This window comes from Molothrus aeneus, chromosome 22 (assembly GCF_037042795.1).
Source record: "Molothrus aeneus isolate 106 chromosome 22, BPBGC_Maene_1.0, whole genome shotgun sequence".
Classification (NCBI taxonomy): Eukaryota; Metazoa; Chordata; class Aves; order Passeriformes; family Icteridae; genus Molothrus; species Molothrus aeneus.
Window position 1 is genome coordinate 7,323,951 of NC_089667.1, and position 211,291 is coordinate 7,535,241.

The 211,291-nt window shown below is 52.4% G+C and overlaps 1 protein-coding gene across 8 annotated transcripts; it reads left to right on the plus strand.

Moving 5' to 3' along the window:
- Window positions 1-72,049: 72,049 nt before the first annotated feature.
- CADM1 (cell adhesion molecule 1) lies at window positions 72,050-210,889 on the plus strand. 8 transcript variants are annotated; one of them, XM_066564468.1, is made up of 13 exons: window positions 72,050-72,182; window positions 166,283-166,429; window positions 167,315-167,467; window positions 169,827-169,964; window positions 171,636-171,791; window positions 179,369-179,468; window positions 182,284-182,456; window positions 185,914-185,985; window positions 194,653-194,685; window positions 199,880-199,933; window positions 202,077-202,160; window positions 208,394-208,525; window positions 208,718-210,889. In XM_066564468.1, exons 1-13 carry the CDS (start codon window positions 72,074-72,076, stop codon window positions 208,834-208,836), a joined length of 1,470 nt encoding a protein of 489 aa, XP_066420565.1. In that variant the 5' UTR covers window positions 72,050-72,073; the 3' UTR covers window positions 208,837-210,889. The 8 variants fall into 8 exon arrangements, with proteins under 8 accessions (XP_066420565.1, XP_066420567.1, XP_066420566.1 ...); XM_066564470.1 differs by lacking the exon at window positions 202,077-202,160; XM_066564469.1 differs by lacking the exon at window positions 185,914-185,985.
- The last annotated feature ends 402 nt before the right edge of the window (window positions 210,890-211,291 follow it).

Consider the following 211,291-nt stretch of genomic DNA (forward strand, 5'->3'; position numbering starts at 1 on the left):
CCACAGCTTCTGGGAAACCTCTGGGAGGCCAAGGCTCCTGCTCCTGCTCTCCTGCATCCCTGCTCCTGCTCTCCTGCATCCCTGCATCCCTGCATCCCTGCTCCTGCTCATGCTCTCCTGCATCCCTGCTCCTGCTCTCCTGCATCCCTGCATCCCTGCATCCCTGCATCCCTGCTCCTGCTCTCCTGCATCCCTGCATCCCTGCATCCCTGCATCCCTGCATCCCTGCTCCTGCTCTCCTGCTCTCCTGCATCCCTGCTCCTGCATCCCTGCATCCCTGCATCCCTGCATCCCTGCTCCTGCATCCCTGCATCCCTGCATCCCTCCTCCATCCCAGGGCAGGGAGTTTCCAACACCTCTGAGGGCAGAGGGACAACTCCAGGTGGGAATGTCCTGCTCCACTGACTGGCTGGAGAGAACCAGGACTCTTAGTGCTAAGCTGCAGCCCGTGTAACACAGAAAATGGTATTAAAGGATTTGCTTTTCATGACCATAATTCAGAGTTAGCACACATTTGATGTTTAATGTATGAACCACAGGTGATTTCAGACTGGCATGGCCTTTTCTAAATAGTGTTTTAATCTTAGGGGGTTTTTCAGTTTTTTAAGGTTTGGCTACTCAGCCTGTCAGACAAGAGGAGAACAAAACCACAGCAAAGCTGGGTATGAGAATCCAATGTGGGCAGAGGCTTTTGTTCCATCTTTTATTGAGGTTTTACCTCTAATCTCTGCCTTTTGATGCAATTTAAGATTAAGGAAATGAAAGGCAAGGCTGCCTGCGAACAGTTATCCAAACAGGACAGCCAAGGGGCGCTTCCAGGCACTGCTGTAAGAGGCTTTGGGCAGCTTTCCCCAAAGGGAGCAGCCAGAGACCCTGCAGCAGCTCCTGAGCTCCTGGGGCAGTGGGAACGGGGCCCCCCTGCTCTGCACAAACCTCCTGGCACCCCCATCCACCCCCAGCCCCTGGCAGGGGATTCCTGGCAGCGCAGGTGCTGGGATGCTGCTGAGGGCTCCAGGGAGGTGCCAGCTCAGACTGATGGGTGGGGATAAATCCTGGGCTGGATCCCTTCCAGGGAGGCCCCAACCCCAGGCAAACCCCATCACGCGTGGGCAGGAACTGTGTTTGTATTCCCAGCCGGTGCACACCTTGAATGGCTCAGACAATGGGGGAAAACCAAATTCCTGCCAGGAAAAACAACTCAAATAATCAAGGCCCTCCATGTGGCACCGGTGATAAATTCGTGCTACTTACCCTGACGAGCTGAAAGGTCACGAGCAGACCTTCCAAAATAATTATTAAATAACTTTGCCATTTGTTCAGGATCAGTTGTGACCTTATTACTGGGAGCAGGAGATGATATCTCCACATCCTGGGCACAGATCCAAGGAGGTCATTAGCAACAATGCTCCATCCCAAATTTTGCAAGGGGAGGGAGGATTTCTCTTCAACCAACACAGGGAGATTTCCAGGCTTTTGTCTCGCTGGCAAACGACCTGTGAGGACTGGGAAGATCCATCTTCCCTCCTCAGATCATATAAATGTTTCAGCAGCCTTGAAGGGGGCGAAGGGCAGAGTCAGGAAGAAATGTTCTGTCACTGCAAATGTTTTAGCTCAGCACAGAATCAAGAACCATAAATAAAATCCTCTTTAGTGCTCGGACATTGCCTCGCTGTGTGCCCGTGCTGGCACCAGTCACACACGGGACGTGTCTTTAAACCCAAAACGATCTCAGGATCAGAGACGGGAGCCAGTGCAGCAAGGGTTGTTCCTTTCAAGTTAAACAAAGACTCCCAAGGCCCTGTGCAAGCTCATTTCCAGTCAAATGAAACACTATTTGGGCAAAAAAAGAAAAAGCAGCCATTCTGTGCAGGCCTGGCCCCGCAGCTCGTCCCTCACGGTGAGGACACAAAGGGGGGCTCAGGTACAGGAGGTGTCAGCTCTGCAGGGATGGGCATCAGTAGCCGGGGCTGTGCCCTCTGCCCGGCTCCCAACCCTTCCCTGCAGCTCCTCAGCCTCCTGGCTGTCCCCGTGTCCCCCTCGGGCCCTGCCAGCCCTGCCTGGTAATGGGATCAGCCTCGAGAGCCATTAGTGGAGCCGTTTGCCCTCCGCTTTTACTGTGCTGAAAATTTAATTGGCTGATGATTCAGAGGAGAAATCCTTTCTCTTTACTTTCATCTGGCAGCCGCCTTTGTCCTCCCGGCATTCCAGCCTCCGCCACCGATTCCTCGAGGACAATCAAAACGGTCGTAGAAGAATTTCCAATACTTTCCACTGGCTGACTTTCTAATAAAATGCGTGTCACAGCGCGGACAGCAGCACTCCCTGCCCGGGACGCAGCTCCTGGCAGGGCAGAGTGCAGCTCCATGGCTCACCCTTATCATTATCGGGGGGATTGGAGCGGGCAGTGTCCCTGTGGCAGCTCCTGGCGGGGCAGAGTGCAGCTCCATGGCTCACCCTTATCATTATCGGGGGGATTGGAGCTGGCAGTGTCCCTGTGGCAGCTCCAGCCCCGGGGCAGTGCGGGAGGAGCGGCCATCGGGCCCTGCTCTGGGTTCCAGGGTTGTTCAAAGGCCGAGTGATGCCCTGCGCTAGACACAGGGATGGCCCGGGTCAGCTGCTGAGCTGGAACTGTTGGCAGTTCTTGGCCATCACAGAAAAGGCAAGGCGGGCTCAGCCGTAATCCTCAACAGCCGTGGTCATCCTGGTCTTCATCATCTGAGAAGCCTTCGCATCAAAACGTGCAGTCTTACAGGCAGAACTAGCAAGCACCAATGTTGAATGAACCCACGGCTGCCCACCCCCGTTCCACACCTTCCAAGAACCTGCCCTCGTTCCAGTCCAAGAAAGGAAGGGGTCAGCAGTGAGGTTTAACCCATTCCCAGCTGGTTCCTGGCTCTCCCAGCCCTGCCTGCTGCACTCGGGTGGGTTTGTGAAACAGGGGGACCAGCCCGGGGGTCACAGAGCCCGTCCCTGGCTCCAGGGCTCCATCAGGCCAGGAGCTGCTTCTGCCAGCCCAGCCTGGCCCTGCTCGTCTCGGGGTTTTGCCCCAGGACAGACAGATAGACAGACAGACAGACAGACAGACGGACAGCCGAGCCAGTGGCAGCACTCAGAGCTCAGCCTGGCCCTGCTGGTCTCGGGTTTTGCCCCAGGAGAGGCACAGCCCAGCCTGGCCCTGCTGGTCTCAGGTTTTGCCCCAGGACAGACAGACAGCCCAGCCTGGCCCTGCTGGTCTCGGGTTTTGCCCCAGGACAGACAGACAGCCCAGCCTGGCCCTGCTGGTCTCAGGTTTTGCCCCAGGACAGACAGACAGCCCGGCTGGCAGCAGCGCTCACAGCCCCACCTCGGCATCACAGGCGCCTTTCTGATGTCGAACACGAATGCTCCTTGCTGCAGTTTATGTTTATCTTGTCATCCTCATAGCAAACATGAAAACCTGTTTATTCTCTCCCTTTTCAGAGCTTTCCTTTAAATGTTTGAAGGCTGTTTGCATGTCTCGCCTCATCTTTCTTTTCCAGGATAAGTAAGCCAAAATTCCCTCTGCTTCCATCCTGTGTCAGTGTTTTATCTCCCTGCCTGTCCTGGTTGCTCTCCCCCAAGCCCTCCCCAATAAATTCCTGTCCTCAGGAGTGGTGTTCTCCCTGTAAAGCAGAAAAGGCAGGGGCCTGGGTGGCTCTGGGGAGCTTTGGCATATTCCCCAGTGAAAAACACACATTATTCCTGCTGATTCTGCCTTTTTTTTTGCCTAATTGACAAATTGGGAGTGTCCCCTCCCTCCTGGTTGTGTCACCAGCAGATGGAAATGGTTGTTGGTGTTTCCCGTGGTGTTTCAGGGGAGCAGAGCAAAGCAGAGCTCTCAGCTTGTTGCCTGTACAGGGAGAGCTGGAGCTGGGGTTTCTGGAGCTTGTCCCCCAGTATGTGGGGAAGATGCAGTGGGGAGCATGGAGGAAGAGAGGGAAGCTTGCAGAACACACTGCTGGAGCTTGCATTTAACTAAAGAGCAAAGTAACATTGTGCTCCATTGATTACACATTTTTTCTGCCTGTTGTGACATTTGCAGGAAGGCTAATTTATTCAAGCATGGAAATCTTTAAAAACTTAATTAAGTTATTTCTGCTATTTCCATGCCTTATTGTTTCGACTTCACATTTAACTTTTTATATCTGGTTAATGTCTTTGAAAAAAAAAAAAAAAACCCAACAAAAAAACACAACCAGAAGGAGAAAGGAAATGGAAAGGAGAGGGAAGATGTGGCAGGAATCCTGGCTGGTGCCTCTGTGGGAGCTGCTGTGGGGTCTGTCCTGCGGGATGTGGTCTCTGGGTGTGCCTGGCACACGGGCAGGGGGCTGGGGGTGGGCACAGCACAGAGCCGGGCCCCTGGGCTCTGGTTTGCTGCCAGGGGGGATGGAGAGGGTGCCAAGGGGTGTCAGGCTCCTCTTTGCTGCTCCCAGCCTGGGTGCATTCCCTGGAGAGCCCCGTGTCCCAAACAGGCAGCAGCACAGGCTGGGGCTCCTGCGCCCCAGAAAGGGAAATAGGGGCAGGAAACCCCCCCAGGCCCTGGGAGCTGGTGCTGCTCTGCACAGGAGGCTCTGAAGGGTGCAAGACGCTGCCAGCAGAGCTAAATGCTGCATTAATAAAGTTTCTGTCAGTAAATTCACTAATTAAGGCTCACAGATGGAGCTGGGAGGAATGCTTGTGGTGAAACCCAAGGAGTGTGAACGTTGCCTGCTTTGGAGGCAGGCTGCATGCCCGGGAAGAAGTGGGGAAAACAGGAAAGCTGCCAGGAGCTCCAAAAAGCTTTACCTGCATCTCCAGAAGCGAGGTGAGCCCCAGGGCTGGGCTTGGGGGCTGTGAGCAGGTTCATGGCCCAGGTTTCACTGCGGGCTCATGGCAGAGCTGCCCAGGAGCTGGGTTTGAAGCCAGTCCAGGGTTGTCAGGCCCCGGGTCGGTGCCCTAAGCACCAATCTCGTGTCCGTGACAGCCGAGATGGACGCAGGGAGGAATCACTCTGGCTATGAAAAGCCCCAGAGCCATCAGGAGCTCCAGCCATAAATGACAAAGTGCTGCAAACTCTCTCGGCGGCAGCACAGGGCCCGGGGGAAGAGTAATCCCCTCGCTCTCCAACATTTGCCGAGCATTAGGCTAATTTCCCTTGGGCTTCCACCAGGCATTCCGAGTTCTTGCTGGGTTTCTGTGTATTATTCTTAAGTCGTTACCCTGCACCTCGTGTTCCTGCTGGAGCTCTTACTCCAGGATGGATTTATGGCACTCATTCCCGTGCCCGTGCTGATGGATGGGGCTCCCGATGGCTTTTCCCCCTGGACGGGGCTGGTCTGAGGGTAAGGCTCGTCCTTTCTGAGAGGGCTGAGGGCCAGGGCTCCTGCCCGGGTTCCAGCCTCTTCCCAAGCACTGGGAGTGCAGGTGAGGATGGGAAGGGGAGCTCTGGGAGCTGCTCCTGGCTGGGCAGGGAGCTCAGCCCTTCCTCCTCTCTCCTCTGCTCCCCCCGTGGCCACGGCAGCATTTGTATTTGTCAGCCTATGGCAATGCTCTGCATATGGAACACATTTGCTCTGGGTGTTTGCCATTAACATTTTCATTTCTGTTTAGCGTCAGGAGTTTTCAATTACCGGCCTCGCTCGAGCTGTTGTGTTCATGCTCTCTTTGTTTTCATTTCCACATCCCAGTCAGTGAATTACAGGACGGGAGCCCTGCCCCGGGGCTGGTGGGGAGAAATCCAGTCCCTGCTCTGGCTTTGGTGCTGGCTGCTCTCTCCCAGCCTTTGGGGCTGGCAGGGCTGGCTTCACCTGGGAGCGCTGAGGTGCTGAGGTGAGCAGGGGGGCTGGCACAGCCCCGTCCCCTCTGTCACCCCTCCGGGTGTGCCCTGCTCCTCTGCGGCACCTGCAGGAAGGGGCTGAGAGCTCAGAGCAGCTCGGAGCCCTTGAGAGCACAGCCTGGCAGGGCCCAAAATCTGCCTCCTCTCCCTTATCCCAGTTTTACTCATCCTCTGAAGTGACTTTACACCTCCACTTTATAACGTAACTCCACGGAGAGGATAAAAGCGCTTTAGCCAGTAAAGAAATGAGGGACAGGTAATGCACATCCTGGCTGAAACAGCAAACGCCGCATTTCCGAAGTGCCGCCTTCCTAAACTCTAAGTGAGCCATAACGTTTAGAAGGGGCCGTTGAAAGAGCAATAAAAGGCTGCGGGTCGGGCAAACAGCAGCGTTAGCAGAGCTGGACAGCCGGGGCCGCCGAGCTCCCGGTGACTGCAGCGCTGCTGGGCTGTCCCTGGGGACCGGGGGCGGTGGTGGCGCTCCCCACGCCAGCCCCGGGGACATGGGCGGGATCACGAGCTGCAGACCCGCTCTGGACAAACAGACAGCGAGGTTCTCCTGGTCATCCTGCAAGCAATCAATCCCGCCGTGATCCAGAATAACTCTCTTCTCCTGGGGTCTTCGAGCAGGCAACAAAAACTGCCGCGCATTTGGCACCAGCCGGGAGCCCCCGCGATCACCTGCAGCATCCCCAGGGCCCCAAAGTGCTGCCTGTCCCTGCAGCTGCCCTCCGAGGGGGCTGACAGCATTCCAGGGGTGCTGCTGACAGCATTCCAGGGGTGCTGCTGACACATTCCAAGGGGTGCTGCTGACAGCATTCCAGGGGTGCTGCTGACACATTCCAGGGGTGCTGCTGACAGCATTCCAGGGGTGCTGCTGACAGCATTCCAGGGGTGCTGCTGACGCATTCCGAGGGTGCTGACAGCATTCCAGGGGTGCTGCTGACACATTCCAAGGGGTGCTGCTGACAGCATTCCAGGGGTGCTGCTGACAGCATTCCAAGGGTGCTGCTGACAGCATTCCAGGGGTGCTGCTGACACATTCCAGGGGTGCTGCTGACAGCATTCCAGGGGTGCTGCTGACAGCATTCCGAGGGGATGCTGCGAGCTGCTGAGCCTGAGGAGTTTTGCAAGTGTCCTGAGTGCTGTTAACCTCAGATTTAAAATCCGGGTTTCCTTTGATTTGAAGTGATTTTAAAGATTCCAGCACTCCCGCAGTGTAATCATCCCAAAGATTTCTGGGAGCCTTCTTTTCTGCCCCTTTGTTCCTGAGGCGGCTCGAGGAGAATGCCACGAGGTTACAGCCATTATGGAGTGTAATGCAAACAGGGCCATTTATTGCCTTTTTATGAGGGTAATGCTGCACCACCCAATAAATTCTGCAAGAAGGATTTGATGGAGAAAAGGCTGAGATTCAGCCACAGCAGGGTCAGCCAACGGGAGTTCTAATTTCACAGGGAAGCAGTTAAGGGGGCAAAAGGCGAATTTTTCATTCTCTTTGGAAGGAGTGGGGAAGGATGGGAGCTGAGGGAAAGCAGAGGAGAGAACAGGTACAAAGGCACTAACAAAGAGGAGGAGAAGGTCCCAAGCTTAAGAGATGCTGAAAAGATTGGCCTTTCTCCATGTGTGCGTCCTCCTGAGGCGCGAGAGGGCTGGCTCCTGCTCGGAATGTGCTGCCAGAGGAATGTGCTCCCACCAGTTTGGTGGGAGAGGGGGCAGAAGGCCCCTGGTACTCGTGTAGGCTGTACCTGAACCTGAGGCTGCACCCAAACCTGAGGCTGCACCCAAACCTGAGGCTGTACCTGAACCTGAGGCTGCACCCAAACCTGAGGCTGCACCTGAACCTGAGGCTGCACCTGAACCTGAGGCTGCACCCAAACCTGAGGCTGCACCCAAACCTGAGGCTGTACCTGAACCTGAGGCTGCACCCAAACCTGAGGCTGCACCCAAACCTGAGGCTGCACCCAAACCTGAGGCTGGCACCCGAACCTGAGGCTGCACCCAAACCCGAGGCTGGCACCCACGCGTGGCCAGGGAGCCCCACAGTGACTCGTGCCCACCTGGGGACCCTGGCAGTGCCTGGCCAGAGGCACGGGCCGAGAGAGGCATCAGCTGTGCTTGCCTTAATCAGCTCATTCCAGCGAGCAGGGAATCAATGGCAACAGGGGATCGATCACAAATTCATAACTGAGAACTGCGCTGCTGCTCCTGGCTCATTTCTCCCGTGGCAGAGATGAATCTGTCCCTCCTCCCGCTGGAATCCCCAGCCCCAGCGCTGTGTGACCGCTCCCGGAGCTGCGATGCAGCCTTGCCTGGCCCAGGGCTGGTTCCAGCTCGGTGGCTTGGCCAGGGGCCATTGGAGCCCGTTCATCCCGCCCGGTCCATCCCAGCTGTGCAGAGCCGTGTCCGCCCAGATGTGCGCAGCCTCTGGAAGCGCTCCTGGGTGCTGCTGCCCCTGCCGCAGCCCAGCCAGGCTGCAGCTGCCGGCTGACAGCCGAGCTGCTCTTTCATGCTTCTCTTGTTCTCCTCGCTCGCAATTGATAGATCAAAATTCCCCGCAAACGAGCGGTTTCACGGGCCGTTTCCTCTGCTGTCAATACAGGAGCTGAGAACTGTCAGTGCCGTCCCTCCCCGTCAAAGAAAAAATTCAATTATTTATCGCTGCCTCTTAGAAAACTAATTGTATTGCTAATTGTTCTTTTCCTGTGAGGAATGTTACATTTTTTTTCAGGTGAATGGCTTTAGGCAGTTTAAGGGTTTGTGAAGAGTCTTTCATCAAACATGTGATTCAGAATGAACTCACTGAGATGACATTTCCCTTCCAATTTTCTGTTTATGTTTTTGAAGCGGGAGGATTGCTGGGAGCCCAGGGCTGTAGCTGCTAACCTGATTCATTCCCTGCACGGGCACGGGACTCGGCGCAGATGAATTTTACGAAATTGGCCGTGTTTATGTGTAATGGTGACAATAATGCACTTTATCTATCTCGTGTTGAAGCACACCAGAGTTTTCCCAGGAAGTTTGACAGAAAGAGGATCAAGTTGCTGCTTAAATTTCTCCTTGGAGGACCTCAGGGTAATTTTCTTCCAGCACTTCAGATACTGAGAAGGGTTGGGAGTAGCCATAGGATCCTCGTGCATCCCTCACCCAAAGGGAGATGCCGTGGGGAAAGGGAAGGGATGAGCGGGGCACTATTCTGATAGTCCAAGGCACAGCAGTATCAAATCCATCTTGCAGGAGCACTTCAGGGTTTAAATGTCTCCTTTTTCCAGCAGGCAGGAGCTCTCCTGTCACATCTTTTGCCTTTTCAGGACCGTGATAAATCTTCTCTCTAACACACCCTGGAGAATAACAGCATCAATCATCTGTTACTGGCACAAGTTCTCAGGATTCCTGACCCCTTCCGTGCTCGGAGATGAGACAGGGAGCCTTGGCACTGCCTGTGCACGGGCTCCATCTCCAGCACATCCATCTCCAGCACTGCCTGTGCACGGGCTCCATCGCCAGCACATCCTGGTGCTCCCATGGGGAGCTGGAGCTGCATGGCAGCTCTGGGAAGGGCTGAGCTCCCGGGGCCAAAGGAGCCCTTTTCCAGCCTGGAAGGAGCAGGAGGGACGTGGTTCCATTCTCGCTTTTCCACAGTGCCAGGACAAATCCCTTCCCTGATTGTGCAGGATGAAATGCAGCAGCGAGGGACACATAAGCCTTCAGTGCAGCAGCGATTTACAGGCTGCTCCTCCTTTAATGGGGCCCGTGCACCTGAGCACGGCAGCGGGCTGTAAAAACAAACAAACACAGCTTATCCCCCAGTCCCTGCGCTCCAGGGCATCCCAGAGCCTGAGGGCAATGCCACAGGACAAGGACGAGGCCCCGTTCCCCTCCGAGGGTCGGCTCTGCCCATTCAGATGAGGCACAATCGCAGCCCCCTCCATCTCGAGTCCCTTACCCCTCTCCCCCTTCAGTGCACTGGGTGCCTGCCTGGGCTCTGCCAGCCCAAGAGGAGCTTCTGTGAGTGGGAGCACAGCCAGCGATTCACTGCAGCAGCCTGATCCCACATCTTACAGTAAATCAATGAAACTTCCGTGCCTTGACAAGCCCTTGCCACTTAAATAGACAAGAAACAGGTAGGGATGGATGCTGCAGGTTCCTCCAGATCATGAGGCATAAATCTCAAGAGAACAGCAGCGGAAAGATAAAACACTGCTGGAAGCACAGAACAGGATTTAGGATTTGTTTAGAGGTTGTCATTTTGACAGTAAGGAAAATACATTTTTCCTGCCCAGGGTTAGCAATTAGTGTGGCTGCAGGGAAAGGTAACGCGGTGATGAGCACGGCAAAGCCCTCGCTACAGGTGCCTTGATGGCAGGCTGCTCTGCTAAAGATGATAATTTCTAAAATCTTTGAATCGTTTAGGTCTGAAAAGACCTTTAAGACCATTGAATCCAACCATTAGCCTAATGCTGTGGAAAAGCTGATAAGGATCTGGTGATGGTACAGCAGTGGTTAGAGGGCATCGGCTGCTGAGGTGGTGAGCTTGGTGTAATCAGCCTTGATGGACAGGGAGGGAGATAGAGAAGTGTAAATGGGAATTAATAAATTCAACAGGCAGATTAGCTCCCATTATTTCGCAGCTCCCGCTGACCCGGCTCTCCAGCTGGGAGCGATCTGTCCCGGCGAGCTCCCCACAAAGCCGCAGGGCAGAGGCAGCCGGCAGAAGAACAAACCCTGCTTGTTTGGAAGAACAAATGCTGGAGCCATCGCGTCCCTCTGCTCGCCCTTACGAGGGGAGCCGGGCTGCTGTGCTGCTGGGAGTGGAAATGCCATCTCTGAAATGTAATTTGGCTGGAGCACGCGGCAGGACAGCAGCAGCTGCGGAGGCAAATCCAAATAACGCTCGGCACTGTAATTGCATATGTAAAAATGGGGAAGAGGAGAGCGAGAGGAAGCGGCTCCTCTGCTCTGCTGGGTATTACAGATGTAGCTGTCAGCCTCCCTCCCTGCCGCAGTGGTTGTAGGTGTTCAGCCCTGGTACTCCGCTGGGTGTTGTACAGAGATTGGAATATCATTTCCAAGGTACAGAGGTCAAGCCATGAGGCTGTGCAGGTGCCTCGTGCTCCGACACGAGGAGTTACCCAGCTCAGAGCTTGATCCAGTCCCTCTGGGGGCAGCTGCCCCAGAGCAGGGAGTGGGAGTGGAGCTGCTGATGGCTGGGGTGGGGTGGCCACGGGGAGCTCAGCACCCCTGGCAGAGCTCAGCACCCCCACCTGCCCAGCAGCTGCTTCCCCAGCTCACCCCAGTGGTGGGATCACGATCACCGTGCTCGTGGTGCTGCACTGCCTGCCCTGAGCTGCTGGGGTCAGAACCCTGGGGATGCTGCAGCTCCTCTGCGGGATGGATGGATGGATGGATGGATGGATGGATGGATGGATGGATGGATGGATGGATGGATGGATGGATGGATGATGGATGGATGGATGGATGGATGGATGGATGGATGGATGGATGGATGGTTGGATGGATGGATGGATGGATGGATGGATGGATGGATGGATGGATGGATGATGGATGGATGATGGATGGATGGATGGATGGATGGATGGATGGATGGATGGATGGATGGATGGATGGTTGGATGGATGGATGGATGGATGGATGGATGGATGGATGGATGGATGGAGGGATGGATGGATGGACGGAGGGATGGATGAGGGATGGATGAGGGATGGATGGATGGATGGATGGATGGATGGATGGATGGGGGATGGATGGATGGATGGATGGATGGATGGATGGATGGATGGATGGTTGGATGGATGGATGGATGGATGGATGGATGGATGGATGGATGATGGATGGATGGATGGGGGATGGATGGATGGATGGATGGATCCATGGATGGATGGATGGATGGATGGATGGATGGATGGATGGGGGATGGATGGATGGATGGATGGATGGATGGATGGATGGATGGATGGAGGGATGGATGGGGGATGGATGGATGGATGGATGCATGGATGGATGCATGGATGGTGGATAGATGGATGGGTGTGAGGGCAGATCCATCCTCATACCCACTGACCTTCCAAAATAACCCATGTCCTCTCCCTGGTGTGCTGTCCTGACTGTGTCACCTCTGAGTCACTGGCACTTGCTCTATGCCTAAGTTCGCTGTGAAATCCCTGTGAAAGGTGCAGAAGAAATACAATATTGTTTGTGTCCTGAATGAGATGCTCGCTTCCTACAGACATTGATCAGTATGTGAAGGAGACACCAGTAGGGAGGACAGAATTCTTTGCTTTCAGGTGAACTATTTGCCCTCTTACACCCCAGACTGTGAAAACTGAAATCAGTTTATCAATCTAATTTTCTGTTCACAATTAATGTTTTTATTTTTCAGTTTGCTCTAATCGGGAAGAAGAGCTGAACAGAGCAGTTGCCTCTGTGAACTATCCATGTCCTCTTCCCAGTTTGCCTGGTTCCATGCCCTGCTGTTCAGGTGGGGATGAGCTCTGCCAGGTGGGACACAGAACTGCTGCTCCCTCAGGCTATGGCATTGTTAGAGATTGTGTGTTATCCTCCTTGTGAGGCTGAGTTATTCTGCTCCCTAATTTCATCCAGCTTCCCTAAATTATTCATCTTTTCCAATAGGCCACAGGAGCCTTCTGCTCCCTCTCCTAAATTGTTTTGCAGCAAACAGAGCTGCTGCAGAGGCGGCAGTGGCTCTGCAGCGAGGGAAGATCTCCACAGATCTCCTTCACCACGGGGAGTGCTGTGGGCTCAGATAAGTCCCACATGCACCCAGAGCCTCCCAAGGACCAGGCTGTGTGGGGAAGGGTGAAGTTTTCCTCTGAGGGACCGAACGTTTCCTTCCCAAGGCGTTCGCCAGAGAATCCCCGACGGCTCCACGCGGCTCCAGAGCTGGCTTGCTTCAGGTTGTAAATGTTTTCTATTTCTTCCAAGCTGTGAGTGTGATGAAACCGTGGCAAAGGCAGGACCCAGCAGCAGAGGAGGCACACTGTGCAGCACGGCGTTGTGCTCCTATAGGGCGTCTTCAAGTGTGGCGGGTAATGATGCGGCAGCTGTGAATCCATACACGGCAGCGCTGCTCCGAAGGGCTGTAATTATTAATCTGCTAACGCAGACACAATGCACTCAGCCTGCTCTCAGCCTCTCCCAGGAATGGGAAATAATGCTGCAGTGGCAATTACCTTAATGCAATTATCTCAAATGTGAGATTCCACAACCGCGCTTCGCGTCCTGGCTTGTGGAGGACAGAGGGGAAGGGAGGATCCACTGCTGGTGCCAGCAGCCCCTTGTGCCCCTTGTCACCTGTGCTGCTTGAAGCCCTGGCAGACACAGGGCCTGGGCCCTGGCACATCCTGCAGCTCGGGTCCTGAAGGGATGGGCAATGCCAGGGACAGGGCAGAGCTCGGGTCCTCAAGGGATGGGCAATGCCAGGGACAGGAGCATGCGTGTCCTAGCTCAGGAACCCTGAACCAGCTGGCATCACACGGGCAGCTGAGGCAGCCCTGGCCCCAAAACCCGACTGGAAGGAGCTTGGATCAATCTGCTGTGTTTAGACCCAGCTCTCTGGAGCCTTTCCCAAGGGCAAAGGAAATGCAGGAAGCCATGCTGATGGTGACCCCACCAGGATTAATGGCAAACACTCTCCCACTCGCAGGGTCTGTGGTAACCCTGCACTCAGGACAGGCAGCAGCAAGGCCTGAGCTGCTCAGAGTTCCCTGGAACCCTCGTGCACACCCACACACCAGGAGAGAAACTGTTCCACAGTTGGTTCAGGATGGACCTGGAGACTGTTCCAGTGCTCTCGTCTCTCAGGGAGGAATGAACTAATTGCAAAGGATTTTTAAAAGGAAGATTGTAACTGGCCCAAAGCAGTAAATGGATTTTACTTCCTCTGCTCTGATAAATATTTAATTACTGAGTGTAATGCAGGGATTGGGTTTGGTTCTTGCTTGTTTTGATGGGCTTTTGTTTGTTTTTACACATATATTTATTTATATTCTGTACTTCCATTGCAACTGCCATCCTTATGTGCCTTCTCCACAGTGGTATCTCTTAAAATTAAATTAAATTGTCTTTCCACTCCTCTAATCCACACTGCCTTCGTGTCTAGAGCCTGTCTCTGGGAGCAGCCGTCCAAAAATGAGCCACCACTGCAGAGCCTGGTGTGTCCCTCACCTGGTGCCCTGACAGCCACTGGTTGGGGTTGGGTTTGCTTTTCCCTCTTGCTTTCTAGTGTCATCCTGCACAATCCTTGTCATTTTATTTTTTAAAAAATCTCATCCCAATAATGTAATCGCTTGAAAATGTTTATTTACTTAAGGGACTCTTTAGTGAAAACTCCAGGCTCTTGACTACTAATATCATGCATTTACGTAATTGTGTAATTACAGCTCAAATGACAAATGTTTCTTTAAGCTCCATTTCTCTCCAGGGCCCATTCCAAGGGCAGGACGAGGCTGTCCAGCTGCTCCCAGTGCCACGGCCCTGCTCCCAGCATGGCCTGGCAAGTGCCCACACTTCAGCTCTCCCTGGCCTGTACTCCAGGCTGATGAGTTATTGCTCATGCAAAAACCTCATTAGAACCATGGAGAACGTGCCCAGATGCAGCACCCCAGGGCCTGGCAGGACAGTGCAGCTCTGCTGGGCTGGAGCTGTGTCCCCAGCCCTGTGCTGGTCCCGCTGCCCTGGCTGACCCTGCTCTGTCCCACAGAATGCTCCTTCCTGCAGCAGGGCTGGCAGGGCCACAGCTCATAAATAATGTTCCCAATGGGATGCTGTGCTGCTGTCAGGCTATTAACGCTTGTGTATTTCTCTTCATAACATTCAAGTGCCTTATTTATGCCAAAAGGGCCGGGCTGTCTTTGTGAGCAGCGGTCAGACGGCAGCTGCTGCTGGGTTTGCTGGGTTTGGTAGCTCTGGGCCAGGTTTGGAGGGGTTTGGTAGCTCTGGGCCAGGTTTGCTGGGGTTTGGTAGCTCTGGGCCAGGTTTGGAGGGGTTTGGTAGCTCTGGGCCAGGTTTGTTGGGGTTTGGTAGCTCTGGGCCAGGTTTGTTGGGGTTTGGTAGCTCTGGGCCAGGTTTGCTGGGGTTTGGTAGCTCTGGGCCAGGTTTGGTAGCTCTGGGCCAGGTTTGTTGGGGTTTGGTAGCTCTGGGCCAGGTTTGCTGGGGTTTGGTAGCTCTGGGCCAGGTTTGCTGGGGTTTGGTAGCTCTGGGTTTCCATTGCAGGGGTTGTTACTGCCAAGGGTCCCTTTGTGTTCCCAGCTGGGGACTTTTCTGCTTCGCTCTCAGCCACGTGTGAAGGTTGTTCCTGCAGAGGTGACTCTGTCCCCACGTGTCCACAGCACCCACAGCTTTCCCCCCTTGGCACTCAGAGTATTCCCAAAGCCCAGCTGCAATAAACCTCCAGCCTCAGCTCCAGCTTCTCCAGCCATAAAGGTCTCTGTATGTGGCATTTGATGGCCTTGGCTGTAAAAGGAGCCATAAAAAGGTAAGGGCAGCTCCACCTGGAGGGGATGCGCCCCCAGCCTGTCCCTGGCACGGGTGGAGCATTGCTGGGTGCCACCAGCCACCCCTGGCTGGGCAGGAACCAGGGCCAGTTGTACAGGAGGGGATTTAAAGGGCTTCTCCTCTGTGCTCTTCACTGGAAGCCACTGTGCTGAAAAGCAGCATCCCCTGCAGCACTCAGGTGGCTGAGCTGGGGTTTCCACAGTGGAAAGGCTTTGGAGACACTGCTCAGCACTGCCCAGGCCCCATCCCACACCCAGAGCAGGAGGAGAGGCAGGTCCTGGGTTCCAAACATGCTGGGTCCCCAGGGAGCCATAGGGAGAGCCCTAAATTTGGAGGGTAGGTTTGATGTCAGCTTTCATTGCTTCACAGATCCCACTGAACCCACATCCATCAGTGAGAGACTTCAAAGTGCAGGGGAATAAAACTCCTCATGGATAACGGCCCCAAAAATGCCTTTTGGCAGCTTTATTGCCTGGCACACAGGGAAAAGAACAGATGCACTTTCAGAAGTAGAAAGAACTCGGATAATTCCCTTAATGGCCACCCCAAGGCCAGGTGGGGGGAGCTTTGCTTTCCCCACGGAAGGGAGAGCAGCCCGGGCTGCTGGGCCTCTCCAGAAGAGAGCAGGCCTGGCTCTCAGGCTGCCTGGGGTCCCCACGCTGGGGCTGCTGGGAGCCCAGTGAGCTCTGCACCAGCTGGGGAATCTGTCCCCACACGTTCCACGCCAGAATCTCCAGAGTGGGTGCGCGGGCTGCTGGGTGCAGACCCCACTGACCTGGGGGCTGCCCGCCCCCAGCTCCAGCGGTGCCCAGGTGCCCCTGTCCAGCACTGAGGCCATCCCAGCAGATGGGCTCCAGTACCCAGATGCTGTCACTGGGAAGTCCTGTCAGGGGTTACTGGCCGGGGTCTCGTTCTCGCCTGTCAGACTTGACATCTTCAGCGTATAATTAAATGCCAGGACGCGAGCAGCAGAGCAGGTGCATGCTAATGAGGAGATCAATTTTAATTATGATTTTAATTAAACACCCAATCCGGTAGGAAATATGACAAGCAGGCTAGAAATGCAAAATTTGTACTGGGGGAAAACAACAGCGAGAGACAGAGAAGATGGAACTGAGGTGTGCGTGTGCCTGGCAGCCCAGGCTGGGTGGGAGGGAGGATGGATGGGTGGCCATGAGCCAGGGTGGGCATGGAGGGCATCCTCTGATTCCTCTTGAAGCCATAATTTGATGAGGAAAGTTCAGAAAACCCCATCCTCCGTTCTAGTCATTTTTCCAAACTCTCATTTTTTGCTCTCTGCCAGTGCTCCAGAGCTCTTGTAGACCACGGGGTGTGCAGCCACATGGTAGAAATCAGCTCTAATAGGAATTACCACTGAACAGAGATATTTGGCAAGAGGCTTTACAGCAGCCCATGTCACAGGGGGCTCGTGGTTTTGGATCATGGATCAGAGGGAACCTTTGAGATCCCTCTGTGCACAGCCTGGTACATTTGGCTGCTCCAGATTAACTCCTGCATGAACTCCAGCAGGCTTCAAAAGAACAAATCCCTCCCCGCATTTCCAGAACAGGAAACCCTCCATCACTCCTGCCACGGATCACTCGCACTCCCTGACTCATCCAAACCTGTCTGGCTCAGCTCTGGAGCCTTGCCACAGCTGCAGGATGTCTTTGACAGGGACACTGCTGAGCCACCGCCATCAGGTTCCTCTCTTCCCAGCACGGGCAGACCCCAGGAGGCTCTGCCACATCTGCCCCGTCCCTGTGTGAGCCCTGGCCCCAGGGATGTGCCTGGGACAGCCTGGGCACCGCGTTCCCTGCCTGGAGGAGCTGCCTGTGGCACAGCCCCTTGGGGGAAGAGCAGCCTGGGATGCAGAGGTTGCCTCACCCGAATGGAATGCTGCCGAGCAGGGATGGAGCAGGGATGGAGCAGGGATGGAGCAGGGATGGAGCAGGGATGGGGCAGGGATGGAGCAGGGATGGAGCAGGGATGGAGCAGGGATGGAGCAGGGATGGAGCAGGGATGGAGCAGGGATGGGGCAGGGATGGAGCAGGGATGGAGCAGGGATGGGGCAGGGATGGAGCAGGGATGGAGCAGGGATGGGGCAGGGATGGAGCAGGGATGGGGCAGGGATGGGGCAGGGATGGGGCAGGGATGGAGCAGGGATGGAGCAGGGATGGAGCAGGGATGGGGCAGGGATGGAGCAGGGATGGGGCAGGGATGGAGCAGGGATGGAGCAGGGATGGGAGCAGGGATGGGAGCAGGGATGGAGCAGGGATGGGGCAGGGATGGGGCAGGGATGGGGCAGGGATGGAGCAGGGATGGAGCAGGGATGGAGCAGGGATGGAGCAGAGATGGGGCAGGGATGGAGCAGGGATGGAGCAGAGATGGGGCAGGGATGGAGCAGGGATGGAGCAGGGATGGAGCAGGGATGGGGCAGGGATGGAGCAGGACCCAGCAGTCCTGAGAGGGGCTGAACCCTGCAGAGCCAAGGGAGGCAGAACCCAGGAGAGACAAGGGAGGCAGGAGAGCCAAGAGGGGCAGGACCCAGGAGAGCCGAAATGGGCAGGACCCAGGAGAGCCAAGAGAGGCAGAACCCAGCAGAACCAAGGGGAGCAGAACCCAACACAGCCAAGGGGAGCAGGACCCAGCAGAACCAAGGGAGGAAGAACCCAGCAGAGCTGTGCTGGACTGTGGGAATGCTCCGCTTGCCGCTGCAGCTCTGCCACCAGCAGCGCTTTTTTCCTGTGGTTTGGCTCCCGGCCTCGGCGCTGTGAGTTTGGGGATAATTAAGGGGCTCTGGAGGAGCCGCTCGGTGACGCCAAGTCCCGCTCCCGCGTTTCCCCCAAAAAGGAGGTTCAAAGGAGAAAAGGGGTGTCCTTCCCGCAGCCCCCGCTCCCTGCCAGCCTGCGCTTTGATTTTCTGGCTGGAGTTTCTCTGCGGCTTTGCCCCTCCCGTTTAATTAGCTGCTCCGAGAGCTCCGGCAGCAGCCGCAAACCCCGGGCTGGGTTTTATAGAGCGCGTTTTTACCTTTCACCCTCGGAAATGTCAGAGCAGCGGGGAAGCCGCGCCGCTTTGTTGCCTCCGCTGTTTTAATAACTCGATGGCTTGCAGCGCCCCGCTGCCCGCCTGCCTTCGGGAGGAGAGGCCCGGGGGATGAGAGCCCACGGGAGCAGCGCCCAGGGCCGCCGTCCTTAACCCGGGCACCGGGGTCACTGCACCCCAGCAGCGCCGCTCCCGCGCCCGAGCTGCGCCCACTAAATCATCCTGGCCAGATAAAAGTGAAGGTGGCCTTGGTTACTTATCCGGGGCTCGGTTTAAAAGCCGGGAGCTGGGGAGAGGGGAGAGGCTGGGGCAGCTCGGCTCACCTCCGGTTGTTACAGCGGAGGCACCTCGGGCTGCAGGAAGCAATTTGTCTCCCGGAGGCTGACAGGAGCTCCTTTCTTCTCCACTTACTCCTTGCTCAGAAATAAAAGGGGCATCCGCTCACATGAAAAGCGGGGAAGGCTCCAGGTTTCCCTTGTGAGGTCTCTCCCAAGCTGGCACGGACGGGCAATTTGTACAAATGACACTTCCCTGGGAGGGAAGAAAGAAGAAGAAGAAAGAGCCACCCCAGCTTCCAATTTGTGCCGCAGCAGTCTGCTCCAGCTCCTCCTCTCCCCGGCTTTCAACCTCCCGTTCACTGCTCTGGCTCTGCTCCCCGGCCCCGAGAGCGGCCATCCCCAGGTCCAGTGGCCATCCCCAGGTCCAGTGGCCATCCCCAGGTCCAGTGGCCATCCTGAGGTCCAGTGGCCATCCCCAGGTCCAGTGGCCATCCCCAATTCCAGTGGCCATCCCGAGGTCCAGTGGCCATCCCCAATTCCAGTGGCCATCCCGAGGTCCAGTGGCCATCCCCAGGTCCAGTGGCCATCCCGAGGTCCAGTGGCCATCCCCAGGTCCAGTGGCCATCCCCAATTCCAGTGGCCATCCCCAATTCCAGTGGCCATCCCCAATTCCAGTGGCCATCCCGAGGTCCAGTGGCTGCAGAGCCAGGCCCAGAGGGCAGCCAGAGGTCAGTGGCCATCCTGAGGTCCACAGAGCCAGGCCCAGGGGTCAGCCAGGGGTCAGTGGCCATCTCGAGCTCCAGTGGCCATCCCAAGGCCCAGTGGCTGCAGAGCTGGGCCCAGGGGTCAGTGGCCATCCTGAGGTCCAGTGGCCGCAGAGCCAGGCCCAGAGGACAGCCAGAGGTCAGTGGCCATCCTGAGGTCCAGTGGCCATCCTGAGGCCCAGTGGCCACAGAGCCAGGCCCAGAGGGCAGCCAGAGGTCAGTGGCCATCCTGAGGTCCAGTGGCCATCCCAAGGCCCAGTGGCCACAGAGCCAGGCCCAGAGGGCTGCCAGGGGTCAGTGGCCATCCTGAGGTCCAGTGGCCGCAGAGCCAGGCCCAGAGGGCTGCCAGGGGTCAGTGGCCACTCTCCCGTGCTCTCCCTGCCCACAGCAGCCCCTTGGAGCCAGCTCCTCGCAGCCCAGCCTCGCTGAGTGCCTGCCCAATGTGTCCCAAGTCACCTCTCGAAGGGGAGCAGTTAAACTTCCACAGACTCCTCAGTGGGCGTTTTTGTTCAGTATTAGAGTGGTTCTAATTCGATTTATCTTAATTCACTTGCAATTTGCTTATAATTAAACTACAGTGAACCAAGGGAGCTGATTTACCCGTTGCACTGAAATCTGATGAGGATTGTGAATCAGCCACCTCAGTTCACTGCACAGTGTATTAATATAAATTGAAGTCAATGGTGGTTTATATTAATGCTTTCTTGAATGTCCCTATATGTGCAGGTCTGGGGGAGAGCACAGAAAACGTTTGGTTTTGGGAGAAAACACAATCTCTTGTACTTTGTGTTTGTCCTGGGCACTTAGGGCCAGGACAAGAACCAGGACTGTCCCCCTGCCCCGTCCAATAACAGCTGAACAGAATCATTTCCAAAGTACTGGACAGAAGAGGTGAGGGAGGATTGATTCCCCCAAAGCCCCCCTAAGGGCCTGGCACCTGGCAAAAGGGGGTCGTTATCCCCAGATAATGGACCTTGCCAGCATTAAGCTCTCTAAGCCATCGCACAGTCAATTATCTCCTAATCAGGCCCGTTTTGTCAGAGGTTATTGCCCTAAGGACTCAATTAGGTTATATCCACGTCATTAATATTTTATGGAAAAATCATTCACATGGAAGTGTTAAACACCTTCGCAAAGTTCCTTCCCCCCACCCCCGGGGAAAGAGGGATTTGAGGCTGCCCGGGCCAGGCTGGCAGTGCAGCTGCTGAGGGGTGCAGGGGAAGCTCTGAGCTGCCTCCACACCCAGAAAGGACCTGTTGGAGCTGTTCTCCAAAGCACCCCCCTGTCAGCTCCCTCTGTGTGTGCTCTGCAGTTATTTCCAAGCTCTCAGTTATATTTAACTCGAGGTATAATAGTTGCCTCTCTGAAACCTCTGTTTTATTAAGCCAGGCGTTTGGGTACTCACAAGTAGAGCTGCTTGGAAAATGGAGAAAATTGCAGAGAAAGCCATTTCTTCTGATTACCATTTATTTCCAGGAAAAAAAAGAAATGTTCCTTGTCCTTCATCCAGGACATAGGAGTGGTGGGGCAGAGGCTGCAGCTCATGGGCATCACCTGGGGAATGGGGCTGTGGAGTGGTAAAGGCTTCAATGTGGCCCTTGGGGAGCTGATAAAATAACTGTAATGATGGTCCAGGGTGCCAAATGTCCTCGGCATCCCAGAGTTCAGCCCTCGAGAAACAGGCATTGAAGTTAATGAATGAAAGCCTTTGGAAGGCTTTTTCCAAAGGTTTCTTTGGTGGGCTCACACTGTTGCTGTTCTCTTGGGTGGATTTTCATGCTGGCAAAAACACAATGAAAAGAATAAACTCAGCAGAGCAAAAACATGTACCAGAAGCCAGTAATGGTACAAAATGTGATATTGCTGCACCTCTGAGATTTCCCAGCTAAGTACAGAATCTGGCCTGCCTCCCTCCCTCCAGCAGATTTGTTGGAAGCACTCCTGGATGAAATGGAGCCCTCCCAGAGCAGGGCTGGGGTCTGGGGGTGTCAGAGGGCCCGGGATAGCAGCAGGCAGAGCCTCTCCCGGGCTGGGAGGAGCAGAGATTCCCTGCAGTGATCCGTGTCTCCGGCATGCCAGGCAAGTGCTTCCCATTAATGGGGATTGACACGGAGTAGGGCTGGTTTAAAAAAAAAAAAAAAAAAGTTCTCCTCCTTCCCTAGGCAGTTTTGATGTGAATATTAATATTAACATAATTTCATGATGATTAGAGAACACAATTAGGGGCTATTAATAATGACACAAATAATGACATTTAAGGCCTCGTTTTCCTGTGAGTAACACTCTGTCTGGTGGTATTTAAACAGCTCTGTCTGGCACCATCACTGCCGTGCCAAGGTGAAGCCACGTCATTGTCACAGCGGTGTCAATCACTGCCCTGCCTGGCAGAGCCCGCCCCGCAGTGGGGAGAGGGAGGGAGAGGGAAAGGGAGAGGGAAAGGGAGAGGGAGAGGGAAAGGGAAAGGGAAAGGGAAAGGGAAAGGGAAAGGGAAAGGGAGAGGAAGAGGGAAAGGGAAAGGGAAAGGGAAAGGGAAAGGGAAAGGGAAAGGGAAAGGGAGAGGAAGAGGGAAAGGGAAAGGGAAAGGGAGAGGGAGAGGGAAAGGGAGAGGGAAAGGGAGAGGGAAAGGGAAAGGGAAAGGGAGAGGGAGAGGGAAAGGGAGAGGGAGAGGGAAAGGGAAAGGGAGAGGGAGAGGGAGAGGGAAAGGGAAAGGGAAAGGGAGAGGGAAAGGGAGAGGGAAAGGGAAAGGGAAAGGGAAAGGGAAAGGGAAAGGGAAAGGGAAAGGGAAAGGGAAAGGGAAAGGGAAAGGGAGAAGGAGAGTGAGAGGGAGAGGGAAAGGGAGAGGGAAAGGGAAAGGGAAAGGGAGAGGGAGAGGGAGAGGGAAAGGGAAAGGGAGAGGGAAAGGGAGAGGGAGAGGGAGAGGCCTGCCATGAGCAGGGATGCTGCTGAAGATGCCATGAGCACAGCTGGGAAGAGGCTGAGGGCTGAGCTCCAGGAGCTGACCCCAGTGCAGGGCACACTCCAGCCAAGACCTCTCTCCTCAGGCCTGGGCTTCCCCAGACAGGGGGACAAAGCCGTGCAGTGCCAGCAGAGCCCATCCCAGTGCCAGGCCTGCCCTCCCCAGAGGCCAGCTCAGGTGCCCCTCTGTAAAAGCAGCTTTATGGGGCTGTTGCAGCCCAATCCCACCGAAGTCAGGCCTTGCAAAGACCCCATTTCTTTTCCAACACATTCACTGCCAAGCTTAGCCCTTGGAAGAGGCCGTGCTGTGCTAATGTCACTTAATGGAAACCTCGGAATCAATTTTTTGCTCCCTGAAGAAAATCCCCCTGGTTTATGCAGCAAAAGCTGTAATACTGGAAATGGCTTCAGATCTTTTCGTGAAAAAAAAGGGAGGGGAAGAGAAGAAAGGTTCACTGTAGCTGCACAGAAAGGAGGTCAAGTGAAAGGCTGCCAGTTTGGTGCCTGGTCCTGGGGCAGGTGTGGGGCTGTGCCAGGCTGTCCCCAGGGCTCTGGGGGCTCTGTGGTAGCACCCACGCTCCCAATTCCCAATTCCCATTTCTCTGGAACACCCCAAAACCTGATTCCCTCATGCCATGGAGAGTGGGGGGCAAGCTTGGAGGGTGGGGTTATCCCAAGCTGGGACAGGGACAGGGACAGGGACAGGGACAGGGACAGGGACAGGGACAGCCTGCAAAGGGCATCCGAGGGGTCTCGGGGTGCCCAGAACACCCTCCCACCGCCGGGATTCAGGCACTCAGGGCAGGAGGGTGACTGCAGAGCCTGAGCCCAGCGCCACAAGAGGGACGCTCGTGGTCCCCAGGAGCAGCTCTGGCGGCCCCGAAGGAGCTCAGGCTGAGCCTCAGGAGCCCCGGGTGAGGATGCCCGAGGGAGCAGCGTTTGTTCGGCATCACCCGCACCTGCAGCTCCCAGAGCTCACGCTGCGATAAACAAAGCCTTTCATTACATTCCGGAGACAAACAGCTCCGGGCATTCCTCATTTCAATGCGCACACACCTCGGCAGAGCCCTGCTCGCTCAGCTGCAGCTTCCCGGAGAGCGTTTCCATGCCCTGGAGCTGGGGCTGCGCTCCCAGCCCGGCTCCCGAGAGGCTCCGGCTCAGCACGGGCAGGGGCAGGGCTTGGCTGCCGGGCTTCCAGGTCACAGAAACCGGGAATTGTCCGTGCAGGGAACCGGGAATTGTCCGTGCAGGGAACCGGGAATGTCCCGTGCTGGAAACCGGGAATTGTCCCGTGTTGGAAACCGGGAATGTCCCGTGTTGGAAACCGGGAATGTCCCGTGTTGGAAACCTGGAACCGCCCGTGCTGCAAACCGGGAATGTCCCGTGTTGGAAACCTGGAACCGCCCGTGCTGCAAACCGGGAATGTCCCGTGCTGGAAACCGGGAATTGTCCGTGCAGGGAACCGGGAATGTCCCGTGTTGGAAACCGGGAATGTCCCGTGCTGGAAACCGGGAATTGTCCCGCGTTGGAAACCGGGAATGTCCCGTGTTGGAAACCTGGAACCGCCCGTGCTGCAAACCGGGAATGTCCCGTGCTGGAAACCGGGAATTGTCCCGCGTTGGAAACCGGGAATGTCCCGTGTTGGAAACCTGGAATGTCCCGTGTTGGAAACCTGGAACCGCCCGTGCTGCAAACCGGGAATTGTCCATGCTGGAAACCGGGAACGTCCCGCGTTGGAAACCGGGAATTGTCCGTGCTGGAAACCGGGAATGTCCCGTGTTGGAAACCGGGAATGTCCCGTGCTGGAAACCGGGAATGTCCCGTGTTGGAAACCGGGAATGTCCCGTGCTGGAAACCTGGAATGTCCCGTGTTGGAAACCGGGAATGCCCCGTGCTGGAAACCTGGAACCGCCCGTGCTGCAAACCGGGAATGTCCCGTGTTGGAAACCGGGAATGTCGCGTGCTGGAAACTGGGAATATCCCGTGCTGGAAACCTGGAACCGCCCGTGCTGCAAACCGGGAACCTCCCGTGCTGGAAACTGGGAATGTCCCGTGCTGGAAACCTGGAATTGCCCGTGCTGGAAACTGGGAATGTCCCGTGCTGGAAGGGACCCACCAGGATCATCCAGTGCATCTCCTATCCCTGCACAGACACCCCAACAATCCCACGCTGTCCATCCCTGGCAGCGCTGTCCAAGCTCTCCTGGAGCTCTGGCATCCTCAGGGCTGTGCCCATTCCCTGGGGAGCCTGGGCAGTGCCAGCACCCTCTGGGGGAAGAACTTCCCTGATTTCCACTCTGCAAACCAACCCTGCCACCTCCCACCCACAGCCCCCCAGAGCCACCAGAGCTGCCGCTGGGATGGACAAGACTCCAGGAAAAGCCACCCAATCAGTTATTAAATTTTAATCAAACAATGCAGAGGGCTGCAAAGATCACAGTAAAATTTAATGAGCCAGCCTTGCTGGCTTCCCTGAAGAAGCCCATTACAGTAAAAGTGTGGCTCCTGACTTCCAGGTATTATCCACAAACCCTCCCCACTCCCTGCTCGCCAGGAGAAACCAGGCGTGAAGTGGTTCCTTATGGCGGCTTAAATGAGGGTTTGTTTTCCCCCTTCCTCCAGACACTAATTTCTTTTCTTTCACCATCTCATCTTGCCACAATTTATTTATTCTGGAATTTTGACTCCTCAGAGCACACAGGCAGAAAGGCCTCCCAGGAAAGCCGGTCTTCTTCAAATAGCAGGGATGCTGTGTGGATTGAGCAGCCGTCCTCAGCTTGCAGTGATCTGTGCTCTGGGGTCGCTCTGCTTCCTCCTTCGGGAGCAGCAGAAAGGAAACCCCAGCCCCAGACTGGTTTTTATCTCAGAGGCTCCAGTTCCCAGCTTAGGATGCAGGCAGCATCGCATCTAGAACTGCACAGCTGCATGCAGCAATTCAAAAATTGTCTTGTTGGACTACAATGTGCCAATTTTTCACATTTACAGCCATTTTCAGTATTACAGCCTGTGGCACTGAAGCCAGGAGGCTTTTCTTCAGGGAGCAGCAGCTGCTGCAGAGGTGACCATTAGCACACGCTGCCTCTCCCCCGGCCAGAGGAGGGTGGGGAAGGCTCGGGGAGGCGGCAGGGCCGGGATTCAGCAGCGCTGGCAGCGCCTGCGGGCTCCGGGAGCGCCACAGACGCGCCGGGTCCGAGCCCCGTCTAGACCAGGGGCTGGCAGCGGCTCCCGCTCGCTTTAATGTGAGCCTGGGTGAGCTCCAGCTCGGGAGAGTAAATGAGGGCTTGGGCTGGGGCCAGGGCTGCGCTGTGCCCGTGCTCCTGAAACCAGGGCTGTGGGGTGCCCGTGCTCCAGGAGCACTCTGGGCTGAGGGGATGGTGGCAGGGGTGTCCTGGGCAGGGGTGACAGTGGGGTGGGTCCCACGGTGACAGTGGGGTCAGTCCCATGGTGACAGTGGGGTCAGTCCCATGGTGACAGTGGGGTGGATCCCATGGTGACAGTGGGGTCAGTCCCATGGTGACAGTGGGGTCAGTCCCATGGTGACAGTGGGGTGGGTCCCATGGTGACAGTGGGGTCAGTCCCATGGTGACAGTGGGGTGGGTCCCATGGTGACAGTGGGGTGGATCCCATGGTGACAGTGGGGTGGGTCCCATGGTGACAGTGGGGTCAGTCCCAGGGTGACAGTGGGGTCAGTCCCATGGTGACAGTGGAGTGGATCCCAGGGTGACAGTGGGGTCAGTCCCATGGTGACAGTGGAGTGGATCCCATGGTGACAGTGGGGTCAGTCCCATGGTGACAGTGGAGTGGATCCCATGGTGACAGTGGGTTCGGTCCCATGGTGACAGTGGGGTCGGTCCCATGGTGACAGTGGGGTGGGTCCCATGGTGACAGTGGGGTCAGTCCCATGGTGACAGTGGGGTGGGTCCCATGGTGACAGTGGGGTCAGTCCCATGGTGACAGTGGAGTGGATCCCATGGTGACAGTGGGGTGGATCCCATGGTGACAGTGGGGTCGGTCCCATGGTGACAGTGGGGTGGATCCCATGGTGACAGTGGAGTGGATCCCATGGTGACAGTGGGGTCAGTCCCATGGTGACAGTGGAGTGGGTCCCATGGTGACAGTGGGGTGGATCCCATGGTGACAGTGGAGTGGATCCCATGGTGACAGTGGGGTGGGTCCCACGGTGACAGTGGGGTGGGTCCCATGGTGACAGTGGGGTCAGTCCCATGGTGACAGTGGGGTCAGTCCCATGGTGACAGTGGGGTGGGTCCCATGGTGACAGTGGGGTCAGTCCCATGGTGACAGTGGGGTGGGTCCCATGGTGACAGTGGGGTCAGTCCCATGGGACAGTGGGGTCAGTCCCATGGTGACAGTGGGGTCAGTCCCACGGTGACAGTGGGGTGGGTCCCATGGTGACAGTGGGGTGGGTCTCGGGGCACCCACCGCTCACAGGGGGTTTGGGAGCACCCACGCGTGCGTGCACAGCTCCCTCCCAGACTGCTGTGGGTTTGTTTAACGGGAGGAAAATGCCATTCATTGCCAGGGCAGGCTTTCCCAACACTCCCCCGGGAGAGCCTTGCCAGGCTGTAGCCAGGCCTGCTCCAAGCTGCGCCATTCCCAGCAAAGCCCACCACAGCTCTGGGCTGTGTCTGGCAGGGAGCAGCACCGTGGCAGCTTTCACTGCTGGACACCTTTCACTGCTGGGCTGCAGGACCTGCAGCTCCAGTGGGGGCCCCTCCTGCTTCTCCAATCCCTTTGTCATTAATTAATTAATTAATTACTATTTATTTTTATTTGCAAAGTTTATCGATATTCCTGAAAAAACCCAGGTTTTACTCTCCTTTGACAGCACTTTTGGGGGATGCTGGGCCTGGTGGGGCAGACTGGACAGTTCTTTCCCTGGAGCTGAGGTCATGGATCGATGCTGAAGCCACCCTGAGTCTGGGGTGTCTGGGCTTGGAGGGGGCTTGTACTGCTAAGTGCTGACAGGACGTCGCTGTCAACACAATGTTCCGCCTTGGAGAACCTTCATCTAGGAAGATACTTAATGAATTAGTTAATTAATGAGTGGAGTTTGATTGATGGATCATAGGGAGCTCTCAGCAGGGTGAGCCTGACCCTGGGATATTGCTGCTGTTGCTTAAATGCATCCCCTCGCTGGTCCGAGGCACTCGGTGTTCTGGCAATTTGCATGCATTAAATGTAGCTCCTTAATAGGATGTAATGTTAGTGAAAAGCCAAAAGCATAGCAGCTGTAACTTAAAAGACAGCCCCATTACTGCAAGCCTTATAATTAGGGTAAGAGGGAGACTCGCGCTGCCATATGTTAAACTCTTTTGAGGTTAATAGCTCTGTAAGATTTTGCAATTTAAAAAAATTAGTCTTGAGGAACGATGACAAGGCTCGTCAATGAGGCTGCTCCAGGGGGGCCGGGATGCTGTGCCCTGCACAGCCAGGCGTGGGGGACAGGGCCATCCCCTGCCCGGGTCAGCCCTGCCCTGCCTGCAAGGGTTCCAGCCCTTGGTGGAACCTCCCCTTCTGCCCCTGCACCCAGGGGCACCGGGGCTGGCAGGACACGCAGCAGGCGCTGGGCAGGAGCTGCTCCTGCTCTGCCCTGCTCTTTGGGGGCCTGTGCAAATTACACACAACAGCAGCTGCTGCCTCCAGGTCCCCAGCCCGGTGTTTGGCTGATGCAGGAACAAATAACCCTTGTGCAGTGGTTGTTTGTTAAAGCCCTTTTCCCGTGTAATCGCTGCACAGAGGCCTCTGCTCGTGTCTCAGGCTCTCAGCACGGGGGCTCCGTGAGCATCCCTGAGTGTTTGGAGTGCTCAGGAGTGCTCCGAGCTCCCGGGGCTGCACCCAAGAGGGGCTGGGTGGTCTGAGCTCAGCCCTGGCAGGGAGGCAGCTCCCCGGGGCTCCTCTCGGCGGGGGTTGACAGACAGCTCCTGTGTTTTTCCTTCCAGCCTTTCTTCCTTTCCTCTGTTGTGCGGGCAAATCATTCCACTTCCCAGCCTCAATTTCCTCATCCATAAAACTGAGACTAAAAATGTACTTGTTAAGGGTGTCACAGGGCCTTCTGAGTCTGCCAGGGCTTTGATGTCCTCTTGTTAAAGTGCCGTGGCAGTGAGGGCGTTTATTGTCATCCCTACGTGAGGTGGGTGGCTATGGGCAGCAGCACGGGCTGGCACCCTCTGCAACACCTGAGGTCTGGGCACTTGGCTTTGCTGCCCAGGCAGGGCATCCTTTGGGCACTGCTCTGGCTTTTCTCCCTGCCAAACAGTGGGCAAACAGTGCCTGGGAGCAGCCAGTGGGGAACAGTAGGGTTGGTTGGCCCGGGGAAGGCTCTGTGCTGCCCCTGAGCTCTGTGAGGTGATGGGTGATGGTGCTGGTCATCACCCAGACTCAGTAAATAGGAACTTTCTCAGCCACAATAGTGGAAGACTTTAAGATCATTCTGAGCTCGCTTTAATTGTTTCCTTCCTGCACCCCCCTCACCTTATTAAAGTGTTTAATTGCTTTCTCATTTAAGTGCAATAAGATTTCCTGATAGGCTGGTCCATTTGGCTCGCTTGTTCTCTTTAGGGAAGCTGGGGGAATGGAAAAGAGAAAATTATTTTGAATTTCCAGGTTACTGGGGAGAGATATGAGATTGTTAAACCCTCTCCATTGGTGTTTGGGTATCATGAAGCTCAGGGGCTGTTTTGATATTGAGCTGGGGTTCAGCTTTGTAAATTCAGGATTTGTCCTTCTGCTGCTTGGAGAACGAGGCCTCAGCTCCACTGCCAGTCACTGTGGCTGCTGGGGTGGTTGTCAGGTGCCTTCCAGAGAGCCTGAGGCCGTGGCTGAGGAGCAGGAGATGCCATTTCAGGGCTGCAGACCCTCGAGGGGCTCTCACGTTCCAGAGCCCGGCTGTGCTGTGGGTACCCGTGTGCAGCAGCTCAGGGTGCTCAGGAGCCTCCCCCTCGGACACAAGCTGCCTTTTTCCTTTTCCCGTTGGTGCTCCAACGTCAAAGGCAAACCCCCCATCTTCAGCTCAATATCAAAGCCATTAAAGCCCATCTTCAATTTCTGCGGGCGCCGCTGCCGCGCTCAGCGCTGCGCTGGCTTCAGAGCGAGTTCCCATCTTGGAGCAGAGGGAAATGCTCCAGCGTCCTGGCCCCTCCTGCAGGCTGGCCAGCAGTGAGGTGCTTGATCCTCTGGCAGGGAAAAGAGGGTTCCAGGGCTTTGGAGCAGATTTCCCAGGTGCAGGGGCAGCTGCCAGCCCCAGCTCGCTCGGATGCTCGGGGCAGGAGCAGTGCAGAACAGGCAGAGCTGGCTTAGGCTCCTGCAGCTCCAGGGGAGCTCAGGCATTCACAAGCACATTCTGAAGCGTGACCCTCCTGCAGGGGAGCCTGAGAATCCCTCGGGAGCCCTTCATCCCTCCCCGAGCCCCTCATGCTTACAGGGAGGGAGCTGGCGGGGCAGAGCCCGGGGCTGGGCAGCCTCCGATCCCTTTAGCTCCGCTCTGCCCCCGCTCCCCGCTCGGGGTTTGTCACTTGGTGATGCACAGCGTCTGTCAGAGGGTGCTTGGGGCATTCCTGGCTTTAGTGCCATGGTGCTGGGCAGATTTTCAGCACAGGATTGAGAGCTTGTGAGTAGCTGTAAACCCTCTCCATCTTTCTCCTCTGTGTGGAGGGGGCAGGTGAGGATTCTCTGATGCAGCACTCCCCCTTGTCTCCTCTGGCTGGGAACAAAGCTGACCCAGCAGCTCATTTGAGTTTCCATCTGCTGCTTCCACGCTGGAGGAGAATGGTGTCTTAGTTGTCTGAGGAGAGACTGCTTTTTAATCATGTCTGCACTGCCTGGGGTTTGGGCCTCGGTGCCAGCCAGTAGGAAAAATCAATGTTTAAACTGTTCGATGAAGAGCACTGGCTGCCAGCTCCTCCTGCTCTGATGGCTCCTGGGGGAGACCTGTCTGTGCCACGTGTGCCTGGGGGGCTCTGGGCAGCTCTGCCCCTTCCTGGGGGCAGTTCATGGCCCAGCTTCCTCTGATGGGGAGGTTTTGAGGGGCTGGGTGTGAGCTGAGCTTCTCTTTGGACTGGTGAAAGTCACTGGAGCCGAGGTGCAGGGTACCCACGCTCTGCTGGCTCTGCCACGTGTCAGCTGTGTCCCCCTGGTGCCCTTTGGGGTCTGGGGAAATGGATCTTCCCTGACCCTGCTGTGACAGATGGGACAGCTCGCTCGGGCAGGCTGGACTTGCTGTGATGAGTGAGGATGGGGAGCAGAACGGGAGGAAACAAAACGGAAATCCATCTTCTGGCACCGTTAAATAATGGTGCTGCTGCTCGGACAGCAGAGAAATATCCTTTGGATAGCATGACAGAAAACCTTATGGGTGCTGTCAGACGCAGCCTCAGCTCCTCTGGGCACATCGTTCTGTGTGAGGGGAGACAAATCACCCCTGGTGCAGACAAATCACCCCCGGTGCAGGTGCAGGTGCAGCAGCCCCTCCCTGGCCAGGTGGGAATTGCAGAATTCCCGCTGGGAAGGGATTGCCCCAGGCCAGGAGGGCCCTGAGCAGCTGCTGGGGTCTCGTGTTCAGAGATGGGGGTGGCCACCCCAGCTGTCCCCGTGCCCCCAGACCCAGCACAGGCTCCTCAAGCCCTCCCTGCTCCCCTCTGGGGGATGTGGCTGAGCCACCCCGAGGGGCAGACAGATGTGAGAGGGATGCTGGCCCTTCCTCCCCTGGGCATGGCGGTTGTCAGGCTGTCAGGAGGGTGACAGGTGGCACGGGGCCTTCCCAGCTCCTAATAGCCCTCACTTGCTGGTTTGCCTTCATTGCTGAATGCTGATGAGGTGCAAATCCTGGGCTGACCTCAAATTCCATCTGCATTTCCTCAGATTTGCCATTTCAAGCAGTGGTTTAGCTCTCAATCCCCCGGCAGGCTGCGAGGGGGGCTGGATAAGGCTTTGCACTCTCTTACACCTCTGCACCTGGAGGTTTTGGAGCCCTTTGCAGAGGCTCAGGAAGGTGGCTGGTGGGATCAGGGAGCGTTTAAAGGTGGACACAAACCCACACCTATGCTGAAGTGAATCCAGGGCTGGAAGTCAGGGTGAGGGCTCTGCAGCCTGCACCTTTGCCCAGTTACAAGCCCCTGCTCCACTGGCTCTGGGTTTTTGGGAAGCACGTTGCCCACTGGCTCCCCTGTAAGTTGTTCTCAGGAGCTGCTGCTCGAGGTCTCGGAGTCCTCCTGCCTCCAGGAGCAAAGCACCAGGACAGAGACTCCTCAGCACAGAACAACCTGTCATGTTGTGTTTCCCGAGGCTTCATTTCACTTTTTAAATGATTTAATTGATGAGCCCTTTCTTTTTATACATCACATTCAGCTGGTTTCCACAGTAACAACCAAACCTGGAACCCGGAGCTTGGAGTCCTTTCTGAGTAAATAATGCCAAACCAAATCCTCGAATATTTAATTAAATTCGCTGTCATGCCCCTTTTATCTTTGTTCTGTGGATCTTCCCTAACAGATTTCATGGGAGCACGGAGCCCAAAGGAGACAGCAGAGGACAGCCTTGAGGGGAGCTGCCCTGGGCCAGCCACGGGGCCTCGGTGGCCTCGGTGCAGTCACAGCAGCGTGGGGACAGCACGGCTCCTCCTGCCCTGTGCAGCGTGGCAGTGGCTGCTCCCTGCTGGGCTGCTCTTCACTCCTCCTCAGTTTGTGACCATCAGGAGCCCCAGGTTCCTCTGGGTTTTTCTGGCAGCTCCCTAAAGGTTCCTGGGCTCTCCCGGGTCTCATTTCCAGTGTCGGGGTCATTATCCATCCTGCCCTTCCCTGATGTGCTGCCACATCTGCAAATCTCATCCTTCTGTTCCCTCCTTCTGGTCCTGAGTGCAAAGCCTGAGGAACATGGAGATGTTGTGGGGCACAGCCACAGTCACCAAGTGGATTATTTATTATTTGTTCAGATGAATGTGGGGGTGGATTCAGCTCAGGGGTGGCACTGACCAGGGGCAGGGGCTCAGGCTGTTTTGGTTTCCCCCCAAACACTGCTGCAAGAGCCCGAGCTCTGCTGGCCGTGCCACTGTCACATCAATTATCCCTGTGCCAGGGAGTGAGACACGCACACCCAGTGGTGTTGGTTTGCTTACAATGGCTCTTTGGTGCTTTTCATGGTATCACAACACATCTTCATCAGATGGTGAGTGGGCTTAATTAGCCCAAGTATAGGTTTTATTTTTGATTTCTATGACTACTTAATCTAATGGCAACACATTATCTGCTCTGAGGTCTGCAGTTTTCCATTGGTAATTATTGCTGCTCTTAATTGATGGTGCATCAGGGGTTGTGGCTGCAATATGGGAGTTGGAACGAGTCGATTTTCTTAAGCACAGATCCCAAAATGTTCCTGTGAAGGTCCCTGAGCCTTGGTGTGCTGCAGGCCAGGTTTGAGCTGCTGGCTACCTGGCTCTAGTCAGAGAAAGGAGGAAATTCCTTGGAATGATGAAATCTTTGGTGTCTGTCACACCAGAGCTGTGTATTGTGAAGTTTGTGCCATTTCATGGTGGAGTTGAGGGAATTAAAATGCCTGGATACCGTAGCTGGAAGCTGTTCAGGTAATGGAAGCAAAACAGCTTATAAATTTCCAAAACGAGGCCTGGCATTTATGACTAAAACCTCGCATTTCAGGACATGCAGATGGTGAGGCAGGAACAGCTTGGAGGGATGGGCTAATACAGAATTATTAATTGCAGTGGCTCTGGCATCCTTTCCCCAAGGAGGTGCCTGCCTGGTAGGTGCTGGTTTGGTGTGGGCAGTGGGAAGGGCTGGGTGGCCCAGGGAGCCCCACTCCGTGCTGGGGACCACACTGGCTGCTCCATGGGATTGCAGGGATGGAACCTGCTGGGTTCTGTGCCTGGAGGGAGGGACCAGCCCGGGCTGTCCTGAGGGCAGCTCCCAGTGAGCTCCCAGTGTGCCACGGACAGGGATGCAAGACAGATATTTGTGTGTTTTGCAAGTCCCAACATCTTCCTGAGGCTTTGGGGTGTTGCCTTTTCCAGCTTCTGCCAGCAGAGGGAATGCACAGAGTTGTGCCAGTTTAATTTTCTCCTGCTCAGAGGTCCCTGCTGAGCTGGGAGCAGCAGACACAGAGCCCTGGTGGTGTCCCTTGTCCTGGGCCGTGCCATCCTGTGCCTGAGACCTGGCAAGGGCCTCCCTGTGCGCATGGGGAGGCTGCTTAACACAAGATTTTCAGAGATTGCCTTGTTCCCAAGCTGCTTTGGTGACAGGGAGAAGCCTCAGCTTCTTCCCCAGCCTCTCTCTCGCAGGGTGACCGATCAGATAATGTTCTCTAAGCAAATGCACAAATAACACGAATTGGGGTTGGCACCGAGCAGTGAGGTGTAAAAAAAGCAATTTGAGGTGTTCTAAGCAAATGCCAGAGCCTCTGTGCTGTGATTGCCTGTGGGAAAGCCGTGCCCAGGGTGCAGAGCTGCAGGACACCAGGGACAGCAGGAGGGTGGGTGAGCTGCTGGGGCAGCAGCTTGGGGACAGCATTCAGATTCCCTCTGTGATCCCCAGCCCATCCTTTAATCTGCCTTGGCTCTGGCAGATTGCTGCACGCTGGGGAATGCTGAGGGCAGGGAGAGCCCTTGGTGCAGCCCCAGTGTGATGGGAAAGCTGCCCCAGGAGGGTGCAGGGGGTGCCAGTGGCTGGGCAGGTGAGAGCTGGAGCTCTGCCTCAGCACAGGGTGAACACAAAGCTCAGAATCATTCTGGGTTTCAGTCCCAGATGTGACTGGAAATGGATTTCTCTGTGCATGGCAGTGGATGTGGGCACAGCTTTGAGGCTGGCACGTGTCCCTCAGCTGTGCCCACCCTGGCCAGGTCTCCCTTTGGCCTCTGCTCCCGTGGGTGCTGTGCTGTGGCTCTGTGGGAGCCTGTCGGAGGGAGGCAGACGATATCTGACATGGCAGCCTTGCATTTCTGCTCCATTTCCCTCCAGCCTCTCCTGCTGTAACATTCATTAGCTGCAGAGAGGCCAGGCTGAAGCACTGAACAGAGGCTGTGTGCAACCTCTGAGTAACCCCTGTGCTGCAGCCCCTGCTCTGCACCCGCCGGCTCCTGGGGAGGAACCAGCCCTCAGCTCCCAGCCCAGAACACCAGTGAGCCTCCTTAGTGTGGCACAGCCAACACCTGTCCCCTTCACTGTGTCTGTTTACAGTGGGGAAACTTCTGAGGGGAGCTCCTTGCTGCTGGAAATGAAAGCAGGGATATGAGAGACCTGGGAATTCTGTCTCGTTTGGAAACCACACATATTGCCAGTGTAATAGATCAGCTGCTCACAGCTTTTGAGGTGTCAGGGCCTCTGGGATAGCCATGGGTGGAGGTGGATGTGCTGTGTGGGAAGCACTGGATGTTCTGGGACAGTCTGCCTCTCCTCAGAGCCCTCACAGACCCAGGAGCAGGCAGGCTATCCCAGAACCCTAACCCTATAACCCTATAACCCTAACCCTATCCCTATCCCTAACCCTAAAACCCTATCCCTAACCCTAACCCTATAACCCTATAACCCTAACCCTATCCCTATCCCTAACCCTATAACCCTATCCCTAACCCTAACCCTATAACCCTATCCCTAACCCTAACCCTATAACCCTATAACCCTAACCCTATCCCTATCCCTAACCCTATAACCCTATCCCTAACCCTAACCCTATAACCCTATCCCTAACCCTAACCCTATAACCCTATAACCCTATCCCTAACCCTAACCCTATAACCCTATCCCTAACCCTAACCCTATAACCCTATAACCCTAACCCTATCCCTATCCCTAACCCTATAACCCTATCCCTAACCCTAACCCTATAACCCTATAACCCTAACCCTATCCCTATCCCTAACCCTATAACCCTATCCCTATCCCTAACCCTAACCCTATAACCCTAACCCTAACCCTATCCCTAACCCTATAACCCTATCCCTATCCCTAACCCTAACCCCATCCCTCCTCTGCTGGGAGGCTTTGGTGTTTGCACGCTGGAGGTTGTCCTGAGGGTGAAACCAGAGGCGCTGGTGGGGGTTCAGGTGAGCGGCTGCAACGCTGCTGCTCCTCCATCCCTTTCTGGGATGCTCCTGGTGCTCGCCTCGCGTGTCCCCTCTGCTGTGTGAGCACCGTGCCAGGGCAGCACTGAACTACTCCTGCAGATAAGGATGTGAGGGAGTTATCTGGAAGCCTGCAGACGCTGTTGTGAGGAGGAAGGTCACTGGAGAGAGGGGGGTGGAGGAGATGGAGATGAGGTGATTTGGAGATGGCTTGAGGGATTTGGTGGAGAGGCAGAGCTCCCGCGGAGCATGAATGGGCAGCAGCACCTCTGATGGATTACAGGGAGCCTTGTTCAGCGGCGCTCCGTGCTGCTGCACAGACCAGCAGGGAAGAGACAGGGAAATGCTGCACGGAGAGGAGGCTGCAGAGCTCCAGAGCTCCAGCCTTGCTCTGTCCTGCCCCTCCTGCGAGCGCACTGCGGGCAGCAGCACCAGAGCAGGCTGCCAGTGGGCGGCTCAGTGGATCCCCGGGGCACAGAAGTGGCCAGGGCAGGGAATAAAAGGCCCTTTCTGAGGCTAAGACCTCGTGGTGGGGCTGTTCCCGTGGCAAGGTCCGAGCAGGGGAATCCCTGCCTGTCCTGCAGGGCTCCCTGCCCTGTGTCCATCTCCTGGCACCTCGGGGGAGCTCATCCCCGCTCCGTGGAGAGCAGGCGGCTCCTGGCCTCCTCCTGCTTGTCGGCATTTGGGATTTGCCCCTCTCTATCCTATTTCAAACCCTGTTCTCCGAGCAAGAGCAGGGTTTACAGCCTTGTCCCTTCGGGTAATGCCTGTCTTACATCGTACCAGGGCTTTTCCCTCGGCTGTCACAGAAAATCCGCGGCCGCTGATCCCGCAGCCGCTGTCAGGGATGTGAACCCCGGCCCGGCAGCCAGATCCTATCTCTGCAGCTGGCCCTGATCCCTCCACCGCAGCCGGGGAACTACACCAGCCTTTATCCCCTATTGTCACGGACAAAGCACTGGGATTTGTGTCCCAGGCTTAAGCTTTCGCAAATCTCCGAGTATATTCCCCAGACGATTTCCTGGCTGTTTCCTGAGAGCCTTTTTCTCCCTGTCGCCTTTGTTTCCGATGGCTGCCGCAATTTGCAATAGGTGTTTGGTAAATATCGCCGTTATTTACTGGAAATTGGCAGCTCTGTTTCTCTGAGCGCTTCCCGGGGATGCTGAGCCTGTCCGGGCTGGCCGGGGAGCCTCGGGCCCCGCCGCTGCCGCCCTGATGGGCAGGAGGTGCCTGCATCCTGGAGAGCGTGTTAACATTTAAATCAGCGCCATGGCCTGGGAATAGCAGCGGCTTAAAAGGACCTCTCCTGAAAAGAGCACAGCGGGGACTTGGCTGAAGAGTTCTCTCAGCCCTTCAAGCACGCACGGCTGCTCGGATTCATCAGCGCCAGCGTCACGCTGGTCCATTAGGGCTTGATTGAGCGGCTCGGGGCTGGGCAGGGAGGGAAGGAAGGGCAGGGACTGCCCCTTCCCCGGCCTGGCGGCTGAGACCTGCTGGTCCCTTCCCCTTCCACCATCGGGGTGCATCCCGAGCGGTTCCAGCAGGGTTTGTGCTGCTCTCACGGTCGCTTCTGTCACAGAACTTGAGATCGAGTTAATAAATGTGTAATTGTCTGCCCCGTGCATGAGGCTTCATCCCGGCCTCTCTATAGTCCAAGGTGCTCTTCAGCATTAGAGCTGAGGTTTAAAATGCTCCTCAGAACCATTTCACTGTGTGTTTCAAGGAGCCTGGGTGCTTTGGTAGCTGTGTGATCATGGAGCCCCTCCGGAGTCCTGCTCAGCTCCTGTCCTTATTTTCTCTGGCAATAACTTCAGCAACTTCATTACTGTGCTGCAGAAGTTTTTCCTTTTATCTGCTTGGACGTTCTCCCTGTCTGATTTTATTGAAAGCCCCAGTTCTTGTGTGTTATGAGACAGCACAGAAGTCCCACTCTACCCCTTACGGACCATCCATTGCCTTTTTATTGCCTCCTTTTAGCAGCTGCCATTCCAAAGCCAGAGTCTCATTTTTTAGGATCTGTCAGGCTCCGGACACCTCTGAGATAAGGGCACTTCCCTCGGATCACCCTGCCTGTCTGGGCAGTGCAGAGCCCGGGGGCGATGGTGAGGCTCTGCGGGCTGTGGGATGCAGGATCCATCCCAGCAGCAGCGCCAGCAGCTGCAGGAGCCTCCCTGCCCTTCACGGCGGAGCAGGAGCTTTCAGCGAGCTGTCTGTAACGTTGGCAGCCCCGTTAGCTGAGCTGACAGGATTAATTTAAAATCCCATATGGTGCAAGGCTTGGCTTTTCCCTCCCAGACTGCTCCCTGGGAGGATAGGGAGCTGCCTTTGGTGTCCTGCTGCCACCTCACCCCCATCCTGCTGACCCCGGGGCAGCCCCTGTCCTGCCCAGGTGCTGGTGCCACTCTCGCCTCTCTCAGGGCAATAAAGCTCATCAAAGCCTGTAACTGGATGCTCGGAGCCATATGGACTTTCAAGGTCCTCTCTGGAGCACTGGGAGTGATTTAGGGGGTTTGGGGGAAGGGGGAAGTGCCCACCTTTGACCCTGGATCTGACACAGCAGCTGAAAAAATAAATACTCCAGTTGCTGGGTAAAACATGCAGGGGAATGGTCCCTCCTGAGCGGGGCAGGGTGTCCTGGCTGTGCCCTGTGCTCCCAGCAGGGCACTGGGAGCTGGAGGGTCTGGGGTAGGAAAACCAGAGTGCCAGCACAGGAACAGCTTTGGCAGCCACAGGGCAGCCAAAACAGAGGTGCTGCTCATGAGTTCGGTTTGGTTTAATATAACTTCATGCAGGTGAATTATTCTTTCCGCACTTGTTACTTCTGCAGCTCCCAGCACTGAGGTTTTGTTGGTTAATGTTTATAAAGCCTTTTGAAATGTGGCTGCTGGCATGTGGGTCCAACAAAGGGAAGCAATTGTGAACAATGAAAGAATATTTTCCAAAATACGGTGTAGTAAAAGCAGCTGAGATAAGGTCTGCTCTCATTAATTTAAAAAATGATATTTTTCCTTCTTCTTTCAATAAAAACTGTCTGCATGATAAACTGACATCTTTAACAATTGTTTAAGCTGCACAGGTTTAAATATATACTTCCTGCATAGGCTGCTGATGAGTCACTAGTCAAAATTATTTATCAGCAGCGATGGCTCTGTGCTAGACAGCGTTAGACAGAGCTCTTTGTTCTCTGGCCAGAGCTACGTGGTTACCGAGAGCTGTTACCGGGGCCCTACAGCTCTGCCCGTGATTAAATGATTCTGAGTCAACTTTAACATCTTTGGGAAGCTGCAGCAGTTTTGGGAAGGGGCAGGTAGGGTGCTGAGGATGCAGTATTGTCCACAGTGTGAGGACAGAGGCGAGGCTGGAGCCGGGGAATGCTGTTAGAAATGCATTTGGGCATCTCAGTGCTCTGAGCTCCACCGTCAATTTTTGAGCACTTACGCTCCCATTTCTTTTGATTGCAAACACACAAACGCTCTCCAGGCAGAGTGAGAGAAAACTCACCATGCAGAGAAAAGAGCAGATAGGCTACACCGAGGGCTCTCACCGAGGGTGAGAAAAGGGATTTAATGAATGTGTATGGACACACACAACAAGCTTTTAGTAGTGTGTCATGGGATGGCATGTAGCAAGTACAAGCATTTTAAGGAAGGTTTGCCAGGTACCCCCCAAAGCCAGCTCTGAGGCATTGCTGTGTTGATTTAGAGGCTGTTGGATTTGTGATTTGGCTTCCCCAGGGCTGATATTTGTAATTCCTGTGAGTCTGGAGGGTGTTGGCCTCACAGGCTCTGCACAGGGAAGGGCACTGGGGTACCAGGGCTGCCCTGGAAATGGGATGGGGACACGAAGAGGATGGAAATCACTGCTGACAGTGTTGGGCTGAGCCCAGAGACGAGCCCTGGTGCTCTGGAGATGCCGAGGCCTGCACAGCAGGTTTGGGGGACTGAGCCTGCCCTGCTGGCCCCCGGCCAGGGCCATCCCTCTGATGCTCTGCTGCCTCTTGTCTCCGGGACCTGGTGCCACTGAGCTCCGTAACAGCCCCATGCCCTTGGCTGCTGGAGGACGGGGGCTCTTTCTCCTGGTGTTGGCAGGGCTGGTCTCCCACACAAAACACCTTTATTTCCTTTTAATCAAATTGTCACCAGGAGACACGACTGTTCCCGCTCGCCTCGCTGCTTTCATCAGGGTGAGGACGGGGCCGTCCTTTGGAGCGGTGGATGCGGATGCAAAACACCTCAGCCAGGCAGGGCAGGGGGTATCAAAGCACTGCCTGAAGAGGTGGGATGCTGGGATTTGCATACGCGATTGCCAGCTGAAATGCAAACAGCAGAGATGTGAAAATCAGTGGGAAGGGTGAGCATGAAAAGCAGGGGCAGGCTGGGGAGGGGGGAGCCAGGGCAGGTGGGGAGAGAAGCAGCGAGATATGAAAGAGGAGGAAAACGAACACACAGAATATTTTAACTTACAGAAAAGTTTCTTGTACGGCAGACAGATGATGAAAGGGAGACAGTGAGGAATTATTAGGACAGAAGATAAGGAAACAGCAGAGATAGGAAATAATTATTTTGTATCTGTCTTTATAAATGAAAATGAAGGGCATTAACTTAAATAGGATTTAGATTTTCAGGGACAGAAGGGGATGAATTAGGAAGGGCTCAGATAGCAGCAGAAACCATTATTAAAGGTTGGGGGCTCTTGAAACAGGCGCTGTGGCTGTGCAGAGGCAGCCGGGGTGTCCCGGGCAGGGAGGGACACCCTGGGGTGCCCAAATCCCGTGTGTGACTGAGGGATGCTCAGTCCTGCTGGGGCTGGCCGGCCCCACACTCACCCCAGGCTGAATCGCCCCAAAAACCTGCATGGGGCTGTTTTCTCTCTCAAAACCCTCCTGGCTTGTGGCACACGGTTCTCCATTAAAGATGCTTCTGTTTAGGATAATGATAATTAGGAACACTTTCTAATATTGCTGTGGGGGGTAAAAATAGAAATCCACCCCCAGTAAGAACTTCCTTAAGGCATGTTTTTATCCCCCTTACATACAAGTAGAATGAATTCAGCAAGTCAAGCATTTTTATTACATTCTAAAGCCAAACAGCCCTCAGCCCTGTTACATTTTCATGCACTTAAAGAGCACTTGCAAAATTCTTTTCATTTGCACTTAGTTTAATTTCAGATGATGTTTTCATCACTGTGCCCCCACTTTGCACACACAGCCTCCTACCTGTGGTTATCCAGGAGAATAGAACCTCATCTACATAACCAGAAATGTTTATTTCCCTGGTTTGATGTACAAATGGGCAGGTTGGAGTGAGCTGCTGATGGCAGATGTGGGGGTTTGGAGGAGCAATTAATTTGAAATTGTATGTCAAGATTTCCAAACAGACCAGTGACATCGAGTTTGATGTCAGGAATTGAGCTATTTGAGCACAACCTGACCTTGGGGGCTGCATGTTAATGACATTCCAGAAATACTCTTGGAAGTGCTGCGGTTTGGGCTCTGAACCTCATGAGCCACTTGGGAAAATCCCTTCTTCACCTCTGGCAACCTGATAACGAACTTTGAACTTTTGCCCTGATAAACAACATCAAACAGGCTTTAAATAAACCAAATAACAGTAATTTCTCTTAACCTCAGACTCTTAATAACACTTCTCTGTTGTGTCGCTCTGATACACTGAACTTTGCTGGTAATGGGTTTGGCTTTGGTGCTGATGAGCTGACTCCTCTCAGCTCATCCCTGTGGTTTCCATAGGGTCTTGCTGGTGGATCTGCCCACCTTGTCCCCCCTAGAGGAGCTGGAGGATGGATTTGGGGGTGGCACTGGGCTGGCAGCATCACATAACCCAGTGGCACCTCACTCTGCTCCAGCTGGAGAACTGAGGAGGGTGGGGATGCCCCAGTGGAGCCCCCAAGCCCATTGCACCCAGCTGGGAGCAAGGGGAGATCTCCAGGTCCCCCTCCTGCTGAATCCTCATGGAGGAGCTGGAGGAGTTGTGTGTCTGCTGCCTGGGAGAGGAGCAGGATCAGCCTCGTGAGTGGGCGAGTCACTTATTTATAACTCTCCCACTGAGAGTGAGTTTGTTTAATTTCTGGAGCAGCACAGCGCCGGCGAGTGTGGCTGTATAAATTTGCTAACAATAGTGTCTGAGCCTATATATAAACCTGGAGACACTGCAGTCTGCCGTGCATTCCAATTAGCAGGAAGATGCATGATCTATGGCACGCCAGAGGTGAGCTGGGGCTTTACCTTGATGCTGCTCTTATCAGTCCCAACCTCCCTGGGAGCAGTGCCTGCCTGCCTGCTTTCTAGAGCTGTGCAGAGCGTTTGGTAGTACCTGGTCTGTCCTCTGCTCTTGGGATTTGGGGCTCCTGATGTGCTCAGACCCACACACGTGGGCCCCTGGGGCTTTGGCCACTGGCCTTGTGCCCCATTTTCTCATACATCTCGTGGCTGATTGCAATACCTGTGGGATGGCCGTGGCTTGGCAGACCCTGGGTGGGGCTGGTGGCTCGTGGTCCCCAGAGGAGGTGGCAGTGGAGAGGAGGGACGCAGGGAGCAGCAGATGACATTGCAGTGGGAAGGGCAGCACATCAGCCAGGAAACAGCTCCGGGCTCTGGAACAGACGTCACTGGAATGAGGGGCTCTACGAGATGTCCATGACACTGTTAATTGTTAATTGATAAAATCTGACACAGACTAAAGGCCAGAATCTGCATGAGTGAAGCTGAGCTTGTCCTGTAAATTACCCATGCACAGCTCGAGTTTCTGCCTTGGCTATTCTGTCAGCAAGAATAGGGCTATTCACCTGGCAAAGTGGAAAACCATGATTGAAATGAGATTTACAGCACAGTTGTGGGAAATAATCAAAATGAGAGGCTGCCTTTTCAAGCCACCCACTGCCAGCAGAGAGGCAGCCAAGGGGCTGCCATGGCCGGGGCGGTGGCTGCTGTGTGGGGTATCTGGGGACACCAGTGCTGCTGCCCTGCGGCTGGGAGAGGGCTGGGAGCTCAGGGGAAGGCAGGATTGGGTGCTGGGGGCTCCCTGGGGCAGTTCAGGGTGGATTGACATCCACCAAGCTGCATCTGTAACATCCCTGCAATTGCAACATTGCTCATTATGGCCTTATATAAATGAACTCATCAATAAGCACTTGAGCAAAGGGAGGTTCCCTCTGGGCAGGGCCATGCGTCTGCTTGCTCTTTGTGGGGAGCTGGCTCGAAAGCCAGTCTGAGCTCTGGTGAGGGTGTGTGAAGGTTCAGAGGAGCAGAGTGGCCTGCTGGGCGGTGCAAGGACGATTTATGCCCTGAGTGAGCTCAGCGGGCACAGGCTCAGCCCCTGCTCAGAGCAGCTGTTTGACATGCAGCAGCCAGAGCACATTCTGCACCGTCTTAATGGAGCCAAGTAAATCCCATCAGCTCCAGAGGCTGCAGACTGGACCTGGGGAGGGGCTGCTCCAGCCTCCCGAGAAACCCAGTTACAATATCACCACTTTATGTCATGCAAGAGAAAAGGTGCAATTTAAAATCCCATCCTTCAGGTGCAGCGAGCAGCCTTTGGTTGTCAAAACTGCATTTCTTTAAGGCAGTGGCCCAGAATAAACTGGTAATGAAGAGTCATTTGACAGCAGGCAAGCTGGAAACATGTCTATGAAAATAATACAAGAGTTTCTAGTTTATCGTGCATTTAGGTGACTTATTTTTTCCCTGTGCAGCTCCTCACCACCACAGGCAGTTCAGCAGAGCTGACCCCTGGGGAAGGAGGTGCCTGAGCAGCTGCAGGTGTGTGTGGAAGGAATGTGCCTCACAGACTGAGCACTGCCAGGCTCCTTCAGCTCCTCCTGGGCACAAGCCACCCCTCAGTCAGTTCTGCTTCAGGGCCAGAGCTTGGGAGGGAGGTTCTGGGTACCCAGCTGTGCTGCATTCCAGCTGCTGCAGCACCGACTCCTGCTCCCTTGGCCATGGCATCTCCCATCCCAGCCAGTGCCCACAGTCAGAAATCACATCTCCTACGCAGGGCAGAGAATAGATGCCCATTCCTCGATGTTCACATCATCCCCTCGCAGTCTGGAAGCTGTGGCTGACAAGACCTATTATTTTTCCAGTTATCCAAACTGTCTGCATCGTAACAGCTTCCTACTTCAGTTGAGGCAGTCTGAAAAGTTTAATATCATTTCAAATCAGAGTGCCAATAAAACTTGACATTATTAATATGATGTCAAGGGGTTTTCCAACTGCTTAGGGAAAAACAACGTGTCCCATTAAACAAAGCTCCCTGCATTGTGAAATATTAAGTGACTTTTCAACGAGTGCCAGCTGGAGCTATTAGTTTTCCTTTGGTGCTGCTGATGTGGAGAGGAGGTCTGGCTGAGAACCTTTTATGAAGACATTAGCTGGATCCATGCAGTCGGAAAGGCTTTTGCTTTCCAAGGGGCCGCGCTCGATCTGGGCTGCGTCTGCCAGGATGAATTATTAAAGGCACTAAATTCGTTCGGAGGGATGTGCCTCCCCCCGTTGATGCACTGGTTACACTGGGGAGTCTGCAGCCTCTACTGGGACTTGGAGCCAAGATTTCCATAAATGAGCCCAGCCCTGATCTTCTCCCAGCTCTCCCCACGGGAGCTGGGGAGCGGGGAGTGCAGCTGCTGCTGTCATAGAAGGCCTTGGCTTCTATGGGCACTTTGGAGATCATTTGGTTCCACCCCCTGATATGGACAGGGACACCTTCCCCTGTCCCAGGCTGCTCCAAGCCCTGTCCAGCCTGGCTTTGAGCATTTCCAGGGATGGGGCAGCTTCTCTGGGCACCTGTGCCAGGGCCTCAGCCCCTCAGCACAGAACATCCCTTGCTCTGCCCTGGGCTGGATGGGGTTGGTTGTGCTGGGGGTCACTGCCCAGCACAGCCCTGCCTTGGCTCGGTGCTGGTTTCCAGGCAGGGCTTCCCAGGGTCACCTGCTGCTGCTTTCCAGCCTGGCTGCTTTTCCTGGAGGGTGCTCAGGCAGCTCACAGCTGGTGGGAGGCCTGATGTTCCTGCAATCCTTCCTCTGCCTCCCAGTCCTTGTGAAAGAAAATCGCTTCATCTCTTTGTCCAGACTAAACATGTTCTGCACAAAAAAAGTTGAAACAGATTTTTTTTAGCAAGCCTTTGGTACCACGCCCGGGACTGAGCAGGGATTTGTGTGCTCCAGGCTTTGTGCAGCACATGAAAGCCTCAGCTACACACGATGTTTATACCGGGCACGTGTTGGTGCATGTTCTCAAACACACCCCTGAAAGCTGGGCTTGGCTCTGCCTCCACCTCTGGAGTCCCCACTGGTACAATAAGGAGGGCTTTGATGCCTCACAGGGGAAGTGAAAGTATTTAATTTAACTTTTATGAACTTCTTTGACAATGTAAGAGCAGTGCATATAAAGCTGGGTTTCAGGGAAGTCGAGGCAGTGATGTCCCACTTTTATCTCTGAGAGAGATCCCACATCTGAGCTCAAACCCTCCAGCCCCCAGGGCTCCCAGCCAGCCGTGCTTGTGCCTGCAGGCCATAACTATTTTTGACACTTTAAGCCAATAAAATCACAACCCCCTGTTCCCATTCTAATGCAGCAGGACCAACAGCTTTGCTGCCTGAGCCATAAGTGCTGCCAGGAGCCAGGCCAGGGCTGGACAGGAGCCTGCAGCCAGCTCCCTTCCCACGGGAGCCACCATCCCAAGGGTCCCACCTGCCTGGAGCTGGAACCTGCCCTGGGCTGTGCCCCTGCAGTGCCTCTGCTGCCCTGGGGCTCTGTGCCCCAGCCAGGGCAGGAGCACTGGCTCCAGGGGTGGATGCTGCTTCAGCTCCCCAGCAAGCCCAGCTCCTGGAAGGACAGCAGGCAGTTTTTATGCAGCCTTCAAGGGGAGGAAGATTCTTGCTGCCTTTTTCCTGCTGCACAACCTTCCTTCACCTTCCTTCTTTTAATGTCTTAATCAAGAGGCTGATAAAAGAAGTGATCCATGAAAAGGACGGGTATCTTGACAAGGCACAGAGGCTTGTGGCAGCACTTTCCCCACAGATCAGCATCCTCCACGCGACGGAGAGACAAAAAAGGCAGATTTTTGTACCCTTAAGCTTCCACCACTGCAGTTCAAAAGACCAATCTTTACAGAAAATAAATTTAAAGGAGAATTTTTGATGTATATGATGGTCTCTTGTGGTCGACAGGAGTGCTGCTGGCAGTATATGGAGTTATGCAAAGCCAGAGTTGGGATTACTTAAAAGTGTCTGTAGTTCTTTGATTAACCAGTGTGTATTTTATTTTTTATATGGCACAATCACAGCTCTACATTGATAATATCTTGCTATTATTGTTCGATACGCCGAACTCCCCCTTTTCCTTCAGCATGAGGCTGCTTTTTAGGGCTCTGTTTAAAGAATTCACTCTCTGCATATTAAATGTGTGGGTTTACAGGAGGGTTTGTGCTCTCGGGTGTGTTTTGGTGGGATGCTGAGGGCTCTGGAGGCAGGGGAAGGGCTGTGGGAGCCTCTCTGGGGGAGCGCTGCCAGGGAGGCCCCCAGCATCCTCCTCCCCCAGCTCAGGGTGGTTTTGGAGCTGATCTTTGGTGCTGTGCCAGCTTTGCAAGGAGGATTGGGGATGCCCTGAGGGGCTGCAGCAGCTGAGGGGCCAAGGCAGGAGGGCCGAGCCGGCCTGATCAAAGCCTACTTAGGATCATTCGCCTTATCCATCCTCATCATCCTCATACCCACATACAGAAACAACCAACAGCCCTCAATCTTCATAAAAAACCACCAAATCCTGAAAATCATCAATGACGCCCTATTGACCTCCCAGCACCATCAAATATCTCAACATGATGAAACTTCGCGTCTCTATTAGGTGTTTGCCGAATCACTCAAATCGTCACAGGTCTCCTGCTAGCCACGCACTAAACAGCAGACACCAACCTAGCCTTTTCCTCCATCGCCCACATACAGACCGAGATGTGCACTTCAGCTGCCTCATCCGAGGGGTGAGGGCTCTGCTCTCCCGCAGGCCCCGCTCCCTTCACACCCTCTCAGATCTTTGGTGCTGTGCCAGCTTTGCAAGCAGGACTGGGGACGCTCTGAGGGGCTGCAGCAGCCGAGGGGCCAAGGCAGGAGATGTGAGGGCTCTGCTCTCCCGCAGGCCCTGCTCCCTGCACACCCTCACATCTGCTCCCGGGCCCGGCTGAGGCCATGGTGACAGCAGGGACAAGAACAGCTCCCTTGGGCAAGGCAGAAGTGAGCAGAGCCAGCCCGGGGGTGCACTCTGAGCCTGCTGCAAGGGGAAGTTCAGCCGCTGGAGCCAAACCAGAGGAAACTGAGCCTGGAGGTCCCTGCCGGGGCCTGCTGGGCAGCACGGGTGTGCACCTAAGGCTGCTCCCAGCAAAGGCTCCTAAACCCTCTGCAGCTGGGAGCAAGGCTGTAAACACAGGCTGAAATGTGGGGCAGGCTGGTCTCTCCGGCTTCCATCCAGGGATTTATTTCTATATTTAATTTGGATTTTCCTGCTGGCCTCTGGCCTGCCCACAACAGCAGTTCCTGAGCTTTGCTTAGCCGTGGCCTGTTGCCATTCCTGTGTGATCCCTGTGTGATGTGGAATGGGGAGGAACAAGCTGTGTGTGAGGTTTCTCAGTCTGTTCTAAGGGGAGAAGGGAGCACTCTGCACCACCAGAGGAAAGGGCATCCTCTGTGTCCTTGCCCTGACTTTACACAGGGACAGTGACGGTGTTAATGAAGAGTGTGACAGCCTTGGCTCTGCGCCCTTGGAGCCGTCCTGGGAAAGGTGAGAACCTGCCCATTGGTGCTCCAGGAAGGAAAAGGAGGATGTGGGATAGGGGACCTGGTTGTGTGAAATTTGTTCGGTGCTGTTGGATCAGAAACGAGGGGAAAAGAGATGCTCAGCTCTTTCATTATTTGCCTCCTTTTATAATGCTTCCACTTTAAATAAAAATGAAGGTAGAGAGTAAATTTCACATCCAAAGATGGGTGTCTGCTCCTGAATAGGATCGATTTAGGGTCAGCGCTTCAGCAGCGCAGGATTTGGGTTTCAAAGGTTCCCAGCCACTCCTGCAGTCAGGTTTTTCTAAAGGGCCCAGCGTGATGACATTTACAGCCAGGATTTTCAAAAACAGCGTAGTACTTCAGATGCTGAACTCATGAAAAATCCAGTCATTTAATTTGTTAAATGAGAGCGAAGGTCTCTTCAGATAATCTCTCAGTCATTGTGAGAGTGAGGCAGTTCTGTGGGAAATGCAGCCCCTTCCCAACTGCAGCTCCTTTCGGGAGCAGGACGCGCTGGCCCGGAGTCACTTTGAAGTGCGCTGGAAAGGCAGGGAGTGACCCGAGGAGTGCCAAAGGCCATCTGATAGCAGCTAGCTGGGATTTGCACGGCTCCTCCTGGGAATTCTGAGGTGTTTGCTCTTTGAGGAGCACAGCTGCCTGGTGAAGGAGCCTTGCTGGAGCCCAGGATGGCGTTTCCCAGTGCCTGGCATGGGGATGGGCACTGCGGAGGCTGCTGGAGTGAGCAATGGCTCTCCCAGGGCAGATAAAACTCTGCTGTGACAACTTGCTCCTAAGATTTCAGGCGCATCTTTTCCTGAAGAGACTCCAGCGGGCTGAGCACTGTCTGGGGATGCACAGCTTGGAATTCATGGCTCCCTGCAGCCACAAACTGCCTGCGATGAGGACAGGGCACTTCATCTGCCTGTCCTGCTCTGCACCCTGGGGTTGGTGATGCCTGGAGCCATTTGCAGTCCTCAGGGCACAGGAATTCCTGTCCTGACTCCTTGTTTCAGATCTGATCCCAGCTGGGGAGCAGAATTTCATTGCTTAGGTCCGTGGGCATTGCTCCCTCTGTAGCTGTAATGGCCCTGGAATGGGGAAATAACAGCTCCCTGTTATTTGTTCCCTGGCCCCTTTGCCCACGATTGGCCCTGAAAGCCAGAGCAGCACATGCAGACACGGGCCTGGCCACAGAGAGGGGCTGTCACCTCCGTGTGTGCACGGGGGTTTGGGATGGGGCTTCCCTGGACAGCCACTGCAGGTGTGGAGTGTGTGCCAATCCAGCCGAGGAGCTGAACCTGTCACTGGCCTTTAACTGCCTGGGAGCTGATTCTCCTCTGTAATAAATGCCTCCTACAATTAACAGTCAGCTGGTGGATAATTAATGAGGCGATAGCAGCAGAACAGAGCCCTGGCACAGGGCAGTGGGCTCCCACAGCCCTCATGCTGAGCTGTCCCCCCAAATCAGAACCAAGTGTGGTGTGAGGAGGGCAGAGCAGAGCCCTGTCCTGCTCAGGCTGAGCCAAGTTTTACAGCACAGATGGGATGGATACTGTCTCCTCCCTTCTCTCCTTCTTCATCCAACCTTCTGCTCTGGCTGGAGAGGGCAGTGGAGTTTGGAGTGATGCCAGAGCTTTCTCAGGGTTTCCTGGGAAGGAGCATGTCAGCTGTGCTGGTGATGGAGAACATCCCTTCCCTCGCTGTTCTTCCCTGTCTGCTCCGGGGGCTGCTGTGCTAGAGGTGACTCCAAGCATGTGAACACCAGCTTCCTTCCCTTTTTTACTTTTTTTTTTTTTTTAAGTCCCATTTTTCTGTCTTGTCAGGTCTATTTAAGCATTTAATGAGGTGAGATAGTACCAATAAATTTAACACAGCACAATAACTCTGATGTGGGCCGCAGCCTAATAAACTCCCATCCTTGGGCCGGGAGGGCCATCCAGATTGCATCTGGAGTGATTGCTTTGCTCAGGTGTTCCCGAGGTTGAGCAAGGACTTTGGAGGCACTGCCACAAAACTGAGGCTGTTCACTGAGAGGTTAGAGCAGGTTTGCTGAGGGCGAAGCTGGTGGTGGTTAATTGGCAGCAGGGGCATAGAGGAGAGGGGTCTTTCTCACATTTCCAGCCCCACTTTGTCCTGTACCCCTTGCACCATCCTGGGCAGAGAGCTCAGGCTCTGCCCTGCTGATGGCTCTGACGCATTGCCTCTGATTAAATACTCAGGGATTTTTGCACCATGTTGCACAGTGTAGAGAGATTTGTCCTTTGGCTGCTTTGAATGTCTCCTGAATGAGTAACTTGGCAGATTTTTATTTTTTTTATCCCCTTCACTACTTGCAAATCTGTTTGCAAGCAGCTTGCTTTCTCGGGGGAGGACTTGGAACAATCTGCTGGCTCCTGCATCTCGTTTACTGAAGCATCCCTGGCTTTGGCAGTGCCTTCTCTCGTGCTCAGAGTGGGCTTTTCTGGGTGGAGAGAACAGGGAAAGCCGGGCTTAAATTTCATGCAGGGGCATCTGCAAGTTTAAGACTTATTCTGGCACTTTGGCATGTTCATTTGTGGCTGAGGCAAAGTTATTTTGGAGTACGAACTAATTGTCTCTGGCTTTGCACATGTTTGAGGATTTTAATTGTGTCTGCAGCCTGATATTGCCCATTCATCGGGGCCAAGTGAAGCGATAGCTGAATTATCCTCCTTCATGCAGTCCTACAGCTTGCAGCAGTAGAGAGCAGGAAATTGTAGGGAGTCTGGGGGAAGTGTGTGTGATCTGGAGCCCAGGGCCCTGGCTTGGCAGAGCTGGCTCGCCTTCTGGAGCGTGGCTTCCCTAAGCTCCCTTGTGCTGAGCTGCCTTCTCCCAGCCCTGTGCTGAGGGACGTTCTCAGAGAGGTTTATTACAGTTTTCAGTTCAGCTCTGCTGCAGTACAGTAGAAATAACACAATCCTGCCTTGGATCCACCTGCTCTCAGGGGCTGAGGTGCAGAACAACCTTTAGCTCTGCTGGTGCTCTCACTGCCAGCACTGGGGGATGGATGGATGGATGGATGGATGGATGGATGGATGGATGGATGGATGGATGGATGGATGGATGGATGGATGGATGGATGGATGGAGGGATGGATGGAGGGATGGATGATGGATGGATGGATGGATGGATGGATGGATGGATGGATGGATGATGGATGGATGGATGGATGAGGGATGGATGGATGGATGATGGATGATGGATGGATGGATGGATGGATGGATGAGGGATGGATGGATGGATGATGGATGATGGATGGATGGATGGATGGATGGATGGATGGATGGATGGGGGATGGATGGATGATGGATGGATGGATGGATGGATGGATGGATGGATGGATGGATGGATGGAGGGATGGATGGATGAGGGATGGATGGATGGATGATGGATGATGGATGGATGGATGGATGATGGATGGATGGATGGATGGAGGGATGGATGGATGGATGGATGGATGGATGGATGGATGGATGGATGGATGGATGGATGGATGAGGGATGGATGGAGGGATGGAGGGATGGATGGATGGATGGATGGATGGATGGATGGATGGATGGATGGATGGACGGATGGATCTCCCCTCCCCACTCCCCTGAGGCACTGGTGGGGCTGGAGAGGAAATGGTGTGTTTGGAGACCACCCTGCTCAGCTCAGTGCTGGTGTGGGGCTGCGGGCTCTGTGCTGCAGAGAGCATCCTGCCAGAACTGGAACGTGCTCCTGCTGCACAAAATAACCCTGTGCTGCCCGGTAGCTGTAACCTCTGATACTGCTTCGACCCTGTCATCTCATCCATGGCCAGGGGAAATTAGGGACTGTCCTGAGCCTTGGAGCAGAGAAAGGAGCAGTGGTCACCAGGCTGGGTGGGAGTGGAATAAGGGACAAGGGCAAGGATGCCAAAATTACCTGCAGGGTATTGGGTGTTAGCTGTACCCAGAACATCCAGGTGTGAATCCAACACTCAGGTTTATCATCATTATCTGCTCCAAACATGTCCAGGGATAACTCCCTGCTCAGAGCAGGGAGCCTGTTGCAGCTCAGTAATGGATTCAGCAGTTCTTTGAACATGGGGTTGAAAGACAAGAGTCCCTTCAGGTAAGAGACAACTCAGAACACAAAAATGCCTGAACCGCTGGGTTTGGGGGCTGTAGAGGTCATGAACTCTGCTAAATTCTTTCAGCCTCGGGTGCTGGAGCTCCATGAGACAAACCTGGGGGAGAAGGAAAACATTCCTGGTGCCCTTGTGCCTCTATAGAGCGGCAGCAGCAAATGTTTCCAATTACCCTGTGGAGTTTGCATGTGCTGGGTTATTCTGCTCAGCACTGGAGGGGCTGGATTCCCTCACTGCTGTGGAGAGCCTGTGAGCCAACAGCCACAACCGTGGAAAAACACAAAATCCAGCTTGGATTTGCATCACAAAAATAAACTCTCCCATGCAGAGGGAAAGTGAGAGATGTGGAGGGCAGGGAAGGGGACATGCAGGGACTGCAGCCCCTCCTGGGTGAGAGGGAGGGTACTGAACACTGCACTGTGCAGCCAGGGATGAGTGCAGGGGGATGTTCCAGAAGCATTAAACACCTTGTGGGATTTTCTGCCTTTGAAAGTCAAACAGGATGGAATGGTTTCATAAACCCAGATCTGTGCCATGCTGTCTTCCTTGAGAGGATGAAGCAGGGAATGGTGTGTGGTAGGTGTTTCCATCATATCACTTAAATCCTCTGCCACCGGGCCAGGGACGTGTTCGGAGAGACCTTGAGGAAAGGCATGGGGAACAGCTTGAAATACCAGGGAAGCTTTAGCACAGAGATGAAAAGCAGCAGGAAAAAGTGGCCTGTGCCCATGGAGCTGTGCAGATGGACAAGAACAATTTTGTGTGTGAAAAATGAGCTGGCTTTGCCTGGGACACAGCAGAGGTGGGAGAGTCCCTGAGTGCTGGAGCAGAACGGTCCAGCCCTCGGGATGGAGCTTGTCTCGACCCTCTGCAGCTCACAGCTACAATCAGGCTGCACCCAGACAGCTTCAGCCCTTCCCTTTCAGGTGCCTGAGTGCAGAGCCATCAGTGGGGAGCACAGACTGCTCCTGGAGAGGCAGAGCTCACTGAAGTACCCGGTGGGTGCAGGGGGTGGGCTGGCAGGTGAGCTGGGCGCCCAAGGGGGGGTCAGATACTCCAAGAGGTGCCCCCTCAGTGCTCCTGGAGCCCCAGTGCTGAACACCCTGGCTGTGGCTGAGTGTTTCTTTAAAGCAGCCGCAGTGACCCTTGGCTGCCTGACAACCCAAACGCGGTGGCAATGCCGTAGGTTTGGGCTTTAACCCTCCATGGAGTGCCCCAGTTCCTCCCTGTTTCAGTTTTAGGGTGTTTTTGCTCGGTCCGGCTCCAGCAGCTCTCCCCTTGGCCGTGGTTGCTGGGGAGGGCTCTCTCCTCTCCAGCCCTTTGTTGCTGAAGCAAATCAGGAGTGTCTCAGCTCCCTCGCCTTCCCACACGCTGCCAAGTAAATCCCGCAACTTTCTCGGGTGACGACATAAATTTGCAATGGTGTTGTACAAAAGCTCCCTCCGAACCAGAGCTGCCTGGCATCCGTAACAAGCTTATCAAAGGGTTCCTTTGCAGGGAGATCTGAGCCCTCCAGGTTTTGATTCAGAGCAGGTGAAGGCAGAATGTGCTGGAGCCTGATTGAAATGTGCGAGGTCAACAAAATAGAGCCGAGAGTGCACAATAATTGGGGAAGAAGCGGCAGCCTTGCTTTCTGCATGTGTTCCTGTGATCCCTCGGCTGTAATCTCCCATTTCCAAAGGGAAGCCTGTCTTGCATACTTTATCATGGTGCTCATTTGCACAGGAGGGCTCCTTCTGCAGAAAAGGGAGAAAACCCAAGCTAAAACCATCGCTGGCTTTATTCCCTGCTGTTCTTGTGCAGGGAGACATCCCCAAGGGCTGTGGGGAGAGGAGCAGCGCGGTCTCCAGCTCTCATTTTACGGCACCCTGCTTCTTTCAGAGTCTGATCTTTTTTTTGGGGATGCTGAGGAAGGGGCTTCTGCACTCCCTTGGAAGTTGAAAATCCCTGGAAGGATGAGGCCTCAGGGCTGAAATAGCTGGGCTTTTTGGGGGCAAAACTATTTGCCAGCCCACATTCTTGCCTGGTCTTCTTCCTGGAAGAATTTACAGCTTTGGGGATCTCTGGTCTGGGAAGAGGTAGGAATGGGTTTATTTTAAGTGTGTGCTTTCCCCAAAGGCTGTAACACTTTGTGGGAAATTCTCTGTTCCCGAACATCTGTGCAAATTAAACCCTTTCTCTGCTTTGGAGAGTGCGTTTGGGGGGTTTCCTCCCTTCTGCATTCTGTCTGAGAGGGGAATGGATTAAAAATTGAAAAAAAAATACAAAACCAGGGGAGGGGGAAGAAATCTGTCCCCTTCTCCCTCCTTCCCATCTGTTGTTTAGTCACCAGCTGTTTGTCCTTAAGCTTGGATTACAACCTCTCCAGCAGCCTGCTCGGTGCAGGGCCCTTGCTCCTCACACACAGCATTGCACACACACTGCTCCGGGGAGGAGGAAAATCCAGGGCGTTGTTGAGCCTGTTGCTTGGTCTGCTGTGGAACATTAATTTCTTCCCTCTGTGTGCTCCTGCTTGAGATGCCCCTGCTGGAAGTGCCTGTGATGGGGCCCAAGCTGGTGCCTCTCACCCTGAGGTTGAAGGGTTTGAGGTCATTGCTCTCCCTCCCACAGGACGAGGGATGAGAATCAGCCCTGACCCGTGTGTGGTGTCCCCTTGGTCCCCTTGGTCCCTTGCTGCCCTCCCAGGCTGTGGGACATGAGAGGGCTCTGGGCTTGTCCAGGTGTTTTTCTCCTGCAAGGAGCTGTGGCAGGCACGGGGCTACCAGTGCCCTATCCAGGGAGTGGGGAGCCAAGAGTGACGCTGGGATTTCAGGATGGGTGCCAGCTCTGCCTCCATCTAGAAGAGCTGGAGAAGTCAGCAGAAAACCAAAGGATTGCTTAACAAGCTCTTTAGTGCTACCAAACGTGCTGAGCTCATCTGGGGAGGCCACAGACGCCAAGTCTGCCGTGCCATGGGCTCAGTGCCGTAGGTCAGGAGCCATCAGCCATCCCTCTGCTCCACATCCTCCTCTGGGCAAAGGCTCACTCAGGACAAGAGGCACCAGAGGGGAATTCAGAGGGCATTGCTGCGCTCCCGTCTCCTTTCTCCTGCTTGCAGCACGTGCAGCTCCATCCTTGCAGCGCTCCCCACTCTGCCAGGTCCGAGCTCAGACCCGGCCGGTGGCAGCGACGCAGATCCAGCTGCACCCCAGCTGCCTGGAGCCGGGGCTGCCAGAGCCTGATTACAGCACACACACGGGATGGCTGCGGCCAGCAGGCTGATTAGCAAACATCCCCAGCAGCCCCGGCACCCGCGCGGAGCCCAGCCCCGCTACAAAGAGCCGGAGGTTGAAAGCGGCGCCGGCTCCCCGGGCACACGGCGGAGCAGCAGCAGCGCCTGCCAGATCATCACTAATGATACCCCCATCAAATGTAAACTATTCTTAGACACCTGTGTCAATCGGGGAGGACAAGAAGAAAGCAGAAACCCAGAGCTGCTGAACACAGCATCCAAAATATTTTTATAGATTAGTCCAAGCTCTTTATTTCTGAGCAGGTGAGGTTCAAAGGAAAGCGGGGCATGGCGAGCAGCCCAGTGCTCAGCGCTGGGAAAGGATTGATTTAGCTCTGAGCTTGTACTCAACAAAGAAACCAAAGAGGGAGATGGGGCTGAGGATTTTGGGGCACAGCTCGCAGCAGGGGTGTGGTGGGGTTTCTTTCTGGAAAAGCTGGAGATGGGATGGACACTGCTCCTGTGTCCTGCAGGGGAACCCCAGGAGGGTGTTGGACATGGCATTAGGTACGTTTGGGTGTGGGAGGAGAGGAGGAATTGGCTAATTGGCTGTCCCGGTTTGAATCACAGCAGAAAGGAGAGTTCAGAGCTGGGGGCCAGGGTGAGCACTGGCAAGGCTGGCATGTGGCCTCAAAAAGGGCTGGCTCTGAGCACCTCATCCAGCTCCAGTGCTGAAATCAGGCTCTGGAAGAGGGGATCTGCTGTGACCCCCGGGTCACTTGCTTTCACTCCAAGGGAAGTCTGGGAAATGGCTTTGAAATGGGGCTTTTCATCTCGAATTTCCTGGGAAACCCAAGAATGCAGGAGAGAAGAGCTGCTTGGAGTCAGGAAGGCCATACATTCACTGGTTAATGCCTCACCAGCAAAGAGAGCTTCATTACATGGGGCTAATCATTTACAAGCTGTATTTTTAGATGTGTGGCTTTAAGCTCATTACCTCATGCCCCAAGTATGTGGATCAGCTTCCTGGCTCCAGGGTGGGGTTTCTGGTTGGGTCTTTGTGCCCCTTGACGGCAGAGATTGGTCAGACAGCGAGTGCCAAAGCCAAGCTCGCTCCTTCCTGCCTGGTAACCATCAGTGCCAGACTCTGTCTGGAAAGAAAATTCATTCTGGGAGTGGGGGGATCCCACAGTGCTCTAGCTGCTAACAGCATCTCTCCTTTGGCTTCTGCAGAGGTGGAAAGGGTCTAAATGAGCAGCAACCTCAGCCTTTGCCTTGGAGCTTTTGGGGATGACCCAGGAGAAGCCTTAAATGCTACCTAGAATTACCTAAAAAGGATGGCCACTGCCAGTTGTTCCTTGAAGGTGGAAAATGTGCCCCCAACCCATTAAACCCCTGGGACTGGCCCTGGGATGGGTCTGTTTGCCTTGGTGGTGCCACGTGTGGTGATGTTGTGCTTTGGTGCCACAGTCAGTGAAGGAAGGAGATGTGGGATCAGGAGAGCTCCTCCCTTACACAGCACCACTTTGGTTTTTCTTTCCTGTTACTTGCAAATGAGGAATGCTGCTCCCCCTAGCTCTGCATTATTCCAGCCATTCCAACCCCCAGCTCCCCTCTCCCTGAACTAATAAGGAATTTTGAGTAGGTTCATGGTCTTGTTTGTTTATATCTGGCCTAGAAAATGCTTTTCCTCCCCCTGCCTCTCTTGCTAAAATGTTTTCTGAGATTTATTTGTAAGCCTGTAAATACAGAGTAAATAGCTTTAATTTAATTTACCAGCCTGCTGTAAGGAACTGTATCTGTAAACAGGAATTCCACCAGCCCCTGCTGAGTGAAGAAATGTCTGGGTGCTCCAATATTTTCTGGGGTTCTTTTCCTTTTTGCTCTCCTTCCTAGGGAAGAAACTTTTTCCTCACCTTCTAGAGGCTCCAGAGTCTTTGCTTGTGGGATGCTCTGAGCACAGCTTGGATACTTTATGCCAAAGGTGACAAATTCCCTCCTGACCCCTGAGGAGGAAAGGCAGTGAGCTGATCCTGAATGGGGCCAGTGCTGGCCCAGTTTGAGGTGCCAGAGCCCCCGAGGGCATCTCCCACCTCCCACCCACCTGCACTCCAGAAGACGTCATTTCCATATTTTCTCACAACTCTTGGAGTCTTCCTGGTTTCTGGAATGTGCTTGGCAGGCAGGCTCTGGAGCCTGGCTCCTTCTATAAACAGTGTCTCTGCGGAGACGTGAGCGAGGCGCGGGGTTTTATGAATGGGGAATGCTGGTGGCATATGGAGGCAGCGCTGAGCCCAAAATGAACGTGAGAAAAGAGGGAGAGGGTGCGAGCTGCCTTTCAGCTCGGCGGCGGCTGGAGGAGCCTGGATGGGTGCCCGGGTCCCTGCGGAGCCCGGCAGGAAGGGGCGGCTCCCTGGCACCCAAGCCCTTGGGAAGACAGGGCTGGCGATGGAACCACAGCTTCTCCTCTGCCCATCTCCAGCTCTGCCCCATCCGCCTCCCTCCCTCCCGGCCCTGCGCCTCTGGGGGAGCTGCTCATTCCCAAGGAGCTCTGGATGCTCAGAGCGTGGCCGGGAGCCCGGAGCAGGACGGGTGGGAACGCAGCAGAGCTGGCAGCCTTGGCACATGGGCCAAGATAGATCCGGGATGGAGGAGGCACTGACGCAGACTTTGCTGTGCCCTGTGTCGCCCCCGGGGCTGGGGCTGGCACCGTCCCAGCCCATCCAGCGCTGCTCGTGCTGCTGGGCCCGTGGCAGGGCTGCAGTGCTGCTCCAGGTTTGCTGCTCCCCGCGGCTGCCCGCGCCTGCTTTGAGCTCCCAGTGAAGAGATTCGCCAACTGCGATCTCTTATTTTGCATCGATTTGTGAGGAGGTTCCCCCACGCACCTCTCCCACCCGCCGCTGCCTCTGACAGCTTATTTAGAGGGGGCTGGTGCCCAGAGGTAGAATTTGCAAACAAATAACTCTCACCCGACATGACAGTGCGGAACAGGCTGCGACAATCCGCCGGCACTCGCTGACGTGACAGTGACAAGAGGAGTTTTGTGCTCATTAGTTTTCCCAACGTAAAGACTCCAGCTCTGCCCGGCCCTCGCCGCATGTCACCGGCAACAGACTCCTCCAGCTCCCTCCCAGCTGCTGTGCAGATGCTGGGGCTGCCTGGGCTGTGGGGGCCTCCTTCCCCTCCCCAGGGAGCTGTACTGGTGCTGGTGAACGCCAGCCTGGTGTCCGCAGCTGCAGGAGGGTTTTACCCCTGGGTGTGCATTTAGGACATCCATTAGGATGAATCCACCTCTGGTGGAGGAAGGGAGAAGGGAAGGGATGAGGCTGCCTTGCCTCTGGTGCTTAGTGCACATCTGAGATGTTGTTCTTGTCTGTGGGCACAGCAACTTCTGCATTGACTTTCCTTTCTTTTAATCTGAAGTATTTGCAGTTGCCACGAGTTGTCTCCTGCAGCGTGATCTCCACTGCCTTGTTATGGTGGGAGTGTGGGTGGTGGCAGGGGAAGGGAAGGAGTAAATCCTCCCTCCCCTGGAACTGCACAAAGGGAGTGCAGAGACCCTCCCTGGCTCTGTGAGGGGCTGAGTGGGGATGGAGGGACTCCCCAGTTTAATAATTTAATGCTTTAACTCTTGAGTCTGTCTGACAATGCATCTGCCCGCTCAGGACCACTTATCTGATAGAAAATCCATTAATTCTGCAATTTCAATCCTTGGGGGATGGAGGAACCCCTTCTCCACCCTTCCCCTCTCCCAAACTGCAGCAACCAAAAGCTTCAGGGTCAGCTGCTGAAGGTCCCCAGCCCAAACCCACCCGTCTCCCCCAGAGCAGATGCTGAGGACACCTCTCCTGCTGGGGTGCAAGCGGGCTCCCATTTTTCCTAATTAGTCATGATGTCTTGCCCATCACAGGAATAAATAGCAAGCTTTCCCTGAGGGTGTGAGATGAGAAGCACTATTTATCGTTGCTCTCAGAGGAAGCTGACAACATGACAGGTGAAATATCAGGAATAATTAAGAAAAATAAGGGCTTTATGTACTTTATTGCACCACCAGCAGGGATGTATTGCCAGAGACCCGTGCACCCTTTCGTGTGTCCCCATCCTTTTCTGGGCTGCACTGCTGCGTTTGTGCAGTGCCTTGTGTCCAGGGCTTGGTCACCATTGGCCATCCCCCCGGCTGCCCAGTGCTCCCAGGCTCCAGTTTCAGTGGTGGCTTCACCCTGCACTCAGGGTTCCAGCTCTGAGTTGTGCACGAGCTGGGTCACAAACCCGTCTTTTATAGCTCCTGTTCTCCAGTGAGCTCTTTGTCCAGGAGACAGAGAGGAAAAACCCCAGTAACCTGTGTGTGACCTGAGGATTTGAGGTTTTTTCCCAAATTGTTGGCCTCAGAAAGCAGCTGAGCCCCTGAGATGTGCTGTGCCAGGGCTGCGGCCGGGCTCATGCCCTGCCTGGGCTGCGAGCTGGTGGCTGTGCTGGGGAGAACAATCCCCACTTCCATGGGCAGCTCCATGGCAGGTGATGCACAAGGGAAGGGAGCAGCTCTGGTGACCTGGTTTTCCATCACAGCCTTACCTTGCCCTGGGGAGGTCCTGGTCGCCTCAGGCTGGTGCTGGGCTCCGTGGGCTCCTCGGGAATTCAGTGCCAGCTGGTCCCGCCCGCGCTGGGAGATGTGTTTGGTGATGAGGCCGGACAGCTGGGGAGCTCAGGAACTGTATCTCCTCAAACAATGTGAAAATCTGATTAAAGCAAGTGTCACTGGGCATCACTTAACTCTTCCTCTGCAGCCCCAGCCTTGCCTGACAGCCATAATAGATCTCTCGGATGCATCCTACACGGGAATAAAATGCCCAGTCAAAAGCGCTTAAAATCCCTCAAGTTTCGGGTTTGCTGATCACATCTCCTCCTGGCTCGGGCGCTCTCGGGGCCACCCAGCCCACACCGAGCCTCATTAGGCTGTGCAGACACATTCCCAGGCGTGGGCAGTGAAATGTGTCTGGTTTTTGGCACTTGGGAGAAGAGCCATTATGTGCCACAGTCCTCGTCCCCTCTGGCCATGTGCTCCCAGGGCTCGCTGGCTTTCTCTGAGGCTTGTGAAAGGGACCTTTTGTCAGGGGAGTAGAAATCCAGCAGCAAACAACTCTCAAATTGGGAAACACTGCTCTTGGGGCACTTATATTTAGCTCTCTTGCAGCACTGTCCCTTCAATTTATCCTTGTGCTTTTGTCCCTTTAACCACGGGCACCAGGGTCTGAAAGAGAAAGATGCCGGTGAGGAACAGCAGCTGCTTCTTGCAGAGGTGAAGGTATTTTTAACACAATGCCCGAGAAAAACGAGCTTGTTTCCTCCACCCTTCAGTCCAAATCAGCCTGTGAAGAGGCTTTAGAGGAAAGAGAAGCCCGTGTATGTCTCTCCACAAAAGCATCGTGGAGACAAAGCCGCATACAAAGGCTGGAGAGGTGAGTGAGATACACAGGCAGGGCTTTGTCCCAGCTCGGTGGCCTGCTGTGACTCACTGAGAAGCCAAGATGCTGCCAGGGAGGCAGGAGAGTCATGGATATTAATTTAAAACATGCAGGGTGGCCGGGATCCCAGCCCAGGCAAGGGAGAGGATGAGGGCCGAGTCACAGCGAGCCAGGTCCCTGTCAAACCGAGCCTGGTTTTTGTTCTTTTAAATATTTATGGAGCCCTGTAGCACCTTGTGCTGTGGCCTGCATTCCCCGAGGCTTTGGAATCAGATAAAATGTCCAGAGCAGGGTTCGCATCTCTGTGTGATGCCACTTCAGTGCCTGCCTGTGACCATTGGTCCCCCCCTGCTTTGACTCTGACACTGAAGGTCCCCCAGGCCCCTGGGGACCTGGGCAGGGTGGGGGTGGCTGCTGGGGCCTCTGCTCCACCTGGAGGATCCTTGTTGGGGTCAGGGTCTGCGAGGATGGGACGGGCAGGGACCCAGGAACCACCTTCCCAATGGAACAACCCCATCTCCAGGGGTGCCCGCTTTGTCCCCTGCTCCCAGAGACAGACAGACACCCTGCAGGAGCAGCCACCTCATCTCCTCTTCACTGGAGCCATGGCCAGCTCTGGGGATATGCCCACAGCTCACCAGTCCTGCCCAGGATAAGCTTTTTCCCCACCCCTTCCCTATCTCTAAAACATTTGTTTTCTTTATCAGTAGCTGGCTGGGAGCAAGTCCAACAAGTCTTGAGTTCAACTGTGCGACCCCTCCACTCGCCAAGCAAATCAGCCCAGATAAGATCTGGACCTCTGAAGCCAGTTGTAATTTAATACAGCTTAAATTGTAAACATCCAATAGTGGCAAAGGAAATATGATCAAAGCCATTGATCTTTTGTAGTGACACAGTGTCTTTTTGACTAATTCCCAATAATGAGAAAATTGAAACCTGTTTGTAGATATTAGAAGCTTAAGTGGTCAAGTAAATAGCAAGCCACTCATTTAAGCTCTGAGTATGAAAGACCATTGAGGTCCTTATTTTCAAGTAAAATGCTGAAAGATGCTGAGTATCTTCTTGAAATAAAATGGAGAAAAAAAAATCACTTCAGGCAGCAGAAGATGGATTTCTGCTGGGAGAGCAGGATGCTTACTGTAGAGAACAAACAGCTTTTCCCAAACTGCATCAGTGCAGCACTGCTCATTTTCCATTGTGCTCCCTGCATTTCTGGCCCTTGGGTTAATGGTGGAGCACTAACGAGCTGGCCTGGCACGGCATTCCAGGGAAGGGCTGAGGCGATGCTGGCAGCAGTCACACACAGGGCGTGTTTGGGGAGCCAGAGGCAGCACAAGGCTGGGTAAGCAGAGCCCTGGGACATCCCGCCCCGAGGAGAGCGTCCTGGGCAGGGCATATTTGGCCGTTTCCATTCAGGAATGTCTGTGCAGTTGAATGTGTTTGATGCGGGCTGTCTGTGGTGCCACAACCGAGGGGAATTCAGAGCGCTGTTAGAGCCCAGCGCACTCCCCTTTCCATCTGGAAAGGGCAAAGTACACCTGGGAAGAGGTTCCAAGAAATGGAAGCAATTTGTTCCTGCTTCCCTGGGAGAGGAGCTGCTCCTGCCTGCGCTGAGCACGGCATGCCTCGCTCTGCTCCTTCTCTCTGCTGGAGGAAAATCTCTCACCTGGAAACGGGGGCACGGGGAATCCATCGGGCTTGTGCAGCTCACGGGGCGCTGCTCTGTGGTGCTGCAGCTGAGGCAGACGCCAGAATTTAGTGGTGTGTGTGAGAATTCTGGACTGGAGGGCACGAAAGTGAGGTTTCTGGTTTCCCCGGCAGACACAATACCTGCCTGACTGCGGGCCCTGCGAAGGCTTGGAGCCTTTCAGAGCTGCCGGGCATGTTCGGTGGGAAGCTTGCCAACCCCCCTGCGGAGACAGCATTCAGGTTTGTCTGGATTTCCACGTGCTCTCAGGTGTCGGGACTTCTGCTGGATATCTCAGCTGCCGTTCGGAGCGCAGAAATAGGGTGGCCAAAAAATGGGGATGCAGCAGATAATGGTGCCGGTGACGGCGGAGCGGCGCTGCCGAGGGCAGGAAGCCACCGATTATTGTTCGTGCCAGGCCCGGGCTCACAGTGGATGTCCTCAAAACAGCCGCGCTCTTCCCCGGCCCTTCAGCCAGGAATGAAAAGGCTTTCATGTTCTGCGGGGGCGGAGAGCACAATTTAAGCTGACCTGGCTCCGGCTGGGATTCGAAAGGTCACTTTGAGTACGGCGCTATCTGAGCCCATTGATTTAAAAAAAAAAAAAAAAAATTAAAAAAAAAAGAGCCCCAGCGCCGTATGGAGGGGGCAAGCGGGGGAGAGGAAGCAAAAATAGCTCTGGCAACAATCATTGTTTAAAACCAACAAAGAGGCACTGAAAGGCTCCCCGCTCACTGCCATCAATAGCGATGGCCAGGGCGAGGGCTGGAGAGGCTGCCCAGGCCAGGAGCCCCTGCCCGGCCCCTGCCAAGGATGGACAGGGGCAGGATCGGGGGTGATGGGGAGGACTGAGAGGGTAATTCTGCCTGAGGGAGCTGGAAAGGGGCTCAGCCTGGAGAAAAGGGGGATCAGGGAGGCCCTTCTGGCTCTGCTCCCAGGGAACGGGGACAGGAGGAGAGGGAACGGCCTCAGGCTGGGCCAGGGCAGGCTCAGGGTGAACATCAGCAGGAATTTCCCCATGGAAAGGGGGCTCAGGCCTTGGCAGGGGCTGCCCTGGGAGGTTTGGAGTTCCCATCCCTGGGGGTGCCCAAGGAAGGGCTGGAGGTGGCACTCAGTGCCCTGGGCTGGGGACAAGGTGGGGATGGCACTCAGTGCTCTGAGCACAGGTTGGACTCGATGGTCTGGGGGTCTTTTCCAGCCTCAGTGATTCCGGGATTCCCTGGAGAGGGCAAGGAAGGATTGGCAGCTCCCTCCTGGTGGGCAGGGCAGGTGTTCAGACAAACCCAAACGGAGTCTGAGGGACCAGCCATGGCTGAATCATTGCCTTGAAAGCATCCGAGGCTGGGAAAGGAACGATTTGCCCTAAAGAGCTCAGCCCACTGTCAGCTGCTTTGTGAGCATTAGTGAATAATAAGGAGCGAGAGCAGCATTAGCCCTGGGTCCGCGCACTCATCTGTCACGTAACAAGGGAAGTATTGGCACACTGTCATGTTTCAAACAGTGCTGATCAATGGGTTTAAAAAAACAAACGCTGCAGCCTGGCCCCCGCGTGCCCGGAAGCAGCGCTGGCTGGGTGGTGGGGCTGGCAGTGCCAAGGCAGCCCCTGCCCACCCACCCACCCACCCTCCAGCCCCTCTGCTCTGCCGGGATGCCCACGAGCAGGGAAGGGGGCCGTGGTGGAGACCCACGTGCAGTCTTAGTCTCTGTGGGGCTCAACACATCGGTCCCCAGCTCAGTGCCCTGTGAAATAGGGACAGTGACATCTCGGGGGTGCCCTGGGGTGGTGAGGGGACATCAGAGTCATGGGCTCTGCAGCTGCTCTGGCCTGGGCAGGGGTGAGAGCTGGCAGTGGGAGAAGCCATGCAAGTGCCATGCTCCGCCTGTCTCCCCATCATTAATTGCAATGTGCAGCCGTGGATGTTTCTGTGGCCAAGAGGGAAAAGGGAGCACTCAAACTTCTGACTGGATTAGACAGCAGGGAAAAAGAGGATTTTGCCCTGGCTGGTGGTGAGCAAAGGTGGAAGCAGCACCTCCTGGGCTGGGTGTCTAAAAGAAGAACAATGAAAGAGCAGAGGAGGCTCTTCCAGAGAGCTCACACTGACAGGTGTTTGGGAAAGTGATATTTTCCTATTGACTCAGAGGGGGAGAGGACAAATGGATTGAGGGATGGGAACCCCTCTGCTCCAGACACAAGCCCAGAGGATGCACCCAAGGAGGCAGAGCTTTGCACCAGCAGGAAGGCGCTCAGCAGAATCCCTTAATGGATTTATTCCTTCAATTTCCCTCAGCTCTTCCAGGCTTTGGATATAAGCAAGGAAAGCAAGTTTAGGCACAGATTATAAAAGTGATGGATCTACAGAAACAGGAGAGGTTTGAAGGGCTGAAATTTACTGCAGAGCCTGGCCCAGAAATGACCCTCTTCCTCCTCCTCGACATTTTTTGTCTCTTGTGCAGAAAAATGCAGCTGGTCAGTGTGACAAGTGGAAGCTGGAGCTTTGTCATTGCTGTGCCATGCTGAAACAATGATGTATGGCTGGCGATAGATCATGTTGGGTTTCCGGAGAGCAGCGAAGACGAAGGCATGAGACTAATTCATGATGCATGAACACATTGATCTTCCTGGCTCTGGAAATACAATGTAATGAACCCCCGCTAACAGATCATTTTTGTGCCACTGCACTTCACTAATATCTAATGATTTCACCTTGCTCTGAGATAAAATATAATTGTATGGGAGTTCCAGCTTTGTTCTTTAATACTCGCATAGAGTTAACGAATTATGTTTTCCTCTGTAGCTGTCGGCAAGTTGAGACAAGCTTACAAAAGCCCCGCAATTACCAGACTAAGATGCATGTTTAAAACCCCGTGTGTGTGTGTGTGCGTGTGTGTGTGTGTGTGTGCTGTGTTTATGTATAATGGCTCCGTGCACACAGCCTGGTGGCTGCTGGGGGCTGAGCAGGGCAGGGAGGACACGCAGGATGCTGAGCCGAGGGTGGCTGTGCTCAGGGGCTTCTGGGTCTCACGCATCCAGCTCAGGGAATGGCAGGAGCCTTGCAATGGCACGCTGCAAATGCTGCTGTTTGCAGCATCCTGGCGGGTGGCTGGCAAGCCCAGCAATCCACTGGAAAGCAAAGCTCTCCTTTTATCTCCCAAAGTCCATTTGGAGATCAGCCTGCCCCTGTCTGCCCCCCAGATCCCCAGTCAGGCAAAGCCTTTTGCTTAAGAAGATAAGCTTGGGGTCCTTTTGTGAGCACCCCTGTGAGATCTTTGCACTTCACCTCAGGGAAGGTGCACACTGAGGTTTCCCCGGATTGTTGCGTGTCCGTGGCAGCCACTGTCTCTCTCCCAGCCTGTGCTGCTGCCCACAGCCTGTCTCTGGTGATGAGCAAGAAGGATGCTCCCCAGTGAGGAGGAGGGCAGGTGGAAAGGAGAGGACAGATAAGCACTGAGTCTCAACAGAGCCTCCTTGTTCTGGTTTGAGGGGTTGGTGACCCTGGTGTGTGTCCTGGAGCAGCACCAAGAACACTCCTGGGCTGTCAGCTCTGGCCAGCAGCGTGCCAGGCCCGGCCGCTTCTTCCTCTGCCCCTCCGGCAGTGTTTGCCTTGGCCCCCTATTTAGAGTGTTTGTCTTTGCCCCCAGCTTTTCTGGGGCAGGAGGGGTAAACTCCTGTTTGCTGCCCAGCACCTGCTGCAGCTGGGTCCCAGCCCTGGCTGTGCCTTTGGAGCACACGCCAGGAATGAGCCGGAGAGCAGATGGGAGCTGAAGGTGAAGATGTTTGCGAATTCTTCAAAGCGAGCCCGGCTGGTACAAAAGGAGTCAGTGAAAGCCTAACTGCTCCTGACAGGGAGAGCTGCAGTAATGCTGAACCTCATTTGAAATTCCCTCTAGGCTAAGTAAGGCTCTTCCTTTCATGTGCGGAGTTTGGATCCCTTCTGGGAGACCTTTCCTCTGCACCGCGCTCCGTATGCGCGGTGTTGACAGATGATTAAGATGTGAAATCTCTGAAATCAGAGGAACAGCCCCAGTTTTGCATTGTGTGCTCAGGTGTTTATTCACGTTGGTGTAATCATCTCAGCCTCACTCTCTGGCTCAGGACCTGCTGCCTCTTGCAGCAGTGAGGTAGCAGAAGGAAAGCCAGTCCCTTACTGGTAATGGTGTGCTCACAGTGGATGGTCTAACTGGGTTTGCTGGTGTCCTTAGAGGTCACTTGATGAGGCTCACTTTGTGCAGATGAGGAGCAGAATGTTTTAGCAGACTCAAACCCTGCACTGTGATTTGGGGAACCAGTGACTGCTGCTTCTGCACCTTTTGGATGTTTCCAAACCCCAGGGTCAAACAGCACCACTGGGATGGAGCTGGGGTTTTGGGAATTTAGGTGAGGCAGACAACACCCATGAGACATCATGTGGTGGGGAAGATAAGGCCTTTGATGGGATCAAAAGGGGGGATTTTTTTTTTTCTCCCAGCAGCTTATATAAAACAAACAAACAAACAAAAAACCCCAAATGATTTGCTGTGGTGCCTGTCTGGAGCGTGGGGCTGGGCTGGCAGTGCCAGCGTGTCCCTGGCTGCTCCCAGCAGATGCTGACACTGAAACCCGAGTGCTGGGATGGTGAGTGGAGCTGGCCCCAGCTCTGCTGCCAGACACGGGCTGAGCTCACGAGTGGCCTGTGCTGAACCAGTGCTGGGGGTGCTGGAGCCCTCCTCACACAGGGCTGTGGCTTCCCTGGCACTTATTTTGATGTCTTCCTTCCTCCCCTCCCTGTGATCTCAGTGTCTTGACTTTTCCAGGCACTTTTCTCCTATAAGAATATTAAACACACTTAAAAAACACTTAAATGCTAATGTGAAACCTGAAAAGAGGATGTCAAATGTGCGAGGCACTCTGAAGACATGATGTCTCTGTAGAAGGGTTTGACCCCAGTAATCTAATTTGCTTTACATTTAAAATGATACTTCATTCTCCTATTATAAGGCTCTGTGTCATTGGCTCATAAAGATTACCATTTCTTGTCTTCCAATTGTAATAAATCCCATTCAAGCACCCTCTTGATTTGAAATTTGTCACGACAACATGCAGAGGGCACAGTTCCTGCAGTTTATGGCGCGGGTGCATTAGATCCTCATCTGCAGGAAGGATGATGCAAGAGCATAAAATGATTTGTCCCTTTCCTTTCTCAATTAGATACGTGTTTAACAAAAAAAAAAATTTAAAATCTGAATTATAGCTTACTCCTCATTCTCCAGCAGTAAAAATGGGCTGGCAGGGGAGCCAGGCTGGCTGGATTGGCCCTGCTTTACCCTTACACTGGGGAATAATCTGGTTTCTTTAAAACCATCTGAAAATATTTCATCCTGTTTCAGCAGACTGGGGAGCTTTAACCTTTCTGGCTGTGCTTGTTGGAGATGAGAGGAAAGTGAGTGTTTGGAGCCCACACCTTATCAGGCACTAAATACCACAGTAGCAGCAGCTCCTTGTGCCAAAACTCAAGGCTGGATCTGGGGCAAAAATGAGACTTTTGGGTAAACTCAGGTGTCCCAGGGGTGGAAACGCCCCTGCCCCATATGGGGGAGTCAGAGCAGTGTTTCTCACCCCAGCTTGGTGTGAGCAGAGCTGGAGCCAGCCCACTCCTCTTCAGGGCTGGGACAGCAGCACATCAACCATCAGTGCCATGGAAATACTCCTTTTTTTGGGAGGTCTTGAATAAATCCATGCAAGAGACTTTGCTCAGGGAGAACATTTATACTTTTAGTATCTGTTGTTCCTTAGGGTTTGGGGTTTTTTTTTATTTTTTTAACAAAGGTTTTAGTTGAGCAAAGAATCCCATCTGTATGGCTTTTTTATTAAAAGATAAAAAGCTGGAGTTCACAGGAGTTAGCATTAAGTCACAGTCCGCAGCAATCCGAGGTACTCGCTGGCTGGGGACTCTCTCTGTTTATTTCAAATACCCCTTTATCATCCTGTTGAAAGAGCCCTGTGCTCTGTAAAGCTCAGCCAATTGAAAAAAGCATCAGATAATGAAGACTGATGCTGCACTGATGACAGCCCCTCAGATCTTCAATAGGATTGCTCCAAAATCAAAAGACTTTTGCGTTTTATTGTCACACTCGTGGCTCAAAAATAATTAAATGGAATCTTTTAGCTCTAGAAACAAAAATGAAAATTTTAAAACAGCCCCCCACACCTGCAGGAAAGGGGCTAATGGGAATATCCAGTGGGCATTGGGCTGGATTCTGTGTGAATTTGCAGATTGTGCAGATTCTGTGTGAAAATCTGGTGATTGCAGCAGGTGCCCGGCACACGTGTGGTGGAACAGAGGTGACACCACTGCTCTGGGTGACAGGAATGGCAGCCACCCCCAGAGCTCCCAGCCCGGATGGAGCTGGAGAACCCCACGTTCCCTCTGCCCTTGGCACAGCTCTGAGCTTCAGCTTCGCTTTTACCTCTGGAAACTTTGAACAAATTCATTGCTCATTGCAGTGGAAGGCAGATAAATAAAATATATTGGGAGCGATTTGTGCTGTAACTAAACCCTGAATTTATAGAGGGAGAGCGTGGCCAACGACAACTTTGTCACAGCACATGAAAGCCTGGAAATCAGGCTGTGCACTTTTACCTGATCTTTGAAGAGGCATCTCCAGAGTCCCCAGGCTGGGCACAGGGTGAGGAGCAGCTCTGTGGTCCCATTGGGGGGTCCTGCTGGAGGAGGGGACACGGCACACCCAGCCCAGATGGGTTTTAGGCAAGGCACTAAACCCGAAATGCTATAACTTGATTATTTCTTCTGCAGGCTCCTTTTGACAAAACTCCTCCATTTTCAAAGAGTTACACAGGATTTAGCCCCGCGCCGCTTTCATGTGAATTGTGTGGCTAAAGTTCCATGCAGCTCTTTGAAAATTTCAGAGTCGTCGCTTTCCCCAAGATCGACAACTGTTTTATTTCTCTTGACAGAAAATGGTGAGAGAACAAACACTGCCAGGGTGGGGGAAGCAGTTTGGTCATGGGCTCTGCAGCACCTTTAATGTGAGGCTCAAAGAGCCACGCAGGAATGGCAACTCTGCTGTACCTGCACGAGTTCTGTGGGATTGTCCTTTCCTAGGAGGGAAAACCTGGGTGGCTTTGGGTCCTTTTTCCTTTCTTACAGGTAGGGATGTAGGGAACAGCACTTTGGGTCCCTTTGTCCATCCGTGGAACCAAGGACAGGGAACTAATTGATCATTGGTTTGGTAACCCCATCCGAAACCGGCTTCTACCATAAATTCTTCTGCAGCGGATGTAATTAGCGCCAGTTATTTGTAATTAGCCACTCCTTGGGTGATGCTGTGTCCCCTAAGACCCTTCCCAATGGTGGCAGTGGCAGGACTGGCACCAGCTTGCACCAGGATTGCTCCAATCCCTGGCCCAGTGTGTTGGCAGCAGCTGCTGCTCATCCATGGATCTGAGGCTTCATCCTGCTTCCAAATGCCACTCCAAGCATGTCCAAGCCACTGCCCTGTGCTGTGTCACAGGGGGATAGAGCACAAATCGCCTTGATCCTTCTCCTGCCTTTCTCTCAGTGTCTCAAACTGTGGGGCTTGGCTCTGTCTCTGGAAATATACCACAGATTGGAATTCTCATTTTTAAGTTCATTTCTGCTCTGATTTAAAGGCTGAATTAACAAACAATGGCTTATTTGGTTTAAAATGCAAAAACACCATCTGGTCTTTGAGATGTGCTAAGCCGCAGCGGGGGGAGCCAGAATGACACATGGGAAGGGTCTCCAAGTGGCACGGGTGAGGCTCCCAGGAGGAATTCCTGCCGCTCTTGACCCATGTCAAGGCAAGGAAAGCTGATCTTTGGAGTGGGCATTGCTACAGCTGCAGCTGCTGGCCTGGGGACAGCTCGATTTCAGGCCATGCTGCGCTTCAGCCTCGCTGCTGGCAGCTCGGAGCAGCGTCCTGGGAGCTCTCCTCTGCCCCTGGCTCCACTCCTCACCCTGATGCAAAGTTCTGGAGGGGCTTCCACAGGCATTGCTGGCCCTTGGGTTTTCCCTGGGCCACAGCTTTAAGCCTTGCTCCAGAGCTGGCACAGGGCTTTCCACCCTGGCATCCCTGGCACAAGTGAGTCTCGGGAGCGAGTGCCCACTCGGCCAGCAGGACTCAGGGAGTCACCTCATCCCATAAGACCATTGATTACGCCCCGTACTCGTGGCTGAGGTCAGTCTCTGTGGTCCTTCGTGCCCCAGCCCTGTGCCCACACTCCCTGTGCCACTCCCGGCTCCGTGCTGTCCCTGGCTGCTGCTGATTTGATTTAATGCAGCTTTCAATCACTGCCAGCGGGCCCCGCGCTGCAGCAGCATCACTGCTAAACACTCTGTGACAAATAATCTGAGGCTAAGCTTCCAGGACAGAGGAAATCGCTTTCCTCTCGAAATTAGAGTTGATGCATAATGGAAGGCACTAAGACGTCTCCAGCAGGAGCATTGGCAGTTTGAGCCCGTCCCGAGTCCCCGTCCGTCTGCGGGAGGTTAGGGCAGTCATTTCCTAGAGTTCAGGATTTGCAATTTGCATTCTATAATCTCCCGGCCATTTACCAGCAGATAATTTGTCATGGTTTGCTTTAGCTGTTGTGATATTGATATTTATTATGCAAATTGTATTTCCTACTACTTATTGTCCTCACCCTCAGAATCCTTGAATTATTATAAACCTGTTTAGTTAATAGGGGTTGTCTCTCCGTTGATGTCTGAGCGCAGCGGGTCGCAGTGTGTGATACCGTGCAGGGGGGCTGCACTGCGTATTTGGGGACAGGCACACGGGATGCCTGGGTATGGGATGGCACAGCGGCCAGTGGAGCTGCCCTGCTGGCTTTGGTGGGGCTGGAGTCCTCCTGGAGAGGAGGGAATTTGGGGTCCCAGTGTAAAACAAATGCTTTCTCACTAACTGGGGTGAAGCTGGCTTAGTTATGGGATTGTGATGGTTTTTGGTGGCCCAAAACTCTACTTGTTGAGCAGAAAAGAGATGTTTGGCATGGCTATGGAGCAGAAAGGCTTGTCATCATGGGAGACAGAGTGGCATGGGGAGGTGGGGATACAGGGAGGGGTGATGCCTCAAACCAAGTCCCAGGCAGCAGCGCTTTGGGTTTTCTTGGTTGTGAAACCAGCTTGGTTTCACATTCCAAAGGGTGAAAGCTCTCTCCAGCCCCACAGTGTGACTCAGTGCTTGCCCTAGGCAGTTTTAACCTCAAGCTTGGCAGAATCTGGGATGATGAAGTTGAACTGACAATTCACCTGCCTCAGGTTAACTCGGAATAACCTAATTAATAAGGTTGGGAATATTCGACATCCTCTGCGTTTGCTCCATTAACCCCTGCATGGACCCATTGTCAGCGATTCTATGGTTCCATTCCTGGTGCCGTGGGTGGGGGATGAATCCCCCGGTGACCCTGGCCGCTCCGTCTGCCGCGTGTTACGGTTCAGCTGAGCACTCGGGGGAACGGCAGGGCGCAGTTCCGGGGCTTTACTTGTGAATTTGCTCCGTTTAAATCCGTTGCGTGGGTGAGAAATCCGCAGGAAAGGTGGATTGGTTGCCGGGCTGCGGTTACCGAGCCCCGACCGCCGCCGCCGGGGGGCTCGTGGGCTCCGGCCTCTCCGCTCCCCCGGAGCCGCCAAGGCTCAACACCGCCTCCAGCGGCGCGGGGCCCGCTCCGGCGGGGAGCGGCACCGGGCCGGGCCGGGGGGCACCGGGAGGGTGCAGAGAGGGGGCACGGACACTGGGGGACCCGCACGCTGCTGAACGCGGGGATGCTGGGGGAACGCTCCCGGGACGGAGAGCGCTGGCGGGGGTGCCCCGCGGGAAGAAGGATGCTGGGGTGGTACCCCGAGAGGAGGATGCTTTGTGGGGTGGGAGGGGGACACACGAGCCTGCAAAGGGAAAGCTGGGAACGGGGTGGAAGCTGCGGGTGGGGCGCGGCGGTGCGGAGCCCGGGGCGTTGCGGGGCCGGTCGGGCGGCGGTGCGGGGGCACGGCCCCACCATGGCGCCCCCCCAACGCCCGCTCGGGGGTCGGGCCGGGCCGGCGGCGCTCGGTGCCGCCCGTGGCCCGTTCGGCGCTGCCCGTTCGGGGGTCGGGCCGGGCCGGCGGCGCTCGGTGCCGCCCGTGGCCCGTTCGGCGCTGCCCGCTCGGGGGTCGGGTCGGGCCGGCCGCGCTCGGTGCCGCCCGTGGCCCGTTGGCGCGGGGCGGTGCGCGGGGCGTGCCGCCGTGTCCCCGCCCCGTGACGCGCCATCTCCCGCGGGCGGCGCGCGGCGGCGGCAGAGCGAGGCAGGTGCCGGCGATGGCGGGTCGCGCCCAGCCCAGCGGCCCCGCGGGCAGCGGCGGCGGCGCCCCGGGGCTCCTCCCGCTGCTGCTGCTGCTCCTGTCCGCCGCCGCCATCATCCCCCGAGGTAGGGAGGACGCGGCCCCCGCGCACGGGGCACCGCGCGGACGGGCGGTACCGGGGCGGGCGGCGCGCGGAGGGGGGTTCGCGCTCGGGGACCGCGGCGGCGCTCGGGTAGCCCCGGTTGCGGCGGGTGCGGGGCGAGCCCGCCCGCCCTCCTCCGCCCCGGGCCGTGCCCGGAGCGCTCGGTGGTCCCGGGGAAGCGCCCCCGGCGGCGGGAGCGGCGGGCGGGCTCACCCGCGCGTGGCGGCGCGGGCAGCCGCTGCCGGTTTCCATGGAAGCGGCTTCTCCGCTGCCCCGGGGGGTCATCAGCGGCCCCGCAATTAAAAACTAATTGCTTTGCGCGCCCCCTCTATCTCCCCCCTCTCCGCCCCCCCCGGTGTTTGCGGCGGCGCGGGGATGCTGCACCCCTGCGGGAGCGGGGAACCTGTTGGAATCTGAGTGGAACTTGCGCGACGCTTCGCTCTCCCTCTTCCTCTCTCTCTCCGTCTTCCTCGCTTCCCACCCCTCTCTCTCCTTCCTCTCCTCTCTCCCCGGTGCCCCCTGCCGCAGCCGCGCCCCCCGCCCAGCTGGGCGCGCTCGGGGCGATCGCCCGGCTCGGGCGCTGCGGCTGGAACGGGCGCTGCTTAAATGTGGCTAACGAGGCCCCCCGAGCGGGGCCGGTTGGGTTCTCTCCGCGGCACCCTCGGGGCGCGGTGTCCCCCGTGCGTTGGGCGATCCCCCCCACCCCGCCTGGCTTCGCTCCCCGCCGAGCCCGGAGCCGCAGCAGCGATCTGCGCTCGTGTCCGGTGGCTTCGGTTCGAGCATCCTCCGTTAACGCCGCTCACGTTTCCAGTATGTCCGTGGGGCGGCACGGTGCCACCCGGCCGTAGGAGCGGTGCTGTGTCCGGGATGTTTGGGAAGAACAAGAGGCCATTGAACGATCTGTTGAATCCCGCTCGTAGGAAAGGGGGGACGAAGGGGCCGCCAGCCCGGCGAACAAAGAGCTTTATTCACAGCCTGTGTACATGTCCATGCCTTCCCCGCTCTTCCCGGGCGGCCTTTTCGGTTGGATGGTGGTGGGGGGAGAGCGCTGGGGTCGTTTTCGGCTTGTTCTCCCCGCGAACGGGGCCGGGGCCGGTGCCGGTGCCCGCCCGCCGGCTCCGACCGGGGCTGCGCCTCCCGGCTGCGCTGGGCAGCCCCGAAGGGCGGCTCTGCCCCGATGCCGATGGCTCCTTTCCTTCGCTCCGCAGCCCCGAGCCCGTTCCGGGGAGCCGGAGCGAGGGAAAGGAGCCAGCGCGGCGGCTCTTTGCGCTGCGAGCCGGGGAAACGCTCCGCTCCCGTTCCCCGCGCCCGGGCTTCCTGCGGGCGCTGTGTTGTAGATTCCCAGATGTCTCGTCACAAGGTGCTGTTTGTGTGTTCGGTGCTTTTCGCTGCCTGCTGAGCCTCCCGCCGGTGTGACCTGGGGACTCTGGTACTGAGAGATGCCCAGGTTGGGAATACGAGCCCGGCTCCTGGACGGCCGCCTTCATCCTTTGTTTTGCTGTCTTGCTCACCTCAATTCTCTAAGAGCAGTTTTTAACTGGAGGCCAGAGTGATCCCCGGCAGGCTCAGCCTGTTCACTGCTGCCCAGCCAACGGGTGGAACTGTGATTTGGGGTCGCAGAGCTGCTGAAGGGAAACAAAAGCAGGGCTGGATGCTGGCTCGCAGTGGCTGTGCCTGACCCGAGCACCGGGGTGAGAAGCACCGCGCGGCGTGCGCTGAGGTTGTGGTAAGACAGATATTTTGTGGTTGCGCTGCTGTGTTGTGAATCGCAGGAAAAAATCCCAGACTGTCTGCGTTTAGGCAGAATTTCCTTACAGCTGGGAACCCTTTATCCCCCTTGTTCTCCCCCTTTTCCAAGCTCACAGTGTTAGCTCCAGTGTTTTGCGAAGAGAGAATTAGTGTGAGGCAGCAGCGTCAGCGCAGAGTGCTGTGGCTGTGTCTCCCGCACGGCTGCCACCCGAGGCACAGCGGTGCCAGCGCTGTGTCACCGCCGTGGTGGCACCCCGTGATGCGGAGCGTGGCTCAGGGCTCTGCCGCCTCCTCTCACAGCAATAGGCAGCAGCGAGGCTCGGTTTGGGATGAGCCTGTGCGATCGGGTGGATCCGTGTGTGTCCGTGGTTCCTCTCCAGCCGCTCTCGATGCTCCGCGGTTCGTGGAGCTCCTGATGTCCTGTGCAGCAGGGCGAGGGCTGAGGAGCGCTCTTGGCTCACTCTGAGGCACTTGGGCAGCGCTGGGCTGGAGCTCGGAGTCTGTCTGCGCTGGCACTCGGCACTTCAGGGAGAGCAACTTTCCAGCAGAAGCCTCAGGAGGTGTTTGGAGACGGCGTTGGCGTGGAGCCATGACCTGGCCGTGGCACGGGGCTGGCCAGGGCTGCTTGTGGCTGCAGCCTCCGTGTCTGCCGACACCAAACCGGCCCGGGAGAAGCCCCCATGAAGGCAGGGAGCGCTCCCAGCGCGGCTGCGCTGAGCCAGGCTCCTTTGTAAACACAGAGTGAGTTTCCAAGGAGCCTTTGTATGCAAGCGAGGCGAGGCTGCTCGTCCCCGGCCTTCAGCAACACGCGCTGCGTTCTGCATGCGGCGCAAACACCGGCGGGGAAGGGGCTGGGGAATAAAGTGATCCATCTGGGTTGCAGCTTGGGCTCATTTGTCTTGCATGTAGGCAGTTGAGCCCAGGTTTATAAGCACGACAATCTGGTTTAAAACCACTGCCAAGGAGGCTCCTGAGGACGGGGAGGCGAGGAGATCGCTCCGCTCCGTGCGTGCTCGGCTCTGAGGAGGGGGCAGCTGTCAGCACCTTCTGCAGGATGGACATCCCTGGGTGGATGCTGTTGGATGGACACCACCGGGATGGGCGCTGCCGGTGTCCCTTGGCACGGGTGGCCGCTGCTGGTGGCAGAGGTGGCTGCGGTGACAGGAGGCCGGAGAAGAGCCGCGATCCCCGGGGACCCCCGGCCGTACCAGCGGCCGTGCTGCTGATGCTGCGCTGCCGTCGCCTTTGTTTGCCTTGTGCCGTCCTTCCTGGTGTGTAAATGAAGAAGGCTTTGTAATCAAACAGCGCTGGCTCCGTCAGCCGGGCGCTTGGCGAGCCTTGCCCCGGCCCTGCCAGCACTGGTGGGGCCATGCCTGTGCCATCATGGGTGAGCTCTCTGCCCTATTGCTGGCTGGAAAATGGGTCAGCTCCTTAACCCTGCGTCTGCCTGAGGCCACCCGGAGTAAAACCTGTGTTCCAGCCTGGATACACCCTCTGCTTGAATGGACCATCCGAGCACTCCGCAGAACACATTTGCTCGTAAAAAGCAAAGCCACCCTCCTGCGTGTAGGCAGAGTTTTCTGGATGTTTCTCTTGAATGGCTGTTTTTTAGGGATTATTGTCAGACTTTGTATAGAGGTTTTGACAACCTGTTCCTCTTCTGGGTGTTGGTGGCACTCAGTGGTACTTCTGTCAGGAAAGCAGGGGCTCCCTCCTGTATCCAAACATTTCGGTTCCTGTCTGCAGCTCCAGATCTGAGCAGGCTCCAGGAGAGGAGCGTGAGGCTGCAGCCTTCCCTGGAGCTGAGCCAGGAAGTGAATACTTAACACAGTGCATTGAGAGCACAAGCAAAGCTGGACACACAGCCAGTGTCTAGTGAGAAATTGGATGCTACATGTTAAAAAAAATGAGTTGTGCTTGTTCCTCCGGGGGACATTGTGAGGTGCAAACCCACCGGCGCTAAATAAAGGGACGCTGTGGAAGCCTGCCATGAAGGAGAGACCCTAGGTGGAATGTTGTAATTAGGAGTGGTATGTACTTGTTTAAGTTCCATAAATCAGTCTCTTTCCCGGGCTGTAATTGCAGGCTGCAGAGAGCAGCTGCTGCTGCGGTTCCTGGGGAGCTCCACCACAAATGCTTTGAAGGTCGCCCAGCGTGGGCTCAGGCGCTTCGGGGCGGCGTGCTGGGGAAGAGGGTGGGTTGGGATGTGTGGCAGGCGAGTTGGAAGGGAAGTGCCACGAGGCCCATTCGCTCCCAGCCCTGTTAATTGGGAACACGGGGAGCTGTCGGCCGGCGCGGTGCCTGCCCTGCCCCGCCGAGATCAGCCGGCGTTTGTGGTTCAGCCACGAGCTGCATTTAGTTATTGCAGTTTTTAATTTGCGATACTGTGGCTGCAGGCGACTCCTCTGATGGCCCTGCCCATGTGTGACCACCACCCGCCTGCCGTCAGCCTTTTTTGCTGTGGAAACAGTTTTTCTTCTTCCTGGTGTCCTCGTTACCTGTTGAACCTCTCGGTTTTCCTGCTGTGTTGCACATCAGGCTCTCGCATCTTTGCAGGGTGTTGAGCTGGGTGTTGGGGAGCCCTGCAAACCACTGTGTGCTGCTGGATGAGGCTCTGAAAACCTGAGTTTGGTGTCAGTGTTTTTCACCCATCCCAGATTCCAGCAAGGAATGCAGATCCCCAAGGAGATTTGCTTCTCGGGGTTTCTCAGAGCCGCTGCTGAGCCCTCACCACACGCTCACCCGCAGTATGTGGCTGGTGGCTGCTTGCATTTAAAACATTTGCCTGGGTTGTACCAGGGACATTTGCTGCCCTCCACTCCTGGTTATTTTAGACCAACAATGTCCCTTTGTGGGGCTGGGCTGGCTATTTTTACCCTGTGGTATGGTTTTAATTTACTGTGTTCTTCTGTGGTTTAAAAACTTGAGCATTACAAAGACTCTGCCCTTACCAAATTCTCAAGGTGAATCAGTAGAATATTTGATACCCCATTAAGTTTCAGTCTGAAGGATCAAAGAGATACTTAGGCACATCTCTTTGCTCAGAGATATAAAACTTTTGTGGGCTGTAGCTTAACTGGAAAATGTCTTTAGTTTTGCTTTTTTAGGTATTTTTTTGTCCCTGGAAGTGCTGGAGCTCCTTGGTGTTGCTGGTTTGCTGACAGTCTCATAGACTGGTGCTGCCTGCTGGCAGGTCTGTGGTGGGTTTGCTCTGGTCCTGCCCAAATGACACAGCCCAGGTCCCCCCTCCCCTCTTAGTGGCAGTTCCAGTCAGGTGCCAGCATTGGGGTCTCTTTACAGTGAACGACTGCCAGTAGGTTTTAAAGCCCAGGTGTGCATTTGGCAGTGGGGAAAAGTTGTGTTGGAAACTCTCCTCCTCTGCCAGTCCCAGCTGTGAAGTTTGCTCTCAGCAGTTACACCCCTGGCTCCAGCCTCCCCTCCATTTTCTGGAGCCCGTGGCTGAGCAGTGGCAGCCGTGGGGGATGGAGATCTCTACCTGCAGATCCGGGAGGTGCCAATGAGCCACCAGAGACGAGGCTGCCTACGGGGTCACATTGCCTCTTAAAGTTGTGCTCAGACTGGAGGAGTTGGGTGTATAAACCCCTGGGTTCGGGTTACGTCTGGCATAAACTGCTCTGATCTCGTGGTGTCCTCTTTTAGCAGTTAGTGAGCCTGTATCTGATTTATGATCTCCAAGGTCTGCTCCCAGAGTGGAAATGTCATTGCATTCGCCACGCTGCCAGCAGGGCTCTGGCTGGACCTCTGCAGTGGGGCCTTCCCTTCACAGGGATGCCCTTGGGTGCTTGTCTCCAGCGTGATGACTCTTGGACCTGCGAGACCTCAGCGTTTGGTACAGGAACAGAGCAGTAATGCTTTTACAGGGATGAATTTCTCATGGAGGGCATGAGCCCACACTGGGGCAAGCTCCAGCAAGGCTGGTCTGGGAGTGCTGGTGCAGTGGGTGGGGGCCCGGTGGGGTCCTGTCACACTGGGCTGTGTGACCCCTCCTCTGCGAGGGGGGAGCACCCCAGACCCCCGCTCCCATCCTGCTCCTGCGGTGTCGATCCCCTCTCCAGAGTGTGACAGGAAGAAAGAAATATGAAGCAGCAAAGTGACATTCCCTCCCTCCCCTTCTCCCCCCGTGCAGCAATAGAAATACGAGTCTGAGTCTGCAGCGTCAAAAGAGAGATCAGAGTAATCGGATCAAGCATGAGGAACTGCTTGTTGCTGCTTCCCTGTTTTTAAATGAGGCTGCCTGGCAGCTTCCCTGGCAGAGCACTTTCAACATTACTCGTGTTCAGCTTTGGAGCTGGGGTTGCAGCAAAGTCGGGCTCCGTGAGAATTGGGCTGGAAAGGGAACTTTCTGTGTAGCCTCTGGGCTAACACACAGAAATAAAGGCTCCCCGTGCCCCCACGGCCCTGGTTTTGTAGCTGAGCAGAGGCACATCTGTCCCCAGCTCTGCAGAGAGAGCGCTCTCACTTCATGCATTTATCACAGTGATGCTGCTCTGGGATGTGCTCCGTGATGCCAGTACATCCCTGACCTTGGAAAAGCACAGTGACTGTCTCCAAAGCCATTTCTGCCTCGCTGCCCTGGTGTGGCATGGGATAACTCTGGGCAGCAGCTGCCCTCTGTCTGTGGAGAGGTGTTGCAGTGGTGCAGCTGGGTCAGACCAGGGGAGAGAGCTGCTGGCTCAGCTGCAAAGGCTCCTCTTCATGCAGTGCCTCTGTGCTGGTTGGGTGCAAGAGGACATCCGTCCATCCATCCATCCATCCATCCATCCATCCATCCATCCATCCATCCATCCATCCATCCATCCATCCATCCATCATCCACCCCAGTCTTCAGTGCTGGCACTGCTCCAGAGCACCTGGATGCTCACCAGCACTGCTGCAGTGCCTGTGCTCACAGAAACCCTGCGTTGCTCCATGGACTTTGGTTGTGAGGTTGTTCTGCTAATCCTGACTGTTTTCACAGTAATGAGAACCTGAAATATCCACATGTAGAGAGCTGTTGCTGTAGCTGGGTTTGTTTTGCATTCTCATTCTGAGCTGTTTTGCTTGGAAACATGGTTGAACCCCTTTGTGCTCCCATTGCCTGTTTGACATCTTCATTCCCGTTGGCTAATGCAGACATGGTGTTAGAAGCTTGGTGGAAGCAGGGAAGCTCCCAAGGGTTACTGCTGCTGCTTTTCCCACTCTGTTTGGAATTAGGTGCTGTTTTCAGCTGTTTGAGGACGGGCCTTGCCGTGCACTCACAGGCAGTTTGAGCAGAAAGCACGCTGTGCTGGTTTGGGTGTCAGCAGCTCTTACAAAGCCCTTGTGCCAGATCTCTGCCTGCCTTGCTGGGGAGGGCTGTGGCTGACGGGGCACCACGAGATGCCAGCGAGGCTGTGCCTGTCCCTGTGACAGCCTGGCTGGGCTCCCTGCGCTGGGGAAGCTGCTGACACCCAGCAAACCCTGAACGCTGTCATCGCCAGCCCTCAGCTTCGTCAGGCGGAGCTGCCGGGGGACGCTTGGTTTGTCAGGGCTCCTCGGAGCCAGCCAGCCTGCCCAGGGTGGGCTCAGCAGGAAGCAGCAAACAAAGCCAAACCCCTGCTTGCCTTGGGAAGAGCTGTCTTGGTGTTGGCTTGGCAGCAGCTCTGGTTCTGCAGGCACATTCGCTCCTTTGCCACCCGTTTGTGCCGTCTGGAGGAGCAGCGTGTGGTTCCCCTGTTTGCAGGAGCATTCCTGTCCTGGAGGGTGAGAGGCAGAGCAGATCCCTGTCTGGAACAGAGCACTCAGGCTCTGTGACACCCCTGTGCCATGCAGCTGCTTGTGGGGACTCGTGCTGGGATGGAGCAGAACCTGTGTAACCTGCTCCTGCTTCTTGTCCATAGTCACTGTTTGGGGTGGATGCAGGGGAGGTTTCTCTTGGTGCACAAAATGTGAGTGTGATTTCTCCTTTGGTGCTTTTCTGCTCTTCGTTTACCGTGATTTTACAGACTGCTGGAATGAAGATGGGCATCATTCAGAGTCTGTGTCTGCAGGGTCAGGGCACACAGTGGCTTTTCCTGCCCTGCCACAGTTACAGCCCAGTTTTCCTCAGCTCCTGCTCTGTGGGTGGCTCCGGAGGAGATTTACTCATCCCTGAGTAGGCAGAACCACCGAGAGCGAGTCCCACGCTGAGGTTGCTGAGCTCTGTCCACACAAACAGCTTTTCCTTCGATTTAAAGGTCTCACAGCCTTAATCGTTCCCTAGAATCTTTAACAGAAGGCCCAGGTTTAATCAACTCCCCGAATCCATAACTGCCAGGTATTGCTTCCTCAGCACGAGGAGCAGAGCCGTGCCTCTCCCTGGGAAGGGTGAAGATTAAAGTGGGATAGACGGGAGATTAACAGTGTTCCCTTCAGACACAGCCAGGGAAAGGGGAGACGCTCCGAGAGGAGGAAGAAAGGAAATTCTTGGAGGCAAATCACTTACTGCTCTGTAGGAATCCGCGGAGCCTTGTAAACAGAGGCTTTATAGCAAACCCAGTGCTCCGACTCTTAAATCACTCTGGGAGAATTTTGGATGCACAGTTAAAGGATGCTCCTCCAGGCTCTCATTAGCAAATTGGATCCAAAATTTTCGTGTTAACACAGCATGATGTGTGTGGAATGCAGCTCAGGAAGGTCGGTCCAGCTGTCTGGGATACTCTGTTTTGTGTTGAGGTTGGGTGGGTCTGTTGATCTCGTTCCTATTTTGGAAGGGGGAGGTTTAGCAGAAGTCCTGTTAAATGGGATTTCAGTGTCTCTTTCAGAATAGCTCATTCTAAGTTCCTACAAGAGTAAATATCTTGTGGACAGCCTGTTGTAATCACAAGCCACTGCTTCTTCCTCTCCTTCCCCTCATGTACTGCATCCCTCTAAATCTGACTTCTTTGGGCAAGGCAGGATAAGGAAATGAAAATAGCTCTCCATGGGTGATGGGGCCTGGGGGGTGTAAAAATCCTATCTGAAGGTAAGGAGTGGCTGAAATGATCCTGCAGGAAACAAATGAGGATTAATAAGCTATTTTCAGCCTGGTCATTTGCTTCTTCCCAGAGAGAGCCCAGTGGAGTGACCAATCCAGTGGGTGTCCTGAGGGAGAGGGGATTTTGTGCTGGAATAATTACTGTGGATGTTGGTGGGTGTGCATGGACGAGGAGGATATTGGAGGAGAGTGGTGGGATCCTCCTCCTCCTGGATTTCACTGCTCAAAGAGCAAATCTTGCTGAAAACTGTCCCCGAATCCTCTGGGAAACCTTTGGAAATGCAGCTCCTCGTTGCTTTATGTAAAATGTCTTTGTAGCAGTTGAGGATGCTGGCGTCCATTAAAGACACAATCCAAAGCCATGTGAGAGCTTTAATAACTTGGTATTTTTGTTGTGCCAAAAAATCCAATTACATACGGAATCACTTTTCCTTTGTAAAGGTCTGGGAAAGTGTTTGCCTGAACTGCTGTGGAAGCGGCATTTCAGTGAACCAGCTGAAAAGTCACTTTTGTCAGTTTAATGGGTGTAATAAAATGGTCCATCTTGGGGGAGCGAGGGAGGGGGACAGAAAAGCCTCTCTGAAATTGGGATCTTTTAATTTTAAATTGGTTCCTCGGATTTATAAGGATTTCAAAGGCAGATGGAGAGGGAAGAGCTCTGGGTAGCTGTGGAAGCAGCTCGTCCCTGTTTTTCTGAGAAATACACACATCCCATAGATGGAGTGTTTACGGAATGGACATGAAATACACACGTATATACAGAAAATGTACAAAGCCAAACATAGGAGGATGTGGGTGGCTGGGGGCTCGTGGCTGTGGCAGGCGGGGTGGCCCTGGGGGCTCTGCCATCGTGTCCTCAGTGCTGTCAGTGATCTTGGAGTGCCATCACTGCTTGTTTCCCACCCAACGTGGTTCTGTTTGTCTGGCCTTCATTTGTCCAGATTATCAGCATGCAGAGGAGAGCTGCCTGGTATTTACATGATTTAGTTGTAAATATGGTTAAGTGTTGATAGATATTGTTGTCATAAGTGCTTACAGCTCCTGGACTGATTACTGAATTTCTTATGTGGAAATCTGTACAAGCTCGGCGTGCGAGCAGCTTCCCAAGGGAAGTGTGAGGAAGGAGCCTGTGGTTTCCGTGTGGAAATCAAAGCCCAGATGTGGCTGCAGTGGGTGAATTTATGGGGGAAGTACTGTCGGGTTTGGCTGGCAACAACTGGGGCTCCGAGGCTGTGATGAAGGGAGAATAAAAGGCTCTTGTTGCCTGTTTTTTGGGAACAGATGCTGTTCTGTGGAACAACTATTCGGGGCTGATATGCATAGGGAACATCTGTAGGGTTATACACCAGGGCTCCGGCTGAGGGATGTTCATCCCTGCCACCGGGCTGATGGAACAAATGTGTTATTTGCTGGTAGTTTTATTTTTAATTGACTAATAGGCTGTGCTTGAACCGCCCTTGTTTAATAGTCTTATTTCCAGAATGTTTTACATCCCTACTCAGAGCCCTGAATTAGCAGACGAGTGTTTCTGGAAGTGTCTCTCTGAACGCAGAAAGCCTGGATTTGGCAGAATCCTCTCCAGGGGGGTGAGGATTGTGGAGGGCTCTGCCATCTTGATCACGGTCCTGAAAACCTGTGCATCTTTTGTGTTTGCCCACAGAAAGGGAGATTGGTGGGGGTGGTTTGGAGTTCTGAGGTCGGAGCGGTTATTAGGATAAAGCATGGGATGAGAGGCCAGCTGTGCTGTGCATGGAGGGGATTTGTGGATGCGATGTTCAGCTCAGTGCTGAATTTAGGGCAGAGATAAAAGCCTCTCCCCACCCCGAAGCGCTTCTGTGTGTAATGCCAGCACTTAAATCCTCGCAGCTCGGGCTGTGGGGAGGGAACCCGGGAGCTGCATCCCAAATCCTGCGCGCGGTGTGCGCGCGGAGCGAGAGCAGCCCGTCCTGCCCACCCTCCTGGGTGCGCTCCTTGCTTCAGAGCCGCTTTCTCGGAGCACAGGAAGCTGGAAGGAGCCTGTGTTCCCTCCCAGGCAAAAGCTGTCCCTTTGGAGGGAGCGGAGCGGCGTGCCTGGATCTGCCTCGGCAGTCGGTCTGCCTGCCAGCCCCTCCGCTCAGCACTGCTCTGCCTCAAGGGGGGAAATGCCCCCAAACCCTTCACTTGTGGCATCAGGAGGGAAGGGAGAAGAGGAGCCCCAAGTACTTAGTATGGGCAGTGTGAGCTTTGCGGAGTCACACATCCAGATGGATTACATGAGGAACTTGACATCTTGTTTAAAAACAAATCATTCATTATGTAGCAGTGAATAATCAAGCATTACAGTTTCATCTCTGGAGGTTCCTTTTTTGGTTGGAATTTTGATAGTTCAGTAATTAAAAGCTGTAAGCTATTACACTGTCTACATGTTGATCAATTGATAATTAAAAAGTTGATGATAGATATGGTATTTCATGGGACTGGTTGGTTACGGTCAGATTTCCTTCGTGTGTTTTGAAAATTGTCGTTTAACTCAACACTTAAACGTTTTTCAATATTCATGGGCTGTTTTACTTGATTTTTATAAATGCCTTTTAATGATCACAATTTGCATATGGTAATTTAGAATCAGGGAATCGTTTAGGTTAGAAAAGCCCTGTAAGATCATCGAGTCCAGCCATTAACCCTGCACTGCCGAGGCCACCACTCAATCCTGTCCCCAAGTGCCACATCCACACGGCTTTTAAATCCCCCCAGGGGTGGTGACCTGTGCCAGGGCTGGACAGCCCTTTAAGGGAAGGGATTTTGCCAATATCCAACCTAAACCTCCCCTGGTGCGGGATCTGCTGAGCCCCTCTCGGCTGAGGCGCTCGGAGGTGAGCTGGATAACGCAATCAGGGATAAAGCAGCCCAAAATGAAGGAAAACTGGGTTGGTAATGGCCTCCGTGATGGAAGATTCATTGCTTCAGGAGTCTAATCTGAGACCAAAATGAAGCCCAAACCTGACAGTCTTCAGAGCATAATGCAAGATTTACTGCTCTGCCACGCTCAAGAGATTAAAAATAAAAACAGCCATCCTCCAAACCACCCTTCCTGTGCCTGCAAAACTTAGGGAAAACCAAGGGCTTTTGCTTCTTTTGAGTGAAAAACCCCAAAATAGCCCCAAACAGAATGGGTTTGCCCTGTGTTTGCCAAGGCACGCAGAGTCCTTTTCCTAACACGTGTGGAGCTGCAGAGGGAGGATGCTTTGGGGTGGCTCTGGCAGCGAGGAGTGTGATGGTGAGCTGGGAGGGATCCTCGCCCTGCTGAGGCCACGCACTGCCCTGCTGCTGGGTGATCCTGCCCGGGAGCTGCTGCCAGGGCGTTGGCTGGGTTGGGAATCCTTCTGGAGTGGCCCCTGGCTGGGCTGTGCTGCCGTGGGGCTGGCACCGAGCCCTACCTGAGCCAAGCCTGGCGCTGCTCACCCAGCCTGGCGGGCACAGGAGAGCTGTTGGAGGGCCCTGCCCGCCTGATCTAGTGGAAAACACCTTCCATGGAGCCTGTCAGTCCTGAGGAAGCCTGGAGTGGTGGGGAGCTCATCCCTAGCTGCACACCTGAGGAGGTGCCTGGTTCAGGTCGTGCCTCCTTCGTGCTGATGCATCCTGATGGGCGCTGGAGTGGTCCAAGGAGCCAGAAAGCAAAACCCCCAAACCCTGGATCCTTCTAAAGGGTGACCTCCTTCCCAGCCCTCACCCCTGATCCCTGGGATGTCCTTCTGAATCCAAGACAGAGTGATCTGCATCCTCCTGCTGCTATCAATGCCTGTAGTGGCTTCACCTGCTCGTTGGGGATAGGGACAGTGTTGGAGTGACCAGTTCTGCTGGAGATGCATCACATCTGTCCTGGAAAGCCCTTGGTTTAAAAACCACTTTGTCCTGAGACACTTGTTGCTTTGTGACAGCTGGTTCCAGTAATTTGTTTTATAGGGCACTTTGTAGTAAATGAATGACACGTTGAATATTTTAGTGAGATTTTAGATTATCTAAAGAATGTTTTCCGGTTTACTAATTGGTAGATAATGCTGAATACATTGATGCTGACATGAGCAAATGGATGTAAAATGATTTTGAAGCGAGCCTCATTAGAAGATGCTCTAATTCAGTCAACAGGAGGTGTCAGCTCGTGTGCTCGGACCCTGGCGTTCCAGGGCTGCACTAATTGCAGGAGACGTGGGGCTCCTGCAGAGGCTCCTTGCAGCCCGGTGACAGCTTCTGGGAGCTGCCCTGTGAGAGGCAGCAAGTCAGCAATTAGTGATCCTGAAGAGCTCCTTTTGGCCTCTGCGCCATCCTCAGCCAGGCGAGGGTTGGCTTTTGGAATCGGATTTCTCTGGAAAGCACCAAAGAGGAGCAAACCAAGGGGGCTGGGGGTGACTGAAGGTGTGCCCAGGTGAGTTTCTGGGGCAGGCACTGGGTTCAGAGGGATTCCCAAAGGCCTGATTCTCGTGGTGATACACACAGAATACACTGCAATGTGTGTGTGTGTGTGGGGCTCCTTGGTGATCAGATCCTCAGAGTGCTCCTGACGAGCAGTGCCAGTCCAAAAACACCTTGCTTTAACCCCAGAGAGAAGGTGGGTTTTGTTGTCTCCTCAGGTAATAAATCCCTGCAGTGCCTGCTGCTCCAGGTCCCATTTATTGCACAGAGCAGGAGATTTTTCACTCCCACAGATTAGGATCTGCCTTTTTTTGGGTCTTCCATCAATAAAATTAACTTTTCCCTTTCTCTGTGCATCTATGAAGGATGTTGCTTTGCTCTCTTGCAGGCGGTGTCTGAAGTTTTGAATTCGTAAAGCTGGATTTGCTCAAGTCTCTTGTTTTCATTCCCTGGAAACAAAGGAGGGGCAGTTGGTGCCTGTGCAGCTGCAGCCCAGTGTTAACCCTTTGTCCTTCAGGCTTTGTTTTGCGTGAGAAATCATGGGAAGGTTTTACCAGTTGTGGTGATTCTATGGGAAAAGTCCCTTATTTCCTGTGTTTGGGAATGCTCAGAAGTTGAGGGATTTCTGTAAGGTGATTGAGTCTCAAAGTGCAGCCGAGTACAGTGGGCAGCAAGACTGGGGGAGTTCTGGGAATGTGTGGCAGAATACCCAAACCATCCAACCCAACCAACCAAAGCATATATTTCTTACTTAGGAGGAGGAGAAATGGAGCAGTTTGGGGTTAACTTTTCTGGGAGTGAGTCCTCAATTTCCCCAGGCTGATTTCTGCAGACACATGGAGGATAAAAGCTGCTGCAGGAGGAAAATGAGGGAGCAGAGTCCTTTACCAAAGCCGCTTTCCAGGCAGAGGATGATCAGGAAAAGCTCTTCCAAAGGGGGAGAAAACCTCAAAAAACCCCAGGCAATGAAGTTTCAGCTTTCCCCTGTCACCAGAGGCTTGCCAGGGGCATTCAGATGGTAGCTGGTGCCTTGCTGAATTTTCACTAATGTCTAAAATTAATCAAAATGAGTGTTATCCATTTAGTGCATAATCCCCTCTGTAGGCTGTGTGTAGGCATAATCAAGGGATGCCAAATGTATTACATTACCTGGGATATTTGGGGATATTTTTATTCTACTCAAAGTAATCTGCAAGATCTGATACGAAGAGACACAAAAGGTTAGTTGAAAGCAGACAAGAACTGAATCATTGACTTGAGGAGGAACTGCATTGTGCAGGCTGTAATGCTCCTTCTTATTCATTACTGCAATTATAATTATGGAACCCAAAGTATTTAATTGGCCTCCCAGACTCTTCACACTGAATAGATTGCATTGTTACCATTTAAAAAAAATATCCTCTTATGCATTGCAAATACATGTGCGTGTTGCTCTCTGGCTCTCAAGAGGTTTCTTTGTTTATGTGATGAGCGATTAACTGAATTAGGGATCTCTGCTGTGCTGTGTCAAACCAAAATCCAGCGGAAGAAGAATTCTTCCCGGATGTCAGGTGATATTAGAGGCTCTAAAAACAAAACTTTGTGCATTAAACCCACCAAACCCCAGAGTAATCCGGGCTGTTAGGAATTCTCAGAAATACAAAATTCTGGAGGGTGGAGTCGGCGCTTGGGGCTGAATTCCCCCGCTCTGGTCTCAGGGCAGTGGGACGTGGGGCTGTGCCGGCCGGTCCAGGGTGATCCTGCTCTGCCTCAGCCAGGAGGAGCTGGCTCAGCTTGGCTTGGTTTATGTGACGTTGTGTGTGGAACAAACAGACACGTTTAATTACCAGGCAGTAATTCCATCCGTGGGGCTCTCGTGAGCCTCCAAACGCAGGCAGAGCCTGTTTGCTCTCCATTAACAGCAGAAAGGTGAGGAAAGGTTTGTTTTCCCGCCCTCATCCCGCCGTCCCTCGAGCCTCCCAGGCAGCGTTTATTGTCCTTTCCTGCTCCTTTAATGCTCTCACAAATGGAAGGCCAGTGAGTTTGGGTACGGGCAGCCCATCCAAACAGCTCTTTAATGGAGCGTTCCGCCGGAATTGCCGCTCCTCTCCTCCTGGCTGGCTGATCCTGGCGGAGGGGACGGGGCTGGAACCGTCACACACAAAGATGCTGTGTGTAACACTTGGCAGAAGGACCTGAAATTGGATTACAAGCTCCTATTCCAGCAAGTAAACGTCCACGGTGTTTTTTATAGCTTATCTCTATTCATCTCTGTTTGCAGGCTCTGCTTGCCAAGCGTTAATGTAAACACTCTATTTTGAGACGTCGGTCCATTTGCCTTCTGGAAATCCTTCTTTTATAAGGTGGTAGTAAAGTCTGTGCATAAAAACAAAATAGTTCTGTGGTCATAACTGCACTGATGCCGCGTGGCTGGCGGCGCTGGCCACCCTACCTGGGGTCCTGGGCCTTGCAGGTGGGAGCAGGAGCAACCAGGGCAGGGAGATTAGCTCTGTGTGTGTGCATAGATATATGTGTATATATACATATATATGATTTTCTGTCTCCACAGTGAGGCTGGAGACCTCTGGTAGTTGAATTTGAAAGAATTAAATTGACTTTCAACTTATTGGACTCGCTTCCAATACTCTCCTAGAACAGATTTCATAGAGTTGGTGCTCGGTGCAGAATGGATGATGGTTTGAACTCTTCAGGGGATTTAGGGAATGGTTTTATTGTATTGTTGGTTTGGCCGAAAAAAAACATAATGGAAACGTCACCTGAAAGAGATTAAAAAGAGAAAATGTACCAATCTTGTGTGTCCAGCCAAGCAGTTGCGTATTCTGGTGGTGTAATATGTTGCACAATATTTTGGAAGAAACTGTAAATTCTGGGAAACGTGGCCTGGAAAATGTGCGAAGAATCCCGGCATTCTGTGAATGTGCAATCTGTGCAGTTCTCCCAGGGAACTGGGTGTCAAGTACTTAGGAATATTTACTGGTTCAGAGCCTTCTCGTGTTTATTTTGGGCTGCTTTGTGATTGGAAAAAAGCGTGAGGACTGAGATACTTCGCTGCCTCCTTGGAGAGGACAGACAGAAGTGAATGAGGAGACGAAGGCGGAACTTCCCAGCGGAGAGAGCTGTTTGTATGGGAATGAAATGGAAATGTGCCTTCCTAGCGTCAGGAAACCTGTAAACAATGCCTGTTTTCTTCCTCTCTGTTTGCTCCAGTTTTCCTGAAAGCTTGTTTACATATTAAAGGGTGTTAAACTGTCTTCCTTTGTGGCAGGTCTCCCTCAGAGCTGGGCTGAAGCAGTGGGGATGAAAGGCTCCCATCGCTGCTCTGGATAACGGGACCAGCCCTGGGACAGTCTCTGGGAATGGATTGGGCAGGAAAAATAAAAGATGCTTTTTGCTTTCTGGCATTGCCATGAGGTCAGAGAGGGAAGGAAGGTGCAGGAGAAACTTCCTACACACGTGTGGAGTGGGGGGACAGTCACTAAGCAGGGCACCTGTGTGCTGCCCTCTGCTTGGCAGTGCTGTCCACGGTGAGAACTGGGGTTGTGGCTGGTGTTGGTGTGACAGTGGGGTCTGCAGCAGCTTGTTCTGGTTTAAAAATTTTGCCCCTTTGACCACAAGAAAAGAGGGCTGAGAGGAAGGACATCCCTGGAGGTGTTCCAGACCCAGACTGGACAGGGCTTGGAGCAGCCTGGTCTGGTGGGAGGGCAGGGAGTTTGGAACAGGGTGGTCTTTAGGGTCCCTTTGAACCCAAGCCATCCCTGATTCTGTGTCACAGTAAAACCATGGAATTACATTAAATTTGAGACCCAGTTGTGATGATTTCTGAGAAGACTCGTGGTCAGGCAGGAACCTGTGACTGAAGGATGTTCAGGTGATGTTAGGAGGGGGAAGCAAACAGCTCAATCACTGTTCAATAAACCCGTTTTTACTGCTCTGTAATACTTTGATGTTGCCTTGGGCACACAGTTGAGGCACTGGCTCTGCAGCACCCTTGGCTCTCAGCCACCAGGGACCTTGGGATCAGGTGTGCTCTGCGTGCTTCTGTGAGCCATGTGTGCCATCAGCCTCCCTGCTGACAAATGGCAACTGTTGCTTAATTTTTATCCCCAATTATGTAGCTCCAGGACCCATTTTTCAGGTGGAATGTTGGAGCCATTAAGAAGAAATAAGTAAACTCTGCTGTATTCCATCATTTTTGGCAGGTACCCAGTGGTCTGTAGCTGTAATGTATGTGCATTTCTATGCAGGTATTTTTCATAAGCCTTGTGCCTGGAGCTGTCTGAGGCTTTGTTTGCTGGCTTCACCCAGGGCAGGAATGGGTGCTGGGTGAGTCCAGCTGTAATACCAAACTGCTGAGGAGCCTGGGTGTCCTCACCCCTCTGCTCTGGGACACAATTCCTGTGAGACCAGGCAGGATTCCTGCTCGGGGACACAATTCCTGTGAGACCAGGCAGGATTCCTGCTCTGGGACACAATTCCTGTGAGACCAGGCAGGATTCCTGCTCTGGGACACAATTCCTGGGTGACCAGGCAGGATTCCTGCTCTGGGACACAATTCCTGTGAGACCAGGCAGGATTCCTGCTCTGGGACACAGTTCCGGGGTGACCAGGCAGGATTCCTGCTCTGGGGACGCAATTCCTGGGTGACACAAATGCTGTGCAGGATTTCTGAGCTGTTGGCTCCATTTCCAGTGGGAAGTGGATGATCTGACATTTGCAGAGGTCGTTTGAGGGAAGCTGGGTTACCTTGGGAGAGCTGACAGAGGCTGTGCTTGGCCCTGGCTGAGCTTTGGGAGATGATGGAAGGTTTTGGTTCCCGGGGGCTTTGCTGGGAATCTGTCCCTGTGCTTTAAATGTGTTTCCTCATGAGCCTTCCTAAGCAGAGGGAACAGCTTACGAAGTTTCCCTGGTTCTTTAGCACATGGACAGGTGAATGTTCACATAAAAACACCTGAACCTGAGAGGTGCTGCTGGGATGTGTGTCTTTCCTTGCTGCTTTTGATGTAACAAAGATGCACAACTTCCTCTAGAGGAAACGGGAGACTGGGATGTGTTTTGTTTCCAGAGGAGATTTTGTGACAAATTTGTCAAATTTGACCTCTCAAAAACTGGCAGAAGAAGTTTATCCAAACCCTTGCAAGGTTGACGTCAGCTATAAACTCGTTTTTAGCCCTGGGCAGCAGAGGATGCAGACAGCCTCCCTGGCTCTTGTTTGGGGAGCAGAATGCACCTCTGCATTTCAAGGAATGCATCTAAAACCACCAAATTCTGTTGCAGCACATTGCAGCTGAGTTGATCGTGTCCAGGGAGAATGCAGCTGCCATCACCAGGCATGGGAACAAGCGAGAGGGGTCTTGGTTTCAGAAAGCTCCAGAATCCATTTATTACCCGGGGAGGAGGGGTGGGATGGAGATGAGAGACCAGGCAAAGGCAGGGTGGTGGGGTTCTATGGGGATCACAGGCTGGAGTTGGGGTTTGGGTCGAGGGAGGAGTCATTAGCAGCAGAAGGATGCTAAGATCAAATTCCTGCCTCCTAGGAACAGGGGCACTCCACAGAATTCTCCCTGCTATGAGCACCCAAGATCATGGAAGGGTGGCTGGAAGGGACTATCTTTATTTCTGAGATAGGATCAGAACTCTTAGATAATTTCTAGTTTAGTTTTGAAAGCCCTCCATTTGCAGTGACGCTCCTGGCAGCTTTTGCAGGTGCTTGTCTGTCCTGGCACTTTTGTGTGTCTGAGTTCTGCAGCCACTGTGTTTAAACCTCCCTTGCTGGAGAGGTGTGTGCTGTGCAATTGCTCACTGGGATTTCACCGAGGTGCGTGCAGGCTGCTGAGCTTCCCAGCTCCAGCCTGAGCCCGGGGAGGAGCACAATTCGGCAAACCCGTTCAAGATAATGTGATTTGCTGCAAAAGTCTGTATTTTTAGGATGTTTACTACAGAGGTCTGAAATTACGCGGGCAATTTGTTGCCCTTGACAAGAGAAAATGCATCTCCGGTGAAATTTCATCCTAAAAGCAATCCTTTAATGGAGCTTTTCCTCCCGAGCCCGAGCTGTAGTGGCAGTGCCTGCTGTAAATCACCGTGCTCCGGAGACAGCCAGGCTCAGGTGGGTGTTTCTGCTCCCCGGGGAGGCTCCTGCTCTCAGACCCACCCGGGCTCTCCATTCTCTGCGGGCTGTGGGGAGGAGCCCTCCTGGGCCAGGCTGGGCGCCTGCAGGGTCCCAACCTGCAGTGTCCCACATCCTGCTCTGGTCAGCACTGCCAGGGAGGCTGTGAGGGTGCTCTGCTGCCCAGACAGCACCCAGGGAGGCTGTGAGGGTGCTCTGTTCCTCAAACCAGGCCCAGGGAGGCTCTGTGGGTGCTCTGCTGCCCAAACAGCACCCAGGGAGGCTCTGTGGATCCTTTAGTGCCCAAACAGCACCCAGGGAGGCTCTGTGGGTGCTCTGTTCCTCAAACCAGGCCCAGGGAGGCTGTGAGGGTGCTCTGTTCCTCAAACCAGGCCCAGGGAGGCTCTGTGGATCCTTTACTGCCCAAACAGGACCCAGGGAGGCTCTGTGGGTGCTCTGTTCCTCAAACCAGGCCCAGGGAGGCTCTGTGGGTGCTCTGTTCCTCAAACCAGGCCCAGGGAGGCTGTGAGGGTGCTCTGTTCCTCAAACCAGGCCCAGGGAGGCTCTGTGGGTGCTCTGCTGCCCAGACAGCACCCAGGGAGGCTGTGAGGGTGCTCTGTTCCTCAAACCAGGCCCAGGGAGGCTGTGAGGGTGCTCTGCTGCCCAAACAGGACCCAGGGAGGCTCTGTGGATGCTCTGTGGGTGCTCTGTTCCTCAAACCAGGCCCAGGGAGGCTCTGTGGGTGCTCTGTTCCTCAAACCAGGCCCAGGGAGGCTCTGTGGGTGCTCTGCTGCCCCATAACCAGCTGTGCAGTGGCCTGGGGCTCCCTGGGGCAGGTGAGCTGTGCAGTGCAGCATCCCCAGCACACCTGGGCTGTTCTCCCCAGCCCCATCCAGCCCCACTGGAGGCTCCCAGGGCTGCACAGCTGCTGTCATGGGCAGCTGTCAGAGCACAGAAATGTGCTTCCCCATCCCAGGGACTTGCTGGGACAGCTCAGGCACATTGGCTTGGCAATCTGAGGAATTAATGCTGGGTTTTGTTGACCCACCTGTTCGGGGGAGGTTTTTAATTACCTTTTTGGTGGCTGGCCAGCGGGATAATGCCTGTACATGTCCCCGCTCCTCTGTTTGGTTCCCCCAGCTTGAACACAAAGCGAGCATTAAATTGCCTTTTCAGGAGTGTGGCAGCCTTTGCAAGGGGCGCCTGCTCTCCCCTATCCCGGCTGTATCTCACACCCTGGGCTGCCAGGAAGTTCAGTTTCAAGGGGAAAAGCTCAGCAAAGGCTTCAGGAGCAGCTGGGATGCTGCAGCACTGCTCAGCCAGCTCTGCGAGGAAGGGAAGGGAAGGAGAAAGGAAAGGAAGGGAAAAAGGAAAGGGAAGGGAAGGAAGGGAAAAAGGAAAGGAAAGGGAAGGGAAGGAAGGAGGAAAGGAAAGGGAAGGAAAGGAAGGGAAAAAGGAAAGGAAAGGGAAGGGAAGGAAGGGAAAAAGGAAAGGAAAGGGAAGGGAAGGAAGGGAAAAAGGAAAGGAAGGGAAAAAGGAAAGGAAAAAGAGGAAGGAAGGAAGGAAGGAAGGAAGGAAGGAAGGAAGGAAGGAAGGAAGGAAGGAAGGAAGGAAGGAAGGAAGGAAGGAAGGAAGGAAGGAAGGAAGGAAGGAAGGAAGGAGCGAGCTCTGGTACCTGCTGGCATCTTTGGACACAGTCTCCTGAGTAGGAACTGGGATCTGTGGAGTGCTGGGGTGTGTTTATGTGGAAATTGGGAGCTGTGGGCTCCTGGGGTGTGTTTATTTGGGTACTGTGGGGTCCTGGGCTGTGTTTATTGGGAGCTGTGGGCTCCTGGGCTGTGTTTATTGGGAGCTGTGGGCTCCTGGGCTGTGTTTATTGGGTACTGTGGGCTCCTGGGCTGTGTTTATTCCCTGTTTATTCCCGGGGGTCAGCAGCAGTGCCCTGTCAGGTGCCTGAGCCGTGCCTGCCCAGGTCTCTGCAGATCCCAGTGACAGCCCCATGGCTCTGTGCTCCAGCCAGGCTCCAGGAGCTGACTCTGCTGGTAGATGTTCCCGTGCCTTTACCCCAGGTGCCCTTTGTTTCCTCCTCAGTTGACTTTTTGGTGTCCACTGTGTTTTGTAACCTGTCCTTTGCCCCCAGAGTTGGCAGCAGCAGCAGTTCCAGGTGTGGCTGCCTGTGCTGGCCCCATTTAGGGACAGGGATGTGATGTCCAGGGGACTCTGGGGACATCCCAGTGTCCCACACTCTTACATTCAATAAGTTTATATAATTGCTAATAATGGGAGAATTTGGCCTCTGAGTTTCAGATGCTTATTTAAATTTTCTCTGATTAAAACACTTGAAACAAACCCCTCTCTTCATTAGACTTTATGGGATTCAGCAACTTAAAGAACAAAATGCTTCCCCCTCCATTCTTCACAGATTTCCTGGGTAAATTACTGGATAAAATGATATTTAGTGTTGCTAAAGGTTTTCTAGAATTAAGAACCTGGTAGCTGCTTAAAAGTAAAACTGTGCAGGAATGAGCAGGGCTGGGCAGCTCTCTGGGGCTCTCAGCTGCTTTCCTTGCCAGCCCCTCCTGAGTGCCACCAGAGCGGACCTGTCCTGTCTGCAGAAACTGAGGGTGAGCTCTGTGACAAACAAAGTGACAAACTCCACTGCACCCTCACTGTCTCCCCGGCTGCTTTCTCAGTGTGGCTGCTGCGGATGCCAGAGTGGTGCAGACCCTGCAGCAGGGGTGTGCTGGGGCTGCTGGAGGACTCAAAGGGAGCCAGCAGGAGTTTGCTGGGTCCCCTCCACATGCAGAACCCCTCTCCCCTCCCCTGGCTCCTTCCACTGCAGCCAAGCCCCAAAAAGCCCTGGGGTGTTCTGGCAGGGATTTCAGACTTGCTGAAGGAATGGTTTCCTGGCTATGGGGTGGTTTCCTGGCTATGGGGTGGTTTCCTGGCTATGGGGGTGTCCCTGCCATGGGGCTCTGAGGGCAGGTGTGCCAGGTATGGCAGCACACCTGGGCTGGGAGCTGGAGCAGAGCTGGGGCAGCCAGGGCTGCTGCCAGCACAGATTTCCTTGCTGCAGACGGAGGATAACTCTGACCTTCCTCTGAGGGCTGTTAAGGATTAATGTTTGCACAGGGCTTTGAGTATGTCAAGCTTTATGTAAATAGCAGTTATGGCTCTTTTATTAATTCCCTCCCCCAGGTAAATAACCCGTGCTGTGCGGGGCTGGGGCCGCACCGTGCCCCTGCCAGGGCCACTCTGTGCATCCTCTACTGCCCAAGCAGGACCCAGGAGGCTGTGCTGGAGCCCAGGTGGGCAGAGGTGCTGCCTTGCAGCCCTGCCCAGCTCTGTGGCTCAGTCCTGTCCCTGGCAATGCGGCAGGGGCCATTTCCATCATCCCTTCTTTGGGGGCTTCACAGAAATGATTATGTCCCTCCAAAACAGCAGCTCCAGGTGTAAATGTCCTTCCATTTTGTGCTGCAGTGTTCTCGCGCAGGAGATCTACATTCATCCGCGTCATTTTGGACTCCATGTTCCATGAATTCATCACTTGGTTTGCTCTTGATGTGAGATGTTTAAAGAGGAGGATTAGTCTCTGGGGCTTAGCTCCTCTGCCCTTGTGTTTGTAATCAGGCAAAAACATCATTAGAAGAGATCTCTGTGAAGGGTTTGGGTGTGAGACTGACAGAGGTGTTTTACTGCTGAGTTCAGGAGCTCATTTCCAAAACTTAGTGTTGTGCCTAAAACCATGGAGGGTGGGAATTGGCTCTTTGCCAGTTAGTTACTTAAGTTTAAGAGATCTTTGCATTCAAATTACTTATCTGGAGTGCTGGCAGGCTAATAAATTCCAGGGAACTGTTCTAAATATTGTCAATCTCCAATGTAATCCTATTAAAATAATTGAGTATTTTCAGGGTAAAGAATTCCCTCATCCTCTGTCCCCAACACACAGGAGAAAACATGAAAGGCAGCCTGGAGTGTCCTGTGCACATCATGGAGCTGACACAGCTGAGAATCCTGGCTCTGGAGCTGTGAGATTCCCAGCAGCCAGGACTTGGAGAGGCACAGCACTTGTACCAAAGCCATCTGCCCTCCAATTCTGTGCCTTTTTTGTGGCTGTGAGTGGGTTTTGTCCTCGCTCCGCGTCAGATTTGGCCTGGTGCACACTGATATCAGTGGGAGGCTGCTGTTATCCTCTGGGGTTTGTTCTTGGAATGCAGGGAATGCCAGAGCTGCCCGGGCGTCCTGCAGCATTCCCAGGGCTGTGTCTGACCCGGGCTGGGTGCTGGCAGTGCCTGCCCTCTGTCCCCAGGGAGGGCTGGGTCAGATCTCTGGGTCCTGTTGTTCCAGCTGAGCTGGGACAATGCGCCCTCCTGGAGCAGCCCCCAGCACATCAAACGCGGCCCCTGCTGCTTTTTCAGAGGAGACAGTTTCTCCAGTTTGCCTTTTGATAATCTTCAAATGGAGGCCTGACCTGAATTTACAACACGGAGGAAGAAAACGAGAGGAAAAATATCTCCCGACAGCTTTTAAGGTGTCTTTGACAGCAGTAAACTAAAGAAAATAAGCACAAGTTCTTCCCTTCCCCTTTGCTTTTGTAGGTCACTCCAGGGGAAATCTGAGCAAATCAGAGAACTTCAAAAACAACCTCCAGCCCAATCGCTTCCCCCAGCAGCCAAACCCCCTCCCACAGCCCACAAACTCACATTCTCCCTGGCACCTCCTGTGAAAACCAGCTTGGAATAACTCGCCACAAGGAGGACATGAAGTTCCTCGGCTTTGGCAAAGTAAACAGGTCTATTTTTGTTTGCAGAAGGTTTTGCAGTGCAGTGCCCTGGCAGAGCTGCCCTGGGTCTTTGCCTTGCCTGGATTCACCCTGGGCCCAGCCACTTTGGAGGATGAGGTGGTTGGGGAGAGAAGGTTTGGGGGCTGCGTTGGTGACTCCTGTCACCCAAACCCTCGTGAGCCCGAGGTGCCACTGACACATGGTTTGTGTTCCTGCAGAGCAGCAGCAGCCCCAGCACTCTGTCCCTGTGCTCTGGGACGTGCTCCATGTCACCCCTGGGCATGGCTTACCTTGGGTTCTGTAGCCATGATATTTTCTGAAAAATCCTTTCCTTGGGATTTTTCCTCCCGAGAAGCTGAGAGGCCTCAGGAACAAACTGTAAGCAATGGTTATCTGCTGCTGTGGAATGCAACAGGTGCATCTGGGATTGGGCTCATGTGGTTGTTTCTGATTAATGGTCAATCACAGCCCAGCTGTCTGGACTGTCTGGGTCAGTCACAAGCCTTTGTTATCATTCTTCTTCTGTTCTTAGCTAGCCTTCTGATGAAATCCTTCCTTCTATTCTTTTAGTATTCTTTTAGTATAGTTTTAATATAATATATATCATAAAATACTAAATCAAGCCTTCTGAAGCATGGAGTCAAGATTCTGGTCTCTTCCCTCACCCTGGGACCCCTGTGAACACCAGCACAGGGTTCCCCTGGTTCCTGCCCTGCTGCTCTGGGCGAGGCAGGAGCAGAAATGATGCCATGACTCGCTGGGCCTGCCCTTGCAGTGCCTGATGATGGTTTGGGGGGCTGCAGAGCTGGGTGGATGCTGGGCTGGGCTGGAGGTGCTGCTCACCTGAGCCCAGCCCTGCAGCAGCTCCTGGCTCTGCTCCCGCCTGTGTCAGGGCTCTGGGGAGGGATGAGCCATTATTGCTGAAATATCGTCCCAGGGCCTTTCAGGGATGAGGAAAAGGCTCTTTGCTGCAGTGGAGCATTGGGGTAACACCTTGGTGCTCTCACAGAGGGATGTGGCTCCATAGATTTTCTCCTCACTGCTTTTAAAAACAACCCAGCAGATACAGCTGACAAATGGGGCTTTGAAGCTGCTTTATGTGCTTGAATCATGAGTTGAGTTCAGTGTGCTCAGGCCAGGCCAGTGACAGAGGGGCTGCCCTGTGGGCCAGAGGCTGGTCAGAGAATGGAGGGGTCTGTGCAGGGAATCTGGGGGCCAGGGGCTGGTCAGAGAATGGAGGGGTCTGTGCAGGGAATCTGGGGGCCAGGGGCTGGTCAGAGAATGGAGGGGTCTGTGCAGGGAATCTGGGGGCCAGGGGCTGGTCAGAGAATGGAGGGGTCTGTGCAGGGAATCTGGGGGCCAGGGGCTGGTCAGAGAATGGAGGGGTCTGTGCAGGGAATCTGGGGGCCAGGGGCTGGTCAGAGAATGGAGGGGTCTCTGTGCAGGGAATCTGGGGGCAGGGGCTGGTCAGAGAATGGAGGGGTCTGTGCAGGGAATCTGGGGGCAGGGGCTGGTCAGAGAATGGAGGGGTCTGTGCAGGGAATCTGGGGGCAGGTTTTCTTTGCCATGCCTTTCAGGGAGCTGCAGGGTGCTGGAGGCAGCCCCAAGGGTCTGTCCCTCTGCTGTGTGTGCAGCCCCATGCGTGCGGTGCCTTCGCAGGAAGGGTTCCCTTCTCCTTTGGAACAGCACAAATCCAAGGTTTTCTCTCTAAGCCACTTTCAATGGGGTGAGGAACCACTCAGCCCTACCCAAACCGTGGTGTGGGTGCCGGATCTCAGCCTTTTCCTCTGGTTTTCTCAGGTCCCACATCTCTTGCCCTTACCAAGCAAGATGGAGTTTATTGTCTAATCACCGAAGCTGCCGAGTCAGGACTTGTGTCCAGGGTGATCGTTGTCAGTGCCAAGAAACAGAACTGAGCAAAATTAAACCCAGACCTGATTAGTGACCTACTTACAGGATGGAGAAGGTGCTGGGATTCGGGCTGAAGCGAATTCAAATTCCCTATTTCATTGTATTTCCTTGATTAATAATAAGTGAGTGAAATATCAGTCAAGATTTTTTTTAAAGCAAGGAAGCAGCTTTAAAACATTACATTTATTTTACCTTGGGAGAACTTAATTAGCTGTCAACAGCACAACACATGAGTGGTGACTTTTGAATGAAATTATGAAATCTCTGCTCCTGAGGCATTTTTCTCCCTCCTTCCAAGGCAGAGGGAAACACAACAGATATGTTTAGGTAAAAGCTAAGTAATTTTTAGGAGAATGCTTTTTCCTTCACTGTTTTCTCGTATTAATTACAGAAGTGTATAACCCTTCAGTTCTGATTTGAATGTGAGCAACCAGCACAACCAGGTTATTAAATCAGGTTGTGAATTCGAGATCAGGGTCATGTGGTTCTCTGTTTGATGGGCTAATTTCTTAAGTGATTGAACTTCTATCATTCCACTGGATACCATGGTAATTTACTTATTTCACAAATGTGATAAATAAGCCACAGCCAGCAAATCGCTCAAATGGTCCTAATTTAGAGCTCCTGGCTTTTGCTGACACGTGATGTGAGCGTGGCAGGGCTGTCAGGGAAATGGATGTGCTGGGGAGCCAAGGAGAGCAAGGTGGCTTGCAGTTAAAATACCAGGAGCCATCCCAACCCAAGCAGCTGTGCCAGCAGGGGCAGCTGCCTCTCCTGGGCAGGTTTGGTGTGCATCAGCAAAGCTCCAGGTGCAGCTTCGTTTGTGGCAAGGCTTTTCTCAGGGGCTTTGAGCAGGGAAGGGAGATGGATGGATGGAGATTACAGGCAATGGAGTTTCCCAGTGACTCTCCTCCTTAAAGCTTCAGCTTCAGAAATCCAGGAATCATTTGAATGTACCTAAAGCTGGGATTTCAGGAGGGGCTGAGAACAGGAAGAGGAGGAACCCCAATATTAGGATCCTAGGGAAAAATCTGCAAAAAGGTTTGGGGAAATCCTGAGCAGCCAGTTGTTTGTGTGAGAGTGACACTGAGAGTGACACTGAGAGTGGTCACCGGTGTGAATTGCCTTGTTTGCAATGATGTTGCAAAGTGAAGTATCCACGTACTTAGAAAACATAAATAAAATTGACCAAGGAGCATTCCTGGGGCGCATTTGCATTTCAAAGGGTCCGGTGGGACAAAGCTCCGCTGTTTGCTGGCAGTGGCTCCCCCGGGCTCCGGGATGTTTTCCTGTTAAACGTGGGTTAACCTGTGGATGGTAGGGACTGGTAAACCTGGGTAAAGTCCCACCCTTCACGTGTGGCTGAAGCCCCTTTGTGCACCCATGAGCCTGCTTGGAGTCAGAGGGATAAGAAAAGGATGGTTCTGGCAAAGCATTTCATACACAGCACCGGGATGTTTTTTCAGTGCAGACCTCACCTTCAGCGTCCCTGTCACAAGTCCCCATAGACCTTCTGATTGAGATTCCCTGCTCTTCCAGGAGACAGGAGAGGAAGGACGAAGAGCTGCCCACGTTTTTGTGGCAACTCGTGACAAACAATTTCAAATCTGGCAGCTGCAACAAAATTGTTGGCTGTACCCTGCCGCCACTCTGGGGCTCAGGAATGTGTTTTTGTAGCAGATGGAGCTATTAGTTAGCTGTGCTATCTTGAAGAATTGCTTTCCCAGGTAATCAGCTCTGCTCATTTAGGATGTCGTTTCCCCACCTCGATATGTCAGCGGAGGAAGCAGGAGTGATTAATCACTGCGGCTTGGACACTGCACAGCAATAACGGCGTGGAGGGAGCCGTTCTGCCGAGCACCAATGCCACAGGGAGTTTAAAGTGCTCTGATGCAAAGCAAACAAGATGGAAAAGATGACCGTGATGCTTCCTGATGGCTGCGTGGCACCCTGAGAGTTTCTGTGGCAACCTGAGGATTTGCAATTCATGGGGAGCCTGGAGCCAGACAGAACTTCCCGGGCTGGGCTGGGAGCTGTGGCTGCTGCTGCTGGCAGGGCCCCCAGGCCGGAGACAGACGGACGGACGGACGGATGGACGCCTGCCACGCTCCCACCAGCTCCTGCCGAAGGTCTCTGAAAGGTTCATTAAGAGTCAGCTGTTGATCCCCGCCGCAGACTCTGCCTGAATTCAGGCTGGGTTTGCTGGACCGAGCAGCAGAGATTCTGTAAAAGCAGCACATTTTTATTCTTCCTGCTTTAAAGGCTGAAAATGAGATTTTGTTTTTTCAATTACCGATATTCTTAAATTACCAGCAAAGAAGGTTAATCCTTTTTTTTTTTATTATTATTTTTTTTCTGGCAGATCTCAGGCTTAATCCTGCTGGTGGCTGCCTCTGTTTTCATTTCGCCCCTTCGAAAGCAATTTGGGATATTTTGCAAGACTTAGTGTTGCCATGTGCTGTATAAACATAAGATGCAAAATAGGGCAGGCTGGGATTTGGGATAGAAAGGGTATCAGCTTTAGCTCTGAAGTGTGACCAAGGAATTTAAACTTGTTGTTGGGCAGCCTTGTCCTGTGAGGAGCATGCAGGATTTTCAGCCTCATCCCTCCTTGTAGCAGCCTTTTACCACTCACCTTCCCTGCTGGGCTGAGCACTCCATGGCTTTGTGCTCCTTAGCTCTTTCCCCGTGGGGAGGAATTCTCCAGGGCTGGATGTCCTTGGGAGGAGAGAGCCAAAGGGACTCGTGGTGTCCCAGAGCTCAGTGCATCAGAAAATAGCTGTGGAGGGGTTTGTTGGCAGTGCTGGGCTGGGTTAGGACAAGCTCAGGTGGGAGGAAGGCAAAAAGCACAGCTGTGCTACAGGGAATTCCTGGCAGCTCAGCTTTGCAAAGCCAGCACCTCGGAACACAGACACTGGAACCCCACCAGCCTTGTGACCGTCGGCTTTAATCCCCCTGTGCAGCCAGTGGTGAACCTGGACCATAAAAATTACAGCAGCATTAAACCTTGCGCCGTGAGCTTTATGGTGCACGAGTGGTCCTGCAGGAATTCACTGTGGGAGCTGATCAGGGCCTTTTCTGTGGCCAGAGCAGCTGCTGCCAGCACTGGGAGCGTGTGGAGTGTCCATCATCCCTGCTGCCTTCGGGAGGAGCTCCCTGTGGAGCTTCCCAGCCTCACCTGGAGCTCCTTGGAGTGATCTGGGTGTGCTTTGGGCTCTGTCCTGGGGAGCTCCGCTCGGTGACGCTGCCCCGCTCCCAGCCTGTCCCTCTCTCCGCACGGATGGGGACACGGAGCTGTCCTTGGCTTTCCTGCACCTCGTCCTGGGGGCTCCCATGAGCCTCCTACAACCCATGAACCTCCTTCAAGGCATCTTTGACACAGCCAGGAGTTCTGGAGGGCAGAACCAGCTGGGTGAGGCGTCCCAGGAATGCGGAGCCCCGGGCAGGCTGCTCTGGGGCTGTACCAGCCTCCTCCAGCTGCCCTGGGCTGTGCACTGAGATATTCACCTCGCAGCCCGTTTGGGAGCTCATCTTCTTCCCACCTAGCTCAGTCATGGCTCTTTCTGAAAGATCTTCCTGTTTATTTTCAAAGCACCCTGTGCCTGTAGCAGAATTTTGAAGTTAATTGCCTGGATGCAGACAGCACGGAAGGCGGAGTGTTACAAGGAGATAGCTGGAGATAGAGAGGCTGAGAAAATAACCTCAGGGCATCTGCCTGTGAGCAGGCATGTAAAAATACTAATTTTTGAACTTTTGACTTCAAATGGTTTGTGTAAAAATGTTTAAGTATTTTTTTTCCTCTCAGATTTGATCTTTTTGAGTCACAAGACCTTTTTGTGGTTGGCAGGGCTCCTGTAACATATTTCTTTTTAAATGATCTCTGAAGTTGTTGAGTACACGGGTATGAAAGTGCCTGATGGAAAGCTGTACAATTTGTTCAGGCAGGAGCATAGAATGAGTTTCTTTTCAGTGGAAACTGAGTTGGCTTTTTGAAGCTCCTCTCGCTGCTTGAGAAGAGATTTTCTATGTGAGGGCTCAGCTTGTGCTTTGTGGCTCTTCCCAGCGAGCCTGTGAGCAGCCCTGTGTGGATGGAAGCGCCCTCGGGGGTGTGCGCTGACAGGTACAATTTGGGGCAGCCTGGTTTCTTCAAACTGCAAAGTTTCCTAGAATAAAAACAAAAAAGGGGAGAGAAAAGCAGGGTGTGGGGCTGGTTGGAGGTGTTTCCACGTCAGCTGCAGGGCTCTGTCTGTGCCCATCTGGTGCCGTCGTGACGGGCGAGCTCCCTGCTCCTGGTTCTGTGCCTGTTTGGGCTGAGCAGGAGCATCCCAAAGCATCCCAAAGCACAGCTCTGTCCCAGGCTGCAGCTGAGTCACAGACGCCTCTACTGCTGCCACTGGCGCTTCCCACGCTGGAAATGGTCCCCAGAATCCCAACAACGGGAGCTCAAAGCCTTTGAGCCAGGCGGGTAAAGCAGTGAAAACCCAGATCCCTCACTGTGATGGCAGAGAGCTGCAGCTGCCCCCTGGCCCCTGCCCCTCGGGGATCCTTGCAGACCTCCTGGGGCTGCAGAGCTTGTGTTTGCTGGGTGCTGGAGGTGACTCCGGGGACTTTGCTCCTCTGAGTCTGACTCTGGTCTTGTCTTGTGTGACCGTGCTCACAGGGGTCCCAGGATGAGGGAAGAGACAAAGATCTGACTCCGTGTTTCAGAAGGCTTGATTTACTATTTTATGATATATATTACATTAAAACTATGCTAAAAGAATAGAGGAAAAGGTTTCATCAGAAGGCTGGCTAAGAATAGAAAAAGAATGATAACAAAGCATCTGTCTCAGACAGAGAGTCTGAGCCAGCTGACTGGGATTGGCCATGAATTGCAAACAAACCAACACGGGCCAATCCCAGCTGCACCTGTTGCATTCCACAGCAGCAGATAACCATTGGTTACATTTTGTTCCTGAGGCCTCTCAGCTTCTCAGGAGGAAAAATCCCAAGGAAAGGGTTTTTCATGAAAAGATGTCTGCCACAGTCTTGAGGCACGGAACATCAGTGTCTGCCTGTGTCCTTCACCAACCACTTCAGTGCAAGGAGCTTGGAGCTGAGAAACACAACAGAGTGCTCCTGGCCTGTTGCAGAAATCCTTGAAAGTTGTGTTTCAGTCTTGGTCTCATTCTCTGGGAAGTGGTAACATGCACCAAAGGATTTTGTGCTAGTCTTGACTCTGGTTTTGACCTAATAGAGCAAAAGAACAAGGACAAGAGAGCAGAAAAATGAGATGGGAAATGGAAAAGAAGGTGTCTTGTTTGCACATGGTACTTGGCAGGCTCCCCTTGGTGACGGGGATCTCACCCCTGTCCCTGCAGCTCTCCCAGCTCTCCCAGTCACAGCTGAGCACATGGCAGAACATTTTGCTGAGTCTGGGACTTAATGAGGGGCCATGTTGGGAATAGAGTTGTGCTCCCAGACTGGAGTTCATGGTGGAGTGTACCTTTAATATGAAGTGACACTTGTCAAAACAAATGAGCGAGATTTTTATTGCATGTTCACTCGCTTGTAAAATTCGCTAGTCTGCAGTGGCTCTTAATCACTGCCACGAATTAGCCAGGTCCTCCTGCAGTTCAATTACTGGTGTGTCATGTTTAAATTCTCCCTTGATGAACTGATGGTGAGATTATACGCACGGTTTCATAATAGGTAACGGGCAAAATACAAACACAGGAGGGGAGCACAGATGGTGCAAAGTGCTCGCTCCGCAGCGGGGCGAGGCGTGGTGGCTGCTGGAGGGGACACAGGGGCAGCCCTGGGTCACCACGGCCAGCTGGGCCTCGGCCAAGGGCAGGCTCTGGCCTGGAGCAGGGCGTGGGAGCTGCACCTCGAGGCGACAGCAGGGGCAGGCGCTGCTGGCCTTGCCATGGCCACCGTTCCTTCAGGTTTTCTCTTGTCCCAGCAGCATCATCACCAGCGTTGGGCTCCTGCTGCTGCTGGCACCGTGCTGTGCCATGCTGGTGTTTGACAATGCCCACAGCCAGTTTTGTATAACATCACGGGGCAGGGACTGGCCACAGATGCAGGTTTGGGAGGCTGGTCTCTCCCTCTGCCATTGCTCACGGCATTGCCATCCCCGAAGGCGCTCCCGCGCCGTTCCGTGGAGCTCTGCTCGTGCTAATTGTTCCAGGCTCTGGCTGAGGCACAGTGTTTAAACAGAGTGGCAGGTGGAGCAATAGATAGCATTAAACTGCAGTTAAACTGCAGCTCGCTGGAGATGCACTCCCGCGGGCTGTCTGGGACGTGGCGCTGCCTTCCCTTGGCTTGCACAGCTCGGGGAGCTGCGGGCTCGCCCCTCTGCAGACAGACACTGGGCCTGCCTTGTCCTGACCTCTTGCTCAAAATGAAATTCTTAATTACCAGGGAGCCGATGACTGAGTCATGCTGCGCGTTGTCAAGGAGACAAATAAAGCCCGTTGAACTCGCAGAGGTTGTGCTGGAGAGACTGGCACGATTCCTCCTCGTTCTAGAAGCACTCCGAGGCAGTGCAGGCTTCCAGATGTTGTGTACAGCTGCTACCTTTACACTATAGATTTCAAAATTATGCACAAAAAAGCAAACTCATTGCCTCGTCTCTTATCTGTGCTCTGGAAATTCTCTGCTTACCTTGATAATGTGGTTTTCTAAGGAGCCACCTCGGTAATGACCAGAGGAGATTAGATGAGATGCACGCGGTTGTAATTGGAGAGGAAATAACATTTAAGAAGTGGGAAATTGAAGATGCTTTCCTGATGCTGAGCAGGTCTAACTGATCTCCGTGAAGTTTCCATAGAAAATTGAAATTAGGGTGTTAAGTCCAGGGCTCTAAACTTCACACCGAGCTGTTAGAGCAAGGTGAAGCTGGGCATGGAGTGAGTGTTGGCACATGTGTGAGCAAAGGATGATCAATACCCTGCAAGCTTGGCCCCTCTGCTGCAGTTAGATTACCCAGGAGATATCCTCCTGTGCCTGTGCTCCACTCAGGGCTTGGAAGGATCCAGATGCACGCATCCGTCAGCCCGGCTGCTGAAATTAGAGGTAACAAATTACTGATAATTAGGGCTGTTTTTTGTTTTACCATTGCAAAAAGTGAATTTATAAAAGCCAATTTATTTTTATCTCTGGCCTCGGGAACTCCAAAGCAGTTGTACTTATTCTTAATTGCTTGTTTTATGGGTGAAAATGAAGCTGGGATGTAAACGACGGCACGGGGGGGCTGGGATAGAGCGGCTGCCACGCTCAAACCACGAGGAGGAAAACCGGCACTGAGGATTGCCCAATACTCCACAAATTCCAGTTTTTATTAAGTTTACAATGCAACCATTTCCAACCATCCCAGAACTAAATATAGTAATGAAATTTTATTTGAAGTCAGGAACATTATCGAGATATGACTTGATGTGTGTAAGATACTGCACATCACCGGAGTGCTACAGATTGTGTTAAATGGGCCTGAAATAATCTTCAGGAAAGAAAATCGTTTTCTATTCTCCTTGACACAAAGTGTTTGTCACAGATACGCGTTCTTATCCACGTCTTGTTAGTGAAATCATTATACTTTTCATTACAACTTTTATGCAAATATGCTGGTTTTCCTTGATTAGGTTTACATGAATAAGCCGTAATTGTAGGCTGAGGTGATATTAATGCTCAACAATTAAATATGTAATTACTGTGTGTAATTGTGGTGTGAGGGATGGGTGGCAGCCTGGGCTCCCTGCTGGCACAGGGTTTGGGGTCTGGGCTGGGGTCCTGCCCATGGCACTGCTGCAGCGTGTCCAGTACCCAAAATACATGGAGAAATACATGAGAAATACATGCATGAGACCACGGGAATGCTCTTGCAGCATCCTGCTGCTGCCCAGGATAAAGGGTTGGACAGTTCTCACTTGTCTCACTTGCATTCCTCCTTTTGCCCACCTAAACACGTGCAGCCTTTGAAGTGTGATATTTAAGGGAACTTTTTTCCCAGGCAGCTGCTTGTATGTGCTGTAATTCCTGTTAATCTCTGTGTGCACAGGGCTCGCTGGAGCAGCGGGTGCTTTCCCTCTCTGTGACACTCTGCCGTGTTTGCAGTTGGAGCTGCAGAGGAAATACAAAAAAAACCCCAAAAAACAAAAATCCAAAAAGGAAAATACAAAGGGAGAAATACTGACCTATGGGTACCTGCCAAAACTGTCCTTTTGGCAGGCAGTGAAATGTGCCTCTAATGGAGAGAGCCTCCCGATGCTGGGGACACCCAGGTGCCACGCTGTGAGCATCCCACAGGCTCTGTTGGTGGTTTGGAGCATCCCACAGGCTCTCTTGGTGGTTTGGAGCATCCCACAGGCTCTCTTGGTGGTTTGGGGTCCCCGTGCTGGGAGCAGGTTTCAGTGTCAGCAGCCACAGGGCTCTGCTCCTGGAGGTGACTGTGAGCACTGAAAGGATGTCTTGGCAAAGGCAGCTATTCAAATGTCTCTGCTATTTTTTTTTTCTTTTTGCAATCAAGAGTTCCCACAACTCTAATTCCTTTATTTTTGGTTTCGAGTGGATTTTTCTGTTGTTTCTTTCTGATAAGGCAGCGAGGCTCCTCCGGTGGCCCCGTTTTTGGGGGGTGCAGCCCCCCTTCCCTGGACCCAGCACACCAGAGCACAGCTCCCTATCTGCAGCCTGAAGAATGAGTTATTGTGCCGCCAAGAATTGTTTGAAGAATTAAAATTGACCCATTTCCTTCAGGCACGGGCAAGTTAATACTCCGGAGTGTTAACATGGTAGGAGTGATTTGAGAAGTATTATTCGTCAAATCCCTGTGCTCATACGTATGTAGGTATAAATAAAAAGGCCTCAAAGGTTGTTTCAGCATTTATTAACCTCTCCTTCTCTTCAGGGGCTTTACTTGGCCAAGGCTTTATTTGGTTTGTGTGTTTTTTTCTGAATTTGTGGAACTGGAGGAGCAGCTGCCAACACCTCCCCGGACTGAAACTTGTCTGTGTCCAGGGTTTTATATCCAAGTTGCTACATTTGTGCTAATGTTGTTTTCCTGGCTTTTTCTAGGTAAGTGAACGCGTACAGAGGTGGGATTTGAAGGCTGGTGTTTGGCACGGGACAGGCTCGGGCTCGGACAGCGGCTCAGGCAGGTGTCAGCCAGCAGAAGCTTCATTAGTAAGTCTAGAAATGTAAAAGAATGTAAAAAAATGCTTCAACAGCTTTTGGAGATTTTCTGGCATTCTCGTGTTCGGATGAGGAAAGGAGGACTCAGAACTCTTCCTCTCACAACACAGTAGGGAAAACCCAAACAGCCCTCCCTGCCTTGTGATTTCTGTTTCTGATTTTCTGTAGTGTATTTAGGAGTGCAACTCTTCAAGGAGTAATTTTTAAGTGCAGCTGGATTCCTGGGCTTGGGAGTGTTCTCCAGCCTCGTGTTGAAAGGGAGCGTGAGGAGGTAGGAGACAGCAGGGGTGGTTTGTTGTTTTTTTAAATAATGCTTAATCTAGAATTAAATTCAGAGGAGTGCCTGGAGAAAATGAGATCTCTCTGATCAGATGCTCAGAGTACTTTTTGTCTTCTCTAATAAGCAAGAAAAGCTAGTAGAGGGAATTACATGCTGGAAGAGGAATTTTAATAGCAACAGATATGCAAAAAGGGAGGTATCTCAGGTGAATAGGAGGTGCAGGCTGGTGAGCAGGAGATCCTTTCCCAGCTGCAAGAGCACGAGTTTTTGTGGCACAGACACAGATGTGGACCTCCCCAGCAAAGCCAGAGGAGAGGAACCGGCTCCATTTGGTTTTCAGTCCCTGCCTGGTGTGGGGAGCCTCCCTCCAGAATGAGCAGGAGGAAGCAGCATCCCCAAGGCTCCCTGGAGCAGCCCGGCTGAGCAGGGTCTGTGGCAGTTCCAGTCTGGCTCTGCAGGGTCTGTGGCAGTTCCAGTCTGGCTGAGCAGGGTCTGTGGCAGTTCCAGCCTGGCTGAGCAGGGTCTGTGGCAGTTCCAGCCTGGCTCTGCAGGGTCTGTGGCAGTTCCAGTCTGGCTGAGCAGGGTCTGTGGCAGTTCCAGCCTGGCTGAGCAGGGTCTGTGGCAGTTCCAGTCCGGCTGAGCAGGGTCTGTGGCAGTTCCAGCCTGGCTGAGCAGGGTCTGTGGCAGTTCCAGCCTGGCTGAGCAGGGTCTGTGGCAGTTCCAGCCTGGCTGAGCAGGGTCTGTGGCAGTTCCAGCCTGGCTGAGCAGGGTCTGTGGCACCCCCAGCCTGGCTGAGCAGGGTCTGTGGCAGTTCCAGCCTGGCTGAGCAGGGTCTGTGGCACCCCCAGCCTGGCTGAGCAGGGTCTGTGGCAGTTCCAGCCTGGCTCTGCAGGGTCTGTGGCAGTTCCAGCCTGGCTGAGCAGGGTCTGTGGCACCCCCAGCCTGGCTGAGCAGGGTCTGTGGCAGTTCCAGTCTGGCTGAGCAGGGTCTGTGGCAGTTCCAGCCTGGCTCTGCAGGGTCTGTGGCAGTTCCAGCCTGGCTGAGCAGGGTCTGTGGCAGTTCCAGCCTGGCTGAGCAGGGTCTGTGGCAGTTCCAGTCTGGCTGAGCAGGGTCTGTGGCAGCTCCAGCCTGGCTGAGCAGGGTCTGTGGCAGTTCCAGTCTGGCTGAGCAGGGTCTGTGGCACCCCCAGCCTGGCTGAGCAGGGTCTGTGGCACCCCCAGCCTGGCTGAGCAGGGTCTGTGGCACCCCCAGCCTGGCTCTGCAGGGTCTGTGGCAGTTCCAGCCTGGCTGAGCAGGGTCTGTGGCAGTTCCAGTCTGGCTGAGCAGGGTCTGTGGCAGTTCCAGCCTGGCTGAGCAGGGTCTGTGGCACCCCCAGCCTGGCTCTGCAGGGTCTGTGGCAGTTCCAGCCTGGCTCTGCAGGGTCTGTGGCAGTTCCAGCCTGGCTGAGCAGGGTCTGTGGCACCCCCAGCCTGGCTGAGCAGGGTCTGTGGCAGTTCCAGCCTGGCTCTGCAGGGTCTGTGGCAGTTCCAGCCCGGCTGAGCAGGGTCTGTGGCAGTTCCAGCCTGGCTGAGCAGGGTCTGTGGCAGTTCCAGCCTGGCTGAGCAGGGTCTGTGGCAGTTCCAGCCTGGCTGAGCAGGGTCTGTGGCAGCCCCAGCCCGGCTGAGCAGGGTCTGTGGCACTGACTCTGTTTGTCCCCTTCAAGCACCCTGCTCCTTTGGCTAAGGGAAGCTGTTTGACCTTGGGCAGTGTCCTATGGGACCCTTCCCTGGCTGTAGCTCCCTGTGTGAGCGTGCTGCATTTACCAACGTGCCACCACCCCCAGGCAGCTGAGTGCAGAGGGGAAGTTCCTCCTTTTCCTGAGCGTGGGCACGCTGCTGCAGGAAAACAGAACCATCTCATAGTGGGCACAGATGCTCCCAGTGTCTTTTTGCCTGTGAATCTGGTTAAATGACACGGGATTTTGCTGCAGGTGCCATTCAAGGTCAGTTATTCGGCAGTGCTGTGACTAATTCCAATTAAAGCAGAAAGCTTTTCCCATTTTTTAAAAAAAGAAAGACTTAAAAGCTTTAATTTGCTGCAGTGAGCTGCAGCTCGTGGTCTGGACGTGCAGGAGATGTTCCTTGCTCCAGTAGTGCCCTCCTGAGCTGGGGAGCCCCTGGCTGCACCTCAGCATTCCAGAGGAGAGGGGACGGTGGCTTTGAGCAGAATCCAGACCTGTGGAAAGGTCTGTGCAGGGGGAGAAGGGACAAACAGGAACAGGAGCAGGATAAATTGCATTCCCAGGCAGGACCCACTCAGCCCAAGAGCCCTGAGTGCTGTGGGAATCCCGTTGTGGAGCAGCAGCACCCGTGCTTGTGTTCAAACACGGAGATAAATGCATCCATCTGAATTCAGCATTTTGGGGCTTTTTCATGGAGTTGCTAATTATTGAACATAACTGCTTATTCATAATTTCTCTTCTCCTGCCTGATAGCCCTAATCCTGTATTTGTGCTGCTGTCATTCCCATGGCAACAGACTGGTGTCTGAGGCAGAAGATGATTAAATACCGAGCAGCACATTAAAATAATGGGCAGGTTCTGGCTTAGAGACTTTCACATGGGGGCAAACTTCAAAAAAGAGAACACTTTCACAAAAAGCAATTTACTTTGCCAGTAATGTTCTCTATTCCCCCAGCTCTCAGCGGAGAGAGCTGTTAGAGGAGCAGCCCATCTCCTGCTCCTCCCGCTTTGCGGAGAAATCCTCAGCTTATGTTTATGTCATCAGTCTGTTGCCATGGAAACCTTGTCACAAATGTATCGTGACCTCACAACGGGATGGCAAAGGAGGAGAATGTGGGCTGGAAGATGACATTAGGAATGATCAACAGCAGGGAAAAAACAGCCCCAGGCCTCGGGAGATGCAGCAGAATGAAACACAGAGAAGGAGCCGGGACTGGGGTGCATTTGCCTGATCACACTGGAGGCTCCCATCCCATCCCATCCATCCCATCCCATCCCACCCCACCCCATCCCATCCCATCCCATCCCACCCCATCCCATCCCATCCCATCCATCCCATCCCATCCCACCCCATCCCACCCCATCCCATCCCACCCCATCCCACCCCATCCCACCCCATCCCACCCCATCCCACCCCATCCCACCCCATCCCACCCCACCCCACCCCACCCCATCCCACCCCATCCCACCCCATCCCACCCCATCCCACCCCATCCCACCCCATCCCACCCCATCCCACCCCATCCCACCCCATCCCACCCCATCCCATCCCATCCCATCCCATCCCATCCCATCCCATCCCATCCCATCCATCCCATCCCATCCCATCCCATCCATCCCATCCCATCCATCCCATCCCTGGTGTGCAGAGCTCTGCTCCTGAGCCATTTAAAGCCCCAGCTTTGCTGTTTCCCTGTCAGGTACCCATGGCAAAGGAGGAGCAGACCCTTCCCTCCAGCCTGTGGTTCAATCAGCAGGGCTGGGGGCTGGGGGGCAGCTTGACCTCTTTGTCAGTGTCAGGTGTTTGTCCTTTTGGGATTTCAGCCCTGTGTCAGATGGGGACAGGGGAACAGCAGAGCCCTGGGTTTGCTGCAGCACTGCTGCTCTGTGGAAGGTGTGTTTGCGGGGGTCTGGAGTGACAGGTGTCAAGGTGATGCTTTTTGATGCTTTTCAGAAATCAGACTTTCCCTAATGAAAGCTGCAGCTAAAATGTGAAAGAGGATTAAGCAAGGATTAATAAAGGGAAGGTAGACAAGAGATTTGATTATCTGTCACAGAGATAGTGGCTGGGTGGCGTGTCGTGCAGTGAGATGGAACACCTGGGGTATTGATCAGTGGGTGCAGCAATTGATGGTGCTTTTTGCTCATTTGTGCTGACCCCAGAGGATTTCCCTGGCAGGGCTGCTGCTCCTTCCTGCCCCGCAGCAGGTGAGGGCTGTGTGCTGTAAGGTGGGGGCTGCCCGGGACTCCTTGGTGCCAGGCCAGCAGCACTGGAGCTCGGGGCTCCTCGAGCTCAGCCCCCTCTGAACATCAAACCCAGGTGATAAAAACAGAGAGGCCGCTACAGAGAGCTGCTGCTGCTCCAATATTATCTCCCTGTGCAGGTGCTCCAGGCAGTGGAGCCGCATCCAGGAGTGCCACTCTCTGCATATTTCATGTATTTTTAATAAAATCCTGTAGAGCACTAATAAGATCTTTGTGCAGCTTGAGCTTCAGTGAGAGCCAGTGGCCATGGCAGTGCTGTGAGGGGTGTGTGGGGTGTGTGTGTGTCCTGCACTGCTCTGCACATGCTGGGGAAAGGCTGCCTTGGCTCGTGGCCTCCCCCTCACCAGGGCTCACAGGGCAGTGGGAAATGGGGGGCAAGAGCCTGATGTGGAGCCAGCCAGCCCAGCGAGGGCAGGGTGCTCTTGCCTGCCTTGGAAAAGCCTCTGCAGGGGATTTCTCGTGGAGTGCTGGGACAGAGTCAGAGGAGCAGCATCTCCTTGCTGTTTATCCCTTAGGTTTCCTGCAGGGAATAAGACGAGGGCTGGGCTGATTTGTAGAGCATGTGCTTCAGCACTTCCTTTCTCTCTTAAGCAATTTCCCTGTCCTCTGGCTTCTTAAGAGCTTAAGGATAATTTTCCTCTTGCAGTTGGTAATAGGAGAGGAGATGAGTACAGATCTCTGCGACCCATAAACCGTCAAGTCCTGCCTGCCACTGAAACCTCGGCAGCTTTATTTGCCTTGTCGTGGCTTCTCACATGTGTTGGGGTTTAACAAACACGAGTTTTCCCTCTGGAGACAGACTTAAAAAGAGCCTGCAAGGAGCAGCATTGTTCTCAGAGCATCTTTTCTCAGCCTTGAGAAGTGTGTGACTTCAAAAAGGAGCAGCAGCAGCTCAGCTCAGGCTCTTTGCTCCTCCTGGGTTCATTCGCAGCCTGAGTTTGTTTTTGGCTGCAGCCCGCAGCACCTCAGGGACAGCTCTGTGCAAGGAGAGTGCCCTACACCTCCTGCACGCTGCTGGGAGCCTGGCCCCTGTGCTGTGAAGGTGTTCTGGTGGCAGGGGCGTGCGGGGCTCACGGAGCTGGGCAGGGGAAGGAGCGAGCTGGCAGCGCAGCATCCTGTGGAAGGAAGTAGGGCATCCATGCCGGGCTGTTGTGTAACAGCAGCCTCCTCCCGCCCCAGCCAGCCCTCTGCCTCCTGGGGAATTCATGGCCGAGTTCACTGCGATTCTATATTTGGCTGAAATATTGAAAAATGCATTTGCTGTCAATGGGTTCCTTTAATATAAAAGGAAGAAGATTTATGGGAAGAGGAGTGCTGGCATCACAAGAGCCCTTTGCCTTTAGTTCTTTACTCAGTTCCATCTTACCCTGGACCTGTTTGAGCCAGCTGTGTTGTTGGGGAAGGTGAGGATGTGAAGCCAGAAGGTAATTTGGATTTCTACCTCCGGGAGATCCTGAGGACACAGGGCACTTACAGAAAACTCACTTACACTCTCAGAGTGTAAAACTCACTCTCACTTACAGGAAACTTTGAGGGTTGTTCCTTTTAGTGCTCTGCCCATTTTTAACCTTGAGCTTTTCCAGTTGAGGGTGGAGGGGTAAAAGCAGGGAGGTGCGACCTGGGGAGCAGCAATTCTTAGCTTTAACTCGACTCTTTCCCTGCTTGTGCCCAAATGTGTGATGGTGCTTTAAAAAGATGCGGTAACCGCCTCTGAAGGATGGGATCCAAAGTTAGTGAAGTTAACAGCTCCCACCTGGGGACAGGAGGTGTCGATAGCAGTCGGGGCAGCTCTGCAGGGTGTGGGTGTGTGCGAGGGGTGGTGACAAGCAGGCGCTGGAGCCGAGGCACGGAATGGTGTGGAATGAACAGGCTGGGCAGAGCCGGCAGAGCTGTGCCACAGCCATGGGCTGAACGCAAACCATCCCCACATTATCCCCCTGCTTCCCCTGTGCCTGCTTGCTGATCCCCGGGCTCCAGGAAAAGCCAGGGAGCTCCGGAGCTGCGGGGAAGGGCAAAATTACCTTGACTTGTAGAGCCAGTGAGTTGTAGGTGAAGATCTTTCTAGAAAAAACCATTTAGGGAAGCCCTGAGGCTTGCAGCAGAGTATGCAGTGTAAGGTCACTGTAGTGGTTCCACGGAGCGTGTGGCAGGAGGCAGAGGGGACCAGGCAGGGCACGTGGGGCTGTGGCTCCGTGCTCCTGCAGAGGAGCTGAGGAATCCCGTGGGAAACGGCCTCGGTTTTGTTCTTTCTGATGAATTCTCTGAACTGCGCGGCTAATTGCGCTCAATTACTCCCGCCTGGTGCAGGTGGGTTCATGGTTTTCAGGCAGGGATGTACATTGATTTCTTCTGCAGGCCTGGAGACAAAAGTCATTCATAAAGGAGGAGGAACTTTGCTCTGCTGTCAGTGTGGGGGGTTTGCATTTCTGCTTCTGTATTGTTGGCAGCTTTTGCATTGATTCAATTTGAAAACTGAATGAGAAATTAACGTGTTCTCGTGTGGACACATTTCAGCTAAATTAGTAAATGAAGTGGTGACTCTTCTCCCTGCATTAAACCAGGAGAAAAACTATAATTAACCATTTCATTGACTGAGGAGGAGTGGCAAAATTGATGGGAGACATTGACCTCATAGATTTTTCTTGCCTGTGCTGTGAAAGTGAGGGTGAGCTTTTAGGAACGAGAGTGGTGAGTCAGCTTTGTTCCCAGAAATACAAATGGATTCGGTTCATTATCGCACCTTTTCTGCTTTATCTCTGCTTCCCCTGGGAAGGATCTGCTTCTGCCTTACCCTGCCAGGATTTTGGAATCCCATCACTCTGGGGCTTGACGTAATCTCCTGGTGGTCCTTGCTGTCAGGGAAGAGGTACAGCACAGCCCGTGCTTGGGATGCCTGTCTCACAAAACACCTGTTCCGCTGATTTGACATAGCCAGCTTTCCAGGAAAACTCCAGCAAGCCTGGGGCGCAGCAGAGGTCACTTGGTGTCGGTGCCCGGGCTGCTGGCGGGTGTCCTGGCTGTGCTGGGCCCCATCCAGCAGCCACCTGCTGCCAGGTGTGCTCAGGGTGACGGGAGAAGCTTGCTCGGCTGGAGCTGCCCCGTGGGGCTCCCAGGAGAGGGGAGTGGCTGGGCAGGCTCCCAGCCCTGGCTCAGGGGTGCAGAAGCACTGCCCCGAGGGCTTTGTGGCAAGGCCAGGCCTGCACCTTCAGTGTGTGCACTTGAGCAGATGGCCGGGGCTGCAGTGACCCTGGCTGACCCCTCCTGTCCCCAGGGCTGTCAAACGTGGATTCTGGGCACAGGGTGGGGCTGGGATTAAGCAGAGATTACGCAGGGAATCCACGGGAGGGGGAGAGCTGCCGGCTGTTTGCTGCAGGGGACCGTGCCGCGGTGGTTGGAGGAGCAGGGGGTGTTCTGTGCAGCACAGAATGATGTGCTTCGCTGAAATCTGGGAACACAGGGCTCTGTAAAGCACTGCACAATGGGAACTGCAGGACTGCACTCCCTCTTTGTGAGCGCTGCCATAATGCAGCACTCCAGGCCCCTTGGAGACAGGAAAACACAGGCATTTCATCCAGAATACCCAAGTTAGTCCTCTAATGCAGACTTTTATTGGGTACATAGCAGTGCATTTCTCACACCACGGGGAACCAGTGATGGACTCTCTGTTCCAATGTAAATATCCCAACTGTGCATCTAAATATGTAAAACACAGAATCCCACAATGGCTCAGGCTGTTCAGGACTTGAAAGCTCATCTCATTCCACACCCCCTGCCATGGCTGGGGACATGTTCCCCTGTCCCAGGCTGCTCCAAGCCCTGTCCGAGCTGGACACTTGAGGGATGGAGCCGCCTGTGCCAGGGCCTCACCACCCTCACAGTTATTACTGGGTATCTTCAGGAGGAGCAGAGTTATTACCTCTGCTGATTGCATGCTTGAACTTTCATTAGGAATTGCTTGGGACTTGATGGGGCACGTGGTGTTTTGGGATGAGGCGTGTGGGAGGGACATTCACGTTTGCCCCGTTGGAGGAGTGAACAAGGGGACGCTTCTTGCCCGTGGTTTATTTTCGTTCCCTTTTCAGGCAGCCCAGCACACCTGGATGCTGGGGAGCTGCTGAGGGCCCCTGGCTCTAATGAGCAGCACTGCCAGCTCTGAGAGGCTCCCAGGGGAGCACAGGGCTCAGTTCTGCAGCCTGGAGCTGCTGAAAGTCTCCTGTGGCACTGGGGGTCTGTTGAGTGTGTTCACATATCTCTGTCTTACATGTGGCAGCTCCTTGAACCTTTTCAATTTTTAATGGTACTCTACAGTAATAAGAATATATGATCACTCACTGGGCAGAGGAGGCTGAAATCCCAGCAAATGCAGGTTTTCTGTGAGGTTCTGAGAGCAATACAGCAGGAGGCATTTAAGGCGTGCTGGTGGGAGAAGGTGAGCTATCCATCAACTGCACAATCTTGGATTTGAGTCTTCTATTTAGATTAAACACGTTAAGAAAGATGGATGGTAAACGTATTTCAGCAGCATTGTCCCCAAACCAGAGCGGAATATAAAGAGTCTGGGAGAAGGATTCAATTACACTGGCAAATAGCTGGGTAGGAAGGGAGCTCGTGGGGCAGTGGGATGTGGATTTATGGAGTTCTGTGATAAAAACACCACTTCCATTAAACCCTCCCGTTCACATCACACCTGGACTGCGGGCAGACCCACCTGGAGCTGCTTCAGGGGTGCCTTTGTGCACTGTGTGTGTGTGTGTGTGATAGTTTGTGTGCTTTGGGGGTGCCTTTGTGCACTGTGTGTGTGTGTGATAGTTTATGTGTGATAGTTTGTGTGCTTTGGGGGTGCCTTTGTGCACTCTGTGTGTGTGTGTGTGATAGTTTATGTGTGATAGTTTGTGTGCTCTAGGGGTGCCTTTGTGCACTCTGTGTGTGTGTGTGTGATAGTTTATGCTTTGGGGGTGCCTTTGTGCACTCTGTGTGTGTGTGTGTGATAGTTTTTGTGCTCTAGGGGTGCCTTTGTGCACTCTGTGTGTGTGTGTGTGATAGTTTATGTGCTTTGGGGGTGCCTTTGTGCACTGTGTGTGTGTGTGTGTGATAGTTTATGTGTGATAGTTTATGTGCTCTGGGGGTGCCTTTGTGCACTGTGTGTGTGTGTGATAGTTTATGTGTGATAGTTTATGTGCTTTAGGGGTGCCTTTGTGCACTGTGTGTGTGTGTGTGTGATAGTTTATGTGTGATAGTTTATGTGCTTTAGGGGTGCCTTTGTGCACTCTGTGTGTGTGTGTGATAGTTTATGTGCTTTGGGGGTGCCTTTGTGCACTCTGTGTGTGTGTGTGTGATAGTTTATGTGCTCTGGGGGTGCCTTTGTGCACTCTGTGTGTGTGTGTGATAGTTTATGTGCTTTGGGGGTGCCTTTGTGCACTGTGTGTGTGTGTGATAGTTTATGTGCTCTGGGGGTGCCTTTGTGCACTCTGTGTGTGTGTGTGTGTGATAGTTTTTGTGCTTTAGGGGTGCCTTTGTGCACTCTGTGTGTGTGTGTGATAGTTTTTGTGCATCCCAGTCCTTCCAGCTCAGCAGTTCGGGCTGCCTGTGTTATTGCTGGGCAACCCTTCTGTGCCTTTGGGAGGTGATGCTGGCATTGCTGCCTTGGGTGCACAGAGTTGGGAGAGGGAGAAGCCTGACCCAGCCCTTGGCAGTGCCAGGGCTGGCTCTCAGGCTCTCAGGGTGTATTCCTGAGCGGCTTTGGGAGGGGGGACTCTGCTGGTTGTGCCCACAAAGAAATGAGTTCGTTCTTGTGCTTGAGAAGGCCAAGGCATCAGGGTGGCTGTGTTGCAGGGCTTCCTTGCACAATTAATTGGTGCCCAAGACAAACAGGAGCAGTGAACTGTGTGTCCTGCCTCAGTGTGAGGTTCAGAGGAGCAGGAGGGGGATTGCCACTGTAAGCCCCTTTTCCTGCAGCCTTCCTTGAGGTGTGCAATTGCCTGGTGCTTGCAGGCAAGGTGTTTTCTTATCTTGAGCTGAAACTTTGTTCTTTTCCCCCCAGCCTGGTGCTTGGCAATTAAGGAGCTGCGTGGTGCCTGTGCTTTGATCTTTACCTGCCTCTGCAGCCCCTGGTGTTGCTGTGCTTGGTTCAGAGAAGGGAAGTGTTGGCCACTGCTGTGACCAGGGGCTCTTGTGGCATTTTGCTGGCAGTGTTTCAGTGGTGCTGTGTGCTCACTGTGCTCCTTCTGTGGGAAACAGGGCAGGGAAGAGTTACCGTGTTTGTGTTCTCCTCGTTGAAAACAGGGGATTTTTCTTCCCAAATTCTTGTTGCTGCTCTTTGTTCAGCTGATTCGCCCTTGCTAGGGCTGGTGTGAGGATCCAGGCGGCTGCCCAGGATGGAATCTGGTGAGATCAGGGCTCAGGTAAGATGCAGGGGATGGGTGAGCAGCCAGAGTGGCTGTGATTCACCCCAGGGCTTAGCAGGACATGGTTCTGTGCTCGAGCCCTCCCTGCAGTACAAACATCTCATATCAGCTCATGGGCTGTAGGACAAGAGGCCCCAGCAGATTGCTGAAACCTGTGAGCTCATTCTGCTTTCTCTGGGGCTTTTCCACTTGGCTGTTTAACAAAAAACAGCACAGCAGCTGAAAAGCCCAACCCACACACACACACACACACGTTCGCCTGGGATTTCTCCCCTCCTGGAATTGGCCTGGATGCACTGTAGCCTCTGTAGGATGGCTTGTCTGTGTCTTGCTCTCTTTCTGTGTTTTAGGCAGGGCCTGTGCAGGTGGTGTTTTCATGGAGGTGCTGGTTTGTGTTTAATTTCCTTATCACTCTGAGTGAGTGCCCAGCAGAGCTGCCTCTGTGTGTGGTTGTGTTCCCTGGATCCTGGGCTCACAGGGCTTGCCCAAGGTGGCAACATCAGAATAACCTCTCCTGAGTGATTCTTTTAATTCATCTGTGTGTCCCACAGCCTGGGGCAGAGTTGGAGCCATTCAGAGAAGGTGACTTGGGTGATTTTGTAGCCACAGGAACTACCAAAATTCTTCCTGCATTTTTTGTTGTGTCTGTGGCCTGCCAACCATTCAGATTTTTTTCCTTCTTTCAGGTTTGGTGGCCAGCCAACGTTTAGGAGGTTTTTTTCACTTCATTGCTCAAGTCTTTTCATTTCACACCATTGCCCCTGTGGTTTGGGAAGGTTTGAGTGTGTGCCACACTTGTGCTGTGAGCCAGGTCCCAAGCCTTCCCTCCAGCTCCTGGAGGTGGTGGAGAAAGTTGTGTAGGTCAGCTTGGAATCATCATGCTTGCAAGGAAAAAAATTAAAACTGACTTCAAAGGACAACTCTGACACGGTCAATTAATAATTAAAACAGTTTTTTAATGAGCTATGCAATTACCTGTGTGTCCCTGGAGATGATAGTTTATGGTATTATTGCTCAGTGCCCTTTCTTTAGTCATGGCAGATGACATCTGTAATTTAAAGCAGGCGAGACATTAAAGTGACAGAACTTTCATTAACCTTGTCTAAAGTTTGTTAATGACAAATGTCTCGTTAAAAAAAAAAAAAAAAGCCATTGTCAAAACAGGAGCTTGGTGCCAGGAGGGGGATCCTGTGGCAGGGGGTGAGTGGGTGCTCCAGGCTGTGGTGGCAGCAGGAATGAGGGGGTGTTTGCCTCCCTCCCACCCTGGAATCCTCCAGTGCAGCATCTCTGTGGATCTGGGCTGTAGCCACAGGTTGTACTCCCTGCGGGTTTTCACCTGGCTTTTGTACTCCAGGAGCTGTAACGAGTTCAGCTTTAACACTGGGCTTAAAATCGCGGCTCAGAATTTGGTCTCTCAGATTTCACACCAAGTGTTCTGGAAGAGCCTCGGAAAAGCAGGGCGGCAGGAGGCCCTGGGCTGGGGGGGAGTGACCACTGCTGGTCCTGACCAGGCTGTGTCACCTCTCTGTCCACAGCTCCCGGCCCTCACTTCTGGGTTCGTCCCTGCATCCATCAGGAGCCGGAGCAGATCCTTCTGTAAATACCTTCTCACCAAATAGCAGTAAATCTGACAGCCTTAACTCCCAGGTGCAAGTTCCAATGGTCCATTGGATGCCCTGAGGAGTTAATTTGGTTTCCACTGGGGTCCCGATTAAAGAAGAAATTATCTGCTTGAATTGTGAGCAACTTTGTGGGAAGGGGCAGAGGCACAGGGAGGTGCCTTGGCAAGGAGATTGCTTTAAAAAGGGTCAGTCAGACCTGAATGCCTCAGTGGTGAATACCAGGCTGCTCAGAAATAGAATTTTTGCATTGTTATGTCAGTGAAGATACTGCAGGGAAAAAACCATTTTGTTTGGCGTTTTTGCAGTTTTTAATATGGAACAGGTAGGAAGTGCCTTGTTAAGTTATTGATTACCTTCAGATGAACTTCCAGGAGTTTATAGCAGCACACTGTGCCCTCAGACTTTGTTAAACTGGATTAATTTTTGCTTCTGATCCCGTGAGGCTTCCAAAGCTATTAATACTGAGTGCAGCATTTAGGAGCTGTCCTTGTGGCAGAGCAGCACTTCAGAGCACGAGACCCAGGCTTCATCTGCCTGGGAGAAATGTGGTTTCCTTTCCAAATTAACAATAAGGAATGTAAATGCCAGTGTGAGGGTTACACAGCATTTCATGCCTTTGTTTGTTGTGGCAAATTGGATTTAAAGCACTTGCTCCTGCGAGAGGGTTTTATGTGCCCTGAAGAAAGGATTTGCTATAGTGGCCCGGCCCTCCCTCCCATCACTGTGTGTACACACAAACACACTCACACACATATATGTTGTGTTTGGGGGTGTGCACAGAGAAGGCCAATGCAAGATCTGCTCGTTGCAGTGTCCCAGCTTTGTCCCAGTTTTGTCAGAATTCGGGATGTGGGCTGCTCAAGCAGGAGCAGTCCCTAATCTCAGTGTCTCCTGATTTCAGTGTGTAGTTCCTGTTGGTCACTCACTGGCATTAGACCCATCTCTCATCTCATTTGGGAAGGAAACAAGAGATGCTGATGTTAATGCTCATAGCCCAAGGCAGACTCTTCATTCCATGTCCCCTTCCATGTCACTGTTACTGCCCAGCAGGAAAAGTTTCTGGGATGAGGGGCACTCACTGTGTGGCTTCTCAGCAGTGCCAGTGTCCTGATGGATCGAGGCAATCCTTTGGTTTCCCACAGAAATCCCACCTGCTCCTGTCCAGCACCACTTCTTGATAAAGACAGGAGAAAACACAGCAGCCCCTGGGGATTACTGTCATGCAGAGAGAAAGGGCAGTGGGGATGCTCTGGGCAGCATCATTGTAAGTGGATTTTCAAGGCGACTCAGGTTATTTACAGCCCTGTCTGGTGATCCCAGAAACGCTGCTGAAGCCTCTCTGTGCTTGCAGGAGGAAACAGGTCCCTCGTGGCTGCTCTGACTCTCCTCCCTGGGCAGGGAGTGACCCTTTGTGGGTATTGCTGAGTTCAGGTGGTAGCAGAGGTGCTGAAAAGAGAACAGCTATTATGTCTGTTTATCTAAGACATAATGTGTATTCCCCAGATGGGTGTATCATGTTGCCAAACTTTTGTCTACAAATTGCTAAAACCGGTTAAGCAAGCACGTTTGCAAATGCACAGGGCTCTAGGGAACGCACTTTTGTGTGAAATAGCCCATTAATTTGAACAAAATGTTTTAAATAGTTTTGGATCCTTCTTTCTGAAAGCGCTGTTGCTCCAGCGTGAGGAGTGGCAGCTGACAGATGTGCCAGCACCCCTTGTTTATCCAGGATGGTGCTGTGTGAGGAGGTGCTGTGTGCCCTGGCAGGATGCTGGATGCTCACTGGGCGCTCCTTTGATTTGTGGCTGCCTCTGGCTTGACTCTGTGGCAGATGGTTCAGCTTTGCCAGCCTTGAAGGAGCTAAAATAGGAGCAGGTTTGTGTTTAAAGGCAGCAAAACAACCGGTGCACGGCAAACTTGTGATGGTTGTGGTGCTTCTTGGTGGTTTACAATGCAGAAATATCCAATGCTGAGCGGTTCAGGACTGAGGGTGCTGGGGGGAAGCAAGGTTAAGCAGCATCTCACACCTTCCACTTCACATCTCATTATTCATTGCTAATAGAAGCCTGGACCATCTGTCTCTGCAGAGAGCGTTTGGATGTGACAGGCATGGGAGATGTTACAGAACTTTCTCAGTGAGGTGTTTGTTCCTGGGCTGTTGTGCTGGTGTTGGGCTGTGCCTGCTGCAGTGCACGAGCAGCCCTGCTCTGGGATGCTGAGGTGTCACCCTGAGCCCTCCGGGCCACCACAGCTCTGGGTGCTGCCTCCTTGCCTCCTAAATTCTCTTCAGCTTGGAGACAGCCTCCCAGAAACCCTCTGGGGTTTTGCCATGTTGTAGCAGTGGTGCTGAGTGTCCATCCGGGGCCATGGGCTGGGAGCAGCGTCCTGGCAGGGTTATGGGATGGGAGCGGGGTCCTGGCAGGGCTGTGGGGTGGGAGCAGTGTCCTGGCAGGGTTATGGGGTGGGAGCAGGGTCCTGGCAGGGTTATGGGGTGGGAGCAGCGTCCTGGCAGGGTTATGGGGTGGGAGCAGGGTCCTGGCAGGGTTATGGGGTGGGAGCAGTGTCCCAACAGGGTTATGGGATGGGGAGCAGAGTCTCAGCAGGGTGCACACACAGCACCCCTGAGAGCACTGCCTTCTTCTTTCCCTACAGTTCTGCTGCAGGGAGACTGAGAATATCAAATATCCATCTCCCCTGGAGGGAAGGAATTGCTGTGGGATTTTAAAATTCTTTTATGTTTTCTTTCAGCAGTGCTGAGGAAAAAGATCTGGGTTCCATCAGTTAAATTGATGCTTGTGAAAGACTTAGCAAATACCTTCTTTCCATCTGTTTATTAGGCTTGTGAATTTAAGCAGTAATCAGAAAACCAAACAGAAAGGATCGTGTTGAGTACAAGGTCCCTTCTGGGTAGGTTTCAGTCATCTTGGTGCCATGGTGCCATCCAGGGCGTGTTTCCTCTCTGGAGAAGAAGATCAGATGGAGCACAGTTGGGTTTTGGGGGGCTGTGTCTGCCCCTGAGCCCCAGGGCTGCTGCCAGAGCAGGGGCACTCAGTGGGCACTGCTGGCACCTGTCCTGCAGGCAGCTTGTGCCACTGTTAGAGAGGACAGGGATCCCTTCAAATGCTGAAGAATTGGAGGCCAGGAGTGCAGGGGCCAGGCATTAAGGCTGGCTACTTAAGGAAGAGATGATGGATTCCTGCAGAATCCTTTTTCCTCACTTTATGAAGGCGTTTTAGGGAGAGATTCTTCCTAAGGGGATTGAGGTCATCTCTCTTCCCTGTGTAAGGCCTGGTGAATTGCCTCTTGGACACTTTATCTCGGGAATGACACGGTGTTCAGTCAGGGGGCTCTGCTGACAGCAGGAACCATGCGAGCACTGCTCGGTTTGTGAGCATCAGCAGAATCAGAGATGGAAATACCTCCGTGCCTGTTGGTGATTTAGTCATGGAATGTAAAGAATTTTCAACACTAAATGCACCGGCTTTTGAAGTTTCTTTATCCTCTGCAGAGTTTTAACTTAGATGGCAATGGGATATCAGTATTCATTTTATAGAAATTTTTCCGGAAAATATTTTTCTTATTTGTGCCAGCCTGGCGTTGTTTGCATTCAGTTCTTCCGTTATCAATAACTGTAGAAGCAATCCGGGCAGAGTTTGCAGAAATTGCTTTGTCTGTGCTTTGCTCCTCCAGTATTTATTGGCTGACACTCTAATGTGATTATTTCTCTGTGTCCCTGCTAAAGACACAGCTTGGAAAGATGCTACCCCGAGATGCCAAATCTGCACTTTTCTTTGTATGAATTTGTGAGAGAACAACTGTTTATTACATGCACCTGATTTGAAAATTATTCCTTTGGAAGATGAAGCAGCGTTGAATTTATATTTGTCATAGGTAGGTCTCAGCTCTGTGACAGAACAGTAGGAGTGTTGAAATCCTGGAGTGATTTCGTGTGGTTGTGCTGACAGGAGATGGTAGGACAGGAAAGTTTTTACAGGGCAAGAAAGAAGTTGCTGAACTTGGCATCTGCAATAATCTCAATTGGCAATACATGCCTTGGAGCAGAATATTTGGCCACTGAGCTGGAAAATTGTTATCAGTTGTGGCAAGGCTATTTTTAGGCTGTAACATCTGTGGAACACCATTTCCTCAAACTTTCACTATCTTTTGACAAGTCGGCCAGATGTGACTCACTTGAGCATATTGGGTGGAGAGGAAAAAACAATGTGTTGTGTTTACCAGAAATGCAAACATGACCTTTTCAGGATGAAGGCAGTCTTTATTCTCCCATGGAAGAGGCAATAAGCAAAGATGGATTTTCATCATCAGTATTAAACCTCTTTACAGTGCAGCATTGTGGTCCAATGCTCTCACAGAAATCATCTTGAGGAGGGTTTTGCCAAAAACCAATTTTCTCTCCTTGTTTTGGAGCAGAAAGGGGAGGGAGCCAGTGATGGTGTCCTGATTCTTGCCCCACAAGTCCCCTTCTGTCCCAAGGCTTGGGCTTGGCAGTGCCTCGAGAAGCTTTTCTCACCTGGAGACGGGTCTGGCCTTTCCCAGAGCATCACCACGCCAGCTCCACGTGGGAACAGGTCGGATTCTGCCACCCTGCTTTGCCACCCGAGGTGCTGCCTGTGGCAGTGGGAGCCTGACTGCAGGGCTCTGCCTTCAAATCCACGGCTGACTGCTGTCACCATGAGCAGATTGGTTTGGGCAACTTCCAGGGTTTGCCAGGCTGAGCCGTGCACTCACAGCTTGCTGCTGCCTTGGTGCCCGAAGAGGAGGGCAGCCCTGGCGCCAGGGGTGGCGCTTTGGGCAGGTTTGGGCTGGTTTTTGTAGCCCAGGAATCACGTTTGTACCGTGCGAGCCGCACTGGAGTGGCCATGGGAGGCTGCAGGAGCCCAGGGGTGCATTTTCCTGCTGGAGGAGCCGGCAGCAGTCAGGGCACCTCATCCTCTGACACGGCTCAGCCAAAGCAGTGAGCCCCAAGGAGGTGTCACCTGCCAGGCTCCGGCTGGGGCGTTGCAACAGCAGTCAGACCTTGACATTTGATGTCTCTGAAACAGGTTTTGGCTTAAATTCAGTTGTTTACTACTGCAGTCAGGAGCAGATTTGTTAGACAGGGCTAATTACATGTGCTTGTTCCAAAATCATTTGGAAACTGTAACATTTGTTGCTTTTCAAGCGCTTTAAAATATGCAAATATTTCATGCAATGAAGAGAGCTGATTTTTGCAAGAAGCCACAAATGGTGTTCCAGCCAAATGTGATTTTAGAGGTGGCCCAAAGCAAATCCACTGGGTGCCCTGAAAGGAGTAGGGAGGAGGAGGACAGGGAGGGTTCCTTGGTTGGTGCCAGTGTCTAATCACAGGTGAGAACTGAGCAGGTGGAGAGTTTGTTTGCTCTCTTCGACTGGAATTTGTTAAACAAGTGGTGGGAAGATGACCAGGAGCCATTCCCAGTTCCAATGAAGGGATGTGCAGGGGGTTTCTCACGGGAGTGTTTCTCATGGTGCTGCTGTGCATCAGCCAAGAGGGGCTGGCTCTGCCTTCAGCAGCACTTACAGGCTCTGACCCCTCAGATCTGAGAATCCTTGGGATCACAGTGTTTTAGATATTGCTGGGTTTCTGACTGAGTGTTTGGCTCGTGCTGCTCAGACATTCTGCTGTGTTGGTGGGATCCAAGACTCTCTTCCCCAGAGAGTGGAAGCTCAGCCTGGCCCTCTCTGCTCTTGTCTTGAACAGTTTTACAGGAAACCAGCGGATCTGGGGCTTTTCAGTGTTCTGCTGAAGGTCCAACCTCCCCAAAACACCTAACTAGATGAGACCCTGATTGTGTATCATGGGAACAGGGATTGGAAAGTATTTCCTTTAGGGAAGTCCAACCCCGCAAAAGCTATTGGAATGTCCAGAGACACCTATTCCTCCCATATTTTAAGTCTGGATAATTTTATAAAAGCCCTCTTATTTTGTTTGTGTCTTTGCTGGAAACCATGTCTATCTGCCAACCCTTTGGAAATGTCATGATGTAATTATTTTAACAGGCAGTCTGTGCTCCTTTATTTGGGGGATATTAACCTTTCTAAACAAAAGAAATGTTAATATACATGGGAGACGCAGCTAATGGGATTTCATTTTTCTTATTAGAACAGACTGGAGTTCTCTTTTTAAATTATTGTAAAAGAATTCAGCAAGTCGAGTAATTGCCTTCAGCTAATCCACGATGGCAAATTTGAATGTGAATATCCAGATCATTCTGTATGGATGGGAAAAAGTAATGTGATTTTCTTGTTTTTTATTTGCTTTGGCTAAACAGTGCTGAAGGATGATATAAATTCATTGAATTCGAAACAAAGAACATGCTAATTATTAATGCGCCGAGTTGTGATGCGCTGCGAACGTGCTGTTTAATTTGCAAGGCCTGTGGTGGCCCGCTTATATTTCATCGCATATTGATTCAAAGTGTGTGTTTGTATGTGGTTTGGTGGTTTTCCCTGATAGCCAGGGAATTTCAGCTGGATTTATGGGCTTTTCGCTCTCGTCAGGTCGGGGCACGGCCGCACTGGCTGTGCAGGTCTGGGCACAAATGGATAATACTTTATAGGACTTGGTGCAGGTTGACTGGATTAATTCAAAGATTAATTTCTCTGCGTGCAGCCTGTCCTCAAGGCCGCCTCCTGCTCACCAAGCAGCCCCTGGGCTCGCCATGGCCTTTCTGGGGCAAGCACTGTTGCTTTTACGAGCTGATGCTGCATTTAAAGCCGTTCCTTCCCCGGCGTGCCTTGCGGTCGGAACGCGTCGGGATAAATATCCCAGACTCTGCGGGATTTATCTTCCAATCTCGATTTTAAAGGGATATTTCCAAGCTCTCTAATCACTGGCTTTATCTGCAGCCAACTGGTGTGGTTTGCAGCGCTCTGGAGCTGCCTCCACGGGGCTCGCAGGGAGCCGCGCGCGGTTCGCGGATACGGAACGGAGCGCGCTGTGACCCCCCGGTGGATAAAGGAGGATGAGTGGAAAGCCGAGCTGATTGCATGTCTGGAAGAATATTTGTGCCTGATTTATGTTCTAATTTTAGCGTTGGGCTTTCTTCACGATAGTAAAATGTCACATTAGCATGGAACTTTCCATCTAACACGCTGAGAACAAACACCGGGACTGAGGCTGTGGTTTGGGCTTCCCTGAACGTCAGGATCCGATGGCTTTGCTACAGCAGAGTCTTGGTTAAAGAAGTGCTCAGGGAGATCTGCCTGGGGTAGTTAATCCTGGTGTTACAGTGTCAGGATGCTGCTCATTAGAGGCTGGAATAAAACAGCCTCCAAAGCCTGATGACTCCCAAACCCTTGGCAGTGTTGAAGTACACAGGTGGGGGAATTCCTTCTTGGCGCTTCTGGTTTGCGTTGGATTTTGGCTATAAATCAGAGTGAAATTGTCATCCAATGAAAATTGATGTCATGGACCCCTCAGTCAGACCCCAGGCTCACCAAAGTGTCAGCTGCAGTGACTACCCCCGAGTGCTGCTGGTGGGAAGCTTCCAAGATCTCATCTTCTGCAGTGTTGGAGGCTGCTCCTCAACCAGTGATATGAAGGAATTAATAATTCATCTTGTGTCTGTAGGAGGAAAATGAGTCTTAAATTTGATTAGTAAATGACAGGTTTCAGCCTGGTAATTTGCAGCCTTTATTAACAAACTTGTAGAACTTATCAATAACACTGTAAGCCGCTTTATTTTGGGCACCTTTATTGTAGCTGGTGTCATTTTTCCCAGGAAAGAAGTGCTGGTATTCCTATCTTGAGCCAAGCTCATTAAGGCTCCAGGACTGTTCCACTTGTACGTGGTGCTTCTTGCCAGTTATATGCCACAGATGAGTCACAAGCCTGTTTTGATTCCTGGTGGTTCTCCGCCTGCTTTGCCAAATCCCCCAAGATTTCTTTTTGAGATGATCCTCAGTGGTTAACCACGACTTAGAGCCTGTCCACAGATTTTATGTGGGATTTTTGGGTTTCTCTCAAGCGGCGGTATGAGACACGCTGTGAAGAAAATAGTAGCCATATGTAGTCTAGTCTTGTCGAAAGTTGGGGAAGCTGTGGAGTGACTCTTCCAAGTTCTGGTGGAGTTTCCTTGGCTCTGCAGTGCTGATGTGCTGGAAGCACTGCACTGAGTCAGTGACAGGGACTTAAAAGTCCCTTGAATTTCCTAAAAGTCCCAAGACAACTTGAGGAGCAGTTTGTTTTCTTGGTGTTTGTTTTAGTGCCTTTGCGCCATGCTGGGAGGTCACGAACCGAGCCCTGCTCAGATGGGGAATTGCTTTGGTTAAACTGTGCTGCGCTGCGGGTGTCGGGAGGATTTCAGCGAGGAGGAGGAGGGTTCTGGGGGTGTTTGGGAGGCTGTGGACATGCTGGCACAGCCTCTCTCTGAGCTGGTTTGCTATGCAAATTGGCAGCTGAGCGTTGCGTGCCGCTCGCTTGGGATGATGCTCTTAAAAGTTGTGCAGCTTTTGTAGATAAACACGAAGACATCCGCTTTCAACTTCACATTCTTTAACCTTGTTTTATTCCTTGCCTGGTGCTGACACTTTCAAGGCAGATGAAAATCAGACTAAATTTAGCAGGGAGCAGAGCCCCCATCCCTCCTTCTCCCCCACCCTACCCATTCCACGCGTAGCATCCGTATCCTTTTGATTAGTTTTGCCCTTGGTTTCTGCTTCAGATGTGAAGTTTTGCAAAGTGATGCTGAAGAGAAGCCTGGGTATTTTATGAAGTGAGCCCTTGGTGTGCCATGTCTTCAGTCCTTTGCAGGGAGACTCTTTTTCCCCTTTTTGGGCTGCGCCCTGCTCTCTTCCTCTCTTTGCACTTGTGCCTTCAGAGAGGTGGATTTTCTGTATCTCTTGGTGCAGGATGGAGCCACTGATCTGGAGAAATTTGGTAGCTGGGGCTGGTGAGCATCAGTGTTGACAGACTGTGTGCGTGCTGGTCCTCGCTGCTCCTCCGAGAGCCCTCCTCAGACATTCCTCAACTCATTTAGTCCCATAGTCTCATTTAGTCCCTGTTTGAGCAGAGATTAATTATTTTGCTGTGTTGTGATGGCTTTTCGAAGCCGAGCCCTCAGGGGAAGGAATTTTTTAAGGCAGTTGAGCCTCAAGATTTAATTTGAACTCCTGTCTCTGCATTTGGACAAGCAGATTAATTGACCCTTGATAGGTGTGGGCTCTGCTCCAAATGAACAAATCCCAGCTGCTTCCCCTCTGCCTGTGCACGGGCAGATGAACGGCTGGGGTGTGTGAGGGGGGACACAACCCCGCCTTGCCCCGCTGGGAAGGGGAGCTGAGATGATGGGGGCGGCTCTGGTCACCTCGTTGGTGCGACACACTGCCCACAGCTCCCTGGTGCTGCCCAAAGGGACCCCACTGAGCCGTTCCCCAGCAGGCTGGGGGCTCTGGCTGCAAACCCCAGCACCTCCCTCAGCTCCTCCTGCCTCCGCTGCCTGGGTGTTCCTTGTTCTCCAGCCCTTCATCCCGCATCACTTGGTGTGCGCATCTAATGAGGAGAAACTGGTGACATCCCAGGATTAGCTGACCCCATCTCTTGTGAAATTAAACCCTCCTGAGTGTGGAGATGCTGCTTGGTGGCAGGTGAGCATTTGTTATTAGACTGAAACGTGCAGCTGAGGGATGGGACTGGCTGTCCCATTGCCTCCTCCTGCAGCCCTTGAGCCTGCCCCTGGTGCCTTGGACCCAAACACATCTAAATGCTTGAGTTTCACGGGGTGCAGAGCGTGGGCACGGCTGAGCTGAGCTGCCCACAGGGGAAATGTGCCCCTTGTGCTGTGGGCTGGGATCTGCCGGTGCCAGCAGGTTTTTGGTTGAGCAAAAGTGCTCCCAGCAATTTTCTTGTTAAATAGCAGCACTTTGCATATTCCCTTCTGCTTTTTACTTACAAAAAACAACTGCCTGTGCCCTTTGTTTTGAAACTGAAGGGATGTGTGTCTTGGTTCCAGATGGGAATGAAACTCGAGTTTCCCCAGCCCAAATCACATTTCCTCAGTGCTGTTTGGATGAAAATTACAAGTTCTGTATATTCTCTTACACAGTTGATGTGTTTTGTAGCTACACACTGATAAGGTTCATGAGCCAAACATAACAGTGGCTCTGCAGTATGATAAATTGGCCCTGGTTTTTAGGTCCTCTACTACCTTTGTTCTGAGTAATCAAATTAAAGTAATCTCTTATTACAGCATGGCAGAACCTGCACATGCAGCTGTTTTTTATGGTAGCTGCAGGTCTTAAGGTAAGTTAAAGTTATTTCAGTTGTTACTTATCTTTGGAATGACGATCATGACAAATGGCCAGTGTAATTTCTTTCCTTAGTAGATGGATAGAAAGGGAAGATATTGCACAGGCTGCTCACTGAATTCATAAATTTTTATACTGGAAACACTGAGTTGGATATTGAAACACTTAACGTGACAAGAAGACAGAGAATTGTTTTCTGATCTTGTTGGTGCTATAAAGTGAAATTCGGTGAACTTCGTCTGCAGCTTCTTATTGCTGTGTAATTTAGATGGGAGGGGAAATAATCCATGAAGTAAAGATGGCTGGGGTTTGTTCTGCCTTTCCTGCCATGGGAATGGAGCTGTGGGGTCCAGCAGCTGCAGCAGGTGTGTGCAGATCTGGCAGGGTGACCCCAAGGGAGGGCGGGTGCTTGGGGCAGTGGCCAGGCTGACAGGGGTGCTCCATCAGGGATGCTGCCTGTCAGCCAGGACGGGGCATCCCCTGTGTTTTGGGGCTGTAGGTGAGGGTGTTGTAGAGCTTGGGGTGGTTCTGGGGCAGGGCACACACACTGGGACACTGCCAGCCCTTGTTGTATCAAGCAAATACCAAAGTGCTATCTGAGTCTTCTCTCCAGCAATATCTCTCTTTTAACTGCGTGTCTCTGGTTCAAAAGGATGGCAAGGTTTGGTTTAAGGAGCAGATCATGCAGAGAAAGGCTTCCTTTGCTGTCTCTTGGCTAACTGGTGTGGACAGGAGCTGCAGAGAGGACATCCAGAAGCCAGAGTGCCTTGGCACGAAGCTGCAGAGAGATGTCTTAGGGATTGCCAGCAGTGCTGATGGGAATCAGCTCCTTCCCCCAGTCCTGGGCTGGCTCCGTGCTCTCCTGCCTGGCTCCTCTCCCTCCTTGCCAAAGTGCCAGGAGATGTGGTCAGCACAGCTCCAGCTTCTCCCACAGTGTTCCTGCTTGTGCTGTGCCTTGACTGCGAGCCAGGCAGTAGTGGTGTGAGGTCCATGGCTTTGCTGATGTACCGCTTTTTCTGCATGAAAGGAGGTTTTATTCAGCATGATGTTAATTGGGTGTTGCCCTTCAAAATACGTTGTGTGATCCCTTAGGTTTGGGGCTGCATGGGAGAGGAGCAGCTCCCTGACTGCATCTGCAGCTAAGCTTACACTTGCGTTTGTAAGAGGGAAGGAAAATTTGGCTTCAGATTTTGCCAGCTATAAAGAAAATATTTTGATACAAGCTTGTGAGTCATCGGAGGTAAAAGGGAGGAAGTCTGAGCACTGGAGCTGCCTGTGGCTTCCCAGGCAGCTGAGTCTGAAATACAGGACTGAGCTCCGAGGAGCAGCTCGGTCACTGTGGTGCCCCACACTGGGGGGATGTGGTACCTGGGGGGTTCCCCATTGTCTTTCTGGTGATGGGGCTGCAGCACGAGCTCTGGGCTAACCCTGAGCCCTGTGGATCAATTCTGAGCATCTCCTGGTCATACCTGGGGCAGGCTCCCTCCCTGTGCAGTAACCAGGTGCTCTCCCTGAGGATGAGTGACCACCCTGCAGTCCCCTCCAAGTCTGTACAGGTGTGGCATTCAGAAAACATGGCCTGTGGTGTTCTTCCATCATCATTTGTCACCGTGTGAACTGCAGAGGCATTGCCATGGATGGGCTGCCACCAAAGGACAGGAACTGGGATAACCCTGAGGGTTCCTGCACTCTTCAGCGTCTGTGCTCCCTGGGAATGCTCCTCACTGGTGCCTGGAGCTCCTGTGAGACAGGGAAGTGTCAGGGGAAGAGCCTGGGCCACTAACAGCTTTTCTTTGGTGCTAGCTAGAGAATATTGACCTCAGAGAGAAGCTGAGCAGGGGCTCAGGCACTGGAGAGCCTGGCCAGCATGAGAAGCCTCTCCCAATTGTCCTCCTTGATGTACCACTGTTTAAACGATGCTAATTTTCTGTTCGCCTTTCATTTGTTGGATGGCTGCTCAGAAAAGATAATTTTTTCAATTTCCCTGGGCTTCTGGACGGTTAAAAAGAAGCTGTGTGTCGTGCAAGGCGGTTGCAGAAGAAGTGGCTGCTGGAATAAATAAAGGGGAGGGCTGTAAGTGGGAGGCAGCTCAGTGGGGAAGGAGAAGAGGCGAGGCTATCGCACGGGAACCAGGTGCTGGCATCCCTGCCTGCTCCCTCTGAGGCTCCATCTGACAGCAGAGCAAACTCACCCGCGCTGCCACACCGCGCACTCCCCTCTGCACAGCATTCTGATTATTAATTTGGAGCCGTAGCAGTGGGGAGTGATGTGGTGGCGTGCAGACAAACAGAGTACTTTGGTCTTGCAGGGGCTGGCTGCTCGGTATAATTGCGGCTTTAAACAAATTCAGTGGCCAGAAAGCTGTAAAACATTTGCAGGAGAGAGCACGCCTTGAATATTCATCTTCTCTGAGTGTCACCGAGTGACATCTAAGAGTAACTGGGCAGATATGGGTGCCAGGCAAAATAGAGAGTGGGGAGTCTTGCTCGCTGATTTGTATTCTGGATGTAAATCTTAAATTAGTTTGAGATTTTAAAGTGGGTTTTTAAATGCCAGGCACATAAGAGGCGGAATTGATATTAATATTAATAGGCTTAAAAAGATATTTAATGCAATATTTGTATAATTTAATTTCTTCATAATCAAGTCAGAAAAGTATCAACTGACCACAGGGCTCAGAGAGCTCCATTGTGCCATCCCTCTGGCGGGTGGAGCGTGACCTTGGGTACCTGGGACTGCCCTCAGGTTTGGGCTGACCCACACCCATTTCTGCCACCCCAAATGTCACTTACTTGGCAGCGGTGGAAGGGTCCATATGGTGGCAGAGGCACCACGTTGGTCCCCTGGCCTCGGGGCTGGCATTCTCCCCGTGCCAGAACACGGAGGCAGTGCTGGGAAGGCACAGTCCCTCGGCAGGGAGCCTTGCTCCAAGCAAACAAGAACTTGGAAGAAGTGCCAGTGGTATCCTGCAGATATAAATAAAATGAGGCCAGTTGCAGGAGGAGGAGGAGATGGGAGAGACTGAAATATTAATGAAGATATAAAGCACTGCACCTACACTGAGAGCAGTGTGATGTTCTTGCTCATCTATTCATGTTGAGCTGGCTGGAGCTTTAAATTTTAAAGCCTGGGTGGAGAAGAGGGGCAAGGTTAGGCAGCTCGTTGAGGCTGTGTGGTGCTCCCAGGCAGCTGAACGGCTCTGAGGGGAGGGAGCCTTCCACCCCAGGGGCTGGGCAATGTCCCCGTGGCTGAGCCTGCCTGGCGGGCATCCCTGCCTTGCGCTGGGTGCTGAGGGTTGGTGCAGCTGGACGCTGGGGCTGGTGGGTGGGATGTCTCTGCTGCTGAAAACCTCACTGTGCCAGTGCCAGGGAGCGAGGGCACGGCCCCTCTGCACAGACTGGGGCAGCCTGAAAACCTCAGGGAGGCCAAAGACGGGCGAGGTAATGGCACTGCCGGGTGCCGTGGTGATCCTGGGCTGGCAGAACCAGCAGCAAGGTGTGTGCAGGGAGGGCTGTGGGGCAGCCACCCCACGGGACAGGCTGGGGCTGTTGCCCAGATCCCTGGGCTGGAGCTGGCTGTGGGCTGGGTGGCCTGGCGTGGTGAGAGCTCTCCTCTGCAGGAGCCATCGCACTGCAGGAGAGACCTGCGGGCTCCTCTCTGGCAGCTGCTGCAGGTGCCTCTGCCTGTTTTCCTGTCTGTCTTCTCTTCAACAAGGAGTCTGCCTCCACCTACAGGAAGCAGAAAGCAAGAAAAGCCCCCAGAGTCACACAGTACCCTGTTAGCCCTCGTCTTTCAGGGGAGCAGCTCATCCCTCCCCGTGCAGCACAGGGCACTGCTCCTGGAGGTGCTCTGGCAGCCTGAAGGCTCCATGACTCTCAGGCAGGTTTTAATTCCCCGTTCCTCGTGCCCAGGCCCCGACAAGGAAACGCTGACAAGCCAATAATTGAATTTTGGTTGCGTTAGCGAGGCTTCTGCTGGGGATGGTGCTGAAAGACAAAGCAGACCTTTCAGAGGAGAGCAGTGGTGGTGCAGGAAGGTTTGGGGAATCACAGCTTTGGGGACAGTGGAGCTCTGAGTCAATGGCACAGGAGCACAGGAGCAGATTGATGCCCATGTTGGCACACCAGGCAGGCTGGGCAGGGGCTGAGGGGATGGAGAAGGCTGGAACTTCCCATTCCTTCCCATTCCTGTGGACCTGCAGGCGGAGGGGCACTAACAGTGCCTGCAGTGGGGCTGAGGCACACCACACTCATTCAGTCCTGTTCTGTGTTCAGTTTTGTTTACCTTCTTCCCTGCGTGTGAATGCAGAAGAGAAAATAAACAGAGCTTGGGTGGCTTCTCCAGGGCCTCTTCAGAGGGAACCTTTCTGTTCCTGTTTCAGTCCCAAAATGATGTGTGGCTCTGCAATTTCTCCTGTCCCACTGCTGCCTTGGAGCCATCACTCCTGTTTGGGTGCTCAGTGTTTGGTTCTCATTTGAATTTTTGGGTGGTTTCCAGTATAAGAGACTGTCTGGGACATCCTGGTATGGAGCACTTGTAGGATGGGGCACACTGGGGTGCTGGGCACTTTCAGATCTCAGTGCTCTGTTGTGGGCACTCCCATCCATGGGACAGCAGGGCAAAAGCCTTTAACAGCCTCTTGTGGATAGGCACAGTCCCTGTGTCCCAGCTCTTTGGAGCAGTGCTCTCCAGGCGCTGGGGGCAGGATCAGGAGGGCTCTGGATGGCAGGGAGGGGATGCTCACCCTGGCCAGGTCCAGCAGGCAGCCCCTTGGACTGAAGGAGTGAAGTGTGTCTGTCCCTCCTGGCTGTCAGTCCAGCAGCCACACTCAGCCCATTGTCACACTGCTGGAACCATGTTTGTGTGTGTTGGGAGATGGTGCCACATTTGAGCGGTGTCTGGGTGAGAGAAATTCCAACCTCTGCATTTTCTGTACAGGATACCTGACAGTAAAGCTGTGGGATGACCTTTATCTTTATGAGCTGGGAGAATTAAGGAGTTCTGTATTTTAGTTTAATTAAGCTATAAGGCATAACAGATGGTGCTTTTCTGGGTGATTATTGAATGTCTCTGCTTTGACTGAGAAGTGCAGTAACACCGTGCTGATAAATGCATTGTGATTTGAAATATCTGAGCTCTTGAAGAACACGTGTTGGTGGCCGTGTGTCCTCACTGCCTGCTGGGCACCTGCCCCTCAGAGTTTCACCGTGTGGGTGCTGATATTTTCCATCCTGTTTGGCCAAGGTGCTTGGCTGGCACTGGTCGAGCTGGCACCTCCTGTGCCCCGGCTGCCTGGCTGTGAGAGCAGAGTCACCTGCTCCCCCCTGCATCCGTCAGCAGTTCCCAAATGTGAGATTCTGCGGGGAAATGTTCTTGTTGTACCAACTGCCCTGAGCAGAGGCAGGTCTGTGCTGTGTTCTTCTAATAAAATTGACAAACAAATTACCCTAGAATTTCCAAAATTACCCTGGAATTTCCAAAATTACACAGATTCAAAAAAGCCCCGAGCCCCAGCGTTCAATCTGCAGAAACGTCTCTCTGTAGGGATCACCAGCCTGGTGAGATGGCGTTGGCGGCAGCACAGCAAGGAGGGACTGAGAAACACAATGGGCTGGAAACGCAGAGCAGGAGCCAGCTCCTGTGTCTGCAGATCAGGTACACCCAGAGCACTGGAGATGCTGCTGTTCCAATATTTGCATATACATAACCAGGTCAGGCATTAAAGATGCATTGTAGCACGGCTGGTGTGTAGGACTCAGGAAGCTGAGAGGAGCTGAGGTCATGGCAGGTTGATTTGCTGTTTGATTTCTTTTTTCCCCCCTCTGTTACATGAAAACTTTGCATGAATTTGTCTATGCTGGGTGTTCCTCTGCACGCTGGCAGCTGCCATAGTTACTTCAGATGTTAGAAAGCAGCAGAAGCAAGGAGGAGTGTGGAATTAATTGAGCAAATCTGACCAGTCCGAGGCTTTTACAACAGGGTTCAGGCAGTGAATCACAGAATGGGTTGGGGTGGAAGGGGCTTGAGACATCATCTTGTTCCAGCCTCTGCCACGGGCAGGGACACCTTGCACTGTCCCAGGCTGCTCCAAGCCCTGTCCAGCCTGGCCTTGGACACTGCCAGGGATGGGGCAGCCACAGCTGCCCTGGGCACCCTGTGCCAGGGCCTCACCACCCTCTCAGGGAAGAATTTCTTCCCAATATCCCATCTAACCCTGCCCTCTGGCAGTTTCTTCCACTGCTGCATCATCATCCCCTTTTCTTTCCCCCGACTTGCCAGGCATGGGAATTGCTCACAGCCTCACCCTGAACTTGTGCTTCCTCAGTATTTCAGATCACTGACTAATATGCCTCAATTTTTCTCATTAATGGAGTATTTGAAATGATCAAAATGAAATAGATTCACTTCCTGGCTGTAAAGTTGTTACAAGGATGATCTATGAGAAGTTTTTAACAAAGCTGTAGTCGTTTTTGGAGAAAACCTCCCATTTGTCTTGATCTTGTGCTGTTACAAGATGATCTGGGATCATTCTTTAGATGGTGAACTTTGAAAACCAGCAGTTCTGCAGGAAAGCTCCAAGTTGTGGTTTCAAAGGGCCTTGTCCCTTCTTGACCTTTCTTCCCTCCGGTGTCGTGAGCCAGTTCCTTGTTCCCCCTCGTCACAGAGTGGCTCCTGTGGTGGGACACTCTGTCCCTGACACACAGAGGGTCCCACACTGAGCCTGGACCCCGTGGGCACAGCAGTGGGCACAGCAGTGCTCCCCCTGCCCGGAGCTGCCATCCTGGGCTGCTGCATTTCGGGGCTGCAGAGCTCAATGAGAGCCCTGGGCTGGCTCGGTGCCATTTTCGGAGACAATGCCCTGCCTAAATAGCCTGGATCGGGCCGAGAAGAATAATTGCTGCTATGAAATAATTCCGCAATTACCGCTGTAATTAAGGGCAGTTTGTTAATGAAAGTGCTGGGTGAGCGATGGCTGCAGGGCGCTGCATCCCGGGCAGGAGGGGACGCAGCTGCGGCGGGCAGGACGGCGCAAACGCGCTCCACGCCTGATGGAGTGCCATCATTACCCCTGCCCCGCGGGAGCCGCGCAGACAAGGAAAAATAAACTGAAAAGATGACGGTGGCTGCCCGGGGCCCCTTCTCCCGGCCCTTAATGGGATATGCAGATGCCCTTACCCAGCTGATCCATCGTGCAATTCCCAGCCTCACCAGCCGTTTGTCAGCAATAGCAACTTGGTGCTGCAGTTTTGTCGCTTTGCTTGTTTTGAGCTTGTTTTTCCACATCGTGCTTCCTCTTAGAACTTAGAAAAATCCTCACAGATTTTTCCTTTGTATAGCTTTAAAAAAATTACTGTTATGAAATGTTGCCCTGCTTGCATGTCTGAGTGCGGGGGGAATGCTGGCTGGAGACCCTGGCCCAGCGTGTTTGCAGGGAAGCAATCTTGGAAATACTTTGGTGTGTTGGGCAGGAGTCAAACTAATGGAGCATTTTAAATTGCTGGAGGAGGCAGCTGGCAATGGACATGTTGTCCATGGGCTGAGGATCTGTGAGGGTTTCCTGAAGCCAGTACCACAGAATTGTATGGAATTGTTTAGACTGGAAAAGATCTGTAGGATCATTGACTCCAACCATTTCCCTAGCACTGCCAACTCCACCCCAGTAACCTGTGTAGTGATGGTAGTGCTGGCATTCTCAGGGAAGTCATTTTCAGGAGCCTCCCTTGTTTTCTGTGTGACCCAAACCCTTGGTGTTTGTGGCTCTTGCCTCTTTTTGGGGTCCTGAGCAGATTTTCCAGCATGGGACACGGTGGGATTCAGCCTCTCATTGCCCCTAAGAGGAGGGTGGCTTTCCCAAGGTACCAGGTGACCCTGCTGATGTCTGGGTGCCAGGCTGGCACTGAGCAAGCCAAATTCCTGGTGAATTCCAGCTGCTGAAGGGCTTGTCCGGGGATGTCAGGGCCATTGACTTACACCTGCTCTGGTGGGAGCAGAGGTGAGGGAACTTGTGGGAAGGTGGGAATGGGGCAGGTTTCAGGTGTGCTCAGGAGCAGGGAGGCTGCTGGTGGTACTGTGCAGCACCATCACCGCGGGCAGGGGGATGCAGCTGTGGAGGAGGAGTGGTGGCTCTTGTCCCCTTTGCTCCATAGCCATAGAGCAGGATGGGTCTGCCAGAGCAGCAGCCAGCCTTCTGCAGAGCAAGGAAAGGCTTCCATTGGTGCAGCTTGTTAGAGGTGGAAGGATGTTTTTGTGCCCAGCACATCGCTGGGTAGCAGTGCCTCTTGTTTTAATTGGATTTGCAGCCTGCTGAAGAGCCGTGATTTACAACAGCTGCTCAAATATGCACAGCGAGGTCTTGGGGACTGCTGAGGTGTTCATCTGACCATCAGTGGAAAATCATTCCGGCCCCGTGCGCTCCGTTTGCTCAGGCCGAGCTCCGCGGGAAGAGGGGAAGCGCACGGGGCCGTGTCCCTGCCGCCGCCGTGCGGGAGCGCCGGGGTGGATGCGAGGCAGCAGCCTGTCTGCCTTTACACCAGCCTTGTCAAAGGTTTTATAGATCTCCATAATGAAGATGGATCAGGTTCATTCTCGTTGCCAGTTGCTCTATCAAAATAGCGCTAATTACCGCAGCCGCACGTGCCGCGCGCTGCCATCTTCCTCCTTGGAGCCTACGGCACGTCTTGTGCCGCTCACAATAGATAAAATGAGGCAACTTTTCCCCTTCTATTTTTGGAAAAGTAGTTAGTAAAGGAGAAGGAAATTGATTTTGGTGTCAGAAAGGACATTTCTGACAGGAGCATACTTTGAAATGATTCAAGGCATCTGTTTCTGTTGCAGACACCCAAAGCTGCTGAGAGCGGTACCTAAATTAAACTGTTTAAGATGTCAGCTCTGGGTACGAAGGCAATTTACATCCCGGTAGCACGGTTGGAATTTTTATCGTGTAATGAACTTTCTCACTCAGTTTATGAACAAAGCCTCTCCCACGGTAACTATTTTTGTAGAACGTACAGATCCTCAGGTGCAGGATTGATGTTCACGTTGGGAACGAATGGGGCAGGGTGTGAAGGTGTGAGCAGGCTTGCAGGAGCTTTGGGCATGCTGTCTTCATGGTGGCTGGCTTTGGGACATCAATTTGGTGGCCTTTGTCTTTATAATCTCGGTTATCACGTGATGAAACACTGGGGAGAAGCATTCCTCCTTGCTGCCAGTGGTCTCCCCCATCCTCTGTGGTCTGCGAAGGGTCTGCAGTGGGATCACCTTTCAAGGTGAACGTTAAATTAATATGGAAGACTTCTAGAGCTCTACAATTACAAGGTCTTTTACTTTCCCCACTTCAGAACAGATCTGGCAGTTTATTGCCAGAGGCTTGGCTCCCAGCCTGGCTGACCTTGGATCTCTGCCTTTTAACTATCAGTGGGGTTTCTTGTGTGCTGTTGTGGCCTTTTATGCAAAGAACAAGCCCCTATTGTGGCCACCAGCTTTGCTGAAGCATTTGTGATGCTCGGAGGATGCCAGCAGAGGTGGGAGGCTTGATTTTCCCTTTCACATGCCTCTCTCAGTCAGCACTTACTGTGCCCATGAGGTAGTTGGCAATGTAGGAGACCCTTTTTGGTATAGATATTTATCTTTTTAAGGTTTTCCTGATGAATTGAGGCAGATGAGGAGCTCAAGGGGAGGTGCAGGCTGTGTTTGCCTCTGACAATCTGGGACTTCATGGTCTGGTTGCTTCAGCACCTTTCATATTCCCAGTTCTGACACCTTTGGCAAATGGTCCAGAAATGACAGCAAGGCTGATCCAATCCCCTCAGAATCAGCTTTGTGTCCCCGCTTTATGTGCTTGAGTTCCAGCCTTGACTGCTCAAGCAAAGCATCTGGTTGGCATTGAAAATCCAGTGTGTGGTCTCAAAAAGGGGCGTTACATGCTGCTGTTTGGGGCGTGTCAGCATCTCTGCACTGACACAATTTAGGTATTCCTTCACCCAGAGTTAATTTTCACTCAAATTGAGTTGTCTGCTTAAGGGGAGAATCAGCACCCAGCTGCCAACATGAGCAGTGTATTGAAGGGGTCACGGGTGCCATGTCATTATCATTTGTATTAGTTTATATTGGCTGAAAGGATGAAAGGGGAAACAAGAATATTGACTTATGTTACTTCATATTGAATTAGCATCCTTTTGCAAAGGGCTTCTGGCTTAACTTGGAGCTGTGAATAGTTTCTGTTCAGCAGAGGTAGGGAAGTTTTGGAGCAGGGATGTATCTGTTCCTTCCCACTGCCTCTTCCTGCCTTGTGCAGGGTATCTTGAGCTCAGTGAGACCTTGCCGTGCTGTAACTGCGTGGAGTTTGTTTAAGCTTTGACTTCAAACAGTGGATTACCTTTTATCACATTATATAATGAATTATTGATCCACTGGTTGTGAATATTCCGGGGAAGGCAGCCGATGGAGGCTGCCACCGGCAGATGCAGCCCTGCCCTCGGCCGAGCAGAGCCTCTGCTGTCCCAGGCTCACACTGCCACGTCTCAGAGCAAGCACAGCTCCTTGGGCATCGTCCTTGGGACGTGGCTCCAAGGGCACAGAGCCTCAACCACCCTTCAGGCTGTCACAGCTCTCCCAGATCAGCGTCACTGCTGCTGCTGCAAGGGAGAGGTGAGGCATGGAACCCTGCAGCTGGTGAAGGTGTTGGTGGGCAGCATTTCAGTCTGGATGGGGAGAGCTCTGCAGAATGGCCCCCTAGGCCAGCTCTGCAGCTTCCTAGGGCCTTTACTCCTTGGAAATGCAGGTTTTGTCTGTGTTTGCTGGTGGCAAAGGATCCACAGTTTGTGTTTATTGAGTTGCTGGCGATGCAGTGTGCTGACACTGTGTGCTGCTCTGGATCTCTGCCTCACCTGGCCTCTGTAGGTGAGCAGATCTTGAGGGACCAGTTCTGACTTCAGAACCTGTTCCCTGCGGCACTGGGGGAGCTGCCAGAGACTGGAACACACATTTCCATTGTCCTCCCTGTGTGGAGGACAGAGATAAAGCAAAAACATGAGTCGTGCTGCTGCAGGCTGCCCGGACAAGGTGCTGAGGAGCTGTTTGCGCTGAGTGAGACGTACGGCGCATGGAGGAGAGCGCTGGGCTCTGCTCACCATCTGTGAATGCAGCAGATAGCATCGCTGGGAACAGAAAGGGTTTTCAGTCTGTGAGATGAGCTCCTGATTGTTTTGCTCCATGCAGACTCCACGGGGCCGCTGCTGGTCTTTGGCATTCCAGCAGCACGGCCCTGCCTGCATCAATCGATCCCCGCCCGCCGCATTGACAGGCAGCTCCGATAGTTCTCATCTGAAGAAGTGCAGCATGGATAATTAAGCAATGCACTCTGCAAGTTGGTGATCAGCTTCTCGTGGAGGACCAGTAATGAATAAAAAGTACATTAAGTAAATTAAACTCTTGATGCCTGCAGGTCTGTAACTGCAGAGTTGCCTTTCTGAAATTCATTACAGTTTATAGGAGTTCTGTTAATCAAGAGACTCCTGCAGAAAACATTCTGGGAATCAAAGTTTATTTTATTCCTGTGTTGTTTAGGACAGAGATAAGTGATGTTGCTGCTGGTCTCTCTGAATACTGAGCTGGGCTCTGAACCTGGGCCCATTGGATGTGGAAAAATCTAATTTAAGCAGTTAAATGGTCTCGCCCCGCCCCAGCCCAAATATATATATATATAACTACATATAATGGGAGTTTGTGCTCTTTGTTGGTGACATCTTATCTTTGAACAGACAGCCAGGCGGATGGGCTCAGTGTCTGTAAGCCAGCCACCCTTGTGTTTCTTGGTGTGTGCATGGAGTATCCGGGCTCTGAGCAATGCCTGGGGTCTGTCCCGTGCTGGATGGCCAGGTGTGCTTGGTATGTTTAGATTTCTTCCTCTGGAGCACTCAATCTTTGTTACATTCTGTAAACCAGAGAGAGCCCAGCCGAGCAGGTGCCCTTCTTAGTGTCCAGATGTAGAAGCGTTCTCCAGTGATATGAACATGCTGCAGAAATCATGTTTGCTCTCTAAACTTTTTTTGCAAGCGGCTGCCAACTGCACGCTTGGATGGGAGCCATTTATTTGTAGCACAGTCAATCTTCCCTTAAAGAAAACCACCAGTGAATTAGCTTTTGCATAGTGTTTCAATCAAAGCATTTGATCCTTGTTTCTGCGAGATAATCCTAAGAACTTCTTATTTGGAGAATAGAAGACCGTGATGGATTTAATTCATAAAGGGAAGCAGCCGTAAGGAATGTAAATGTAAGAGGCTGATAAGGTAGGATTTCCTAGTTGCTATGACAACCCCTGGGTCATGAGCCTGAGAAAATATAAAGTAAGTCCTGGAGCTGTGAAGATGATTATAAAATTTAACTGTCATTCTTCATTTGGAGTTGATGGCAAACATTATTTACTTAAGTTTATCTCCAGGCAGGCGAGGATCCTTTCTTCCTCCCTTAAATCGGAGCCTCGGATCACAAATGAACGTGTTGTGCGCGGCCGACATTAGAAGGCGAAGGCACTATTTATTATTCTAACCAGACAATTTGCAGGGAATATCCCTGTAGATTCGGTCACTCTCAACAGAAGCAGAGCTTTTATCCGGTGCATCCCTGATAAAAGGCTCCCTGGCGCCGCTCAGTGCAGGGGGATGTTCCCAGCCGGGGGTGCCGGGATGAGGATGGTTCCCCCACCCCAGGGATGCCCTGATCCCTGTTTTCTTACCCTGGAATCCCGTGTTTGGCTTCCTTAGGGGAGGGAAGGCTCAAACCTGATGATTTGTGGAGCGTGTGCGCTGTCCTGCTGCCTGGTGGGCTCTTCCCTGCCTGCAGGAGAGAGCAGGGAGCCACAACAGCCTCTGCGTTCCCCCGTGCATTTCTGGTGCTCCTACCTCAGCCACGGCAACTTGGCTTCATCTTCTGCTCTTTGTCGTTGCTGTCCTCCAGTTTCAGACCAGCAGACGAATCCTTTTCCAGCCCATGAACACGTTGTGCTCTGGAGGGCTGCAGGAGCAGTCCCAGCTGGGATAGAGTGAAGCATGAAATATCTCTGTGCGAGCTGCCGGCGTGCCTGGGATGAAGGCTCCAGGAGCTGGGCACCTGGGGGTGTGGCAGTGGCAGAGCCCGCAGCTGCCAGTCTCCTGCTGCCCCAGACACCCAACTGCTGCAGAGAGGTGGATTTGTTCTCCAACAGCCTCTCTTGAAGCTCTGCTCCAGATGGAAACCAGGCGGTTCCTGGCTTTCAACAGCACCTTCTGTGCCGATGGGTTCTCTGCTCATTTATAATGGTTTCAGCCGTTCCTGGTGTCATATAATTTAAAAAATACATATGTGATGAGCAGTTGTGTGTGCACTCTAAGGGATCAGCTGTGCCCTCAGCAGTGGCCTCTGGCCTTTGAGGGAAGGTGGGAGAAAAATTCATACAATAACTTAAAGGATGTTCCAGCTCCAGTATCGGAATGTGTGACTTGAGCACAAAAATCATTCAGCACCTCCCTCTGAACTTTATTTTACTGCCTTTGGAAGACTTTTCTCTGGCTGCTCAGTGTACTCGAGGGGATGAAAAGGGAAGTCACTGGATTCAAAGAATCCACGTGCAGCAAATGCCTTTTGAGGCTCTTCACTGGCTGTGGGATTTAGTGTGATGCTATTTTCGAGGCTGCTCTCACAATTTCAGTTGGGAAACTCTTTCACCTTTGCAGCTTTCATCCTGAAATGATGCTGGTGCAGGCGAGCTGGCAGATTGTGGTAAGGATCAGAGTTTGTAGCCATTACTGAAGAGAAGTTGCTCTGTGCAAATGGAACAGAGCATTTTCAATGTACTGGGAAAACCAGAATCTGTTACTTTTCCTGGGATGGGAACTTTGTGAAAGCACTTGCCTAAGGGGAAATTGCAGCAACCCCAAGTTTTACTGGCAGTGCCTGTGTTGCCCATGAGCTGCAGGACCTGTCTCCTTGTGCACATGAGGGGATGGACTTTGAAACATCTCTTTTGTTCATGACACTGTGTTTGCTCCGTGGGATGGGGCTGTTGGTACATGCTTAAATACAAAACCAAGTTTTCCCTCTGTGTATTTTAAAGTGTTTCCCATCGCAGACAGGAGTCTCTTTCTGTCTTCAGAAGAGAATCATTCTGGAAGGATGGTGGAGAGGATATTGTGGTGCTGGACATCACCTCTGTCAAAAAGGCTGGTTCCCAAATCCTCAGTGTTTTCCCATTTCTATTTTTTGGTAGCCGGAGTAGGCTGAGCCTCAGCAGCAGCTGAGCACTGTCTGGTGAAGGTGTTCATCCTTGGACCTTCCCTGGGCAGGCACTGGGGTGTGGTTGTGTTTCTCCATACAGTATTTAGTCATTCAAGGCCGCGTTTCAGGAAGGTACATCAAAAGATCTGGTCCAAAAGGCTTCCCCAGGACAGACCACTGTGCTGGAGCTCTGAAGCACAACAGAGGATGAAACGTTGGAGCGTAACAAGGCTGATGAACACAAAAGAGCATTTTTATTTGGTTTCTCATCAGCTCTTCGCAAGCATTGCAGTGTCTGTGCATCGATTGGAGATTTAGCCCTACTGCCCTTGTTATCCCTAGTTTAAGATGTAAAATGCTTTTTTTTGCAAGTGTGGAGGCAAAAGGCTTTTGAGTTAATTAAATCTATGAAGAAATGAGCTGTGAGCTGAGCATTGTAGTCAGCCCTTTCCAACCTGAGCCTGGACCCCATGGTGCTGGCCACTCGCTGTCAGCGTGCCAATACCTGCCAGCATTCAGGTAGCATCAGATCCCTCTATAAAATGGAGATTTCAAGCAGCTTGCAGGAGGCTGTGCATGTAAACCTAAGCCAGAAATAGCTGCTCTGACAAAGACTGACAGGTACGTGCCATTCTCTTCATCTGGCACATGCTGTCGGCGGTGCCGCTACGGGAGCTGGCAGCAGCCTTGCAGTGGTGGGTGGCAAACAAAGGCTGCTCTCAGAAATATTTTCCACACAAAGTTAGGATTAAAAGCACAGAGCCGATATGAAATACCAGCGATAACGATATGGATGAAGGGAGTTGCTGGCAACACACAACCAAACTGAAATCTGTAAAATGAGGCTTTTTCTTTTGTACTGAGTTTTCCAGCGTTGCTTTCTCACAGGGTGCATTGCCTGTGATCTCCTCTGCCTCCTGCAATTGATAGAGCGACTGGGATCAATAATTCATGGACGTATGGAAGAGCATTAGCTCTGGAGACGAGGCTGCTCGATGGCTTGGGGAAGATGCTGATGTTGCTGGTCAGCGCCAGCCGAGCGCGGCCGCTCCGTGCTCGCCCCTGCCCGCAGCCCTTGACTCATCTTTGACTCACCCTCCGAGGACTGGGGGTGGAGAGAAGCGCAGTCATCTGCCTGATCCCCCTCAAGAGCTCCCACAACTCGATGCAAATGTGGTTGTTCCCCTCCCACAGCTCCTTACGCTGCCTTGGGCTGTAAGCACGTCGCTCCTCAGCACTCCAATGGTGTTGGTCCTGATGGCTCAGCAGAACCCACTCACCGCCCTCCTCCGCCAGCAGAGCCGAGGGAGGGCTGCTACTACCTCCCCATTCTTGGTTTGGATTGCAGGAATATGGGGTATTTTTACGGAATCTGCTCGCTAACACAACCTGGCTGGACCAGGGTGATCTCCCCTTGGCTCTGCCTTACACATGTGCAAGGTGCACAGCTGCAGCTTCACTTCAGGTGCTCTCCTCCTGTCCAGCCTGGCGTGCACGGACAGATAAAGTTTTCCAGGAGGCGGTGGTGGTTATCTCAGGCCTTGGGGCCTTGGTCATCTCCAGGCTGAAGGATGGTTTCTAGGACAGTGTGAGCCCCTTCTCAAGCTGTTCTGGCAGGCAGGAGGAGCTGCCAGGCTGGCTGGAGATGTGGGAGCTCTTCTGGCCAAAATGAAGTTGGGCAGCAATGGGTGTGGGTGGCATCCCATGCTGACATTTCAGATACCTTCAGTATCAGAATGCTGAGATAATTGAGATCTGAGATAATTGCAGAGCAGCCATGGTAAATGTCATGGGTGCTGCTCCTGTAAGAGCTGAAGCTGTGCAGGCAAGTGGGCAAAGAGTGCACAAACAATGAAGGTTCTTATGAGTAAGTACAGGAGTTGAAGATCAACCTCTCCTCCAATTGCCAACATCTGTTACTGCCAAAATGTAACGATTGTGTTAAATATGTGGCTTTTCAGGCAAATCCTGTTAAACCTCTTTGTGGTTGTGCACTGTGTTGTAGGAGGTGATGACTCTGTTTCTTTGCTTGCTTGAGTGGGAGTCCAGGTTAGCATCCCCAGCTCTAAAGTGGCTTTTGGGGTGCTGCTGGTTTGGGTTTGGCAGTCTGGAGTAGTTAGAAACAGACAAGGATTGAAAAAGGCATACTGTGATCTCCCCTGAGGGCTCACAAGTCCTGCAGGTTGTACTTGGCTCCGCTTCCACGTCTTCCAACTTGACTCCAGTTTTGATCTGGTTTTTTTTGGTTTTTTGCAGCAGAGAGAAATGGAGAGATTTGGAGAGGACAGGTCATCTTCTTATTATCAAATTTCCTTGGTTTGTATTGTCTTCATGTATAGCAGGTAGCATTAAAAATTCCCACTGAAAAGACCAGTATCACACTGATAGTGTTGGCAGAGTTGGGGACTGGACTGGCATCCAGCACTCCTGTGGTGACAGAACCCATTTTTCAGTGAAGTTTTGTTTCTCCCTATTTGCCCATTGAGTGGGCTCCAGACCCTCAGCAGGACCAAAACCAGAACAGCTGTGGCAGCTTTAGGGGACTGCTGGAAAAGCCTGTTAGGAGGTACAAAGGCTGTGTTTAATTTATGGAAAAGAAGGGAGGGTAACGCACGAGAGTCAGAAATTGGCTGTTCTCTTTGTAAGTGAAAGGTCGCGCTACCGAGCACGGCAGGGTGGATTTGTGAAAAACGAGCTCCTGTTTGCGAGGAATTAGAATGAGTAGCTGATTTTTTTTTTTTTTTTCCCCACTTGTGACCTTTAAAGATGCTGCTCGTAGATTGATAAGCAGGCTGATGCTTTTAGCAACCCAATCCTCCATTTCCCTCTCGCAGAAGGACAATCTGTCAAACGCCATGGGTGTCACTCGCAGAAAACCTTCCTCTCTAACTCCCGGGGGAAGGAGGGATGTGGTGGCAGGACCCGAGCTGACAAACAAGGAAAATTCAGCGTTGTCTTCAATGAGTAAAGACCTGCATTTCCCGTGCTCTGCAGCCTCTGGCTAAGGACTTTCCCTACGTCCTTTTCCCAGTCAATTCTGCTCTCTCCTTTTCCCCTGTCCTTGGCAGGGTTGCAGTTCTGCTGCCTGGTGGGACAGTGAGGGTGGTTTGGGAAATTTGGCTTTGCCCCCCAGGCCAGGAGAGCTGCTTTCCCTGCTCTGCTGCTGAGGAGGTGCATTTTGGGGCTGGGAAGTGATGGCTTGGAGAGCCCCATGTGCACTGCAGGTAGCACATGGTACCTGAGACACATCAGCAAGTCTTACTTGGGTTGTGTTTGTAATGGCTGATGGACTGGTGAAATAGTGGAAGATGGGCTGAACTCAGAAAAATCATTTTCTTAGTGATAGACAGCAGTTCTGTGTGTCCAGGTGTGCCAGAGCCTCCTGGGGGGCGCTGAGGAAGCTCCTGGTGCTGCACGGAGGTCTGGCTTTGTTGGCTTGGCAGTCTCTCTGAGAGGCTTCACTGTGTTTATTTTCTGTTCCTAGAGTGCTGCTGGCACCGAAGTGCTGCGGCTGCAGACACCCTGGGTAGTGCAGCTCCTGTGGCAGCTCTCTCCTGTGCTTGCTGGGTGGATGACACAGTTGATCCCGATGCTGACAGGAGCAGGATTCTTACCGGGTGACAATTTGCTGCAGAGAAACCAGTGCTGTTCTGGTGATGCTGGCTCCCATTGCCCTTGGTCATCCCTTCCAGTTCAGGAGAAACTGGAACATGTGGCTCTGGTCCAAACCCTGCTCTGAGTGCTCTAAGCCACGTGAGAGCTGTTAACATGGATAATTCCACCGTGTCATTTGGTCGCCCATTACTGGGGGATGTTCGTGCACAAGTGGTTCTCTTGCTGCAGCTGAGGCTGTTCCTGACCTGTTTCTCTGTTCTAAAAAGATTGTTGTCACTTTGCCTCTGTGATGCTGAAGAGCTCACCCATAAGGGATTTTTCCTTGCTGTAATGTGTTGGTCTTCTGTGAGGAACAGCTGACGGCTGCCCCATGACTCTGAGCATCCACGCTGCCCAAACTGCTCCGAGTTTGGCACACCTGGCCACTACCCTGGCAGGCAGCAGGGTGTTTCTTGACCTGCTCTCTTTTATGATGCTCTGACTGCTCATTCCCCATGAGCAGAAGGTGCCTTCATGGTTTCACTTGGGCAAAACTTCAGTGCAGGTGCTGAATTCCTTTCTAGGCGCTGTGTAGGACACGAAAGGTAAAAGGTGCTCATTCCCTGAGAGGGGAGCGGGCCCAGGGCAGTCTCTGTCCCACAGTGTCCCTTTGTGAGTGCCACCCTTACATAAGCACGATGCTGCAGCAGCACGATGGAAATCTCGTCAGGCCGGCCAAGTTCCCTGGTTTGGAGCCAGACATCTGGGATTGGGGTTTTCATGGCATTCTTCAGTAGCATGAGGAGCCTCATAAAGCAGCTTCTCTGGGGTATTGTGCCGAGAGCCGCATTCCCAAGCAATTACAGCCAGGGCTGCAGCAGTAATGAGCCCTCGCTTTGGGAAGGGACAGGAAGACAAAAGGGAAACGTTCAATGGAAGCTGCGAAGCCTTTGAACGTGAATAGCTGTGGGCTTGTTAATTGGGATCACCATTGGGAACGTTCCCTGTTCCCTCCGGCTCTGGCACTGCGACCAGGCTCCGGCCGGGGAGCGGGGTGGCAGCAAGGGAAGAGGGCTGAGAAGCTGCAGCTCTTTGGGGTTTCACCATTAATGATTTCTGGCCATGGGGACGAGGCGCAATTGAGCCTTTTTTGGACCAGGAAAGTGCTGCAAGGGGTGTTCTCAGCTGAGTGAGTCTCAGCATAGCAAAACCCTCGCCTGCTGCCTCAGAAGGTTTTGCTTCTTTGGCACCAGCACCATCCTCAGTAGCTGTGGGGTGGCAGGGGATGGAGGAGCTGCTCTGACTGAGCTTGGTGTTCCTGAAGATGCCCACCCCAGCTGGTCTCTGAGAAGCAGCAGTGGGTACTGGGTGCAGGCTGGTGCTGGTGACAGGCACCCTGTCACGTAGGCAGACGGTCATCCTGTGGCCGAGCTCCCATCTATTTACAAATCTGGGATTTGTATTGGAGTGTTTCAAAGCTTCCTTATTTTGAAGGTTTCCTCTGGAGTTTGAGTCCAGATAAGAAGTGAAGTTTGAGTAAGAACCACTTTGGCTTCTGCAGGGAGTTATTGCCGAGGCTGCTCAGAGACAGGCTGTTCGTGTCTGTGTGGGTAACTATCAGAGAACATTTTGTTGGTGTTTGTTTAGAAGACAAACAAAAACCCTCTGAGCTGGAGCGAAACACTTGTCCCTGGGATTTTGAGTAAGAGAACAGGTGCAGTGTGGATTGTGACTCAGTCTGAGGCATGGCACCAGTACAGTGCCAGTAATAACGTTGTGTGTCCTCGTGTCTCCACAAGGCTCTGCCAGTTCAGGGTGGATGATTGCAAACTTGCAATTTTCCTAGGGAAAACAATTGGTGCAAGGTTCAGGGAATTGATGCTTCCCATCCTGCAGGCCAGCACTCCCAAACGTTCTGGTTGGCAGTGCAAGGACAGATTCCTGGGCTCACTGATGCCAGAGAAAACCACACGTGGTTCCACTCTGTCGTGCGGTTTGCAGTTGAGAGTGACAAGTTTAATTCCTTGTATTGCATTTCGGATGGAAAGGAAGAGTACGGCAGATGAATTTCCTTCTTTTCTGATTCCCTCCCCCCCGTTTGATTGCGCTATTGTTTCTTTGGGCACATTAAAATAGAATTTGACTGGAGTCGTTATCCGCTGTCCCTGCGCTGCCGCTTGTAATCCTCTTGCAGAGCCCTCCGCTTTGTGCAGCGGCGTTTGCTAATGAGCAGAATGTAATTCTTTTTTTTTTTGAAAATTACATGAAACAGCATACCCATAAAACCTTCAGATTCGAGATGGCTTGTTTTGTTCTCATAAGCAGCCCAAACTCCACAGCCGCTCATCACCCGCGGCTGCCGCGGGGTATCCACAACGGGGATTCAGCCCCAGCTGCAGAAGAACCTGTTGTGCTCCACCATCCACTCCCGTGCACCCTGCCTGGATCCCTGTGCTCAGGGGATGAGAGCAGGATGAGCTACTCCCAAACTAAGTACAAGCAGTAGCAAAAGGAAATTTTGCAGGTTGAAGTCACCTGCCTCATTGTGGGTGTTGAGCATATGGTGTCTGTGTCAAAGCATTTTTCCTCAAATCTTGAGTGTTTTATCTCATCAGCTGAGCTTAATGCATTCCGTTCACAGGACGGTTATGCCAGGGTGATGACTGCAAGGGCAGCCTGAGGAGGTGAGCCGAGGGGGAGTGTGCTTGCAGGGAGGTGCTGGGGCCCAGGCCTGGGCTTGGTGTTGGCGTCGCTTTGGAGGCAGAGCCCAGTGAGTGCCTGGCTCCAGTGATCGATGACACCCATGCTCCAGAGTAGCTGCCTGCCTGCAAACCTTTCAATAACACACAGCAGAAAAAAAATAATCCCCAACCCAAAAGCACCTTCACTACAGGATGTGCTCAAGTGGCTCCTCAGCAAAAACCCTTTTAACGTTCATAAACCATTTCTAAAAGCCGGCCTGAACCAGACTGTCATTTCAGTGCCTTGCTAGAAAAATAGCCGTGAGGAATTGTCCTTCATTTGTAGCTCCAAAATGTGGTGTGTCATCCAGTTTGGTGAGAGCAGCATTTACTGGAAGGTCGCGGTTGCTGGGGCTTAAGGAGGGCTGTTCTGGACAGACTGTGCTTAGTTAGAGCAGGTTTTATAAAGTGGTTTTAAATGCAAGTGATTAAGGGGAGGATTTCTCTTGCTCTCAGGTGTAAATGCAGCTCCTGATTAAAAGTCAACTGCTGAAATCTGAAATTTTCACAACAGCACTGCTGAGTTATTTATTGTGGAGCATTTCCATTGAAAATGAGCCTTGTTTTAAATATCCTACCCTTGATATGCTGAGTGCAAGGGGGCCAGGCTTACAGTTCGTGAAAACTTGGCAAAAACAAGCAGATCTCTTCAAACTGTTGGGGTTTGAGAAGAGAACTGTGAAGAATGTGTCTAATTGAAACTGTTCTTTCAAGAAATGCTAAGCAAATGTCTGGTAGATTTTCAGCTGCTGTTGGCAACATCTGTAAAAGGTCTCATGTCTCCTGTGACATGGCAGCAGGAGGGTTGGAGCCTGCCTGGCTTTGATGGTTGGAGTGTATTTTTATTTGAAATACACTCCCTGTGTGTACAATAGAGGGAAGGGAGGTTGTTGGTGTGTGCTGGGCTGCTCCACCTGCAGCAGTGCTCAGTGCCAGCCCTGTGCTGCCCCGTGGCCAGGAGGGAGCAGGTTTGTCCAAAACTGCAGCAAAAAAGCGGCGTTCCAGATTTTTCTGGGGGCTCCCTGAGTTGCCCAGGTTTGTGTGCAGGAGGACAGGGAAGAGCAGCAGTGACAGGAGGGAGAGCAGGATTGAGAGAGCTGGAGTTGGGATGTGAGCAGTGACCCCCCAGCCCCACATCCCTCCCGTGGGCTCCTCAGAATGCTCCAGAGAGCTGCTGTGGGTGGCACAGAGGGGTGGTGGCAGCTTGGCACGTTGAGGAACGTTGTGGTCACTGCAGTCCATCTAATCCCGGCTGAAGGAGGTAAAGCCGCCGTGGGGCCAGGCGTGGCGAGAGCTGCAGGGCTTTGAGGTGCTTTGTAATCCTGGGCACATCAAGCAGGAGAGGCTTTATTTAATTCTAATAATGGCAGAGATGATGTTGGCTTTGTGATAGTCCCAGGCACAGCTGTTCCGCAATATCCACGGCGGTGCATGCTGTGAATGGCTAGCAAGGTATCGAGCCCCCAGGATGTTTTCCTTGCTTTTCAGTGCCTGGATGGATTGCATTGGTTTATTGGAAGAGCGCTGACTTTGTGCTTGCAGTAATTAATTCCCTTTTCCGGGCTGGGGGAAGGTTGGCTATAATTTCCTGCATTCTTTTATCATAAGGCCAAAGGAGAAGCTCAGAATAGCGAGCAGAGAGGAACACTGCATACATGCATTTTAAATTTAGTTTCAAGCAGTTAAGAAGATGGATTTTTGGTGGGGTGGCCTCTCTGTATTTGCCGTTTTCAAACAAGGTGACCTGAAGGATTGGTGCTGGCTGTAGTGTCCATTTCCAAAATCCCTGTCTGCACTACTCACTCCACCTGTAAATCCATATTCCCTTCTCCTTCAGGGCACTGCAATGGGCTGGAGATCAGGAGTTTGTTTCCCTGCTGGTAGTTCTGACACTGCCTGTGGACAGGAGGAGGGTTGTTGAGGGGGGGTACAAGTGTGTGCTGACCAGGATTCAGTTGTGTCTGAGCTTGGAAACGTGGCAGAGGAGCAGCACAAAGTGTGTCCTCCTGCCGTCCCCTCTGTGTGCCCTGATCTTAAGGACATCCCATTGCAGGCTGGGCAAGGGCTTCTCATGGGGATGAGAAAGCATAAGAGATGGAAAATATTGCTTCTGAGAACAAGAAGGGCAAAAAGGAATTGGGGAAGAATGAGTTTCTTGTGTATTTTCACTGATTTTGGGGAGGTTTTCTATAAGCACATGTCTGGTGTGACCTTTGCTTTGTGGCCATTGCTGTTCCCAGCACCGGTCCCATTGAAATGGTTGTGTACAGACAGGCAGGGAGGGCAGTGCCAGGGCTGGGAATGGCCGGGTTCTGGCAAAACTCTGTGGATAACCCGTGTACAGTGTGCAGCCCTGCCCCGGGGATGGGGGTGCAGCCCTGCCCTGGGGATGGGTGTGCAGCCCTGCCCTGGGGTACAGCCCTGCCCTGGGGATGGGTGTGCAGCCCTGCCCAGGATGTGCAGCCCTGCCCCGGGGATGGGGGTACAGCCCTGCCCCGGGGATGGGGGTACAGCCCTGCCCTGGGGATGGGTGTGCAGCCCTGCCCTGGGGATGGGTGTGCAGCCCTGCCCTGGGGATGGATGTACAAGCCCTGCCCTGGGGATGGGTGTGCAGCCCTGCCCTGGGGTACAGCCCTGCCCTGGGGATGGGTGTGCAGCCCTGCCCTGGGGGTACAGCCCTGCCCTGGGGATGGGTGTGCAGCCCTGCCCTGGGGATGGATGTACAAGCCCTGCCCTGGGGGTACAGCCCTGCCCTGGGGTACAGCCCTGCCCTGGGGTACAGCCCTGCCCCGGGGATGGGTGTGCAGCCCTGCCCTGGGGTACAGCCCTGCCCCGGGGATGGGTGTGCAGCCCTGCCCCGGGGATGGGGGTACAGCCCTGCCCTGAGGGTACAGCCCTGCCCTGGGGATGGGTGTGCAGCCCTGCCCTGGGGATGGGTGTGCAGCCCTGCCCTGGGGATGGGTGTGCAGCCCTGCCCTGGGGATGGGTGTGCAGCCCTGCCCCGGGGATGGGTGTGCAGCCCTGCCCTGGGGATGGGTGTGCAGCCCTGCCCTGGGGATGGATGTACAGCCCTGCCCTGGGGTACAGCCCTGCCCTGGGGATGGGTGTGCAGCCCTGCCCTGGGGATGGGTGTGCAGCCCTGCCCTGGGGATGGGTGTGCAGCCCTGCCCCGGGGATGGGTGTGCAGCCCTGCCCTGGGGATGGGTGTGCAGCCCTGCCCTGGGGATGGATGTACAGCCCTGCCCTGGGGTACAGCCCTGCCCTGGGGATGGGTGTGCAGCCCTGCCCTGGGGATGGGTGTGCAGCCCTGCCCTGGGGATGGGTGTGCAGCCCTGCCCTGGGGATGGGTGTGCAGCCCTGCCCTGGGGTACAGCCCTGCCCTGGGGTACAGCCCTGCCCTGGGGTACAGCCCTGCCCTGGGGATGGGTGTGCAGCCCTGCCCTGGGGATACAGCCCTGCCCAGGATGTACAGCCCTGCCCCGGGGATGGGTGTGCAGCCCTGCCCTGGGGATGGGTGTGCAGCCCTGCCCCGGGGATGGGTGTGCAGCCCTGCCCCGGGGATGGGTGTGCAGCCCTGCCCTGGGGATGGGTGTGCAGCCCTGCCCTGGGGATACAGCCCTGCCCAGGATGTACAGCCCTGCCCCGGGGATGGGGGTACAGCCCTGCCCCGGGGATGGGTGTGCAGCCCTGCCCTGGGGATGGGTGTGCAGCCCTGCCCCGGCTCCCCGGAGCCCTCCGCTCCTGTTGCCTTGCCAACACGGCGCAGGAGATGGAGCCGAGCGCGGCTGCCGCGATGCTCGGGGAGAGAAGGAGGAGGAGGAGGAGGAGGAGGAGGAAGAGAGGGAGGAGGAGAGAACCTCACCGCCCCAAAAACAGCTCTGTGCACCCCGGCGGGGAGGGAGAATTAATAACACTGGCAGAGGCATTCAACGTTCACTCCTTGCTGCTTCTGAGATTGTACAACAGCATAATTTTTTAATGACGGGTAATGATGAAACATCAATTTCAAATCTGTTTTTCTGACTGGTGCCTGAAGCTGCAGCGTCAGGCACAGGGAACAGGGTGCCCAGATCCCTACGGAGGGAGCCGGTGCCTGCTGGTGTTTGCCATGTGGGTATCAAGGAGGAGCACTAAATTGAAAATTGCTTCTAAATGGGCTTAGTTTGACTGTTCTAATGCTTCTCTGGAGAGCACAAGAAATGCAGAGATTCTGAAATAGAAGCAGCACGGCAGTGCCTGGTGCTGTGCGTTGCTGGTGTTTGTCTTTCTTTACAGTTCACGTCCCTTTGGTGGCGGCTCAGAGGCGCCTCACCTGAAAGCAGCGATGAAATGCCATTTATCCCAGCCTTCCAGCCTGCAGAACACTGCTCCAGGGCTGTGGGGACAGGTGTGGCTCTGCTGGGCAGCCCAGGGCCCTGCTGGGACAGGGACACTGTCCCCAGGGAGCAGCAGTGGCTCCGTCCTGCCCCCGCCGTAAATTCCCTTGGCTTTGGTGTTCCCTTGGGCTCTGTTCTACCTGGGCTTGCTCATCTCACCCCTGCCTTTGGGGCTCTCCAGGACACCCCAAACACCGGTACACGATGGCTACACACCACCCCTCCTGCCACACATGGGAACGTGGCAGAAAATGAACATTTCAGCCCAAAAGATAAAAATATGTAATGGGAAGGCTTTTCTTGCTGCAGCTCTCCCTCAGAGCAGACGCTTCAAAGGCAGCAGCGAATGGAAGTCACTCTCTGGAGCTGTCTCGTTCTTTCTCGAGGCAGTGTTTTGATAAATGTTGATGAGTTTCACTGTAAAACTAAATGACATTTATAGCACGATGTATGCTTTACCCATTGCTTAATTATACCTAATGGTGTTGGATGGAAAAGGCATTTACCATTTTACTTTTGTTTAAAATGACAATCTAAACCTCAGAGCCTGTGGGGTTTTGTAGAACGATGACGATTTAATTAAGAACTAAATACAATCTAATTTTAAAAGGCAATTGCAACTTTAAGAAATAAGTGATAAAATTTACAAAGAGCTTGCTGAGAGAGGAGTGCTGGGCTCGGTGTGCCTGCTGTGGGATGGTCTGGGTGCAGGTTTGAGGAAGGTGGGACGAGGACCATATCCAGACTTGTTTTCTCTCTCATCCTTACTGTATTTCTTTGGTCTTATGCTTTACAGTCCTGTTGCTGCACCTGCAGAGGCAGTGAGAGGCGTTGGGCTAATGCAGTTTATAAACCCAAGGGTTTATTTTCGTGTGCACAACACGGTTTCTCTTCCCTTCCTCCCAGCTCTGCCTTTGTCCTGGCAACCAGCAAAGAAAACAGAGCCTCTATTGAAAACAAGGCTTGAGGAATGAGCGTGGATCAGGCAAGCTGCATCTTTAAAAATAAACACTGGAGCAGAGCTTTGTGCCTTCCACTCAGCTGGCAAAGCACTGACAGCAGGCAGGAATGTGCTCAGGAGCATCTGCCCTTTCTCTTCTTTTCATGGCTTTAGTCAAAACAAATCCCATAGATGAAGGGAAAAAAATACCAAAATGCATTTTATTTCCCCAAGCCTGGATGAGCCACCGGGCGGAGGCTGAAGGGGGACGTGCAGGATCTGCAATGAGGAGATTAATGTTTAAAGATATTAGCACTGGTCCTATACTAACATTTATAAATCTGACGGGTGGCAGATTGAGGGCTGATTCCACATTTTTTCTTCCTCCTCTGTAAAATAATAAATATGGTAAAATAGCTCTCAGAGCTGCCTTTATCGTGGGGATGAATCAGGACAGTTGGTGTTGCAAGAGACTTAAAACTTACAAATATGTTGCCCTTTAGGTGAGCATTCATCATAATGTCTGATCTGGGATCTAGACTAAAGGCTTCTCTTATACCTTTTTATCCTTTCTGGGAAGTAGAAATTGGAAGGAGTCCTGGCTTTGATCGTAATGTTGCTGCTGAGATCCTTTCACCTGTTTTGTGGGGAGTGTCTGTCCCTGGTGAGGGTCTGTTGTTCTTTGAGAAAAGATCTTGTCTGCTGTCTCTGAAAAGACTGAAAGGGGGGGGACACACTTGAGTAAAAAGCAAGGGAAGGGAAAGACCCCTAAAGACAGTGCCCTTCTTCATGGCATGGAGTCCCTACAGGTGCTGGGGGCAGGGAAATGACGGTGGGCAAGCAAAATCCAGGACTGTGGCATTCCACTGCCCAGGGAGATGAGGAGTGGACAGGGAACACCTGTGGGCAAAGCCACTCCAAAGGCGGCAATTCCTGGAAAGTGACATCAGCTTTCCTCCCCTGATGGCAAACTGGGAATTGACTTCAAAGGGCAAAGGAAACTCAGCCTGGTCTGTGGAGGAGGGCTCATCCTCGAGATGGGCTGGTAGCAAACGGGTCCCTGTGCAAGCTCTTGGTCATTCCAGCTGGTAAATGTTTCCTCTTCTGCTTCTACACCACAGGTTTGGGATAACAGCTGGGCAGGTGTTTTGTCAAAGGCTCACAGAGTCACTGCTGTGTGTGACAGGGCAGGGACAGTGCTGGGATTTAAGGCTGTGTGCATGCTGAGCCAAAGGGTGGGAACAGGCCAGGATATCCCAAAAACCACAGTCAGTATTCCCTGGTATTCTTTGTTGGTCATTTGTTTTGAGGACATTTTCTACAGGTTTGTGCATTTGTTATTAATTTTGTCATTTATTTCTTGCTTATTTCAGTGGTGAGCTAAAGATTTCAGACTTAAATATGCAGGCATTGAAAGGAGGTCCTTTTTATAGGGAAGAGACCAGGCTGATGTTGATCAGAATTCATTGTGGGTGCTTTATGGAAATACAGATTTCTTGGGTTTAAAAGAGATTAGTAAGCCGCACGTTGTGACAGATGCTACTGACAGTAAAAAATAGAAAGGATGTGAAAAAGTCTGCAAGAAATGGGTTACAGGTATGGATATAAGACATATCTGCTCATTAGAGTAAAATGAAACCCATCATCTAAGTTGAAACAGGATTCCTTGTTCCTGGGAACCCTGTCGCTCTGACTAATGGGAATCGCTGTTCTGGGCACACCTGGGGCAGGTGCTGTCTGCTCCAGAGACTGAGCTGTGCCAGAGCAGACCTCACCAGCAATGGCATCATCCCAGAGGGCCTGGAGGGGACGGAGGGTGTCTGGGCTGAGGGGCTGCAGTGCTGGGGTCCCTGGAGGGCTCCCTGTGCTGGGCAGTGCCATGGAATGGATGTTCCCCCATTGGGTCCCTGGAGGGCTCCCTGTGCTGGGCAGTGCCATGGAATGGATGTTCCTCCATTGGGTCCCTGGAGGGCTCCCTGTGCTGGGCAATGCCATGGAATGGATGTTCCCCCACAGGGTCTCTGGAGGGCTCCCTGTGCTGGGCAGTGCCATGGAATGGATGTTCCCCCACAGGGTCTCTGGAGGGCTCCCTGTGCTGGGCAGTGCCATGGAATGGATGTTCCCCCATTGGGTCCCTGGAGGGCTCCCTGTGCTGGGCAGTGCCATGGAATGGATGTTCCCCCATTGGGTCCCTGGAGGGCTCCCTGTGCTGGGCAGTGCCATGGAATGGATGTTCCCCCACAGGGTCTCTGGAGGGCTCCCTGTGCTGGGCAGTGCCATGGAATGGATGTTCCCCCCAGGGTCCCTGGAGGGCTCCCTGTGCTGGGCAGTGCCATGGAATGGATGTTCCCCATTGGGTCCCTGGAGGGCTCCCTGTGCTGGGCAGTGCCATGGAATGGATGTTCCCCCACAGGGTCTCTGGAGGGCTCCCTGTGCTGGGCAGTGCCATGGAATGGATGTTCCCCCAGTGCTGGGGTCCCTGTGCTGGGCAGTGCCATGGAATGGATGTTCCCCCACAGGGTCTCTGGAGGGCTCCCTGTGCTGGGCAGTGCCATGGAATGGATGTTCCCCATTGGGTCCCTGGAGGGCTCCCTGTGCTGGGCAGTGCCATGGAATGGATGTTCCCCCATTGGGTCCCTGGAGGGCTCCCTGTGCTGGGCAGTGCCATGGAATGGATGTTCCCCCACAGGGTCTCTGGAGGGCTCCCTGTGCTGGGCAGTGCCATGGAATGGATGTTCCCCATTGGGTCCCTGGAGGGCTCCCTGTGCTGGGCAGTGCCATGGAATGGATGTTCCCCCACAGGGTCTCTGGAGGGCTCCCTGTGCTGGGCAGTGCCATGGAATGGATGTTCCCCATTGGGTCCCTGGAGGGCTCCCTGTGCTGGGCAGTGCCATGGAATGGATGTTCCCCCATTGGGTCCCTGGAGGGCTCCCTGTGCTGGGCAGTGCCATGGAATGGATGTTCCCCATTGGGTCCCTGGAGGGCTCCCTGTGCTGGGCAGTGCCATGGAATGGATGTTCCCCCATTGGGTCCCTGGAGGGCTCCCTGTGCTGGGCAGTGCCATGGAATGGATGTTCCTCCATTGGGTCCCTGGAGGGCTCCCTGTGCTGGGCAGTGCCATGGAATGGATGTTCCCCCATTGGGTCCCTGGAGGGCTCCCTGTGCTGGGCAGTGCCATGGAATGGATGTTCCCCCAGTGCTGGGGTCCCTGGAGGGCTCCCTGTGCTGGGCAGTGCCATGGAATGGATGTTCCCCCACAGGGTCTCTGGAGGGCTCCCTGTGCTGGGCAGTGCCATGGAATGGATGTTCCCCCATTGGGTCCCTGGAGGGCTCCCTGTGCTGGGCAGTGCCATGGAATGGATGTTCCCCCACAGGGTCCCTGTCCAGCTGCAGGGGGATGGCACCCCCGGACGGGGATCTGTGCTGAGGGCAGGGTGGGCACAGAGCAGATGGGAGCTCCAGGTGCCAGCTCGGGGTGTGAGCAGTGCCCTGCTCCGTGTGAGGCAGGTGGCAGCTGCTGGCCACCACAGGGCAAAAACAGAGATGACAATGATGGTGACAAACCTGCAAACATGTAAATTCTCTCCTCCTGTGCTCAGGTTTTGGCAGGGTCTGCTGCAGCTTTACCCCTGTGGCAGAGGCAGAAAGGAGTGTGAGGCAGCAGGTGTTGTTGTGGTCAGGGAAATGCACAGAACATGCTCTTTGATTGTGCAAACTGAATATTTGATCTGTGCTTCCTCCTCTTATGCTCCTCCTCAGGGTTTAGCTCCCCATGGAGCAAGTCAAGGCAGGGAAAGGAAATTCCACCTGTGTTTGAAACTCGGGTTTAATCAAGGTCTCCTTCCTTGGATCTGGGCTGTGGGTGTCCTTGGTAGCGATGTAGCTGGAAGATAAATGCAGATAAGAATTCTGTATTAGGGCTCCATTAATAATAAACGTGTGTTGATGCTAACTGAGTGTTATTTAAACACACTAAATGGAGGCAGCAGCCTGCTGGGACCGTCTCGTGTAGCCAAAGCTTCTCCCTTGCTGATGCTGCTGCCAAGCAGTGCTGGGCATGGCAGTGGTGGATTTTGGGTGATGTCCTTGGCAGGCGTTGGCTGCCAGTGATGGCTGAGTGTAAGGGGGAACACGAGGGAAGGGCACCTGACTCTTCCCTCTGAGGGGCCACTCACAGCTTGGCCCTTTCCTGTTCTTCTGATCTCCCTCACTTCTGTCCCTCAGTGTCCCCCAAGAGCCCCTGAGAGTCCTCAGCAGCCTCCCCTTCCCAGATCCTCCCCCAGAAGATGTTCTGTCTTGTTCTGTCTCCCTGGCACGCCGAGGAGCCGCTCACACCGGGGTCCTTGGGGGACGCTTGGGTAAACCCCTGACCTTATGGGAGAAGGACAGTCTTTAGCAAGTGACCTTTTGCTGTCTAGGCAATGGACCATCAACTGCTGGAAACAAGGCGAGAGAGCAGCTGCTTCTGTTCCTTAGAAATGTATTAGAAATGTGGAATAGAAAGCTGAGATGTGCAGAGCAGCAGACCCGTGCTGCCACTCCGAATTCTCCCTCGCTGCGTTTGTCCCTCTGGTCAGCGACAGAGCAGATGGATATTGATCCCCAGTGTCCGCCAGCAGTAACCTTTGAAGGGACAGGCGACGTATGGCCAGGGAGTTTGATCTATCAATATCTGGGTAATAGAAAGACAAGGGTGACATCTAATCCCAGCCCAGGTGACAGATCATAAATCTGCGCCAACGGGGCGATTGGCGGCAGCAGGAGTGTGAGGGGAGGGCAGAGGAGCTGCTTCAGTCTGAAACACGCTCTGGCCACAGGCACTGAGGCTTTCATGGCAGAAAAAAAGAATTTTTTTCTTTAGGTCCAAAGAAATACTTTAATTTGGCATAACACAGGATTTTTGTTCCTGTACCATTGTGGTTTCAGCCAGTGGAAAGAATTCCCTGGTGCCATTGCATCACATAGACATTCACTATGTTTAAAGTCAGTGCAGCCTCCAGTGTAATTTCGGAGCTATTGTCATCTTTTATTCTTACTCTTTAAGCCAGAAAAGCCATAAAGGTGGCAATGGCATTTTTTTTCTCCACAAATTTAATATCTGTGCAGAACTCGCTTGAATTTGCCGTATATTTCTCTGAAGTGGCTGTTTCACAGCGTAAACTCGCTCCTCACAATAAGTAATTTTTAGCACCATCTTGCACACTGTCTCTGAGTGTGGAGAGCAGCTCAGGGGAAGTGTGACTGCGAGCGGGGAGCGGAGCGGGCGCTGCAGGGAGGCGCCGAAAGCGCTGAGAAAATCTGTGCTGAGAAGGAGGGGAAAGAGGTCCCTGGGACTGCTGGGGCTGCCACAGCCTGTGACAGGGATGAGATCCTGGTGGCTCTGTCCCTGCAGACAGTGCCAGGGAGACTCAAGGAAAGCAACATTTTGGGAACGGTTTCTGTGAATGCTAATTCCTCCCACTCCTCCTGTTTTCCTTCCTAAATGGAAACTGGGGCTTTGAGCATCACCAGGGGATCCCAAACCTGGCACACCAAAGTTGTCTCAGTTGGTAGAGCCCTTCCTCAGAGCAATTCTCTTAAACCTGGCTGCAGCATAAAGGAAGGATAACAGGCATTAAATGTGAAAGTAAAAATCCAAATACCAGGTGAGCGTTACCGTATCAATTTTCTGTAGTCTGTGCCTCAGAGGGAGACATGGAGCTGCCATACCCCATCCCATCATCCCCATCCCATCATCCCTGAGCAAGCCTTGCCCAGTTTGGCTCAGCTGCACCTTGCTGGAAAGTCTCTGTTCCCCTTGTGCTCAGCAAGGAATTTTCATGGGCAAGACTCCCCAGTGCTGAATTGCAGCTGACAGACCTGCACAGAACTAACTCAAAAGGGAGATCTTTCTAGAATTCTATTTGTTTGCCACCATCACTTTTTTTGAAGAGCTCTTTGCCTGGGAATTGGAGTTGCTGAGTCTGTTTCCAGCCATGGAGAAGATGCTGAAGAGGGAATAAGAGCTACTTGAATGCAGAAAAATCTCAGAGAAGCTTGACTCAGGGTCACAAAACTGGTAATTACATCTTATTAGAAGAGAAAGTTGCTGTTGCAAAAGGTTAGTTGTGAACCTTGGTGGAAAACAACATTTTCCTCTGGGGTGAGGGCACTGGCAGAACAATTGCTCAGAGGTGCCAGGTCTGGCTCCAGGCTCCGTGGCCTCGGAGGTTTTCCCTTGGGGACTGTGCAGGAGTGCAAGGAGCAGCAGCTGCCTCTTGTCCTGCCCTCCCTGCAGCCCAGCCTCCCACAGTGACCTTCTGGGAGCGGGTGAGAACACCTGTGGTGTGCTGTGAGCACCCACGGAGGATGCAGGCTGGCTTTGGTGGGGCTATGGGAGCACTGCATTCTGTTCCCCCCTGCTGCAGGACCCTCCTGCTGCACTGGGGCCACACGTGTGTCCATGTGAGCACCCACGGAGGATGCAGGCTGGCTTTGGTGGGAGCACTGCATTCTGTTCCCCCCTGCTGCAGCCCTGCCCTGCTGCACTGGGGCCACACGTGTGTCCATGTGCTCCCTGGGCAGCCTGGTCTCCAGCTGTTGCCCATGAAAAGATGCCATGAAATTAACTCCATCGGCAGCAATTGCCTTTCCCTGCCAGCACAATCAGCGTGGATTGTCTGTTCTTTCCCAAAGTTCAAGTGTGACGACTGCAGCTTTTTAAAGCGGTCTCTCAAGACTTGGAGCCTGGATGCACAGAGCGCCAGTGGCTTCTCCCAGCACTGCCTGGCAGTTCTCCTCTCCCTCCTAGAGGCAGGTCTGCAGGCTAGTTAATGGCCTTTGGGTCCCCTCCTTTTTCCTGTGTCCGACCCATGACCAAGACTCTCTGGTTCTGGTTCTCTTCCTGGAAAGCAGACTGTGATATTTGTGTTAAAGGGAAGAGATGAAGCTCTCAGTGATGGATGAGAGAGCAGAGGAGCTGAGCAGCTCAGGGAGGAGAAGGAGCACAAAGGAGACAAAGCTTCTGGGGAGGTGGATGCTCAGTGTTTATAAACCCACTTGTCTCTGCTCTAACCACCACATTTCCTTTTAGGTACTTGAAACTGATAGATGAATGTTGACATTCAAATGGTGTTAATTCTGGGAATGGAGCTTAGTGTCGCTTTTTTCCTTGAGCACGTGGGCAGTTTGTGTATCTGTGTGAGTTGTTTCTCCTGACTCAATCTATTAAGAGGAATTTTGTTTAGGTTTACGGGCTTACACAGTTCAGGTGTAATGAAAACCCCTCTTCCTTGGAAAGCATTTGTGTCGGGATCCTGCAGACTGAGCCAGCAGGGCTGCAGCTCACGCTGGGGCACCTGTGGTTAGAAATTCCACAGAAATTGAAAAACCATGCTCCCCAGCACGTATTTTTAATCTTTCCTCTTCTCTCCCCGACGCTTCCCTCTAGCCCAGTGTCCTACAAGCGGAGAAAGAATTGATTTTAAATGTGACCGCTGAATATGAGCCAAGGTCCCTGGGCTGTGTCCAGCTGAGGGGAACTTGTTTGAAACACAATTTACTCGTCTGTGTGTGTCTGCAGCCCTAAGAGGAGAGACTGCAGTGGTCTAAGGCAGGGAGACAAGTGCAGAAATTAATTGTACAGGTTGCAGCCAAAGCGTCCCTCCAGCACTGGGTCCCCCTCCTCACCCCCCTTCCAGTAAGTATAAAACAAGGTGTCATTTTTCACCTTCACAGGGAGATTCAGTAAATGAGGCTGGAGAATGGCTTTGGGTAATGAAGGAAGCACACATTGTGTTTTCCCTCCTGGCACTGCAGACACCCATTTGGGTGATTCCCTTGCTTGTTAACACCGGTGCAGGTGTTAGACAGGAGCTCACCCCAGAGACTCCCCCCAGAAAGTGGCTTCCTTTCTGTTCCCATTCCCCTCCCTCCACTCCCTGGAGCAATCCCGTGTACTCCAAGTCAAGATTTTCAAGGCTCTGAGCCCAGTCCTGGACTCTGTCTGTCCATCTGTCCATCACACTGTGGGATGAGGATTTGTCCCTTGTGTTGGAGTCCCAGCAGGAAGCTTTGGTCTGATACATGCACACTCTGCTGTCATAGTCCCTTCACATGTGATAGATGAAAATCTGTCCCATATCATTCTCTGGGGGCTTTCCATTGGATCTGCTTGTGCTGTGCCCCTCCAAAGCATTGCCAGGATTTAATGTTGGTTCTCAACAGTAATTTTCCTTTGCTTCTCTTAGCTCCTGAGATTCCCTGTTGAGTCCAAATTTCATCTGCCCCCCTCAGCCTGTCCTTTTCTGTTCCAAAACATTGTCACGCTGTGTGTGTGTGTATTTAATGCTCCTCAAAATACGTATACACTGACAGTAAATATTTACTGAGAAACTTGCCGAGGTGTTGACAATGAGGATGGGTCTGAAGAGTTCTTGCTTTTCAGTTTAATTTCCAGTTGGTAATTGCTGCTGCTCGTGGAAATAGCTGTGCTGGGAGCAGAGAGGAGCCGGTGCCCCAGCATGGGGAGGGGTGCACGCCGTGGCTGGCGCAGCACGTTGGGGTCAGCAGAGCAGACAGGGCTGAGCAGACGCCCTTTGATGGAGAACAAAGAGGCAGAGCCCGGGAGGCTGAGGCTGTTCTGAGCCATGGAGGGGCTCAGCGTGTCCTCGTGTGCTCCCTGCCCACGGTTAACCCGCATCAAAGCCTTCTCCAGAGGGAGCTGGTGCCAGCCCAGGCCGAGGTGCTGGACTCTGCAGCCATCCATCGGCAGGTTCCATGCAGCAGCATCCCGGTGTGAAAAGCTTCAGTGGCTTGAACTTCAAATAATTTATTTCTAAATTACTTCTACTGTAATTCTTATTAATTCAAATAGTCTTCTAAGCTGATGTAAAATTCAGTAAACGCAAGGAACAGTTTAATGAATTGAAAATAGGATTGAGTCTTTTAAAGTAAATGTAAAAAAATATGCTGGCAATAATTGCTTAGATGGAAATCGAATCTTAATAGCTTTGTTAATGATTTGTAGGGAATATTGCGTTTATGAGAACATATCAAGCTGATCCTTGTGCAAGAACCTTGTTTTGAATGGGTTTGATAAAATTATTCCCCAGAAGCAGTTAGTAATGTTTATTTTTGCTTGAACCACTTTGGAGATGTTTGATTTCATTGATGCCAGGTCTTGGCTGTGGCTGTGCAGGGCTGCTCCAGCACCTCCAGGGCAGCATGTGGCACGGGCAGGGCTCTGCTGTGATGGCCCTTGGGGTCTGCACAGTGGTTAGGGATTTGAGAACAGAATCATTTAGGCTGAAAAAGCCCTCTAAGATTGAGTCCAGCCATTAACGTGTGTCCCCAAGGTTCAAGAACACCACATTAAGGGTGCTGGTAGTGTGTTGGGGTGGCTGAATGCTCATCTTCTGATCAGAGGGCTTTGGGCAGGACCAGCTTCATCCTGATGCCCAGAGTGTGGTGCAGGAGCCAGGCAGAGGTCTGGGACAGGCCCCTCTTGAATGGGGCTGGGGTCTGTGCTCCAACATGGGGTTACTGTTTGATAGTAAATCTTCTTGCTGCTCCTCAAAGTTCATCAGTCTGGAGAATCTATCTAAAATTTATACTGAGAGGGCAGAAAAATGTGCCCAGACTTCAGCTTTCTGCCCATCAGGTGTGGAGAGGAGTCTGATGCTTTATCAATCTTTCTCTTTCTCTTATGCACCTTTTTGTCAAACATTTGTTTCCAAGGGATGTCAATTATAAAGGCAAGTTGGAAAGAAAGATAAATGAAGGACATGCAGGGTGAGAGAAAAACTGGGGTTTAAATATGATCCCCAGATTTCCTGTGTGCAGACTTTGTCCCAATCCTGCGTTTTTGGGTTCTGGTGGCTGAAGCAGCTGTGGAGCAGCAGAGGATTCTCTGAGCACCCAGCCTGTGGCATCCTGGCTTCATTTGGAGCATTGCCAATCAAAGTCTCAGTACCTCTCCCACTTTGATTCCCAGGAGTTATGGAAGAATTGAAATGCAAGGCACAGTTCCCAGTGCCGTCCCCCATGTCCTTTGGTGTTCAGGGCAGATGTCTCCTCATTAGGAGGAGAGTTTTGGGGTGGTGACCTGTAAATGATTACAAGGCTCCCACGCCATAATTGCACAGGATCCTTTTTTTCCCCTGCCTCTGGACATTAATAGCACCTGCTGATTACACAGGGTAACGACTGATTCCCTGAAGTCTGCCTGCTCCAAAGGATGAGTGCTTTTTACAGAGAGTTGTTCCTTCGAGTAATTTAACAAGGTTTTTCTGTTGGGAGAGAAAGGGAATTTTTGGTGTTTCTGTGTGGGGCAGCAGTCCTTCTTCCTCTATTCCCATCACAGAGCTCCTTTCTCATTGCTCCTTTACCAGCTGGTTGGGGACCCGGAGTCAGTGGCTCACTGGCTGATGTTCCTCCATTGGCGGCGTGGAGCTTTTCATTCCCAAGTGAAACCCACTGGTGTCATTTCTGCCCTTGAGTCCTGCTTTGCTGTGTCCTGCAGGTCATGGTCAGAACCTGGTGACAGAGGATGTGACCGTGGTGGAGGGGGACGTGGCCACCATCAGCTGCCGCGTCAAGAACAGCGACGACTCCGTGATCCAGCTCCTGAACCCCAACAGGCAGACCATCTATTTCAGAGATTTCAGGCGTAAGTTTATGGTTCCTCCTTTGGTCATGACTCCTCCTGTGCCTCACTTGGGCTCAGGACACGGCATTTGCTGAGATCCCTCCTGTTTGTGCAGTGCTGGGCACTTACAGTTCACTGGTTCTGTGGAGGTAGGTGAGATAGACAATCATAATCTTCCCCTTAATGGAAAACTTCACAGTCCCCTCTAAAAGTCAGAGCATCTTACTTTGCAATGGGAATTGATTGTTGTAATTCAGGGTGAATTGCAATTGAATGCCAAATATTTAGCTGACACAAACAAATTGAACAGGGCGACACCGAGACAGCGCAGCATTCTCAGGAGTGATCTCTTCAGACCAAAGACTGGAAATTTCAGGACAATCTGTGCTGCTTTATACCCAAACAGAAATCTCTCATCACTTGCATGTCCAGTGGATATGTCTGTCCTGTGGTGACAGTGCCACAGTGGCTGCAGTGAGACACTTTAAATGGTCTGTGTTAGTGTCACTGTGGGGACACGCCTGTCCTCTCTGCCCAGGAAGCAACAGGGCAGGAAAAAAGCTTTAAATTCTACTTCTCCCAATTCCTTCCTCATTTAGGCTGTCCCTGCGTGCCTACAGTTGGTGGTGGGGCTGTATAGACGCCATAAGCATTTCACCTACGCATCCCTAAGCCACCTGGTAATAAAACTATGTCCAAAGATTTGATGCTGTGCCCTGTGATTGGCTCATGTTGATTATTGAGAACCAAAAGATTTTGTAGGTCCAGCTTCAAGGTAGGAAGCAGCTAATGAGGAGCCCAGGGGTGCTCACCTTGATGTGCTGCTGTCTGTGGGCATTTGGGATTGTGGTGGGAAGGGGACGTTGCCCCTCTCTGTGCAGTCACCAGTCTGTGCTTGCCCCACAGCCCTGAAGGACAGCAGGTTCCAGCTGGTGAACTTCTCCAACAGCGAGCTGCGAGTGTCCCTGACCAACGTGTCCATCTCTGACGAAGGGAGGTACTTCTGCCAGCTGTACACCGACCCGCCCCAGGAGATCTACACCACCATCACGGTGCTGGGTAAGGAGCCCGGCAGCCCCTGCACACACAGGGGCACTGGGGTGGGTTCTGTGCAGCACTGGGAGGGCTCCAGCCGCCTGGAGGGGGCTGGAAGCAAGGACTGAACCCTGAGTGCTGGTGGCCAGGCACGTGTGGCACGGGAGCAGTGCTGCTCTGTTTGAGCAGTTCCTGCTGATTAGCAGCAGCTTCTAAGGCTCTATTAGTGGGAGAACCTGAATCAGGGAGGGTGACTTAATGCAAGATCTCACTTGCTGATTAGTTTAAATCTTCCTTCTTTTGCTTAATGAGATTTGGGTCTTAGGTTTCTCTGCGTTGTTAAGTGATGTTTATAAGCAGTTTTACTCTTGCTATTACAGTTATCAACACCTTCAAAGTTTCCGTGCACTTCCAGTGCTCACAGGCACAGGAAGCTCTTCCAGCTCCTGCCTCTAATCGTGCACAGGCAAAAACAGTTTGTTGGATTTGATTTCACTGCTGGCAATGCTGAGAAGGTGTTTAAAAGGAGAATACTCATTTCATTCACCTGTAAGCCAGCGCCGTGTGTCTTTCAAGTGGGAGACATAATGCAGGTTTTTTTGGGGTTTTTTTTAAGCATGAATCATGCTTTAGAACTGAGGGAAAAGTCAGTTTTCTTGCCTTGTACTTCAGTTGGTTTTGAGAAGCCTTTGTGTAATGGCCAGAGTGTGTGCTGCCTTTCCCCCACATCCATAAAGGAGGTGGTTTCTTGTCACCTTTGTCATGTTCTCGGGTCAAACCTCAGCTCAGGAAGCAGGCAAGGATGAGGGAGGTTTATCAGCAGAAGATGAAGGAGGGGTCTTAGTACTTGCATGGAGAGATTGGGCACTGTGGCGCCAGGGATGGCTTGTCTTGCCTGTCTTTTCTATTATTGGCTCCCTAATTAGGGGAGCTAATGAGCCAGGGTGGAGGAGTGCTACTCCATGGTGGCTGCCCCTCCCAGGAGCTTGTTCCCCACCAAAAATCTCATGGCCATCACCCAGCCTTTGACAGAGCTGAAGTTGTATCAAAGACTGATTTTCTGGCCTGCCTGTGATGCTGCCAGCTCGGGAGGGCAGAGGGAGGTGCTGAGGTGTCCCCCTTTGCAGCTGGCATTCGGGGGGAGCTGCACGTTTGCTTCAGCACTTTCATGTCTTCTGTGACACAATATGTAGATTTATTCATGCTTAATTGGAACATGTGAAAGTCTCAAATATGTAGCTCATTCTGTTCTTTTTAGAGAGAAGCCACAAGTGACTAATTAGTCCATTTGATCATCTGGATGGTATTTATACATATTTGTTCTTCATTAGCTTTAAGACCTGTGAGTCACATCTGAACTGTGCAGTTGCTTAATCACATTGATCAGAGCAAAGTTGAGTTTCCTTTGGAAGTTCTGGGATTTTCTGAAGCCATGACTCTGCCATAAGAGCTCTCGCTGTTCACTTTTTCTTGGGTTTTGCCTTGCTGCTGGTACTTTCATGGGAAAGAGATTCCCTTTTTCCCGTGTCTTAGTTTTTAAGCTCATTTGTCCAATTTCTGGGCTGTGCTGCAGTGGTTGTTACCCCTGAAGTTACAGCCTCTTTCTCAGTATTACTGGATGATTTTTCATTGGGTACAATCTTCCAGCTTTGTGTTTTGGGAGACTCCAGATCTAGGGAAGATGTGTGCTTGGGCAAAGGATGTGGCACTTCCACCCCAAAGGATGTGGCACTTGTGGCTGGGTGTAGATCCAGCTCCCTCCTCCCTTTGGGATGGTTTTGGGGTGGTTTGTGGGGGTGTGATGGGGGGCAGAGCTGTTCCCAAGGGATGCTGTTCCACTCCAGGCTTGTGCTCAGTGGCTTTTCGAGCATCTTAAATGAGGTTGATGTTTGCTGGCCTGCTTCCATGCTCACGGCTGAGCCTTGGAGCTGAACAGCAGGAGAGAAAAATTGCCGTGGAGGTTAGAGGCTTGGTAAGTAATGCAGTGCCAAGTGTCAGCTTTTGTGTTTCCTCTCCTTGTCAGAGAAGTCAGGAAATGTGCACGGAGTCAAGCTGGATTTTTAAATAGCAGCACACACCCGAGCAGCACAGGAGGCTGCGGCTCTCCCTGGAACCGTGCCTGCCTGGGAGAGGGAACAGAAAGTTACAACCCTGATAAGTAATAATTTGGGAGACTGCGGTGATTATTAGGTGGAGAGTGAAAGTGCTCACTCCAATTACTGCCAAACCACCTATCAAAGGGTTTGATTGATTGAAAGATCAAATAAATGCTGGTTGCTTGTTTCCTGCAGTAGATTTTACAGGTTTTCCTCAAGGTTTTGTCCTGTGTTAGCAATCAAAAGATTTTTTTTTCATCTGGTTTGTGTTGCGTTTTCCATTCCAGTGCCACCACGCAATTTGGTAATTGATATCGAGAAAGAAACCGCCGTGGAGGGAGAGGAGATCGAGCTGAACTGCACTGCCATGGCCAGCAGACCAGCCACCACCATCAGATGGTTCAAAGGCAACAAGGAGCTAACGGGTAGATGTGTCCTCTCAGTCCCTTGCTTTGTTCAGGGAGCTGAAGTGATTTATGTAACGCTGGGTGTTTGTTCTCTGCTGCCAGTTTAAGGGGAAAAAAAGTAAGAAAAGTAGAGCGAGCTTCTTTGAGCACCAGCTGAGGAACAAAGGACTGTGTGGGCAGACAGATTATTCTCTAACACAGGGGGCTGAACTCCATTTGGTCCTCTGCCTACCTGCCAGCCTCGAGTGCCGGGTTCTGGAGTCCTGCTGTAACTGCAGGTGACCTTGAGGAGCCCAGGGCTGTGCACTGAATTCATTTTGCATGGCTTGTGTAGCTTTCTGCCCTGTTTCAGGTACGAGAGGGATCGTCTGCGCTTTGGGCTGGAAAAATTTGCAATTCACCTTCATGTCTAGCTCTCCCTTGTTTGTAGAGTGTTTTCCCTGTGTTCAGTTGAATATTCATCTAAGATGGGTTTCTCTGACTCCCTGAAGTCTGGTGGCTCCCAGTACTTGCACATTCAAGTCACTGACTCTGATTGCATGTGACACGCTGTTAGTTTAAGTCTGCACGTAGATGTGAGCTTGGTTGACAACACCTTTGTGCTTTACCCAGTCTGAGACGCTGACGGACTCTCTGCAGAAGTCCAGACTCATTACTTCAAACCCACTCCCCTGCAAGGACAGGATAAAATCCTCTATTTAAGCCCAGCACTTCAGAGCATTTGAGCAGGCCACATGCTGGGAGGATGCTGGTACAGGTGGGATGCAAACCTGCTGCCTGGTGCAGTGGTGCCCTGCTGTGTCCCAGCGCCGTGGTGTGCAGGGAGTTAATGATCCCGTTCTGGTTCCCTTCACCATACCAGTGGGCAGCAGGACAAAGTGTTTGTCCCTTTCTGCCTGAGCTGTGCAGCTTCTTGATTGAGTTTTCTTGTGTTAGCAGTCAAATCCCACCTTTGAGTTCCCTGGGAAGAATGCTGAGCTTCATGTAATACCTCCTTACCCTGCTCAGTCTTCAGATTTTTTTTAACAGAGTAGAGACTGAAACATTTGGCTGTGAGTTTGTGAATCACAGGAAGCGTGGCTTTGCCCATGGGAAAGCTTTTCCTCCAAATATCAAGGGGTGTCTGCATGTGTCACCTGTTTCACTCTCATATATTATACAGCAATATTTGGTGTCTGGAAGGGCTCTGCTACAGAAGTTACTCTTAGCAATTTTGCCTGTGAATTCTTAAATAAAGAGGCACAGATCAGAGCGGAGCTGCGCTGTCAGCGGGCGCTTGCTGAGTTCCTGGGAAAATCCTTTTCTGCTGTCTTGTCTCGTCTCGTTTTGTCTTGTCTTCCTGCTTGTTTCCATCACGGCATCCCTCAGGCAGCCAGTCCCGAGCTGGGCTCCCCTCCCTCAAACAGAGCACTCCCACCCATCCATGCTGCTTTTAATTAATTTAATCTGTTAAATCGCTTTTGTAGCTGATTGTTGATTCAGGAGTGGGAGGGGATTTGTAGCTCATTGATTTAAGAGTTTGGGGATCTGGGGACGGTGTTAATCATTGCAGTAACATCGCGCGGACTTTGCTTGGCCAGAGGCTGGCAGAGAGGAGGGGATGGGTGTCCAAAGGGAAGGTGGACAGGAGGGAGGCGGCCTGGCTGCAGGGTGCTCCCTCACTGCCCTGTCCCTGTGTTCCCTGCCCAGGCAAGTCGGAGGTGGAGCGATGGTCGGACATGTACACGGTGACCAGCCAGCTCCTGCTGAAGGTGGGCCGCGAGGACGACGGCGTCCCCGTCATCTGCCTGGTGGATCACCCTGCTGTCAAAGACTTGCAGACACAGCGTTACCTGGAAGTCATGTGTGAGTAGCAGAACCCTTAATTCTCTTCATATATAAAACTGTGTGCTTGGGAGTTCAGCAACCATTTCCTACACGGTCAAATTCCAACATCGATAAGGATTCTATCCTGTTACACAGAAATCATAAACACAATGTAAGGTAAACACTTCATGGGTGAAGCCACGACTTTCCCAGCCCTCTCTGATACCATAAATACTTTGTTCTCTGATGAAATAACTCTCTGTACATAGAATTTGCATCAAAGGTTTCTGGCTGGGCTTTTAAATTGTCAGAACGGATTAAATCTGAGTATTTTTCTTCTAGCAACCTGCTTACCTCTGAAAAGTGCTTCTCCCCCTCAAAGGAACTGGCCACCCTGGCGAGTTTACTGGAAAAAACTGGGTATTGTGCAAGAGAAACCCAGTGTTGTGCACTGTGAACATACAGCATCGGCTGGATTTGTACATCAGAGAATGGAGCTCTGTGGAATCTGTAGTAGCAGCACTGATTGAAGCCAGCCTATTTCCTGTACTGCTCCTGACATGTTCATTGTTAATAATGCATCTCACTTCCCTTAGGACCTGCTCCACTGTACATGACAGCAGCAAGCAGGTACCTGGAAATAGCTGTGGTCCCAAATGCACCTGGTGGAGATTTTGGAGTGTGTACATGCATCCCTGCGTTCTGAAACATCTCCCAAAAGCAAAGTGGGGTGGTCCCTACAGCGAGGCCGTGTGCTTGGAAAGCCAGGCCCTGAGACAATTCAAAGCCCTTGTTTTTGTAGGGTCCCTTCAACTACATCACACTGAAAGGAGGAGAGGAAGTTTGGTAATTATTTATTTCATCTGCTTCATTATGTAGTTTCATTATGAACATCTTGGTTACAATTCTCGTATCTCCGAAACTAGCGGGAAGTAATGTTCCTGTAATGAGGAAAACAGGAATGATCAGATACTGCCTAAATTGACAGATACGAGATTTCTTGCGACTGTGCTAATGTGTAATTCATTTATGCAAACTTAATGTCCATTAACATTTCTTGCAGAGCTCCATTAGCTTTAATAATACATTAGCACCTTTGTGAGGCGTGATCAAATACTTAACGGGGAAGAGCAAGAAATGCCATCTACCCTGTTGTGTGAGGGGATTGGAACTCACTGGGCTGGAAGGGCATTGGACAACCTTGAGGCTTCCTCTCAGAAATCTCTCTGCAATCCTGGTGATTTGGTGGAATAGGATAGTGCCACTGTTTCGGGGGGAATAAAGCGAACATTTCGTCTCTTCTTCCTCAAATCAATCCCTCCTTGGCCACTTCGGTTTGCAGCCTTAGGGGTTGCCCATGCAATGAGGGCAAAGCGCCCCTAAAGCACAGTTCTTTGTTCAGCTCCTGCACTGGAGGCCCTGCTGGATCCTGTGCACAGGTTTCTGCCCTTACTGCTGATTTTTGCATCTCCTTGGGCTGTTCCAGAGCTGTTTGTGGGAATGAGGCACGGATCCTCCTCGGGAGGGAACGGGGATGAGCAGGAGAAGGGAGTTCAGACTGATTTGGTTTTATGTTCTGATTTAAACTCTGAGCTTGTTAAAAGTAATTACGTTCCAATGTGGGGACTTGCCCCCGTTAGCCCAGTCTGTTCCTTGAGTGGGCAGCAGCAGATGGCCAGAGAGGAGCCCCAGCCCAAGAACTTGTCCTGCATTGTGACCTTGTGGCTCGATGGTCTGGAGCTTGGCCAGACACCTGCATTTCATCCCTGCTGCAGGGCTTTAGCTTGAAGAAAAGGCAGTTTCAGAGCAAACTCTTACCCTGGAGCTTCTGCTGTCTGACAGTGATGATTTGTTGGCCAGTGGGAGAGTGTGGCAGGAGGAAGAGCCTCTTGTCCTTGCACACAGGCGTCTCCATCCGTGCTCCCACAGAGCTCTGCCCTTAGGCTCCTGCACTGACACCTTCTCAGCTGATTTTGGATGTGGAATGTGCAGCAGGGGATGCTTCTCCAGCTCCTGTCCGTGCCTCCACTGTCCATGGCGTGTCCTTGCAGGCACCCGGCTCCCAGCTCTCTGCTGCAGCGACCCTGGGAATTCCTGGCTCATCCCGTGTGGATGTAGCTGCTTTCCCTGCAGCAGCTCAGTTACCTGGGCTGCCTGTTCCACTCTCTGCTCTGATGTTCCTCTCCCCACAAATCCTGCCTGCTCCCCTCATGGGCACAGCGGATCCGCCCCTTCAGAACATCAGCAGGGCACAAGAAAATGTTTTTCTCAGCAGATGTCGTATTTCTCTGCACTTAATGTATCCAACTGGAGCATGAAATGTGTTGGGGAAGGACAGGAGGATGATGGATGGAGCCGCTCAGATAATGAGGTATTTTTTGTCTGACTAAATTTCAGAGTAGGGAGATATTTTTTTCTGAGATGCAACTAAAAAGTTGTGGGGTTTGTTTTCCAAGAAAAAAAAGCAGAAAACAAAAATGCTGGGTGTTAACTTGTCCTATTTATGGAGTAAGCCATTTGCTGCATATCTGCCCTGGCACAGCATGGCCCATGGTGAAGTTGGAGGTGAATGCCTTCTCGTGGCTGTAGGGTGTGTTACTGAAAAGAAATCTCTGTGAAGGAGCAGTGTGACATGTGTGAAACCCTGCCCTGGCCCCTCTCAAAAGCAAAGCAGGGCCGGGCTGAGAGCGTGCTGCCCTCACAGGGGCCGCAGCACTCCCATGCCTGAGGAGCACCCTCAGCCCTGGCAGGCACGGTGGCCCTGGAGTGGGAACGTCCCCAGCTCTGCTGCAGCCGCTGCGTTTCTGTGGATCCCTCAGTGAGCGATGGGAGACCAGTGCGTTGGGTGTAATTTTAGAAAGGAAATGGAGCAACAAAATGCATTAAAATGTCGTTAAGGAGCTGAATGGAACCAGATATTCTGGGAGACGTGCGAGTTGAGCCCTTGCTGCTCTCATTATGTGACACTGGAAGCGAGCGTCGGACCTGGAGTTTGGCCTTTTCTCTGGGCTGGCTTTTTGTCCTTTTCTGAAGTTATAATTACCTGTGCATTCATTTTTGTAATACCTACTTGTGTACCTTTAAAGCCTGCCCCAGTGGAGTCTTGTTGCAGCCTCTGCTGTTGCGACAGGAGAACTTTTTGTGCCCAATTGTGTTTAAAATCAGCCACATACGTTTGCTGCTGCATCTCCAGTAATCCTTACATTTCCGTCCAGTACAAATATTAATTGCATAGTTTGCAGTGAAGTTATTAACATCAATGTAATTTATCATCTGGAGATCGCTAAAAGCGAATAAATGAGTTGTTTTGTTCAGCGAGGTGTTGACCCCTTCAGAAACTTTGATTTAAAGCTGTTTTTTTTTCTTTTAGTGAATATGAAAAGCACCACAATCAGCCGAGTGTTCAGTTATTTGATTTTCTGGGGCATTAGCCACTCTTGTTTGTGACATTTCCCAGTTGGGTGCTCGTTTGTGAGCTCATTAATAAGGTTTTCTCGGAGGAATGTTGTTGGGAGCACGGAGCGTGTGGGGCGACCAGGGCTCTGCCATTTGCAGGCATTAAGCAGCAGAGTGTGCTTAAATATTAAAAGAGAAGTGTTTATCCCCAAAATGCCTGTCGGGCTCTGGCATTCCTTTTCCTGCAACAAGCAACATGATTAAATTGCTTTCGTTAAGGGTGAATTTTGCAGAGTCGTGTTTGGGGTTGACAGGCTCTTCCAGACAAGCTGTGATCTGCCAGTCCTGCTCATTCCTTATTTTAGACACGGGATCTATTTATTGAATAGATTTCTGTATTTTGGCTGAAAATCAGCAGTGCAGCCTCTCGTCCTTGTCAGAGGTGAGGAGCAGGCAGGGGATTGCCAGGCTGGGCTGGCTTTGACGCAGAGCGCATTCCTGATCAGCAGCCCCACTGGATATTGCAATAAAGGTGGCTGTTGTTTACACCTGAGGATCAGTGTTAACTTTGCTGACTCCTTTTAATATTGAAAAACACATTTTTCCTGCTCTTCCCTGAGTGAGATCAGAGACTCCCACAAGTCAGTTTTTTGAGCAGCTCTCTTTGGCACAGAAGAGAGCGGGGATGAGGAGCTGGATGAAGCAATGCCCACCTGAAGGGAGATGTGCTAAGCATTATCTGGGAAATGCTGAGGCTGGATTTACCTGCGGTGGGCAGGAACGTGGCTTGGCCCGCGGATCCTGCTCCCAGGGATGCCATCTGGCGTCAGGTTTGCCAAGAGGTACGTCAGCAGTTTGTGCAGGGATCAGAAAACGGATTTTAAACTTGGACCCGGCCGCTCCTCGCCTGGCAGGGGCCAGAGCCTGCTCGGCTGAAGCACTGGCAGAGCCCACCTTGGCCGCTCCTCTGCCGGCGGGGCCTGGCACTGCCAAAAGCGCCACGTGCTGGTTTCCCAGCACTTGGGAAGAGCCTTCTGGCTGTTTCCAGCCCCACAGGGAGCGTGTCCTCTGGGCAGGGTGCGCTGGGCTGTGCCCAGGGGTGGTCAACGAGGGTCCCAGGCCTGCCAAACCTGCCTGTGCAGGCTGGGGGCAAGGAGCTCGCCTGCCTGGGCTGGCCTGATGAAAGGAAACGGGTGGAAATAATAGGCTTAGGCTTTTGTAAGGCCCCGAACTCGGTGTAATGTTTTATCTCGGCTGATTAATGACATCTAAGCATTATCGATGAAGTGCATGTTTAAATGGATTAAGAAATCACTAACTGGCAGATCTCAAAGGATAGTCATTAGGGAGTAATCAGCAGTGCTGGTATTTTTAGAGGGAACGCAGGGGCCTGGGTGCTTGGCCTGATGCTGTTCAGTTGAAGCATTTGAAGTTCTTAAAAAGTCACTGTTAATAATCTTTGCTGATGGCACAAAAATGGGGTGAGCAGCTAAAAAAGGAAGAACTGGGACAAATGCAGAATAACTGGAGTGGTTTGGTAGGCTCCCAAGCACGGAGCTTGAGAGCTGTGAAAGTCAATGGGTACTGGCTTCGGTGGCCAGTGGCATCCTGAGGGGAGGGGAGGGTTTTGGGGTGCATGGTCCCTCTGGGGCTGCAGCCCCCAACAGACCCCGGCGCATGGGCACGCGCCGTGCCTGTTGTGAGAGAAATCTCATCAAACACAGAATGGCTTTGTAATAAGTTTTTCAAATTGGCTGCTGCTACAGTGTAACCTTTAGACGACTGGTATTTAACCTTGTATATCACTCTGAGCTTTTGAATGAATTTAGCTTAATAAAGGTGCCTTATTAAATTACGAGGCTGTTTTTTTTAAGCTGCTAGAAAGAGGCGTAGTAGGAAATAGCTGTGGGTTGTTGGGTCTAATTGGCTGCCATGGAGCATGCAGGGCCTCGGGTGCACAGATGCAAGTGTTTATTTTTATGTAACAATCCAGTGGTGTGATGCTGTGAAGTTCCAAGCTGAGGATTTTCGGGGGCTGGTGAAAGCTGCCACTTCTTGCCTGGTGTCCTGTGTTACTGTCCGAGGTGGTCATCCCCCCACGTCACAGAGCTGCAGACAGCACTGCTGGAACGTGTCCTGTGGAGCAGGGGCAGACAGCTGGAGCATCCTTGGAGCCCATCAGAGCTCTGTCCGTGTGCTGCTAAATGTCACAGGAGCCGGGCTCGGGGTCCCAGGGCGCTCGGCATTTCACAAACCTGCGCTCCGAGTCCATCATCTGCAGGAAATACACTGACTTGCTGTGAGGCAGGTGTGAGCACTGCAAGTAGGATTTAAGATTGTCTAAAAGCACGTCCTTAAACAAAGGGAGAAAGGCACCACTGCCCCTCCAGATTCTTGAGTGGAATTTTTTTTTCATGCCGTGAGCCTAATGCCAGCCGGTCCTCTGGAGTGTCCAGCCATCCCTCTGCATCCTTCAGGCTCAGGTACATTTTCCTAATGCCCTCTGTAACTCCCAGCGTGCTGACAAGTCCTTTGCTGTGGTAACTCTGTTGGGAAGTTCTTGGCTTCAGCAGTGTTGACACATGTGCTGATAAACCCAGATTCCTGTTGCAGGTGACACCTCCACAGTGCCTGGATCCAAAGGGGCCGGGTCCACCTCACTGCCACTCTTGGTTTGATGAAGCTCCTGGGGCTGGGAAAGTGGCAGTGGAAGGGCTCACCCAGCTTGGTGGGAGCTCGTGGAGCTGGCAGTTTGTGCTCAGTACAGTGAGCCTGGGTGTATTCCTCCTCATTTCCATAAGTAATTGTCATTAGTAAACAGCTCATTAGAAATACTAAACTTACCTAATGGGAAGGGGATGCAGCAGGAGAGGCAAACAGCTAAAGGAGGTGTTTCAGTCCCCGTGTGCTGAGTAAACTGGGCTGGGATGTTTCCTGCTCCTGCCATGTAACACCATCCACGTTCCTGGCACGGGCTGGTGGTGCTGCTGCAAGCACATCAGAAGTGGGGAGCAGATGCCGTGGGGTGGGAATTGTGGACGGGAGTGGTGAGCTCAGTGCTGAGGATGTGGCAGGTGATTTATTTGCTGCATAACACCCGGGTGAACTTGTCCTGCCCTGCTCCTTGTGCAGAGCTGTTGCCACTCCAGGGCGCACCGAAGCTGCCCCATGTCCTGTGGGCCTGGGACTTGTCCCCTCCGCCGGTGACACCCCAGAGTGCTGCCAGCACCCCCAGCCCACAAGGACAGCCCAGCTCCAGAGCTGCAGGAAGCATCTGTAACAGGGATTAGTTGATGAAATGTTGTGGTAGTGTCATCTCAGGAGAGGATTTACTTGTGTAGCTTATTCCATTACTGAAAATTATGAGAGTTTAAATTGGTTAAATCCTGACACGCGGGTTTTTTTTCCTAATCTCTATTATTCCATAGGAGGCATGTTAATGAGTTAAACACAGTTAATAAAATGCAGCCAGCCAATATTTTGGGTAGCAGTTACTCTCAAAGGAAATAGAAACATTTAAATGGTTTCAACCTTTATGCATACTGATTTTTTTCCTTCCTTTGTACCTTACAGTTGAGTAAATTCCTGAAAAATATCTATGGCTTAATGGCACTTGTAGCCTTGAATTGATTTCCTGCACTGATAATGTTTTAGCTACAGCTCAGATTGCGTTTTTAATCTCTGTTTCAGTCATGGGAGGTAATTAATTTTTTAATTGTGGACTCTAGGTTTGTGGTTTTGGCTCTTTTTTTCCTGCAGGGTCTTACTAAAGTGTTGTTGAGTTGGCTCCCTAACTATCCATGCTTTAATTCTCTGTTTATTGTAGGATTTACAGGAGCTTCATCCGGACAAAACGCAGCCTCCTGTTGTTTACACAGAGGCAGGGGTGGCTGTGGCTCTGTTTGTGTCTCTAACCAGCATCTCTTGTCCAGCACAGTTAGCATTCGTGGACTCTGGGGCTGTGGTGCAGGAATCGCTGGTACCCCACCCTTCCATCCTGGGCACCACGAGTCTCTGCAGCTTCCCCTCAGCACAAGGACGAAGGAGTTCCTCTCAGCTGGAGCCAGCTCAGGGATGAGCTGTGCAGCAGGAGCCCTTCCTGGGCAGCACGGGGCCGTGGGCACTCGCGGTGCCGCCAGCCCCAGCCGCTCCTGCTGCCGGCACCGAGCGGGCACAGGGGCACGGCCCGGGGCTCACCTGGCGTGTTTTGTGTCCTGCAGATAAGCCTCAAGTGCGGGTTTCTCAGAATTACCCCTTGCAAGGCCTGACGAGAGAAGGGGAGCCGCTGGAGCTGACGTGCACGGCCTTTGGAAAGCCACAGTAAGTTGGACCCTTCCCAGGGTGGGCCGGTGGTGACGGGACATTGTGCGGCCACTGTTCCTGTTGCCATTCTCTGCTGTGAAGACAGTGTCCCAGAGCGAAGGAGAGAGATGCTTCCTGCACCCAAACAGCTGCTGGACTTGCATTTATTCCCGTGCACCTAATGGCCAAGGAATTTCCCCTGGAAAGCTCCTAGGAGAGCTCTTCCTGGCCACCATGCAGCAGCCTTCGGGTGCAGCAAGGCAAGGCTCCCAGCTGGACACCTCTTCCCCCAGGGAATGGCTTGGGTGGCATTAATCTGCAATTAATCATGGGTTTGGTTCATCTGCAAGAGCAAGGTTGGGAGCTGCAGTTGTGGCCCCTGGAGGTGCCGGTGTGTGGACACCCCCCAGCACCACAGCACTGGGCCCTTGGGGAAGTGGGATGGAGCCCCAGGTAAGGCAGTCCGTCCTTCTGCTCAGACTGACTGTGTGATGGTTTTGCTTCCCCTTGGTGCCTCGTGTGGTTTTTATAGAATACCAGTTTTATTCTCTCTCCTCTTCTTGCCAAGCCCTTGAGGCTTTCTTAGGCAGTTGAAGAAATTTATGCATCAGGAAAATCCTGGCAAGGGAGGGTAGATTTTCTCACACTTTCATTGCTGTTCTAATTTAAGTTTTGTCGGCTTTATTTTTTTTTTTTTTCAAAATACTTTCTCTTCCACTTGGATCTATGGCTGTCAAGTATTTACTATCCTTCCTTATTTTCATCATGTCCATAAGATTTCTGCAAACATCCCTGAGATCTGTCAGTGCCTCCTTGGCAGTGTGCCCAGAGCTGGGGCGTGGGGAGCTGGAGCCCGTCCAGCTCGGCGTTGTGGGCAGGGCAGGCACCAGCGCCGAGGAGGCTCAGGCTGCCCTCATCCTCCCTGCTAGCCTGCATCCCCATCCACAGGATTTTCTTGATTCCCATAGCACTTGCTTGATTCCCAGTTCCCAGTTTGTTCTGCTGGGCACGAGGGCAGTCCCTTCCCCGTGCATCAGAGGCTGGCACGTCCCTGCTGAGTTCTGTTCAGTAGCTGTTCCCTGCTCAGAGCCTGCCAAGCCCCTCTGCATTCCTGCTCCCCCGGGTACCTGCGGTGCCTCCCATTTGCTGTCACCTGGGAATCTAATGAACAGGCTTCTCTACATTTTTTCCTTGCAGGCTATGAGTAAGACATTCCCATGTTAAATAGGACAGACACATCTCCCTGCCAGCTTGCTGCTGCACGTTTCGTGGTGCTGGTGATGTGCTGGGAATTGGCTTCTCTAGGTCACTTCACCTGGGTCTCCCAAAGTTAAGAAAATACACAGTAAAATAATCAGCTGGGTTTGGCTCTATCTTTTTAAGACAAAGAGGTTTCATGAAATCTTTTACAGGGGTTTTAGATGAAGGGGGAGTTTTCTACAGTTAAGCAAAGTAATTTCTGTGCAAAATTTGGCAACATAAATATTGGGGGAAGGAAGCTCAGAGGGCAAAAAAGACCAGAGAGGAGAAATGTCTATTTGGTATTAATACAGATATTTTGTTAGATTAGACACAACCCCCTAAAACTATGACAGAAGTGAGAAGATGCTGAAATGGTCACTTGTGAGGCGTCCAGGGACACTTCTCTGAGCAGCAGCTACTGTGTCGTGTACCACCTGGGGACTCCACAGCACAAAGAGCCCTTTAAAAACGGTAGCCAGGGGCATTCAAACCCTTCCCACCCCTACTGAAGTCAAACTGCATTTGGGCTGTCTCAGGAGCTCCTGCTGCCCACACTGTGCCTCGTGTGCCGATTCCATGGCAGCGAGGGACAGAACACCAAACCTGTGTCCAAAACCAGTCAGCCAATGCCCAGCTGAGTTTGCTTGGTGCTGGATCCATGCAGTAGCTGAGTTTGCTTGGTGCTGGATCCATGATTGGGATGTTGAAGCATCAGGAGCTTCTGCATCATGGCTGTCATGTACTGTTTGGACCCAGGGAAGAGCCTGAGCCATGGGATGCCTCCAGCAACATGAAGTCCCACTTGCCGGCCTTGGAGCCAGGCAGGCTGAGCAGTGCTGTGCTGCAGGAAACTCCCCTTTAAGAGGAGCTGAGTGGCCTGAACAATGCTGGAATTTTCTTGTTGAGAAAGAGCCGATCTGTCCCCTCACTGCTCTTAAAGACGTAATAATAAGAGATGCTAAACACCCCCACAGTCCAAAGACTCCCCCTGCAAAGCCCTTCAGTGCTTCCAATCTTTACCAGCTCTAACAGCCCAGGCTCATTTCATTCCCTGAATGATGCAGACCCCCTGCCCACGTGGGTTCCATCAGTGTGGGACGCAGGAAGGGGCTGCCAGGCGGGCTGGGCGACAGGAGAAGGGCTGGAACTCCCTCAGTGCACGGCACAGCCCCTGCTGAGGTCACTGGGGCCCTGGCAGCTTGTGGAAGGGTTCAAACTTGACAAAACCTTGCTTGTTCTGCTGTCCAGCTCTGCCCTCAGAGCACCCCGTGGATGAACACTGAGTCTGTAGCCTCAGAGCTTTCAGGTTTGCTGAGTAAGCAAATGATTAACCACTAATGAACTTTCTTCCTGCTTGCATTAGTGTTTTCAGAAAATTTAAGCTCTGGATACAGTTTCCTGTTGGGTTTAAATAAATTTAAATTGAGGAAGCCCGACAGCATCTGGGCTTGAGTAGTGCAAAAAAGTATGTGTTGTTTCTTTACAGTTTTTCTTGGTTTGGGCTTTCTGTCTGTGGATGAACTTTTGAAGATGCCATCTTGACCATAGGAAAATAGTAATGTGACTGTTTCTTTTTCTCCCTCCTCTGTAGGCCTACGGACATGAGGTGGTTAAGAGTAGATGATGAGATGCCTCAACACGTTGTAGTGTCTGGTTCAAACCTTCTCATTAGTAACCTAAACAAAACAGATAATGGTACATACCGCTGTGAGGCTTCCAACGCGGTGGGGAAATCACATGCGGATTACATGCTGTTTGTATACGGTACGTGAGAAAAACCACCGTTCTTCTAGACTCCTTTACACCTAATTGCAACATGCCCTGCTTGGAAAGCTGTGACAGAACTTAACATTTGCTCAATGCCAGATTTGCAGGCAGCTCCTGACGCCCCGACGCAGTGCTGGGCTGGGCAGGGGCTGGGAAGGCACCGGGTGCTGCCGGGGCTCTCGGTGTGTGCATCGGGCACAGAGCCTGTCCCAGCTCTGGGAGCTCCCACCCCTGCTGCCAGGTGAAGAAGCCTAAGGAAAAGCCAGAGCAGGGGCGTGGGGAGAACTGTGCAGTTCTCCTTGGACTTCTCACTGATTTCTTGTCCTTCTGGTAGCGCCTCCTCCAGTGGCCTGAACAATGGTCCGAGGGGTTCTGAGCCTTTCACTAGCCAGTTAATCAGCCAGCATCCCCAAATAATTACAAACCAGTAAATAAACTGGAGGAATGAGGTGCCTTCAGCCTGTCTGTGTGGCTGGGCAGACACTAAAACATGCCTCAGCATCTTTTAAAGCGCTCTTAAGTACCTGCTTTAATTCTTCCTTTCCTCTGCGTGACTTTGGCATTGCTGTGAACCTCATGCTCCTGCCGTGAGGTGTTTCATGGAATGGAGATTCAGGAGGCACTTGCAAAGCGATCCCCCAGTTTAATGATGAGCTGCTCCTTGGGCTGCATATTTAAACTTTCTCTGTCAAGGGCGGTTGTGTGTGGCTGGGCTGAGTTCCTGGTGGGTCTTGGTCATTTCTGACCTGAACAATGCTACGGTTCCACTCAGGTGGGGCAGAAACTTGGTTTGAAGTTTGTTCCATGCAACAGCCACCTGAAGCTCTGCAGTCTGAGCTCTCTGGTAGTTGATCCAGTCAAAGAGAACCTCCCATTCCTCTCCAAATGCCAGCTCTGCAGGAGTGGTTTTAAGCCCAGTCTTAGAAACTCGCCTAAGGACTCAAGGTAGTGACAGATTTAAGCTTATACAAAACTGATGTACCCCATCATATAGGTAATTTTTGTAGTGCCTCTCGCTCCACAAGACTCCAATTTACAAAATGAAGCTAGATAGGCATTTATGATTGGTAATTTGCATGCTCACTGTATAAAAAGCCCACTTGTTTACATCAGTGTTGAAAGAAACAACCAATGTTGCAGAGAGCAAAGCAGTTGGAATAGGACACAGGCAGTTCCCCACAAGATGGAGACCATGAAGGCTGCTGCCATAAAGCAGCTGTGGGGTGGGTGTAGTTCTGTGTACCCATCCTAGGCCAAGGCAGGGCTGGGGGGACCTCCCCAGCATTACTGACCTGAGGTTTAGAGCTGGTGGGAAATCTCACATAATTACTCTGCATTTTGGATGTGAGCGATAATAGACAGCGCAAGACTTCCTTGGGGTTGCTTCCTCTTGGGATTAAATCCCCAGGAGGAGACCCAGGATAGCATTACTTGGAAGGAGATGCAGGTTCCCAGGGGATGGAGACTGTGGGTTCCAGCTTAGGCATCTGGCAGGTGTGTTGTCCGTGTAGAGGAGGGCTGCTCATGGGCACAGAAGGGTTTTACACACCCCATCACCTCCAGTCCTGCCCGTTTGGGACCATCCTGTTGGGCTCTGCCACTCTGGACAGCACAAGGAATCCTTTTAACTCTTGATCTAAAAGGGAGAAGTCCAGCGTGGGGAGGGAGCCCAGAGTGGCTGGGCCGTGGCCATCAGCTGGAGCCTCCTGGTCCCAGCTGGAGCTGCTGCTGAGGGGAGTTCAGCATGGGGGTCTCACCCCGCTCAGGGGTGGAGCACCTACACCTCTGGCCCATGGCTCCTTTCACCACCAAATCTGCCAGTTCCCCAGCGGCATTCAGGCAGTCCCATTCCAAGGGACCTCTCTGCAGGCCCAGGGTTTGACGTGGCTTCAGCAGCGGAGCTGGGCCCAGCACCTCCCCAGCTGCCCACGTGGGATGGGGGTGTGTCATCACACTGACACACACTGGACACATGCTCCTTTCTAAAGTTCATTTTATGCTTTTTGTCCCCGTGGGCGTGGGCAGATACATTGCTAGAAACTTCCAGCTCCATTAGCACTCCAGATTTTTTTTTTGGTTTTTTTTTTCTTTTATGGAGGAAGAGCCCACGGCACAGCCAGTCCAGGCTGGTCAGTGTGAGTCTGGGGACTGCTGGGCCTCAGCTGGGAGGGTCCCCACCCTCCCAGGAGATGTGTGGGTCAGGAGTGAGAGAGAAGCACAGGGGCTGAGATCCTTGGGATGCAGAGGAGAGACGGTGACTGCTCATAGCACAGCAAACTATGAGGTGATGTTCCTTAACTCTTGGGAAGTTGGATGGAATATAATAATGGTGTAGTATATAATTAAAGTTCAGATATCTTAATTAGGGGATCCAAGGGAGCTCACTCAGAGATAAAAGAGTAGCAGATGTGTTAGTGAGGAACAGCTGACGTGCTACGGAGGAAACCTAAAATCAAAAGCCCATGAAAGGTTTCATGCTCTATTATTGCCGAATGAATCCGTAGTTCAAAGTCTTTCTGACTACTAAGTGCATTCAGTTTGATCATCTGGGCATTAATACATATTTTTTCTTTTACATCTTCTCATATCTACCTTCCTCTGCCCGATAGTTTTGATAAGGATGTGTCCCTGTGTGTAACATCAATCCCGTGACGAGCAGCAGGGTTTGAATCTCAACAGGTCCAGTCCATCTGAGAAATGGTCACAGAGAGAAACATCTCATTAACGATGCCCTAGTAGCAAAAACAAGAGTGTGCAACTGAAATTGTCAGAAAAATATTGACTTTTTTTTAAATTAAAAGATCTTGGTGGAATTCCTCATACCTGGAAATTGATATTCAGCAATGGTGTTGTTCGTTTCTCTGTATCCCTTACCCTCTTTGAAGTAGTTTTTAACATCCTGCTGCCATGTGTTTATAGAGGAAGAGCAGTGAGGTTCAGGGCCCTGGGAAGACAGTGAGATCTGTTCATGTGCTGTTAATGCTCAGGCTGTGAAGCACAGCAGGGCCTCTCACACAACCCTCCCACCTGGGTTTGCAAATGTATCCGTAGACAACCACCAAAGCACCACTGTGTCTCTCCTTGTATGTGCAAACTGGTCTTTTTGTTGTGGAAAGCGTGCAGTTTATTTTCCTTATGCCTCTCCCATTCCATTTCTCTCTCTCATTGACTAATTTATGCTGGGTTTTATTTTTTTTTTTTAGCATTTTAGAAGGCAGAAAGGGGGGAGAGGTTGGGGCCAGGTTCTCCAGCCTGGGCAAGCATGGGCGGAGGATCTGGCCCCGCTGTCCCTGCTGGGCTGCCCCCTGGGATTTAGCCAGGGAAGGGTCCCCAATCCCGTGCTGCTTCTTAGCATCCTTGTTTTCCTCTGATCACGATTGACCGCTGTTGTGTTCTGCTTGTTTTTTTTCTTAATTTGCTTTTTTATTATTTTCCTTTTTTATATTTTATCCAGATCCCCCCACAACTATCCCTCCTCCCACAACAACCACCACCACTACCACCACCATCCCTACCACCATCACAGGTATGGTACCTTCATAACCATTGAAAATGTCCTGAATGTTTATTGTCTTTTATGTATATAAGCAGAGCATGAAGCCTGGGGAAAAACAACAAACCAATCACTTGCAGTATTTTTTTTTTCCCCTCAAATACGCCCACCCACAGCACGAGCCCTGGTCCGGCAGCTCGGCGTGTCAGACAGTCCTTGCCGTGGGTGTGGGCGTTCCTGAAATGTGGGAATTGTCATGGCAGGAAAAGTGATTAATTCAGTTACTGGTGGCCAGCACTGGGTGCTTCACATGCAGGATGCCAAAAGCCTCAGAGCTCCCTTAGCACGGGCAGTCGTTTCAGCCTCCATCCCGTCAGTACCAATTTCTGAGCAATTTATAGAAAGTTTGGTCTGCGGCAGTTCAGTTCGCCTGATGTGCCTCAAGATGCTTTTTCTCATGCCAGGGTGTTGGTATTTCTTTGTGATAAGCTTCTCCCTCACTCTCCCAGAAAAGGGAATTCCACCAGTCGTTTTTATTGTGTGAATGCCATCATAGGCCCCTTCTTGAGGAGCTGCCTTTCAGCTTGTGAGATTTTCTGTGTCTTGCAAGAAAAGATGAATAAAAACAACCAGCAAGATCATGACACCTCTGTGACACATCCTCATACCTCCTCACAGACCTGACTCATCAGGAAAACCCTTCTGATTTATTTGTAACCATTCGCATTGTCATTTCTCTGACCTTTCCAATTCCAACCGCTGCTTTTGCTTTTGCTTGCTGCTTTTTGTGGGTTTTGGTTTGGCTTTGGTTTTTTTTATTTGAGGCAGAGGTGACAAACGGCAGGTGAGGATGGACCATTGAATAGCTAATGGCACAACGTTTACTGTTGCTGTAAACCACCCCTTGTGTAAATGCCTTCACGTTTTATTTGCTTTTATGACGCTGCTCAGCTGACTCTCACCACCCTGCCCCGGGCGTTTCGTGGCTTCTTTTCCTCTCGAGGTTTTTGCACCCAAGGCAGGCCCCGCTGGCACGGACACGCCGGTGAAGCCTCTCTGCCACCGTGCCTTAACGTGGGCACCATCACCCTGCCAGCCCTCGCCGTGCTCTCCTTCCTCCCTGCAGGTGCCTGCGGTCAGCCCAGCTCCAGGCACCCAGCCCGGGCTGCTGGGGATGGCTCTCCCTCTTCCCGTGGTGTTGATTTCTGGACCTAACCCGCTTTTGTTTCAGAGGAGGTTTGAAGCTTTCTCGCAGCCTCCCTGAGAGCTGTTGGCAGAGAAGCTCGGCCGTGTCCCACAGGCTGTACCTGGACGCGCTCACAGGTTTCTTTCTCTGACGGTAATTGCTCGTGCTTTCAGTGAATTTTGGAAGGCTAAATGGAGCCATGTGTTTTGATGCTTGGATAACCCCTTCAGTTAATCTTGGTGCCTGCAAACCTTAATGACTGTCCTTTTTCTGGGAGCTGGGTTGTTACCAGCCTGTTGTTTTAGGGATTGCCCCAGCACTGCCCTCCAAATCTGGTGCTGTGTCAGGTCCCACTGCAGTGCTTGGTTCTTCCCAGTAAACAGCAGCTTGGTTGTTTGCTGTCCTGCTGCAGCCTGGCTGTGGATGCTCAGTAGCCTTTGGGCTTTCCTTCACACAGCTTTCCAGTTTTTTATGTTAAAAATAAGAAGGGGAGAGAGATGGTTCTTGCAGTTGGAAATGGCCGTGTCATCAGCCTGGCAGAGGTCCCTTGGGTAAGGAGCTCGTCACTGTCCAGCATTGCTCTCTCACCTTGGTTTGCAGTGGTGGAGGATCTCAGACTCTGGTGGCAGAACCCAGTGGGTCTCCATTGCCTTCTTGGTGCTTTTCTGTGTTGCCTTTGAACTGCTGAGGAGGCTGGAAAAGTAATGATGTGATATTGCTCCCTGATTTCAGCAGTTCCTGCTCGCAATTTGTCGGAAGAAGATTTACTAATGCTGATAAGGGAAATTATTCTTTTCTTCCCTGGCACTGAGTCTTCTTGACATGTGTCTTACCATCCTGTGCCCATGAGTTCAGTGTGCTTTTCCCACCCAGAGCAGCCGAGGCTTCTCCTGCCTCTGTCGTGCAGAGATCTGCGTGTGTGTGTCCTCTCCAGTCAGTGCTCAGGAGCGTGGAGCCACACCAGCGTCTGCCCTTCAGTAGTTAAGAGACTTTGTGGCTGGAAAAAATTAGGTCAAATTAACATAATCTCTAGAATTACATAGCAGAGTAGTGTTGGAACACTTTTCAAAGCCTTGAGAGACACCTGATAACTTAATTCCCAACTGCTCCAGCGTTCTTCCTGTCTGACAGAGGAGAGGTGGGAGACAACAGGGTGTTCTCTGAGCTGCTGGCAATCCAGGCATCTGGAGCCAGCCCAGTGGAACCCAGTCCTTAGGATGAGGTGGGTTTGAAATGTGCTTTGTTTTGCTTTTGTCCCCCTACTTTTAGTATAACCCTGACGTAGTTCATGTCCCCTGGAACCATGGAGTAGTTCTGAAAAACAATTGTCTTGCTTTAATTGAATAAAACATGGGGAAAGAGGCTGCACTGAAGCAGTTTCTAGCAGGTGACCCTAGAAAATTCTGCCCTTGGAGTTGTCCTTTTGATTTATTGGTTCAGAGAGTTTCTGGGGGAGCTCTTGGAAAGCTGACCTGATGCTTTCTCCAGCGAAGGACAGGCTGAGCAGTGAAGTTTCCAGACACCACGACCTTTAGAGCTTTCCCTCTGTCACTTTAGTGTAGGTGCTTGAAAAGATTTCCTGCATGACAGCTTGATCTTTTCCACGTATCCTGCAGCAGCATTGATATTCCGGCCATCCTTTGGTGTTTCAGCCCTTATCACTGCCGAGCCCTTTTTTATCAGTTAAATTGTCCTTGTGGCTTTCTTCATTAAGATGTACAATACGATACAGCAGAGCAAACAGCATCATTTGAATTACCCTGGAGTGGCTCCTGGAAATGCTGGGCTCGGGCAGCTGTTGTTTCCTGGGAAATAAAGGTCCTTAATCACAGCCCAGCCCTCACCTCAGGTTCTTCTACCTGTCCCAGCCTCCCCAGGCCACTGGCACGCCCCCTCCCAGGACCAGGGCCTCATCCATAGGTGCACATTTGCATGTCCCACTCTTTCTCCACAGGTGGATTTGCACAGCTGTCTTGGCAGCAGTTTTGGTGAAGACCTGGGGGTGACACGTGCAGGTTGCCAGTGTTGCCAGCCCTGCAGGTGATGCTACTGGCTCTGCAAAGGCACTGCTCTCCATCCTCAGCAGCAGGCTGGGGGCTCCTGGTGTCCCCCTGGAATGCCTATTTAGGGCATATTTTAAATCCCACTGATCCCTTGGAGTAGCAGGTCTGGGGGTGGGGGTGTGTGTTTGTTTCAGGAGGCTGTAACGTTGCAGGCAGCGGTTTTCACTTGAGAATTCCCAGAGGTGCTCCAGCCCCTTCAGTGAATGCATGTGGAAAGGACCAAGCCCATCCTGTGGAAACAGGAGCAGGAGTTCCTTCCTGAGGCTCAGGATTTGTACAAGCCAGGAGCAAGCTCTCTTTGGCTTGGAGGTGTGCAGTGAACTCCAAAGCAGGAGCTGAGAATTGATGCAGAGTTGGAGAATCAGCTCCTGAGCAGGGGCACGTGGTGGTGGAGCTCTCCTGTCACCCACAGGGGCAGGCACTGTCTCCTGAGAAGCACACCTTTGTGTCATCCCAGGTGCTTTAAAAATAACAGCACACGGAAATCCGAACTCTGTGAGCAAAAATAAGTTGCAGGTTTTCAGAGCATTTCACGTGTCGAAAAACTTCTCAAAACAAGAAAATCATTTTGTCCTCAGTAGGAGTTTGTCCTTTCCTAATTACAGCCGGTGGTGTGAAAAGCTGCAGGTGCAGGGGGTTTATTCCAGCAGTGATCCCAGTGGCTGGTGGGCAGGAAGAATGCAGTCCCAGTGGTCCTGTTCTCAGATTTCCCTGCAGTGGGTTTGTGGGAGGCAGAGAGGCAGCGTGGGGATATCTAAAGCGCTGCATCCTGGCAGGATGGTGACATCAGCTCAGGTACGGCCACTTCTGCCTGGGGCTGCTGCAGGTGCTGCCCTGATCATGGAATTTAATGGTAAAAACACATTTATTCCCCAGTCAGCTCCGAGTGGCCAGCTTCAGCGGGGCTGTCTGGACTCTCTCACAGTCTCTGGCTTTGCTGGGGATGTGGGGATGCCCACACTGCCAGGGGAGATCAGCAGGAGCAGGAGGGCTCCCGGTTTGCTCTGGGCATTCCCAGCCTGGTGCCGAGCTGTGACATGCTCAGGTGCTTGATGCCACTGTGCAGGGACGCAGCCCAGGGATTTGTTCCCCCAAATTATTTATTATTTAACTTCTGCTTTCTGTTGAAGGTTCTGACTGTCCCTGGTAAAATGTCAAGTTAATTTAAAGATGATTCTTCGCCTTTCTGACATTTTCATCCAGGATGTGTCTGCATTAAAGGGGCTAAAGGCAGAGCTGACAAGCCTGGGACAGGAAATAAAATGAAATAAAATTCAGTCTTTCAGTCCCACGTCCAGCCAGTAGCAGGCAGGACCTGTCATACGTGGCCTTACTTTTGGTGACACAGCATAAGCAGTGCACAAACCATCGTCTTGCTGAGCAGAAGCGTGGGTTGTGTGCAAGCTTGGGCATGAAATCAAACCCAAATCCTCCCAAATCTGTATGAAGAAACATGCAAAAGCATGGCTGGAGCCACTGTGCTAAATTCAGACTATTTTTGTTGTGGTCACACACAACATCCATACAGATTGTGATGATTTTTGTGAAACATCTGGTCTGCTAATCAAGCTGTGCCCAGGGCTCACTGCAGCGCGCCTGGACTGGGGCACTCAGTGCCAGCCTGGAGCCCTGTACAGAGCAGATCAGGGGCTTGGGAATGCAAGGGACATCTCCACCCCCCCTTAGAGGAGCGTGTGGTGAGGGAGAGGATGGCTGAGCTGAGGGAGGGGACGGATGGGTCACTGCACTCTGGTGTTTGAGCCCTCTGCTCGTGCGTTGCTGTGGGATGTGACATCTGTGCTGGTGTCCCACAGCAGTTTCAGCCAGAGGAACACTGGGAAGGGTTTTGTAGGTGTTTTCATCAGCCCCAAGGAGCTGAACCAAAGCAGGGATCCGTTTGCAGTGCTGCATGCCGTCCCCTCAGGCTGCTCGAAGGCAGCAACGTGCAGGAATTCACACTCGCCCCGGTCAGTGCATGTGAAGTAGTCTGGAAAATCGGGAAGAATAAGAGCTCCACGCGTCAGGGATCAGATTGGCTTTTGGTTTCAGTTCAGAAAGCAATTTAAAAAGCAATATATTGAATGGATATCTATACTTGCTAAAGCCTCTTTAAATTTAAAAGGCAGCAGCGTGTTTTGCCACTATTTTGTGGATGTGCTGCTGTAATTCTGTGTGTGCTCCTCAGCCCCAGCACCAGGTACCTCTGTGAGGCTGCAGCACCGCAGCTGCAGCATTCAACCAGGGGAATTTAATTTTGCTGCTGGGGTTTTAATATTCCTCCATCGTGCTTGTTCTGTTTGAGGCTGTGGACTAATTACGGCCAAGTTTAAAGGGCCTGGTCTGTCACACTCTGCAAACAGTTTGAAGTTGGAGAGAATCCATTTGAGAAAACGAGGAGGCTCAGCAGTGGAGCTCATAACTCTGAGAAATGTTGCCCAGCTGCCTCCATGCAGTAATTTTATAAATATGTGTGTGTATATGTGTGTGTGCCCTTGCGTAGCTGCCTAATGGGGTGGTAAGTGCCTCGAGCTTGGGTGTCATCTGAGTTGTCCTAGCTGGCAGATATTTATTTCTTACAGCCAGTGCTACACAGAAATTCCAATGAAGTGAAATTTGCAGCTTTGTAGAAGCCAATGGTTACTCCTTTGGGTACCTTCTGTAACTATAAACCAGGCCTCTGAGGAGCTTTTGTACATGAAGATTTTGGAAGGCCTTGACATTGCTCTCCTTTTCCTGAACAGCGTGTTTAGTTCTTTTCCTGATTGGCATTGGGAAGAGAAGACTTGACATTAAGGTAGAAAATCCCAGGTCTGTTTGGTTATGTGATTTCCATGTTCTCTTGGCTTTGCTGCACTGGGTAAACCAGCCCCTTCTTCATCACCAGCTTTCCATTTTAAATGATAGCTATCAGCCTTGGGTGATGGTGTAACATGTTGATGGCTTGGGACCAGAACAGTGCTTTTTTCTGATGGCAGAGCCTTTCCGTGGCTTTGGTCAACATTAGTTAAATCAGGAATGTATCGAAGACCTCTTGTTGGTCAGCATTTGAGGAGAAGAGATGGTTTTTATTGTAGGACATGGGGCAGAAGGCTGATCCCTGGGGTGCTGTGTGCCTGCTCTGACATGGAAGTGTGGCTGTTCTTGAAAGCAGAGCAGAAGCTGGTACAAACCCAGGATTCAGAAAAGCACCTTTGAAGTTAGCCAGTCCAGCCTGAAGTTGGGGGTTGTGTGAGCAGCAGCACTGCAGGGCTGGGGTGCCCCTTCCCGAGTGAGGAGTGGCAGTGGCGGGGCCGGGACACCCGTGGGTTTACAGGAATGCACTGATTTGGTACCAAAGCACCAGTGACAGCTTTCTCTCCTCTGCCACGGGATGATGTACAAACACACCAGTGTCAGCACTGGGTCGTTCCCTGCGGAGCCCTGGTGTGTGCAGTCCTCCTTCCCAAAGAGGACTGGGACTGGACAGGACTCCCCGAAAGCTCACTCTAAACTTTAACCGGTCTGTGTTTCCTATTGCAACCATCCAAACCATTTGCTAATCATAACTTTGTCATTCCAGCTGCAGCCAACATGTTGTTTGACGTGGATATTTGTTCGCACTTACAACCGCTTGAGAACTTTATTTTGTGTAACCTGTCAGTCTCTGTCCCCGGACGGGGAAGCGAGATGCACTGTCCAGTTTGCACTGTTTCTTGACTAATAATCTCTTCCAGCACATCAATACAAGTTTGCTTCCAGCAGATTCTCTATTTATTGTAAAAGCTGACATAACTTTTTTTATTTCAGGAAGACAGTAAATTGAGACTATTTATAGATGCCAAGATGCTATCTCAGGAATTAATACTCAGTTTTACAACCCCTTCTAAACAATGGCTTTCCCCCCACCTCCACCACCATTTCCCCTTCCACCATTTGCTTGGTTAAAACAAATGGGGATTGCTACCCAAAACCAAAGCAAAGCCCTGCTCTTGGTCTCCTCGTGGCTTTGGAAGGTTTCCCCTGCAGCCCCCAGGGCTCCCGCAGGAGAACAAGGGCTGGCCTCCTTGAGGGTGCCTTAGATTTGGTTGCCAAGATGAGAACAGCCTACATTGGCAGTGGAAACAGGCTAATGATGGCTTGATAATCTGTTATGCAAATCTTGGTGCAGTTTGTTAAACTGTGCAGGGTTTATTTGTTTTGCTTCCATAATTAAAGCATGTAGACCTTGTATCTGTAAGTATTATGTATTCCTTGTATGATTCTTGTCTTTGCTGCTGCTTCAGGAATTCAGCCCTGGGCTGTCCTCAGCTAAATTGCCAAGACACAGGTCCTGTTTCTTCCACTGCTGCCTCTGCCCGCGCAGGGCCCTGTCCCTGGGTTGTGTGCCAGCATGTCACAGGGGAAAGGCCGCTGTGAATTGTCTGTCGTGCTGCAAAACCCAAGCTCCAGGCTGCTGTGCAGGGCCACAGGTGCAGCGCTGCTCACCCACGGTGTTACCCGCCCAAACACTGCCTGCCCCCAGCCAGGCAGGGCTTGGCCCCAGGATTTGTGGCAGTGACAGTTCTGGGTTGCCAGCCCCCTCCAGCCACTGACCCCTGCCACAGAATGCCTCCAGATGCAAAGCAAGTGGCCTCCAACAACTAAATAAGCCAGTAAATTTGATAATGTGGTTACATTTGCTTTAGACCTGTTGATGGCAATAACTGTCAGTAAAAGCCAGAAGATTGGTCAGTCTTTTAAAACTGCCTGTTGAAAACTCCTGGAAGAGACAAAGCATCTCTCCATTGGCAAGGCAGTGCCCCCCAAGAAATTTCCAGTGAGATGTAGTCCATATGGAGTAGAGTCAGCTTCAGACTAACCTGCAAAAAAACATCCAGGATATTTTAATTACCCGTAGCTGTTTGACCAGCTACCTGCTGCAGCAGAGGGACTGGTAACGTTTGTCCACTGTTGCCAGTTCTAGAACGTCTTTTATGCTGATAAAAATGGTTCATCGTGCAGGTGGTGGCTGGGAAGCTGGAGGAGAGGCAGGAGCAGACTGTTCCCTGGCCAGGGGTGCTCTGATGAGGCAGTGTTTGAGTGTGTAACAGCAATGTGCCGAGCCTCAGCTCTTCATCCTGCTCTGGAGCTTCTGTTTTGTCCCCACCAACCAAACCGTTGGTGTCGGTGTTCTCCCCTGTCTCCTGTTCCCCTGACTTTGCAACCACCAGTAATTGTTCTGGCAAGGACCTGGAAAAAGAGAAAAATTTACTGTTTTCCTCAGGCTCATAGCTTTTGAACTGGAGGCATGTCTTCTAAACAGTGCAACTCACTTCAAATGCTTTTTGCCTTTCATTTTATTATTGCTTGTCACGCAATGTTCTTTGAAAGCTTGCTCATATATTATCTGTTCCATTTTTTCCATTTTCCCTTTTTTTGCATGCTGTTCCTCCTGTTTCTTCCCTTCCTCCAATCCTCTGTTCCCGTGTGTAGACACAACGGCGACGACAGAACCAGCAGTTCACGGTTGGTATCACATTCCTGTTTATCTTATTTCTCAGCGCTGCTGAGTGGCAAGACAAGCCTGGGAAGGGGAGGCCAAAAAGGGAACTGGAGTCTTCAAGGGAAAACTGTGTTTCAGGTGGACTCATCTCAAAACATGGGTTCTAAGGCTGGAAAGTCTGTCTGCTCTTGTCATTTCTGCTGTGAGCTCCCCAGCTGATCATCCTGGTGCCAGGCAAGCACAAGCCCCATGGAAGTGGCATCCAGGTCCAAGCAATGCTAATTGCTTCTCCAGCCATTGACTGAGAGAATCACTTCACACATGAAAAAGAAATTATTTTTTTTCTTTCTTTAGGGTTTTTGTTTGATGGGGATTTTGGGTTTGTTTTTTTTTTTTTTTAGGATTTTTGAGCATTTTTCTTGGATTTTGAGTTAGTTTTTAAGACACAGTATCCAGCGGGTCTGCTGGCACAGGGCAGCACTGGGGATTCTGGGATGCTCCACAGAGGAGCGCTCGCCTCCAAGGTCGGCAGGGAAGTTTGCGTTATTACACTGCAGAAGGAGATTGGGAAAACAAATAGCAACACTTTCCTCTCAGCATAGCAGTCTAGCAAAGTAACCCTTCTCGTCTGCTCGAGGCAGTCTAGCTAACAGCTTGACAGCTTCCTGAGCTTCCTCCATTCCCCGGCGAGCCTACGTACGCTGCAGGCTGGAAGTTGAGCATCCCATTTTTTTGGCACAAGCTTACTTTTCAGCTGAAGAACCAAAACCTCTGACAATTTTTAATTACAGCTAATCCATGTTGGACTTTGTTGTTCTAGTTTCTTTTAACTCTGATAAAATGACTGAATTTTTACTGACAGAAATCCCTAGCACAGAGCACCCATTCTCCTGCCTGCTCCCCTTGAGGTGTTGCTTGGGTGAGGTCAGAGGCAGGACTGAGTGAAGCAATCATTCCCTAGCAATGTGCTATATCAAGTGGAGAGGCTTACACTTCTTATCCCAAATAACTTACCTGCCTGGATGCATTTTCCCACTTGGCATAAAGATCAGAAATCTTTGGGCACACTTGTGTTTTGTCTGTGTGTCAATCTCCCTGTGTGTGTTAGATGTCAAGAGCCTTTGTTGCTGATTTTGTAGCTACATGTTTGTGGCTAGATGTTGATCCCTAAATTTGAAAAAGATCAGGTAGCCCCAATGATGGCACAAATCCCAGCATCCTTTCTGGGTGTTGTTTCTGCATCAGGAAAGGCTCAGTGTAGGCAGGTATTAGACCCTGCAAAGAGGACAAGCTGGGCAGATGCTCACTGGCAAACCCTTGCCCCATTTTCAAAGCAATCCCTGATGTCTTTCCTTATTTTTCTTTGTTCAGAGGAAGCCATAAAAAGCCTGTTCTTAACTCGAGGGCTTCCCCCCTCCATGGGGAGGATCACTGCCAGGGAGGTGGCCAGCTGAAATGACAACCTATCCCAGTCAAACGAGCTGCCACAAACTTTCCTGCCTTAAAACCAGCCAGTTTGTTCTCAATTCCCCCGTGCTTGCCCTTGTGGGGTGCTTTTCCCGTGAAGACTCCGGATTTCTTTCCAAGCTTGTGTTGCTGGAGTGTGTATGGAGTATACCAGGTGTTTCTGTATGTTGGCCATTTGTTCTTTCTGATGTCCGATGGGAGTGAGCATGTCTGTGAATGACTAGAAATGCATGGGCATGAATACAGCCAAATGGATTTTCTCCAAAAACGATTTAAAATGAATTGGGGGAAGAAAAAAGAAAATCAACCAACCAACCAACCAAAAAAAAACAACAAAAAAACAAAACCAAAAACCAACCCAAAAAAGAGCTTGCTAGCAAAGAAAATGGAATGTAAGGCCAGTGTGGAGCCAGCACAATGCTTCAATCCGGGAAAGAGGGTTTTGAGCCATTGAAAGTTTTGGAGTGTATCCTAGAGGACTGGGGGGAAGGAGTCCTGTGTGTGTGTGCATGTCCCAGCAGTAGCCAAGGCCCTGCCATTCCTGTTTCCTCACGGAATGGAGTTGACGGCAGCGATGCATGAGTGACCGACCTAACGCACGAACGTTGTTAACTCTTTTGTTGAAAAATGAGAGCTTAACTGTGAATTTTCTGATGCACTTTCTCCTTTCTCTGCACTGTTCATTGCCAGAGCTCCAATAACAGCATGGTCATGGCCGGCAGGAAGGCTTGTGCTTCCGCTGCACCCCACGAAGCCGGGGTTTCCCAGCTTCAGCCCTCCTCCCTCTCGGTGTGCCCCCGTGGGTCAGGGTGCCCGTGGGGCTGAAATCACAGGCCCCACTGTTTGAGCTGGATACAGGCAGAACCGGTGGAGCCCGGAGTGTAACAACCTGGAGTGTCTGCGCCACTCAGTCTGGGGAGAAAGCGCTTTTTCTGCCATGCCCTTTCAATTTTCCTCCCTGCCACTCTCCCCACCATAATCAACGTGCCAGTTTTTAATGTCCTAGCCCCTGTTGCCTCTCAGTGGCCAGAGAGCTCAGCCCTTGCAAGGTGCTGGGCTTTGGGGAGCCCCTCAGGTGAGATGCCCAGCTCACACTTGCCCCCTGTACAAGCAGGACATCTCTAAGCAGCCATGACCTTGAACACACTGACTTTGTGTCCATTTTTCAAATTCTGCCCCTACCCTGTTGTAAGCAGAGAGCTCTAAATGCTCAGAGTGATTCCCCAGGATGTGGGTGCTGCACACACAGGGCATTGTGCTTGAGGCCCTGTCCATCCATCCAGCCCAGCAATGGGGGCTCAGGGCTGCTCCCCATTCCCCTGGCAAGGCAAGAACCAGGCAATGCTGCCTCAGCACAGGCAGAATTTCTGCTCATTCCCATGGAAGAGTAGGGTTTTGAGCCATTTGGAAAAGCCTCCTCTGAAGCTGGCAAAGCAGGAAAACACCCTAGTCACAAATGAAGAGTGGTAAGAAAGTATTTGACCCATAATGCAGCAGGTAAATTATTTTACAGGCTGGAAATCCTTCCCTGAAGGCCTGTGTGGGTTTCTAATTGTGGCCTTAGCATGTTTGGTACAAGAATCGGTAGCACTATTGTGTTACACTCTTGTTCCTTTTCCTGATAGTCCTCAGTCCCTGAAAATGCTTGGCTGAAGCCAAAGCCTGGCTGCCCCCGACCGGAGCGCCAGCCACGTGTACATCCTGCCAGGTGCCACAGAAAAGGGCTTTCTGCACTGCCACCACCAAGCAGCTCTGCCAGTCCCACTGCCTCCTTCCCTCTTGGAAATGCCCTACTTAAAAGTGCAGCTAATAGTGAATCCGTTCCTCAGTCTGTTTCACAGCTCCCATCCTTGGGGCAGTGAATAAAACATCACAGCGCTGCCTGCGCGCGCTGCGGGTCTGCGCGGCGCCGCATGAAACGGAATCCCTAATTGCTTATTTAGAGCCTGAGATGGGAGAGAAATTGGCTTTTCCTAAAGAACTGGATGTAGCATGGGAGCCCACAGAAACCTAAATGTACCTGGGGGTGCCTGGTCCTTGTGTGAGCACCTTGTTCAGCTGCAGGACGCACTCACTGAGCCTGCCCAGGATTTATCATTTCCAGGGAAATGGAGCAGAGTGAAAAGTTCCCTTTCATTCCTCTGGCAGGAGTAGTGGCAGACTCTGAGTTCATCCCCTCAGAAGTGAAAAGAGGGGGCTTTAGTAGCCAGTATGAAAGTTTAATGAGAAAAATCAAGAAGTAATTTACCACCTATTTAAATGCCTCACAACAGGTTTTAACACCGGCTGGTGGCATTTGTGAGTGTCCCAGGTGCAGGGAGAAGCAAAATTGTGGAATTGTTGCAAATTTTATTCTGAAAAGGATTTTTTTTTCTTCATAAAAAATGCAACATTGCCCTTTTTCATCAGTGAGAAAATGTAGTTCCTTGAAAAGGAACTCTCTACAGAATCAATTTTGGAGAGAGAAAAGTTGAAGGGCTCCTCTGCCAAGTGCAGCTTTGCATGGTCAATGGTTCTGTGAGTCAACTGTTGTATTTATAGATCATTTATAGGAAAAAAGCTCCTGAAAATCTGAAAAGGACTCCCTGAAACCCAAGAGTGGCACACAAGCCTATTTCCTGCTATTAATCTAAATGGCTTCCCACTTCAGGAGGTAATACCAATGTAACTTCCTGATGATTTGATGCATTTAAAAACCAGTCACTGAAAATTAGTTTCATTTTTAAAGGGCAGTGTATATATAAAAATATACATATTGCTGCTTTGCAGTGGGGCCAAGTCTGCACATTGACCACACTGCACTCACAGCTTGGCTATTTAACAGAGAGTCAGCTCTGGTAGCAGTCTGTGAGCTGATGATCCCAGGTTCCCCAGTGCCCAGGGGTGCGGGATCTCTTCATGGGAATTTTTTTCCTTTGCTTATGCATTTGCTTTTAGTGGCCAGCAGCAAGAGTGAGTCCTGGAAGTCGCAGCTCACAGGGTGACAGTGCCCCACCCCACATTTCAGTAAGTCTGGGTGGCCTCCTGGCTCTGCTTTGCCCTGTCACTGGTGCTGAGCTGTTCACCCCTGGAGATGCTCTGCCTGCAGACCCCAGCACTTCCTCAGACCCCCAAAGCAAGCAGCACTAATGCCCTCACAGACAGCCCTGGCTATGGTGGCCACGACCACGTGCCTCCCTGACTGCTGTATAGCTTTGAGGACAGATGCTTTTCCCATAAATCCATCACATTTGGGCAAATGAAAAAAAGCCAGTTTGTCCAATAGTTTGGCAGAGGACACAGCCCACAGCCTGCAAACAGGCCATGACATGCACTGCACAATATTCATATTCTGTCATTGGTAAATGTCCTGACTTGTCACCATGACCAAAACTAATTGGATTGGTTGCAAAATTGGAGGCAAGTTTTCCATTGCTCTCTGTATGCAGGACTGAAATCAGCCTGGACTAAATTGGGAAATTGTCCCCGTGACGGCCGAAAGGCAGAGTCTGGGGCTCTGCATGCTGTTATGAGTGGTCTCAATACCACGTTCCGTGTGCCAACAGTGTAGAGCGAGGAGCATTTCTGTCTGTAATGAAGGCCACGATTGCACTGGTGTCACACGATGGCTCTGCCCGCACTGGCAGACGGTGGCAAGTGACTGACGCATTCTCTTTTTCCCCCTCAAGAAATTCATCCTCAGTTCTTAAGTGTGTTGTTTTTTGTCGCTTGAGAAACGCAGAGAAAAACGAGTCTGTTTTTACTTGTAAGGCTTTACTCAGTTGCCCAATTCGGCCGAGGAGCTGGACTATGGGGATCTCTCAGGTAAGGGCTAGTCTGTAGGTAACCCGCTGCTCTCCTTCGCTAGACACTGGTTCCACTCTGATTTCTGCATCTTGGCCATGTTGCATTGTGCAGTCGCTATGGCGCAGCCATTCCCCCCACGCTCTTGCAGCTTGGAAGTGCGCTCCTTTCTGTTGGGGTTCTCCTCCTTTTTGTTTTTTTTTAATTTTTTTATTTTGGCACCCATTTCTGTGTGGCATCCTCGGGGCAGGAGGTGCAGGGCACCAAGGCCAACCATTGTGGTTCCCTCCTGGCTGGGATTTTTTGAACATTGAATTGGAGACCGGTTGAGTTGAATCTTGGTTTGTAAAACACTTGAATCTGCCGTGTTGTGTGAAACCGCCCTTAAAACAGGTGGCCAGCACTAACCCTTGGCTGCTTGGGGATTCCTCATCATACCAGCATCAGATTGGCAGTAAAAAAGAGGTGGTTGTTTCATCAGTGAGGCCAAACCAAGTAAATGGTTCAAGCCTCTTTTTGTCCACACTGGTCTGAAAGAGGCATAAATGCATCCTCATGGCTGGTCCTTGCCAATTAGTGCTGATTGAGATTAAAGCATAACAGCATCTTCAGTGGATGCAGTTGGGTGCATTCAGAGCAGAGCCTCTACCAGTGGTACAAACCTAAATCTTTGTTTTTCATGTTTTCTTATAGAAATGCACCTATATTTTTTTTTTGCCCCCCCTTGCAGAGCATCCCTGCAAACTCCTGGTACCTGCTGGGCTCTGTGGCTGCGTGCGGCCGCTCCAGCGCAGGGTGCACAGTCCTGGCCATGGGGCAGGAGCAGCCATTTGTCCCCCTGGGAAGAGCCCAGCCCAGGGGCTTGGAGCCCAGTGCTGTTCCTCTCAGGGGTTCAGCATGGAGCAAAAAAATACACCAAAAAACCCTGAGTCCTCATCTTATTCCATCAGATGGTTCCCTCTCACCCAATCAAATCAGGAACGTCTCATCCCATAAGCCACTACAGGTGTGCTGTGGCCAAGAGGTCAGAAATGATGGATTCATTCTGGATGTTTTCTAACATTGAGCAATGCTAACAATTATTATTGCAGGCCTGGGACAGATCCCATAGGTAAGATGCACCAGGGCTCTGGTGAACATCCCTGAGTGGATGGGGAAAATTGTTTTGCTCTTAGTTCTTTTACTTTTTAAGTTCTATTTTTTAAGGAAAAATACACTTTTTGGTGAGTGAAGAGAAGAACCTGAAACAATTTCTCAAGGGAATTGCCCAGAATGAGTGTTTACTCCCCAGCCTGTGCTGCTCAGAGGGGCTCACACCTTTCCCAGAGCACACAGCTCAGTGTATCCCCTTTTCTGAGTCTGGAATGGAAGCCAAAGTTTCCCCCACCTCTACAGAACGCAGCTCAGGCAGAGCCACTGCCCACAGTGAGCATGGTCGTGTGCTGCCAAGCAGCCTTTTTGGAGCATCTGGTTTGGCTACTGATTTTTTCCCTAAGAATTTCAAAATTTTGCTTGTTGCTCTTTGGGTTACTCCTGCCTGCCCAAAGGGTGATCATTCCTGGTCAGGTGTGGTCAGGATCACGCTGGGTCAGGTATGGGGGAGGCACTAGAGAGAGCCCCAGGCCCTTCTCTGCTACAGACAGAGTGGTCTCTGCCCCATAGCTTCAGAGACTGAAGCCAGGTCACGTTTTTGGCCCGGGCTCAGCACATGGGGGCTCTCAGATGGGTGCTCCAGGTGAGTGCTGGAGTTGAGCTCTCCATCGGGTACACTGCCCTCCGCTCCGGCTGGAGCGGGTGCTGGGAGCCCTGGGCACCGCCCTGGGGATGCAGGGCAAGGCCCACCCCCATGGGGAGCCCTGGGCACCGCCCTGGGGATGCAGGGCAAGGCCCACCCCCATGGGGGACCCTGGGCACCGCCCTGGGGATGCAGGGCATGGCCCACCCCCATGGGGGACCCTGGGCACCGCCCTGGGGATGCAGGGCATGGCCCACCCCCATGGGGGACCCTGGGCACCACCCTGGGGATGCAGGGCATGGCCCACCCCCATGGGGGACCCTGGGCACCACCCTGGGGATGCAGGGCACGGGCCACCCCCATGGGGGACCCTGGCGTGGCGGGCGTGGGGGCTGCTGCAGTGTTTGCTCAGTGTGCTGTTCCTTCCAGGTACATCTGTCCCACCCACAGCTTCAAGCGAGGCTCTGCCGACTGTGCAATTAAGTAATGCATCCCTTGCCTTCCGCCCTTCAGGTAGCCTGAGTGCAGAGCCGTCCTCGCTCTTCGGCCGAGCTCTGTGTGTCTGTGCCTCTCGCAATCCTCCTCTTGTTCCTCACATCCTGAGCCCTTAGGGTACGGAGAGGGCTGGCCTAGCACCTCTCAGTTCCTCATTCCAGCCTGGCAGGCAGGGTTCCTGCAGCACTGGGCATTGAGGGGGCAAACCTGAGCGTGTGTGTGTTGTGCACACCTGTGCATGCAGGTGCACACACACAGACACTGCCGTGGGCTCGGGGCACGGCGCTCCAGGGACCCCTCCCCACACCCCCCGAGCTCTCCTGGCTCTGCTCCGGAGCATCAGCACCTCCTGTGAACCAGGGAACGGTTCCCTGACCAAAAACCATCAGCGCCTTTGCAGAGGGGATGCTGGTGGATCCATAGCATCGGCTGCACGCGGGGCTCCCCTCTCCAGAGAGGAGTCTGTGGAAGCAGCCGTGCAGCTCTGAGCTCTGCCACGGTGAGCACATTTATTCAAACAAAGCGCGTTATTTTTTATGAAGCGATCTTGAAATGGGTCGCTGAAGGGGAGCTTATTGATTGAAGAAGGATGAACTCCTCAAATTTCTCTGGTTTAAATTAGACCAAATTCAATTACGATAGGACAGGCAGGTTAACGCTGCTCTTTAACGGCCCCTCAATAAATTCGAGGAGGGGTAGCCTGCTCCATGCCACGCTGTGGGAATGAATAACATTATTGCTCATCCTGTCATGGGCAGGCAGTGATTTCTGTCCTCCCATGTCGTGGCTAAGTGCTTTATAGTGTTCACAGAGTAACGGCAGCCTGTTCTTCCACCAGCACCCCCTGCCAAGTCCAACATCTAGTGCTGCTGCATCATTTCAAAAACTTCATTCCACAAAAGAATTGACCCCAGATTCATTTGGGAGGTGTCAGTGCAGTCCTGATGTTTCCTACCTCCAGGGAAAAGGAATAATTGGCTCACCAGGTTTTCAGGAGTGCTCAGATGACTTAAAGCCATTAAACACCCAAATCGTGACCTGTGGGTTCTTCAGGCATACTGATGGGATAATCATTTAACAAACTAAACTGTAATCAGATTTACAAGAGGTCACTTGTTTAGGAATTCTTCAAAGCTGTTGGTGTAGGTTTCCTTTCCCCTGCCGCGATGCAGATGTTACCTGCACATCTGGGAAGCTCAGGAGCTTCAGTGGGGTTGGTGTGTATGAGCTTGCTCCTGCCCACAAGTTCAGCCCACACTGCCCAATGTCAGGAGCTTGACCTTAATTTTCACCCACAAATAGAAGGTAAATTTTTGTGCAAGTGAGGCAATAAATCCTGATGTGCCAAAAATAATGTCTTAACTACATTTTCATAAAAATCTCCCTCTGTTGTCTGCTTTTACAGCAGAAATGCACATAGAGGAAGGTCAGGGCTGTCCAGAGACACCCCAAAAGGTTGCAGTTGGGCTAACGTGAAGCTGGAGGGAGGTGAGGAGGAAGGACAGGAGTCAGGAGCACCACACAGCTGGGGTTCCATAAAACCAGGACAGGCTGCATCTCCCAGTGCTGCCTTTGCTCCACACCTCCGTCTCTGGGCCCAGGGAGAGCCGCAATCGGCTGGAGGGTGCTGGACACGCAGGGAAGGAGCTGTTGGCAGCAGCAGCAGTGTCAGGAGCGGTGCCAGCGCCCCTGGAGAGGTGGGGCCGGCTCCTCCCGGCTGCAGGAGGTCCCTGGAGGAAGGAGCCGCTGCCTCCAGGCGCTCGAGGATGCTGGTGTGTGCAGGGGGCTCCCGTCACCAAGGTGAGCCCAGAGCCGCCGCCTGAGCCTCGCGGGACCCGCTGCTGAGAGCGTGGGGAGCACTGAAGGTAAACCTGCAGTGGTTTGACCCAAATAGGGCTGAGGCTGTTGGTGTGGGCAGAAAGGAGATTTAAAATACAGGCAGCCCGGTCCAACCCATTCTTACTTTTACTCTTGGGATGCTGCTGCTGACGAAAAGAGTGGAATATTCATAGATACATCTATATTTAAAGCCTCATTAAAGTGGAATTGAGTGGAACCTTTTCATTGAGAAGTTGGGAGCAGAGAAGTCTTCCCTCTGTTAAATCTCAGTGTAAGCACTGACCCAGACTGTCAGAGTGCTGCTCTTACCATCACCAACATTTTTCTTGAGAGCCCACAGAAAGCTGATTTTAGCACTTAACATTGGCAGAAATGTTAGAAACCTGGAGATCATCAGAACATTCACTTTTTAAGAGTCCCCCAAAGCCCCCATAGCTGAGAACCTGCAGGTGTGAATCGCAGATGATGATTATCAATACTTAGATGGACAATCCCCAGCTCAGCATCTGCTCCGTACTGCTCCTAAGCTCTGGAATTAGTTCCTTAGTTCTGTGATGAGTAGGAAGCAGTCCCCAACCCCTTTCTCTCCTGTCTATGTGCTGTTTGCTGAGCCATACTTTTTGTTTAAAGGAAAACTTCAAGGTTGCCATTCCAGCAGTGTAATCACTATTTTGTTGATTACACGAGCAGTTGGTAAAAATAATCAGCAAAAATAAATTTCAAGCTACCCAAGTCTCTTCCTGGCCACCCTAGAAGAGGCTCTGGAGCGCTGCTGCTGCTGTACAGTGATCTGCACCATGGGCAGACGGACCCAGTACTGCATCCCACGAAACCCTGGCATCCCCTGTTGTGGGCTGCAGCCGTGCCAATCCCTTGGGGGAGCAGCACAGCACTTGGAAAGACAAATTGATTTTTTTTTCCTGCATGAGTTCAGCTCTGGCAAGTGCATTGTACCATTACCACTGCAGTTTTCCTTTAAGGTGCTTTGGTGCCAAGCAAAGCATCGACTCAAAAACGGTTCAGCCAGGGTGCACCCATAGCTGCAGAGTAGCCCTGAGGGCGCATGTTGCTGACAACATGCTGTGATGTCTGTTCCTTCCCTGCCCTTCCCTCCTTCTTTCTGCCCCACCCACAAAAATTCACAAGCGAACCCAAAACAAAACCCTAATAGGCAAATTCCTGATGATTCGCTGGAGAGGCCAGGATTCAGCTTGCTCCAATATATATTAACATCCTAATGGGAAAGCTCTGCATGTATACATTTACTGCGCCCTGACAAGAGGGAATTAAATGTCAGAAGGATTTGTAGCATCTGTAATTGAATTGGTGCTGAGAAAAGCAAATCTTGAGGAAGAATAACATATTAGGATTAGCAAATAATGTGGCATTTTGTCAGTTCCTGCCATCTCAACTGTTCCCTCTTCAGCAATAAAGTTGTGATTTCTGGTTTAATCAGAGATAGGAGGCGGGAATAGCTTGGGTGAATTGGAGACAGCATTTAAAGCAAATTCCGGTTGTTAAGGTCAAGTCTCTCCTTGGCTTTGAGGAATTATTCCTTGTTCCATAGACCTGACACTTGGTTAATTACCAAAGAAATAGCGGGGGACAGGAGGATGTGGAGGGGCTGTTCCTGTGCTGGTGGCACACAGACAGGTGTGCTGGGATTGTGTTGGAATTGCTGGCGGTGGGTTCCGGCTTTGCTGTGCCTGCAGGCAGAGCTCTTGGTGCTGGGTCATGCTCCAGAGCATGCAGGGCTTGATGAGGGGCTGGAGGCAAGGAGAGGAGATGCTGCAGCAGGAATGTTTTAGGCCATGTGTAAGCTTGGAGATGTATTTAGCCATGTGTGTAACAGTGTGAACTTGGGGCTGGCACCTCGCAGGGGTCTTCTTTAAGAAGAACAATTGAGAAAAATGGCCCTGCACATCTCAGCAGAGGAACTGACGCTTAACAAACTCTGCTGAGCAAACCTGGCAAGGCTTTAGGCCCAAGTCCCTTCTCAGGGGAGCCCTTGCTCCCTGCTCTTGGCATGATGTCAGGCAAAGGGAAGACAAGAGGGATGTGTCAGGCACGGTCTCTGGCACGGCCCCATCTCTGCGGCACTGGGTCTGTGGGACAGCGTGGAGGCTGCCGCCGCCAGCACGAGCACACGGCTTCGTCTTTCCAGAACCTTAATTTATGATGATGAAGAAAAAATGCCTCTTGATGCAAAATCCTGCTGGAAGCACATTACAGAGCCGTAACTCAGCATGTTTATGCCCCTCAGCTGTTCCAGATGTCAACAAGGCACTCATCGCCCAGGCTGGGATGCTGCTGGATGCTCCAAATGTAACCAAGCGGAACTGGGTGAAAGTTTCTGAAAAAATAAGAAAAAAATGGAGTGAAGCATGCCTAAAGCAGCTGCTCCAGCAGATGAGCCAGTTTATTTGCTTTGCAGAGAGCAGGTTCGTGGAGGCCAGATCAGCCAAGCTGGAGTGGCAGTGGGAAGGCTGTGTCGGAGTGGGGGCTCCCTGGATGCCCAGTGTGACTGGATTTCCCCGGCTGCCCCCCTGGGCAAGCAGCAGATCCTGTCCCTGGGCATGGGATCAGCTCCACACCCCATGAGTGTCCATGGGCACCTTTCCCTCAGCATGCAGGGATGTTCAGCTGCTTGCCACACAGCAGATGCTGGGAAGTGATCACAGCATGATCTGCTCCCACTGGAGATGAGACAGAAGGTCCTCCTTTGCTGTGTTTTTGGTTTGCAGGGGAATAATCTTTTTTGGCTGCAGTTTTTACCTTATCAGCCAAACTGCTGGAAGGGTCTCCACAGTATCTCTCACCACGCCCCAGCTCATCCCAGCATCTCTCTGCCCACCCTGGGGATCCTGCTCTCAGAGGTTACTCGAAAGGGGCTTTTTTTCTTAAATTGTTTTAATTAAAAGGCGCTTTATGGTGCTCTTGGTCCCCAGTTATTTACTTGGGTCCCTCAGTCCTTAATCTTGGAGCAGAATTGGAAATATCGATAGAAAGCATAAATCCCAGCTGCTGCTCGAAAGCTTTGTATCAGGTCTCAGCTCAAAAGAGCCCCATTACCTTTAGCTGTCACGGATCTGTACGCTTGATCGATAAACTTCAAATATTATTAGAGGTGGAGGCTTCAGAGATTTGCTCTGTTCTTTGGAGGGAGACGGAGATAAATCTTTCTTAAAAATTGACTTGCATTTGCTCTCTCAGTCGTCCTGGCAAAACGCATTTCTCCGAGGTGTCCAGGCAGGCGCAGGCAGGGCAGATTTATGGGCCATGTGCTTCTTGTAGTGAAAGATTTAAATGGTAAATCCTTCACATATGACTTCACAAATCATGTAAAGTTAAAAGATTTTTACCGTTTCTGTTGCTGCTGTGCTTAAATTGTAAGGTATGGCCAGTAAATCATTTTAATAGAGGTGTCGCGCTTGACTCACTAAAAAAAAGAGACAATGGTTTAGCTTCTATTCCAAAATGTTAATGTATTAATCAGCAGGAGAATAATTGTTTTTTACTGCGTTATAAATCTCAGTTGCCATTAGGATTGCAGCGAGGGTTGATGTAGCTGCGTTCTTAAATTAAAATTGTTTACACTGCTATACATTCATTTTACATGGCCATAGCTCATCCGGGGTTCATTCCGGAGCTGTTCCTCCGCCACATCAGTCATCCCTCTCCCAGGTGACGGCATCCCGAGGGAGAGGCGCTTCTGAAAGGAAACTAATTGTGTGGTGAGGAGTTAAATAAACGCAGTAAAGCAGTCGGAGGCACTGTACAGTTCCTGCTTACTGTCGGCCTCGGACTGGGTGTTAGCTTTTGGGTCAGGAGTGCTGTGTCCTTGTGGGTGCATTGGACAGGAGAGGTGGGGGTTCATGGTGGAACCCCGTTCAGTCGCGGCAGAGGATGACTGTAAACACATTTTCCATGCTGGGTGGATTGGGTTTTGGGCAAGGAGTGTTTTGGGAAGTTGAAATGTTTTCAACAGGGCACTCGTTAATGACATTTCTCAGAGCTGACGATTAATATTCCCGTATGGTACTGCTCTTCCCCATGCCCCATCGCCAAGAAGGCTGAGATTTGGGGAGCACTACAGGGAAATTTCCCAAAATAGATCCCCACCAAGAACTCCATGTGCCCTTCCTCCCCTCTCCCAGCTGTCTCCCACGTGCGTAGTCATAGTGCTGCTGCTTTTAGCGGAGAACACCTCGCGAGTGGAGCCGCCAGATCAGTTCGGCTCCGGACAAAGCTCCTCTGCCTGAACTCATCTGTCTAGTTAGCTCCGTGCTTCACCCCTGCTCCTCTGGAGAGCCTGAGGGCAGCTCTTCCCATCCTGAGAGCAGCTGCAGCCAGAGCCTGCCGAGAGCATCGCAGGAAGCCCCCAATTCTTATTCCTCTTCTGGTCTCAACAGATTCCCGCGCGGGTGAGGACGGGGCCATACGGAGCGTGGACCATGCCGTGGTTGGTGGCGTCGTGGCCGTCGTCGTCTTTGCAATGCTTTGCCTGCTCATCATTTTAGGGCGATATTTTGCCAGACATAAAGGTAAGGCAGAGAGCAAAGCTGGAGGATGAAAGGCCAGGCTCGTGTGTCCCCTCAGTCGCGGTGTTGTCATGTCTGACGGGACACACGCCCCACTTTCTCTCCCAGCAGCACTTTTTGTTTCCTTTGTCAGTCGCTCCCTCAGCACCACACCCAGGCCCCCAAGGAGTCACGCAGCCTCCACTTCCCTTGCAGGTACATACTTCACTCACGAAGCCAAAGGAGCAGATGATGCGGCCGACGCAGACACAGCCATCATCAACGCAGAGGGGGGACAAAACAACTCCGAGGAAAAGAAAGAGTACTTCATCTAGAGCAGCCTTGGTTCCCATGAGGTGTCCAACTGTGGACGGTTACTACTGGCCCTATTTAAACGCTACAAAGACAAAGTGATCTTGGAAGTTGCAACCAGCTTGTGTCTTTTTTTTTTTAAGGAAAAAAAAAGCAAATGGGTGGAGAGCGGTGAGGCCGGGAAGGTCTGGGATTTGCTGTGTAAAAATATTCCTCGTAAAGTACACTCTGCTGTTCGACACCTCAGTTCGTTTGGGTTTTCTTTTTTTGGCCAAGTCCAGCTTGGATTTAGTTTAGTGAAGTCATTTGCAGAAGATTCTGTGCCTTGTTTAATTTCTGTTCGTTCGGGTCGGGGGGAGGCTGGGAAGAAGAGGGGCTTCTGTGCGTTAGTTCCCTTCGGGTTTCTGTGGCTCTTCGTTTCCCCTTTCCTGTTTCTGGAGTTGCCAGCTGGGACCCCGTGGAGTAGGTGCGTTTCTCTGAAGGTGTTTCCCCTTTTTTCTCTTCACCAGTTTCCGTTCAGAACTCGAGCTCATCGGAGGAGAACCAGCACATTTTAGATGCGTAGTTTGCAGTTCAGTGTGCCCATGTCCCGTTCCCCTGTTGCCGTCAGGGCTCGGATAACACCCCCCAAGCCCCCTTTTGTGGCTGTTTCAGGTGCTTTCGATGGTGCAGCTGGGAAATGGGCTGGAGCTCGGCAGAGGCGCTGCTCGGCCGTGGGGATGCAGGAGCAGGGTCCCTGCTGGGCAGGCAGAGCCCTCCCGGATGCGGGGGCTTCTCCTCATCCTCTCCCCGCTGGGCGGCCGCGGAGGCAGCAGGTAAAGCCCCTCTGACGTGTGAGCCCAGACCTGGAGAGCGGCTGGATGAACAAACCTGCCTTTTTTTCTACCTGCTGAGTAAAATGCGGGAATTTGTGTTGAAACGAGCGTGCTAATGACCACTAAAGCCATAGGTGCACAGGAAACTCTGGCTCAATTGGAATTGTAAGCGACAGGTAGCAAAGTGCAGCGGGAAGACGGTATAAAGCTATATATGCTGACTTTTTTTTGGTGAGTAATCATGGATTTCAAGCGATACTTTTTTATTGTGTTTATGTGGCAAATGTATCTGATTTATTTAAGGAAAGCATTAATCTTAGTGTCAGGTTTGGGGATTTTTTTACGGGTTTTGGGGCGGGGGGGGGGCCATTTTCATGTGTTTGTTTTTTAATTGCTGTTTTTTGGCAGAACCATTACAATGTGGGATTCCTTTGGGAACGGGGCGGCCTGGAGCACCAAGCAGGCCCTTTTTCCCCGGCAGTATTCCGTCTTTCCCCTCTTTCACGGGCGGAACCTCGCGAAACAAACACCCTTTTTCCCGAGCAGCTTTTGCCGAGCGCAGCTCTTCTCTGAGCCCTCAGCACCATTGCCAAACCCCATCGCGGTGAGAAGCAGCCAGGCTGGAGCCGGGGGCTCCGCGGCACGGGACGGGCATCCTGGCCTTGAGCAGCCCATATTTGTTTGGAAGTGTACCGTAGTGCAGTGTTACCGATGTAACTTTGACTTACAATGTTGACATGTCTCAGGTTCATGTGTTTGATTGGTGTTTTCCGTCTCAGGTAGATTGCAAAATTTTGGCCCCACGCATTGGAAAAATAAAAAAAAAAAAAACCCACGCGTAAAAACAGGAGAAAAAACAGGAAATTATTAATTTTAGTTGTATATCGGTTTATGTATTTTTTCTTCAGTATACAGTGCACTGTTGAAATGTATTGTTGAGTATTACTTTGTACAGCTTTAGATCATTAGGACTTTGAAGCGTGAAGAAAGAACAACCTTGTTTAAAGGAGGATCACAAATGAAGAACGCAGAACTGATGATAAACAACCTTGTTCTTTATTTACCCGGCCTTTTTATTTTTTCCCCTTAGGCCAGTTCTGTTTTAAGGTGTCCATGGAAGATGTTACAGTGTAAGAAAATACATATCCATCTGTTCCCATTCACATTTTGTATTGGTTCATGTATCCCATTTTTACAAAGGAAAAGAAGTACTATAAAATATCTGTCTTCTTAATAAAAAAAAGTTAATGTTACAAAACTAGACCTTGTTTTGCACTCTTTATCCCAGCTGTTGCAGAGTCCACTATTGGAGCTCCACCAGCTACATGGGCAGGAGGAGCTGGGGCTGAGCAGGTCACACTCAGCATTAGGACTAAAGGAGTTAAACCTGATGTATTGAACCTGCATATAATATAGAGCAGATTTCATAAGTTTCTTGTTTATAATTGCTAAATTATTTTCTTTGAGGAGCAATGCCTTGGAGGAAGTTGATCTGACGCTGATATTCCAACTTTCCCAAGCTGCGCTAGGTCAGTACACAAGTTCTTAATAGCAGACAAATATTTAAATCCTCCCTTGTAAGGTAAGGTAAGGTAAGGTAAGGTAAGGTAAGGTAAGGTAATCGTCCCTTGAAATGCGTGACCTCCCTCACCCCATTCTTGTC

What these genes read in the sequence shown, in the direction of transcription:
- CADM1 (XM_066564468.1), top strand. Translation starts at nt 72,074, where the DNA reads ATGGCGGGTCGCGCCCAGCCCAGCGGCCCCGCGGGCAGCGGCGGCGGC. An exon ending in CTATTTCAGAGATTTCAGGC is followed by an intron (nt 166,430 to 167,314) that starts GTAAGTTTATGG and finishes CTTGCCCCACAG; the next exon opens with CCCTGAAGGACAGCAGGTTC. An exon ending in ACGGCCTTTGGAAAGCCACA is followed by an intron (nt 179,469 to 182,283) that starts GTAAGTTGGACC and finishes CCTCCTCTGTAG; the next exon opens with GCCTACGGACATGAGGTGGT.